Below are 258465 nucleotides of genomic sequence, written 5' to 3' on the forward strand. Positions count from 1 at the left end.
AGACAAATACCAAGCTAACGGTGGTGTACATTACCTTTCCCACATTGGGTAAAACACTGATGCAGCTCTAGTTTAAACTCTGACATTTGAAGCCTGTAATGAGCTTTATTGTGTATGTTTTAGTGTTTCAGTAAATCCTTCAGTAAATACTTCAACTTGAAGCCTCACTCTGAACACTGGAGGGGGCTTTAGTACAGTACGCTTCACTTTACTTAGAGCGGACAAATACGACTTATGAGCTCTTATAATTTGTTATGAACAGTACTTATAATGTATTATGTTAACAATTCATAATGCATAATAAGCATGGCTATAACATGTAATGCATTTTTATAAATATTTATAGCCATGTTTGTAATGCCTTATGAATGCATTATAACATGTTATGAATGTTTTTATAGATGCTTACAAAGGTGACATTCATAGAGTGTTACCGATAATCCTTTATTAGTCCCACAACGGGGAAATTCTCAGTGCTACAGCAACAAAGGGAGAGCAAGCCACTCAAGAAGAAGAAAAGAAGTAACAAGAAGAGAATTAACGAGCAAGTAATTAACCTCATTAATTACTTAACAAGGTTTTTACAGTCTGTTACTTGTTACTATATAGACAATATATATAATACTTTCTATAAAGTAACAAGTAACAAACTATAAAAACTAGCCTTCACCCTCCCAGCTTGGTAGCATTATGCAATAGGTGTTTGGGGGAGAACTAATTAGTGAGTGGAATTGGCGAAGTCGAAATTAGGGAGAGAACTAAGGCTTAGAGATCATAGAGGTGACTAGCTGTTCTGTTGAAAAGTTCCACACTCACTTGAATACTATGTAGGTAGGAGAACATCTCTTGCAAATCAACTGTAGGAGGTCTTTACTGTATAATGTTTGATTTTGGAAAGCCTGTCTTTGATCACGACATGGTCACATCTTTTAACAGCAATATTGTAACAATAAATGTAACATCAAAATGTTTTTGTTGATTGCCAGTTAGCCTGTTTTGGGATTTTTTTTGAATAAAGGCCATCAGTGTTCTTCGCGAAGGCCGACAGACCCTCTCCTTTCTGAAGTTTCAAAGTTACTACACCAGTTAGAAAGCAGTGGAGGACGAAGTACACAAATCATGTACTTGAGTTAAAGTAGAGAGGTAAAATGTTACTCCAGTAAAAGTAGAAGTTCCTCCCTTTAGACCTCCACTTGAGTAAAAGTACAAAAGTATTTGCCTTCAAATGTGCTTAAGTATCAAAAGTGAAAGTACTAAAAGATTAATTAAGGCTCTGATGTCCTATTATCATTTCTGTAACAAGACTCACTTCATGAACTCATTTTAGGTGAAAATACTCCAGTGTCTCTCTTGGTAAACCAGTCTTTTAATAGAATGTCATTAATTAGTGACGCTGATGTCTATTAAAATTACCATAAGCACAAAACACTGAAGGCGAACAGTTTCCATCAGGTAGAACTGAGTGGCTCTGAAATCACTTTTTACAAACAAGCAAAGTTTCAGTTTAAGATTTATTTGAACTTATTTACAAGTTTAAGTTTAATAAAAACTTTAAACTCAGATTCACAAATGAGTTTCCTTTACTAAACTGCATCTGTAGGTCTCTGTTCATAAACGTAAACTAGCCAAAACTAATTTACTATAAAATGAAATGTGTTTGTATGAATTCAGATAAAAGACACGTCAGTCACAACTGCATATGTGTACATATTTCTACATTGTGGTTTATTTACACAAAGTTAGGTTAGTTACATGATTTATGTTGGAACAGACACAAACTGATGTTGAAACTTATGCTTGCACTTCATTACTGCCGAGTTCTTGTCTACAAGTTTGCTAGAGCTTGTTAGAGATCAGTGGTGTAATCCCGCCAGTGTCTGTCCACCGGAGAACAGGAAATGTAATTCAAATTGTGACAGATAACGTTCGTCACAGCGACACCTGTGCTAACACGACAAGCTGAGCCAAGAATGCAGTGGGTAAAGAACCAAGGCGAGAGGGAGAACTCGATATTTTGGCCCTGCTTGACTTCTCGCTCATTGTTCTTCCCTCATTCCCACGCATTGATCTGTGCCACCGGTGCATGGCGCTTAAGTCTTTCTCTCATTGATTTCACTCTACAGCGCCTTGTCACTCGAAGAGGCTGGGCATTGTCTCTTTGGTGCTGTCTGTAACACGAGCCACTCGTTACACCGGTGCCCTCCTGAGTGTCGTGGCGCCATTTCTAGTCCATGTCTGGACAAATTAGAGATATTCAAGCCTGTCCTTGCGCCTGCTGGTTCAAGCTCTGGAGGGTCACGCCTGGCTTGAGACCTGATTCAATAAATCTAAGAATAAGGAAAAGGGGAAGTTAAGAAAAGAACAGTATGACACAAAAGCAATAGAACAGCAGGCCTGAGCAAGATAGAACTTCACACCATTTGCCATTTCAGTTAATCTAGAAAAAAATCCTTGCTATTAGGGAGAGATTTGATGGCGTGGAATATCTTCTTAGACTACACAGTGAGTTAATACTTTTAATAAAGGAAGAGTGTAGGCCCATCGATTGTTCCGTGCCAGACATTTTGTGCGACGAGCCGTGTGAATGCCTTGGCTTTTGCCGCCAGGTAATCTTGATTTTCGACAACGACGCCTGGTTGTGACATTTCATGTTGTGTACCATGGTATTTCGAGTGCGCAGCTGAGTGTGTGCTTTTTTCCCCTCCATCAGCGAGTTGCTAGCCTGCCTCTCAGTCAGTCATCGATCTCCATTTGGCCGTTGTGGTTTTGTAATTACACAGCAAACGCAGGGCACCAAATGAGCTGAGCGCGCTGCCGGTGCCTCCTGGGCCTCTCTGACTAATGTGGTTTTGAAGCGGGCCAACATTTAACCGCTTAGAAGCCAAGTCAAACAAAGTCATCATTTCAGAATTAAACCGCATAACGATAGGGCTAATTTGTCATCCACCTACACATGGAGTTTCAGCTGGCCTCATCTACATTCTCTCAGCGCTCCGCAAACAGGAAGGGAAAACACAAAAGGTGAGGCAGAGTGAGTGATGGTAATGTGTTGTGAAGAGAAAGCGTTGGATGGACGTTTCTAAAGCGAAACTATACCTTCTCCCTGTAGACAGGGGCACTCGGCTGGAGATTGCCGAGAGGAGGAGGTGGGTGCAGTTAAAAGGAACGGCTGAGAGAAAAGAGGAGCTGTAGGTGGCCACTCGAAAAGCAGCTAAGGCGATGGTGGTAGGTGGTGGTGTTAAGATCGTATTTTTAGTCTTTTCACTCTCTGCCAAAATTATCCACATAGCCAGCAGCTTGATGGTGGATATACAGAGAGTTTAAAACTCTTTTAGGGAAAGATACAGCCTGATAAAAAGGCTTGTTCTCTGTTGGAAGAGTTAGTGGAAGCAATAATACTAATCTGAGACCTCGTGTTTGGAACATATTGCTCGTATACCATGTGGGTCCATGTATAAGATACATCTGTGGATAATAAATCTGGACTGCATGTGTCCAGTTATAGTATATGTCATCGAAATCTATTTCTGCAGCATGAGGTAACCCTACCACAGTCTGGAATTAAAATAGCTGTCCTAAGACTGGCATGTCTCTAGTGGCTATTGCATGCTATCATGCTCCAAAGATATGCAGACACTTCATTCTGAGTATCAGTGTTGTTGGCAGACACACACAGACTTATATACCGTAGTGTTCACTGCAGTTAAAACAGACACAGCTTTTTACATGAGTAGTGCTGCCTTATTCTCCAGCTGTTGTCGGCCACAGTTACGCCGTACATAAGCAAAGCTTTCCTCTAACAGTTTGCTCTCTGACCCAGCTCACATCTCTTGTGTCTCGCTCTGCTCACACACACTCACATCCCCCCGAGCAATTCCTGGTCCCCCCTCTATAATAAGAGTCCTTAGCAAAGTGAACTTCAAGGCAAGAGAATGCATAACCTAACACTGACATACAAAAACGTTTTTCAGTTTTTGACATAATTTGAAAATGCCTGTTGTCCTTTGCCTTGTATGTGAATTTTATGTTGAATGGACCAAAAGAAATGGCCAAAAATGATTTGGAAAGATGTCTGGTTCCATTGACTTACATTAACAGTAGAGTAGGTTTTTTCCTTCTCCTGTAAAGTTACCATTTTGGAGATATGAGGTTTTGTTCTGACAGTGACATGCTACAATACTTACGCATCCAAAGTTCAGTCTTAGATGTTGGTTGCATTTCCTGCTTCTCACGATCCAAATAACCTCAATTTCATATTTAGACTCATCAATCTATAAAACGTGCATCATCATCTCAGATGTGAGTTTAGGTAATTTTGTACAAATTTCCTTTTTTTGTCTCAGTAACAGCTTCTTTGTTTGATGTGTCCGTCTCCTTTTCTCAGTGAGGTTCTTCTTGATCAGCTACACATCCTTTCAGACCCACAGCGCTGAGTCATCTTCTCACAGTGGAAGGATGGACAGAAACACCTGTGGATGTTTTCAGATCTGAAGCAGCTTGATTTTCTCCTCTCTCTCAGAGATGAAAGCTTTAAGTGCTGTTTATCTGATGGGGGCAGTTTTGGGGTCGACCAGCTCTTGCATGGTTGTTAGGAGACACATTTTCTCTTTATCTTTAAATAATGTTTTGAACTCCAGTTTTGGAAACTCTTGTTTTTTTTTTCACTATTTTTACCTTGACACTCCCCATCCTAATGCATATGGATTATATTATATTTAATCTGTTCAGAAATATCTTCTTTATTGTTTACTTAATCTTCACATCACTACTTCTGTGAGCGCCCAACTGCTCCAGCTTTCCAATGTTGTCATTTGCCTTCAGATCATTTAAGGCTGATTGGACTTTACCTTCAAAACATTTGTCCATTAAATCCTTTGGAAAAGGTCAACACTGATATATACCAGGATACACTAGTCTTAATTTTGTTTATTTGTCATAAACAAATCTGAAATGGTGGTTTTATGTCTATTGAAGGTCAAAGAAGGTTTTAGAAAGTGCAGTTTCAGAGTTGGGCATAAATCTACCAGTTTCCATTTGAAGGGAACAATATATAATCCCTATTTAGAGAAAACAGGGAGAGAAAGCATTTGTCATTGTTTTGTCCTTATCGCCCAGCTCCTGAGATTACAGCAGTGTCCCTGTAATACTGGACCATATTTCTCCTATAAGACGCTGTTCCGGAGCACGTATGAGAAAAATCATCTCCACCACAATCACAGGTCAACACTGAGCCTAATGCGTCCTCCTGATCTGTGGATCGATCAGACCGAGATCAAGAACTCATAATTTTTCTTTAATTTTGCAAAGCCTTAAAAATAGTTCATCCTCAGTTGCTTTCTTCTTCTTTTGAACTTCTGAAGAGATTCGGGGTGTTTTTCTTTCCGAGCAGAGAAGTGGTCTTTGGAGATGCAATTAGTGTCATGTATCGTATTATCCCATCATTTCTGTCTGTTTCTCATGTAGCTTGGTGAGAATGATGTTGGCCTTATGAATAATAAAAAGGACTTTCTTATTGGTTCTGCACTTTTCTTCTGACTGTGTGAAGAGAACGTGCCAAACTGTTCACCCAATTAATTCAATGTCATCACATTTTAGAATCCCTTTGCCAAAAAGACTGTAATATCTTTATGAACTCAGACTTGGTAAAAAGGGTACTATGTTTTACTATTAACACACAGAATTTGTTATTTTTGAGGTTATGCTATGGCCATTGGAACCAGTGGGCTGGCATTTGAACCCCCCCATTTCAAAGCCCCATCACTGGCATTTATTTTGAGGCTATTTTTTTATTTTTGAGTATTTTATTTTTGAGGCAGCTTATTTAGAAGAAATCTCAACTCTCCCTGACTACATAGATCACTGTGCTATAGACACAGACAATCAAACTCAGCAGAGGAACCAACTGTTCAATCTGAGTGACTTTGTGTTCAGTGGGAGGACAGTCGCAGTTTACTAATCAGGTTTTAACTGCTATGCACAAGCTAATGTTCAATGGTGGACGAAGTACACAAACCATGTACTTGAGTTAAAGTAGCGAGACCCAAGGTAAAATATTACTGCAGTAAAAGTAGAACTTCCTCCCTTTAGACCTCCACTTGAGTAGAAGTACAAAAGTATTTTCCCTCAAATGTACTACAAATGTACTTAAGTATCAAAAGTAGAAGTACTGAAAGATTAATTATGGCTCTGATGTCCATTGATCTGATTATCATTTTTGTAACAAGACTCATAAACTAGCCAAAACAAATTTACTATAAACTGAAATGTGTTTGTATGAATTCAGAAAAAAGAAACATCAGTCACAACTGCATATGAGTACATATTTCTATATTGTGGTCTATTTACTCAAAAAAGTCGAGAGCCATATGTTATATCTGTTCACTAATTCTTTGATGTGTGATTGTCAGTCAGTGTTTGCATTAAACCCGCCCTGCTTTACCTGCTGAAGTGACCAAAGTATAGTGTGGATATGCTTGCAGTGGGTCGGTATGACCAACAGGTCAAAACAAGCTCAAAACTAAGTGCGCTGTGCCCTGATTGGTGTTCTTGCTTTTTTTTGGTGTTCTCTGCTGGGTGTTTTTAAACACCTCAGTGTCACTGCTGGACTGAGAATAGTCCACCAACCAAAAATATCCAGCCAACAGTGTCCTGTGGGCAGCGTCCTGTGACAACTGATGAAGGACTAGAGGATGACCAACACAAACTGTGCAGCAGCAGATGAGCTATCGTCTCTGACTTTACATCTACAAGGTGGACCGACAAGGTAGGAGTGTCTAATAGAGTGGACAGTGAGTGGACAGTGTTTAAAAACTCCAGCAGCACTGCTGTGTCTGATCCACTCGCACCAGCGCAACACACACTAACACACCTCCACCACGTCAGTGTTACTGCAGTGCTGAGAATGACCCACCACCCAAATAGTGCCTGCTCTGTGAGGGTCCATGGGGGTCCTGACCACTGAAGAACAGGGTAAAAGGGGGCTAACAAAGTATCAGAGAAACAGATGGACTACAGTCTGTAACTGTAGAACTACAAAGTGCACCTATATAGTAAGTGGAGCTGATAAAATGGACAATGAGTGTAGAAACAAGGAGGTGCTCATGATGTTATGCCTGATCAGTGTATGTTTAAGCTGTACCAACTCAATATAATTAAGTAATCTTAATTTACATTCACCATTAGGTCATCATGTTGACATGTTCATGTTGTATCACAAAATAAAATCATAAACATTTGTAACAATGTCTTGTCCACCTCAACATCACTACAGACCACCACACCAAACGCTGACAGTACAGTCCAGAGTACAGATGTAGTTCCTGTGGCATTAAAAAGCCACAACAGAACCACAGAACCACACTCAGCAGAGAGAAACTTAATAACTCAGCTCTCCCAACACTGATCTTTGATCAAAATTGAGATGCATCAACCACAGAAGTTCATAAATCTACTCGACACAAGGGAAGGTAGGCTTGGGAGAATGACAACACACAGACGACGAAGAGACACACCCAATATGTAAATATATGGTACTAAGAGCCAATAGGAATGATGTGAGTTTTACTCAAGAAGGCTGCATTGACCAAACATTTATCAAGTAAAGCTGAGAGTCTAAACTAAATTGCAATAAGTGTATTCAACTGTAATCATGAAAATATAGTTATTAAAAAAACACGGAAGTCCAAATCATTCAAACGTAAACATTTCTGCTGTTTATCACATTAAGCCACACTAAATTTTCAACAGTCCTCAAAAGCAACCCATAATTGGCCTGTAAAATCAATTTAAATAAAAATAATGAATATCATACATTTAAATAAAGTTACCTCAACTCAAAATATGCTGACAATTCATTTATGAGTTAATTTGACTTTTTCAGATTAAGTTACTCCAACTTTCTGTAGTATTTAAGTTCTGTTAACTTAATTTCCTCATTAAGATATGCAGTGAGTTTTACAGTGCATTTACGAATTCACGTATTATGGGCAGGACAAGCAATGGCACAACCTAATGAGAACTCCAGCAGCACTGCTGTGTCTGATCCACTCAGACCAGCGCAAAACACACTCTAAAACACCACCACCACGTCAGTGTCACTGCAGTGCTGAGAATGATCCACCACCCAAATAGTACCTGCTCTGTGAGGGTCCATGGGGGTCCTGACCACTGAAGAACAGGGTAAAAGGGGGCTAACAAAGTATCAGAGAAACAGATGGACTACAGTCTGTAACTGTGGAACTACAAAGTGCACCTATATAGTAAGCGGAGCTGATAAAATGGACAATGAGCGTAGAAACAAGGAGGTGGTCATGATGTTATGCCTGTATTTCTTGAATAAACCATGTCAACAAGGGCTTTAAATTAGCACTTCCTACTTCCTTTATTTTTGTTTTTACCGCAGCCACACAAAGCAACCACCCTTTCTGGAGGTCAACACAGCAAAGCACGTGACGATGCAAATTTTCACGTCAAATTCCACCGACTCGAAGTGGAACTTAGATTGCGGCACTTTCCACTGAAATGAACGTCATTTTGCCTGTGAATAGAGCGAGAGTGAGTGGGCCTGAAGGCTTGGAGGCGTCCGGTCGAAACACCTGTCCAGGCATTTGTTTCAGCAGGAAAACACTGATCGCCTCCGATGTAGCTCGCAGGTCCTGTCAGCTCGCCGCTGCTCTCCGGTGCAGGAAGACAGATTTTCAATGAGGCTTTTTTTTTTTTGTACTGAGCTCAGAAAGCCTGTGTTGTATGATTCATACCCTACTCTCACCGAAGCCTCTCAGTGTATGTATGTGCGCATTGTTCCTGTTATTTTATCTACACAAAAGAAGCACTCTCACAGCAGTTCGGCATACGAGGTGTGATGATAATGACTAGCTTCTGTGTATCTGTGTGTGTGTGTGTGTGTGTGTGTGTGTGATGTAAACATTTGGTCAAGAGAGAGAGGGGGGGGGAGAGAGAAAGAGAGAGAGAGATGAAAACAGAAAAAGCCCTCTGGCGTTTTAAAATGAGATAGGGAAGTAGCAGGTTGCTCTAGAACACCATTTGGTCCTGGCATATGAAAGAGGCCCTCAGAGACAACAAAACAGACAGCAGTGTTGTGAAGCCGGTGCCTGAGCCCAGAGCATAGAGCGCCGCAGATGGATCTGTTGGAGGAGCCGTGTCCCAGTTTCAGGCTCGGAGGTTGGGGTTCACTCGCTGAACACTCACATCCTCTGCGGTGTTGATCCCACACTGCACTCTTCCCATCCTGTATAAAAATAACAGACTGTTTACATACTTATGTGCGCAAACATACATATATGCATGCCTTTCTAATTCCTACGTGAATCAGGCCTGTGTCTGTGACTGAATCCTCTTATTCGGATCATTCCAGAAAACAATAACTGTGATAAACAATTAAACCAGGTTCCAGGAGGGGAGGAGTGGGCAGTTTTGGACAGAATGCACTGTAAAAGCAGTGATGACTGAATACTAAGTACACTGTACTAAATGTGCTCAGTAAAATACCCTATTATAGTACATTAAAAAAGCAATATATATATAGAATACATGTTGGAATGGCATATGGAAAAAACTCTGCTGTTGTAATTTTTGTTTACTTCACACTGTTACTCACTGTTATAGGTTGGCAGCTTTCTTCATGTAGTTCTTCTGTTAAAAACATACAATTTAAATTAAGTTACAAAATTCTCAGCATTATTTTGGCTCTCTTCGCCTGCTGAAGTCCACTGCTGCTCCCATAATCCTGCTATCTCATGAACTAAGCAAGCAATTCACCACATCCCAAAAAATAGTCTTGCAATTTGACTATAAAGTCAGTATCTGTGTGATTTTCAGGTAATGATATGTATGAAACTTGCCGTGAAATGTCTGTATTAGTCCAGTATAACACTGATAAACATGTACATTACTGTGGAGACTGTTCAGTTACATCATACCTGAAAAGAGCTCAGTAACGCAGAGATTAATCACATTGATTTATCAGTCCACTCAGGCTTTAGCAGAGCTCAGTTACACTGAGATTAATAACTGATCACATTGATTTATCAGTCTACTCAGGCTTTAGCAGAGCTCAGTAACACTGAGATTAATAACTGATCACATTGATGTATCAGTCTACTCAGGCTTTAGCAGAGCTCAGTAACACTGAGATTAATAACTGATCACATTGATTTATCAGTCTACTCAGGCTTTAGCAGAGCTCAGTAACACTGAGATTAATAACCGATCACATTGATTTATCAGTCTACTCAGGCTTTAGCAGAGCTCAGTAACACTGAGATTAATAACCGATCACATTGATTTATCAGTCTACTCAGGCTTTAGCAGAGCTCAGTAACACTGAGATTAATAACTGATCACATTGATTTATCAGTCTACTCAGGCTTTAGCAGAGCTCAGTAACACAGTTTAGCACAGTTTAGCAAGGTCTAAATGTATTCTCCTAAAAAAGATTTTTAAAAATGACTGTATTTTGAAAACTTTCTTTACAGCACTGAATGCAGTTCTGTATTCTGAATCTATATTCCAAATACTTGTATTGCTACATCCCGATCTCAGAGGTGGGTTTAATTTTCCTTTGGTTTAACTTTATTTGAGAAAGATTAAGCACCAGTTCACACCCTATCACTTTGTTCCTGCGTGTAGTTTAGAATTAGGGCCTGTTTCAAAGTTATTAATATTATTACTATTATTACTATTCTCTGTAAGTACATAGTCTGGCACATCCAAGAACATCACTGATGATGTGCCCAGAACCACAGTAATGAAAAATGCACTTGCGAATGGTGTTAATATAGGATTTCACATCACATCATGTTTGAAAGCTCAGCTATGCTCATGTTTGGGAATACCAGTGTCTTTCTATGGTTTGCTTAATATAAATCAATAATGAACAACTTTCTTAACATGGGCTGTTACCACAGTAACATAGTTAACAGTGACCAGGAACCAATAAAAATCATCACAACTACTGTTACACTAGTAGTACACATCTCTCCAGCATCATAAATTAGTCACAAAGGGCCAAAAATTCCTCCGTATTTAACATTTAGTAACATTTCTGTTTCATTAAAATGCCTTTGCAATGTTCTTATTAAGCCTTATCAAGCGAGTATCTGCTAATTAACTGGCTGCTTATTACTACGTCAAAAAGAAACTAGGGTGAGTTAGACGTTTTGTTTATGTATCATACAGCAGTCCTCCGCTCAACGTTTTAAGTGCTCATTATTTTGCTCTTATTGAGCCTCATCAAGCCAAAAGTTGCCGATTATTTGGCCCAATACATTATTTAAAAAGATGGTTCTTCAAGGGTTCATTAGTAAAGAAAATGATGCCATATACAACTATAAGCCTTTGCATGATCAAAGGGTTCTTTGCACCGTGAAACATTCATCAAAATGATGTAAAATGTGCTGTAGATGGTTCTATATAGACATTTTTGAAAAGGGTTCTATGTAGCACCAAAAAGTGTTCTTCTATTGTGACGATGTCAAGCTTGTAACAATAGAACAACCCTTTTTAGTGATATACAGAACAATTTTCAAAAACATAGATCCATCTACAGCACATTCTACATAGATCCAAAGAACAATTTCACCACGCAAAGAACTCTTTCATCTTGCAAAGCGTTCTTTGAGTGTTTATAGTCCTTTCTAGAACCGCTGTCTTTATTAAAGAACCTTTGAAGAACCATCTTTTTTAGGTGTGTACTACTAGCTCATTTATTTCTGTATTATACATTGATTGATTCATATCAGTACCTCAATAATAAATCACAGATTGGCTCCAAATACAGACAAACTGATCCTCTACTCTAAAGTAAACTTGAGTTAATTTGTACTAAGAAGGTGAACAGGCCTTATTTGAACCCAGGGTCAATATGAACTCTGCTTATCAGCATGGCTTCTAGTCAATACTTAACCTGTTAAACTGCATCTCATCAGGTTGTTTTTAAATGTTTTCATGCAAAAAATTATGATGTATAGTATACAATTAAATATGCTCTGGAAAATGCTCAGTTCACCTTAGTTATTGCTTAATAAACCAGTATGAGCAGCTGGTAAATTACCTGCTTTTGAGATATTTGTCTTTCATATCTAGGGTTGGATATTGTTTGAAATTTGCTGATTCATTGAAAATTTGCTGAAACAGTTCAGATTCCCTCCTAAAAAAAGAGAAACATGAATTCTGAGTGTAAAAAGGTATGGGCTAGATATTTAATAAATATATAATTTAGAAAGTAGGTTATTTTTATGTAGTCAGATAGTTAAATCACTGTCTTAGTCTAAATACAATCAATCTAGGCAGTGTAAACATGCTAATAAGAAGGATTTTCAAGCTTAATGACAGTTGTATTAATATAATTTGCTAAATCAGAATCAAAATGCACAAAATAATTTGGTTGAAGTAAAACTAAACCAGTTGCTCAGGAATCCAAGAAAGAACAAATAGACATTCTTGTGTTTTGATGCCCCTCAAAACACAAGTATAGGACAAAAAAACCAAACCAAACCAAAATAATGTTATAAATGTTCTAATCAATATGATTGAATGTGACTCTTGCACTATTAAAACACTTCATACGTTTTTTCTTTGCACCCTCTAATCTTGACCTGGAAGGAAGGTTGAAAATGCTTGTGACAATGACAGCTAGGTTAGATAAGAAGCTGACAGTCACAGTGCCGTCACCACCACAGTTTATCTGTCATTTAGAAGCCAGACTGTCTCAAGATCAGTGGTGTCTCTACATTAGATGTCGCAGTGCATGACATTGCAGTGCATGATCAATAACTCAGTATAACAACTAATATATGTTTATTTTTCTTTATAACTAACATTGTTGTCTGTTTATTACAAATGACAATGGTAGTGCTGTCAGATACATTCCACATATCTTACTGTACCTGTTGTGTAAATGCTGGTAGCTGACCTGTTTCTCCTAGCAGTCTTGGTTTGGTGAGCGTGGGTCCCGTCAGCGTTCGTCTAACCAGGTGAGCAGTTAAAAACACTCTGCGCATGTTCAACATGCTTTCAATAACCAGCTGTGGGGCTGATCATGTTGGCCTCATGCTGAGGGCAACCATTAAAAAAGAATACATTTACATACGTCCAGACATTTAGTAAACATTGTTTTAGGAATGGGCGTTGATACGCTGCTAGCTATAGTTCAGTCGTGGTATAGTATAGTCGTGGTAGCCTGTCCTAATAGCAAGACAATATAAAGACTCAAGTTGAAAATGTAATAAAAGTTAAATTTGGTTCCAGCCATTAGAGCAGAAACTAGAGATTAAACGTTTGGGACACCCCAGAGGATTTCAACATCATTCAGTCTGGAAAGGACTAAAACCGCTCCTTCAGTCCAGAGAGGTTCAAGAGAAAAACATGGCTAACTGTGAGTGTAGCTAAAAACACTCTCCTGCTTTCCTTGCCTGCCCTCGCTCTGCTATCACTTCAATTCATTCATGGATTGGTGGAATTTGAGAGAGAAGTTTTAGACAAGTTTGCCCAGATGAAAGATAATTGTGCTTCTTTTCTTTTCGAGCAGTGACCGTCACGGTGAGTCATTCTGCATTATTACAAGCCATGTTATTCCTAAATCCCTGCTCTGATATGTTGCTTTGGACATGCAGTTGCAGACCGCAGTGATCATTTACTGATAACCAGGTTTTGTGTGATTTAATGTTGTTATCATATAACTCACATTCCTGTTCTCACTTCCACAAACTCCTGCACCACGTTACGTTAATCTGTGACTTTGTGATTTCAGTGATGGAGTGTGTTTGTTTGGAACAGGTTTGTGTGTAGTTTCATTGATGAGTCGCTGCTGCCCCTACAGTTCATTTTCCCCCACCAGGCTTTCTGTGCCAGAGATGTCACTGCTCAAGATTGAAATGTATAAAGAAAATATGCGTGTACTGAATGTACAGTAGGTTATAGAGGGAGATTCACTCGAAAGAGGCCCCGAATATTCTGTAATAACTCTCTCTAGGATGAAGCAATCTGAACAAAACAATGTGCAATGAGCTCCTCAGTATATGGAGCTTTGAACAAGCTGGGGTGCCCCTGCGTCGGAGCGATGAGGTAGGCGCCGGACAGCCGTCACAACGTTTAACCTCTGTTTGCAACTTCTGGTTGTGAATCTCCCTGTACTACCTATAATAAGTATTTATGAATGATTCATTTAGTTAGCCAGCAACAGTCTGGCTCATGTTAGCTAAAATGCTGAGATTAAATAGCTACTTAATGTTTTGATTAAGTTAGAATGTTGTTTTATTGTGAAATGGAAGTTACATTGGCTTGACATTGAATTGTGCATGAACAAAATTGTAGCAACTTTATTTATAAATTTGTGGATAAAAGGCAACATATTCATACATTAACCTTGTGCAGTAAAGTGCCTACACTGTCCTTATGCCAGGGCGCACTATCCAACACTCAGGCTGTATCCTCTCCTGCATCGTGCGCTTGAAGTAACGATTGTGAGATTTTTTATTTTCCTTCTCAAGGTGAAAGCTGGGGGACCATGACAGGTTTTCAAAGATTCTTTTGAGTCTTAAATGGTTCAAAGGCACTCCCTGGCTGAAATGAAATTTTCACTCTGTATCTCTGCAAGACTGGGAGCCTTATCTTCCTACCTGAGACGCCTGCCTAACTCTACAAATCTAAAAAGGGAAAATCAAAAGACAGCATAGTTCAAGGTCCTCAAAATATCACAAATGAAGAAGGGAAAATGTGAGGGTCTGAAAGTTGAGGCTGTGTTGTATAATGGAAAATGAGTTCATACACAGCATATACGACTAGCAAAATCACCCGAGCGCCCGTCACCCCCTATACAATACATATAGTCTCACGGTTCTGCTTCCACTGGGTGACCATTAACGGCTTCATTTCACATTTACCATTTGCATTATGTAACCAGGCCTAAGTGCACTTTTCTGCTCTCCGTGTTTAATTAAGGGACTGTATAATAGCTTTGCCTCTACTTGCATTATGGAAGCAGTGAACAGCGTTCAAGTGTAGAACCTTCTTTACAACAATTCTGGCTCAAACTTTTTTAGCAATAATGGAAACAATGAGAGGTAAACAACCTGCATTAGTTCACCTACCAATGAGAAAAGCTCCCTTTACAGCAAAGGCCTAATACATGAATTAGAGTGAAGTAAGGAGACATATCCTAGTTTCTGCTGTTCCACAGTGATACCAGATCCCTGTTATGCCCAAGGAATCTTATTGGTAATTGAACCTCAGTCTGCTGCATGGAGAGAAGCGGTGTTACCTGCTATGCCACACTAACTCAGTATGTTGTTGAGGGCAGTTTTGTTCACACGTACAATTTAATGGCCATCAAATTCTCACAAACTCAAAAGTACTAATACGCTATATGTCCAAAAGTCTGTGGACACCTGCTCATCACACATTTCTTCCAAAATCAAGGTTGTCCCTCTTTGCTAGAGTAACTGTTCTGATAGGGCTTTATACTAGATTTTTGAACATTGCTGTGAAGATTTGATTGCATTCAGCCACAAGAGGGTCAGTGAACTCAGGTAATGATCATGAATGATTAGTTCTGGAATACAAAAGCCACTCCAACGCATCCTAAAGGTATTGGATGGCGCTCCATCCACCCAAAGAACACAGCTCCACTGCTCCACAGCACAGTGCTGGGGGGCTTTATACCCCTCTTGCAAACACTTGTGCAGCTGCTCAAAGCATCCCGTTCTATTGATTATGCTTTTCAAAGGAGCTTATATAGGCTGTGTGTGCGCAGTTGAACACATGTATCAATTGGAGCATTTTAAAGTAGCTTTATTCACTAATAAGAAGGGGTGTCTGGTAGGACTGGGTGATAAAATGATAACGGTAATTATCGTGATATAACTTTCCTCGATAGAAATATAAGAAAAGTTCGATACATGTTCAATATAATAGACCATTCTCACACTTCCATGTTCTGGCGACAGCCCTGGTGGCGTTATCTACTGCAAGGAAAGTGACGCTACTCTGCTGTCACCACTAGAGGGCACACTTCCGAGTTATTCGACATGATTATAGATGGAGGGGGTGATGTGGCAATGTTTGAAATGTGGAGTTATACATTCCCTGTCTGAGTGGAGCAATCGGTGATCTGTTCTCCTGTGACCGAATGTGAGTGACAAGATAACTGGTGTAACTGTGCTGTCCTACAGTGAACTCACCTCTTTACTAACATCCTAACCAGCTTTAGCAGCGTTAAATCACGTCTGCTCCTCACAACTACAGCACTGTTACAGCGCTCAGTCATATTTTAGTATTAGTGCATTCACAAGCAACGAAAAGTGAAAGAGCTGCACTGATTTAAACGACAGTAAACTGAGGATGCTGTATGCGAGGCATTGAGAGCGGGAGAACGCTATAGCTTCCCAGGCTAGCTGTTTTTAGCAGCTGGCTAACTTGAAGCAGCTCTGTCACTCACACAGCACGGCGAACTGATGTTACTGTAGATCAAACAAGACAAAAAAGCTCCAATTTCAGTTTAAACATACCTAAAAGGAGGACTCTGTCTGTCTGGTGTGAGAGAATCACACTGTGATATGCTCTGACATAGATGTGGTAGGAGTGATGGCAGGAAGGCGGTGTGACCCATCACTGACCTCCCGAGCCAGCTAATGTAATTATGAATATTACAAAAACCGCGGCCGTGCTTTTCCAGCTGGTAAAAACAGCTGATCAGAAACTTTCCCCCACTGTCCCATGACAGATCTGTGAAATGTTCCACTGTTTGGTGAGTGTTTGTCATGTTCTGACCATAAAGGATAGTTTAAAACAGCAACTGACCACTCAGGAGCAAAAAACCAGCCTTCAAACTTGAAAGAAATAATGATTAGACATTTATCATACATATCGACTGATATGAAATTTTTCATCATTATAACATTTTTGGCCATCTCACCCAGCCCTAGTGTCTGGATATGTAAATGAATGTATACTCTTTTGTAAATGGTACCATAGGAACCAGACTACTTGTTTAACTGGAATTGGTTAAAATGGGTACCAGTGGCTGGGCACTTTAAGACGTGAAGGGTAAAAGGACAGGGGCTTGGGACTCTATGCACCACTGTCTTGGCACGTACCTGTTAAAAAAGAGGTTTTTGAGTGCAGCACATCATTAACGCCTCTGTCAAACACAACATCTGGGAGAGGGGAAGCCTACTGCTGTGCACATGATATCTCACTAGAATGATTAATGTGTCCTTGAAAAGTCAGAAGTGCTCCTCCATTCTAATTCTTGGAAGACTCCTCAGCTTAATTCATCCTCAGTGTGTAGCTGCCTTCCAGTTTCAGAGTTTCTCTAGAATAAAATGTCCTCACTTTCAGCCAGTTCACACTTTCCCTGATAAACTGAGGTGCACTGGTCAGTCACAGACAGCAATAAACAGCTACTGTAACAATGAACAACCTAGAGTGACTGTCAATAAAGCTCAATAATCAGATGATCTTGATCAGATTAAGCATGCATTGTCATTCACTGTAAACCAGAGATTATATATGGTGCTCATGCACATTTTGGGGTATTTTGGAGTACCTGCTAGAACTTGCATGCTAGCTGATGTTCCCTGATGAGCCATGATCTGGACAATGCTTTGTAGACAGATTATTGCTTTACTTCCCATAAACTGAAAACTATCTGGCTTACAATCAACCTGAATGGTTGTCTCAACCTAAATGGTAGAATCAATCTAAATGGTTCTTGGTTTAAATTTAAAATTAATGATTTGATATAGAACCATTGTCTTTACTAAAAACTCTTAAAGAACCATCTTTTTTAAGAGAAGAAAAACCTTAATTGGTGTAGAACCTTTACATCATGTGAAGGTTAATTAAACTTGTGCATCTTATTTATAAAATCAGAGACAAATGTGGCTTTTCTATAAAATCGTTCCAAAGAACCCTTTTTCACACCTTTATTTGCAAGAATGTACTGTCTACCTTTTAAACTATCAATATTTTCAAATAGGTGTTTTTATTTATGAGATATATTCGAGTGAAGGGAATATTCCAGAGCGGTTTAAAAATGATTTCACAGTAAATTCGGACGTTCATCCATATTCAACTCGTCAATCTTCAGATCTTCATCCTCCTAAATTTCTCACTTGTAGAGGTCAATTTTCAATCAGATTTAGGGGCACTAAAATACGGAATAGGTTTTCCCATTTGGCAAAAAATTGCTCTTTAAAATCTTATAAAAGATACTTAAAAGATCATTTAATATCTGTACTGTATTTGTTCTTCTGTTGTTTTATTTGCTTCATTTATAGTGATGTTTATTATTATTACTGCTCAGGAATTAATATGGTTGTATAAATCTCTATCATTTCATAAACATATGTATTTATATTTCATATATGCATGGACGCTCTTGTGCACATACACAACGCACATATATGCTTACACATTTAAATGCTTTTGTTTAATGTATTATGTCAATGCTAATATTTAAGCTATTTGGGGGTTGTGTTATGTCATTATTATGTATATTATTTTGTATTTTTTATTATATTGTGTAATTTTATTGTTATTTAGGTGGAGGCTTTATATCAGCCTGTTAGGTTCTTTGCCTCTCCCTGCACTGTATGTTATCTTAGTCTATTTGTGTGTTTTTTAAAATGTGCAAAATAAACTAAACTAAAAGATAAACTAAACTATAGATGTTTATGTCAATGCTTTGACGGGAATTTCTATGAAAACACACACATTATCTAAGCCTCTTGTCCTTCTGGATCGTGGGGGGAGCTGGAGCCTATCCCAGCAGTCACTGGGCAGAAGGCAGGAAACACCCTGGACAGGTCACCAGTCCATCACTGGGCTTTTGTAAAAACATATTTCTTAAATTATATTGAAAAATGAGGGTCTGTACACTTTTTTCAACAACTATCCCACAACCTCCCAAAGCTCGGCCCACTGGAGCTCCAGAACTACTCGAGGGTGTTTCTAAGAAGCTACAGCAAAGCCTTCTGATATTTATGGTATTTTAAGCCACGGTCTTCTGAAGCTTCTTCTGAAAGAAAAGGAAATTGGATTAAGGGAATGGAAACATGGATTTCCCAGGCTCAGATGGACAAATTTGGACCATTCTTAATTCCATTCATTTCCACCAAGACTAATTATTTTAAGTCCAATAGAATTGGTTCCTAAGCCTATTCCTGGCCTCATTTCCTGCATAATGGTGAATTCTCCACTGAATGTCATTCTCACTTTTGGGCAAGGTTTCAGCTGAAGCTGAGAAACCGCTGTTGAGCATTTATTCAGCCTTTTTCATGATTTAACTCGAGGTCAGCAGATACTGCTGTGGTAAGACTACAGGTTGCAGAGTAGGTGCTATTTTGTCATTTCATCAAGCATGCAGGTTTTAGTGAGCAGTCAGCTGGAGCTTTGCTTTTCTCACTCCCTAATTGGTTCCTGGCACTGAGCAAAGTGTGCCTCCTATGCAGGCACTCTCGCATCAGCCAGCGACAATGGTAACCAAATCTGATGTTCGCATTATCGCTAAAAGGAGGACAGGCTCTCAGCAAAGTGGCAACATAGTGATGCAAATGGCCCTCTATTGATAAAGTGGTCTTGACAGCAGTGAGTTATCCTCCACCAGCAGATGCTGTGTGTTAAATCTGGCACCGGTCCAGTAGCCAGGCTGTGACACATGCAAATAGACCTGTGTGGTTTGCCATGGGGTTCACTGAAATGGGTGGTTAAACATGTCTTAAATAGCTTGAGTTCTATATTAATGTTTAATGTTTATTATTTATTTCATTTCTGTATTAAATGCACACCGATCAGGCATAACATTATGAGCACCTCCTTGTTTCTACGCTCATTGTCCATTTTATCAGCTCCACTTATTATATAGGTGCACTTTGTAGTTCTACAGTTACAGACTGTAGTCCATCTGTTTCTCTGATACTTTATTAGCCCCCTTTGCCCTGTTCTTCAGTGGTCAGGACCCCCATGGACCCTCACAGAGCAGGTACTATTTGGGTGGTGGATCATTCTCAGCACTGCAGTAACACTGACGTGGTGGTGGTGTGTTTAGTGTGTGTTGCGCTGGTCTGAGTGGATCAGACACAGCAGTGCTGCTGGTGTTTATCGTTAGTGATGTGACCTGATCCAGTGGATTGGGCTCAGGGCAACCCAAGTATATTGTAATGGATCAGGTGTTGGCTAAAATAAGTCCAATCCACCTCTAATCCTTTGATTTATTTTTTCTTTTTATGCTTTTTTTTATGCCACTGTCATAGATGTGCCCTAAAGAGACATTATCCACAACCTGTGGCAATGAGGTGCTTTTCCAGAAGATAATAAATCCATCTGGATGTCTTCAGGGTGGAACTACTGTACTTGAAACTTTATTTAAGGTGACCAGATTTCTGAAATAAAAACGGGGGGCATTTCCAGTTCGGTGGCCAATATATCATCAAAATATCCAATATTTTTATCTATAAAATAGGGGACAGCTCCAGTTTAATGTACTTTGACCGTGGTAACTGTTGTACTGTAGTAACCTATGGTGAAAGTTGACTGATAAAATCGGGTAGTAATTAAGTATCTTTGTGAATATTTTCAGAAAAATCATACAGTAGCCTTCCACATGCCATGTGTCATATATGGATGGCTGAAAAAGTGGCACAGTTTTAACAAGTGATGCACTATCTGTAGAGATCATGGTAGCCTACATTCTAGCAGACTGTATATGTACATAAATCAGACAGCCTACCTATCACCTGGTAGTACAATTCAAGTCCCGTAACCCCACCCCTGCTTTTAATCCTTCTGTTACCCTCATGTCTTGAAAAGATGTTTGTGGTGATGTGGACTTACTAACTTCTGGTCAAGTTTTACACAGCGGTAATCCCTAAAACTAGGCGAGCAAGTGGTAGAATGAAGCAATAAGCCATTCGAGGCCGTGCCCTCTGCGATTTTATCATGGGGAAGGGTGTTTAAGGTAACCCCCTTACCCACAAATACAATCAAAGTAATGCATGGCCTCAAGTGGCTTATTGCTTTTATAAAACGGCGGCCAACATAAAATATGATAAAACACACAATTTTTCAGAATTCATTTGTCATTATTAATAATAATGGACTTAAATAAGTATTCTCCAAAGAAATTTAGTTCCTTTAGAGTTTGGTACTGTTGCCAAGCAACGATTGACTGCTGAATGAGGACAAGAACATTCAGTTGCCCACTCAGTGTACACTATGATCATTTCATAATTCATTTCTTTTTAAGTTTGTGTAATAACACAGCATTATTTAATGCAGAAACCTTTGCTTTATAAGTACTTTTTGGTCACCAAATTACCACCGCGGGTCTTATTTAGCACCAATCCAGCTGCGCCCTCTTCTCACACTGGGGCTGAATCTCAAATGGCTCCCGGCTCCCTACATAGTGCACTACATAGGAATACTGGATGCTACAGCTGAACAGTGTAAAATATCGACAAATACTGCACTATTTGGCTGTAGAAGCTAAAATTTCAAACTTCTCTATGACACTATTTAGAAAGTCCAGAGCTGTTTAAGAGTCAGTCTGGGTTTTACGCGACTTCTGACTGAAACACGGATATTTGAAGTGTGTAAGACATTCAAGTGACATTCTTTAGTCTTGTATGATGCAGTTTTACAGTGAATCATATCGTAAGTACTTTAATTCAAGCCTGTGATATTAATGACAACGTTATTTAGCAAGTTTGCTACTTTCTAGCTTGTTAGCTAGCTGAGCAGCCTAGTTCTAGTTAGGAAAATAAGCCGTCAGCCCCTCAGTTTAATTAAAAACCGGGTTCTTACTTAATTAATATATCATAAGATCCTTCCATTAACGGTACAAGATCTTTAAATGACATGGCGCAGTAATACAGAGTTCAGTTGCTGTGAGGCGGTCATAGGTGTGTGTATATTGTGTATTTTACAACAACTTCGAATTTGGCTCAGCCAATCAGATTTTAGGATTGGAACTATATGTTTTATAAGTGGTTAGTAGACAAAAGCAGCCAGCTCCCTCTGTTAGCCAAAACAAGCACAATGCAAGATGTCTGCCCATCTGCTCTGCTGCCAGGCCTTTCTTTGGACTTTCCAATGTGTTTTCAATTCAGAGGGACATTTCACAGGGACAGCTCCAGCCAGGGACAGGCCACCAAAAATCTGAATCAGAATCAAGCTTTATTGGCCAGGTATGCTTACACATACAAGGAATTTGGTTTTACAGAAGCTCACAATGCACAGTATCAGACAGACATTTACATGTAGTAAATAAAATAAAATAAATATTAAATAAAATACAAAAAAGTTAAATAAAACATGCATTCCTACCATCACTCACTCATACACACACACAGTCATACCTGTAACCTTTACATTGTGCAAAGTATGGGGACTGTCCCTGGAAAACGGGGATGACTGGACACCTTAACTTTATTTCTACTTCTATGCAATTGTGGCTATTATGCTGCTGTTTACTGTAAGTAACATGCCACCAAATCCATGTATACACTCTGAAACATTTTAGTTCACATTTTACATTTATTTTTCACTGTTGAGTCACAGCTGTTAAACAACACACACACACGTCTTCTAAGCCGCTTATCCTTCTGGGTCACAGGGGGAGCTGGAGCCTATCCCACCAGTCATTGAGTGGAAGGCAGTATACACACCAGATAGTTCACCAGTCCGTTGCAGGGCAGACACACAGACATATTCATTCACACACACTCACACCTAGGGGCAATTTAGCATGTCCAATTGGCTGTTAAAATACAAAGCTATCATAAAACACTCAGCTTTACTGGTGGCAGTGTCATATGCTGTGTCTGCACTAAAGATTGTCAGAAAACCCAGAGAAAGGGGCAGGTTACTGCGCACATGTTAGAGAAATATAAGTTAATAGCTTATTCACTACACTATTGTCACATGTGCCTCACTAGGCTTCTCTACACCTTTGATCCACTTCAAGTCAGCTCTACTCCATGCTGACCTTGCTGAACCCCGCCCCTACATCATCACTGGCTGTCTTCAGCCCTATCCAGACAGGAGTAGTTGTACATGAGGCGGGGTAATGTCATTTTTACCCTCATTTCTCAGTGAGGGTAAAACCCACAGTTTTCCTGTCCGAATGCGTCAGTCATTTTTACGGACCGTGCGCTTCCTCAGCAGTAAAGATTCCGCCGCCTTTTACCTTCTATTAAACAAGCAGTACAAATAACCTCAGCTTATATTAACGCTACGCGAATTGACACGTCGTTAAAAAGGCTGTCATGTTCTGTGGATGTTCTTAAGTGTGGAGACATTTGAAGAAGCGTTTACGGTAACACTTTCTATGAATGTCACCTTTGTAAGCATCTATAAACATATTCATAACATGTTATAATGCATTCATAAGACATTATAAACATAGCTATAAATATTTATAAAAAATGCATTATACATTATAGCCATGTTTATTATGCATTATGAATTGTTAACATAATGCATTATAAGTACTGATCATAACAAATTATAAGAGCTCATAAGTCGTATTTGTCCGCTCCAAGTAAAGTGAAGCATACTGTACTAAAGCCTCCTCCAGTGTTCAGAGTGAGGCTTCAAGTTGAAGTATTTACTGAAGGATTTACTGAAACACTAAAACATTCACAGTAAAGCACATTACAGGCTTCAAATGTCAGAGTTTAAACTAGAGCTGCATCAGTGTTTTACCCAATGTGGGAAAGGTAATGTTCACCACCGTTAGCTTGGGATTTGTCTTTACTTTACGCTCTCCAAGCTGGGACTGACTTCTTTGGCACTGTTATAACATGTTATACTGTCAGTGTCAAAGAAGTCAGTCCCACAAATACGACTTATGAGCTCTTATAATTTGTTATGATCAGTACTTATAATGTATTATGTTAACAATCCATAATGCATAATAAACATGGCTATAACGTGTAATGCATTTTTATAAATATTTATAGCCATGTTTATAATGCCTTATGAACGCATTATAACATGTTGTGAATGTGTTTATAGATGCTTACAAAGGTGACATTCATAGAAAGTGTTACCGCATTTACTTGCGTTCTTGGATAAAATCAAGCTGAAATGTAATTTCCTACCTCAAGTGTAAACAGAACATTAAAACATGCAAAACAACAGAAGCATTTGATTTAATGCGGTGATATTGACTGTTTGCTGTGAATTCCCAAGCTAATGACACAGAGCATTCAGTTAAAACAGAAAGACAGCTGGTTAGAGGAAAGAAAATAATGGCTGAATCAGTGAATGCAGTGTGTAAGGCCAGTAGCCATTTCCATCTCTGTCATTTATACTGAGATTTTTTCTCCTGTGCAGATTGATCATAAACATTATAGACGTTCTTTGCTGAACTGGCATTACCCACCTCCCCATATAAAAAAAAAAAAAAAACATATAAATACTGCTGTTGGCACTTCATAGACTGTGTTCACCCATCTTGGTTGACTGTTTTAATAGTTCCTCTTGTGTTTAGTTGGTTGTGGAGTCTTTTATTTTGTTGATGCTTTGGAATTTGCTTTTTCTTTGGTTGTAAGTGCAGTTTTCTAGTTTGCAGTGTAGCTGTTTTGGGTATTTTTTTTGTTTATTCTCATGTTTTTATGTATTTTTCATGAGTATGAGAGTAAATAATGTGTATTGGACATACCAAACATGTACTTACTAAGGGTAAAGTCTGGAAAAAACATGCAGTCTACATCTATGACTCATATGTTACAAATGTACAGTTATAATTTTAAGAAATACATAAGATATTACTGTAGATTGTATACCATTATACACATACCAAAAATAAAGTGATTTTACTGCAGCATTCTAAAGATATTGGTAGACAGATCATCAGGAAGATCATCCAAAGTGAATCTTAATCAATATGAAACAGTAAAAAGGGTATTTAAAAATAGAGGACAAAATTTGTAGATTTAATTAGTAAAATTAAAATACAAAGACCAGATCGATATGGGCTCATCCTAAACACACTTGGATTGGTTTAGAGGTCCAAAAAAATGGATTAGGGCTATTTATAGTGTTTATGCATTCTGTACATGGACTTTGGGAGTTAAAATCATGCAAAATAAATGTAGCATACTTTATAAAAGCACTTCTTCTGGCATGTGTTTGTATTAATTATATTAATTTGATTCCAGTCATATAGTTGGAGGATATTCAGGTGATCCTCCGTTTTCTTTTTCAACACAGTTAAAACAGCATTTTTGACATTCTCATTATTGGCCTCTCTGAAGAAACATCATAAAATCATTTATTGTAACATTCGAATGATACAGTAACCTCTAAACCCTCCAGAAGATCTTTTTCCTGGGCAATTTTGGTCAAACTGTCAAACAGGATCATGTCATAAATAACGTCTCAACTGTTCTCTCGCTCTGCTTGTGTCTGTCTGGATTAAAAGCTTTAGGGATGGCATACACCTCCTTATATCTGTGGCACAAAGAAGAGCAGGAAAAGCCGGACTAGACAGCGAGTGAGCCCACAGGGAGCGTCTTTAAATAATGCAGCTGAGTTGCAGAGCCTGACAGGATAGGTGTGACAGGTTCAGCTGGAGGTTCAGGTAAATGGAAATATGGGCTTCATGGAAGGTTAGACACAGAAGATTGAAGGTAGCTTAGTAAATATCCATTTATTCCAAGGCAATGATTTGTGCTGCCCCTGTTCACCGGAAAAAAATGCTTGTGTAACGTTTTCCCGTGTCTATTGGTATCTTTTGCAAATAACTCAGAACTCGCACGAAACAGAGTGGCTGTGATTTTCAACGCAGCATCCGAGCTTTTGCTTGAAATGCCCTGAGCGCAACACACATAACAGAACGCATAGCAGTCTTCTATCATTAATGAGATCTATTGATTGAAAGTGCCTCTCAGCGCTGTATTGATTTACAAACATTTCAGTTTCACAAGATTGCTCAATGGCCGTGTTGAGCATTTAGATGCCATTAAACAGATCGGTCATAATTTACAGCGTAATTGGGTTGCTGCACATTTTTCCGCTCACGATTCACTGGATGGAGATAAAATCAACTTCTGCATTCATCAGCTGGGAAAAGCTTCTTTTACAGCTGACAATGCCTGCCGCTAGTAGCCTCGAGCACTTATGTGCTTTTCTGCAGTAGCTCGGGTTTTAGCAGATAATGTGGCGCATTCTTTTAAACTGAATTCAAAATTACACCCACAGTTTTGGCGTACCGAGGGCCGACCTTGACCTCTTTAGAACATTGAGAGCCTAGATACGGGAGGTTTTCTGTGGTGTGAAGAAATATGGCTGTGCATTTGCATCTTGGTTCGGTTTTAAACTGAGGCAAGAAGTGTCAAAAGGACAGCAATACCCCGCGCTGAATACATGCCACAGAGAAGCTTTGTTCTCGACACATGCCCTGTCCACAAACCGAGAGGCCTTAACTATCTGTTGTTCAGCAACAGGAGGCAGTTTTTTGGCAGGAGGAAACGTTACTCTGACAAGTCACCATCAGACAGAGGCTGCGGTGTATGTAGGTGCTCGTACAGGTCTCCGTCTTTTCTTAAAACAGAAGCAGGGAAGCTGAAAGAGGCTTTCATACCTGACAGCTTAGTGTCCTCAGTGACAAATCACATCACAAAGCCAGCATCCTTTATCTGAGCAGCAGAGAGTGTCTGTCTGTCCTGCTCTATGCCGGCAGAGGATTATACAGAGGTTCGGCTACCTGGAGACTAATTTCAGAGTTACTTCAGCTTTCAGTCTTGTCAGAAAACCTCTTCCTGACACATACCGAGTTCTCATAATGGGTATACCTACATTCATTGACCATTTTATCAGGAGCACCCACCATATACACTGATCAGGTATAACATTATGACCACCTCCTTGTCTGTATTTTACTGTTGAAGTTAGAATATTTTGAATAAGCAATGGCCGGTTTGGGTTACAGCACAGCATTAATTAAAAATGAAATAAAAACATTTTTTTTTTTTCCCACAGATTTGTTGAGATTTCTTTTACTTGTTGAGTTTGACACCCCTAGTGTGGATCAATTTATTTATTTTTTTTTTTAATTGCATGAACGTTTTTAAAAATGTTAACAAATTTTACATGTGGAATTTTTAACCCAATAAGAAAGAGCATTTAGATGAGCTTGACCACTCAGAAGCAACCAACAGGCACTATGTCTACATTGATGTTTCACGACCAGAGGTGGGTAGTACCTGGTTACATTTCCTCAACTACATGCACTTAAGTAAAATATTGATGGAGTTGTGCTCTGCAGAGTATCTTCAGTTCATAATACATGAAAGCTTTAGCGCAAGTTCTGCCAGGGAGACTCCAGTGCTACATCACTCATTACATTATTGACCAATCACAAGCTTCCACCTGTCTTTAAAATGGCTCGACTTACACGTCTGCTTTGCTGCTTTCAGATGCTGATGTATGTCGTTCCCCTCCTTCCTCCACACCACTGCCAGTTTGGTCCACGCCCGGTTGTCCGGGGGGTAGGCCCCGCCCCTGCCATCCCTATACGGCAGGATCTGCGAGAGTCTTTACGTTCCAAGGCCTGGGCTGAACACGGGGCCTGCACTAACGGCTTTAACTTACAAAACATGTTATTCATCAAATTTGTTAAATCCTATTGAGATTAAAATTTTCTTCCTTCATGCTCATCTCTGGAGTCTTTCTGGTAGAATTTCACTTCTTTCCAAGTTTATTGGTGAGCAAAGGAATAAACTTTTTATTCAGTTAGATTTCAGCCATTCATATTCAGCTACTAATTCCTTTTTTGTGTGTAATTTCATTATGTTTTGATGATGACAGTATCTGTACTGCTTTGTGATTGGTCATATCTCCACTTTTGGAGCTTAAGCATTGCATTTTAGACCAAAAGAATCCCAAAAAAAGTGAAGTGCAGAGCCGTACAATCTTCACTTCCTATGCTGACAAATGCTGGATGCACTAAGCCGTTCCACTGCAGTTCTACAAGTTACTCAGTATATAAGTAGATTTTCAACCTGCTACTTTTTTACTTCTCCTCAGGTTTGTCTTTTAAGAAAGCACTTTAACTAGTAATTATTTTATGTATCAATACTTTTACTTGAGTCCTGATTTAGGCTACTCTACCCACCTCTGCTCAAGACAGAAAAGGTAGATATGCTCGTCTTCTTGGCAAAAAAATCTATATAACCACCAACTGACCCTTAATACTCCCTTAATACTATGTTCTACTGAACAGTCATGCGTGCCACTAAATGCAAAGTCCCTGAGGGTTCATCACTGACAAATCCTTCAGAGTGACAATAAAAAATGAATAACACCTTAAAACGGTTTATGTACTTACGTCATGCAGTACCTGAATTCAAAGAAAACCTGAATAAACAAATCCTTGGTTAGTGCTAAACTCTATTTAATTCAATCCTTGTTGGTGCAAAGCCTGAATCTCCAGGAGAAGCTGAAACCTGAAACACTGAAGGTGATTTTTAACCCAAAAAGGAGAAACGTCTAAGCTTTCATCCACTCTTCCCAGCCCATTTTCCAGCAACACATATTTATCTCTTTGTCACCACTTTATCGTCACTGTGGATGACGCACATTTGCTCATCGCTTCTTCTCCGTGGGAGAGGGCTCCGCCCCCCGTTTGTTGCCTTTTGGCAAGTTTTAATTATGGCTGCCTGGGTACATCAGAACTTTAATTATAAACCGCCCCAGCCTTCAGCTCCCGGAGTCGCCCGGGGGAATAAAAACATAAACAGCTTCCACCGGTGACGGAGAGCTTTAATCAGACTGCCTCTGCCTGTGTCACTGTGCCAGCTCTGGGTGTTTGTTAGGCCCCGCGGGCCACCTGAAGATTTCACGTGATGTCAGTGCATTTCACCTTGAGTGGGAAAAACACACACGCTGCCTAAAAACGAAACTCACACTGGGTTCTGAAGTTTGACCTCGGGCTCTGTTTGATTGGTGTAGGTGCTGACAGAAGCTGTTAGTATTAAGGAGCCGTAGGTGGAGAAGGAGAATGTTCTAGGAGATTTGCCGAACTCACTCCTGCTGATGTTTGGAGACAGACAGAGAGAGAGAGTGAGATGCTAGTATTGTCACGTTGCATCTTTTGGACATTAAAAAATGCTTTGATGGATGCTTTGAATTGACATCTGAGGTCATGTGTTCACAATACAACCAGATAGGCTCTCTGGGTCTATCCTGATCATTTTTGGAAAATTGCCTTATTATTATGATGATGAATCCTGCTTAATATCACCAGGGACATGAAGTAACAAGGTATTTTGATTTCAGGGTGATTTTAACGTTTATGTATGTGGGGAGATTTTAACCCAAGTAATTTTGGGTGATTTTCAAATGGTGTTAAAACACTAAACCATTAAAAAACATTAAAGTCACAGAGTTTTGATGATTATATTCTATAATATTACATTTTATAGATAGAACTATACATATATGTATATATAAACTAAGTATTCTAAGTAATAGGTCATCAATCTCAGCAAAAGCGAGAGCTTTTAATGCAAACTGATGTCAGTTCCATCCACTGGAACATCTGTGAGTGTGTTCTTCTGTCAGCAGAGCAGACAACAGATTTAATGTGTCATATAATAATTTTTTTTTCCACAGGAATACATGAATTTAGCCAATATTTTATTCAGTGTGAATATTTTCATGTATTTTGGTCTGTTTGTCAATTTCCATATGCATCTGCAGTTTGATAAAATCTGCACAAATGGCCCAAACAAAACTATAATCTAGACTAATTTACATCTCATTGAATTCCATGGCTAGAGCTATTGTAGGTGCACCCAGATGGTAAAACACAAGCCAAGGTTTTTACATTCAGCAAGTCACACAGAAATCCTTTTCCCTTCTTAGTGTGGAAATGTCACCCACACTTCATATATAGAGCAGTCTTCTCCACAAAGGGCCTGCAGGTTTCATTCCAGTCAAGCAAGAGCCCAAGTAACAGCTTCCGGTTTTGTCTGTGTCTTCCCTGTTTTAGCCACGTGCTTTTTGTTTACGTTTTTCCTTGTGCTTTTGATGTTATTTCTCTTGTTCTTCCCAGATATTCCTTGTTTTCCTTTTGTGTATTTATACCCCCATGTTTGGTTCAGTCTTTGTCCTGCATTTTCTCTGTGTTGCTTAGTTTTTGTTCCCTGGTTTCTATTTTTGGTTATTTTATGCATTCGTTTCTTTTATGGACCTTTGTTATTCTGTTTTTTGGACTTTTTTTAAGTTTTTGGTTTTGTAATAAAAGCAACTCGCACAAGTATCCAGCCTCTGCACCTCTTTTGTGACAGCGCACCTGATTCTGCTTGTTTAATGAGATGGTCTCACTCTTCAAATTACTCATTATTTAGATGAGATGAGCTCCTACTTGGTTAGAATGAAAACCTGCATCCATGCCGGTCCCTTGTATAAAGCCCTGCTTTCTGGTACTGCTCAGCCTTCAAACTCTGGGTGAATGTAGTGCAGGTGTGTGCTGTAAACATCACTACACAGGTGCATAGTGTTAGCATAGAAATACCTAAGGCTTGATTATTGTAGGACAGTTAGAAGTTGCTTGTCAAATGACAATAAACCTATAAAAAGACTCTCTACCTCGGTAATTGGCTACAATTACACCACCAGCTGCAAATACACCACCAGGTTCCTGTCATACGACTTGCATGTGGGTCCTTTGAGTCACCCAAGTGACGCATTTCTTCATGTATGTGTATTCAGGTTCAAACACATACAGTTTAGACTCAAATTCATAATTGGACATTATATTGATTTTCTGAGCTCATTCACTTAGTTTCCCCACCTACATTACTCTACAGTGAGTTTCTGAATTTTCTTACCTCACCTTTGGTCAGAAAGATACCAAACTGTGCTACGGAGAGCCGTAATTACAGTTATCCAACATGACTGTCCCTTCTTTTAGCTACAAGGAGAAATCTTTTAATTATTTTTATCGTTCATAGTCATACTGTGTTCTAAAAAAATTATGACTTGTGAAATAAGGCCTGGATGCAGTTTGAGCAGGTTCAGAGAAGTTTTGGCCAGTACACGTATTCCCAGAAATGGTTTGGGTGACTATTGGCATCCAGTGTTTGATAGCAACGTTAGCCTAGCAGCTCCAGTTTCAAACCCAAGAAGCATAACTTGGACAGCAAACATGTCTTGGCTGATTGACTGCATTTGGGGTTGTAGGAAAATCATGTAAATTAGATTTTTGGCCAAACTATTCCTTTAAGCCTCAGATTGAAGACCTTTGTGAAAGAGGCTTCACTAGAGATTCAATGTTGTGGTTCAGCTCGATATAATATCACCTAAAACCAGTCTGTTCAATTCCAAAATTGAAATTTCAGACCTCAGACATCCGACCAGAAAAAGACTGGAAAAAGCCATGAAACTACACAGTGAGCAGTGAGAGGTTCTCAACTGACCTCAGAACAGCTGTGATTCAGCCATAGACTGAACTGTCTGCTCTGTTTATCTCTGTATGAGACACTAAACTGCCCTGAGTACCAGAGTAACTGACTTCTTTAGAAGTTCAGGTGTGCAGCACACATGCTATAGGCTAACATATAACATTGCTACTGTAAAAATGTAAGAGTTTGTGAACAAAATGTACATATTATGCCTGGAACATGCAGACTTACAGTGTTGCTAGCTGCATCAGCATGCTTTAGTCTAACAGTTAGTTCCAGTAGCTGCTCAGTTCTCCATAGTCGGCTATATTAGTGATTAGATAGAAATTAAAGCTGTATTTTGTTACCTACACATAACACACTACAACTGGCACGAGAAGGTTCACTGTTAACCAGCATATTGATGGTGTAGCATCATGTAGCTAACATTATTAAGGAATCAGCAGATACATTAGACTGTATTTTGTCTTATTAACTGTATGAGTAGCTACCTTTCCTGTTAGCTTTGGTACAGACAGCCTGTTATCACGTATGTTTAATGTGTGGATGAAGTGAGGACAAAGATGCAAAAGATCTAGTGTAGGTTTGGAAGATTTGGAGGGATGGAGAAGAAACAAATGAAAGGAAAAGGTGCACAACAGTTAATGATGGGTAAAAAAGAGTATTTTAGTCACTATGCAATGTAGGTCACATTCTAATAAAAGACTTGTGTGAATTGTGTTTTGGCAGTTCTCACTCTTTTTCCCACCTACTATCACCAGACATTGAGCAAATAAATTAAGCCTGCTGCACTTTGAATAGGATATAATTCAAATTCTACTATTTTTTATGATTTCTTGTGTTCAAAATGCTCCAGTCCTTCTCCTGGTTTACATAACATCTCAGCATATGCTTACATTCTGTACGTTGGTCAATCACCTAGCCTTGTTATTGTTGCCGTTTACATGTTCTCTATTGCTGAGTGTGGCTTTAAACTAACTAAGCACTACAGCGACTGCTTCACAACCAACTCTAGTAAATCAAGTTAAATGAACTTTAATTAGATGGGGTTGGAAATGTGACAGCAGCTTAAGTTTAGCCATGTTTAGTAAGAAGAAAGAAGATCATTTAATTGTATGAAAATCCTTTCCATAATTCAAGTATGTTCAGGTAAAGAGTGACCTTTTTCAGTAAAGTGAGCACATTTAATAAAACCTACTGATTTGTTTGGGGTATTTTGCTGAGGTATTATGATGCCAGTTCAGTGGCAATGTTCTCTTTAATGACCTTGTAATTCAGGGGCATCTATGGCATACAGAGGGAAAATGTCCATTTGGTAAACAGTATTGGATTTGGAACATCTTTGTTCACCACAGCCTTTTATTTTTCCCATAGAGAAAATGAACTCAGGACTCGGAGTTCCTAATATTGACGTGGCGCCAACTACAGAATGACGATACAGCTTAAGAGGTCTATGGATGTTTGCTGTCAGAATATAGCAGCGGCCCAGTGGCTTCTACTGTAATTGTCTTTTGAGTCAGTGGGTTTTCTGTTCTTTTCCAAGTGCAAGGATTTATTGTTCATGGGATGTTACACATATGGCATGGAGAAATTAGGGTTTTAAATGCTGGAGTAGTCACTTAAATGAGTCCTTAGTGTTCTTTGGTAGATGTATTGCAACAGATTAGCAGAGTTACTGACCTAAACACTCCTAAAAATAAGGTTCCTGAAATGTTCTTGGCCTGGACCTACAGTTCTAGGAAAAAAGTTTCAATTTCCACTTTTTTTTTTGTTAAAATTGAAAGTAGTAGCATTACTGAGACAAAAGAATTAAAAACAGGCTAAAATAGATGTGCGTTCACTGGTGTGCGTTCGCTGCTCCGAGTCAAGTCAAAGTTTATTTAGTGATTTTTACAACAGGTGTCGTCACAAAGCAGCTTTACAGGAAAATCCGGGTCTGAGCCCCCATGAGCGTCACCAATGGCGACAGTGGCAAGGAAAAACTCCCTAAGAGCAAAGAGGAAGAAACCTTGAGCGGAACCAAGACTCAAAAGGGGAACCCATCCTCCTCTGGACGACACCGGATAGCAAACAGTGTTAGAATAAAATATTAGAATACAAAATGGGAAAAACAGGCGGAGCAACGGTTAATTAGATAGTTTGAGTTTATGCAGCAGCAGCAGGAGGGTCAGTTCATGAGGGTGAGGTTTGCACAGCGTTGCACAGCTCAATGGTGGTCAAACTGGTCCAGAAGGCTGGTGAGCAGTGGCACCCAATCAAGACAGAAGAAGAACAGCATCAGACGCACAGGATGGGCAGCTGTTCAACTCGGCAAAGTAAAGGAAACACACAGAGAGTCAGTTCTGTAATGAGAGACTGATCACAGATTACAGGGTTAGCAGAGCAGCAGAGACTCCGGCAGGTCTAGTTATTACAGCCTCACTAAAAGGGAGAAACCAGAAAGGTCACAGAGACACGAGGCTCCCTGAGATGTCGGCGCCCCTCCACTCCACTATCAGCAAACCTGAGTGAACGCGTGAGCAGTGGGACGACAGCACCAACACTCCCAGTTTACCATAATACTCTATGACCATGAACCCCAGATCTGCACCTTTTATCTAACAGGAAAAACTAATTACCAAAGGCTCCACTAAACAAGTACGTTTTCAGCCTAGACTTAAAGACTGAGGCTGTGTCTGAGTCCCGAACACTGACTGGGGGGCTTTGTATGAGAAGGATCTCCAAGTCATAGTCAGAAGCGTCATTTGGGATTTTGCGGGATTTTTTTAAACTACATCCTGTGTCTTTACATATTAATGTCACACACACAGAGTCAAACAGAAGGTCCAGCTCAGTGTTCAGGTCCCAAATGCAAAATCAACATTATATTGAGGAAGATCAAATCCAATCATTCACTTACAGCCTCAGAGGACACATCAGCTTTGACCAAGTTCTCTTTGAATTCTCTTTCAAATCGCAATCATTAGACTCTTCCGCTCAGGTAAAGGGTCTAATGGGCAACCGATGTTACAAAATGTTCTTCCACACGTTGCGAGCAATAACACATTTCCACCAGAGGGGTCTCCAAAACCCTACATTTTACCTAGTGCAACTTTAAAGAACCATCCATTGAAAGGCTTTTCAGAGAAAACAGTAGTGGTACATTTATTGTACCACTCCAAAAAGCATCTTTATGTTCAAGAGCTCAGATGTGCTTAGCATTATTAACACGAAAATACTTATGTGTTCCTGAGCTCTGTTATCTCAGAATTCACGACTGCAACAAAGGCCAGTCAGGGCTGACAACACGCCTGACTGTAATGGCACTGGAAGTCTCTGGAGCAGCTGTTAGGCGGTGGTTGGTATGACGGTGAGTGATTTAACAGCAGGTAGGATTGTGCTTTGGGGAGATAACAACAGCCTTTGAGGATGCCTCTAGTACATTGACTGCAGCTCCAGCCAGATGCAAGTCAGTCTTGCGGCTTTTACCACATGCAGGTACCAGCTGTGCTGAGAGGGTGTCCAGTGGTTTCGCAGTGGGCTTCAGGAGGGGCTGCAGTGAAAAGTGTCAAATGAGTGTCCGAAAGGCCAGCAAACCCTCAGTAATTGTTCTGTTTGGCAGGAGGTTTTTACCCAAGGGTGCCGTACGGATCAACACACAATGTCAAGCCTTAAGCTTTTACATAATACAATGTTTTTGCAGCCATATATACAGCAGTGTTGAATACATGCCCTCTTTACATATTAGAACAGAGCAACACTCCAGCACTATGAATGGAAAAGAAGAATATGAGTTTAAAGGGCAAAATACCACTTTATGTCCTTTATCACAAAGTAAAGCAGCAAATGTTAGCGTCAATACGCTTTATTAACATGACATCTAGGGTGCGTAGCCAATAAATAAATAAAAAGAATGTAGGCAAAATTGATTTGATTGTTTAGTTGTAACACAGAATTAAAGCTAAGGCCTATACGTGAAGCCTGGCCTGCTCTCACTGTGAGTTTATATGCTTATTACAGCCACTAAGAGAGTGATTAAATTAATATAAAACCATATATATTTATTATTCTGTTACTGATAAGGACAGTTCAACTGAATTAATTCAAACTGCAGTCCCACAGAGAAAACAACAATTTAAAACAACAATTATATATTCAGATCTTAGATATTTACAAGATAGGGATATATTTTTTTTAAACCAAAGACATCAGTTGAGATAGTAACAAGCTAAATATATACAAAATCATCATTTATATGGTACTTTCTATTCTGAGGTGTCTGTCCCAGACCCTAACCCCTAAATTTCACCTTGTCAAAATAATATTTAATATTTTGTACATTAGATTAGATTTATAATGAGTTAGATTTTGATTTATGAAGAGTTTTTAAATAAAAAACTGTGTTGTCCCATGTTTTCATGTCACTACCAAAACACAAAGAATTTTGGTCAGTGGGTGGAGCCTTATTTTAGCCACACCCCACTCACCTCCAAAGTGTGAAATTCACCCAGGACCCCTAAATTAACCTCTTGGACCCCCTAAATGTCTCAAAATCAAAGTTCTTCACTCAAATACAAGTTCACAGAAAGGTCATTGTTTAGCCTGCTTCAACTACAAATGACAAACTTCTGTCTTTAATATTCTTAACCGACTAGAGATGCAGCACCGGTCTGCCTCAGGGTGGCGCTGTAGTAAAGTTGTTCAGTCAGTTGGTCTTTTGTAGCCTAGCAACTGTAACTCTGCTTGGGATACCTCTGAAAAACGTATAATATGCAGCAGCACATTTTTAAATCTAAAAACTTGCCCAGTTATCTGTAGATATTGGTGGAAAGAGTGACTGTTGCTCATTTCTCAATCCGAAGACACTAAGGAGATAAGGAGATGTGTAAGATCTCAGTTAATGTGAGGAAATGCACATTTCCAAACTTCAAAAGAGCATTTGTTGAACCAAACATTTTGTGGCCACTGAAGCATCAGTGTCACTATGACGAGTGAGTTAGCAGCCAGCCAATGCTCAAGTAGCCAGCCAACATGGGACCCTCTGAATATCAGAGAGTATTTCACTCACTGCTCACCTTCAGACTGAGATCTAAAGCGCTATTATTTATGTTATGTTATTTTCATTGTTTTCCATATTCACTGAAGGGGACCGCTGCATTGTCAACTGCATAGTATTCATGCCATTTACTTTCTACTTATGCATCTGTAAATAGTGCAAGGCAATACTTTGCTCCTGTTTATTTTGCTCTTGTTTTGCTCTTTTCTGTGCTTTGCACTACTGCAATAGAAGAATTTCCCTCTGGAATTCATAAACTGATCTATCTACCTACCTACCTATCTATCTGAACATGCTTATCTCAGGCACTGTGCAGTACAGGCCAGGCTGCAGTATGTCGTCAGTTGTACAGTAATAATGCGATGCTGTTAGACATGAACTGCACTACTGTTACAACCTATTTTCACCCTTGTAAAACACAATCAGCAGAACAGTGCAGAGACGCTTCTGTTCACCGTATCAGCCTCTCTGTCACTCGTGCAGAAATAGGCCGCAATGAATATGCAGATTGCTTTACGCTGAGGTGTCCATTAAAAACTTAGACTTTGAAGTATCATGTAGAGTTCAACCAGCAGAATTAATCAGATGAACTTCACAACCTCCCACACTGAATAGAGCACCACTCCCATACACCAAACTAAACACACTAACGTACTGCTGTTTAAGGGGAATTCCACCAATTTTGGTTAATCAAAATGGATGAGATGTGAACAAAGTCATTGAGAGTGGTTTGATGCTTCATTGTAGAGGAAATTACTGACTCAGATTTCTTTACAGTGGTGGTGAAACGAGGCAGGGGACTGTTTTGCCATGAATGGATTTTTCTAATCTCAAAACATGCACTCAATAATCCCATCATAATCGGATTTCTGCAGTTATCTGATTATTCAAATGGTCATGTAAACACTGTACTCCATTCTAGAAATCCGATTAAGAGGCTGGATTTTAGCTCAGGAATCAGATTTCTCAGTGCATGTGAACACTTACTCTGATTTCTTTCGGATTTCTCAGTCTGCGCATGTCTGAAACAGACGGCTGTCCTGAAAATAAGAGAGCAGCGTTGACGCCAAACACAGCAAAACACTTTGGAGTGATGCTGAATCCTAACACGAAATAAAGGATTTAAATATTCTTTATCTTCTAGATTATGTAAGTTCATATTTTCAGGTAAAGTGGTGCGATGTTTTAAAAAATATTCGTGGCCTGAAGTTTGAGTTTTACGTTCGGTTTACGTCACGTCTTCTCCTGCAAGTTTATTGGCTAGTCATAAAGCAGAAATCTGGAGTTTCCCCATTATCTGTTTACTCAAGTGCATGTAAACACGTTGATTGGATTACTGACAAAATCTGATTTTCTGCAGTTATCGGATTATTAAGTGCACATAAACACACTCAATGTTTCAGTCTTTAGGCAGTGAATTCATAATTCATTTTATATAATACTTTCTAAGAGGGAGTTTTTAGAGGCGTTAAACTATCCGGACGTCTGGTTCCTATCACCACCACTGTGAATAATTCTGATCCGTAAGTTTCTCTAGAACAAAACGTTTCACAGCAAACCACTCTGAGTGACTCTGTTTGCATCTTAATGATTTAATTATACAGACAGTTTGAAAAATCTGTGGAACTCCTCTTAAAGGCAAAATGTGTGGGGCGCTGCAGAATTACCGACATCCCTTATAACGACATGAAACCACATAGATAAGAATGGATAATTACTATTTATTAATCGGGTTATTTATAAAGTCGTGTTGTTTTAACTTGGCATAGGTGCCAAAATTATCTCCAAAAAATTCCTTCAAATACAAGCAGAACATCTGAATAAAATGCATTTCTTCTGTGTTTACTTACTTATTCTTTTCCTGGGAAATAAAAATAATAAAACAGAAACAGAAAATCCTTTTTATCGTCTATCAGCAACTACAGAACTAGCAGCATAGAAGAGTTGAACCAATGATGATTTTTACAAAACAAAGTGCACAAAATTAAACAGTTTAAAAACAACAAAACAGAAATAAATATTTAAAAACAATTCAGCGTCACTGTAATAGTGACTAATTTACCAACAAGAAAACACACTCATCTTGTCCTCATGTTCAGTGAGAATACTGCACTTGGCAAACAATGTTTCAGTGGTTGGCGGTTAAAGAGATGCAATGATTACTCAGATCTTACTGACATCCTTTCTTTAAAACAGCTATTAGACAACAGCTCCAGTCCAGTGAGCTGTTTGGAAGAGTTTCCAGAAGAAAGCCCCAAACAATCTGAAGCAGCTGGAGGCTGCCATATGCTGTAGGTCCTTGTGACTGGGAGCAGGTGCTGCGGTCAGACTGAGGCCAAAATTGAACTTTCTGGCTAGTCATTGCCAGCATGTTCCATGTAAGAAGTAGTTTGCATAAACTGAAACAATCACCTGCTGCAAAATATGGTGTGGGAGCTTAGAAGCTCTAGACTGCTTTGCTGTCAGTTCTTTGGGAACTCTTGTGAAGATCAATGGCATCAACTCTCAGAGTGGCAGCATGTTTTGGCCATAAAGCTGGTTCTTTCCACCAGGAGTCTGTGTCTAAACACACTTTAAAATCAACAAAGAAAGTCACTGAGTGTGTTTATGTGCACTCAACAATCTGATCATAATCTGACTTCTGCAGGTATCCAATTATTCAAATGGTCATGTAAACACCATACTCCAATCTAGAAATCTGATTGAGAAATCTGATAAAGAGGCCGAATTTTAGCTCAATGGTCAGACTTCTCAGTGCATATAAACTCTTTCGGATTTCTTTCGGATTTCTCAATCCGAAAACAGACTGCAGTATTGGAAATAAGCGGACAGCAAAACACTTTTGTAGCGACGCTGAAACCGACTACATGATTGACGAAATGAAGAATTTACATATTTTTCATCTTCTATATGGTGTACACCAATCAGGCATAACATTATGACCACCTCCTTGTTTCTATGCTCATTGTCCATTTTATCAGCTCCACTTACTATATAGGTGCACTTTGTAGTTCTACAGTTACAGACTGTAGTCCATCTGTTTCTCTGATACTTTGTTAGCCCCCTTTTACCCTGTTCTTCAGTGGTCAGGACCCCCATGGACCCTCACAGAGCAGGTACTATTTGGGTGGTGGATCGTTCTCAGCACTGCAGTAATGCTGACGTGGTGGTGGTCTGTTAGTGTGTGTTGTGCTGGTCTGAGTGGATCAGACACAGCAGTGCTGCTGGAGTTTTTCAACACCTCAGTGTCACTGCTGGACTGAGAATAGTCCACCCACCAAAAATCCTGTCCTGTGGGCAGCGTCCTGTGACAACTGATGAAGGACTAGAGGATGACCAACACAAACTGTGCAGCAGCAGATCAGCTATCGTCTCTGACTTTACATCTACAAGGTGGACCGACAAGGTAGGAGTGTCTAATAGAGTGGACAGTGAGTGGACACAGTGTTTAAAAACTCCAGCAGCACTACTGTGTCTGATCCACTCAGACCAGCACAACACACACTAACACACCACCACCACGTCAGTGTTACTGCAGTGCTGAGAATGATCCACCACCCAAATAGTACCTGCTCTGTGAGGGTCCATGGGGGTCCTGACCACTGAAGAACAGGGTAAAAGGGGGCTAACAAAGTATCAGAGAAACAGATGGACTACAGTCTGTAACTGTAGAACTACAAAGTGCACCTATATAGTAAGTGGAGCTGATAAAATGGACAATGAGCGTAGAAATAATGTTATGCCTGATAGGTGTGTGTTCATATTTTCAGGTAAAGTGCTTTTTACAAAGTTACATTACGTTTACGTCACATCTTATTTTATGAGTTTATTGGCTGGTTGAAAAGCAGAAATCTGATTACTGTCTGACTCATGTAGACCCAGATTTTCCCCATTATCTGATTACTCAAGTGCATATATACATGATGATCAGATTACTGACAAAATCTGATTTTCTGCAGTTATTGGATTATTAGGTGCATGTAAACACACTCAATGTCATGGCTATCTCAGTTCTTTACCTTAAGTTTATAAACACACCTCAGACCAAACTTCATTCAGACACACTACAGTGGATAATAAACTAACAAAGATTTTGATTTCAGGTTGACTAGAAGTGATATCAGTGATATCACTTCTAGTCAACCTGAAATCAAAATCTTTGTTAGTTTATGTCATATTAAGCATGATTTCTCATTCATAAAGTACAAAATTCTTGTTGACCCTAATGTAATGGCTTTTGCCCGTATCGAAAACCCTCCCAACCCTGTTCATATTCCACAGTAATAATATATACACACACAGAACTTAAATCATTTCGGATGTGGGCTAAACTAACTTGATCTATATTGTGTGCAGTCAGCCATGTCAAATGTACAGTTAAACCTTTATGTGTTCAGAGTTCGGATACAGGAAGACAATTATGGCCCATCTGTGAAGTGTACAGTGTACAAGGGGGCTTCACTAGGATGGCCTCTAATGAGCGAAGGACATATCATCGGTCTGAACTGTTGAATCGTAAGAGCTCGTGTGGGGACGCAGTGTCATTGTAAAAGTGCAAGACTGCTGGGTTGGCACCATACAAGCTCTCTGACTCCAGCCAATTAAAAATCCCATTTCACCCTCAATAACGCTTTATTATATGGATGGGTGAGTTCATCTTCCACCTACTAACGGGCACATGCACACACACACACACACACACACACACACACACACACACACACTGACTTTGTCCGGAAGCTCATGCTTAACTGTACCAGCAGAGGAGGTCAGATGGGTAAAGTTGCTCTCCTAAAGCTGATCTATGTTGCAGGACACAATCGCAGACAATTTTTGTAGCATTAAAAATGATAAGGATGCTTAATCACAGAGTGACATCTGCTGTTGCAACTGTATTAGGCCAGCTTTACACTTTAATTGCTTGAAACCTACATGAAACTAAATTGCACCTTAATATAAAGCCCATGTGTCAAACACACAATCACATCTGGCCCGCAAATGTTTTTCAATTTTCTGGCAATATTAGCCTGTTGTACTAATGTGCTCTGACTCTCCTACCCCAGCAACAATCTATGGGACAGTGGTTACACCTCAGTTCTACACAATTCTACATAGTTCCACACCAGTCATATCACCAAACACACCAGCTGCATTTCAGCTTCAGTTCAACCAACATAAACACTTAACATCAGCTCATCGGCTCGGAAACTAACAAACTTGCAGCAAAGGATGCCAGGTGTCTGGTTTAAATTTTGAGCATTTCAAGTATTCACGTAATATTTCAAGGACTACTACAAGTGTCTGTATTTTACTGTTGACGTTTTTACATATTTTCAATAAACAATGGTCAGTTCGGGTTATAGCACAAATGAAATAAAAACATTTTTTTCTCTGGCCCATGGATTTCATGAGATTTTTTTAATATGGCCCTTTTACTGGTTGAGTTTGACACCCCTGATGTAAAGCATCCTGCAACTCATTTGCAACTCAGTCACAGTTACAAGCATCTCAACTTTGTGGAACGTGTTTCATGAAACAGCTAATCCAAACGAGACCATATCAGACAACGTCCTTTCAAAGAACTGATTTCACCAAATCAACTGACAGGAAAATAAAACAGAAGATGGCTAAGTGTAAACAGAGATCCTTGTGACTTTATGCAAGGATGGTTGTGATTTTCATTTTGTCAAATATCTGAGCCATGAAGTTTCTAACGTTTCTGTAACCAGCTGTTTAAACAGCTGCCTGTTCCACCATATATTTTAGTTTGTTAGCCTGTTGTTTGTTTATTTTTGCATCATGTAACGGTAAAGTTGCATGGAAATTTTGTTGCATGATTAGAAGCAAAAATGGGGTTTGTAAAACTTTTATAGAAACTTAAACAGGCCAAACTGAAAAATGTAACCATCTTTACATTTGTTGTACACACACCAACTTATCTCCTACTGCGGTGCCACAATAGAGTCTCAGAAATGAGATTGTCCAGTTTAAAAACTAGGAAAACCCACCCCTGCATTCACAAAGTGTCTCATATTGGGAGTGTTGATTTAGGATCTGTTCCTGTCAGTAAAGTCAAAGTACATAGGAGAGTATTCTGACCCAAAATCAGCAGTTCTACTCTAATAATACCTATGCTACAGAATAATAAATAACCTGACCACCTATTAAATTCTACTTTTGGACCAACGTGCTCCTTAAACCTGAGACCAGCTGCGAGTGGTAGGTTGAGAAACAAACTCTACCAGGACACAGATCCTTTTTTTAAAGTTTCTAGCTGATAGAAAATTGAATTTTGCCCTGCAGTGGTGCGATTCCCCACTGTTTTAATTAAAATTATTTCAAAAGGTTCCTCTAAATCCCTTCTGGATGCTGCCCTTTAGTTGCCACTCATGTAGAGGTTCAGAGAGGGTTCCATCAAGTGATTGTTGGGCAAAGGTGTCAAAAGTTTACTTCTTTAGCACTGGAATCACAAGGCCATTGTAGTTCACAAGCAAAGGAAGCCTGTTTAAATCATCACAATTATGCCTCAAACCATGCTGAGTTGTTATTTCATATTTCTACATGTCATTTGATCTGAACCCACAACCTTCTGATTCCAGCTGCAGCCATAGGGACAGTCTCTGAACTAGGTGAACCTTATTCATCAAAGTTGTATGAAAAGAGTGTAGATATCATATTAATTTTATAAATCAGCTTCAGTGCGTGAAATCAAGTGCCAGCCTAACAGTACCTCACTTACATATCATTTGCATAAAGGAAGTCCTAATTCATGCATATGTTTGCTAGGAAGCCAATAAAATGACAGCATTCAGCGGCTCTTGAGCCAATAGCTGTGCTTGTACGTGAAGTTTAAGATATGGGTTGCTATAAAAATGTACAGATAACTGATTACCTGATTTCTGTGTAAAAGCAACATAATCAAATCACTTTCTGTTACTTTTAAAATACTTGTGTTACTAAAGCTATGCATTCAAATAAAAACAAGAGAAAGTACGGCAACAAGACAACATTTACTTACCACAAAGCAAACATGAAAACTGTGCTGTGCATTTTCTGGCAGCATATAGACCACAGATTAAAATATACAATAAAAGCATGAAAGATAGTTCTAAGGCTGGATTTACACAGTGAAACTTTCATGCAACATAATTTCCATGCAACTTGACAGTTACACAAAGCAATTCAAAAACAATTAAAGTTGCACACGACACATTCGGTTACTCCACTACTTCAACAAATTAGCAGTTCATGTTTTGTGAAACATTGTTATATTCTTGCTACAATCCTATCTCCAAAAAATTTGGGATGCTGTGCAAAATGTAAATAAAAACAAACTTCAATGATGTGCAAATCATTTAATCATTTAAATATTTCATTGAAAATACTACAAAGACAACATATCAGATGTTGAAGGAGGAATTTTATTTTATTTTTTTTATAAATATATGTCTGTTTTGAATTTGATGCCAACAACACGTTCCAAAAAAGTTGGGACGGAGGCCTGTTTACCGCTGTGTTTCATCACCTTGTCTTTTAACAACACTCTGTAAGCATTTGGGAACTGAGGAGACACTGCTGTAGTTTTGAAAGTGAAATATTTTGCCATTTTTGCTTAACATAGGATTTCAGCTGCTCAACAGTTCAGGGGTTCATTTGTCATATTTTTCATTTCATAATGTACCAAATGTTATCAGTGGTGACAGGTCTGGACTGCAGACAAATCAGTTTAGTGCCTGGACTCTTTTAATACAGAGCAATGCTGTTGTAATACGTGCAGAATGTGGTTTGACATCGTCTTGTTGAAATAATCAAGGCCTTCCCTGAAAAAGACGTCGTCTGGATGGCAGCATATGTTGCCAGAACATGTATATATCGTTCACAGGCACATCATTGCCTTCACAGATGTGTACGTTACCCATGCCATGTGCACTAATGCCCCCCTATACCATCAAGAATACTGGCTTTTGAACTGTGCATTGAAAACAAGCTGAGTGGTCTTTATCCCGGAGGACACGGCGTCCATGATTTCCAAAAAAAATTCAAATGTTGATTCGTCGGACCACAGGACACTTTTCCACTTCCCCTCAGTTCATTTTAAATGAGCTCAGGCCCAGAGAAGGTGGCAGTGTTTCTGGATCCTGTTTATATATGATTTCTTCTTCGCATTTAAGAGTTTTAATTAGCATTTGTGGATGAACTGTTGTCACAGACAGTGGTTTTCAGAAGTGTTTGATCATCTTGTCTTTCAGAGAGTGGTGAACCCCTCCTCATCTTTACTTCTGAAAGACTCTCTGAGATGCTCTTTTATACCCAATGATATTACTGACCTGTTCCTAATGAACCACCAGGTGTTTTCAAGCATTACACAACTTTACCAGCCTTTTGTTGCCCCATCCCTACTTTTTTTAAATGTGTTGTTGGCATCAAATTCAAAATAGGCATTTATTTTTCAAAAAACAATAAGATTTCTCAGTTCCAACATTTGATATGTTGTCTTTGAAGCATTTTCAATGAAATATAGGATTTAAATGATTTGCACATCATTGCATTTTGTTTTTATTTACATTTTTCAAAGCGTCCCAACTTTTTTGGAAATGGGGTTGTATATGTAATCTGCAGTTTCATTTACATTAACATTATTTTTCCTGCTGTCTATCCAAGTCTCACAGTCATCACAAGCAGGGGTCAGAAAATAGGCAGGCAACATCAGGAGCAAATCCATAAGCAGACAGCAGAAAACAAAGTACAGGTCAAACACAGAAACTACAAAGAAATACAGCTCAGCGCTCAGGTAAGGAACACAATCAGTGCAGCTGGATCGGTGTAGCTGAAACACCTGAACTCAATAATTAGAACTGATGTCCACACATTTTTGGCCATATAAGGTAGGGGGGGTGGTTGAAAGGGGGAGGTGAAACATTATTGGTTAATATTATTTTTCCCCACCTGCTGGTTCACAGTGACATAATCAAAACCCAGAAGACGTTTTAGAGGCAGACTAAAGTCATTACACTTCAATCAAGATTTCCTTTTCCTTTTTCCTTTCCTTGTTTCTTCCTTAATGCTACAGGATACAAAAACATTTCAGACAATTATATTCTTCCAACTTTGTGGCAACAGTTTGGGGAAGGCCCTGACCCGTCCAGCTCCATAAAGACATGGTTTAATGAGTTTGGTGTGGAGACATTCCAGTGGTCTGCACAGAGCCCTGACCTCAACCCCACTGAACACCTTTGGGATGAACTAGAACATCGATAGTGAGCCAGGCCTCTCGTCCAACATCAGTGCCTGACCTCACAAATGCTTTTTTGACTGAATGGACACAAATTCCCACAGACTCTCTCCAAAATCTTGTGAAAAGCTTCCCAGAAGAGTGGAGAGTGTTGTGGCCACAAAGAGGGGGCAACTTCATATCAATGCCTAGTGTTTTGGAATGGGATGTCCAACAAGCTCACATAGGTGCGATGGTCAGGTGTCCACATACTTTTGACCATATAGTGTATCATTGAGCAAAAATGCTAAGCTAGCTCAGAGACCCTGCCTGATGCCATGCTTCTCCCAGAAATACAAAATGGTGCACAAGCAAAATGCACTGATTTGCACTTCACATTGGAATTAAGTGGTACGTTTAATTTAATGTCATTTTATATTTTAAATGTATCGATAATCTATACTTCAATACAGCTATATTTTTAGTATCTTTATCATGTGACACTGTTCTTCTGATAATTAAAGTGTCAAATATTGCTAGATATACATGAGTTATCCTCCCTTCCCCCTGCTTTTGAAGCTTCTGACAAGGAGAAATGGCTCATGATGCTGAGAGAAGTAACATTTGTTATTGTGCTTGTTGTGAAAGCTGGAGACAGGCAGATTCTACCAGTATAAAACAGTCAACCCTGAAAATAAATCAGGCTTTGTGCTTGGATGAGTTACATATTTTTCCATATATAATATGGTTAGCTGCAAAAATGCAGTGGCGTAAAAAAAATATGTCTCCTTTGTCACAGATTTCCACTCCAGTTATGTATATTGGGCTTTTTCTGACAGTGTGACTCATTGATGTGTAGACGCGCTGACACCAAACAAACACAGACGGCTGTACGAGGCCCTTTCTTTGCTGAAACATCAAGCAATTGAATGATGTGGTCCAAGTACCCGGGTTGTTCCCGTGTCAGCTTGTGGGAGGCGGCAGCATCGTGTGTGTGTGCATCTGTCCGTCTGATTGAACGAGTTGGCAGGCAGCGTCTACACACACACAAACACACACACACACACACACACACACACACACACACACACACACGCTCAAGCCAGCACATTCTAGATGAGCGAGATCTATTTACAGATGCCACCGGCTTGTGTTTGCCTTGTTCACCCACTTTTAACTCAGATAACCCCACTGCTCATCGATTTCCTTCTCTTTAGATGTTAAATCAAACAGAGCAGACCAGGAGGTGTCAATACAGCTCCCGCAAAGACCGATTCCAAACTCAGAAATGAACGGAGACCATATGCACTAGAACAGCTTGCGCGCTTAACTAGATGACCCCTATCACTTTATTAAAATTAGCAGCAATTAAATTCAGTTTCTTTTCCAATTTTTCTTAGCTTAATATTTACATAAAATAAATTAATTAATTAATTCATGCCATAACAAGCTGTAAAAAAAAAAATGAACGCAGTATACTTGTTGCTTAATTCCATGCCTCACATCCACACCTGTCAATGTTTTCAAAGAATATCAGGCCAAGAGTGACTCATCCAGGAAATTCTCTTTGTCCTGGACAGGGCAAGGACAAGCAGAAAAACAAGGGAAGGGGAATGGAAGGGAAGGACAAGCAGAAAAACAGGTGAAGGGGAAGGAAAGGGAAGAAAAGGAAAGGGAAAGGAAGGACAAGCACAAAAAACAGGGGAAAGACTAAAAACTAAAAAAGAAAGGTAACACTTTCTATGAATGTCACCTTTGTAAGCATCTATAAACACATTTATAACATGTTATAATGCCTTCATACGGCATTATAAACATGATTATAAACATTTATAAAAATGAATTACACTTTATAGCCATGTTTATTATACATTATGAATTGTTTATATAATGCATTATAAGCAGTGTTGATAACATGTTATACTGTCAGTGCCAAAGAAGTCAGTCCCAGCTTGGAGAGCGTAAAGTAAAGACAAGTACCAAGCTAACGGTGGTGTACATTACCTTTCCCACATTGGGTAAAACACTGATGCAGCACTAGTTTAAACTCTGACATTTGAAGCCTGTAATGTGCTTTACTGTGAATGTTTTAGTGTTTCAGTAAATCCTTCAGTAAATACTTCAACTTGAAGCCTCACTCTGAACACTGGAGGAGGCTTTAGTACAGTACGCCTCACTTTACTTAGAGCGGACAAATACCACTTATGAGCTCTTATACTTTGTTATGATCAGTACTTATAATGTATTATGTTAACAATTCATAATGCATAATAAGCATGGCTATAATGTGTAATGCATATGTATAAATATTTATAGCCATGTTTATAATGCCTTATGAATGCATTATAATATGTTATGAATGTGTTTATAGATGCTTACAAAGGTGACATTCATAGAAAGTGTTACCAAAAGAAATAAAAAGAAAATGGAAGGGGAAAAGAAAAGGAAAGAATAGACAAGAAAAAAAAAAGAATACAAACGCAAAACATAGAAAAGAAATTAAAGAGAAGAAAGAAAAGAGAGAATAGAAAGGATAGAAAAAGAAAGAATAGAAAAGAAAATGCCCTAAAAGAGAAATCTCATCAATATGCTCCCGGTCTTCAATGATGAAGGAGAGAGTGCGGTATAGATAATGCTTAATTGGCTTTTCCATGCCTCACATTCACACCTGTGTCAATGTTCTAGGAGCTGCTAATTAAGGAGTGGAGCCCCTCAATTAAAACAAATCACAAGAAAAAAAATGAAGAGAGAAAAAAGAGAAATCTGATGCTCCCAGTCTCCAAAAGGAGGAACAGTCGGTAATTTGAAGCAGCAGTTTCCAACCTGATCCATTTAAAAGACCATCTCACAGTCACATGTCTGGGGAGGTGGGTGGGTGGTGCTCAAAAGATTTGTATTCCAGCAATATAATGAGAAATGTAACATCTCCACACCATTCAGGGCTTCAGAGTTCCACACAGATGAGCCTCGTGATCAATAGGGATAATAGCCTTTGCTACCTCCGGATTGATCGGTTTAATTATTCATGCAGCCATAGCTCATAACGTGAAGAAGATTGGATGCCAATAGTGTGCCATCGACCCACTTTGCCTCTTGGCTGCTGACTGCAGCAGAAATGTTATCATACTCTGCTGCCATGCACGTTGGGCTTTGCTCAGTCTAGTGGACTGCATGCACAGTTAAACATAAGCTTGGTGTGTGTGTGTGTGTGGATGTGTGTGTGTGTGGATGTTTAAAACATGTGGAAAGGGGCACTTCAGGAGAAGTGTACGCAATTCACTTCTATAGGCACAAGAAGAATGTTTTAATATGTGAACCAGCATTTAATAACATTCCCTCAGTGGTAAAACACGCAAACAACCTCTAGGCTATCATTATACAGTGTTTATCTCGAGCACACTTAAATTCACAGTTCAGAGTTCAAAAGATCGAGAAAATCCTTTATTTCATCCATATACAAGCATAAACTGTAACTAAACAATGTTCATACAGGGAGAACAAACCTGATGAATCTAACGCCACTTTTTCTCTTCCAAAACCGATAACTGACCCTCAAGTATCGACTGATATGGACACTAAAGCTGCATTTTGAATGGTTCATTCGTGAACTCATGCACTATTCACTCTACAGCTTTTGCTACATAATGAACTGATTACTAATGTTAATTAAAATACAACCCCATTTCCAAAAAAGTTGGGACGCTGTGCAAAATGTAAATAAAAACAAAATGCAATGATGTGCAAATCATGTAAACCATATTTTTAAAGGAAAATACTACAAAGACAACATGTCAAATGTTGAAACTGAGAAAGTTTATTGCTTTTTGAAAAATATTTGCCCATTTTGAATTTGATGCCAACAACACGTTCCAAAAAAGTTGGGACGGGGGCAACAAAAGGCTGGTAAAGTTGTCTAATGCTAAAAAAACACCTGGTGGTTAATTGGCAACAGGTCAGTAACATGATTGGGTATAAAAAAAGCGTCCCAGAGAGGCGACATCAACATTTGAAATTCTTTTTGGAAATCATGGACACTGTGTCCTCCGGGATAAAGACCACTCAGCTTGTTATCAGTGCACAGTTCAAAAGCCAGTATTCATGATCGTATAGGGGGCATTAGTGCACATGGCATGGGTGAGGTCACACATCTGCGAAGGCACCATATATATACATTTTTTGGCAAAATATGCTGCCATCCAGACGACGTCTTTTTCAGGGAAGACCTTGATTATTTCAGTAAGACAATGTCAAACCACATTCTGCATGTATTACAGCAGCATTGCTCTGTATTAAAAGAGTCCGGGTGCTAAACTGACCTGCCTGCAGTCCAGACTGGTCACGACTGAAACATTTGCTGCATTTGAAATGAAAAATACGATAAATGAGACCCTGAACCGTGGAGCAGCTGAAATCCAGTATCAAACAAGAACGGAAAAACATTTCGCTTTCTAAACTACAGCAGTGTCTCCTCAGTTCCCAAACGCTTACAGAGTGCTGTTAAAAGAAGAGGTGATGAAACACAGTGGTAAACAGGCCCCCGTCCCAACTTTTGTGGAACGTGTTGCTGGCATCAAATTCAAAATGAGCATATATTTTTCAAAAACCAATAAAATTTTTCAGTTTCAACATTTGATTTGTTGTCTTTGTAGTATTTTCCTTTGAAAATATTGTTTACATGATTTGCACATGATTACATCCTATTTTTATTTACACAGCGTCCCAATTTTTGGAAATGGGGTTGTATGATTTTAATAAATATTAGCTAAAAACGGAAACTTGCAGCCCTATGGATGGAAATTTTGGTGGAAAGCTGTTTATACTTTATAAATATATGAACTGTGTTTATATTTACCTTAGTTACAAAGATTATTGCATTACAGATATTTACAGTAGTAGAAATTAGAGCAGTGAGAACAGGTAACAGGCAAGCAGCTAAAATTAATGAGGGTAAACCACCTCAGACAGAGATACAGGATCATTATTAGCTGTTATGCTTCACTAATGCAGCACTTTTGACTATCAGAGGACGATCAGCTAGAACCCAACATCATTTAGTGAGGTACAACTTTAGGGTGAGCAAACAAACCCATTAGTGCACTAACTAGCTGAATAGCTGTGATCCATTTAGTGAAATTGTGCCTCCAAACGTTTAACTCTGTCAGTAAAGCCACTTAACATTTAGTATGTGTTACTGATTCACTAATGTAGGCGTCGCTATTTTTGTTACAATGACATACATTTAAACATGAAATTAGCATATTGTGCCTTCTGCTCTGTGACTCTTCTTCCTCTACTAATGCATTGACCCACCATTGCATTTAATATACATTAAAATTTAGTATACATATTCTGTACAATGCATTATGGGAAGCTTACTGAGATTTAAACAACACTACAAAATGACTGATACACTATATGTAGCACTATTTTTGTTGAGCGATTCCAAATGCAGCTGATGAAGGACTAGAGGATGACCAACACAAACTGTGCAGCAGCAGATGAGCTATCGTCTCTGACTTTACATCTACAAGGTGGACCGACAAGGTAGGAGTGTCTAATAGAGTGGACAGTGAGTGGACACAGTGTTTAAAAACTCCAGCAGCACTGCTGTGTCTGATCCACTCAGACCAGCACAACACACACTAACACACCACCACCACGTCAGTGTTACTGCAGTGCTGAGAATGATCCACCACCCAAATAGTACCTGCTCTGTGAGGGTCCATGGGGGTCCTGACCACTGAAGAACAGGGTAAAAGGGGGCTAACAAAGTATCAGAGAAACAGATGGACTACAGTCTGTAACTGTAGAACTACAAAGTGCACCTATATAGTAAGTCGAGCTGAAACAAGGAGGCTGTAACGTTGTGGCTGATCAGTGTATATTAATTTAATACTTTTGATGCATAAAATAATATTGTGTCACATTGACATGATAAAGAGTGAGCCTACTCTAAAGAGGACAGAATACAGTCCAGTTACAGAGAATATAGAATGTAGACCAGATAAAGAGTTAAACTATGACGGTTTTCCGATGTAGCACAATTATATGGCGTAAATGCTATAAATTAGAAGTATATTACAGTTATGTGGGCTGTTCTTGCTCTTGTGTGCAAAGCAAGAGATACAAGTTTTTATTCTTTTCATTATGAGCTCCAATTATTTGTGATTTTGTCGACTAGTGAGCTGATGTCTCCTACTGCAGTTTATTTCCTTCTGCAGTGTTTGAACAACGCTTAGCAAACACTTCAGTTAATACACTGTTATATTCTATATCTGTGAAGTGCCTAATATGACAAAGACATGCAAGGAAACGTGAGGAGGAATGAACGTTCGGGCCACCCTCAAATTTGTTGTGCCCACCCAAAACGGCAGTCCTGGCACTGCTACTGGGTGCAGCTCTGTCAGAGTCTTTTACCCAGGCTAATGCTAACCAGCTCCTCTAGCCTACTTACACTATATTGCCAAAAGTATTCGCTCGTCGGCCTTCACACGCATATGAACTTGAGTGAGATCCCATTCTTAATCCATAGGGTTTTAATATGATGCCGGCCCACCCTTTGCAGCTGTAACAGCTTCAACTCTTCTGGGAAGGCTTTCCACACGGTTTAGGAGTGTTTATGGGAATTTTTGACCTCCTTCCAGAAGCGCATTTGTGAGGTCAGACACTGATGTTGGACGAGAAGGCCTGGCTCGCAGTCTCCGCTCTGATTCATCCCAAAGGTGTTCCATCAGTTTGAGGTCAGGACTCTGTGCAGGCCAGTCGAGTTCTTCCACCCCAAACTCGCTCATCCATGTCTTTATGGACCTTGCTTTGTGCACTGGTGCGCAGTCATGTTGGAACAGGAAGGGGCCGTCCCCAAACTGTTCCCACAAAGTTGGGAGCATGAAATTGTCCAAAATCTCTTGGTGCTGAAGCATTAAGAGTTCCTTTCACTGGAACTAAGGGGCCGAGCCCAACTCCTGAAAAACACCCCCACACCATAATCCCCCCCCACCGAACTTTACACTTGGCACAATGCAGTTGTGACAAGTACCGTTCTCCTGGCAACCGCCAAACCCAGACTCGTCCATCGGATTGACAGACAGAAAAGCGTGATTGGTCACTCCAGAGAACACGTCTCCACTGCTCTAGAGTCCAGTGGCGGCGCTTTACACCACTGCATTCGACGCTTTGCATTGCGCTTGGTGATGTAAGGCTTGGGTGCAGCTGCTCGGCCATGGAAACCCATTCCATGAAGCTCTCTACGCTGTTCTTGAGCTGATCTGAAGGCCACATGAAGTTTGGAGGTCTGTAGCGATTGACTCTGCAGAAAGTTGGTGACCTCTGCGCACTATGCGCCTCAGCATCCGCTGACCCCGCTCTGTCATTTTACGTGGCTGACCACTTCGTGGCTGAGTTGCTGTCATTCCCAATCGCTTCCACTTTGTTATAATACCACTGACAGTTGACTGTGGAATATTTAGTAGTGAGGAAATTTCACGACTGGACTTGTTGCCCAGGTGGCATCCTATCACGGTACCACACTGGAGTTCACTGAGCTCCTGAGAGCGACCCATTCTTTCACTAGTGTTTGTAGAAGCAGTCTGCAGGCCTAGGTGCTCGGTTTATACACCTGTGGCCATGGAAGTGATTGGAACACCTGAATTCAGTGATTTGGATGGGTGAGTGAATACTTTTGGCAATATAGTGTAGCTCATCTAGTGGCCTACAGATCCAAACACCACAGCACAGGCTCGATTCCATCTGCTCTGCTGTTACAAGTGTATATGATAAAATCTCAGAAGGTAAAGTCAGTTGACTGTTGCTGGAGTGACAGAAAGCCAAACCTGTTCTGTAGTGTTTCAGCTGTAGCCTGCTAGGCTAGGCTAATATTAGCATTCCATTCACTGCAGTACAAGCATGGTTCCAGCTCACTGATGCTCAAATAACACCCGTTTAAGGGATAAAGACTCTGAAAGCACACAATCGAGTGACTGTTGTTGGAGTGACTGACAGAATTGAACATGCTCTGTAGCATTTAGCCTGTTAGCCATTGCTAAGCTGCTTTGGTGTGTAGTTTTTTGTATTTCTTGGTACTGATTTAGCAGCACAGCAGAAAGAAACCATAACCGGTCTCACAAGTTTGCACCAGTGTAAAACGGCACAGTACGGTGGAACCATTTGGCTCTACAGTGGAAAAGAGGCCTAAGAGTTTATAACTAATACCATAAAAGATGGACAGAGATACCAAAACAAACTACAATTCAGTGGTGGACGAAGTACACAAACCATGTACTTGAGTTAAAGTAGAGATACTCAAGGTAAAATATTACTCCAGTAAAAGTAGAAGTTCCTCCCTTTAGACCTCCACTTGAGTAGAAGTACTAAAGTATTTTCCCTCAAATGTACTTAAGTATCAAAAGTGAAAGTACTAAAAGATTAATTATGACTTTAATGTCCTATTATCATTTTTGTAACAAGACTCGCTTCATTAACTCATTTTAGGTGAAAATACTCCAGTGTCTCTCTTGGTAAACCAGCCTTTTAATAGAGTCATTAATTAGTGACGCTGATATCTATTAAAATTATCATAAACACAAAACACTGAAGGCAAACAGTTTCCATCAGGTAGAACTGAGTGGCTCTGAAATCACTTTTTACAAACAAGCAAAGTTTCAGTTTAAGATTTATTTGCAAGTTTAGGTTTAATAAAAACTTTAAACTCAGATTCACAAATGAGTTTCCTTTACTAAACTGCATCTGTAGGTCTCTGTTCATAAACATAAACTAGACAAAACTAATTTACTATAAAATGAAATCGTGTTTGTATAAATTCAGATGTCAGTCACAACTGCAGATGAGTACATATTTCTGTTTTTGTGGTCTATTTACACGAAGTTAGGTTAGTTCATCATTTATGTTGAATAGACTCTCACAAAATGTTATGCTGCTGCACTGACGTTGAACCGTGTGCTGCACTGGGTCGGTATGACCAACAGGTCAAAACAAGCTCAAAACAAAGTGACCGCTGTGCCCTGATTGGTGTATAATGTAAGAGGAGTAAAAAGTGAGATATTTGACTTTGAAATGTAGTGGAGTGAAAGTAAAAAGTCGCCCAAAATGGAAATACTTCAGTAAAGTACAGATACAGGAAAAAACTACTTAAGTACAGTAATGAATTACATTTACTACATTACTGTCCACCACTGCTACAACTAAATGCTCAAAACTGTGCAAACCGTTTGTAGTTTTGGGACAGAGCTTTGCGGATTTAATGTCTAACAGTCAGACTTGTTTATTTCATTGGAATTATCTTCCTTTACTGTTTCTTGCCCCTCTGTGTTTGTCCTTTTATCTTCATCCTTCCATTTGCTGTATTACTCTGCTTTGCCGGGACTCCTCTAACAGCCTCGGCCGAGTTCAGCAGTGCTGAGAATGTCCCACTTGGGCCTAATTTCTCAATTTCATCTCAGCACAAATTTGCATTCTGTGGATCTGCAGTAGGTACATTCATATTTGCAAATTGAAGCAAACCTGTCACGGCAAATGGCAGCGGTTCGTAACTGCAGGCAATAATGGGGAAGGGGGTGTCGACACATCCAGGCTGCGGTTTTTATTGTGGCATCCAGGAATGATTTCTTCCCTTAGTGCTCTTCTCTCATGGACACACTCACTCAGTCTGGCAGATGTGATATTGGAACAGCGAAAACCGGCACAAATGCTGTTTTGTACCGGGAAACAGGGAGGCATCCCATTATTTTTTATCACCGGACCAAAATGCACTTTGTTACTTTCCTTTTTTTTCCTTTGCTATAAATTGCCCATTTTATGTAGGACAAACTGAAGAATTATGGACTGGTTATGCATTTAGCAACAATAACTGCCTCCACTGATCCTGAATATTAAACCCAATGACTTCAGTAAGACATTTTTATTTGCTATCTCTCATGTAGGTGTTTACCATTATACGTTTGATTACTGCTGTCCTACAGGGAACACTGGTATTGTGGCATATATTTCTTTTCTCTATATTGCAGTTGCATACCTACAGTGATGGAGGTACCATTATTGTTTTAAATACCTTCTTTCTTCTGTTTTCTTCAGTATGATCGCTGACTATTAATCACTACCTTAACTCAAATCATTTATGTTAGCAGTGGTGGATGAAGTACACAAACCATGTACTTGAGTTAAAGTAGAGACACCCAAGGTAAAATATTACTCCAGTAAAAGTAGAAGTTCCTCCCTTTAGACCTCCACTTGAGTAGAAGTACTAAAGCATTTTCCCTCAAATGTGCTTAAGTATCAAAAGTGAAAGTACTAAAAGATTAATTATGACTTTAATGTCCTATTATCATTTCTGTAACAAGACTCACTTCATTAACTCATTTTAGGTGAAAATACTCCAGTGTCTCTCTTGGTAAACCAGTCTTTTAATAGAGTCATTAATTAGTGACGCTGATGTCTATTAAAATTATCATAAGCACAAAACACTGAAGGCAAACAGTTTCCATCAGGTAGAACTGAGTGGCTCTGAAATCACTTTTTACAAACAAGCAAAGTTTCAGTTTAAGATTTATTTGCAACTTTAAGTTTAAGCTTAATAAAAACTTTAAACTCAGATTCACAAATGAGTTTCCTTTACTAAACTGCATCTGTAGGTCTCTGTTTATAAACATAAACTAGCCAAAACTAATTTACTATAAAATGAAATGTGTTTGTATAAATTCAGACGTCAGTCACAACTGCATATGAGTACATATTTCTATATTGTGGTCTGTTTACACAAAGTTAGGTTAGTTCATCATTTATGTTGAATAGACTCTCCCAAAATTTTACGCTGCTGCACTGATGTTGAACCGTGTGCTGCACTGGGTCGGTATAACCAACAGGTCAAAACAAGCTCAAAACAAAGTGACCGCTGTGACCTGATTGGTGTTTTTGCTTCACATTTCTTTAGTTTTGACATGTTACGTTTTTATACACACATAAACCAAAAGGAACGACAGATTTCTCATAATGTAGCGGAGTAAAAAGTGAGATATTTGACTTTGAAATGTAGTGGAGTGAAAGTAAAAAGTCACCCAAAATGGAAATACTTCAGTAAAGTACAGATACAGGAAAAAACTACTTAAGTACACTAACAAATTACATTTACTTCATTACTGTCCACCACTGTATGTTAGTGATTACACAAATAGCGACCCCGACTCTCTCCTGACCCATCATTGCTGGAAAACCTTGTGTTGAATATTTGACTTGGTGTCTTGAGTGGCTGTCTGAGGGACTTGGTGAACATGAGCACACCTGACTGGCAGGGTGTCAGTTTCAGTGTGTTAACTGACCCATGCATTCCTTTTTTTAAACTTAACCCTCTATTTTTCATGTCTTACATTTGTAAAATGTAAATTTAATATGGTCTTCTATTAATACACTGAAGAAGACACAGTGAATCATCAGATGTTTTTTTCATGCTTTCTGATCTAAACCACAGCATGGCTTCGCAGAAGAAGAGTCCGGGTGCTGAACTGGCCTGCAGTCCAGACCTTTCACCAATAGAAAACATTTAGTGCATCATGAAACAAAAATCTGGACCCAGGACTGTTGAGCAGCTAGAATCCCACATCCGACAAGAACAGGACAATATTTCTCTCCCAAAACTCCAGCAACTGGTCTCCTCACTTCCCAGACGTTTACAGACTGTTGTTAAAGAAGAGGGGATGCTACACAATGGTAGACTCGGCCCTGTCCCAACTTTTTTAGAATTAAGACAGTAAGCTGTTGAACTGAATTTAACTGAATGTGAAAATGCCATGGTTTAAGCCTGCCCAGTAAAGCAATGCTTCACCTAGTCTTTTCAATTATGCACATTCTTGGTGTGTTCTTGACTTGAAGATGATTAACGTCTAACTATTTAGAACATGTGGGAAGCAGCTGTCAAACACAATATATTCACTTCAAGCCATTTCACTGGAGAAACAGGAAAAAAAAGCTTGCATACTGTACTTGGACCTGTCAGTGGGCGAGGTTGTGAGGGTGTGCACCAAAAATGTGGTCACCAGCCACAACTGCCCACAATCCTCCAATGCTGTTTGTTTTTTACCCTTCAATTACCACTGACTTCCTGTCTTGCTGGGAACACTGAGATGGTTTCTGACCATTTCACCCTCTCTGTGCACATAAGCTCTATATTTAAAGGTGTAGTATGTAAGATTTAGGGGGAAGTATTAGCAGAAATGGAATATACACAAAACCATGTTTTCATTAGTGTATAATCACCTGTAACTATGAATCGTTGTGTTTTCATGGCTTAGAATTAGCCCTTCATCCACATAGGGAGCAGGTCCAATTCCATCAGAGGTCACCATGTTGCACCACCATGTTGTGCTACCATGTTACTACAGTAGCCCAAAACAGACAAACCAAACGCAGGCTGTAGAGAGTGCCTTTCGTGTTTTTACATTGAAGCAGCAGCTTGAATTTGGTGGTGCTTTAGCACCAATTGGAAGAATCAGTGGTTGTGGTTAACCATTCTGTGTTGTTAGAAGATTGAGAACCCAAATTTTGATAAAAATTAAGGATCTTATGTATTACTTGGCACAAGAAAAAGCAAGAGAGGGTCGACAAAGAACTGAAAACATGACGGATACTGTAGGTTCTACTATGCACTTGGAAATGGAGGGGTGAGGCAGTAGTGTTCAGTTGATTTCAATCTGTAATATCACCACTAGATGTCACTAAATCTTACACACAGCACCTTTAAAAGATCCTGCAGATTCCTTCACCACTATATCAGAAAAGTATGACAGCAGATGCTGCCCAAGTTTACTTCCAAGCCTTAGTCACAGTCATAGATTAGACAACAGCTCCCTTCTGTCCTTCATATGTTATTACATCTACAAGTCATGCAGCCTGGACTGTAATGTCCTCATGTAACTCTTACTGAGGTGACTCCAGTAGCTCCCTCTCCAAGCAAGGACCAAATGCTTTCCAAGCCTCATAGAGCTCCCTCCAAACCATGGTTTTCAACATTACAGCGCAGCAACTCAGATCTTCAGCTGTAGGATTCCTGGCATGTCCTGGCATGTTTGCAAAAGCTTTTCAGGGCAAAATCTTGCAGTTTTATAGTTTTTGCCCCTCAGCGGTGGAGTGAGTTTTTTCTCAGGTACTCCAGCTCTGAACTCTTTGTCATTGGCTACGTCCAGGAAATTTAGCTACAGCTCCTGTTCTCCCCCCTCCCTTCCCACTGCTCCTCTACTACCCCTGGAGGAGCTGGAGAAATCAAGGAGAGCAAAGGAGCAGGAGGAATGGAGAGAACGAGCCGAAACTGGAGAAATGGGAAAGCTGATTCCTTTCAGTAGCCACTTTAACATGCAGCCTAATAATCCGTTAATAATCTGACTAATAGCCCAATCGGAATACAATATGTCCATGTAAACACTTCAATCGGATTAGACTAGTAGCTATTCGGAATACAGCTTCTATCTGATTGATCGAGGTGGGAAATCCTGTAAATAATCTGTTAAATAGAACAATAATACCCATGTAAACGCCTGTATCTGATTACTTTCCCTATCGGAAAGTTTAAGTGCGTTCTGCATGTTCGTCGAGTCATAGTGAGAGTTTATACTGTTCAACATGGCGGAGCAGAAACTGATCTGCAGAGGAGACGAAGTTTATGCTCTGGTTTTTAAAGGACGGCGGTGGGACGGACGTCCAGCTTATGTGCCTCAGAACACGACGTCTTCCTCTCGGCCTTCTTTAATAAGGACATGTGAAGGACGTTTTCCTGAGTCTGACATCATTTTAAAGTAATTAAAAACACAAGCGCTGCTCACTGCTGCTCATCTCACTCTGACTGGACTCACATGATGCTGGTTGTCATAGTAACTTCTACACTAAGTGGGTCTCTACTCATGCATGGAATTTTGGATCTCATTACTTGTAGTGTGCATGTACACAGAGATTTACCATCTGATTGGTTGTTTTATTTATTTTACTTTACAACGTGCACAATATAAAATACATAAGCACAAACAAAACACAGAATTTATAGTATTTATAGTTTGACTCCTCCATGTTTGTCCCAGCTCTCTGGACGTGCATGCAGTGACGTCACTTTAAAATCTTCTCTGACTTCCTCTGGTATTCAGACCGCTTGTAAGATGGTGTCACAAAACTGGTTTCCAGGTCACAGAGGAAAGAAGAGGGATCAGTAAAAGAGCAGTAACTTTCAGGGTTTCTGGATGTGTCACATCTTCAGGCAGTTGCTTAGCCAACCCTGATCTGTGGATGTTTCATAGCAATGCAACCATGTATACAGACTTTTTAATTACATTTTTAATTTAGCTAAATTTCTGTATAATTCAATCTTCAAGATTTAAACAATTACACCGATCAGGCATAACATTATGACCACCTCCTTGTTTCTACGCTCATTGTCCATTTTATCAGCTCCACTTACTATATAGGTGCACTTTGTAGTTCTACAGTTACAGACTGTAGTCCATCTGTTTCTCTGATACTTTGTTAGCCCCCTTTTACCCTGTTCTTCAGTGGTCAGGACCCCCATGGACCCTCACAGAGCAGGTACTTTTTGGGTAGTGGATCATTCTCAGCACTGCAGTAACACTGACGTGGTGGTGGTGTGTTAGTGTGTGTTGTGCTGGTCTGAGTGGATCAGACACAGCAGTGCTGCTGGAGTTTTTAAACACCTCAGTGTCACTGCTGGACTGAGAATAGTCCACCAACAGTGTCCTGTGGGCAGCGTCCTGTGACCACTGATGAAGGACTAGAGGATGACCAACACAAACTGTGCAGCAGCAGATGAGCTATCGTCTCTGACTTTACATCTACAAGGTGGACTGACAAGGTAGGAGTGTCTAATAGAGTGGACAGTGAGTGGACAGTGTTTAAAAACTCCAGCAGCACTGCTGTGTCTGATCCACTCACACCAGCACAACACACACTAACACACCACCACCATGTCAGTGTTACTGCAGTGCTAAGAATGATCCACCACCCAAACAGTATCTGCTCTGTGAGGGTCCATGGGGGTCCTGACCACTGAAGAACAGGGTAAAAGGGGGCTAACAAAGTATCAGAGAAACAGATGGACTACAGTCTGTAACTGTAGAACTACAAAGTGCACCTATATAGTAAGTGGAGCTGATAAAATGGACAATGAGGTGGTCATAATGTTATGCCTGATCGGTGTATATCAGAGTGGTTTAATGTAAAGGGTTAATTTTAGAGAAACTTATCAACTGGGATTTTTATTTGACTGTGGTAGTGATTTGAACCAGAGGTCACAATATCTACTGAGCAAATATAGCCATTTTATTTACTCTTCAGAACATTCAATAAACCTACTGGGCTTTTATGTGCAATATTATTAATGATAATATACGTTTCTTTGGGTTTCGTTTTGCCTTAGCAGAGACGTGCATTGTCTGTGGCACAAAAGGTTAGTGTCCAAATGCTTTATCAGAATATTGACATCTACTGAAAGTTCACTCCATGTGAACACATAATTCACTCTGTATGCATGAGTACAGTATGTAGTTCTTCATCTCTTTGCTGAGTAAGTGAGCGCACCTGGCTGTAAAACTGCTTACCATCTATTAGTTACAAGGTGTTTCATCTCTCTCCACTGGAGCGGCTCTGAGGAATGGATCTGCCACCACAGCACTATTCATTACTATTCATTCAAGTGGACTGGAATGAGAGGCAGACAGTAACAAATTACAGCTACTTTCGTTACAGTACTTGAGTACATTTTATTCTTTAATGGTACTTATATGGAGTATAATTAAATCATGGTCTTTATTACTTGAGTTTATTTCTAATAATGTATTTTACTTTGCTAGTTTCATTTTTATATTTTATTTAAAATATTTTATATATATACTTGTTACAAAAATGCAGTTATTGACAGTGTGTAGAATGCAAATAAAAACAAAAAGCAGTCAATTGTAAATACACTTGCTGAAAACAGTAAAAAGACAAGATGTTCAGTGTTTTATCTGTTCAACTGCATTGTTTTTTGTAAATATATGGTCATTCAGATATATATGAATCCAAAATGTTCTAATAAAGATGCACAGACAATTCAAAGCCTTATTCGAGGATGTCCAATAATGCAATCTGTGCATGTAATATAATAGTTGAGTGGCAACTCATATGGGATAAATAATCTGTGTAATTTCCCCAAACTACCTCAGAAAGCCCAGATCAAAATATCATCGTGCAGACATTAAACGTGACAGATGGCACAATTACGAAAAGTAACAACATGTTGTGCAACTAAATGGCACATAGACTAGCATTAAGCTAGTAAAGTGGATTCATTCAACTTACTAAATGTTGCCCAACAAGACAGAAAAAATATTTTTTTCTTCTCCTTGCAATTGAGTCAGTGCCAAAAATGTTGTTGGATTTCAGTAGTTCTGTCTTGGACGGTGGGGTTAAAAAATTGGATATAATCAATATTCACTTTTGTTTTAGACTTCATCAGAAAAAAATGGAGACGCCATTTTCTGTTACCTGGTTTTGTTATTACATTACTGTCATGTTGATTTGAACAGGACTGCCGTTATTGAGGGAGCTCAGAGTTCGGCTACTTATAGAAACTTACTATAAAATACTTAATACTTATAAAAACTACAGACATTGCAAATTCCTACTGGATTAAAATCACGGATCTCACTGGTAAACACTCAAATTACAGCACCTCCCTAAGCAAAACTAGCCCAGCTCGAATAGGGCTTAAGACTAGTACTGTCATGAAATGTTTAACATTATAAACAGGTGATGTAATCATGCTTAGGTATAAAAGGGAAGGCCTAGGCCTTCATGAGCAAGGGTGGGTCAAGGCTTGAGACTTGCCAAAAATGCTTCATTGAATAATCCAACAGTTTAAGAACAGTGTTCTTCAATGAGTGATTACAAGGATTTTAGGTATTTCACCCTCAACAAAGCATATTATCAAAAGGAAAACTACGACTGAATGCTTATGACCTTCGATCACTCAGACTCTGCATAAAAACCTGCATGCTTCTGTGACGGATATCACAACACAGGCTCAACAATACTTTGACAAACCATTGCCAATAAGCACTGTTTATCAATGCATTCACAAATGCAAGTTAACTTACCACCATTATGTGCAATTATGTCAAGTGCAATATTTCTCCATTTATTACTGTTTATTTATTTGCTATTTTATTCACTGTGCAATACTCACTACAATACATACATTTCTACATTTCTACATTTAAATTTAATACTTTGTATATTTTCTTGTAATTTTTGTACATATACATATATCTTTATATTTTTTATTGTTTATTCTATTTTATATATTGTTTGTATATTTCCTGCTGCTCTGTCTTCTGTGCTGCTGTAACACCGCAAATTTCCCCGTTGTGGGATTAATAAAGGATTATCTTATCTTACCTTATCTTAAGACTAGAGGAAGCCATACGTAAACAATGTCCAGAAACACCGCCGACTTCTTTGGGCTAAATCTCATCTGAAATGGACTGATGCTCAGTGGCAACATGGGCTGCAGGTTGTGCTCTCTGGGCCAAAGAAGAAAAGGACCATCCAGACTGTTACCAGTGTAAAGTTCACAAGCCAGCATCTGTCATAATGTAGTTAATTTGCATGTGAAATATATACACATTTTGCGGCAACACATGCCGCCTTCTTGCCACATTCTGCATGCATTACAACCACATGGCTGCATAATCAATAAATAAATAATCAGTGCTGGTGCTAAACTGGCCTGTCTGCACTCCCATTTCTGTTTAAAAAATGTAAGCCATATTAAGTGCAAAATAAGACAAAAAAAATTAGTACAGTACTCTTTTTAATATTGCATCTGTAATTTAACATGTCTGGCAATAAACTCATAGCATTCATATAAAACAATAAAACATTTATCAAGGATATGAGGTTTTTATGACTGGTATCCTTTAAATGCTATCTCAATAAATTGAATAATTTAATTTAACACGTGAAACATATATATTTTAATACATTTACCAGGTGTCTAGATAATTCTGGTTTCCATTAGCTGTTAGAGAACAGGGAGAATTTCACAGTTTCACACACATTGTGGATGTGTCAGCAGTACAAATGTACCCAATGTACCATGACAATGATATACAATGCAAGTTGTCAACCAAATACCACCATAAATCCAGTCGAATAAGAGTCACTGTACTGCACAAACCTGTCAACCTCACTCACGTCTCTATTCTGCCTATCTTTTTCACTGTCAAGAGTCTACAGCAATCACAACAAATAAACTATATCTAGTCATGGGTCCCTACAGCACAGGGGTGGGGAGCTCCAGTCCTGGAGGCCAGATTCCTGCACACTTTGGTCATTTTCCTGTTCAATTCATCAGCTAATAAGCTGATAAATCACCAAATTGTGCTGGAATTCAGCCCTTAGTTTCGGTTTCCCACCCCTGCTTTAGCAAATATACCACCTGACGCACTGAAAGCGCTCAAACTCTACAGCACAAAATATAGCAAGGCGCCCTTCATCTCTCCGTAGCTGCCCACACAGAACAAATCTCACTGAAGCGGCTGGGCACTCATCTGTGTTATCCTCTCTTTGGTGCTAGACCTTTATGAGAGCAGCAACGTTCTCCCACACAGTACATTCACCTGAGCTTCAGTGAAAGTCAGAGACGGTTCCACAGTCAAGAAGATGACCGATAAAATGGTTCCTGAGACCACACAGACAGAGAGGCTTGCTGAACGTTAGGCCACACTCATTTACGGTCCTTCTTCATTTCCTTTCACCTCTTTGAAGAAATTTTATCACAACTAATGATGGATGAAAACTATCTGTGAGGACTTTTTATCAACAACCTTTTTGCATTGATTCATTCATCATTAACAACCTTTAAACATGATTCAACAAAACAATCACTTAGTTAATATAATACAGCTTTAATTTTCATTCTTGGATTGAGTGTATTAGTAAAACAGTTAGCAATGCTTTGCAGGAATGAAAATACAGTGCAAATGTCAAAAGAGTTCTGCCTTTTTCATAATGCTGAAAAATGAACAATTCATACTTAATTGTCATTTTAACTGGAAACTCAATACTTGAGACTTGACTTGCATTTGAACATCAGAGACTCAAGACTCGACTCAGTCTCACAGCTCCAGGGACTTGATACACGACTCAGACTTGCTTCCTAAAAACTCGAGACTCGTCTTGGACTCACAACCCAGAAAATCTACATTCGACTTGCACTCGAAGCCCAGAAACCTGAGACTTGACTCGGACTTGCATCCCGGAGATTTGATACTTGTTTCAGACTCACGCCCCTGAGACTCAAACCTTGAGACTCAACTCGGACTCATGCCCCAGAGACTCAATATTTGAAACTTGACTTGCATTTCAACCTCAGAGACTCAAGACTCGACTCAGACTTGAACTCCAGAGACTTAATTCACTCATTATTAACAACCTTTGAACATGATTCAACAAAACAATCACTTAGTTAATATAATACAGCTTTAATTTTCATTCAATTCTGCCTTTCTCATAATGCTGAAAAATGAATAATTCATATTTAATTGTCATTTTAACTGGAAATTAAATAAAGGAAGGGTGGTCTCTGACTTCTGCACAGTACTGTACAAACCTACCATTAGATTTATACCAGTGTATCATTAGATCTTGCAGAAACCCTTCATTTGCTCTTACTTTCTGAAAGTGTAAAATGCATTGTTTTCAGTGTTTGGGCAGTGGCACTACAGATTTAGCTGTAGGCCTGCTCTGCCCAGCAGGGAGTCACGCTAGATTACTATTAAGTCAATACTGCTGAGCCACCAGGGGCACGGTAAAGACTAGCTATTACAGCTACAGGGCAATTAGGTTTTAATTCAGGCCACATTTTTTACAGCGTGGTCGGATCCTATTAAACAGTGGGATGGGACTGGCCTGTGCTTTCGGCACCACTAATCTGCTGCCATTCCCATCAAAAGGTCCATCTACTCTTCCTACTGAATCCACTACCCACGCTGTGAATATTTACAGCGATTTCTGTACTTTTTCTCCGTCTCTCCACAAACCGAGCCGAATTTGATTCATGCCAATAACTCAATAATGAGAGGATTTTATGTTGAAAGCAGAATAATTCATGGTCTGCATTAGACAAATGGGTTTACAGCTAACGGTGTCGTAAAGCGTGGGGTGTCCGGCCCGGCGTAATCCTTCACGGCGCATGCGCTGCTATCCAAATGTCACGTTAACATTTCATGGCAACGCTTTATTGCCATAACATCCTGAAGAGCTTCTGCTCACTCCGTGGCGTGGTGGGGGCCTTGGTTCTCAATAAAGAGGTTATTATTGAGAGCGAAGGCTTTGAATGACCTTTTTCTCGCACTGTCCTTGAGGGGAATGAAAAGCCTGGGAAATGCATTTCACACATCGGGCTGAATTAATGGAGGAGCTCCGACTATCCTGACCCACTTTTCAGCTACACCTAGCCTGCCCCGCCGCATGCTCATCGGCAGAGGCATGTTAATATTTGATGAGTGTTTTGTGGGAAAAAGAAGGGGAAAAAAAGAAGGACAGGTGAGGCACAAAACTGCTGACTTTGAAGTTTGTCACAGGAGGAGAGTCACAAGAAGCTGTTAATTTTTTATCCTAACCGGCAAACTTTTCCGTGCTTTTTAACAGCGCTTGAAAGTGTGAAAATTAACAGCACAAACAGCGTTCGCACTTTCTCTCTGGAAACAACGAGTGGCTCGTCTAAGTGCTGCTCAGTGTCTGCTAATCTGCTAATCAAAGCTAATTATCAGCAGAAAATGTTGAATTGGAGATCTTAGGGAGAAAAAAAGGAAGAACCAGACTCAGGCCTGTAACAAATCGAGCCTGATAGACCAGCTACTCACATTATGGTATTGTTAGCTGTGTATTTCCTCCTGTGAGGTTGTACAGTGTTTGAGTAGTGTGTGCACTTTTAGATGGTCATTTTAAAAGAATTAAAAGAAAAAGCACATGGGTATCGTCCAGTAACGGTACAGGCAGAGATGGGGTCTCGAGTTCAGGTCTCGAGTTGTACTTCTGTACCATGTTGGCTGATAAAAGTAGGAGCACCAACATTATCACGCTTTTGTTTTCAGCCTTAAGTTGACTTCACCCATCAGTTTTTCTACAGTCATGCGCGTTCTTTCCTGCGTTGCTGATCTCCTGCAGCTCTCAGCACCTTCAGGTTCAACACTGCTTCAAAAATGATAGATAGATAGATAGATAGATAGATAGATACATAGATACATAGATACATAAATAGATACTTTATTGATCTCGAAGGAAATCTAGCAGCCAGTATCAGTCACACAACACAGGACAGTAATAATAATAAGGGTGAAAAATATAAAAAGAAGAATAAATATAAAAATCCTATCTACAGGCATATATACAAATAGAAATATACAAAAATCTGGAATAAGATCTATAACCTGAGATGAAAAGGCAGTACAATAACATCATATAATGACAATGCTGAATAAATATGTGCATTTATTGGTACTGAAATAGTGTCCAGGTGTGGAGAGTCCTGATGTGCAAGATGCATGGTAGGGGTTACACAAAGTGCAATATGGACAGTAAGGTGTCCATATATGCAGATGGATAGAATAAACCTATGATTTAGCATGAGCCTTTTACTATGGAAAAACCTTCAGTCTGACAGAGCGAATGCAGTGTCTAAGTAAAGAGGCAGAGCATCTTGAAATTGCTGGCTAGCATGTAGTTTGGGTAGGAAGTGTTCCAGTCAGAACAACAGCTAGTTCAGCTGAAGTTGTGAAATAATCTTGCTGAAGTTTTATTAAATTACAGAACACATTTCTTTTAAACTTAGTAAGACTTCAGCTGGATTAACTATTACTGCTAACTAGCATAAGTGCTATACAAACTAAAGACTAACCAATCATATCAAGATGTTTTACGTCTTTCCTTAAAACACTACATTTACTGCTTCCAGTGCATTTAGTGCTTCAGTTCTGTCCTTCAGACTGAAGGTTCTTCTGTAACGAAGAGCTTTTTATTTTAAGCCGTGTTGAACCTCACAGGTTTTTAGTAGGGCAACAACGCAATACCTGCAGCTAATAATGAGAAAATTCTCTACTAAAGACTCAGAACTAGACTTGGACTTGAACCTAAGAAATAGCTTCGCTTGGACTCTCAGACCAGAGACTCGAGATTCAACTTGGACTCAAACCACAGACTTGATTTGCTCTCAGACCCCAGAGACTCAAAGCTCGACTCACACTCAAACTCCAGAGACTCGAGACCTGACTCAGACTCGCACCTTTAGGGACCTGAGACTCGACTCAGACTCTCACTCTAGAGCCTACAGACTTGACTCTGACTCGCACCCCAGAGATTTGAGACTCATCTCGGACCCCTGACACTCAAACCTAGAGAATCAACTCGGACTCGTGCCCCAAAGACTCCTACTTGAAACTTGACTTGCATTTGAACATCAGAGACTCAAGACTCGACTCAGACTTGAACTGCAGAGGCCTGAGACTTAACTCAGACTCGCACCCTGGAGACTCAAGACTCATCTCAGTCTCACAGCTCCAGAGACTTGATACGTGACTCAGACTTGCTTCCTAGAAACTTGAGACTCGTCTTGGACTCACAACCCAGAAACTCAACATTCGACTTGCACACCAAACGCAGAAACTTGAGACTCGACTCTGACTTGCATGTCAGAGACTCAAAACTTGACTTGGATTCAAGCCCAAGAAACTCGAGGCTTGAGGCTGACTAGTGCCCTAGAGACTGAAGACTTGACTCAAACTCGAACCCCATAAACTCAACTTGAACTCCTGTGACTTGAGACTCGACTCTGACTCGAACCCCAGAGACTCGAAACCCGAATGGGCTTTGCATGAAGCAACTTGTGATCATCTCTAGGTATCAGCATCAGAAAAGAAAAAGCAGTATTGAGCCGTTTCTCCAACTTGAGCTGCAGTTACAGAACAAACCTGCTCAGGTGTCGCCTCAATCAACCCTCTTCTTCTGTGCCAAATTACATCCGGCGTCCTTTGTAATTCACTGATTTGATTCACTGATTAACTTGTGTTGAGTGATTCTTACTTTGGGCCACCAGCAAATTTGTACAGCTGTTGTGGAGGAACGTCAGACAGGTCCACTGAATTCTGTGCTCACTGCTTTGAGATTCAGCTGACTTGCATTGGAAGCATGTTTGTACTACAGACTCACTGTTTTAATTCAAATTAGACTTAATCAGACCTAATTCTAAAACATGTTCAAACCAATAAAACTGAATTTTTTTAGTTTTTGTTTTCAAAAAAAACAAAACAAAAACAACAACCAATTGTCTCTGCTGTGAAATCATGTTGTTCTTGTGAATGTGCTCTTTCAAATCTGTGTAATTATTCAATACCCAGTGCATATCAACAGGCCTACAGAGAGCAGGAGGAGCAGGAGGCTGTGTGAGGTGCTGCAGCTCCTCCTGCTGTTTGACCACATAATTATTCCAAGCAATGTTCCAAGAATAGTTTATCAGAAAAACAATAATTTACAATTTTCAAAACTAAAAGCGTAAAATGCAAACAACATCCTTCAGAGTGGTTTGATGTGAAATGCTCTGAAAAACTTACTGATTCAGAACTGTTTACAGTGGTGGTGATAGGAACCGAACGTCTGAAGTGTTTAATGCCACTAAAAGCTCCCTCCCAGGAAAGTTATTACACGATGCATTTGTAATGTACTGTAATGTATTCATTATGAACACATTGCCTGATGTCTCAGACATTGTTTTATAGTAGTTTTGGCTTAAACGTTTTCTTTGACATACATTCATGGCGGCCAGGTACATGTAGGGTGTTTTAAGGTAAAATAGCACCAGAAGAAAACTTACTTACTTTCAGATGATCACTTTTTCACTTGTCATTTTGAGTAGTGAATAAAATAAAGCTATATTACTGATGTAATCATCACAACGCCCGATTCCTATCACCACCACTATAAAGAAAGTCAGTAAGTCACGGTTAGTCATTCTGAATAACTGTTTACATCTCAACAATTGAATTATGCAGACATTTTGAAAAATCTGTGCCATAAATCGTTAAACCTGCAAGAGGATTGGCCATCAATAATGTCCTCAACCACTCCTTGTATTGGACAGAGCTAGACTTTTAGGCTTAAAGGAAACATCCTTTATACTGTCTGACCAGCTGAGAAATCCTGCTTTGTGAAATTCCTCCTGGTCATCAATCCAAAAGGCATTCATCAGTTTACTGGTCTATCAAGACTGAGTAATATTGGAATCTGTGCTCCTGAATTATGGATGACTTCAGTCTAGTGGAGCTGATTTTGTTTTTCTGACGTCCTACCATAGCAGGACAGTTTAAAAAGTTCTTACACTTAAAGCAGGGGTGTCAACTCAACCGCTGAAAGGGCCATATTAAAAAATCTCAGCAAATCTGTGGGCCAGCAGTGTTTTTAGTTCATTTTTTCTTGGTCATTTTGTCATGAACCTAACGGGCCACTGTTTACTTAAAATAAGCCAAAACTGCAAAAACAAAATAGTCACTGAATATTATTTAAAAATAATTCTAAATAAAAATGAAGTAGTTTTTTTTAACTGCCCATTTGTCATGGGCTTGACTTGTGTTTGACACGTGACAAAGTGTTTGTAGAGGTTTTCCATTGAAAAACCATTAGCCACTTGACAATAATGACAGTAAATGGAGTAAGAAGGACATCTAGTGGTCATATTTAATTTCAGGCCCTGTCAAATGAAAACTGCATTCAAATTATTTCAGTGTTGTCTAGTTCTGGTCCTTCAGGGCCAGTGTCCAGCACAGTTTGGTATTTCCCCTATTCTAACACGGCCATTAAACCTAGCAGTTAACAGATAGATAGAGAGATAGATAGATAGATAGATAGATAGATAGATAGATAGATAGATAGATAAAATCACTGTTGTCGAAAGAAAACCTTGTATCTCCAAAATGAAAAATTAAACCTACTTTACTTTTAATGTAAGTCAATGGAACCATAAACAAAACAATATTTTAAGGATAAGTGCAAATTATGGTCATGTGCACATGATCCAGCAAATTACATGGGTATGTAGCTCAAAGCTCACGTACAAACTCATCTCCTGCAAGGTTGGTGCAGATGAAGTCTAGTGACAGTAATGCACTAATTCTACTAACTCTAATGCGCTCTAAACCCTAATTGCACACAAATGCTAATGATGCTAATACTAGCTAGCCAGTGAAAGTCTGCTGGACTATGTATGTATACTCCCCACTCAAAAGTAACAACATATTAAAAACCAAAACTGTACATTGAACAACTTATAATCTCTATGCATAGACCACTGATATATGATACGTCTGTCTTTATTAGACACTCCTACCTCGTCAGTCCACCTTGTGGATGTAAAGTCAGAGACGATAGCTCATCTGCTGCTGCACAGTTTGTGTTGGTCATCCTCTAGTCCTTCATCAGTGCCCACAGGACACTGCCCACAAGACGCTGTTGGCTGGACATTTTTGGTTGGTGGAATATTCTCAGTCCAGCAGTGACACTGAGGTGTTTAAAAACTCCTACAAGGTGGACTGACAAGGTAGGAGTGTCTAATAAAGTGGGCAGTGAGTGGACACAGTGTTTAAAAACTCCAGCAGTACTGGAGCTCGTACCAGCCCAACAACACACCACCACCACGTCAGTGTTACTGCAGTGCTGAGAATGAACCACCACCCAAATAGTACCTGCTCTGTGGAGGTCCTGACCACTGAAGAACAGGGTAAAAGGGGGCTAACAAAGTATCAGAGAAACAGATGGACTACAGTCTGTAACTGTAGAACTACAAAGTGCACCTATATAGTAAGAGGAGCTGATAAAATGGACAATGAGCGTAGAAACAAGGAGGTGGTCATAATGTTATAAGTGTAATCAGTAATGTATTCCATTACAATACATTAAAAAGTGATATATTCAAAATACATTTAGAATAATTGATATTGATAAAGCACACAGAGGAAAATGCTGCTGTAATTTTTATTTAATTTGCACTGGTCTTTGTTGTCACTTGTTGGCATATATATTACCTTGAAATTCACTTTGCAGTTCCAAAATTCTCTATATTATTTTGGCTCCATCACCTGCTTCAGTCCACTGCAGCTCCCATAATCCCACTGTTTAATTCGATCTTCCCTCAAAAGTTTCTATATATGCTGTGCACTGATTTTAAAGTAGTTCATAAACAAGTATTGATAATGTTTCTTTTGACAATTATATATATATATATATTTTATTATTTAGTGTGTAAATATTCAAAAATGTGAAAAGTGGCTGTATTCTGAACACTGCCTTTATAAAATATAACTTGGACCGAATACAAATAATTTCTGTATTCTGAATACATATTCCCAATACCTGAATGTACTGTGTTGAGTGTATGTATATTTAATGTCAAAAAACTAGAGATGACCTTAAATGAAGTGTGTACTTACCTTGATGAAAATTCAGAATTAGAGCGTAGCTCATGTTTAGAGAAAGGGCTGAGATCATGTTTGGCCTCATCATTTCATCAGGAGAGAAAATAAGAGGCGGCGCATCTCACCTCTTCCCTCATGTTGGCCTCAATGTCTGTTTTATTATTACTCCATCTCTTCTCTGTCCTCTAGACACTGAGCTGACTTGTGTTACACTGTGAACTCTATTTCTGTGCCACTACTATTTTTTCATACTGTGAGTTCACACTTCACAGTAACACTTCCAGTAGCACTTCATTTGCACTTCATACCTTACAGACTTCAAAGCTTGACAGTACACACAACTCCTCTTGTGTCAGTGCTACCTTGTGCCTGCATGTGTACCACTGTGGATTATTACACTGCTGTGCTGGTCCTACTACTGGTGTTTTACTGAACTGTATAATTTAAATAAAACTGACGAGAATGTGAGCTGAAATTAAATCACTGCCTTATGTTGTTTTTTAAAAAACAACATGCAATTAAAGGGAAATTACAGTTATTTATCTATAACTCAATAATTGAGACATAAACAGTCATTCTAAGTGGTTTGATGTGGAATGGTGCATGGAAGAGAGACGCTTTACAGTGGTGGTGACAGGAATCGAACTCACAATGTCTGAAATGAAGGTTCTGTTCAGGTACATTTTCATTCATCAAGGTACAAACAGTGTAAATGTTCCCTCAAAGCTCCAACAGTGGTTTTAAGGTCTGATTGTGAACCTTAAATAAGTTTCTCCAGGTGAAAAGTTCGTATTTGTACCTTTTCATAACCGAATGTTTTAAACAGAACAGTAAAATAAAAGCCTGGAGACGAGACGGGGTGTGTGGAGTCAGTACAGCTTAGAACATATCATTCAGTGGATTATGGTTCAGTTATGTTCCCTGACTAAAGGTGCTGAGATGGAGACTTGAGAGTTCCACCCCAGTGACAAGAGGGGAACTGACCCAGAGACAGTTTAGTACCTTTTTTCTGAGAGTGTACCTTGTAAATATAGCTATTTTATAGATAGATAGACAGACAGACAGACAAAAATAAACAGGAGCAATGTATTGCCATACACTATTTACAAATCTATAAAAAGAAAGTAGAGATAATAATAGAATAAAATATACTAAAACAATAAGAGTAATGTGCAGTACAATACAGTGGTGCCTGTCCCTCCAGTGAATGAGCTACTGACTACGGACTGTAGCAATAAATGTTAAGTTGTATAGTTTACATTTAACAATTTGACATTTATGGATGTATAAACAAAGTGACAGTGCAATGTGCAATATTAGTAGACAAAAAATAAATAAATAAATAAAATACACAAAGTGGCAGTGCAATATGAGCGGCTCAGTATACAGTAATGTCCCGGCGCAGTGACCGAGGTTCTGTACAGTGCGATCACTGTCGGTACAAACAATCTCCTGTACCGTTCCTCACTACTGCGGAGCTGAATGAGTCTGTTGCTAAAGGTGCTCCGCTGTCTGACCAGTAGGTTATTCAGGATAACAGTGAGTTTATTATTCAGTATCCACAACAACCAGTTAACCTATATGTGTCTTTTTCGTGTTACATGTAATATTAATGGTAAAATAGTGATAAATCTGGAAAAAAGTTATCTTTAGGGACTATTTTGCCTGTTGGTACCTCTCTGTCATGAATGCATAAAAAAAAAAAACATCAAACTCTTATCTCAAAACTATCATTAAACAAAGCACCAAGCATCAGGCAGCATATTCACAACCATTTTATGAAACAGCTTTCTGTGAGGGACCTTTTGGAGACAGTAAACTCTCCAGATGTCGGGTTCCTATCACCACCACTGTGAACAATTCTGACTCAGTAAGTTTCTCTAGAACAGAGCATTTCACACCAAGCCACTGTGAAAGTCTTAAACATTTTAAATTAGGCATAAATTTGGATAATCCAGGTATTAAAGGGTATTAGAGCTTGAACTGGTTGATTATCTGTAGTAAAATGATTAATTTTCAAATGGTTGCCTTTTAACAGAAGCACAAGAAAACTGGAACACAATATGTAGTTATGTTATAACTGAAGTTTGGGGGGAGGAGCATGGCTGAAACCCCTCCTTCTTCCAATCTAACACCCCATCAATTCACATCCTCACCTTCTGTTCCTGTGACAAAGTGTTAGCAATCCTCACCGCCACCCCGTCTCCGCCCTGTTCCTCAGTCCTGCATCAGTCCTACTACAGCTATGAGGGGGTCCGGCCTTCTAACCACTGGCAGAAGCTGCCCAGAACTCCAGCCCAAGTTCTCAGAGTTCTCCTCCTTCTCTCAATCAGTCTTCCCTCACACTACCACCGCCATGTTGAAGGTTTGGTCTGAAGTCAAAAATAAATTTTCATCATATCACTAATTCCATAAACTTTTCTAATGCAACAGAAACACTTAAAGGGGAATTCCAAATTTGTTTTAAATTTTTTAATAATTCTGTCATTGTGATGTAAACAAAGTCATTTAGTGGTTTGGTATGAAATGGCTCATTGTAGAGAAAGTACAGACTGGGAACCATGTGTCTTATTATTATTATTATTATTATTATTATTATTATTACTTTTATTGTAAATTTGTTCTGAAATGTATCACTGTAGTATGTACTAATGTATATAATGTTTGTAATATAATTAATTCTTTACTAGAATTCCTGCTATAAATAATGCATAATGTTTACATTTTAATATTAATAATTTTAATATAAACTATTTAAAAGTAAAAGATTTATTTAAAAAAATATTTTTAGGGAAATTTTAAAAACAAATATTATGCATCCTACATCTTGAGACATCTTGGGATGTTATTATAGTCAATACATCTTAAGATCCGTGTCTATAAACATGCCTTAAAGACACATCTTCATTTCTTAAGACACGCCTCAAGGTGTCTTAAGACATCTTCATAATGTGTCTTTAGACATGTCTTAAGACACCCCAAGACATGGTAGTGGCTGGGTATTATGTTTACAGCACAACATTTTATTTACTGTCCAAAATCACTAGTGAACCTACACCAGTTTGTACATGTCATATTTATGAAGGTGAAAAATCTGAAAAATATCTGTTTCTCTGATACTTTGTTAGCCCCCTTTTACCCTGTTCTTCAGTGGTCAGGACCCCCATGGACCCTCACAGAGCAGGTACTATTTGGGTGGTGGATCATTCTCAGCACTGCAGTGACACTGACGTGGTGGTGTTGTGTTAGTGTGTGTTGCGCTGGTCTGAGTAGATCAGACACAGCAGTGCTGCTGGAGTTTTTAAGCACCTCACTGTCACTGCTGGACTGAGAATAGTCCACCAACCAAAAATATCCAGCCAACAGCGTCCTGTGGGCAGCGTCCTGTGACCACTGATGAAGGACTAGAGGATGACCAACACAAACTGTGCAGCAGCAGATGAGCTATCGTCTCTGAACTCACATCTACAAGGTGGACTGACAAGGTAATAGAGTGGACAGTGAGCGGACAGTGTTTAAAAACTCCAGCAGCACTGCTGTGTCTGATCCACTCAGACCAGCGCTACACAACTGATAAAATGGACAATGAGTGTAGGAACAAGAAGGTGGTCACAATGTTATGCCTGATCGCTGTATATATATATATATATATTGAAGTAGGGTGACTATTTTGCCTCACAACACCCTGCATGTACGCCTCCACCATGAATGGATTCAAATAAATATATTAATAAGTTGTGTAATAACTCTCTGTAATGGAGCTCTCAGAGGCGTTACACTCCTCAGACGTCTGGTTCCTATCACCACCACTGTAAACAATTCTGGCTCTTTAAATTTCTCTAGAACGAAGCATTTCACACCAAACCGCTCTGAACGGCTTTGTTTACATCTTAGCCGGTATGTAGAGGTTTTGAAAACACTGACTTGTGGAGTTCTCTTTTAATAACCTCAGGTTTTACTCGCTTTTTCACACCCTTAAGCTGAAACCCCTTCACTGAAACGCTTTTTCTGCAGTGCAGCTCGGACCGACCCAAATGTCTGTCTACATCATGCGAACAGTGTGTTGAAGCATTTTGGGAGCAGGTCTGTGGTGTTATGACATCGCAGTCGCACCAGAGGAACCATCTGAGGAAAACCCTCAGAGATAATCACTAATATCTGAGACTCTTGCCAGGTAAGTAACGCTAAACTGTGTTAGCTGTAGAAGAGAGCAGCCTCCAGTGCTGCGGAGCTGCAATACGGTCAAAACTACACTTTGTCGTGTCGTGTTACTCAAGACTTTGTTGTTCTAAAGTCGTAGAAAACCCGTCTGTTAGGCTACAAACAGTGACAAGAGGATTGGAAGTATATAAACAGCATTTTTACACAAAATTAGCCACTTAGCCGGCTCATTCGCCATCACTCGTCTCAACCATAGATATACAGACCTAGATACCGTTTTGGGTCCAGCCAGGCACGTCAACGGCACCGCCATTTTGGGGCGGTCAACATCGCTACTGGACTGCATTCAGTACCATTACAGAGCAGCAGTTTAATAAAGTTACTGTCCAAAATTACACTATTTCAAGAATATTACACTCAGAAAGGGGGACAGGATTATATAACGGAGGGAACGCAGTGATCCACACTCATGTCTGTGTGATGCGTATTGTTTGTGTGATGTTTATGTAGATATGGCTGTGTGGTTAATGAGGCACAGATAACCTGTTGATGTGATTGTTTTTCCTCTGGTTTTATATTCAGCTTATTTCATTTAATAGTCTATTCAGGGGATCTAAACTTTATATAGTAGTTATTTGTTTACAACGATGGTTAAAGCTTGTAGTTATAGCATTCCTTAATCCGTGTAGATACTCATAATAGATTAACATTAACCTTCGTACATGAACCTGAAGTTGGCTCCTTATTTGCCAGTTTCTTGTTTGACCTTTCCCGTTCCACCTTAAATGGTGCAGCTTCAGGCACCAAAAAGTGACTAAGTGACTCGAACAAGAAGCTGGCGAATAGGAAGCCAATTTTAGCTTCGTCCTTCGTACTGTGTTTTGGGGGTTTATTTTATTTTTATGAATTAAGATTAGAAGTGATTCACACATTGATGGATTTGCTGATGTGTCTGATTGTGTTTCTCATGCTAAACTCTGTTTTGAGCGTCAGGTGCAGACTGAATACTGTCCTGCTGGTCCGGACGGCCAATCATCATGATCAGTTATTAAAGAAATAAAAGCTACCGAGAGCAGATCCGTGCAGCCTGGATTAATCTGTGTCTGAGGATTATAACAAAACAGATTTGGTGAAAATCGGTTGAGTAGTAAGGAATTTGCGGCTGATTTAATCCTGAGGCTCTTCGTCTCTCAATACTAGTGAATTAGTTCACAAGCAGGTCTTGACCGCTCCAACATGGCGGATTCGCTTCTCCGTAATGACGCCAAATCTGAGCGCCTCTTCGCTGTTTTGGTTTTACTAGCTAGCCAGCCAGCTAACGCTAGCTCAGGTCCCAGTTGTTCATCAGGACTGCGCTTAATCCGTTGCATTTGAAGACTGTCTCAGTAGGATTAAGCTTAAATGATGGGATCATTCGCTGCTTTTTGAGGAAGACTTATTTCTATGTTTTGACAGCCGAACACAAACTATGCCGCTCCAGTTGCAGCCGCGAAGTAAGCTCTGCTGTGTTAGCATGGAAGCTAACGTGCCTCCATTCACCCTTCTCCTTTAATTGTGTGTTTAATTGTGCTTAATTTAGCCTAATATGAGTTGTCTTCTCTTTAGTTCGTCCTTTCACCACGCTGTAAGCGCTACTCACATTGCTTGACCTACGTGTGACCAGTTCTGTAGGAGCAGCTGCCACCACCAGAATTAACTGAGCCACCGATATGACCTCTTAGGTTTGTGTCCAGACTGTTTAAAATACGTTTACACTGCATTAGAACTGTGGACGTGGTCTCTTTAGCCATGGTCCAGTCAGACAGGTCTGATTTGGTAGATTGGGTTGCGTTTTACTGGAGGATGAGAGAGAGAGAGAGAGAGAGAGAGACTCTCTGTACATGAGAGAAACTTTGGGTGCTGCATCAAATGTTTACTAGTACAAATTTTCAACCTTTCAGTCAAGTAAAACTGAAAGTATGCAGCCAAAAATGTGCACTATATGGCCAAAAGTAGGTGGACGCCTGCCCATCACACCTATATGACCTTGCTCCCCTTATAGGGCTTAAACAGCCCGGACTTTTCTGGGAAGGCTTTCTACAACACTTTATAGTGTTTCTTTGTGAATTTGTGCTCAAAGAGTTCAAAGAGCATTTGTGAGGTCTGGCACTGACCTCACACGAGGTCACACCTGGCACAGTCCACTGCTGACGCAAAGTTGGAAGCATGTCGCTGTTGCCGGATCGAAACCTCGTGTCTCCAGAATGGTAACTTTACAGGAGAAGGAAAAAACACACTCTACTTTTAATGTAAGTCAATGGAACCAGACGTTTTTCCAGGTCATTTTAGGTCCGTTCATCATGAAATTTACACACAGTGTAAAGGGAAACAGGCATTTTCAAATTATGTTAAAAACAAAAATGGAGATGCGAGGTTTTGTTCCAACAGCAGCGATATAATTGTGTACATTATCTCTATATGCTGTAGCATTAACATCACCCTTCACTGGAACTTTACTGTTGGCACTGTGCATTCTGGTAAAAAAGTGTTCTCCTGGATAGGCGATTTTTACCTGCTCAGTGGCCACGTACTGCAAGTTTGTGTGGTCTGCTGCTTTGTGGCTGAGCTGTTGTTGCTCCTAGGCGCTTCCATTTCACCATAATAGCACTTACAGTTGACTGGGGCAGATCTAGCAGGGCAGAAATTTCACAAACTGACTGGTGGTAAAGGTGGCATCCAATCACAGTGCCATTTTGAGTATCAAAACAGTATGAGCCATTCTGCTGCCAGTGTTAGTCTATGGAGATACAGCTTTGTGCTTGATTTTATACACCTGTGTGGCTGAAACACCTGTGCTCAATAAGTAGGAGGGGTGTCTACAGTCTTTCGGCCATGTAGCGCATCTTAATTTAAACTCAAATGAATTGAAGTAAAAAAGTAAATGTTTTAACAGATAAGATGCTCATTGTTGCCACTAGTCCTCAGACAAATATGAACCATCATAATTTTTTTTTCAGTGCAGAATTTGGTCGGGTGTTTTAATAAAAACAATATATTAAAATGTGCAGCATCTTAACTGATTGGCATGAGAAAAGAAACAAAATCTCCTGGTCATTGAAATCTGTACTGTGTACTTTGAAGGTATAAATGAAAACATAGGTAATGAGTAAAAAGGATTTTTTTTTTTTGAAAATAATTGACTAATCAATTTCAGTAATATCTAAGTAAAGTACAAATCTTCAGATGTAATACTTAAGTACAGTCCTCAATAATTTTCCACCTCTGGTAGTAATTTTGTGATATTGGTGACCTAGAGGATGGCAGTGATTCCTAATTTCATTCCCCGCACCAGTCATTTGACAATAAATGTGAGAATAGTGAAAATATTTGGTGCCTATGGAATCGCTGACTGGCCAAAACTTTTCGTCCTCTCTTGTAGCTTCTCTCAGTTTAAAAAAGAAAAAACAGTAAAATATTTACTTCTTTTACTGCTTAGCAACCTAAATTTGTGGCTGTAATGTGCAGCTTTGATTTAAATAATAGAAGTTAGTCGTGAACGTTACCCCATTGGTAATAGGCTCTGTTTCACTTCCTATATTCTCTATAACATGTCGCTCTATGTATCGTAATGGTGTTGATGTTAACCCAGTAGGCAAAGTGCTTGGTGCTTGCTGAGATTCTTCTCTTTCTCTTTTTCTTTTTCGCAGTCGATCCATGTTAGTCCGTCCCCTGAGCGCAGTGGGCTCTGCTCAGACTGTTGTTAGTCTATGGAGACTCTGGCATCAGCCCAGGTGTTCATGGTTGGTCAGTCACTCATGCCAGCGACAGCTCCAGTGCCACACCACCAGTAAAAAACACTCCACCTATAGCTGGAACGAGTGGAGGCGTCCCGGAGTATTACCCAACGCCGCTCCCCGAGGGGGTTTTCATCTCTCTGCTGGGCGAATGGACCGCTCTGATAAAGAACCTCCTCTTAAAAGGAGGAAAAGCGCTGAGGATAAGGGCACAGGTGAACAGGTGAAGTTGCAGCACAGCTCTAAGCGCTCAGCTCAGAGAGAACATAGGGAGGCGAGTCCGTCATGGCTGAGGAACGTCATCGGTGTACCACTCACTCCTGGGAAATTCCCACCAAGCCCTGAGAGTAAAGCAGGTGCAGTGATTTTAGAACAACACTTGTTCAGACTCTGAGTTGCCGGTTTGTTAGGTACACTTGCCTTATACCTGCACTCATTGGCTGTTTTATCAAGTGTACCTGCCCACATAGGTGTCCTTTGTAGTAGTACAGTTACTGACTGTTGGTTGTCTGTTGATGAACTGTTTGTCAGTAACTGTCTATCCTGTCCCACAATGGAAACGGATCACCATAGGACCACCACTGACCAAATATTTGGGTTGATTGGACCATTTTCAGTACAACTGTGACACCTGTAGAGTAGTGGCATGTTAGTGTGTGTTGCGCTGGTACTGGTGTTTTTAATAAGGACGTATCAGAATTTTCAAATATTCAGAGACTCATGAAAATTAAAAAAAAAATTTTTTCATTGCAATTTACCTTCTCTAACATTATACATTCTCATATTGAGGAAAACATTAGATGTCTGAACTCTGTGTTACACCAGTGGGCAGTCAAGAGCCTGTGCCTTATGTTTTGGCCAGTGCTTCTTATCTATTCAGTCCAGGGGTCGCAACCCAAATGTTAAGAAGAGCCATTTTGTCGTTTTAACAAAAATCAAACCACTAAAAAATATATTATAAACGAAAACACAGACTTACTTTGCTCTGCTTTAAACTTTAGCTCAGCTATAGCTGCTTTTCTCGCATCTCCAGCAGGAAACTTTTTCTCAAAAGTGGAACAGTTTCTTGTAAAATGTCTCTCAGCGTTCGACTTCTTACGAGGCTGAAGTCGTTTCTCATTCACCAGCTTCCTGATTAAATTGCCCCATTCTACCTTAAATGAATGTAACTGCTGCGCCATTTAAGGTGGATCGGGACAATTGAAATGAGAAGCTGGCAAACGAGACGCTGACTTCAGCTTCATGACTTTTAAGTGTTTGACAGTTTCTTGTTGCAGATTAAACGTTTTAGGAAACCAGCTGGAGTGATTATAAATGCAAATAAGTCCGTTTGCCTCCAAATTATCAATGTTGGTCTTAAATCTTTCTCTTTGGCTATTTGTTAGCTACTAGCTAGGCAAAATTGTCGCTGCTTTGGTGACCAGCAGTCTGCTCGCCAGCCTTCAGGGTTAAAGGGTGAATTAGCAGTTCTACATTAACTCCTGATGCACCTCCTGAGTTTTAACTGTTTATTGTTTTAACCATTTATTGTTAAACTGTGTTGAACAATCAGCAGAGCTTTATTTTACTATAAAGGAGGATTATTTTATTTTTACCTACAAATCTGATTCTGCTGTGGAGCCACAACAGGACAGTAAAAGACTGGAGAAAAAGCGCTTAGCAGATGGTACAAAGCACAGCTATACCAGCACTGATAAATGTCAAGCTCTCTTATAGATTTACAGAAATAAAACGTTAAATGTCGTGTAGTGAAATGATCAGGTTTGGTATAGCTAAACACCCTGTTTTTGAGTTGAAAGGTATGACGTGAAATACAGTGTGGCCAGGTTAGTAATGTTAGTCAGGGTGAAAACAGACGATTAGCATTTGTCCACCTTAAAGACTTAATCCATTCCCATTTCACCCCTCGCCCCCACCACTCAGCCCTTAGCCCTCTATTTTGCGCGTGCGCATCTAGGGTTAGGCTGTCCCGATTTTAGAGGGGTGGGGCGAAGTGTTGGGGCTACATGACCCTCCAAACAGAGGTTTTTCAGAGACTCCAAACAGAGAGTTATGAGAAAAAAAGATAAAACTGGCAAGATGGAGAACAAGAGACCAAAGAAACCCACAAATGTGAGAATTTTCTCTGTTAAAAAATGATAATAACTATTATATTTTCTCAGTTTAATGTCGCTTCAATATATTTTGGTCTTTTTCTTCATAACAAGCATTAAAAAATCGCTAATAGTATACTAATGTCTCGGTAGCTAGCTAGCTAAATTACCCGTTCCACCTTAAATAGTCCAGCAGGGCTGAATGAAGGTATGTAACTGCTGCTCCATTTAAGGTTGAACGGGAAAATTTGAACAAGAAGCTGGTGAATATCTGACTTCAGCTTCATATCACTGAAGAATTAGGGGTGGGTGATAATAAATAATTGCCCCTTCTTTGAAAGCATATGATGCCCTAAATGTAACTAAAGCCCAGCAGTGAGGAGCTGAACTTTACCCTCCTCTGCTGTCACTGCAGACTGGCAGGGTCGCCTACAGAGCAGCGCTGGTAGCTGTTAATGAAGTGATGCTCTTTTTATTTGAGGGTCCCATTTCAGAGGGAAGATTTCAACCACTACCCTTTAACTCAGTTCCAAGGGGCAACACGCGAAAACAAGGGGTAGGGGTAAAAATAAGAAACGTGACTGGGCCTTAAAGACTAGATTGATATCCCTCTTGAGATAAGCAACATTTCATGTACTGTTAAGGTCTGAGTTTTAATATAATACAGTAATAGAAATACGTTGAGTGTTTTGTCCGCTTGATGCAGCTGGTGTGCAGCAGCCTGTAGTCTTTAAACAACACTTTGTCACTGTTGGGCTGATAATCGTCAGCCAACTAAAACATGCAGTTAAAAATGGTACTGTGGTCAGAAACTGACCACAGGTGAAGGACCAAAGGAATTTCCCCACACTTTGCTAGATTTAACTGAACCGATCAGTTCAAATGATCGCAAATATAACCCGATAATCATTGTGGCATATCGAATTTCACATGGCCATATAACCACATAACACAAACACCAAAGAATCCTACAAATCTCTGGTGTGTAGCCATTTTTCCATTATGGATAAATATCATATAGTCAAAAAGAGAAATGTTTTACATTGATTTGCACTGAAAATCAGTCATATTTTGGTGTTTTCGATGTTTTATTTTTGCAAAAAAATCACAAACAATACTGAGTTGGATTTAAAGTTACTGATTTGATTAAATATCTAAACAATGTTTTTTATGTCTGTTGAAAAGAAGTTTTTTTTTGTTTTTTTTTAATGACTGCCAGCGCCCACTAGCAGTATCACCACAACCCACTGGTGGAAAACCACTGACACACCTTCGAGAGAGGTTTGTCTAACAGAGTGGGCAGTAAGTACCCACAGTATTTTGATAACACTGCAATTCTGCTGTGCCTGATACGCTCACACTAGTGCAACACACACTGACATACCACTACCTTGGCAGTGAATGATCCACCACCCAAATAATACCTGGTCAGTAGTGGTCAAATGGTTGTCCCTCTCTATTGATTGGTAGTGTGCAACAATAGATTAGCTCCAGTCAGTAATTGTAAACCTAAAAAGTGAACCTACAGGGTATATATTATAAAATGGGCACTGATTGTAGGTACAGTGTAGGTGCACCTGATAAACTGTACATAAAAACACTAATACTTAGATTTTTTATTTACCCATACAGAACTGAGGAGACACTGGGAGGACCTCTCTGTTTTCTATGACTGTGAGCCACAGTCGGACGGCAGCTTGTGTGAGAAGACCTTTGACTTTTCTGTGATGTCCTACAATATCCTCTCCCAAGAGCTGCTCCTTAGCAATGCTTACCTTTACAAACACTGTAACCCGCGCATACTGGAGTGGAGACACAGGTTCACCAACATAATCAAAGAGCTGGAACAATACAGTGCAGATGTAAGTCATTTTCCTTTACAGTGTGGTGTGCATGTTGTTTGAATGAGCAGTGAAATGATCATAAGAAATATGACCGTTACCAGGCATCTGACATGAAAGGACATTTTCAGTGGTTTGGCTGGAGGCGTAGAGACAATAGTACTGTACACTGTAAATACAAAGTCTGTACTTATATTAAATTTGCTTAGACTTTGACTTGGCTTACCATCATTTGTTAAGTATGAGTAACGAAACCTCAATTTCGAAAGCAGATTTTGTGTTTTCTGAACAAGACGTTACGTTGCAGCTCTGTGTGCGGTGTGTTTGTGTGGTCGGTGGTTCTCGATTGTGCTGAAATACCTTTGTGTCCGTAGATTATGTGTCTTCAAGAGGTGCAAGAAGATCACTACCAAAGGCAGATCAAGCCCAGGCTGGAGTCTCTAGGTACTTGATATTTCTTGACTACTTAATGATGTTATTGTGTTCTTTAATGGAGAATTCTGCACAAAAATGACTTGCCTTGAATTAGTGTTCACAAGACTTTGACGTTAGGGAAAAAAAATTGCAGTGAAATGTTAGGAACATCATAAATTATGGATTTCAGAATGTTCGTATAATTTTGTGCTTAGCCATGGGTATATAAAATCCACCCTCTAGCAAAATAGCATATTTGACAAATATCAAAATCGTTTTCACTTTGCATTATTTTTATATAATTGATAAAATGCATTAAATAATGTGTGTCGTTGGTTAAATATTTAATATTGAGCAGAATTTAATACGAAGCAAAGTGCTTTGGAGAATGCTTTGAGTAGCTCAGTAGAGGGCACCATTGGTCAAGTTTCAAGAGTTTATACTAAAGTGCAGGCCTTTGCTGCATGCTTAAGTATGTATTTATGTAAAGTGGTGTAGTTCCCCTTCAGAAGATTGGAATCAGCTAATAGAAAAATTATATAACACCTTAATGCTGATAAATGTATAAAATGATTCTATAGTGCAAAACTAGAGGTTTGAAATAATTTCATGCTAATTTATAAGTGATGATAAAGTCACCAAATAAGGCAAATAATAATTATGATGAAAGTTGGAATTGCATTATTACAGTATATTATTTATCATGTATTGACTTCTTATTTTTCCCAACATAACTGAAATGTTAAATATAATATCTAAAAACCAGTTGGTACCTATGTTAGTATTAAAATCTGTCTGTCTGCGCATATATATACGTACACACACCGGTTAGGTATAACATTATGACCACCTCCTTGTTTCTACGCTCATTGTCCATTTTATCAGCTCCACTTACTATATAGGTGCACTTTGTAGTTCTACAGTTACAGACTGTAGTCCATCTGTTTCTCTGATACTTTGTTAGCCCCCTTTTACCCTGTTCTTCAGTGGTCAGGACCCCCATGGACCCTCACAGAGCAGGTACTATTTGGGTGGTGGATCATTCTCAGCACTGCAATAACACTGACGTGGTGGTGGTGTGTTAGTGTGTGTTGTGCTGGTGTGAGTGGATCAGACACAGCAGTGCTGCTGGAGCTTTTAAACACCTCAGTGTCACTGCTGGACTGAGAATAGTCCACCAACCAAAGATATCCAGCCAACAGCGTCCTGTGGGCAGCATCCTGTGACCACTGATGAAGGACTAGAGGATGACCAACACAAACTGTGCAGCAGCAGATGAGCTATCGTCTCTGACTTTACATCTACAAGGTGGACTGACAAGGTAGGAGTGTCTAATAGAGTGGACAGTGAGTGGACACAGTGTTTAAAAACTCCAGCAGCACTGCTGTGTCTGATCCACTCAGACCAGCACAACACAGACTAACACACCACCACCACGTCAGTGTTACTGCAGTGCTGAGAATGACCCACCACCCAAATAGTACCTGCTCTGTGAGGGTCCATGGGGGTCCTGACCACTGAAGAACAGGGTAAAAGGGGGCTAACAAAGTATCAGAGAAACAGATGGACTACAGTCTGTAACTGTAGAACTACAAAGTGCACCTATATAGTAAGTGGAGCTGATAAAATGGACAATGAGCGTAGAAACAAGGAGGTGGTCATAATGTTATGCCTGATCTGTGTATATATAGTGATATAAGTAGTGAATTCACAGTAGTGATTCACATTATTTACTATGCATTCTCTTGCTTTATTATAAATGTGAATTGTGACTTATAATTAAAATAAACAATGTACTTTGTGCCGTTGTCCCCCACCCCCACCCCCCAGGCTACCACTGTGAGTACAAAAGGCGAACAGGCCGAAAGCCTGACGGCTGTGCTGTGGTCTTCAAGCGCAACCGCTTCTCCCTACTGTCCTGTCACACTGTAGAATATTTCCGGCGAGGAATTCCTCTGTTGGACCGAGACAATGTAGGTCTGATCCTTCTTCTCCAGCCTGTGGGGCCCTCGGGCTCGGCCTGTCGCGTCTGCGTGGCCAACACGCACCTGCTGTACAACCCCAGGCGTGGAGACATCAAGCTTGCCCAGCTGGCCATGCTGCTAGCGGAGATTAACCGTGTGGCCCAGCTAGCTGACGGCCGCACCTGTCCTGTGTTGCTGTGTGGGGACTTTAACTCGGTGCCCTGGTCTCCTCTCTACAGCTTCATTAAAGAAAGCCAGCTGGAGTACGTGGGCATGCCCATCGGGAAGGTGAGGAACGCCAGGAGATGCAAGAGGTGATCCCGAAAATCACCGAAAATCCTGAAAGACAGAAAACTATTTATAAGCAGTTCAGCAGGCTGTGGAGCTAAAGTATGATTTCCCTGTACAGTCATAACATTGCTGTTGTCCAAATTACAGTCTTGTGCAAAAATTAGGGCACCCCTAGTAACAGTGGTGGACGAAGTACACAAAAGATGTACTTGAGTTAAAGTAGAGAGGTAAAATATTACTCCAGTAAAAGTAGAAGTTCCTCCCTTTAGACCTCCACTTGAGTAGAAGTACAAAAGTATTTGCCTTCAAATGTACTTAAGTATCAAAAGTGAAAATAGTAAAAGATTAATTATGGCTCTGATGTCCTGTTATCATTTCTGTAACAAGACTCGCTTCATTAACTCAGTTTAGGTGAAAATACTCCAGTGTCTCTCTTGGTAAACCAGTCTTTTAATAGAATGTCATTAATTAGTGACGCTGATGTCTATTAAAATGATCATAAGCACAAAACACTGAAGGCAAACAGTTTCCATCAGGTAGAACTGAGTGGCTCTGAAATCACTTTTTACAAACAAGCAAAGTTTCAGTTTAAGATTTATTTGTAACTTAGTTACAAGTTTAAGTTTAATAAAAACTTTAAACTCAGATTCACAAATGAGTTTCCTTTACTAAACTGCATCTGTAGGTCTCTGTTCATAAACATAAACTAGCCAAAACTAATTTACTATAAAATGAAACAGTGTTTGTATAATTTCAGAAAAAAGACACGTCAGTCACAACTGCATATGTGTACATATTTCTATACTGTGGTCTATTTTCCCACAGAGCCATATGTTATATCTGTTCACTAATTCTTTGATGTGTGATTGTCAGTCAGTGTTTGCATGAACCCCGCCCTGCTTTACCTGTTAAAGTGACCTAAGTATAGTGTGGATATGCTTGCAGTGGGTCGGTATGTCCAACAGGTCAAAACAAGCTCAAAACAAAGTGACCGCTGTGCCCTGATTGGTGTTTTTGCTTCGCGCTTCTTTCGTTTTGACATGTTATGTTTTTATACACACATAAACCAAAAGGAACGACAGATTTCTCATAATGTAGTGGAGTAAAAAGTGAGATATTAGACTTTGAAATGTAGTGGAGTGAAAGTAAAAAGTTGCCCAAAATGGAAAAACTTCAGTAAAGTACAGATACAGGAAAAAACTACTTAAGTACAGTAACGAATTACATTTACTTTATTACTGTCCACCACTGCCTAGTAATGACATGTTTTGATGTGACAAGTTAACACATCCTTTAAAGAGAACACACCTCTGCACATTTAGTACACAATTACTGTTTATTAGCTGATTTTAACATATTGGGGGAAAAATATAAAACAAAATTATTAATAAAAAAATTAAACTCAAAGAAAGTAAATAAAAACTATGCTCTAAAACTAATTAGCAGAAAAACAAGTACTTTATAACAATACTTAAGTATTGTACACAGCACATGTCTGAAAAAATGTTTAAAATAGAGGATTTCTAGTATAATATCTATCCAAAAACCTGTTCATCTTATATTAATGGTAGGTCACGTGACTTCTGTTATCACATGAATTTCTTACTACAGAATTGGATCATATTTGTTATTTTTCTCCTGTATCCATCTCTCTTTTTCTGCTTGATACCAGTACTGGGTATCTCTAGTCCTGTACACTGGTGATGAATTTTTATGATACCTCTCAGCCCTTGTTGACATTTTCCCTTCTTTTTCTTCCATTTCCCAGCTTTTGACTCTCTCTTGCTCTTCCTGTTCTAGGTGTCAGGACAAGAAGAAAGCTCTAGAGGGCAGCGTATCCTCACTGCACCCATTTGGCCCCCAAGCCTTGGCATCTCTCAACAGTGCCAGTATGAACACCAGCCTAAAGGTGATCATTAGTATCGTCTGATTCTGTAACAAGTTGCTAAAGCACCAAACCTAAAAACCGTTGAATGTCCAGGTAAATTAGGGGCAGTCGTGGGCTGGAGGTTAGGGAACCGGTTTGATCCTCTGAGCTGATAGTCTGTGACTGAGGTGCCCTTGAGCAAGACACCCAACCCCCAACTGCTCCCCCAGGCACTGCGGATAGGGCTGCCCACCACTCCGGGCAAGTGTGTTCACTGCCCCTAGTGTGTGTGTTTACTAGTGTGTGTGTGTGGTGTTTCACTGCATGGATGGGTTGAAGGCGGTGGTGAAATTTCCCCGTTATGGGACTAATACGGGTCATTTAATCTTAATCTTAAAATAATGCGTCAAAATAATATACTAACTTGCACTTTTTTCTGCCTCCCCTACACAGACGCTCAGACGAAGGAGCAAGAAGCTTCGTTAAACGGGTAAATCCAAGTTCTGTTGAAGTGTGAAGTTCACAGTATTGTTGGTTTTGAAGAATCACTTAGGATTTGGAGTTTATCCCCTCTTCACGTCAGCCTTTGTTGAAACTGACTTAATAGTGCAGCTTCTGAGTCAGGATAATATGAATGGACTGCTCACAGTGCCTCGTGCCAAGTCTGACTCCTGACTCCTTTTAGCCGAAGGCTGCTTTCTTCACAGTGGTGACGTTGCCTCCAGTACAGACACTGAGAATGACTTGTTCTCTTTGCTGTTTTCTAGTGTGGACAAAGCCAGAATTGAGCACGGTCTGAAGCTCACATCAGCGTACGCACACAAATTAAAAGGGAGCAGGCAGCCTGAAATCACCACCTGCCATTCACGGTCGGCCATTACCGTCGATTATATCTTTTATTCTGCGACTCAGGATGAGTCTGTGAAAACAGGTAAGGGGGTTTTCCGTATAATTACACAACAGTAGAATTGATAGAAAAAGCTTCTGAATACAAATGTTTCCATTTATTTGTTAGTTATAATTATTACTATCATTATTCAATATCGGACAGTATTTGAGGTGGATTAGTTTTACCAGAGGACATTCTGTAACATAATTATAAGGGGTTTGACTGAGTTCATTTGTAGGGCATTAAAAATGTGTGTAATTGATCCAAATTAACACAGATTAGCCACGTTTACATGCAGCCTTATAATCCATTAATAATCCAACTAATAGATCAATCAGAATAGAAAGCGTCCATGTAAACACCTCGGAATAGTCTAGTCCGGTTGAGGCCATTTGGAATACAGTCTCTATCTGACTGATCGAGGTGGGTAATCCTGTAAATAATCCGTTAAATAGAAGAATAATATCCGTGTAAACGCCTGTATCTGATTACATTCCCTATCAGAAAGTTTAAGTCCGTTCTGATCATGTTCGTCGCGTCATAGTGAAAGTTTATACCGTTCAACATGGCGGAGCAGAAACTGGTCTGCAGAGGAGACGAAGTTTATGCTCTGATCTTTAAAAGACGGCGGTGGGACAGACGTCCAGCTTCTGTGTCTGGACATGTGAAGGACGTTTTCCTGAGTCTGACATCATTTTAAAGGAATTGAAAACACAAGCGCTGCTCACTTCTGCTCGTCTCACTCTGACTGGACTCGTGACGTTTGCAGTCCTGGTAACGTCTACACTAAGCGGTTCTCCACACGTGCGTGATTTTGGATCTGATTACTTGTAGTGAGAATGTAAACGGAGGTTTTCCATCAGATTGTTGAGTAGAATGAGAATAAACACCTCAGTCTTCATCTGTAATCGGAATGTATTTAATTAGATTGGCAAAAATCTTTGCATGTAAACACAGACAGTGATAGCAGATTGAAACGGATGGAAAAGCCACAGCCTGAATGTTCATGTTGGTGTTAACCAGCAGTTGCTGTACTCTGTAAAAATAACAACGTGGAGAACGGCTGTGTAGATTTGCAGTTTTTTCAGGTTATGTTTAATAATCTAAATGATTAAACTGAATAAATATTCACTGACAAATGAACGATGGATAGGCTCACTAAAAAATTAGGCATGCAGCCAAGGATGTTGGTGTTCTGGATCCTTTTTGAGAGAATGGTGGCGCAACTACAGTGAAGTACTACATAAAAAGTAAAGATCCGCAAGACAGTGTGAGGAAATCATAAATGGGTGTGCAAAACGATTGGAAGGACGTGATGGACAGCAGCAGTTTTTGAAAGCTAACGAGGTACACTGAGGCAAAGCCAGTCCGACCATGACCCTTATTGTTCATTTTAACATGAACATTATATATCGCAGTCATTCCTTCAAATTTATAGCATTTGGTTATATAATCATGAACATATAGTTGTCAGCACCTCAGTATAAAGAAACTGGCTACTTACAGTATGAATGTTTAATACAGTTTTGGGCTGTTTAGTCTGTGCTCCATGAAACATACAGACAGTTTTTAATATTCCTAAGCATTAATACAGAAGTCGGTTGATATGTGTACTTATATGTGTGCGTATGTCAGATAACAGCTTCGAATGTGGCTCAGCCAAAAGGAATTCTGAGCTAAAAACTGTTTTTATAAATTATATTTTGATGGGTCACTTTAAGAATTTGCCAAAACTTGCGATTCTTATTAATTTAGAATTAATTTAAAAATATCTAATTGCAACTTCTCTGACAGACAGTGTGTCTGCGATTTAAATTACAATTATTTTTTATAAATTTTACTCTGGGCCTTCTATCTATTATTTGAAAACCAGCACATTTACTTTTTTCTGCTTAACATGGTGTGACTGCCCGCTGTGGTTGTGTTGTCAGATTGACAGCACACAGGGTTTAGTTGCATCTGATTGGTTTAAATAATTTATAGGAAGTTCACAAGTTCAGTGTTATTCAGTTTAATTCCCCACTTAAAACGTAACGACATCATTAATAATTTAGGCTATAATAAAAAGCACAACTCTGGCAAATTTACAATTGTCTTCTTTCAAATTGCGTTTCTGATATAGAAACAATACATTTTCAGCTATAATTATCAGTCATTTCTAACAGGACTGATATTACTGAGGCAGCTTCAGGTTCACTGAATTATAGGAGGTCATTCCTTCTGTCAGGACTGTAAGAATTACAGACGTTACAGATCCAGTCTGGATTAGAATTGCGCAGCTCTTCAGTAGTACCTGTCTAGGTGAAACTAATCCAGCTCTAGTACTGATAGTCTAATACTGGCTTAATACTGCATAGAGTTTTATCACTTAGGACTCCAGCTAAATGCATTGATTGGCACACGTTTGTTACCAGATAACGCAGTTTTCTGCTAAGTAAATACCTTTTTGCAAGGCCTAATAGACATTCTGTGCTTGAGGGCTGTCAGGGGAGCTTTAACAGTGGGGGTCCTGTGGCCATGTGACCCTCAGTTCAGCAGCTTTGCTGCAGTGTCTGCTGCAGCACATCCCACTGCAGTGCACATCCACATCTGGCTGCCGGTTACCATGGCGCTGTCTTTTTGCTCCTAGAATGCAGCGTGCCAGCAGAGCGAGGTCTGCAGCTGCTGGCCAGGCTGGCCCTGGTCGGCGAGGCCGAGCTCAGAGAGGTCAACGGCCTGCCCAACGAGCACAACTCCTCCGACCACCTGCCTCTCATCGCCCAATTCCGGCTGCACTCGTGAGCCAAACACATCGTCCCTCTCAATTACACAGTGGAACCTTCTAATTAACATGGTTTACAGCTGAGTGTGATGATGACCGGTTTAACACCTGCAATAAAGTGGACACAGGACGACTGATTAAAAAAAAAAAATGGAGAAAAAAGCGAGATTTGACTCACATTCCTTCTTTTGCATGAGCTGGTGGACTCGTGGATGTTTTTCTGAGACGTTGTGTCGAGTCGTCTCCTCTTGTCCGTTTTCCCCTGTGACATTTGAAGCATGATGGTGCTGGACTTTCTCCTTCATTGGAACTCAAAGAAAATGTGCAGTGCACAGTGAACTGTGTTAGAGTTAATCAGTGTACTTTTTATGCATTTTTTATTTTATTTGAATTAATGAATTAATTAATGTGTGGCAGCAGGTTTCTCATTTGGAAGCCTTGTGTTTATATGTGCATTTATACTGCAGTTTTTGGATCATCATTTATCATAGATTTGAAAAAAAGGATTGAAGTTTTAAAGACTACAATAAATGTAAAATATTCGTAAATATTTCATCCTCTTATTTCCAGGGTATATTCCATGACCAAATCGTAAAGCAAATTATTCAGTAACTGCATGAAATTAATGTAAATTTTTATTTTATTTTATTTATTTTTTTGTAAAAGCTCCCATCAGATTAACAGAAAATGTGTTTTATGATACACATATTGCTCTATGCTTACAATTTACTGCTGAAAGCCAAAAATCTTAGACGCTCTTTGTATTTTTTTATAAAAATAATGTTTACAGAGCAGATCACTGAAGAGACGCCATCTGTTTATAGTTTATAGCCCAGATTTGTGGAAAAATGGGTCGACTTTCAGTAGAAAAAAAAAACTGAGTTCAGCTTCTTTTATTATAAGGGTTTAAAATGACATCACCATCTATTTGACTGGAAAGAAGACAGTTACAGCCTCATACGACCCCCACCTTTAGAATGTAGCTTATGAAATATGAAAGTTATGAAGAATATGACAAAGTGCGTTTTGGAACCACTGGTGGTCTCAAGGAGTCGAAAAGGTTAATGTGACATCGGAAATGATGGAATTGTGTTTACATTCAAACACTGCACTAACCAATGAGAAATGAATTGAATAGTGCATTGTAAGCTGGATACAAATACAGTACATAGAAATAGAAGTCTTTTTAGGCCCAGTCCCATTTCTTATTTTTACCCCTACCCCTTGTTTTCGAGTGTCACCCTAACCCCTTAGAACTGAGTTACAGGGTAGTGGTTGAAATCTTCCCTCTGAAATGAGACTGGACTATTTAAGGTGGAACGAAACATTTTGCCAGCTAGCTACTGAGGCATTAGCATATTACTATTTTTTTTTTTATGCTTGTTAGGAAGAAAAGGACCATAATTCATTGAAACAACATCAAACTAAGATAATATGATGGTTATAGTAATTTTTTAATGGAGAAAATTCTCACATTTATAGGTTTCTTTGGTCTCTTGTTCAGCCGTCTTGCTGGTTTTTGTTTTTTTCTCATAACTCTCTGTTTGGAGTCTCTGAAAAACCTCCGTTTGGAGGGTCATGTAGCTCCAACACTTCACCCTACCCCTCTATCTCAACAAGAATCGGGACACCCTACCCCTAAACGTGAACGCGCAAAACAGAGGGGTAGGGCTGAGTGGTAGGGGCGAGGAGTGAAATGGGACTGGGCCTAAGATTGGCTAAACAATTAAAACAGTAAATGGCAATGTCAACACTTGTCATTTGGTGAAACTACACCACTTGGAACACTTAACCTATTTTTATTAAACAGGTCAATGTTCTGCTAACAGTACTGATGATATGCTCATTAAAGCCAACCATGACATAATTTATCACGATAACGATATGATACGGTCGTATAACCCAGCCTGGCTTTTTTGCTGTTTCAGCAGAGGAAAATTAATGGAACGTGAAACTTTTTCACTTCTGTTTTCTGGCTGTCCTTAAATCAAACTCTCTGGTGCAGTTCAGATGGATTTACTGGTCTTGTCTCAAGATGGCAAGAGGAAAAAATCTCAGTGATTCTGAAAGAAGATTCATCATTGATTATATATGTATAGCAAGAGCTTCAGTCACAAGGACTGCACAACAAAGTGACCTCTGCATTCTATAAGGCAGACATCAGTAAACAGGGCTGGAAGTTGTGGTCAAATGTACACATTGTCCTTGATGCACGTGTGCTAGTGTGATACGTGGTGGAAAAAAAATGCAACTGTTCCACAACTGGCTGAGAATACAGGACATAATCGGACTCTCGTCCGTCTGTGACTACATGGAGGGGGATGTTGGTGGTGTTGCAGTGCATAAACCCCTCATTAATGACAAGTTTCCACTTGGTACATTTCAAGTCAAATGAATTGTATAAATCTGTAATTATCAACAGTTCAGACTTGGTTTAGTGTCTCTTCTTATATTCACATTAATTAGAACATGAAAGGCAAAAGTTGATCCTAGACCAGCTCTCTTTATCTGAAGTTAGGCATGATGAAAGGTTGTGTCTGTATGAGCACATTAGTAAACACATCTATGCTTTAGCTTGAGAAATGGAAGTCGCCACCTCTCGACAGGTAATTTTTCCCGTCTGCTCACCAAGCGCTTTGTATTCAGGAGTTACACACCTGTCCACAAAGTCTCTGCCGAACTGTTTCTTATTTATGCAAGAAGTGCCACTTTCTAGGAAAAGTTCTGGAGACTCATTCGGATTCTTCTCATGCTTACTATATTCTGCAGCTGGTTTAGGGTCACAGCTGTGTCGAGGATGCATGAGCACCTCTTGCCAGCATTTTGATCTTAGATGTGTGGCTTTATGTACCAAAAACAGTCATATTTAATTTTTACATGACCACTTTTATCCCTTGGAATTTCATCAGGCTGTGAAAATATTTTTATCAATCATTTTCAGAATGAAAATCCAGCGAACAGACATACATGAAGACGCACAGTTAACAATATCAATCAGACAAGGTCCTGTCCCGAACTTTTTAAAGGAGTCAACTGCAGCAGATTAGGCGACCTCAGTGTCGGCCTTTGCACGATTCAGTCTGGCAGTTGCTGCTCCAGCACCATGATATCCATAAAATAGAGAAGGAATGTAGATCTTAAGTGCAGAATAGGTTCTACACAAAATTTCAAATTTTCTTTCTTCACTGCAGTCAGAGAAGCCATTACTACAACCCCATTTCCAAAAAAGTTGGGACGCTGTGCAGAATGTAAATAAAAATAGAATACAATGATGTGCAAATCATGTAAACCATATTTTTAAAGGAAAATATTACAAAGACATTTCAGATGTTGAACCATTTTATGGTTTGCACATTTTGAATTTGATGCCAACAACACGTTCCAAAAATGTTGGGACGGGGGCCTGTTTACCACTGTGCTTCATCACCTCTTCTTTTAACAACACTCTGTAAGTGTTTGGGAACTGAGGAGACACTGCTGTAGTTTAGAAAGTGAAATGTTCTCCTGTTCTTGTTTGACATAAGATTTCAGCTGCTCAACAGTTCAGGGTCTCCTTTGTCGTATTTTTAATTTCATCATGTGCCAAGTGTTTTCAGTGGTGACAGGTCTGGACTGCAGGCAGGTCAGTTTAGCACCCGGACTCTTTTAATACAGAGCAATGCTGCTGTAATACATGCAGAATGTGGTTTGACATCGTCTTGCTGAAATAATCAAGGCCTTCCCTGAAAAAGACGTTGTCTGGATGGCAGCATATGTTGCCAAAACATGTATATATCGTTCAGCATTAATGGTGCCTTCACAGATGTGCACGTCACCCATGCCATGTGCACTAATGCCCCCTATACCATCATGAATACTGGCTTTTGAACTGTGCACTGATAACAAGCTGAGTGGTCTTTTCCAAAAAGAATTTCAAATGTTGATTCATCAGACCACAGGACACTTTTCCACTTCCCCTCAGTCCATTTTAAATGAGCTCAGGCCCAGAGAAGGTGGCACTGGATCCTGTTTATATTTGGTTTCTTCTTTGCATTTTAGAGTTTTAACTTACATTTGTGGATGCAGTGATGAACTGTTTTCACAGACAGTGGTGTTTGAGACCATGCAGTGATTTCCACTACAGAATCATGTCTGTTTTTAATGCAGTGCTGTCTGAGGGCCCAAAGATCATGGCTAATACTGTTTTTGGTCTTGTCCCTTACATACAGAGATTTCTCCAGATTCTCTGAATCTTTTAATGATCTTATGTACCGTAGATGATGAAAAGCAGAAGTTCTTTGCTATTTTACATTGATAAACACTTCACAGAGTGGTGAACCCCTCCTTATCTTTACGTCTGAAAGACTCCGCCTCTCTGAGATGCTCTTTTTATACCCAATCATGTTACTGACCTGTTGCCAATTAACCACCAGGTGTTTTAGCATTACACAACTTTACCAGCCTTTTGTCGTCCATGTCCCAACTTTTTTGGAACGTGTTGTTGGCATCAAATTCAAAATGGGCAAATATTAAAAAAAAAAACAAACAAACAATAAAATTTCTCTGTTTATGTTTCTCTGTTACTGTTGTCAGTGAAATATAGGGTTTAAATGATTTGCACATCATTGCATTTTGTTTTTATTTATATTTTGCACAGTGTCCCGACTTTTTTGGAAATGGGTTTGTATTTTCTTTTGACTGGGTTCCTCAAACAGGCTGTTTTTGTTACTGTGCTTTTAATACTTATATATTTAAATGATCTCTGTTCTGAATGGTTGCCGTGTTACGCCTCATTCAAAAAGCAGGGCTGAAACACTCCTTATAACATTAACGTGGCTGAATAGCTAGATATATTTAAACGTCGTATGCAAAAGTTTGTGCACGTCTAGTCAGTGACATATTTTGTTGATTTTCTAAGTGAAAGTGTTATAAGTGTATAAATGCGTTGGTTTTTGTCACGTCTCAAAACCCAACAAATTCAATATGCAGCTTAGTTTCCATATTTACACTCTCAGAAATAAAGGTGCTAAACTGTCTCTGGGTCAGTTCCCCTCTTGTCACTCGGTGGAACCCTCAAGGCTCCATCTCAGCACCTTTAGTCAGGGAACATAACTGAACCATAATTCACTGAAATGATATGTTCTAAGCTGTACTGACTCCACACACCCCGTCTCGTCTCCAGGCTTTTATTTTACTGTTCTGTTTTAAAACATTCGGTTATGAAAAGGTACAAATACGAACTTTTCACCTGGAAACACTTATTTAAGGTTCACAATCAGACCTTAAAACCACTGTTGGAGCTTTGAGGGAACATTTACACTGTTTGTACCTTGATGAATGAGAAACATACCTGAACAGAACCTTCATTTCTAACTGAGTAGATGTGCATCCAAACCATTGTACAGGGAAAACTGTCCCCCAGAACTTCAGTCAAGCTTGAGACAGACCTCCAGCACGTTGGGTACTTGAGCAGCAAAGTTATAAAACACTCCAGTGTCCTTGTGTTTGTTCTCGTTTGACAGGCAGTGTCAGTTTAGAGGCACAACTCTGGCTGTGATGCTTATCCAGCCATGAGCTGTCAATGGTAAAACTCTGCCATTCTGAAGAACCTTCACCACCGTCTGTCTCATCACATCTGCTCTCACGTCCACCTTTATTACGTCAGTGCTTTCGGCTCTTTGTGCTTCTGCCAGGACGCCGCTTACTGCACTTCATCCTGAGCCGCTCACATAATCCCTGCCAGCCCGCCTGCGCGCATCAAAGGTACTTTACAGCTCAAAATGGGACTGAAGGCGAAGGAGAGCTTTTCCTGACAACTGTTTTTTCTTTTTCCCCCTTATACTCGCTCAAGACTAGTGTTTTGGGTGATGAGAGCTTCTTAGCTGACTATTTCATATATGTATTTTTCTCTGAACATGGGACAGAGGTTGGTGTTCCATCACTCCTTCTGTAGATGAGATGAAAAATGAGCGATTAATTTTTCGTAAATCCCTGTATGGGGTGCAGTAAGCAGATTATTGCAGGCTGTGTTGCCCCTGCTGCAGATGAAGGACTCTCTCTCTCAGGGACACAGATGATCAGCAGCATGTTTGTGGGGATTTAGGAACGTTTACATTTAGGGACCGACGTTACATCACAGCAGGTTTTGGTTCAAGTCACTGTTTTGCCTCATCACATTGTGTGATGTGATGTTTGTAGCTGTTTGTTTCTTCCTGTGAGGTAGTAAAATGAAGTGCCTTAATTAAAAACAACTTATTTTACAGCTAAATAGTTTTTAACAGGCCCATCTTCTATATCTTATTTTATTTTTTTTCACCTTCCACCTATATTTGTGTGTTTTATGTACCAAAAATGGTCATAATTCATTTTGGTCATATGTGGTCATTTTCCAACCTCTCTTCACCCCTTAGAATTAAACAGGCTGTTTTGCTGCTGATATAAACCAATCAGGCATAACATTATGTCCTTGTTTCTACGCTCATTGTCCATTTTATCAGCTCCACTTACAATATAGGTGCACTTTGTAGTTCTACAGTTACAGACTGTAGTCCATCTGTTTCTCTGATACTTTGTTACCCTGTTCTACAGTGGTCAGGACCCCCATGGACCCTCACAGAGCAGGTACTATTTGGGTGGTGGATCATCAGCACTGCAGTAACACTGACGTGGTGCTGGTATGAGTGGATCAGACACAGCAGTGCCGCTGGAGTTTTTAAACACTGTGTCCACTCACTGTCCTCTCTATTAGACACTCCTACCTTGTCGGTCCATCTTGTAGATGTAAAGTCAGAGACAATAGCTCATCTGCTGCTGCACAGTTTGTGTTGGTCATCCTCTAGTCCTTCATCAGTTGTCACAGGACGCTGTTGGCTGGATATTTTTGTTTGGTGGACTATTCTCAGTCCAGCAGTGACACTGAGGTGTTTAAAAACTCCAGCAGCACTGCTGTGTCTGATCCACTCAGACCAGCACAACACACTCTAACACACCACCACCACGTCAGTGTTACTGCAGTGCTGAGAATGATCCACCACCCAAATAGTACCTGCTCTGTGAGGGTCCATGGGGGTCCTGACCACTGTAGAACAGGGTAACAAAGTATCAGAGAAACAGATGGACTACAGTCTGTAACTGTAGAACTACAAAGTGCACCTATATAGTAAGTGGAGCTGATAAAATGGACAATGAGTGTAGAAACAAGGTCATAATGTTATGCCTGACCGGTGTATAAGCTCTGTTCTGATTATCGTCACTGTATTGTGCCTCATTCAGAGCACAGAGCTGGTACACTATAACCTCAATATGAAGAGGTGGAGAGCTGGTATTTTTGAATCAGAGCATGGTTTGCATATATGGACTGGATGGTCAGTGATATGTTTTGAAACTTTGGCTGTGTTTTTGCATATTACTTCAAAACCTTTGAAATTTGGTTTTCCATGAAATTATTAAACGTGTGTATTCTTTCTTCATGATAAACAGGTTCAAACAAGATCAGTCAAGATGCAAAGAAATATGAAAAACATACTTTTATTATTACAACATGCTACAATTGATAAAATCATCAAGGTACAGCAAGAAATTATTAGGGGGAATACACTCTCCTCTGAAGATAGAAAATCACTGCAGAAAAACAGGCGTATTAAAGCCCAGGTCGGTGACAAACTGTTAAAAGCCATATTAAGGCTTCAGAGAGAGATCATTCCATACGTTCCAGCAAACTTTGAATCTCAACTTCATCAGTTACACAAATCATTTCTACAGTAAAATACATTAAAAAGGTGCTGAAATAAACCTCAGGGACCAGAAGGGGGTGTTATTTTCCAGAATGGTAAAAGTGTGAAGGTGTGCAATCTCTACTTTCCCCTGTAGTGCATTTAAAACACTCGCTTTGTTTTTCTGATTGATGTAATAACTGGACACTGTAGTGATTTCACCTGTCATAACAGACAAATGTTCCAAATTAATGATACTCTGAATGAAGTCCATCATGGAAATACAGGGTGATTCAAAAAGATTCATCCGATTTCAAAGCGCCACATTTTTCCAACCGTGAGGGGCCGAGGAACCAATCACAATCCAATTGAAAGAGGGGGTCATAGAGTTTCTGACTGTCAGTGGAAGATGGCTCCTTCAGTCTGAGAGGAGATGAGACCCCCGAGCAGAAAGCGTTCTGCGTTCTCCACTTCAATAAGAGTGAATCCGTCAGAACTGTGCAGTGTGATTTTCGTGGGCAGTGAAGCTCCAACAGCTCAGAGCGTTCGTCGTTGGTTCCACAACACTGGATGATCTCCGAAATCGCACTGAAAGAGCCGTGAGTGCAGCGACACCCGACATGCTCAATCCAGTATGGGATGAGTTTGACTATGGTGTTGATGTTGTCTGTACAGCTGGAGGAGGTTCATACTGAGACCTTGTACAATTACATAATAAACTTTATGCTCATTTAAACCATTTACAGTTCACTGCATTGATCTGTAATGATTTACAAGTGAAATAAATCACTTTGAAATCAGATGAATCTTTTTGAATCACTCTGTATAATTTAACACCACTTGAAGGTGAAAAACCCACTGCTGTGCTACAGTAATTCCTTTCTGATTCGCTTATTAATCAACAAGAAAAATAACAACCGACTGTCACGAAAAGAAAAATGGCATCACACCTTTTTTTGAAAAGCCTGTTTTCCACAGAACGTGTAGAGGTAATTTTCAGCTACCAAACTTGCAAATTGTTGAAAGGATGTGAAAAGGTTTCTATAAAAAAGTGAATTATAAAGTTTTCTCAGTACGTCAACAAAATACACGAACTAAAAATTCAACAGAAAAGTGAACGTTTAAAAGAATTTGACAAGGATATGCCGTCTTTTTAGCACCTTCGAGGAGGACGCGTAGCATTTTCAGAAACAGCTCAGGCTAGGGCTGAAAGATTAATCGTTTTTATATCAAAATCGCAATTTATAGCCGACACTCTTCAAGGTTCTTAAAAAGAGGGTCCTTTAGTAAAGACAGTCATTCCATACAGAACCATGAACACTCAGACTCATTTGCATGCATAAAAAGTTCTTTGCCTTGTGAAAAGTTTCTTCAGATTGGAGAACGTGCTGTATGTGGTTCTGTACAGCATCAAAAAGGGTTCTGGTACTGTTACTTTGTTGCTTGTTGATGTCCAGCTTGTAACAACAGAAGAACATTTTGGTCATGTAGAGAACTCCTTTCAAAAAGGTCCTATGTAGAACCATATACAACACGTTCTCCATCACTCTGAAGAACTATTTCACCATGCAGAGAACCATTTGAGCATGCAAAGATTCTTTGAGTGTTAATGGTTCTACATAGAACCACTGTCTTTACTAAAGAACCCTTGAAGAACCATCTTTATTAAGTATGTACTTTAGCAAAAACGTTGCTTTAGGTTTTAAGAGGGGAAACGGAACCTAATAAGAGTTTGGGAACTGCCTGTAGGTGAGTTAGACCAATCAGAGGCAACCAAACCTCTGTGTTGTGACATCACAACCACAGCTTACTGGCAGTTTGATAAAAAGAATATTTTATTGCATTTGCAATATTTGTTGGAAAAAACGCAATTAGGCTACGTTCACATTACCAGGCTGAAGTGGCACAAATCTGATTTTTTGCCTAATGTGACTCAGATCTGATGTTTTCAGAGCTGTGTGTACACAAATCTGATCTTTTCAAATCCGACCTGAGCCACTTTCATATGTGGTCTGAGATCGGATACGTATCTGATTCGTGGCCATGTGACCTTAATGTGACGCTCAGATCGGAATTCATGTGCTTTTTTCCCACTGCGCCATCAATCAGCGTTACCATGGCAGCAGCGCTGAACAGACGTTAAAGCCTGTAAACGGTGGAAAAGCAGCTCATCTCACCTTTTTCTCCTTCGTCTCGCTCTAATAATGAAGCTGAGAGCTGATCAGAGTTAATGATCTTCTCAGCGAAGCTCGTTCTGCTCGTTAGTTTGTGCTGATGATGAACGTGATTCATTCACGTGATGTTACTGAGTAGGATGTGCTCATGAGGGTCATTTCAGGAAGCCGGTTCGTCACATTAATGACAGATTTGAATCACTTACCTAAACAAGTGTGAACCATCGTGTCAGAGAGATCGGATTTGAGCAAAAGATCAGATTTGAGAAATGAGGCTCGTAATGTGAACGTAGCTTTAGATATTTTCCACGAATCGTTCAGCCCCAGCTCAAGCCTTCTGGTCACCAGGACCTTTTTGTGTTCGCTTGAACGTGATTGTCAGCCTGAACACGCACCACTTACTTGACGTCTAATGTGAAGTGAAAAGGATTCTGCGAAAGTGCAGCATTTCTCAGGTATGAAGTAACAGTGTTGACATGAGGGCCAACTTTCTTCTCATCACTGTCCAGGTTGCTGAGTGTGGAGCGCTGGGTTGTGTAACCTCTTCAGGGGTGAATACATCAAGGTAATGGAGTGAGGAAGAAGGCAAGTGTAATGCTGCAAATGGTCTGGCACTTGTGTGGTAGCTTTGAAAAGGGATACTTTACCCAAGCCAATCAGAACCAGTGAGCATTATGCAAGTCAGCTAATGCCAACTCGTTCCCACTAGCTTTCCCCAGTCATTCTTGCACTGTTTGGGCAAAGCAGGTCTTAGGATAGGATAAAGCTGGCATTAACACCAGGTAGAATCGGGTTCTGGCTGCTTTTCAAGTCAGCACAGATTTATGGCTGCTAGGCAAAAAACAAAGAACCACTGGACTAGTCCACCACAGACTGCTAGCTACATTGTTGAGCTCGGCTACTGTCAGGGAAGACAGATCAGGGCCCTCATTAGGCCTGTCGAGCGTGCATAGCTTATTCACCAGTACAGTGAAGTCAAACTTGGTGTGACAAAGGCTTGAGGTTCGCTAAATAATGCATGATCTGATATGGTACTTTGTCAGAGAAGCTAATTTGACGGTCTTCTCTGTGCATTTCAATGTGAACAAAAAAAGAATAAGGAAAAAGGGAGGTCAAGCTGTAAAATCCCACCACTGATACACTGTTGTCTGAAAAAACAACAAAAAAAAAAAAATCGAGCATTCAAGCATGTCCTCTTCATACCGTGACCTACACCGTTCTATAATGCTCCTTCAGGAATACATGGTGGTATTACTAAATCAAACTGCTGTCTTAATAATAATTTAGTATAATAATACCAAAATAAAATCCAGAAAAGAGTCACTCCGTGTAGAAAAGTCCGTCTCCCGCGAGCCCTGCGGCCTCAGGCAAGCCTTCGGGCGTCCTTTCCCTCACCTACCAGTGCGGCTCCCCACAAAAGCATGTTCTATAATGCTCTATAAAGCATGTATGATATATATATATATCGTGGTCAGGTGGAGAGTTTCTTAAAAAAGTTTTTCCATTTACATTAAAATTTCTCCAAAAGTTTAAAAGGATCAGTAGAGAGTGCTGATCTCAGGGTTGATGCCCTGTTTCTAACCTTTTCTACAGTTTAAAATCAGACCCCTCTGCTGTCTGAAAGGCTGGCCTGTGTACAGTGTGGTCCATATGTACTGGTACGACTGTACAGCTGTCAGCATTTAACCAAATGAAACACTGTCCAGTTCAGATACATCATATTTATGCTTACCTGGAAAAGGCTCTGACCTCAAAACGTGCTACATACTAAACAAACCACATAAAACTAAAATGTTTTGAGTGTCATTTTGACGTCATTGTCCCAGTACATACAGCGAACACTGTGTTTCCACAGATCTTCCAGTTTTTTATACTGTAAAGCACCTAACACAGCATTTTGGACAGCATCTGTGGGGTCGACTACAGGAAGAAAACACACACTGTCGGGAAGGAAAGGTAGTTGCCTGGCCTGGTGATAGAGGGTGCAGTCCAGCTGCAGTGGACCTTCATATGCGGATCTGGTAGCCGTCGTTCAGGGTACTGAGCTCTGCTGGTTTTCTGTCCAGGGCAGCCGGCCTAAACGCAAACAAAACAAACACATGGAGAATTAACGTCCGTTACATCATCTCCAGAGACAAGATCCTCGCAGAGCTGCTTTTGTGCCTTAAACAAAAGGCTAAAAACAGTTCTACCTTCATTAGAACAGACCATAACTTCTGAAGTCATTAATTTGCAATCTATTGTGATGCCGAAACAAAATATAGCATGCAGTCGTCAAGACGGGGATGAGGGATAAAAGTGGGACAGACAGAATCAGAATCAGAATCAAAAAAACAAAATAAGAAGAACCTGTAAACCCTGTATTGTGCAAAGTATATGTCCTATATTACAACCCCAATTCCAAAAAAGTTGGGTCAAATGTAAATAAATGTAAATAAAAACAGAATAGACCCATATTTTATTCACAATAGAACACAGAACACATATCAGGTGTTGAAGGTGAGACATTTTACCATTTCATGAAAAACATTAACTCATTTAGAACTTGACGCATCGCATCTCAAAAAAGTTGAGATAAAAGGCTGGAAAAGTAAGTGGTATTAATGAGAGTCTCTCAGAAGCAAAGATGGGCAGAGGTTCACCAATCTCAGAAAAACTGTGTAAAAATTGTGAAAAAATTTCAGAAAAATGTTCCTCAATGTAAAATTGCGCAGACTTTGGACATCCCACCGTCTACAGTACATAATATCATCAAAAGATTCAGAGAATCTGGAGAAATCCCTGTTCGCAAGGGACAAGGCCGACGGTCAATACTGGATGCTCATGATCTTCAGGCCCTCAGACGGCACTGCATTAAAAACAGGCATGATTCTGTACTGGAAATCACTGCATGGGCTCAGGACACAGTTCGCTGTGTAATCCACAAACGCAATATAAAGCTGTATCATGCAAAGAAGAAACCATATGTCAACACGATCCAGACCAGCGCAACACACACTAACACACCACCACCACGTCAGTGTTACTGCAGTGCTGAGAATGATCCACCACCCAAATAGTACCTGCTCTGTGAGGGTCCATGGGGGTCCTGACCACTGAAGAACAGGGTAAAAGGGGGCTAACAAAGTATCAGAGAAACAGATGGACTACAGTCTGTAACTGTAGAACTACAAAGTGCACCTATATAGTAAGTGGAGCTGATAAAATGGACAATGAGCGTCGAAACAAGGAGGTGGTCATAATGCTATGCCTGATCGGTGTGTACTATAGACCAAAATATGAAAGAAGTGCAGTTGGAATATTTGTGCATCGTAATATTTTCACTGTTAGAGAGAGTGATGGCTTGTGGGAAGAAGAGAGAGAGAGACGTAAAGAGAGCAGAGAGATCCTCGCTCATCATTTTTTAATGCTGCAGGGTTCTCACCTCCTCCCTCCTAGAGACAGACAGCCCCATCTCACACAACTGGGATATAGAAATTCACTTGTTCAGCGTTATGACATAACTGGCTTAAAAAAATCCTCAGAAGCTGCGGAGAAAGGCTGTGCAGTGAACTCTTGGAAGTTTAAATGGTTTAATAACCCATTCTATATATGGCACTGCTCCCTGATCCTAAAATAAAAAGGCGTTAGAGTTACAGTTAGAGGTGGGGGGGAACTCGATTCTTAGATGCATCGCGATGCGGACGTGGACAATTCTGAATCGATTCACAAATGTCAAAACACAATTTTCGAAATATTTAATTTATAACGTAATATTGACGGAATGTAAAAGGCGGAACTGGAAGTGTGGAAGTGCAGCGCCCGGACAGTCTGTGGGGCACATAACAAAAACACAACTGGATGAGTGAGAAATCTGACCGGCTCCCTCTGCATTAAAGCCAGGTTAGATCAGGAGTCACAACACAAATGATAAGAAGAGCCATTTTGTCCTTTCAACAAAAATCAAACCACCTTGGGAGCCACAACATTTTATGTCCCATATGTCTCAGTGCTAAAGTCCTAGTATAGGTTAAAAAAATATAAACGACAACATATTTTAGCAATTTCCAAGATATTTTACATTATTATGATTAAATAAGGGAACATCATAACATGAGAGACAATATCAGCTGCTTTTGTTTCAACGTTTTTTTGGTTCAGTGCTGAACAATCAGTCAAAATACTTTACAAAATTAAGGTAAAACACAACTTTTCTATTTTATTTTATTTCTAAACACCTAATAAGATGAATCATACAGACATGAGTTTGGAAATCTGTATATATTAAAATAACACCCCCAGATTAATTTCACCCGTTAGAAACACTGACATGCCATGTTATAGTTTTGCTTTGCTTATATATCACTGCTGTCCAACAAAACCATGTATCTCCAATTTTGTCGATTTTTAGTTTCCTACATCATTTCAAGCTGTCCTTTACGCTGTGTGAACACTTCATGATGAATGGACCAATAGAAATGCTCTAAAATCACTTGGACTAAAACCTCTTTACATTAACTTACATTTAAAGGTAAGAGTGTTTTTGGTCTCTCCTGTAAAGTCACTATTTTGAGATACTTGTTTTTCTTTGGACAGTGACGATATGTTAGGAACATATGTGTCCTTTTGCACTGTTTCAGACCGGTTTCGCCAATAAACTGAGATACTGACATCCTGCTGATTTATACGTATCAGTGAAAACACTGGCAACTATGCACCAATGATTGGTAACTTGTTTTAAATGGTAACCGATTGACTGTCATGAGGAAAACCATTAAAATTCTGAGAATTTAGTGGTTTAGTGCTTAGAAACTGCTAAGCTAAAACATCATAGATAAACACTGTGGTGAAAAACATGCAACAAAAATATGTAAAATTCATCCAAACCTCACCTTTAGCACGAGGAGAACGTTAGAACACAAAAATTGCCACAGCACTGTATTATTTGTACTACTTAAGTTTCTCCTTTGAGTTACTACTATTTAAGTTTAGGCTTCCACCCAATGACCGCTGGGATAAACTCCAATGCCCCTCGTGACCCAGAAGGATAAGCGGCTTAGATATTGTGTTTGTGTGATTGTCACATTCCTTAAACTCAGATAATCACATCAGTCAGAACAGGACTTTTGAACTAAAACCACTGGAACTTGTTATTTTTGACCCTGTGAAATTATGTAAGTTTACATCATCAGAATTTTTTAACTTCTTAAAATTGGTATCACAAAATGGATGGTCGGTAATGGTGTAGTGGGTAACACCTTTGCCTTCTATGCTGTAGACTGGGGTTCAATCCCCCCCACTTGGACCAGCACTACACACCAATAGGAGTCCTTGGGCAAGACTCCTAACACTGCCTTCACCTACCTGTGTAAAATGATCACACTGTAAGTCGCTCTGGATAAGAGTGTCTGCCAAATGCCATAAATGTAACATGTTCATATCAGTTGGACATTAAACGCTATAAATACGTTATATTGACAAAAGTATTCGCTCGTCGGCCTTCACACCCATATGAACTTGAGTGACATCCCATTCTTAATCCATAGGGTTTAATATGATGTTGGCCCAACATTTGCAGCTATAACAGCTTCAACTCTTCTGGGAAGGCTTTCCACAAGGGTTAGGAGTGTTTATGGGAATTTTTTACCTAAGGGATCGAGTGCAACTCCTGAAAAACAACCCCACACCATAACCCCCCTCCACCAAACTTTACACTTGGCACAATGCAGTCAGACAAGTACTGTTCTGGCAACCGCCAAACCCAGACTCGTCCATCGGATTACCAGACAGAGAAGCGATTCGTCACTCCAGAGAACACGTCTCCACTGCTCTAGAGTTCAGTGGCGGCGCTTTACACCACTGCATTCGACGCTTTGCATTGCGCTTGGTGATGTAAGGCTTGGATGCAGCTGCTCGGCGATGGAAACCCATTCATGAAGCTCTCTACGCTGTTCTTGAGCTGATCTGAAGGCCACATGAAGTTTGGGGGTCTGTAGCGATTGACTCTGCAGAAAGTTGGCAACCTCTGCGCACTATGCGCCTCAGCATCCGCTGACCCCGCTCTGTCATTTTATGTGGCCGACCACTTCGTGGCTGAGTTGCTGTCGTTCCCAATCGCTTCCACTTTGTTATAATACCACTGACAGTTGACTGTGGAATATTTTGTAGTGAGGAAATTTCACGACTGGACTTGCTGCACAGGTGGCATCCTATCACGGTACCACGCTGGAATTCACTGAGCTCCTGAGAGCCCCATTCTTTCACTAATGTCTGTAGAAGCAGTCTGCAGGCCTAGGTGCTTGGTTTTATACACCTGTGGCCACGGAAGTGATTGGAACACCTGAACTCAATTATTTGGATGGGTGAGCGAATACTTTTGGCAATATAGTATATATATATTTTTTTCTTTTGAAAAGCTGGTTTTAAACTCTGGTGAAACTGTCCGGTGTTAAGCTCACAGACTAGAGAGATTTTCAAGCAAGCTAATTCAGAGACTGATTTTAATTACAAGGCTCAAAGGCCTTGGAGTGAATAAAACATACCTAAAAAGGCTTATATTAGTTTAGTGGAAAGTATTCTTGTTATTTTACAGGCTGGTTTGGGAATCTGCCAGATTAAGAGTTAAAGACTACAGTATATGACACAAGCCTTTACGTTTACAATGACTTTATGCTATTACCTTCAGAATGATGATGATGTTTTATGTTGTACTGTGACAGAAGGGGAACAAAGATACATTTCCAACTTTATGGACAATAAAGTTCTATTCTCTTTTAATCTAATCCACATTAAATGTCTTAATAATCAAACTCTTTCTGGGCAGCAAGCTGCAGTTTATGTGATGACAGTGCTTCCTCTGCCTCTCCCACTCACTGAAGCACATTCCCTGTGCTAAATCACACTGGAATCGATCTGCTCCCCGAGCGAGAAACCAAGAACAGCCACACGCGTCAAAGCAGTCCATCACATCTTCTCTCTGACTGTTACTCTCTCAAACACGCCTTCAGCTCCCATCACCATTCTCCCTCACCTGATTCAAGTCAATAGCACTCTATCTTCGTCTGAGTACAGCAGCAAATCAGGAACTGACTGTCCAACACTGTGAGGTGTTCGATCACATGACTGTGTCAAGCCAGACCACCTACAGCCTTTCTTCCTACCAAAGCTGGCCTCTTGCAAAAGAGTTCCTTGAGAACACCAGTGGTTCCAAAACGCACTTAATCATATTCTTTACTCCATAACTTTCATATTTCATAAGCTTCATTCAAAAGGTGGGTGTCATATGAGAGCTGTCTTCAAACTGTCCCAATTCTTGTTGAGATAGAGAGGTAGAGTGAAGTGTTGGGGCTACTTGACCCTCCAAACGGAGGTTTTTCAGAGACTCCAAACAGAGAGTTTTGAGAAAAAAAGAAAAATTGGCAAGATGGCTGAACAAGAGACCAAAGAAACCCACAGATGTGAGAACTTACTCTGTTAAAAATTACGATAACCACTGTATTATCTTAGTTTAATGTCGTTTCAATGTATTTTAGTCCTTTTCTTCATAACAAGCATAAAAAAAATCGCTAATAGCATGCTAAGGTCTCGGCAGCTAGCTAGCTAACTTTCCCGTTCCACCTTAAATAGTCCAGCAGTTCCGATGCCTGAAGCGCCAGAATGTAACTGCTGCATCATTTAAGGTGGAATGGGAAAATTCCAACAAGAATCTGGTGAATATCTGACTTCAGCTTCATATCACTGAAGAATTAGGGGTGGGTGATAATAAATAATTGCCCCCCTCTTTGAAGTCATATGATGCCCTAAATGTAACTAAAGCCCAGCAGTGAGGAGCTGAACTTTACCCCCCTCTGCTGTCACTGCAGACTGGCAGGGTCGCCTACAGAGCAGCGCTGGTAGCTGTTAATGAAGTGATGCTCTTCTTATTTGAGGGTCCCATTTCGTAGGGCAAGATTTCAGCCACTACCCCTTGTAACTATGTTCCAAGGGGTAGGGGTAAAAAGAAGAAATGGGATTGGACCTAAGTTTTGGCACATGGAAAAAAGTAACAGGGACAAACAAAGCGAGACTCAGTGATTCCTGAAAGCTTGCAGTGATGCCCTTTCTGGCTCTAGCCTGTTTCGGACACAGAGGGACTTTGCTGCGGGGGTGCCCGAGGCCCAAAAGGGCGCTGTGAGGACGTGTGGGAGTGTGTGAGATATAAACTGAGAAAGCTGGGTGAGGCCTGCTCTGTGTTAGGAGCAGCCCTGAGGGGAGAGGATGCACTCGGACAGGGAGTGGGCGGAGAGCAAGAGCAGCGGCAGTTTTCACACTGGGCCAGATGCCAGAGGGAGACTCCCTGCACTCTGCGGCTGAAAGGCGTGAGGACAAGAGGACACTGACAGTAAACCCTCTGCTCACCTCTTCTGTTTATAAACAAGTTCTAGGCTGAAATGATAACTACCCTGATGTTAATTCCCCTTCAAAAATAACTGAAGGGGAATTCCACCAATTTTTCAAAAATTCTACATAATTCAACATTGAAATGTGAACAAAGTAATTCAGATTGTTTTGATGTGAAATAGTTTATTGAGAATTGTTCAGACTCACATTAACATTACAGTGGTGGTGGCAGGAATCAGGGTTCAGGAATCAGGAATCAGGAATCAGAGCAGCGCTAGTAGCTGTTAATGAAGTGATGCTCTTTTTATTTGAGGGTCCCACTTCAGAGGGAAGATTCCAACCACTACCCTGTAACTCAGTTCCAAGGGGTTAGGGTGACACTCGAAAACAAGGGGTAGGGGTAAAAATAAGAAATGGAATTGGGCCTAATAATTGCATTCATACTAAACACACCATATATACAAATAATCCATTTTACATCAACATGACACTTAAAAAACTGACATTATTTCATGTATTTTTGAATTTAATTTATTATTTAGCACTATTATAGAGCTACTTTCAGTGGAAAGAATGCATGTTGAATGGAAATACCCATGTGTACAGTATGTACAGTGCTCAGAAGTAGTCTTGGGACGCCTCCATCATCATTTGTGTTTTTAGAATTATTATACTTTCTATTGTAATATGGAAACTGTGCTTTACTGCATTAATTCACACATCATTTCAGCTATATTACAACTGATCAGTCAATACTTTGGGTGCCACTGAACAATAGAAAACTAGAAATTTCCCTAAACCCCCATTAAAAAAAAACTGGGACACTAATCCAAGAGATCTGGTTTGAACACGAGAGGTACGCTGGATAGAAAGCTGCCCTTCAACATACCTCTCAAAATTTCATGAACATTCTGAAAATTTTAATACTAAGATGAAGTAATGAGCCAATAAAATCAAGTGTATACTGAAGGATTTATAGAGACAGGAAAGGTTTAGACCTGCCGCCGGCAAGAGACAGAATCCAACAAGGCTGGTAGTGCATCAGTTTTTTTAATTAATTAATAACTCAAGAGATTAATAACCGCAAGAAAAGCCTGTGGTTTAAGGGGTTAAAGAGGTTCTGCTCATGCTGCATTTCTCAAAGGCCTAAACTGCAAGGACAGTTCGACAGCTGTGTAGTCAGGAGTTTTGCATAAGGCTCTCTGGCAGGTTACATGACAGCTGCCCACTCTTATATCTTCACTGAGAATAATGCATTATTCATGCTCACATCCACGAACCTGACGGCAGGGACATCTCTTCTGATGCTTTGATTATACATATACACACACACACACACACACACACACACATTATATATATATGATACCAATGATTATTACTAAAGCAATAAGAACACCTTTCAGCACGTCGCGAAGCGGAGTAAAACTCCCTTCCCTGTGATTAAATCGCAGTAACTCGCTGCCTTGAGTGGCTTATTGCTTCTATAAAACAGCGGCCAACATTAAATATATTAAAAAACATATCATTTTAGACAATTATTTAAGTTACTATTGATAATAATCGACGTAAACAAGTATTCCGCCAAGAAATGTAGATCCTTTAGAGTACGATATCGTTGCTAAGCAACCACTGAATGCTGAATGAGGAGAAGAACGTTCGGTCGCCCATCACTGTAAACTGCAGTCATTTCATGATTTTGTTTTTACAACTTTTCCGCATAACAGTACACACATATATATATATATATATATATATATATATATATATATATATATATATATATATATATATATATAAATATATGTTAACACAGCACTGTTTAATGTAAATACTTTTAGTTTATAAGTAATAAGTAAAAAATAACTTTTTGGTCACCAAATGACCACCTTGAGTCTTCTGCCAGTCTGACGACGCCACTTTTCTCACGCTGGGGTTGAATCTCAAACGGCTCCCTGTTCCCTACATAGTGCACTATGTAGGAGTTTAAATACTGGATCCTGCAGCCCAACAGAGCAAAATACAGCTAAAAAAATGGTCATTTGGGATTTATCCGCATTCATACTCGACAAGAGGTCACTATTTGACAACAGAAGCTAGAATTTCTAAACTTAAATGTTACACAGCTCACTATTTAGCTAGCTAGGGAGTATGGAGCCGTTTGGGATTCAGCCTGGGGTTGATGCTACTTCTGACTGAAACACGGACATTTGAAGTGTATAAAACATTCAAGTGACACTCCTTAGACTTTTATACTGCAGTTTTTAAGTGAATCATATCGTGACTTTCATTCAAGCCTGTGATATTAATGATGGAGTTGTTTAGGCTGTTGGCTCCTTTAGCCTGTTAGCTAGCTGACCAGCCTAGTTCTAGTTAAGAAAATAAGTTGCCAGCTCCTCAGTTTAAACATAAACGGGTTCTTACTTTATCAGTTCACTCGGTGCTCTGTGCGATCAGCATTAGAGTCAAAGATTAATCCATTAACAGCAGAAGTGTTTTTCGTGCTGTTAGTCGACTGTAGGAGATCGAGATTAAATCAGCATCGTGGACTGTTTTCTAACTTACATAGTGGGAATAAGATGTGGATATTCTGCTGTGTTTCACTTTATCTGTTACCAAAAAATGTACTGACACACACAGACATGCGTAAATCACAGTCACCTCGTCGCAGTGGCTGAGTTGACAGCAGCTGCTGTACCGAGTCAGTACCGAGTCATATATTAACCTCAATCAGCAGGGGAATCTCTAATTATTAATGCTTTTCTTTTTAAAAATTTATATTACAAAATTGCTGGTATTTCTGTGAGACAGTCAGCTGGGTCATGTTAGCCACCTGGTAAAATCAGCAGATGTAGGGATTTGGGAATGTAGTGTTAGTTGGCATTAACAATAGCTTTCAGCCAGCTTAACTCTGCAGCCCTCAGTTTGTTCAATATATCCCTGCATAGCATCAACTGGAATCTCTATGTCCAGCCTCACTTTCAGCCACATGTTCTCAGTTTATAAAATAGCGCTGAAGTTATGCTTCTTTTTCAAGGGGGCATTTTACAAGGCAGAATGCCTCTATTAACCACTTTCTCATAGTGTCGTGTATAAAGACTTTAAGCATCACCAGCAGCTGTATTTCTCTTCTTCACCTCATCTGCTGATGTAAGAGTAGCTATAAACCTCTTCAGCCTCCAGCTATTTAGATAAAGCCGTTTCTGCTGAGTGTGCTGTTGGCCCCGCCCTGACGGGATGACTGACAGGTTGGGAACACCATGAAAATGAAAATGCAGTCTGGTCAAATGCTTTTTCAAAGGTATTTTGACACAGAATGAGCCCAGTAGGCCAGAATATGTTACTGCAAATAGGAGAGTCGCTGTTTCCCATTTACATTTAATTCTGTCCTCCTTCTAGCCTGGTGTTCTCTTTGATAACACAATTTCAGTGCATTATTAGAGAGTGAAAATAATAGATAATTCGAATGTAATTTTCAAACTGACAATTGTTGCATAATCACATTAGGCATAAATATGCAGTTCTGGAAATACATTTTAATTTAAATAAAGCTACTCATAAAGCATGTAAAACTCTGTGTGAATGAAATGTCAATACTAGTTTACCAAATGGCAAATTAAAATCGCAGTATTGAATTTGAATTTTCTTAGCTCAACATTACATATATTAGTTGGAATTTGAATGCATTTGATACATAAAAGTAAATAAATTATTTTACATATTACATATTAATTATGATACTCATATGCTTCCATCTGAAACCCACTCTGAAATCACGCCACTCTGAGCCTGAAATGTTCTGGAACTTTCCTGTTAGCCTTGCTCTCTGTCTCTGGGTGAAAGGAAGCAAAAGTAATTGTAGGTGTGGATGACAGTAAAATGGGTGGTGTGTTTCTGCTGTGCAGGGAGCCTCAGCCACACACTTCACAATTAACATCTCCAAGCATGTGACAAGTGTGAGAAGAGGGTGTTAAAGGAAAGAACCAAAATAGCACCAGTGAGGAAGCGAGTGATCTACGAACCATATGTCTGCCCTGAGCTAGTTTAAATGTTCAGACTTGAGTATTGTCTATGGCCAAATTATTACCGGTTAAAGAGCAGGTTAACCAGAACACTGTGGGGCTACAAGTCTCTGGAACTGTACTGGAGGGATGGAACATCATCCATTCGAAAGACTCCCTTAGTATGTTTTGATGATGGGGGTTGAGAGCGTGGTCTAACATGTCAGTCCAAAATCTCTAAGAGGTCAACTGGATTAAGGTCTGGTGGTGTGAAGACCATAGCATTTGATTCACTTTAATGTCATATTCATGAAATCTGGTGCTCTATTGATGAGGGCATCAATATCAGAGTATCCACTGCCCTGCACATCTTTATATACACACACACACTGATCAGGCATAACATTCTGACCACCTCCTTGTTTCTACGCTCATTGTCCATTTTATCAGCTCCACTTACTATATAGGTGCACTTTGTAGTTCTACAGTTACAGACTGTAGTCCATCTGTTTCTCTGATACTTTGTTAGCCCCCTTTTACCCTGTTCTTCAGTGGTCAGGACCTCCATGGACCCTTACAGAGCAGGTACTATTTGGGTGGTGGATCATTCTCAGCACTGCAGTAACACTGATGTGGTGGTGGTGTGTTAGTGTGTGTTGCGCTGGTATGAGTGGATCAGACACAGCAGTACTGCTGGAGTCTTTAAACACTGTGTCCACTCACTGTCCACTCTATTAGACACTCCCACCCTGTCAGTCCACCTTGTAGATGTAAAGTCAGAGACGATAGCTCATCTGCTGCTGCACAGTTTGCGTTGGTCATCCTCTAGTCCTTCATCAGTGGTCACAGGACGCTGCCCACGGGACGCTGTTGACTGGATATTTTTGGTGGGTGGACTATTCTCAGTCCAGCAGCGACACTGAGGTGTTTAAAAACTCCAGCAGCACTGCTGTGTCTGATCCACTCAGACCATCGCAATGCACACTAACACACTGCCACCACGTCAGTGTTACTGCAGTGCTGAGAATGATCCACCACCCAAATAGTACCTGCTCTGTGAGGGTCCATGGGGGTCCTGACCACTGAAGAACAGGGTAAAAGGGGGCTAACAAAGTATCAGAGAAACAGATGGACTACAGTCTGTAACTGTAGAACTACAAAGTGCACCTATATAGTAAGTGGAGCTGATAAAATGGACAATGAGCGTAGAAACAAGGAGGTTTCTTCTAAGAACTCCAACCATCACGCAATTAATTTCTCTTTCTCTTCTCACTGCATTTGATCTGAGCTGCTTAGAGCGGAGGATAAAACTACATCATTACCAGGGGTCAAGCTGTGACATGACAAGACACAGCATGAACTCTGGATTCATCAGAGGCAGATTAGTGCACCGGCTTCTCACAAAGTTTGACACTGTCTGTTCTGCCAAAATCGACCGCATCTGTCGTACTGCATTCAGATCCTATTACCAAACATGCCAGGCTAATGTAGAGGCTGAGGCCGGCGGTAGCTGAGAGCACTGAGGCTTATTTTAAATATGAGCTTTGAGTGTATGACTGTTTTCTGAATTCCTCTGTCTACAAACAACAGGGCAGAAACACAGTGTTTACAGTACGGAGACGTCCTATACCAGTATATGCTAAGCAGTTTGCCTTTTGCTTATTTTGTGTGCTTCATTCATGGTATCAGGACTTGACAGTTAAAGGACGAATATCCTACACTTTATTTTATTTTGTTTCCACTTTTATGCAGATCTAATTCATTTTTATGTGGCCGTTTTATTCCTATAATCAAACAAGTTGTTTTTTGTTACTGTGCCTTTAAGACTGATTATACACCAATCAGGCATAACATCATGACCACCTCCTTGTTTCTACACTCATTGTCCATTTTATCAGCTCCACTTACTATATAGGTGCACTTTGTAGTTCTACAGTTACAGACTGTAGTCCATCTGTTTCTCTGATACTTTGTTAGCCCCCTTTTACCCTGTTCTTCAGTGGTCAGGACCCCCATGGACCCTCACAGAGCAGGTACTATTTGGGTGGTGGATCATTCTCAGCACTGCAGTAACACTGATGTGGTGGTGGTGTGTTAGTGTGTGTTGCGCTGGTATGAGTGGATCAGACACAGCAGTACTGCTGGAGTCTTTAAACACTGTGTCCACTCACTGTCCACTCTATTAGACACTCCCACCCTGTCAGTCCACCTTGTAGATGTAAAGTCAGAGACGATAGCTCATCTGCTGCTGCACAGTTTGTGTTGGGCATCCTCTAGTCCTTCATCAGTGGTCACAGGACGCTGCCCACAGGACACTGTTGGCTGGATATTTTTGGTTGGTGGACTATTCTCAGTCCAGCAGTGACACTGAGGTGTTTAAAAACTCCAGCAGCACTGCTGTGTCTGATCCACTCGTACCAGCGCAACACACACTAACACACCACCACCACGTCAGTGTTACTGCAGTGCTGAGAATGACCCACCACCCAAATAGTACCTGCTCTATGAGGGTCCATGGGGGTCCTGAGCACTGAAGAACAGGGTAAAAGGGGGCTAACAAAGTATCAGAGAAACAGATGGACTACAGTCTGTAACTGTAGAACTACAAAGTGCACCTATATAGTAAGTGGAGCTGATAAAATGGACAGTGAGCGTAGAAACAAGGAGGTGCTCATAATGTTATGCCTGATCAGTGTATGTCGTGATGATAATAATAATAATAATAATAATGATGACTATTTGTATGTAAATGACCCTTGTTCTGACTGGCTGCTCTGTATTGTGTCTCCTTCAAAAAGCAGTCCAGGCTGAATTAGTCCTTATATCTTCAGTGTAAATCTAACATAAATTTAGTGTAAATTTAGGCTAACCTGCTGTAAGCTAAACAGGTGGATACAAATGTAAAGTAGTCAGTTTCCGTGATATATATGGACTGTATGAAATGGGGAGTGAACCATTTGCCACTGTACACTGTTGATTGCGTACATCGTTTACATACTACATCAATTTTTCCACGGAAAATTTGTTTTTCTCATGATATGGGCCCTTCAACTGCAGTGTATTTTATTACTAGTTGCTTGCTAAGTGTTTCTGATTGTTAGAAATCCTAAAGAACAGTTTAAAATCCATACAATGAAATAAATAAAAGCTTTTCTATCTGGAAATGTGTTTTCTCTATGGTTAATGTTTACAATACTGTAGTTTTTGTGAGAAAAAGGAAGAAAATTCAATTTAAACATGCAACAACAAGTATTTAGCAATCATGATTTCATTAATGTATTAATGCTACTATTAATTTTATTAAAGGGAGCTTAAATATCATCCGATACGGATATATTTGGAAAATATCATGATAATGAGTTTAATCTGTTTCAATCCCAGTTTATGAAGCCTTATAACTCTGTTGGTGAACTATGGCTTTACATGCTGATCTGAGACCAGTCTGGCACTTTTATAATGACTAAGATTGATAAGGTAAACAAGCATAAATAGTCTTAATATTTTATTTAAATCTAAAATAACCATTTTGCAGCACTGTTGCTCTGCCTGCTAAGAAGCTTGGACGCTCTTCCACAACACTGTAAAGTGATCCACTGAGCAGCTGTCAGCATAAGGCAAGTGCTTATTATACCGCTCCAGTGTTCAACCGCACCAGTGGAGCCAAACGGACGTGACTGAGCTGGGTTACTCATCAACTGTAACATGAGAAGTCCTGTTAGGTTAGTGCGCTCTTAGCCAAATGGTCTTTGCAGTGCTGTCCGTAAGGATCGGGCAGTGGTGGACGAAGTACACAAAAGATGTACTTGAGTTAAAGTAGAGATACCCAAGGTTAAATATTACTCCAGTAAAAGTAGAAGTTCCTCCCTTTAGACCTCCACTTGAGTAGAAGTATAAAAGTATTTTCCCTCAAATGTGCTTAAGTATCAAAAGTGAAAGTACTAAAAGATTAATTATGACTTTAATGTCCTATTATCATTTTTATAACAAGACTCACTTCATTAACTCAGTTTAGGTGAAAATACTCCAGTGTCTCTCTTGGTAAACCAGTCTTTTGATAGAATGTCATTAATTAGTGACGCTGATGTCTATTAAAATTATCATAAGCACAAAACACTGAAGGCAAACAGTTTCCATCAGGTAGAACTGAGTGGCTCTGAAATCACTTTTTACAAACAAGCAAAGTTTCAGTTTAAGATTTATTTGTAACTTAGTTACAAGTTTAAGTTTAATAAAAACTTTAAACTCAGATTCACAAATGAGTCTCCTTTACTAAACTGCATCTGTAGGTCTCTGTTCATAAACATAAACTAGACAAAACTAATTTACTATAAAATGAAATAGTGTTTGTATAAATTCAGAAAAAAGACACGTCAGTCACAACTGCATATGTGTACATATTTCTATATTGTGGTCCCACGAAGTCGAGAGCAATATGTTATATCTGTTCACTAATTCTTTGATGTGTGAATGTCAGTCAGTGTTCGCATTAACCCCGCCCTGCTTTACCTGCTCAAGTGACCTAAGTATAGTGTGGATATGCTTGGTATGTCCAACAGGTCAAAACAAGCTCAAAACAAAGTGCGCTGTGCCCTGATTGGTGTTTTTGCTTCGCGCTTCTTTCGTTTTGACATGTTACGTTTTTATGCACACATAAACCAAAAGGAACGACAGATTTTGCATAATGTAGTGGAGTAAAAAGTGAGATATTACAACAGAACACAGCAGAACGAGGACGCCTTGTATCACCACTCATACAACACCTAACAACCGACAATTAAATTGAAGCACAGCACAACCCAAAATTACAAATCCTCTTCAGATTCTCTGTTCAGCGACAGACGGGAATGTGCTAAATATTCCGCTCACAGAAAGTCCAGATTCAAAAGGCTCATTTTCACCAATGTTTCCCTTTTTAAAAATAACCCTCTGATAGAAGCTCTTCAACTTTTAATTACATCTCCAGGGCAATAATCACCACCACGTAAGATGATGAATGAAAGTATGTCAGCATTAAATGAAATGACATAAATGGATCTCAGGTAATTAACTTCTGAGCCTGAACAGCCTATTGGCTGAACTGCTAAGTGATCAGAAACAGCAGAAGAGCCAACGCCTGAAGACTGTTTAATAATGTTTGTATGTCATTCTGAAACATGGCTACTTACGATTTGTCCCTTCTGTGAAGGTGCTGTCGTCTTTGGGGGCTCACGCCTTGCCGTCGGCGGGGTGATAAGGACTTCCCTCTCGCCCTCTCCTTAATTGGCGACTGGGCACTTGACGACTTCAGTATCTGCAACAGAAGCATTCATTTCAAAACAAACCAGAAAACAGCATCTGAATATACCAGAGACGGGCACTCGAGTCACATTATGACTCACGACTCCGACTCAAGAAACAAGAATCAAAATGTAAGTGAAATTTCAGCCTGAGCAAAAAACAAACAAAACGGATTAAATTAGAACCGCCAACGTTAATGCAGTAAACGGATGAAACCTTTTTAACCTTGTGTTTCAGATCTGCTATGGTCTTTACAGCTTTAAATAACGAGGCTCTTATTCTAGAAAAGCACTATATGCAATAAAGGCGGTAGTTAAAGGAAAAAGACAAAACAACTTGAAAGGACTGCCTATCATGTAGTTTGGATAGCAAATATGCCAACTAGTGCTATTCTAGGGTTTCAGTCATGTGATTTTTCTGTTGTGGCTGCCAGATTAGGGACCGAATTTCTGGCTTAGCTGCTCTGCATGAAGGTAACTTATGACGGCATTTTAGGGCCACTGTTAATAAAAATAAAAATAAGAGACTTCAAAAATAAAGACGGCATATTTCGAGAACAAAAGTCGTACTATTTAGAGAAAAAAGACAGTTTCCTCCGAGTCCGTCTGGCTCTTTATTCTAGATAAACACAGTTTCCTGCTCAGCCGTTTCAGCCGGTTCTTATCCTAATAACAGGCTGGTGCTGATGTGCAGGAGAGACAGGGAGGCTGAGTGTTTCTTTAGGGGTGAATCGATATGAACGTAGAACTCCACCAACTCACCGCCCCTCATTTAACACCAGGAGGTGCTGCTTCCCTTTACAAAGCCTTTGATCACAACATTGCAACGTTTCCTTTCCTTTTTTCTCAAAATGTTGTGACTTTTTTTCTCTAAATATTATGACTTTATTCTCAAAATATTACGACTTTATTCTTGAAGTCTACTATTTTTTATTTTTTAATTAACAGTGGCCCTAAACGCCGTCGTAGTAACCGGCCCGGACGCTATATCTTGGCTCCAAAGTGTGCAACATAGCGCGAAAGCCCTGGTTCGCAACAACTGAGAACTGGCGTGCAGACTGCAGGTCACAGAGCAACGCAGTCTCGCCTCGCTAGTAGCTCACGAAAAGACAAAGAGAGAGATTTAAGACGAACATTTGGAGATTAATGGACTTCATATTCATAAGCAGGGCAGTTGGTTTCCTGGTACATTAAACCTGAGAGACTGTCAAACACTAAAAGGTTGCGAAGATGAAGTCGCTTCTCTTTCGAATTGTCCCACTCCACCTTAAATGGAGATGAGAGGAAAGCGGCTATAGCTGAGCTAAAGCTTAAAGCACAGCAAAGTCAGTCTGTGTTGTCGTTTATATTGTTTAGCCTATACTAGGACATCAACACATACTGAGACATACTGGACATTAATATGTTGTGGCTCCAAAGGTGGTTTGATTTTTGTTGAAAGGACAAAATGGCTCTTCTTAACATTTGTGTTGTGACTCCTGACCTAACCTGGCTTTAATGCAGAGGGAGCCGGTCAGATTTCTCACTCATCCCATTGTGTTTTTGTTATGTGCCGCCACAGACTGTCCGGACGCTGCACTTCCGCACTTCCAAGTTCCGCCTTTTGCGTTCCGTCAACATTACGTTATAAATTGAATATTTAGAAAATCGATTTTTGACATTTGTGAATCGATTCAGAATCGTCCACGTCCGCATCGCGATGCATCTAAGAATCGAGTTTCCCCCACCCCTACTAGTAAGTATCAATGCCATACAGCAATATTACTAAACTTTTCTTGATCTGCTCACTGTTGCGCAACTCATCTCCTTCGGCCGACACCACTTCCGAAGATTCCATTCATATAATGAGGCCGACAGAAATTTCACCACAGGTGTCGGAGTCTGAGAGTACTGACTATCATCAACTCCACTGGATTCCAATCCAAAAGACTGATGGGGCCAATATGCAGTTTAATAAAGGCAAACGGTCTGCATCTATTTCACACCACGGGGAGTGGAGCCATTAAGGGTTCCCCACGCATCTCCTCTCAGTAGCAACCCTGCTAGCAGATGGAGATGAAGACTTCGCCCCTAAAGGCAGCTCATTAGCCTGCTGATGCACATCAACCTAATCTAGTTGCCTGTCGATTCATTAAAAAAATCAAAAAACTCAATTTCCCTATATACCTCACATGGGAGGATAGCAAGCGAGGAGCTTTAGCAATGTCTTCAGGGTGACTGCCGGAAGCTCAGAGGAAGGTTCATTTTTGATATCCACTCAGAACATATTGCATTCACGAGAGATGCTGGGATTTCAGGATGCGATGCATTTCCTGCGGTGAATATGTGGAAAAGGGAGGCATTTTCCTTTCAACGTTTCTCCTCCACTGTGTGCTAAAGGGTTTAAAAGCAACCAGTCATGTTTTGCTGGCTAGTAAGTGTCAAAAGTATAAACTTTAAAACATGCTTGTTCCTGTTTGTCCATATAATGAAATATTTTAACCTCTTCAACTCCTTGGGACCACCGGTGGTTCCAAAACGCACTTTATCATATTCTTCATAACTTTCATATTTCATAAGCTACATTCAAAAGGTGGGGGTCGTATGAGGCTGTAACTGTCTTCTTTCCAGTCAAATAGATGGTGATGTAGTTTTAAACCCTAATAATAAAAGAAGCTGAACTCACAAATATTTTTTTTCACAAATCTGGGCTATAAACTATAAACAGATGGCGTCTCTTCAGTGATCTGCTCTGTAGAAATTATTTTTATAAATAAATACAAAGATTTTTGGCTTTCAGCAGTAAATTGTAAGTATACAGCAATATGTGTATGATCATAAAACACATGTTCTGTTATTTTTGAGGGGGCTAAATAAATAAATAAAATAAAAATATACATTCATTTCATGCAGTTACTGAATAATTTGCCTTATGATTTGGTCATGGAAATTCAGATGGACAAACCAAAATATACCCTGGTGATTCTGTGCAAAGGACAGAAATTCCTCAGCATCCATAAAAAGAAACCTGCGTTCTTCATTGACATCTGGGGTCCAGTTTCCACTCTCTGGTCACGTGATCTACACAAACTATGCTCAGATGACTGCGGTCAGCGGCACGGTTCTGATTTAGGGAAAACATGGCCTACTTTTCATTCCCTACTGTCGAGGACTGTTATAGTCACAGCTACTGATCCCAGAACAGTCCGGGGATTTTATTCTTCCTGGAATATTAAGAGAAACGGAAACAGACTGGCAGGTTTTGAGTCAGAGATTGAAATACGTCTATTCGGTGAAGGACGAGTCTGGGGAGATGTGGTCCAAATACCACGGCTGTATTTCACATGAGGGGTAATCTGACCTTAATTAGCACTGACAGCCCAAATGAAGGCGACATATCGCCCTGCTTACTGTGGGGACTGTAGGGGAATTCACAGCCAGATTCACAGTCACAAAATAAAAGACACAAACCTCAACAGTTAATACTAATGGATACTTATAATATATCCATTAAAAAAGCTAATAGTGATATTAATTAATGAAAGCCAGTAATTGTAAATGGCCATTTAGCATTTTATGAGTGAGATCAGGTAATTAGTTCCCACCAACTTTCATTCCTTTTTGAATGACCCAAGTGTATCAGATGATAACCTGAGCTCCTTCATTCAACTTGAAACTACAGAAAGCATTTACAATTCAAATTAAACATAACTTAATAAAACCTTTAGCAATACAGTCTGAGCCTAGGGCTGGGCGATATGGCCAAAAAATGTTATCATGATAAAAAATCATTCGATATCGATACATATCGTGATAAATTAAATCATTATTTCGTTCAAGTTTGAAGGTTGCTTTTTTGCTCCTGAGTGGTCTGTTGCTGTTTTAAACCATCCTTTATGGTCAGAATATGACAAACACTCACCAAACAGTGGAACATTTCACAGATATGTCATGGGACAGTGGGAGAAAGTTTCTGATCAGCTGTTTTTACCAGATGGAAAAGCACGGCCGCGGTTTTTGTAATATTCATAATTTAAGATAGAATACAGATTATTTTATCTGTCTGGTGACGAGCGCTGGGCTACCTGGTTACACGTTTTAAACTGTTCAGTTTCTCAAAAACATCAGCTTAATATGAACAGCAAACATTAGCTGGCTCAGTACGTCAGTGATGGATCACACTGCCTCACTGCCGTCACTCCTACCACATCCCTGTCAGAGCATATCACTGTATTCAGACACCAGCTAGCGACGGCTGGGCTTCTCCATTCTATCATAGTAGTTTGACAGTTTGAGGGGTGAACCGTAATAAATCTGACGCTCACTGTGTAAAAGCATTAACTGCAGTGTGAATCTCTCACACCAGACAAACAGAGTCCTCCTTTTAGGAACGTTTAAACTGAAATCAGGTCTTTTTGTCTTGTTTGATCTACAGTAACATCAGTTCGCCGTGCTGTGTGAGTGACAGCGCTGCTTCAAGTTAGCCAGCTGCTAAAAACAGCTAGCCTGGGAAGCTATAGCGTTCTCCCACTCTCAATGTCTCGCATACAGCATCCTCAGTTTACTGTCGTTTAAATCAGTGCAGCTCTTTCACTTTTCGTTGCTTGTGAATGCACTAATACTAAAATATGACTGAGCGCTGTAACAGTGCTGTAGTTGTGAGGAGCAGACGTGATTTAACGCTGCTAAAGGTGGTTAGGATTTCAGTAAAGAGGTGCGTTCACTGTAGGACAGTACAGTTACGCCACTGATCTCGTCACTCACACTCGGTCACAGGAGAACAGATCGCCGGTCGCTCCACTCAGACAGGGAATATATACCTCCACGTTTCAGATGTTGCTAAAGTATATCTGGCGACTCATTTTACTCCTTGACCCCCGTCCCTCTCTAATCATGTTGAAAAACTGGGAAGTGGGCCCTCTTGTGGCGACAGCAGAGCAGTGTCGCTTTCCTTTCAGTAAAAAAAAGCCACCAGGGTTCTCGCCAGAACGCTGAAGTGTGAGAACTCTCTATTATATCGAACATCGCGGACAGTTATATCGCGATAATTATCGTTATCATTATATCGACCAAGCCCTATCTGAGGCCAAGCTGATCACCGGGTGGTTTCTCACCTTCATCCTCATGTCACGGCCGTGTTTCTCCAGCTCCTTGCGCATGTCTTCGCGGCCCTGCCTGCAGGGGTTGAGCACCAGGTACTTCCACTCGATGGGCTGGAAAACGTGAGGGTTGTGAGGCACGTACAGGCCAATCTTCACCTTCTTCATGGTGTGCTGGTAACGGCGGTAAGAGTCCTCAAACTCGAAGACCAGCTCGCTGAGCGTGCGGAAGCTCAGCGCCTTGTCCATCAGGTCAGCGCGCCGGCTCATGCCCAATGTACCGTAGCGGCCATTGCAGTAGACGCCCAGCACCACGTGGTGGAAGTGGTGACCGGAGAACTGTGTCTTGAAGCTGATGGGAAAGCGCTCCACTGAGGTCAGGCCATTGGTTAGGTAGCTGAGAAGGAGGTCAAGGATTCTGTATTAACAACCAGCTTCTAGAACACTGTTAGATGTGGGTCTATGATGGTAAGACACCTTCACTTGGACTCAGAATGTCATGGAGTTGATCCTGGATCATGGCTACTGTCATCATAGTCTTGAGCAAAGTTTTTTTTTTGATGCAAGATGCATATCTAAATATTTGTGCCCCTTTTCTAAGCTATATTATGGATATCAGTATTTAAAGAACACTGACCAACTGCACGTTTCATTATGAAGAGACCATAATTAGTTCTATTTAATCTGATTTATTGCAGTTTATACAACAGTTAGTTCCGGCCATGCAAGCTGATTGGTTGAGAGGCGTTCTAACTGTGCTGTTATTTCGCCATAACATCACAGGTTTTTTCACAAACACTGTATCACTCCGCTGAGACGCCGTTGCTAAGCAATGCCTTGGACAGCTGTAGGAGACGCTCAAGACATTTGAACATTTTTTATTTCTTACTTTGCCACAAACAGAAAACGGACACTTTTAAGATCACATTTGACCGACAGCCGATTTGGTCAGACTCTGAAGATGAGACGACACTAAATACCCAAACTGTCATCACCACTGAGCAGCTTTTCAGTCAGCAGCTGTGACAGAAGAACAGCTGAACAACCTGGAATCAGCCAGAAATGAACCCAACACCATTCGCCAAACTAAATAGGCTGTAAGATGCTTTACAGACTGGCTGGAACAAAACAACATTAATACTGATCTGGCAAAAACTGACAAAACTGAGTTGAACTTGATATTGCGGCAGTTTTATGGCTCAGTCTGATTTGGTCAGACTCTGAAGATCAGACTACACGTTTGGCGAATGGTACTGGGTTCATTTCTGGCTGATTCCAGGTTGTTTAGCTGTTCTGTCACAGCTGCCGACTGAAATTGGGAATTTAGTGTAAGGAGCTGGAGAACGAACTGCCGGCTGTGCAGCGAGTGGGCGGAGCTCGTTACTCTGACGTAGCAACAAGCTGCTTGTTAAGGAACTATAATTTGGCGGAAGGAACTGCGAACATTAAAACATATTAAACGCCGCGTTCACGGCCCAGTTTATTAATTTATTACTTAATTTATTTAACTGTTGTATTAAAGCAATAGAACACTCGAGGAGTGTGTTATCGCCAATGACATTATTGCAATGTTATTTCGTGATAACACACTCCCTCTCGTCTTCTATTGCTTGTAGTTTATGAAACGTCAAATAAAAATTATTTATACTATTTATGATAATATTTTATGAAACCTGGCAGTGCATTTTTGTCTGTTCTGGCTCAGCAAACCCTAAATATCATCACACGTATTGTGTATCGTGAAAATGTCTGCAAGTATCATGATGTTATATTTTTGACATATTGCCCACCTTTAATGAACTGGCAACCCTATATAAATAAGATTAAGCTAACAGAACTATACTAGCTTTGATTCATTCAGACTGACATTTTTGGGGGAAGCATTGCCTCAAAACACTGTATGACAGTAGAGGCAGCTGCTGCTGCTAATCTCTGATGGTGTCAGCTGTTCCAGGACGTTGAGTTCCAAAGACAAAAGTTCACTCTTTCTCTGGTCCTTGCTTTTTTTTGCCATTGTTGTGTTGCAGAAAACTTTGGCGTGAATAAAGTTCAGCATCAATAAAGTTCTATCTATTTAACATACTAGAGCTAGAAAGCATGGGTAAAACATATTTTAGCAAAACACAGTGATAATGTAATAGGAAAGATGCTAATAATTAAGAGGGGAATGGAAGCATCATTCATTACTACTTTGGCATTCACCAGCCAACAAACACAGCGGTGAATAAGCAAATAAGTGATGCAAGTTGGGTGCAAAGTGTTGTAAATGCCTCATGAATAGGCAACTGTTCTGTAGCACTGCCTTTCTGCTAGCTTCCCAGACATACCCTCCTATATTCCTCAGCATAACTGGTTCTAACAAAAATGATAGTGTAGAACTGCGACAGGTTATCTGCAAACATTGCCACAGAGTGGAATTAACATTGAAAAGAAATGCTTTAAATCTCTTTTATCATTCATGAAGCAAAGTGCCCATTTTTATTTGTGATGCTTCAGCCAAACAGGCTACCTACTGATTAGAACCACCTTCAATTCAGTCAAATTATACTCTATCAAAAGGCTTCGTCTGACTGGCTACTGGCAGAGAGAAGCAGATTTGAATGAATCCATTTATGATTTTAATTTTCTAATCAGAGCTGCCAATCCAGCTGTACTAAAACTATCAAACAAGAACATCAATGTAAGTATCAGTGAGATATTTGATCACTGCCCAGCTCTACTACATAAATCTTCATCAGTTTCTTTAGTCTAAATATAAACTTATATTCCACAAAGCAAACAGCGCTTCACAGACGTCCAACCCCAGAATTTCAGGATAAAGCCTGCCCTGCCATCTCAACAGCAGAGGTAGCAGGAATGGGACCGTAGTGGGTCAGCAGACACCAGGCTAGACGGCTCTTTCCCTTGGGCCCGGTGCTGTGTTGTCTGCCGTATCTTGCCTATGGTCTTATGTAACTGCTGTCAGTGCTCACTGCAGCATGGATGCACATGATGCGGCAGCCCTGCCACGAGGAATAATCCAGACACTGAGGCAGGCTTATCAGAGGACATTCACGCCAAAGTTTCCTGCAACAAAACAAAGGCGATAAAAAGCCAGCATGGACCAGAGAAAGAGAACTTGTCTCTGAAACTCAACGTCCAGGAACAGCTGACACTGTCGGCTCAACGTCCAGGACGTCCAACTCAACATCCAGGAACAGCTGACACCGTCAGAGATTAGCAGCAGCAGCCGCTTCCCCTGTTATAAAGTGATTTGAGGCAATGCTTCCCCCAAAAATGTCAGTCTGAATGAATCAAAATTAGTGCGGTTCTGTTAGCTTAATCTTATTTATATAGGGTTGCCAGCTCATTAAGGGTGGGCAATATGGCCAAAATATAACATCATACACAATATGTATGATGGAGTTTTTCTGAGGTTTGCTGAGCCAGAACAGACAAAAATGCACCATCAGATTTCATAAAATATTATCAAAAACTATAAGTATAAATGATTTTCATTCAACATTTCACAAACTACACTGCAATAAAACAGATTAAATCGGACTAATTATGGTCTCTTCATAATGAAACGTGCAGTTAGTCAGTGTTCTTTAAAGACTGATATCCACAATATACTGTGATATAATTTATTATGATAAAAAATCATCATAATAATGATAAAAATCATCATACTGAGTATAGGTAGAGTATAGGTAGAGTATAGGTACACCTAACCTATACCTACACTTGTTAGCTATTTTAAAGCTCAGCCACACTGCGAAAGGGGAGAGCGGGACACAAACGAACATTTAGATAATTTGCTTATTAATTTTAAAAGAATTTGTGCAAAATTAATAATTGTATTCATACTGCCAACCTGCACATGTCTGCTATAAATGAAAATATCAACATTATTTCCAGCTCCTTCTGTTAGTAAACAATTCAGCTGAAAGCAGAGCAGGTGCAAACGAAGCCATCAGGCAGGGCTAACTGACAGATAGAGGGCCTTAAAATAAATAAATAAATAAATAAATACAATTAAATGTAATTTGAACCAGACAAACCAACCAAATTACATAAAAATATATACACAATATAAGTACGACTAGTGAAAGGAAGTCAAATGTGTCAAATGTGGCAAATGTATTTGTGACCACAGCAGAGCAGCAAATATCATAAGAATAAAGATGATACATATTTTAGTTACTATATCTGAAGTATGTTGTTGATGAATCTGTGCATAAAATCTTCTAAAAAAAAAACTTTTTGATATCACTATTTACTGTAGTAGACATAGTTAGAACACTGTAACAACTAACTCAGCCACATGGAGGCTGAAAATTAGTCTGGCAAGCTCACATTGAGTTGTTTATACACCTCAAAATAGTGCTATATTAACGCTTTCTGCTCAGGGGTCTCATCTTCTCTCAGACTGAAGGGAGCCATCTTCCACTGACAGGCAGAAACTCGATGACCCCCTCTTTCAATTGGATTGTGATTGGTTCCTAGGCGCCTCACGGTTGTAAAAATATGGCGCTTTGAAATCGGATGAATCTTTTTGAATCACCCTGTATATCTGGTCAGTGGTGGTCCCATGATGTTCCCTTTCCATTAATGTACAGGGTTCAGGGTGGCTAATAAACTGTCCAACAAATTAGCTACAGTCAGTAACTGTAAACCTACTAGATGCACTTACATGGTAGATCTGCCTGATAAAATGGCATGATAAGTAGGCAGGTGTGTGTAATAAAATACTATTAAAGGCTGCGGTAATGTAAAAAAGGGAACAACACTTAGTTGACTGGTTTTCACATATTGTTTTGAATTCCAGCAAGCCAAATACATCCAGCCTTTCAGCTTCCTAGAGCTGCTGAAGTGACAAAATGCTTCTTCTCCACAAGCTGCAATTAACTGAATTACAACAGCCACATTTGTTGTCGGCTGTCAGTTGGTCTGCGTTGTTTTCCCGGCCGTGAACAAGCTGCTAATTCAGGCAAGAATGTACACAGCAGATCTGCTGCGCTAGTCCACAACACATGGGCCTGGACGACTCTGCCGCACCGTAGCTCTACCATCTGTTCCGGCAACATGTGATCAACTCTGGGAGTGCCTACCAAGTGTCCACACACATATATGCCTGCTCACCACTCCAATGCACCACACGCAAGTCTTAAAGCTCAAACCACAGCTCATCAACAGCTCTGCACATTTACAGTGAGAAATATACACCGATCAGGCATAACATTATGACCACCTCCTTGTTTCTACGCTCATTGTCCATTTTATCAGCTCCACTTACTATATAGGTGCACTTTGTAGTTCTACAGTTACAGACTGTAGTCCATCTGTTTCTCTGCATACTTTGTTAGCCCCCTTTTACCCTGTTCTTCAGTGGCCAGGACCCCCATGGACCCTCACAGAGCAGGTACTATTTGGGTGGTGGATCATTCTCAGCACTGCAGTAACACTGACGTAGTGGTGGTGTGTTAGGGTGTGTTGTGCTGGTGTGAGTGGATCAGACACAGCGGTGCTGCTGGAGTTTTTAAACACTGTGCCCACTCACTGTCCACTCTATTAGACACTCCTGCCTTGTCAGTCCACCTTGTAGATGTCAAGTCAGAGACGATAGCTCATCTGCTGCTGCGCAGGTTGTGTTGGTCATCCTCTAGTCCTTCATCAGTGGTCACAGGACGCTGCCCACAGGACACTGTTGGCTGGATATTTTTGGTGGGTGGACTATTCTCAGTCCAGCAGTGGCACTGAGGTGTTTAAAAACTCCAGCAGTACTGCTGTGTCTGATCCACTCACACCAGCACAACACACACTAACACACCACCACCACGTCAGTGTTACTGCAGTGCTGAGAATGATCCACCACCCAAATAGTACCTGCTCTGTGAGGGTCCATGGGGGTCCTGCCCACTGAAGAACAGAGTAAAAGTGGGCTAAGAAAGTATCAGAGAAACAGATGGACTACAGTCTGTAACTGTAGAACTACAAAGTGCACCTATATAGTAAGTGGAGCTGATAAAATGGACAATGAGTGTAGAAACAAGGAGGTGGTCAGAATGTTATGCCTGATCGGTGTAATACAAAACAGAATATACAGATATTAGCAGGGTTGCAACTACATGAAAGAGAACACAATCATAAAAAAGCCTGTTATAATACATAGTTTTCTGAATGGAGGCTATTATAGATGCAAATGTGTAAGTGAGGTCCACTGAACTACAAAACCATTAGAAGCAGATGGAAACAAGCTAACTGAGGAGTCTGTAAATGTGTGGATTCAGTAGTTGCGAGACATTCAGCAGCGCAGTAAGCGCACACACTACTTGCTAATGAGTGAGCTACAGAGGATCACGTTACTGATCAGCAGAGCCACGTGGTTCCGCAGGGCAGCACCACTGTGAATTTCAACATTCTCATCTGCAAGGCAGGCCCTCTCTTACCTGCTGGGATTTACTGTTGCCATAGAGACGGCACACGTCAAAGTGATTAACACTGTCTGTATTTACAAATTCTACTCTGCAGTACAAGCACCTTTTTCCAAAATGCGAAGACATATTTAATTTCATTTGTTTCGCAGCCGTTATGCAGAATTTGGGAAGGTACTTACTGTTTTGGTTCTTGTTAGGGGTGCAATAATATGAAATCTGTATTTTATATATCGTCGCTGTCCAAAGAAAACCTCCAATTTTGTCGATACTTTTTTTTTTTTCATTTATTTTCATTTTAGCACACCAGCTGTCCTTTACATTGTGTGAAAATGGCATGATGAATAGACCAATAGAAATGATCTAAAATCACTTGGAGTAAAATCACTTTACATTAACTTACATTGAAAAGTAAGAGTGTTTTTGGTCTCTCCTATAAAGTTACTATTTTGGAGATACTTGTTTTTTTTTGGACAGCGACAATATATATGTATGTGTGTGTGTGTGTGTGTGTGTGTGTGTGTGTGTGTGTGTGTGTGTGTGTGTGTGTGTGTGTGTATCTGTTGTCGGAAGAAAACATCTCCAAAATGGTAACTTTACAGGAGAAGGAAAAAATATACTTTACTTTCAATGTAAGTCAATGGAACCAGACTTTTTTCCATGCCATTTTGGGATGTTTCTTTTGGTCCATTCATCATGAAATTTATATACAATGTAAAGGACAACAGGTATTTTCAAATCATGTCAAAAACTGAAAATAATATATTGTCTGATGATCTACTGTGCACCACTAGGCCTGTTATGTTTGTAAAACACACATTTTACTGAGACACGCTAACTGCAATTTACAGCCTTTCTAAAACATCAGTGAAAAATGAGGTCATACCAAGGCTTAACATAATCACCAAACCAGCTGCTGAACTTTTGCGTAACAGTGCTGTTTTACAAATCTAGGATTTTCTGTCAGTGATAACAGTCCCCCCCCCACCACCCCCACCCCTAAAAACAGACAGATTAAAGGACCGTTAGTGGAGCGTGTCTCTGTCTCTGCTCTCGCTGTGTTATCTATAATGGTTAACAGTCTAAGAGTAAAAATGCTGCCTTATCTCCTGCTTTGAACTCAGACTTAAGTGAAATAAATGTGTAATAATGTGTAAAATGCACAGATTACAACAGAGGGATGATTCTTTAAACCACATTTTTCTCTAATTATGCTACTCGTTTGCTGCTCATTTGTTATTAGAGTGCGAGATGAACGAAGACATCCCAGTTACAATAAAGCATGTGAATGTTTGCAACAACACCATCTCTACAACATTCTTTTCCTTCTGCTAATGATGCAGGGACTCTCATGATCCTCTGCGATGCTTGTTTCTTTGCAATAAGCTGAAAAACGTTCGCTAAAGCATTGTTTTCACTAATATAATGTACAGTAGCTTTGCGGTGTAATGATATAAGGCTGCACAATATATAATATCATTCACCTTTGCAATATTCGCTTTTGCAATATCACAGATGGCTGAAATATAAAAATGAGCCCTTTATCAATTCACAAAGGTATTATTGTGTGTGCTATGAGCATCACGACCTACCTCAGACTTGAGACGAGCTCAATTTGGTTAAAATAATGCAGTCTGACATATAATGACATTACATTAAGAGTTTAACCAATACGTTTTAATGTATTGCTAGCCATATCTCAAAAAGTACTAATACAATCACAGTGTTTGTCTGTATCATGCAGCCCTACCTCCTACTACAGTGCTTCACCGAGCTCAGACAACTGCCACCCCGGAAGCTTCGCAATATATAAACCTACTGGCCTGATCACTTTATCAACAGTAACAGCTCCTAAAAAGACTCGAGCTCCCGCTGACGCTAAATGGGTCGGCTCCATCCACTGCACGGCAAACCCAGCTATGCCTTCCTATAGGAGCCGACTCTACTGTCACCCCAACTCCTAGTTTCCTAGCAACAGCTGAGCCTGAGAAGCCTGAGGCTGCTGTAAACGGGTGGGGGGTCCATGAAGACAGCGGGTCTTGGTGATTTCAGGCCTACAGCTTTCGCAAAAAAACAGACCTGCCTGCAGTGGTGGTCAAGATGTTATTGTTATTGTGAAAAATTACATGTCTTTGCTTTTACATCCTGTTCTTTGCTTTTCTGGGTGTATCTTGTTTTTCTAGAGCACAACTGGATTTACTATTGTTTAAAGCAATTACAGAGAACCTGTAAACGACAGTATGTTTACAGTAACTGCATAATAATAATTGGCTGATTAGTATTCAGCCCATTATGCTTTACACTTATATTATTCATTTATTTGTATGAGTTGTTTGATTTTTCTTCCCTACAAGATGTTTCTTCTTAAAATCAGCATGAATCAAAAATCATAATGCATTTTTCTTCCATGCCGTGACGTATTTCAGAGTGAAACATGGTGTTAGGGAGGGCCTCTGGGCAAGCTCAATGTTTTTGCTCGTAGGTTGGAGTGGTGGGAAGTCAAATATGATATTACTGGTTAATATTATTTTTCTCCTCCTGCTAGTGCATGGTGATGTAATCAAAAGTCAGTAGACGTTTTCGAGGCAGGCAAAAGTCGCTACTCTTTAATGGAAGATTATGGGAAAACAATAATTTGTCTTTTAAATGTTATGAATTGTGCTTAATATGATCAGGGACATGACCTAACAAGGACAATTTTGATTTCAGACTGACTGTAACAAACAAACAAACAAGTAAATAAATAAATAAATAAATAGATAGATAGATAGATAGATAGATAGATAGATGGATAGATAGATTTACTTTTAATGTACAGTTAATGGAACCAGACGTTTTGGGCAAGTCATTTTGGGTCATTTATTTTGGCCCATTGTTCATGAAATCTACACAGAATGTAAAGGACAACATGCATTTTCAAATTATACATATATAAATATATATATTATTCTTATTTAAATGTTGTCTGAGTCAATGTCAGTCTGAAATCAAATCATACCATAACATTTAAATGACAAAATTCTTGTTTTCCCAAAATGTAGCGACTTTTGCCTGCCTCGAAAACGTCTTCTGATTTCTGATTACATCACCATGCACTAGTTTTTTATAGCCTTACATCTGGCTACTACTCTCAGGCATGTGCCTGTCCCCCGGGCCCTGATGATAGATGCCCAAACTCCGAGTGAGGACGAAGCCCCGCAAGGACGGCGAAGAGAAAACCGCGAGTGAGTGTGGGTGGAGCGCAAAGCTCGGGCACCACCGAGGGACGTGAGTGAAGGCAGGAGGAGGAGGTCGGCCGCGAGAGAGGGGACGACGACGATGACAGCCACGAGAGGCACGAAGGCAGGAAGCCAGTCCCGAACTCCGCCGCCCGGGCCTATGAGCTGTCATTCCCTCCTGGCTCAGCGCCTTGTTAAAAGAACAGAGGGAACAGAGAGAGCGAGAGAGAGAGAAGGACGAGCAGCAGCAGTGACAACAGCTGAAAAGCTCCAGTGATGAACGACTGAAAAGTCTTGCTTGAAGCCTCTGAAAAGTGACCAGTGTAGCTTTGGTTTCGAGTTCTTTGTGTGTAACTAGCAAAGATACTTTCTCTAGGTAGACAAAGCACTTTCTGTAAGTCGCTCTGGATAAAAGCGTCTGCTAAATGCTGTAAATGTAATTGTAAATGTGTTTGTTTAGTGTAGAAAATTAAAGAATATGGCTGCTGCAAACCTAAACCCTGCCTCCAGCGTCCTCCCTGAGCCCAGGGTAGCACACCGCGTGCTACATACTCTTTTGCTGGTATACTTTGCCAATTCCAACTTCTCTAATGCAGAATGGCAAAAAGTAGGCAGTACATCTAAGAAACCTACACAATGATGAAAGGATACATTCCAAGAATAACTGCTTCAAGGCATTTAATGGGAAGGGACTCCCTTATCATTTCTCTGGCAGTCTCCATCAACCTGAAAGAAAGAAAGAAGAAAAGAGGGAGATTAGCCACTGCGCTGACCTCCAATCCTGTCATTAGGTAATCGAACAGTGGACAAACTGTTAAGATAACTGTGATGAAAGGCATCACTTCGTCACTTCTTTAACGTAATCTGGATTTATATACCTCATACCCGTCATCACAAGCTCTAAGCAGTTCACTTAAGGCACATCCTGAGGAAAGGAGCCAAAACACACTGATATCATCCAATATTAACCATCTTAAGCTGCAGGCCTGGATTTAAGTAAAAGGTCTAAAGGCTGAGGTTGACGTACAAGTCATCGGGAAACGGTAATCGCTGCGAACTTGCTGACCAGGTCTTGGCCTTAACATTTAGCCAGTAAATGTTACAGTTCATATCGAGCTTAACATTTATAAACCAGGAAATATCACATTTCTACACCTGGATGGGAAACGAAAAAGGATAAATGGTAAAATACCACACTAAGGCTGAGTGACAGGGCAATGTAATTTAATAAAGCTAAATAATTAACAGGTAATAACAGACAATATAGAAAATAAATAGAGAACTTTAGGCCGAATAACAGCGAAAAAAAATTGAATAATATTTGCATGTAATGTTTAATTCTCTTCATCATTATTTTTCAACATATAAAAAAATAAATAAGACAAAAATAATAATGTAAACTACTGCATGGGCCACATTCTATGTTTTATTTTTTCCCAGTATATTAAGTAAATAAACAGTTGTAATTGTGGATTAAAATATGCAGAAGCGTGTTCTCTGTAGAGGATGTGTTCATTTATTTTCTCTTAGAAAATCAACAAAATGTAGTTTCAACAGGCGCCCAATACGACTTCGCATTCGACTGTCGGCTACGACAGAACAAGAGAGCGTCTGCTCTATGAAAGAAAACGTGTCTCTAATATTTATTTATTTATTTTTAACCCTTGTGTGGCGTTGATGTGTGTGTTACTCAGTGGTCTGCTGGACCCACCGCATTACTGTTTATTAAAATCAATACGGCCATAACAATTTATGTAAAAATACCAGATGTTTAAAATATCACAAGTGTCCAGCGTAGGGTTCTCCTTTAGCAGCTGTAGCCAGTCAGCAGCCTGTCCATGTTGTCCACCCTCACACACACACACACACACACACACACACACACACACATATACAAACACATACACACACAAAGTAACAGCAGGCCATGTAGGAGGAGGACAGAGTGAAGACACTGAAAATGGGTTATTTCATATGTTCTTCACAGAAAATGAGCAAAGACCAAGAATCTGAGGTTGAAATAATAATAAATCACATCATTTTTTCTTTTGGTAATCAGTGAAAATGAGTCCCACAGACCTGAACGCCACACAAGGGGTTAAGCGTGACAGTAATATGGGTGTAATCAGACAAGAAAATGTTGTTAAATACAATTATAGTTATTTTTTGATATTTTATGACTCTACTTAGACTCCAATCCATAGTTCTACAGTGAACATTTAGAGTAATAGTGGTTTTGCTTTGACAGAAAGGAGGATGAGGGCAGGAAAGGAAGTCTCACACACAGGAAATACAGGATGAAGATGCCACAGCAGTGACATCACTTACCCGCACAATGGTCTGGTTTTCCGTATCTCAAAGAACTGTGTTCCTGTGTGGTTGTATCTGTCAGCAGTTAAAGAGCAAGACTCATTCGGCAAGTGGTTTTTCACATGTGCTTTCGCTGTGACTCACTCGTGCACAGCTGAGGACAATATCTTGTTCTGAAGGCCTGTGTTTCTCCTTCTGATTGTACTGTGGAAAATGAGACACTGGGGTAAAGTTAACCCCCCACCACTACTGTTATACTACATCTCTGCTTTTAGCCTTCATATTATAAACAAAGGGCTTTCAGTTTACATTGATTTTGAGTATTAAAAATACCTGATATTTAATATGCAACTCAATTTGTAATTAAAATAAAGCCTGTTTTGCTGTATATCAGAGTTTTAGCACTGAGCAGAAATCCAAGAGGACAGAAAATCAATTAATAAAATGTCTGTCTTATGCTAATTGTTTATTTTTACTCACAATAACCAACAGAATGAATCACCCTCAAAATTATTGCACTTTCAACTCAGAGACACTCCAGAGTAACAATTTCTGAAAAGAAAACTACAACTGCACTTGTTTTCAAGATTTCTATAATTTAAAAATTGCTAGATTTAGGTAAATAAGCTAGGTTTGATCAGAAATGAGCCAAATTCATAAAGATATAAAATTTCTGGTGGCATTTACATGTCAAACAATGGCATATCTGAGCAGCCCAGGGTCTCCTGAAAATAACAACATATGGCATGTGTGACTGTCACATGTAAATACTTCATAATTGCAATTGTAATTGACCCAAAAAATACCAAAAAATCCCTGAAATTTTAAGTTTCTAAGGATTAACTCTTTTAATCCAGGTTTGCTGGCCTCATCCTGCGTATGTGAGCTGGCTAATGCAGTAAACAAATTATTGTATTCCATTATATTTATTAATTAATTTGTTTTTATTTATAGTATTATTTTATTAAGAATACTGTTATTTTAATCTACCAGAGAAACAAGAAGCATGTAGGATCACAGCCAGTGTCACGTTAAACTAAACCAGCAGTCCTAAAAAAGGCACTTCTAGAAACACCAGCTGCCTGAGTGAATTAAACAGAGCGACACTAAAACCCAGCCACTGACACTCAAAGGCAAGCTAGCACCCATGAATGTGTAATGAATGTTGGGGAGGCCACGTTTTAGGCGTAGAAACATGGGCCTGTAAAGGATACTGCAAGTTCTTCATGTAGTTCTGGACGGCGTGGAGCCAGTCAGGTACTGACATGGACGGCTTGAAGTTGGGGACCGATGGCACGGGCTGCTGTGAAAAGATCAAATGTGCAAAAATTAGTTGAGATGGACACTCAAACATACGAACTACACAACCTGTTCCAAAGCAGTTGGGTAAGTATGTGGAATGCTAATAAAAATAGAAAGCAATGATTAGTAAATTCAGCTCGGCCTGTTTTGAATCAAGTACAAAAACTCAACATTTCATGTTTTACCTTATAACCCTCATTGTTATTGTTAAATACAGGTTGATTCAAGAAGATTCATCCAAATTCAAAGTGATTTCACTTGTAAATCATTACAGATCAATGCAGTGAACTGTAAATGGTTTAAATGAGCATAAAGTTTATTATGTAATTGTTCAAGGTCTCAGTATGAACCTCCTCCAGCTGTACAGACAACATCAACACCATAGTCAAACTCATCCCATACTGGATTGAGCATGTCGGGTGTCGCTGCACTCACGGCTCTTTCAGTGCGATTTCGGAGATCATCCAGTGTTGTGGAACCAACGACGAACGCTCTGAGCTGTTGGAGCTTCACTGCCCACGAAAATCACACTGCACAGTTATGACGGATTCACTCTTATTGAAGTGGAGAACGCAGAACGCTTTCTGCTCAGGGGTCTCATCTCCTCTCAGACTGAAGGGAGCCATCTTCCACTGACAGTCAGAAACTCTATGACCCCCTCTTTGAATTGGATTGTGATTGGTTCCCCGGCCCCTCACGGTTGTAAAAATATGGCGCTTTGAAATCGGACTAATCTTTTTGAATCACCCTGTATATTCTTATTCTAATTATGATGCCAGGAACACATTGCAAAAAATTTGGATGAGGAGCGTGTTGTTCAAAAACAGGTCAAAGTAGATTTATAAATCATTGCTTTCTGTTTTTATTTGAATTTTCCCTCTCTTTGGAACTGGCGTCGTACAAAAACTGTCTTTGCTGCATGATAAAAGTAACGAAGACAGTGTGGAGGGTATAAGAGAAAAGATCAAAAGAATGAGGGACGGTTTTATTTTGAACTGCCTTTCATCATTATTACACCCCCAAGGAGTTAAAGTAATGAGTCAAAGGCACAACCAACTTCCAAGTTACAGTGAGTCTCATGCTGATCCTGAAATATCCCTGAAGCAAAGGACAGATCTTTTCTGATGTTGTCAGAACTCCCACTGACTCATCGCCTGGAACAATCCCTGATGGATCAACGGCATCCTGGCACTTCTGCAACCACCTGGATATCAAAGTCTTGATCGCTCATGAACAAAGCTCTCAGATAAGGACAGGCTTGCATTGAAAAATAGAGAAGAAATAAAACAATTAGACCTAATTTAACCCTTAGGACCCAGACTGCACTTTCCCTCTTTCCCTCAAAATCACACAAACAAGCCCTGAAACACACTTTGAAGATAAATAACAATAAATATGACAAATATGATTATAAAATGAATAATATTTAGCTCTGTCTTATACTTTACTTTGTTTTTTAGTATTAAAAATATCAGATATTAATTATGCAACTCAATTTGTAACTAAAAATAAAGCCTGTCTTGCTGTGTATCAGTTTTAGCACTCAGCAGAAATCCAAGAGGATAGAAAATCAATGAAAAACATGTCCACCTTATGATAATTGTTTATTTTTACTAATAATAACAACTAATAGAATGAATCACCATCAAAATACTTGCACTTTCAGCTCACAGACACTACAGACTAACCATTTCTGAAAAGATAACTACAACTGCACTTGTTTTCAAGATCTCTATAATTAAAAACATACAAAATTTAGCAGGCGCTAGGTAAATTTTTGATCAAAAAATACCCAAATTTATAAAGATATCAAATTTACATGTCAAACAATGGCATATCTGAGCAGCCCAGGGTCTCCTGAACATAACAACATATAGCATGTGTGACTGTCTCATGTGAATACTTTATAATTGCAACTGTAATTGACCCAAAATAACAAAGAAAATCCCCAAAATATTAGGGCTCTAAGGGTTAAGAAACAGGCTGGGCAGGTTTCCGCCTTCCTGTGACTCCCAGTAGAAGACAAGCTTGAAGAGAAACACATTAAAAAACATTAGAAGGTGCTGATCAAAGCTTGCCGAATACACACAAACCCAGCTCATTGTAGGGTCTTATTTTCAATAATCCTCCACACAATGAGACTCTATCTGTTCCCGACAGCTGAGGAGGCAACGGCTTTTCTGCAGGGTCAGAAGATCCCTTTCTTCCTCCCCTACCCCGGCAGAGAAAGCAGAGAGACTGATAAAAAGCTAAAGGCGGTTATTCTCTCTCTCTTTGCCAACTTTAAAGAACGAGGCAAAAGTCTGATAGGAAAACAAGAAAACACACAGCACATTACTAAACACGTGCTGATGTTACCAAACTGCAAAGCAGCTCCCTGAAACGCTGCCTCTTTGTCACGGATTCATAAAAGGCAGTTGAGAACGAACTGCTCTGGTGTGTTTTGAGGCTCCCTGCCATCAAACACTCAGCTTCTCATGTGTTAAACAGCAATGTGTTGAAGCCTGAGGTGCTGCAAGCATCATAAGACCGAGTGCACATGGCTCTGCTGTGCTTGGCTCAATAAAACTGCAACAGACCACTTATTTTACAACAATTTAAACTTTATATTCTATGTTTTTCCCACTTCAGTAGAAATCTATAAATTGTTTCACTGTTAATTTTAATCCAGGATATTCTAGGAGATATTATATCGCAATTTTTCAAGACATTTTTACGGCACACACCATGGCTACGTTTACACATCAGGTAAAAGTGGCCCAAATCCGATCTTTTTCCTCAAATGTGACAGGTGTGTGTCTGTGTGGCAGTGTGAACAGCAAAAACACACAGAATCTGACATTTTCAATTCTGATTTGAGACGCTTCATATGTGGCACTGAAATCCGATACGTATCCGATCTGTGGCAATGCGACTCAGTCTGAACAGCCAGATCAGAATTCATGCGACTTTTACGTCAGTCCAACTCAACATTCGTCATAATTTTGCGCTGCTGAGACTCAAACATTTAGTCTGATGTTTCTGTACCAAAAAACTAGAAGAGGTTTCGAACGCAGCGCCCGAATGTGGCCGGAGGAGCCCGAGGCTGCAGCGTCAGAGAACAGTTTAAAGAATCTGAGGACACGAACCAAAGAAGCGGCCAAATAACGAGCCCTTTTTACGGCGAACTCAAACACATTCTGGGTGATGAGTCCAGCGGTCAGTCATTGGAACTTTATAATCGCTCCTCTGATGCTGGCGAAGATGAAACTGAAACCTGCGGAGAGTGACTGGCGTTCGCTGGCCGTCATGATTGTTCACCTCTGGATGGGCCACATGATGCTCTGTTCTTTTGTGCATGTGGGTCAGTTTAGGAGCTGATCTGTTCAGACTGATGTCGCCTACAGATCACATTTAAAAGATAATCTGAACAGACAAACAAAAAAATCACATTTGGTGATAAAATCAGATTTGGGCCACTTTCACCTGCTGTGTGAACGTAGCCATGATACTTAGTTTTTCTGAGATTTAATAAAGTGGAACAGATGAAACAGAATCTAAAAATACTATAATAATAATAATAATAATAATAATAATAATATCAACCTGAATCGCTTTTCACTGTTCATGGAAAAAACCTTGGATAAAACTTAAGACATGAGACATTTTCTCGTCTGTCTCATTCTAAGACCCGAGTTAATGCAGTTTGCAGTTTCAAATTCATGTTATGTAGCCACATATTTCAAACACGGAATCCAGCAACGGAATGTTCACGGAATCCAGCAACTGCCCACTGCCTTCTATTATAAATGAGTTTAGTGTCAACACTTCATAACAAATGTGGAAGACAGACAGTGAAAAATGCTGGAACGTTCCTTTAGGTAAGAGTTTCACTGGGTGTTGTTTTTCCCACCCAGCCGAGCCGTCGCCAACATGTATTTACTCAACGGTACCAATGATGAAAGGGCAGCAACCAGAACACCAGCAGACAAAGCTTCACACCAAATCTTCTGAAGCTACTGGCCATCCGGCGTGGTCAAATGTTCACCATGAAGGACATGAAGCACAGTGGTGGGCGAGAAGAGCCCAGAACCCTCCTATCCTCCCCTCCCAGAATGCAGCCAATTGAATCTGAAGGGTCACCATGAAGTTGTAGGCTTTGTATCCAACACCGACTTTCAAAAGCTTGCCTTTGTAGCTGTTTTAGCGAGGGCTGAGCTGAGGGTGTCTCTAATTTCTAGTCCCAACACTGATTCTGCTTGTGTCAGCCCCCAGAAAGTGGTTTCACTTACACCGATTCTGCTTTCCCACTGGCTCTTGGCTCGGACATTAAACCACAAAATGGACCGCAGCCCTCTAAGCTGACCTTTACCCCTAATGGGTCTTTATTAAACCCTCCAACTAGCAATTTGCGCAAGCCACCCAAAAGCATTTGCTTTTCCCTTGAGAAAGCACTTTCTTGACGGCTGATGTTCTCAATGAGAACAGATCTAATCATCAGCGTTTGAATCAAATTCTAACCTCGTCAAATCATGGGTCAATACGATTTCCTCATCTCCCGAAAGGCTTGGAGAAGAAAGCTTGCTTTGTTTTGCTGTAAAAGCACTGCGTCTGGACATAACAGCTATAATTAAAGAGATTATCCCCAAATGTGTTGCCAGAGAGTGGATTAAGTCAATCCTAAACCCAAAAGACTGGGCCATGTCATACAAACAAGGCAAGATAATAATCTACACAAGCAGAAATGCTGCAAAACGACTTTCCCTGAAACTCGTCACGGTGTGGAATTAAAATGCGGGTTAGTCAATCACACTGCGGACGCACTTGTGCTATGCTTGTATAGTGACAGCAGCATCCTGGTATTTAAGGTTGAGGTCTGAACTAGTACTGGGCGATATGACCTCAAATCAATATCACGATTAACTTTTTACCTCGATTACGATTAATGAACGATTATTTTTTGTATTTTTTGCCCTCATAGTTCACTGATGAGGTTTGTACTGTAAATATGTTCTGCATATCTTAATGCAAATCGTCTCGACAGCCAGATCGGAATTTCGTCATAATTTCGCACTGCTGAGACTCATAAACATTTGGGCTGTTATTTCTGTACTAAAATTATTAGAGACTCATCCAAAACCCTCCATGTTTGAAGAGATTTCTAAAGAAATGTCCGAACGCGGCCGCAGGAGAACGAGGCTGCAGCATCAAAGAACAGTTAAAAGTCTGAAAGCAAAGTTTAAAGAATTCGAGGAAGCGAACCAAAGAAGTGACCGCGCCCTTTTTACGGCTCGAACACATTCTAGGTGATGAGCCCAGCTGTCAGTCAGTGAAGCTTCATGATGGCTCCTGTGATGCTGGTGAAGATGAAGCTGATCCTCCGGGAGCGACTGGCGTTCGTTGGCGGTCGTGATTGTTTACCTCTGGATGAGCCGTGAAGCAGCGTGACGCTCTGTTCTTTTGAGCATGTGGCTCAGTTTAGGAGCTGATCTGTTCAGACTGATCATACAGATCACATTTAAACATTAAAATCACACTTTGTGATTGTGATTTGTGAAAGTGGCCCAAATCCGATTTTTTTGTTTGTCTGTTCAGATTATCTTTTAAATGTGATCTGTATGGGTCATCAGTCTGAACAGATCAGCTCCTAAACTGAGCCGCATGCTCAAAAGAACAGAGCGTCACGCTGCTTCACTGCTCATCCAGAGGTAAACAATCACGACCGCCAACGAACGCCAGTCACTCCCGGAGGATCAGCTTCATCTTCACCAGCATCACAGGAGCCATCATGAAGCTTCACTGACTGACAGCTGGGCTCATCACCCAGAATGTGTTCAGCTCGCCGTAAAAAGGACACGTTATTCGGCCACGTCCACTTCTTTGGTTCGTGTCCTTAGATTCTTTAAACTTTTTTTGATGGTGCAGCCATCATTTTGGATGAGTCTCTTCTAATTTTTTATACAGTAATATCACCCCAAATGTTTATGAGCCTCAGCAGCGCGAAATTATGACGAATGTTGAGTTGGATTGATGTAAAAGTCACATGAATTCCGATCTGGCTGTTCAGACTGAGTCCCACTGCCGCAGATCAGATACGTATCAGATTTCAGTACCACATATGAAAGCGTCTCAAATTGGAATTGAAAATGTCAGATTCGATGCGTTTTTTGCTGTTCACACTGACACACAGACACACATCTGTGTCACATAAGAGGAAAAAGATCGGATTTGGGCCACTTTTACATGCTGTGTGAATGTACCCTCAGCTTCCACGTCGCAGAGTGGACGTGGCGGAGCCACGTGATACATGCGCAGCAGTAAGTATTTAAGGGGACAGTACATGAACACACAGAGTGGAGAAAGGATTAACAGAATATTAAAAAAAATCGAAATAACCGACATGGACAAGATTACATCGGTTAGAGGTTCTGAATGTCGGTTTCGATTAATCGTCCGGCCCTAGTTTGAACCCTTTTTTCATTTGCTGCATTCCTAGATTTGCCTGCTGTGCCAACAGAACCACGTGCACCGTTTTTCTCTGCCTGCACTGTCTGCCGCATTCCCCCAGCCTTGCCCTCTCAGATCAGCCTTGCCCAATCTTCTTAATGAGTGCACTGCACACGTGAACCTGTGTAACATCGGCTGGTTATACAGGAAAAGCCCTATGTAGGTCACTGGAACGTGCAGCCTTGGGTTTACGCTACTCTGCCCACCAAGAAGGTCTCCTGGTCACACATATACACAACATGAGCATAACACACAAATAGACGGTGTGTGAACAGAGCTCTGATTGAAGAGATGAGCTGCTAGCACTGGCAGCGTCTTCAGGGAGCGCTGTGTGTCTGAGCTGTGAGGATTATACAGTCACTGACTAAGAGTCACCTTATCCCCTCCGAGATACTTGCATTAGACTATCAAGCTGTGGGAATTATGCTCACCATGCAAGCCTGAGATCCGGTCTTCCTTTTGGGTTAATGCTGGGGGTCAAGGAGTCATCAGAGTGGAAAACATGATAGCGCTACTTTCTACACTCACGGTCGCTCAACGAGTACATCTCAAAATGGTTTAGTGGGGCTGAACGATGTGTGGAAAATATCTAATTGCGGTTTTTCAGACTAATATTTTGAACGCAATTTAAATCGCAATTTTTTTATACAATTGAGATTCAGGCCGTTTTTTTTGGCCAAGAAGACCAGAACATCCACCTTGTTTGTCTTGAGGCTCGACCCCTGAACGCAGTGTGTCAAACTGCCAGTAAGCTGTGGTTGTGATGTCACAACATATGGAGGTTTGGTTGCCTCTGATTGGTCTAACTCACCTACAGGCAGTTCACAAACTCTTATTAGGTTCCGTTTCCCCTCTTAAAACCTAAAGCAACGTTTTTGCTAAAGTACACACTTAATAAAGATGGTTCTTCAAGGGTTCTTTAGTAAAGACAGTGGTTCTATGTAGAACCATGAACACTCAATGAACCTTTTGCATGCTCAAATGGTTCTCTGCATGGTAAAATAGTTCTTCAGAGTGATGGAGAATGTGTTGTATATGGTTCTATATAGGACCTTTTTGAAAAGAGTTCTCTACAGAACCAAAATGTTCTTCTATTGTTATAAGCTGGACATCAACAAGCAACAAAGTAACAGCATCAGAACCCTTTTTGATGCTATGCAGAACCACATACAGCACGTTCTCCAATCTGAAGAATGATTTCATCAGGCAAAGAACTTTTTATGCATGCAAATGTCTGAGTGTTCATGGTTCTATATGGAATGACTGTCCGTTACTGTCTTTAAGGACCCTCTTTTTAGGAACATTGAAGAACTGTATATTAAGAGCGTCGGCTATAATTAAAGAAAATTGCAGCTCTTGTGATTTGAAAATTGCACTGCCTTAAATCGCGATTTCGATATAAAAACGATGAATCTTTCAGCCCAAGTTTAGGTGTAAACAAAATCATTCAGAGTGGTTCGGTGTGAAATGCGAGTCAGAATTCTTCACCAGGATAGTTCTAGGAATCAGACGTTCGAAGAATTTAATGGCTTTAAAAGCTACATCCCGTTAAGTTATTACACAAAATGGTTATGAATGCATGGCTTGATACCCGAGACTTGTTTTGTGATAGTTTTGTCATAAAGTTTTGGCCTAAAACATATTTTAATATAAAATATTACTCCAGGGTTACTTCCGTGTTCCACTTTCCGTAGTTCCAGTGTTGCTTGGCGTTATCGGTTCAGTTAATGCGCCGCCTGAGGACCTGATTTGTCAAAGGGAACGTGAATCTGAGGGGGAGCTGAATCGGATATGACGCCGGCAGCAGCTTTTGTTTACAGGTTATTTTTACAGTTTTCTAACCTGTTTTTGGAAGATGACAAAGTGTGTGGAGGACTTCAAAAAGGTCTGTTTCCAAAATGTCGTAGCGTCATAACAATTTGAACCAGCATACACAAATGACTTGCTGGCGCCGAAGCAGAAGAACCCAGGGCGAATGTAAATGGACGGTGTCAACAACAAACTACTTGCTACTCTGGTCGCCAGTTTATGGGGCAGGACAGAAAAGTGCAACTGTGATCTATCGCAGCTCCTCAGATGAATAACGTTACTTACGTAAGTTTTGCTGACCATGTGACGCTACGCCGCCAACTCAAACAACAGAAAAGAAGAAATAGATACATGCAGGGCATTGTAAGGAAAAAATAACACCCAAAACCGTATGGAATTTAGCACTATTTTACCATCATCAGCGTGACCTATAAAACCTAATAAGACACGTGTAAGTTCACTGGCCATTTTGGAGAGCAGATAAAAGGGTGATATTTGAAGTGTAGACATACGGACGTCTGGTTCCTAGTGCTATAACGGTGAACAATTCTGACTCAGTAAATTTCTCTAGAAAGGCGCTTTTCACACCGAACCACTCAATGATTTTGTTTACATCTAAACCATTAAATGATTAAGTAACTTTGCAAAATCGATGGAGTTTCCCTTTAATTCTATCATACAGTACATCTGTCTGAAAGCATCTGCACTCATGTGTCTCCACTCTTTTATATCAGATTTTTCCTTCACTTTGGAAAGCAAATAGGTTCAAAAAAGGTTTGTACGGCAGCTGTTTTCACCTAATCGGTCTTTTTTGGTGACATCTGGTTCCTAGTAAAGATTCTGACTCCCTAAATTTCTCTAGAAAGGCACATTTCACATCAAACCACTCAATGATTTTGTTTACATATAAACGGTTGAATCATTAAGTAAATTTGTAAAATTGGTGGAGTTCCCCTTAATTCATAGTAATGTTATGCAGACAGCTGAACCCAATGACATGAGCTGTCCTCAATGAATATCCATATACACATCATCCGGTCTACATACCCTACTGATGAAGACCTGACACTTAAACCCAACCATGATCTTCCCCAATTCATCAAGGCATGTCCTGCTTCGCTCTGCTCAATGACATCAGGTCTCAGCCATGCCTGGCTTGTAATGATCCACGGCTGGGAGCCAGCGCACCGTCCTGTTAGAGGCCATGGGGATGAGCAGATGCCACAACATTTCACTCCCCGGCTTGGAAAGCGGGTCACATAGCAAAGGCTTTAAATGGAAGCGTGTTCAATTCTGACACTGCGCTGCTGAGCTTATTAGCTGTACACTGTTGTGAGCCGTTGCAGAGTCGGTCACTGGTGAGAGGCTTTACTGACCGTTGATGTGTACCTCTACACTGATCAGCTGTAACATTCAAACCACCTCCTTGCTTCTACTAACTGTCCAGCAGCACTGCTGTATCTGATCCACTCACACCAGCACAACACACACTGACACACCACCACCACACCGGTATCACTGCAGTGCTAGGAAGGGTCCACCACCCAAATAATACCTGCTCTGTGGGGGTCCTGACCACTGAAGAACAGGGTAACAAAGTTTGCAGAGCAACAGATGGACTACAGTCTGTAACTGTAGAACTACAGAGTGAAACTATACGGTCAGTGGAGCTGATAAAGTGGACAAACGGTGTAAAAACAAGGACGAGGTTTAATGTTATGGTGAATTTACACGGATCACGCATAACATTCTGACCACCTCCTTGTTTCTACGCTCATTGTCCATTTTATCAGCTCCACTTACTATATAGGTGCACTTTGTAGTTCTACAGTTACAGACTGTAGTCCATCTGTTTCTCTGATACTTCGTTAGCCCCCTTTTACCCTGTTCTTCAGTGGTCAGGACCCCCATGGACCCTCACAGAGCAGGTACTATTTGGGTGGTGGGTCATTCTCAGCACTGCAGTAACACAGACGTGTTGTGCTGATCTGAGTGGATCAGACACAGCAGTGCTGCTGGAGCTTTTAAACACTGTGTCCACTCACTGTCCACTCTATTAGACACTCCCACCTTGTCAGTCCACCTTGTAGATGTAAAGTCAGAGACGATAGCTCATCTGCTGCTGCACAGTTTGTGTTGGTCATCCTCTAGTCCTTCATCAGTGGTCACAGGACGCTGCCCACAGGACGCTGTTGGCTGGATATTTTTGGTTGGTGGACTATTCTCAGTCCAGCAGTGACACTGAGGTGTTTAAAAACTCCAGCAGCACTGCTGTGTCTGATCCACTCGCGCCAGCGCAACACAGACTACCACGTCAGTGTTACTGCAGTGCTGAGAATGATCCACCACCCAAATAGTACCTGCTCTGTGAGGGTCCATGGGGGTCCTGACCACTGAAGAACAGGGTAAAAGGGGGCTAACAAAGTATCAGAGAAACAGATGGACTACAGTCTGTAACTGTAGAACTACAAAGTGCACCTATATAGTAAGTGGAGCTGATGAAATGGACAATGAGCGTAGAAACAAGGAGGTGGTTTACTGTTATGGCAAATATATGAACAAATATAAACAAAAAGTGCCAGTGGTTCCCACCAACTAGCCCTGATCTGCCCCCTGCCCTGGACATTTCTGTGATTTTACTGTCTTCCTTGCTCTAACACAGCCCCTAATTCACGAAAGGGGCTGTTAATTTTGGGTCAAGGTGTTAAAAAGGGGGGTAAACCTCAAGATCACGATGTAAACAAATGCACTAAACACTCCAGCTTACTTTGGGCAGGTGCGCTGCGTTTCGTATCCTGTCCACCATTTCTTGACCGTCTGGATGCACTCTGGCCACGTGAGACCACATCCTCTCCCAGGTGACGCTCTCTATAGGGAAGCCGGTCCGGTTCACGTAGAACGGCACGCCGCCGTCCTTCTCGTCCTCTTCCCCGGAGGAGCGGCCGGCGTTGTTGGCCGTGGCCGAGGGCGCGGACTCTTGCCCCGGCCGCGAGTGGCAGCAGTACGTGCTGGTGCTCTTGGAGCGGCCGTGTCTGGCCACCTTGGCGGCGGAGCCGGAGCTGGAGCTGCTCGGCCCGGTCATCGTCCGTTACGAGACGTCTCCGTGGCTCTTTCTGGTCTCTTTCTCTCCGACCTCCACAGCAACAGCCGCTCCGCTTAATCAACGACAGGCATCGCTGGAAACGCTATAAACACTGCATAGTAATCCGGGCAACCCAGTCAGCTCGGCTGGAGGAGCTACTTCAAAACGCTCCGTGAAAGCGGCTCCAAACAGGTCTATTAAGAGGAGTCACATCATTTAATGTGACCACGGTTGACCCAAATCCGCTTTACTGAGGGAAAACAATGAAATAATACCCGCTGCTCGGTCGCTTCGCTACGATACCGGCGGCGTATGAACGTTTAGGGCAGAAGCGAGTTGATATCCTCCGTGTTTACTCCTCCGTCCGCGGTCCGCTGTGAGAGAGTCCAGTTACGACCTGACCCAACTTCACCCTCCTCCTCCTCCTCCTCCTCCTCCTCCTCCTCCTCCTCCTCCTCCTCCTCCTCTGCAGAGAGCACCGAGGGGGCGTCGGGCTCCTACGGCAACCCAAACCCACCGCACCGCCTCCAAACGAGCTATTTTCAAACAATTCCCCTCATCTACCCGCTCATTTGACGGTTAATCCACATCGCGTTCGGCAGCGTTTGTTCTCTCCTCGTAACCAGGCAGCCAACCACGCTCGCGCTCGGTTTCCATTGGGCGCGGCACACAAAGAGAGGCGGGGCTTGTTCCATATTAGGGCATGGGCTTCCTCTTTCATTCGCAGTGAATCCCAAAACAGGGCGTGACATCGGCTGCGCTGTCCAATCAGGGGCTTGATCAGAACTTCGCTTCTCCCCTTTCTCTTAAAGGCGCAGGGACCCCTACAGGACAGTATTCAGCCTGCACCCGACGTGAGTTTAGCGCTCCGGTAGAAACACAAAAAGCAAATCCATCGATGTGTGAATCACTTCTAATCTTTATACACAGAAGGATGGAGCTGAAGTTCGCTTCCTATTCGCCAGCTGCTTGTTCGAGTTTTCCCGTTCCACCTTAAACGGTGCAGCAGTCACTTGTTGGTGCCTGAAGCTGCACCATTTAAGGTGGAACGGGAAAATTCGAACAAGAAACTGGCAAGTAAGAAGACTTCAGGTTTGTGTAAGAAGGTGTTAACGTTAATCTATTATGAGTATCTACACAGATTAAGGAATGTTGTAACTACAAGCTTTGACCATCACTGTAAATAAATAACTACTACATAAAGTTAAGATCCCCTGAATAGACTATTAAATGAAATAAGATGAATATAAACCAGAGGAAAAACAATCACATCAACAGGTTCTCTGTGCCTCATTAACCACACGGCCATATCTACACAAACATCACACAGCCATGAGTGTGGATCACTGCGTTCCCTCTGTTATATAGTCATATATAATCCTATCCCACTTTCTGAGAGCAATATTCTTGAAATAGTGTAATTTCGGACAGTATCTTTCTTAAACTGCTGCTCTGTAATGGTACTGAATGCAGTGATGTTGACCGCCCTAAAATGGCGGTGCCGTTGACGTGTCTGGCTGGACCCACCGCGGCATCTCGGTGTGTTTATCTATGGTTTGGATGCAGCGATTTAAGTGGGTTTATCTGTTTATATCGCGCCTCTAAACGTTTGGATATCGAGTGTGCACGATGTTTAGGATGGATCTAAAATTACATTTATAAGCGTTAATGTCTAATTTTAGTTCAAGGACTATAAATGTTGCTTTGCTTAAACGCAGTTTTAAATAAACCGACTTCGATTAACGGTTTAAAATACTTTCTGTCCGAAAGTGCAGAAGTTGAGGTTGTGTTTAAACAAAAAAAGGCCGATTCTTTAAGTTAAGTTCTCACCGTAAATGAGGTTGTTTGTCTAGTGACCGTTCGTGTAGTGGCCATTAGACAGTGGAGACTTACTTGGAACTACATTTTTCTACATACACAAGTCAAAAGTTCTCACTTTCCAAGCCGAAGTTGTTCCAGCAAGGGTTCACAGCGGTGGTGACTGGAACCAGACTACAACCCCCAGCATGCCCTGCGACATAAAGTGCGCTCCGACCCCAGTCCCCCTGCAACAATCTATGGGGCAGCGGTTACACCACAGAAAGGAAAGTTGCCAGGTGTCTAGTTCAACCAAATAGGCAGGTTAAAAATACCTCCTGGAAACATATAAATAGGTTTAACAGTTATATGCAGTATATAAATATAATATTTTTAAATATTTCAAATATGCAGGCAATATTTCAAGGTCTACCACAAGTACTTGTTTTGCTGCTGCTGTTTAGGCATATTTTGATTAAACGATGGCCAGTTCGTGTTATAGCAAAATATCAATTAAAAATGAAATGAAAACGTTCTCTGGATCCCAGATTTGTTGAGTGTATAAATATGGCCCTTTTAGTGACTCAGTGACTGAGTCTGACACCCTAAAGGCCTCCTCACAGTAAGCTAGTGCACGAAATACTCACCAATATGTTGCCAGATGTCTGAGACGCTGTACTGCGACCTTTCTAAAGCCATTAATGGTAGATATTTTTTTCATGCTGTATCATATTTTACCATCATTTCATCACGATCAGCATCACATATAAAAACTTGTTGGATTTCCACACAGCGTGTGTTTTATCATGGCCACTGGAGGGCGCTGGAGTACAGCGAACAACTTCATGTAACCCGTGAAAAACGAATCCTTCTAGTGCGGGAGTGTCACACTCATCGAGTAAAAGGGCCATATTAGAAAATCTCAACAAATCTGCGAGCCAGAGCTGAAAAACAAGTTTCTTTTTCATTTTTAAATTAATGTTGTGCTACAACCTGATATCACCTTTGTTTATTAAAAATATGCAAAAACGTCAGCAGTTATATACACTGGTCAGGCATAACATTCTGACCACCTCCTTGTTTCTATGCTCATTGTCCATTTTATCAGCTCCACTTACTGTATAGGTGCACTTTGTAGTTCTACAGTTACAGACTGTAGTCCATCTGTTTCTCTGCATACTTTGTTAGCCCCCTTTTACCCTGTTCTTCAGTGGTCAGGACCCCCATGGACCCTCACAGAGCAGGTACTATTGTGGTGGATCATTCTCAGCACTGCAGTAACACTGACGTGGTGGTGGTGTGTTAGTGTGTGTTGTGCTGGTACGAGTGGATCAGACACAGCAGTGCCGCTGGAGTTTTTAAACACTGTGTCCACTCACTGTCCACTCTATTAGACATTCCAACCTTGTCAGTCCACCTTGTAGATGTAAAGTCAGAGACGATAGCTCATCTGCTGCTGCACAGTTTGTGTTGGTCATCCTCTAGTCCTTCATCAGTGGTCACAGGACGCTGTTGGCTGGATATTTTTGGTTGGTGGACTATTCTCGGTCCAGCAGTGACACTGAGGTGTTTGAAAACTCCAGCAGCACTGCTGTGTCTGATCCACTCAGACCAGCGCAACACACACTAACACACCACCACCACGTCAGTGTTACTGCAGTGCTGAGAATGATCCACCACAATAGTACCTGCTCTGTGAGGGTCCATGGGGGTCCTGACCACTGAAGAACAGGGTAAAAGGGGGCTAACAAAGTATCAGAGAAACAGATGGACTACAGTCTGTAACTGTAGAACTACAAAGTGCACCTATATAGTAAGTGGAGCTGATAAAATGGACAATGAGTGTAGAAACAAGGAGGTGGTCATAATGCTATGCCTGATCGGTGTATGTTGGCTGAACTGCAGCTGAAATGCAGCCAGTGTGTTTGGTGATATGACTGGTGTGGAATTGTGTAGAATTGAGGTGTAGCCGCTGTCCCATAGACTGTTGTTGGGGTAGGAGAGTCAGAGTGCACATAACATTGCAGTGCATGCTGGGGACTGTAGTACAGCGCATTGTGAAACAGGCTAATATTGATAGAAAATTAAAATACTCCTGCAGGCCGGACAGGGTTGTGTCGTGGGCCTGATTTGGCCCGCCGGCCTTGTGTTTGACACATGGATTCTAGCGTATATAAAACACACATCATGACAAACATTGTCAGAAGTAGTACAGAACAGTAAACTAATGACACCTTGATGTAGAAGTTTGGTGTTTTCTTTATTAATGAAGACTGAAACAGAGAAACAGACTATTGCTGTCCTATTCAATGACAAAATGCAGGTATATTGCCATATGGATGGCATATTGAGCAAAACACATACATTCAGCAACTGATTTCTGATGATGAAAACATGAAACTTCCCAGTGTGTTTGAGGTGATGGAACAAATTGGCATTATGTTGGTTTAAATACTGTTTTAATGAACAGAACATCAGTAAGACAACAACCTGGAGGTCTAGATATCAGTGTCCTAACTGTTAGTGGTGCACTGAGCTCAGTAAAACTAGACTAATAAATAAAAAAGCCATTAAATTAACATAAATATACAGTTGTCTAAAATACAAAATTTAGATTAAAAAAAAAGAATAACAAACGTTTACAAAAGTTTTCTATCAACGAATTGATTCCTGCTACCACTAAGCACTTCTGAGGTAATGAAATCATGAAAATCTCACCAGGACTCCAAATTACAGCTTTGTAATGTGTTAGCAGATCCACAGACAGTTACAGACACCGAGTGATTTGTGCTGAAAAGAGGTTTCATTTGCTGTCCTGCTCCAAACCAGTGCCTTCAGTAGTTCTCCATGTAGACCCTTTCTAAAGTCCAGGGTCCATCACCATTTCACAGAACGTTTAAAGGGCCCATATCATAAAAAAACTGACTTTCCCTCACTTTTTATTCATGATGGAAATTCTAGTTTGAGTTCGAAGTAACATGTAAATACTGGTGAGATAAAAAAAACAAACATCTCATTCACTCCATAAAAGCTGCAAAAACGGCCTGTTTTTAATTCATTTTTGTGATGTCACAAGAACCACCTTACCTACATACAACCCCACGTCCAAAAAAGTCGGGACGCTGTGCAGAATGTAAATAAAAATAGAATGCAATGATGTGCAAATCATGTGAACCATATTTTTAAAGGAAAATACTACAAAGACAACATACCAGACATTGAAACTGAGAAATTGTATTGTTTTTGAAAAATATATGCTTGTTTTGAATTTGATGCCAACAACACTTTCCAAAAATGTTGGGACGGGGGCCTGTTTACCACTGTGCTTCATCACCTCTTCTTTTAACAACAGTCTGTAAGCGTTTGGGAACTGAGGAGACACTGCTGTAGTTTAGAAAGTGAAATGTTTTCCTGTTCTTGTTTGATACAGGATTTCAGCTGCTCAACAGTTCAGGGTCTCCTTTGTCGTATCTTTCCATTTCATAGTGTGCCAAATGTTTCAGTGGTGACAGGTCTGGACTGCAGGCAGGTCAGTTTAACACCCAGACGTTTTTAATACAGAGCAATGCTGCTGTAAAACATGCAGAATGTGGTTTGACGTTGTCTTGCTGAAATAATCAAGGCCTTCCCTGAAAAAGACGTCGTCTGGTCGCCAGCATATGTGGCCAAAACACGTACATATCGTTCAGCATTAATGGTGCCTTCACAGATGTGCACGTCACCCATGCCATGTGCACTAATGCCCCCTATACCATCATGAATACTGGCTTTTGAACTGTGCACTGATAACAATCTGAGTTTTCAAAAAACAATACCATTTCTCAGTTTTAACATCTGATATGTTGTCTTTGTACAATTTTCAATTAAATGTAGGGTTTAAACGATTTGCACATCATTGCATTTTGTTTTTATTTACATTTTGTACAGCGTCCCAACTTTTTTGGAAATGGGGATGTACATCCATACATTCCTCCTACAGAAGTTTAGCTCCACCCAAGTTGTAAGGAATAGTTCAGCTCTGAGTGCTTTTCGAATGAATACGGGACAACCAATCAGAACACAGTCGTTTACATATATCAGTCTTAAAGGCACAGTAACAAAAACAGCCTGTTTAATTATAAAGGATAAAGAGAGGATGGAACATGGTCACATAAAAATAAATTAGGACAGTTTTTGGTACATCAAATCAGACAAAGGTTAGAAGCAAACATCTTGAGCAAAAAATAAAATGCAAAATAGTTTAGAATATGGGCCCTTTAAAATGTTAATTAAACGACTTAAACTTTAATTTACATGATAAATCCTCACTCATAGTGACCAAACTTTTTTGCAGGGCAGAAACTTTTTTGCAGGGCAGAAAATCATGTGCTCTGGTTCAAAGACACTTGTCTGAGAAGTGCTTTAACCGGCAGTTGTGTGCTTTCATTTTCTAAGTGCTTCCTTTGTCCTGCTGTTAGGCTTTTAGCAGAGTGTGTGTTCATTGCCACAGTCTCTGTCATGTGAGCTGGTCTCATTTTTGCATGCACATAATCAAATTTACAGCTGACGCAGTCGTACGCAAAAGTCTGGGCGAGTCTGGTCAGACGATGTTTTGTTGATTTTCTTAGTGAAAATAAGTTACACATCCTCTATAGAGACACACTTCTGCATATTTTAGTGCACAATTCCTGTTTATTTGCTAAATTTAGCATATTGAGGGGAAAGACCAGAAAATGCGGCATGTGCACAAGTTATGGCACGTTTATATTTTCTATTTTGTTTTTTTCCAATATGTTAAACTCCGCAAATGAATAGAAACCGTGCACTAGGATGTGCCGAAAAATGCTGTATTTAAGTTTTCCATAGGACGTGTTCTCTTATTTTGTCTTAGCAAATCAGCCCATTTAGTTTGGCGAATGGTGTTGGGTTCATTTCTGGCTGATTCCAGGTTGTTCAGCTGTTCTTCTGTCTCAGCTGCCGACTGAAAAGCTGCTCAGTGGTGATGACAGTTTGGGAATTTAGTGTCGTCTCATCTTCAGAGTCTGACCAAATTGGCTGTCCGTCAAATGTGATCTTAAAAGTGTCCGTTTTCTGTTTGTGGCAAAGTAAGAAGTAAAAAGGTTCAAATGTCTTGAGCGTCTCCTACAGCTGGCAAAGTCACTGCTTAGCAACGGCGTCTCAGCGGAGTGATACAGTGTTTGTGAAAAAACCGTGATGTTATGGCGAAATAACAGCACAGTTAGAACGCCTCTCAACCAATCAGCTGGCGTGGCCGGAACTAACTGTTGTATAATATGATGTAAAAATGAAGAAATGTTAGATGCGTCCAGAACGATGAACAGAGCAATAGATGATTCTGTAATAACGGGCAAATATAATGAAGTTTTAATAAAATTAACATCCAGAATACTTTGTATTCGATCACATTTAGAGGCAGATAATCTAAGGCTATGTTCACATTACCAGGCTGAAGTGGCACAAATCTGATTTTTTGCCCTAATGTGACTCAGATCTGATGTTTTCAGAGTTGTGTGGACACAAATCTGATCTTTTCAAATCCAACCTGAGCCACTTTCATATGTGGTCCTAGTGGCCTGAAAGTGACACTCAGATCGGAATTCATGTGCTTTATTTCCACTGTGCGTGACCATCATTCAGCGCTACCATGGCAGCAGCGCCGAACAGAAGTTAAAGCCTGTAAACGGTGGAAAAGCAGCTCATCTCACCTTTTTCTCCTTCGTCTCGCTCTAATAATGAAGCTGAGAGCTGATCAGAGTTAATTATCTTCTCAGCGAAGCTCGTTCTGCTCGTTAGTTTGTGCTGATGATGAACGTGATTCGTTCACGTGACGTTACTGAGTAGGATGAGCTCATGAGGGTCATTTCAGGACGCCGGTTCGTCACATTAATGACAGATTTGAATCACTTAAATCAGCTAAACGAGTGTGAATCATCGTGTCAGAGAGATCGGATTTGAGCAAAAAATCAGATTTGAGAAATGAGGCTTGTAATGTGAACGTAACTAAAAAATGACCATAAATTAGAGATAATTATGGTATATTAGTTATAATTTAATAGCATCTTCTTGTTCCCAACTTAAAATACTAAACTGTTCTGCTGTCTAGTTTATAGCGTTTCAGTCTACACTGTATAAATTATTGTTAAATAAAATAACATCAATTATTAATCTGGCAGGTAATTCAAAACTTCTGAACAGTGGTGAATTAAGAATTTAAACAACAATCAAAGCTTTTCTCTGCAGTGAGCTGCAATATATCACCTCTAAACTGGCTAAAAAGGTTCTGAAAGTGTTAATGCAGTTCAAATATTTATTACAGCCACGTTCACAGTGTTGTCAAACCTCTCTGAGCTAACGGCAATGACAAGTGCGGTTGGACAAAGGGTCACTTTACAGAATGTAGCTTTAATGGTCACTATGAGAGGATTACAGCGCACTGTGGATGTGATCAGCATGCTAATGCAAGACAGATTGTCCGTCTGAAAGGTTCCGAGAGGTCTGTGGGAGTCGAGTGGACGTTTCTCACATGATCTCACTTCACAAACTTAAAAAAAATCATGTGCTGAAACAGTTCCACTGAAACGATACCATGCGAAGTTCAGTACAGCAAAAAAAAAAACAAAATAATAATAAATAAAAAGAGACAATTTCAAGTAACCTCAGGAAAGCTTGTGATGGTGGCGAGTTCTTTCAGGAGTGCTACACAGTCATTGGCGTCTCAGCGGGCTTACAGTGAAGTCTCGTGAGCCAAACTTGAGGAGGACCCCAGCCTCACACCGTTGGATATCTTCTCTGAAGGGTACTCGGTAGGAACCTGAGAAAAGCAAAGTCCAAATGGATGTTTTAACAAGGTGAAATTAATATAATAAAAATCTTTTAATGGGTAATAAGTGCCTGCTGGCTTTATGTGAATGAGACCAACTAACAAATCCCCTAAAAAACAATATTAATATAGATGCCAGTATTTAAACTTGGTTCATTAGCTTCATAGACCAAACCAGAAGTACAACCCCATTTCCATAAAAAAGTTGGGACGCTGTGCAAAATGTAAATAAAAATCGAAAAAAATCCATTTTATGCAGAAAAAGTGAACTGAATCGTTTTTTTAATTGCTCTCATAATGCGTTCCGTACCGAAGTGAGATGAACGAACTGTAAACCTGTAAAACTGTAAAACTGTTATCTGTAAAATGTTTTGTTTTGGAAGCCTGACTTGCAGTCAAAGGTAATAAATTGTAATATATTGCATTTTCTCACATCTCATTTCTTAACACAGCACAAATCTTTAAAAATAGAATTGTATGGTGATAATCTAGTGATCCCTACACCTACCAGCTTTCTTTCACTGTTAGCCTCGATGCTATGTTTGAGTGAACTGTCCTTTAACTGTCCTTTATCAGCTTTTAAATTCACATAAATTACACCACACAGTGCACATGTTCATTCCTGCCCTTCATTACATACAGACTCACATAGATACCAGCACACACACACATGCATATTAACAACCACCTGGGATACTATAGCAAAGGCCTAGCAACACCTTAGCAAACACATGGGATAACACAGCAATAGCTTAGCAACTTCTTTGCAAACAGCTAGAGTACTATAGCAACAACCATGAACACCTTAGCAACCACCCGGGATTCCATAGCAACACCTTAGCAACCATGTAGGATGACATAGCAATGGCCTAGCAACAGCAACTTAGCAACCACATGAATAATGCAGCAACAGCCTAGCAACACCTTAGCAACCACCTAGAATACTACATCAGCTGCCTATCAAAACGTTAGCAATCATCTAGAACACTATAGCAACAACCCAATAACACCAACGGCCAGCAACAGCCTGGCAAGACCACGTGGGACATCACAGCAACGGCCTAGTAACACCTTAGCAACCGCATGGATAACATAGCAACACATTATTATTATATATATATATATATACACCAATCAGGCATAACATTCTGACCACCTCCTTGTTTCTACACTCATTGTCCATTTTATCAGCTCCACTTACTATATAGGTGCACTTTGTAGTTCTACAGTTACAGACTGTAGTCCATCTGTTTCTCTGATACTTTGTTAGCCCCCTTTTACCCTGTTCTTCAGTGGTCAGGACCCCCATGGACCCTCACAGAGCAGGTACTATTTGGGTGGTGGATCATTCTCAGCACTGCAGTAACACTGACGTGGTGGTGGTGTGTTAGTGTGTGTTGTGCTGGTGCGAGTGGATCAGACACAGCAGTGCTGCTGGAATTTTAATTGTCAGATTGATCTCAATCCAGCAGTGAGAATAAAGTGTATAACAAGGGCACAGTGTCATTAACGCGACACACTATTTGAGTGTTTTAAATATTTATAAATGATCCTCAGCCTGTTAAACATAAAATGAGTTACAAGCCAAATCCATCAGGTGCTTCACATCCAAACACTCCAAGATAAGCTGCTGCATCTGATACACATGGAGTAGACAGTGGCTCATAAACTGTACAGCAACAGAGGGTGAGTCTGATAAAATGGTCAATGAGTGTAGCTACAAGGTAATAAACTGGCAACTCACTGTAAAGCAGACAGACCTTGAAATCTCTGAAATGTCCATCATTTTATAGTGACACACAAGCCTGACTTTGTGAGAGACACATAGCAGATAAAGCCAGACGAACACTGTGGGACTGACTTTTTTGGTCAGAACCGACTGAATTTCATGATCGGGCCGAATTTCAGCTTCATTGGCCGTCGTTTGCCGTGCTGTGATGCCCGATTAACTGCCCAAACGAACTCCGATTGAACAGTGGGACAATCGGATGGATTTCTGACATGTCCGAAATTTTGGTCGCGTGTCTCTCAGTCTGAGTTGCCTCACGAACCGATTCCTCAAAGTCGCACCCAAAACCACACACGGTCAGAACCACCGCTCTGACACGGAGGCCAAAAATCCCACCAGCATCCGTGTATGACGACTTTGCTCCGCTTGACTGAGTTGAATTGTGAGGTATAAATAAATACAGTGTTTTATTGTCTTTGTAGAGCTGTCGGTCTGTAGACCACCTGCTCTTCAGCTTCAGTACAGTGTGGCACAAGTTAGCAAAGCTGTTGTTGTGGTTTGTCAATGGCTGAATTTGGCTTCTACACCAAAATAGTGCCCTGTTAGTCCAGTATGGAACTGTGCACACACGGCTGAATCTCAGAAGGCTATTTATTAGACATGTGATGCACTTTATGGCTGCAGAAGCAACTATGTGGTGCACTATGTAGGGAGCAGGGAGTCATTTGAGATACAGCCAGTGTTTTTACTCAGAACTCGGAGGTGCAGCGTGCTGTTTTGAATAAAACAGCTGTATTGTAGACAGAGCGTCTGTAGGGGCTGCGTTTCACGTGCAGTGTGAGCACCCATGTCACGTCATGTCAGTCCGACCGAGTGTTTTCAGTGTGAGCATGTAAATCGCAGGCTTTGGTCGAACACGATAAGCAATTCAAACGTGCAGCGTGAGTCACCAAAAAACAGGATTTCTAAACTCGCACAGTGTCTGCCTGGCGTTATAGAGCACCTTCTACCACACGCAGAGGTTATGGGGCTGAAGGGAAGATCAGCATTAGAAGAAAACAAACTAACATTACAAGTTTGAGAATGAAAAGATGATTCTTACCATTTGACCTTTGCTATTGCTCATATTGGCTCCATGTCTTTTCAGCTCTGACTTTATTAGTGCTGAAAAAAACAGTACAAGAAGTTTAACACACCTCACTTACACCAATATACAGTATATGCACAACATACAAACACATACACACACACATATAGATAGATAAACAGTTAGAACAAAAGTTCAAATGGGTGCAATGAGTTGGGGCAAATAAATGGAAATAAAAGAAAGCAGTAAATGCATTCACTGAGCTCTAACATGTTTGGAGGGCAGCTGTGAATAAAGACAGAACGAGAATTTTTGCTTATATTTTTACTCTTATGAAAAACGTGCAGTACAACCAGTGTTCACTACTGAGTAAATATCAAGTAGCCAATCATCCACTTTAGGGCAGCCATTTGAGGCTTGTATTTTTAATTATAAACAGCGAACATGAAATGAATTAAGTTACTTTTAAAATGATCATGATCACGACAGCCCTAAATATATATGTGTGTATATATACCAACCATTACAATGAGAAAAGGTAATCTCAGTGGTTTTAACCGTGGAATGATTGTTGGTGCTGGTTTGAGTATTTTTATAACTGCTGATCAGCTGGAATTTTCACACACAACAGTCTCTAAAGTTATTATACCAATCAATCATTGCTTGAAAGCCACAGCCTATTTGAGTATTGTATATGTGCGTCCCTTCATGGCCACAACCGGCCTTCTTGTACCTGCTTTAATGCTTTTATAACAGCAGGCAGCAAAACTTCCACAAAACTTTGTATAAGCTGCCTCTGCTTTCCACACATGCCTGATATAAGGCTAGTACAGTGTGAATGCATTACTCTGTATTGGCTGCATTTTACCCATTTCCTAAATGAGTAGACATTTTGTGACGTGCAATAAATGTGGCTTTTTTTGTTGATTTTCTCCTGAATTATTTGTGGCTCAGAAAAGAGCATCAGAAAAAGCACCTGTTAGAATGATGCCAAAGAATATCCAGACACATATGAAGATATTTCCAGCCTGTGGGTTGTAGTCTGTGGTGAGCTTTCCTTGGATGAAGGTGAAAATGATTCCAAACACCTACAATTTGCAAAGCCAGGCACACAGGTTAGCGCAGGACAGAGAACAGCACACCACGGAAATTTCCTATGACATTAAGTCAGCTAAACGTATTTATATCCAGAACCACTTTAGTAAAATATATGCAAAATCAGGCTGCCTGACAGAGCCATGGCTACATGCCATCTGGGCGTGTATGAAAATGCCTCAAGCGCTTTGGTGTGGTGGCAACTGGTAGCCTGGCTATTCAAATAAGGAAGCTAAACATTTCCAATCCTCTTACCTGAGCAAACGCATTAAGAAGACCAGATGAAGTGCCTTCAGACTCGGGATACGTTATTTCAACACCAAATTCAAAGCCAATGGGCAGATATCCAGTCATGAAGAACCTTTAAAGCAGAAAGAAACATCATGACAATGTCAGAGCAATGAAGCACACAAAACAGCAAGTTTTAAGTCTTTAAATTAAAGGAAAATTAAACATATCACTGTTGAAACCTCAAGTCTTCAAAATGGTAACTTTACAGGAGAAGCAAAAAACCTACTTTACTTTTAATGTAAGTCAATGGAACCAGACTTTTTTCCAAGTCATTTTGGGCCATTTCTTTTGGTCCATTCATCATGAAATTTACACACAATGTAAAGGACAACAGGTATTTTTAAATTATATCAAAAACTGAAAAAGTATGTATGTGTGTTTGTTGGGAATTTCTTGTTTCAATAATATTTTTATGTATTTCTCTCTATTTTTAAAGGTGTCATTGCCAATGCTGAACGTTGAACATATTGCACAACAGCACTGCTGTTCTGGAACAGCAATTACCTGCAAATTTCTGTCTCAATGCGCAGGAATTACAGGTGGATGATCTTAATTTCTCAAAATTGCTGGTTATTTTTGAATATTATAATTCATATACAAAAAAGAAACATTCATTATCAAAATCTGCCTGATGTGGTTCCTTCAAAAATCTGCATTTCATAATTCAGCCACATGGTGGTGTTGAACAGATCCCCAGTTTACTGACAAGCAATCATGTCAAAAGGAAATTTTAACTGATTTTTTTGTAGAATTTCAGAAATAAAACCATTAAAATGCAAACAAAGTCATTCAGAGTGGTTTGATGTGAAACGTGCCGTTCTAGACAAACCCAGCCACTCAGAACTGTTCACAATGGTGGTGACAGGAGCCAGATGTCTGAAGAGTCTGATGTATCTAAAAGCTCCTTTACATAAATGTATTATATAAAATGGTTGTAAATAAGCTCCCTGATGCCTCAAACTTTGTCCCGTGATAATTTTACAACAAGGTTTTTGGCTTAAAGCTACTTTAAAACAGCAAACAGGTACATAACAGGCATTGTAAGGCAAAATATTAACCTAAGAAAAGTATTTTTTTCAGATGTGCCTCTATTTTAGCAACATTACATATACAAACTCAGAAGACTCGTGTGGGTTCACTGGTCGTTTTGCGTAGTAAATACAATGCCTGTGTTCACAAGACATCTTCCTGGTTTTTATCACCACCACTGTAAAGAAATCTGAGCTGGTAAGTTTCTCTAAACTGAACCATTTCATATAAAACCACTCTGACTGAGGTTTGAAGTTGTTTACATTTCAGTGACAACTCAGAGTTATTAGCTCTGATAATGGTCAGTTGTATTTGAGTCTAACATGTGGATGATCTTCCTCACTGTTTGCGACAATGACATCATCAAATCCCAGTCCCAGACAGAACATGGCCCAGCTGGGACTTGAACCTCCACACTCAGTGTTGAAATGCAACTCTATGTTATGTTAAGTGCGTTACTGGTCCTACAAGGGAAATATGTCATTTAGCTGCTTAACTATGCCCAATCTGGGAGCAGCACAGCATCACCAGCAGAGCAGCGCTGCCCGGGGGGGGGGGCTAAGTGCGTTGACCAAGGGCACAACCAGGTATACCTAGTCAGTTGTAGGATTTAAACCCACAACCTTCTGGTTGATGGCTCAGTTCTCCTACTACTAGGCTGCCGGCTCTAATGCACTGGACGCAAGCTTTGCATTGCTTCAAACAAAACAACAGGGATGGATTTTGTAGACAAATCCAGACATACCCCAGCACTCCACCAGTGAAGAAAACCACGAGGAGCTGCTGCAAGTCCAGAGTGAACGTGAACACCAGCATTCCAATAAAGGACAGGATATACACAATCAGCGTAGTCATTCTAAATGGGCAGAAAGAGACATTCATTACAATATAACCTGCATTTAATGCTCTCATCTTGACACTGAAAGCCCTGCCTTCACTTCTATAACTATATAACATTTCACCCCTAATGCCATTAATTAATAATCACTACAGTATTTTATTAATGGGAAATGGAAAATTATACTTATTGCGCCTTCAAACAACGGCTCCAGCAGTGGCATTAACGATGAGGGTTAATCCTCTTTGTGAAAAGTTACTTTCACAGAAAATAATGAGCGTGGGAGAAATCTCCTTACCTTTAATCTCACACAGATTAACGGATATTAATAAAGAAAATCTGACAGTGATATGAGTGGCCTAATCATATAATACAACCATAGTCCTCAACAAATATTACTATTCAAGTCAGAATAAATTAATTTGTAACTGATTTTGTGGGACAAAAATATAAGGGATGCGCTGATATGGGAATTGTTGGCTGATCTGATATCAGATATCTGATATTGTTCATGTACAGTTGTGTGCAAACGTCTGAACACCACTGATCAAATGACATGTTCTGATGATTTAAGTGAAAATACATTAACACATCATCTACACAGAACAAACGTAAGTACGGCACTTTGCTGCTTATTTTAGTGCACAATTTGTATTTATGAAAAAAAAATTGTAAAGAAATTAAACATACAGAAAATATGAAATAACTTTTCAATACAGGCCACATTTTGTGCTTTATTTTTTCCTCTAATATGCTAAATGAACAGTATAATCTAAACAGTAAATAAACAGTAATATTGTACTTAAATGTGCAGACGTATGTTCTCTGTAGAGGATGTGTTGTGACTTGTTTTACTAGTTTAAAAAAAATCAACAAAACATGCCATTTGACCAGGGACACCTAAACTTCTGCATACGATTGTATATATCTGAATGCTGCCACTACATAAAATGCAAAAAGAGCCACCTGAGTTAATGTTAAGAAGAAATACAGGGAGATTCACTTGAAAGAGGCCCCAAATATTCTGTAATAACTCTCGCTAGGATGAATCAATCTGAACCAAACAACGTGAAATGAGCTCCTCAGTATATGGAGCTTCCAACAAGCCGGGATGGCCCTGCATCGGAGCGATGAGGGAGGCGCCGGACAGCCGTTTAACCTCCGTTTGCAACTTCCGGGTGCAGACCCCCGTACCCCTTCATGCATCTGGCAGAAAACGGAGGTCACTTCCAGCATTGCATGCAGTGCAATCGATTACACATACGTCAAGGTATGTAGCGTATTTTTTTGGTTCCGATTGCTTCATCCTAACGGGAGTTACAGTAGAATATTTGGGGCCTCTTTCGAGTGAATCTCCCTGTATAATTTAGTTTTCTATTACCATACGAAAGAAGAACAAGGCTATGTCTGTTGGATGCACTGTGATGTTTTCCGAGGAAGCGTGCAGACTCATTCAGATTGATATGCTATTAATCATTATTTCATCAGAGTAATAATAAAACACAACAAATGTGTGGTTTATATTCCTATTTATGCGTTTTCTTGTTCAAAAAGGTAATTTGTGACAAACTAAGTTAAAAATCGACAACGTTTTGGATCACATGCTTTACATATCAAATAAATGCAACAGCATAATGTAAAACTTGCAGTATTACAGCAGAAGAGCAGATTAAATGGCAGAAATCGGCCTTAAAGAGTTGATACTTTGAAAAAAAGAAATGTATTTTATATGAACTGAATTGATTCAAATGTGTACATCATTTTCATTTCATTCATATGACAATATAATCATCATCAAAGCATTGCCAAAAGTAAATAAACAAGAAGAACAATTTTATTAATCTGGAATTTAAGTACACATTTCAATCAAGTGAATTTGATGCATCACTTCTTTCAGTGTAGCTCTCAGTGATTGTAACTGATCTATTATTTTATTTCTGCAAGAAACTCAGGCATACTTATAAGTTTTGGTGTGATCCAGCCACAGCCCGCAAAGGATGGAGCCCACCATTCCAGCCACCACCAGGGTTAGACCAATTCTACCAGCGTTCAACTCCTCTCCCTGAAAGAAGAGATTCCGTTAGTGATGATGAGACGATTAACTATTAATTATTTATATTAACTGTCATATAAATAATTGCAATTATATTACAATTACATTTCATTGTATACAACTATTCAATTATAAGCCTAAAGTGGCCAAATTAGCTGATTAGCCATCTTCCTCCTTAGCTATGTTTACTTAGTAGCTTAGTAACAGTGATTGTACTGTCAAAATACTGCATGTACACAGAATAACATACAGAGTGATTTTCATGAGAGTGAAATTATGAGAAAAAAGTACTCAACTCTGCTAGAATACATGCTAAAAGCATTACAATTAGTCACATAACTAAGAAATAAACATTATGTGAACCCCCCTCTAAACAAGTTAGATCATACGGAGTCCCTAAGGGAGTCCCTCGCAAAATATATGCATTCCCTATAATATAATAATGGCGCAGTGGGTAGCGCTGTTGCCTCACAGCGAGAACGGCCTGGGTTCGATTCCTGGCCGGGCGACCGGGGTCATTTCTGTGTGGAGTTTGCCTGTTCTCCCTGTGTCTGTGTGGGTTTCCTCTGGGTACTCCGGTTTCCTCCCACGGTCCAAAGACATGCAGTCAGGCTGATTGGACATGCTAAAATTGCCCCTAGGTGTGAGTGAGTATGTCTGTCTGTCTGCCCTGCGATGGACTGGCGACCTGTCCAGGGTGTATCCTGCCTTCCGCCCAACGACAGCTGGGATAGGCTCCAGCACCCCACTGCGACCCAGAAGGATAAGCGGTTTAGATGATGTATGTATGTATGTATAATATCAGACAGCAAGCAGACGTAGGACCAGAGGTGCCCAATGGCACTGCCTACATTAGAGCTATTGTTAAAACCTGTTTTCCCAGTTTGGCCAGTCTGTGCTGAGATTATTCAGCAATTGTTCTCTGCAGGTCTCTGTAAATGTAACTTTTACTGTATGAGGAAACTCGACCTCAGTCTGAGTTTGCGCTCATTAACAGCAGAATCATATTTGATTTTGAGAAGCGACACCATGTCTTTATATTTCAATCCAAGATCAATATAAAATTGATTAAAATGAGCTGCTTCATGTCTGAGCTTAAGCAAAGCACAGCTTTTGCAAGCGAATGCAAACCGTTGCATCATAATGCAAAACATTTGCAAGGGAACGCATTTTATTAGGAAGGGAACGCAAAACATTTGCAATTAGGCAATTATGTGATAATTGTGACGGACCTGGGTGAGAGTTCAGAGTGTAGTTCTAGTGTTCAATATTTTGGCCAACACTTGACTCTCCTAACTGTCCATATGTAATCTGGAGAAGGTGACCTGCTTAACTGACCCTGAATGTCTCCTCAGAGTAATTGGATTATATAATAGAGGTAATACTAAGTAATAAGCGTAGAAGTGATGTCACATGGTAGGTGCAGTTAAGAGACTTAAGTTTGGTGGGAAAGCCCTCGAATCAGGACGCCAGTAAGTCAGCTGACCTGGTCTGGCAGGGCAGGCCAGCCTGCAGAGTACACACAGAGCTTCTTCTCAACAAACTTCGCCTCTCTCTCATGAGGGCCAGGCATGCGTGAAGAAGCGGCTAATGAACTGCAAGAGCACAGACAATGAACCTGCGCTCAGACTCATCCGCTGCTAGCGATGTATGTCCGTCAGACAGGATTTCACTTCTGATCAGCATGTGTGCATTAACATTTCGAATGATCAGTTACTGAGGTCAGCAAACGTTTACTTACTGGATAATGGGCAATTATCATTTGATTGAGGAGTGTGGACACTGAATAGAAAGATCCCGTCATGATGCCTGAAAAACAGATTCATTAGTTACTTACAAAAAAACGAAAATCTTTCAGATAATAAAGAATCATAAGTAAACAACAGCACAGAATCACAGAATCAATAATTAAGGTAAAGTCAGATCCATAACAACAAGCACTGTATGTCCAAGAGTTTGTAGACCTGCTCATCATCATCATCATCATCATCGTTAACCGCTTAGTCCAGATAGGGTCGCGGTAGCAGTTGGGAGAGCAGAGAATCCCAGATGACCCTGACCCCCGCAACTTCCTCCAGCTCATTCCCGGGGACCCCAAGCCGCTCCCAGGCCAACTTGGAGATATAATCCCTCCAGCGGGTCCTAGGACGACCCCAGGGTCTTGTCCCGGTAGGCCGTGCCTGGTACACCCCCACCGGGAGGCGTCCCGGGGGCATCCGGATCAGATGCCCGAACCACCTCAGCTGGCTCCTCTCAATGCGGAGGAGTAGCGGCTCTACGCCGAGCTCCTCCCGGATGGCCGAGCTCCTCACCCTATCAAATAGAGTGTAGCCCTGCTCATCATTTCTCCTGATATCAGGGGTATCAACAAGGAGTTTGTCGCCTTTGGCTGTAGTAAAACTCTCGAATCTTCTGTGAAGGCTTTACACTAGATGCTGGAACATTGCTGTGAGGATGTGATTGCATTCATCCCCAACAGAACATTAGTGAGGTCAGCTACTGATGCTGGATGATTAGTTGTGTATAAAGGCCCCACAGTCCACTGCTGGGGGCCTTTATACCCCTTTAGCCGAAGCTTGGCACTGGCCATGGTAACCTTAGGCTCATATGCAGCTGCTCTAAAGCGTCTCATTCTATTGCCAATGCTTTTCTATGGAGATTATACAAGCTGTGTGTGTGCAAATGAACACCTGAGTCAGGAATGGATGCACCTTAAAGCAGCTGAGTTCACTAATGAGAAGGGCTGTCTGTTTACTTTTGGACATACAGTGTAGAACAGTTTAACTGAAATGTAAGTCATTCACTTCATGCAGTGACCCTCTTAAAGCATAAATGCTTTAATTTAAATAATACGCACTCACATTTAACCACACACACATTTTCTAAGCCGCTTATCCTTCTGGGTCGCGGGATCACGTTTAACCAAAACACACTTAACAGTGTTAACAGAAGCCAATGGGCATTAGGTTTAGTGCCTGCCCATGTGAGATGCCCATTAGGTTTATGCATTTCAACTAATTTTGATATTTGATTATCCATAGAAGTTTATGAACGGATATCCGGCTAATAGCAGGGAAGGAAAAACAGCTTCCTTATGCAAGGATGTCACTTCAGTCCTGCAAAGGTCCTGGACACTTGATCAGTGGCTTGTCACAGTAGCTAGACAACCTAATCTCCACAGGTATCATTTTGCAATGCTACTTGGTGTCTCCAACACTGAACCTTTCTGAAACAATCGTCTCTAAGCTGTGGGTAATCTGAACAAGTCAAACCCGTTCTTTGTATGGTTTAACTGGATAAAAAGAAGCCAACTGAACTTGGATTCTGGGCCTTTTTGTGCCCAGGAACCGCAATCCTGGATGATCTAAGGAAATGCTGGACAGGTGGCAGCACTAAAGCTTTGTCATTGGATGCCGATCAGGAATCATTTTCTTCTACACAAGGTGCATTCTCCAATGATGGACAACATGCTATATGTCAGATTAATACATTTATTTAATTCATCGTTTTTGGACACAGTAGTTACCCTGTTTATTTTTTTCTATCTTCAAGTGATTAAATTTTAACAAATACCCAAATAGTGATTTCTTTATTCCAATAATGTCTCAAACGGTTAACTTCTCAAGTATCTGTGCATCCCTAACTGACGTCTACTGTAAATGTGTTCTGTGGTCATCGTCAGCACGCTGCAGATGCAGCAGATTGAGATTAGGGTGAAAAACAGTGGAGTATTCCTTTAATCTGTATACTTTGATGCACTAGAGCTGATGTCTATCTCACCATAACTGATAAGGAGCAACAGGAAGGGCTTGTTCCTGAACAGATTGATGATGGACTTCTTGTACGAATAGTCTTCCGCTGGGCCTGTGGGCAGGACGGCTTGAGCCTGACTGGGCGGCAGTGGAGGTCTGTCCTGAATGACTTGAGAGAGAGAGAGAGAGAGAAAGAGGGTCTTTAAGGTCTAGCTCAAAGAAACATTTATTAATGTGTCATATTCAGAGGTTTTGTAATGTTATTCAAGAATGTATTACGACCTAAGACACTCTTGAATAATAAAACTGTAGTTTTAGATGTTTTATTCAGGGAACCAACAACTTAAAAGCACCACAGAAAGTATACTGCTTTGTAAATTTGTAGTAATTTCTTGTCTTTATGTGCTTCAAGATTTCATGACCTCTTTCCAAAATCATTAAGTTATTTTTAAGGAAGCAGGTCTGTTTATCACTCTGGACAATTCACAGAAAAGTCTTCAGTTCCTCACACTTAATTTCAGTTAAATCCATCTTATTGCCAGGCATTTTGATTACTCGAGTAATCATCAGAATACAACCCCATTTCTAAAAAAGTTGTGACGCTGTGTAAATAAAAATAGAATACAATGATGTGCAAATCATGTAAATCATATTTTTAAAGGAAAATACTACAAAGACAACAAATCAGATGTTGAAGCTGAGAATTTTTTAGTTTTTTGAAAAAATATGTGCCCATTTTGAATTTGATGCCAACAACATGTTCCAAAAAAGTTGGGACGGGGGCCTGTTTACCACTGTGTTTCATCACTTCTTCTTTTAACAACACTCTGTAAGCGTTTGGGAACTGAGGAGACACTGCTGTAGTTTAGAAAGTGAAATGTTTTCTGTTCTTGTTTGATACAGGATTTCAGCTGATCATCAGTTCAGGGGCTCATTTGTAGTATTTTTCATTTCATAATGTGCCAAATGTTCTCAGTGGTGACAGGTCTGGACCGCAGGCAGGTCAGGTTAGCACCAAGATGTTTTTAATACGGAGCCATGCTGCTGTAATACATGCAGAATGTGGTTTTACATTGTCTTGCTGAAATAATGGCCTTCCCTGAAAAAGACGTTGTCTGGATGGCAGCATATGTTACCAAAACATATATATATATCATTCAGCATTAATGGTGCCTTTATAGAATGCTCCCCTACACCATCATGAATACTGGCTTTTGAACTGTGCACTGATAATAAGCTGAGTGGTCTTTAGCCTGGAGGACACAATGTCCATGATTCCCATAAAGAATTTCAAATGTTGATTTGTTGGACCACAGGACACTTTTCCACTTCCCCTCAGTCCATTTTAAATGAGCTCAGGCCCAGAGAAGGTGGCAGCGTTTCTGGATCCTGTTTATATTTGGTTTCTTCTTTGCGTTTTAGAGTTTTAACCTGCATTTGTGGATGCAGTGATGAACTGTTTTCACAGACAGTGGTTTTCAGAAGTGTTTCTGAGCCCATGCAGTGATTTTCACTACAGAATCATGTCTGTTTTTAATGCAGTGCTGCCTGAGGGCCCAAAGATCACGGCCAGCAAATACTGGTTTTTGGCCTGGATTTCTCCAGATTCTCTGAATCTTTTAATGATATTATGTACCGTAGATGATGAAAAGCAGAAGTTCTTTGCTATTTTATGTTGAGAAACATTGTTCTTGAATTGTTGCACTATTTGATGGTGCAGTCTTTCACAGAGTGGTGAACCCCTCCTCATCTTTACTTCTGAAAGACGCAGGCTCTCTGAAATGCTTTTTTTATGCCCAATCATGTTACTGACCTGTTGTGAATTAACCACCAGGTGTTTTTTTAGCATCACCAACTTTTTTGGAACGTGTTGTCGGCATCAAATTTTAAAATAGGCATATATTTTTAAAAAAGCAATAAAATTGATCAGTTTCAACATTTGATATGTTGTCTTTGTACTCTTTTATAGGACTAGTGACAGTCCTACAGTGTATATATCCATCTGCCACAAAACTGGCTGATTCCAGGCTTGTGAGTAGGAGTGAACATATAGAGCTCTGAGTAAGTCAAAGGTTCTCAGCTCCTATTGTTCTCTCCAACAGACCTGGGCAAACTTGTCAGCGCATTATTTAGAGCTGAATCATATTTGTAAAGACCAGGAAATGCCTGAACTAACGTTGGCAAGGAAGCAGGTTCCTGGGACTAGAACTGCACATTGCCGCTCCTCTACAATCTCTTTATCTCTCGAGATGACATCACTGACTGCTACAAATGTTTACACATCATTACGCAAACACTGAAGGATCTAGTGTGTGTATCATGTTCATATAGTGTTTCACCGTCACACGTCCTGCGCTATTTTTAATATTTCTTGGAGGGCATCTTGGCAACATGTCCTGCACATGGCACTGCTAACAGACACCTTACCTATGACTGTTAAGATGAAAAGCAGGGTTGAGATGGCCGCTGTTCCATAAAACATGATGCTTATGTTGCGGCCCATGAGTTCTTTATCGTCAGGCGTGTTCGGAACCAGCACAGGTGGGAGAAGGAAACCTATGGCAACACCCAGCTGAGAGAAAGAGTTACAGATCAGTTTCACAGTAGTTACCAAATAATTCACAGTAGTTACCAGTACATAGTAGTCGTAACTAGTTAGAGGGAAATCCAACCAATTTTCATTCAGAGTGGTTTGGTGTGAAATGGTTCCGATGTCTTTACAGTGGTGGTGATAGGACCCAGGGGTCGCCATGACTACAACACAAATATAGACATTTTATTTACTATCCAGAACCACCAGTGAACCTACACGAGTCTTCTGAGTTTATATGGAATGTTGATGATGGAAAATAGTGATAAATCTGATATAATACATTTTCTTTGGGGACTAATTTTGCCTTAGAACACCCTTCAGGTATCCCTCCACCATAAAATAAATTTAAATAAATTGATTAGTAAACGTTTCAGACCAAAACATTATCACAAACCTGTCGTAAACTTTCTGTGAGGGAGCTTTCAGAGGTGGATGTCTGGTTCCTATCACCACCACTGTGAACAGTTCTGACTCAGTAAGTTTCTCTAGAACAGAGCGTTTCACACCAAACCACTCTGAACGACTCTGTTTACATCTCAACCACTTAATTACAAAGAAATTTTGAAAAATCGGTGGATTTTCCCTTTAAGGTTACTAAATTAAATTTTACCGAGTATTTTTAAATGATTTTTGTACATTTGTGAAGAAATGAATCTACTTTTTTAATTTCGATTTTTGTCATTCATATTTAGTTGCTCATTCCCTTTTTCTGTTTAATTTCTATATGTTTTGTTGGTGACTGCATCTGTGCTGCGTTGGACATTTATTAGTATTTTTTAGACCAAACAGATCCCAAAAATAGAAGAATATAGCTTATTAAACACTGCACTGCAGTTCTGTAAGTTACTCCATATTTAAGTATTTGTTAGACCTGGTACGTTTGTAATTCTTACATTGTTTTTTTGGAGAAGTATGTTTACTTTTAGTCACTGTTTTACTGAAGTACCTGAGTTTGGGTTTCGGCTACTCTCTCCAGTCTGTAGTGGTTCTACAGTCTGTAGTCTTAAGATTTAAAATAGAATAATAAGTCAATGGTTCAAAGGGTTAAATGTTTATCAGACGGCACTGATCTGGTATAAGGTATCAGTACCGGATCAATGTCAGCAGAAAATGCTGGATTGGATATTAGAGGATGAAACAGAATTAATTAATTCTGTAACAAATATATCCTGAAACAGCTCTTTGTGTGATGTGGTGTTGTTGGCTGTGTGTTTCTTCCTGTGGGTTTGTAGAGTGTTTGAGTAGTTTGAGCCTGACAGCCTACACACGCTCATCATAAGTGAAGTTCTTAGTATTAAAAAAATGATTATATATATATATAAAGTAATTTTTTTAATACTAAGAACTTCACTTATGATGAGCGTGTATATATATATCGTTGCCGTCAGAACAAAACCTCGTTTTTTGGTTTTTGACATAATTTGAAAATGCCTGTTGGCCTTTACATTGTGTGTAAATTTCACGATGAATGGACCAGAAGAAACGGCCCAAAATGACTTGGTAAAAAGTCTGGTTCCATTGACTTACATTAAGAGTAAAGTATGTTTTTTCCCTCTCCTGTAAAGTTACCATTTTGGAGATACAAGGTTTTCTTCAGACAACAGCATTATATATATATATATATATAATAAAATATCGTTTTTCAAAGTTTCGCTGTCAGTATTGGTATCGTAAAACAAAACGTGGTATCGTACCAACTCTAATGCTTGTGCTTGGTTGCTAAGCAAACATAGTAATGCACTAGTGAAGTCAGTCTCAGAACAAACATACTGAAACTATGATACTGAATATCTGTCCTGAGTTTCTTTGATTTCAATGTGTAAATCATATCTTATTCATGAATATAATACATTATATTAACTCAAATATTACCAAAAATCAGTCAACTGAAATACAAAATGCTGTAAATACAACACTGGGCAGTTTTATTTGTGTAGACTTAATGTTCACGTTAGATTTGTCACTTTTTCAGTGTTCTACATAGAACACAGAACTTAATGGTTAAGTGGTTCATTGTTGGAGGATCTGTTGTATATCCCAAAAATAAATATTCTGAATGAGATCTCCTCTTAATCTCATCTACTTCTCGAAAACATAGTTGAGCCCAGTGTGAAGTCAGAGTGAGACGTAAGCCTTTTCTCCTGTTTCTGAAATTCGGCTCCTGAGAAATAAAACTCAAAATGTGGTCACACATGAGGATTAACTCTTTAGTGTCTGACTCGTCTCAGCCCAGTCTCAGCTGGATAATGTCGCCATAAGAACAGTGTAGGATCTCAGATTTTCTTATACAGCTCTGTTCTAGATCACAGAACCCAGCAGTGTGTCAGTGCAGAAGGAGAACTCACGCTTTTCTCATTCATCACCAGAACTTCTCACAGTGAAATACTTAAGTTAATCTCTCTTCTGCTAAAGGGGTTCCCTCCGGGCTGGTTCTACATAGAGCATTTTTAAAAGTGGTTTTCTATAGCACCAAAAAGGGTTCTGCTATTGTTACCTATAGCACTAAAAAGGGTTCTGCTATTGTTACATATAGCACCAAAAAGGGTTCTGCTGTTTTTACATGTAGCACCAAAAAGGGTTCTGCTATTGTTACATATAGCACCAAAAAGGGTTCTGCTGTTGTTACATTTAGCACCAAAAAGGCTTCTGCTATAAATACGATGCTTGATGGTAACAATAGCGGAACCCTTTTTGTTCTATATGTAACAATAGCAGAACCCTTTTTGGTGCTATATGTAACAACAGCAGAACCCCTTTTTGGTGCTATATGTAACAACAGCAGAACCCTTTTTGGTGCTATATATAACAATAGCAGAACCCTTTTTGGTGCCAAATGTAACAGCAGCAGAACCCTTTTTGGTGCTATATGTAACATATAGTATCTAAAAGGGTTAGAACAGCACATTCTCCATCAGTCTCACACAAAGAACCATTTAACCATCAAATGGTTCTATACAGAACTTTCTGGTTCTATACAGAACCACTGCCTTTACTGAAGATCCTCTTCAGCATGACTGAAACGCTGCTGTGTGTACCTGGTTACCCAGCACTGCTGTGGCACAGGCGGTGGAAACCTCTCTGGGTCCGAACCACACCGACGCGATCCTGGAGGGCAGGCCGAGGATGAAGATCTGGGCCACGGAGCAGACGATCTGGGCCACCATGGTGACCCAGAAGAGGTGGGGCCCAACGCTGGCGCACTTCAACCAGGCGCCCACGCAGTTCAAACCGGCGCCCAGCAGCGCCGTCACCCTCAGCCCCTTTCTGTCCAGCAGCCAGGTGGCGGGGAAGATGAGAGGCACATAGGCCACCATGTAGACCACGGACAGCCAGTCGATCATCACGCTGGACACGCTGTAGTAGTGTGTGAAGATGTTGGCGATGATGCTGTACTGGATCCACTGGAAGGCGTTGACCAGCGAGTACAGGCTGAATATGGTCAGCACGGCGAACCTCCGGCAGTACAGCCTCGTCTCCGGTGTCTGGCTGCGCTCGCTCGGAAGCATCGCCTCCTTCTCGTTCGGCGGGAGCTCCCTGTCCGCCCGCTGCGAGTCCGGCACGGTCACATGGATCGCCCCGTTCGCGAGATCCTGGTACTGCGTCTCGGGTTTGTCCGCTTCGGCCTCCTCGCAGGCAGCGCTGCCGGGCCGAGCGTGTTCCTGAAGCAGCTCTCCCGCCACCATGATGCAATCAGCGCTCCCTTTCTAGCATCCACGGCGCGCGATCAACACTAATGGGGTGTATTTAATCCTTACATGCGCTCAGTCGGCTTAAAGGTGATCAGTGAGACCCGGAAAGAAGACCTCCCGTAATAACGGCTGTAATTACGTCCTCGCTCTTATTAAGCCGGCGGACGGAGACGTGTAACACACATGGGGGGCACATTCATTCCACAGGCTCGGGGTAACACTCCTACATCCGACTTCACGAGGGAGGTGGCATGGCCGCATCCTCTCAGCATTTATAGCTTGGTTCAGCCTACTCTATTTTTATCCCACCTGTATTCCGTCCGCACCTGGTTCCCTGCATTAGGACTGACGGTCCCGCATGCTGAGCTGTGATTGGCTGATCTGGAGACTACTGCGTCATAGAGCAGGGTGGGTGTCATAGTGAGCTGTGTGCCATAGTGATTGGCTAACACGCTCCCGTTTCCTGCGCTGGGATTGGCTAGTAATCGGCGGGCTGATCGTGGGTATAAACTGTTGGCCAATCCTAGCGTGGGTTGGGGCGTGCCGGAAAACGGGTGGGAAAATATGATGCGAAGGTTCTGTCAAAGCCTTCCGATAAGGACGAGACCAATGAGACGGCAGGCAGGGAGGGTCACGAAACAGCCACGCTGCCGAAGACTTTGGTCATGTGAACAAGTTCAAGAACAAGCAGATCAAATGAACTGCGGAAAGGGGAACGCTACCGATTTTTCAAAATTTCTGCATGAGTGACTGAGATCAAAATCATTCAGAGTGGTTTGGTGTGAAATAAGAGGAAGTATGGTTCGCCATGACTACAACACAAATATAGACATTTTTATTCACTATCCAAAACCACCAGTGAACCTGAACCTAAAATAGAGGTAAATCTAAAAAAAATTAAGTTTTCTTTAGGAACTAATTTTGCCTTAAAACACCCTTCATGTATCCCTCCACCTTGAAATACATTAAAATAAATTATTTAGAAAATATTTTAGATCAAAACATTATCATAAAACTGTCGAAAAAAAAGGCTCAGAGATCAGACTGAGTATTCTTAACCATTTCATGTAATAACTTTATGTGAGGGAGCTTTTAGAGGTGGACGTCTGGTTCCTATCACCACCACTGTGAACAGTTCTGACTCAGTAAGGCCTCTAGAACGTAGCATTTCAGACCAAACCACTCTGAATGACTTTGTTTACATGTTAACAATTTAATTACAAAGAACTTTTGAAAAATCGGTGGATTTTCCCTTTAAGGTTACTAAATTAAATTTTGATGAGTATTTTGAAATGATTTTTGTACATTTGTGAAGAAATGAATCTACTTTTTAGTTCAATTTTTGTCATTCATATTTAGTTGCTCATTCCCTTTTTCTGTTTAATTTCTATATGTTTTGTTGGTGACTGCATCTGTGCTGCATTGGAGATTTATTACTATTTTTTAGACCAAACGGATCCCAGAAATAGTAGAATATAGCTTATTAAACACTGCACTGCAGTTCTGTAAGTTACTCCATATTTAAGTATTTGTTAGACCTGGTACTTTTGTAATTCTTAAGTTGTTTTTTTTGGAGAAGTATGTTTACTTTTAGTCGCTGTTTTACTGAAGTACCTGAGTTTGGGTTTCGGCTACTCTCTCCAGTCTGTAGTGGTTAAGTCTTAAGATTTAAAATAGAATAATAAGTCAATGGTTCAAAGGGTTAAATGCTTATCAGACGGCACTGATCTGATATAAGGTATCAGTATCGGATCAATGTCAGTAGAAAATGAAATTTTGAAAAAAATCGGTTCCCCTTTACAGTACTAATGATTTTTTTTTTTTTTTTCGGTCATGGGCTGATTGCCTATTAATCAAGCTTTACAAGCAGAAGGCTGCCTAAGACAGATGAATGGACTCCAGGTTAGCTGTGTGCATGGCCATATGGCAATTCCTTGCCACTAATCCATAATCTTAGTTTAACCCAGTAGAGCCACATAGAGGCCTATTCGCTGTTTGCACTGGCTGCTGCACCTGAATCATAACATAATAACCGTGAGGTCCTGAAATTGCTCTGTTTTCGCATCATATACTAACAGTGGTGGACAGTAATAAAGTAAACGTAATCCGTTACTGTACTTAAGTAGTTTTTTCCTGTATCTGTACTTTACTGAAGTTTTTCCATTTTGGGCAACTTTTTACTTTCACTCCACTACATTTCAAAGTCAAATATCTCACTTTTTACTCCACTACATTATGAGAAATCTGTCGTTCCTTTTGGTTTATGTGTGTTTAAAAACCCTAATGTCAAAACCAAAGAAGCGCTAAGCAAGAACACCAATCAGGGCACAGCGCGCACTTTGTTTTGAGCTTGTTTTGACCTGTTGGTCATACCGACCCAGTGCAAGCATACGGTTCAACATCAGTGCAGCAGCGTAAAAAGTATTAATTTACTCCTACATGAATGATGGAACTAACCTAACTTTTTTGAATTTATACAAACACTATTTCATTTTATAGTAAATTTGTTTTTTGCTAGTTTATGTTTAAGAACAGAGACCTACAGATGCAGTTTAGTAAAGGAAAACTCATCTGTGAACCTCAAGTTTCAAGTTTATTTGTCATTTGCACAACAAGTCAGGACATTCATGCATTGAAATGCTTGTGGTGACACTCAGCTAATCACTCTACAGAAAGTAAAATAAGTAAAAATAAAAATATAAGAAAAACAAACTGAAATATATTAAATATACACAAAATATAGAGACAATATGCATTTTAAAGTGACTCAAGTGACTTAGTGTTATTGTTATTTAAAGTGACTTAATGTTAAAGTGTTACTGTCCATAGCAGAGATATGATATAATAATAATAATGCTGACAGAGTGACTGAGTGAGATGGTAGTTGGTGAAGGACCCACAGCTTCACAGCTTGTTCAGAAGCCTGACAGCCTGTGGTTAGAAACTGTTCATTAACCGGGTTGTTCTAGCCTGAATGCTGCGAAACCTCCTGCCTGATGTCAGGATGGTGAACAGGCTGTGTGCTTAAAAGCAAGTTTAAAGTGTGTTTATAGCAAGTTTTTATTAAACTTCAAACTTGTAACTATCCATCCATCCATCATCTAAACCGCTTATCCTTCTGGGTCGCGGTGGGGTGCTGGAGCCTATCCCAGCTGTCATTGGGTGGAAGGCAGAATACACCCTGGACAGGTCGCCAGTCCATCGCAGGGCATAAACTTGTAACTAAGTTGCAAATAAATCTTAAACTGAAACTTAAAAGTGATTTCAGAGCCACTCAGTTCTACCTGATGGAAACTGTTTGCCTTCAGTGTTTTGTGCTTATGATAATTTTAATAGACATCAGCATCACTAATTAATGACATTCTATTAAAAGACTGGTTTACCAAGAGAGACACTGGAGTATTTTCACCTAAAATGAGTTAATGAAGCGAGTTTTGTTATAAAAATGATAATAGGACATCAGAGCCATAATTAATCTTTTAATACTTTCACTTTTTATACTTAAGTACATTTGAAGGCAAATACTTTCGTACTTTTACTCAAGTGCAGGTCTAAAGGGAGGAACTTCTACTTTTACTGGAGTAATATTTTACTTCTCTACTTTAACTCAAGTACACGGTTTGTGCACCACTGTAAACTAACACGTGTTCTGCTATTCACACGCGCACAAGCCAGACTGAACCAGTTCACTATTTGTCACACTGTTACTAGGGACGCTGAACCTCCGGTTGCCATGGAGCTTAATCGGGCAGCTAGCCGCGCTGCTAACTGTGGTAGCTCGTAGCAACGGCTCGAAATGTCGAAGTCGAAAGCGGAGGAGCTGTTTGAGCTGAACATGCGGAGAGAGACGTGGTGCTGCGTGGAAGCGGACAGCGGGATCTGGCTGCGAGCTCAGAGGCGACACTTCGACCATCACCTGAGAAACACCTGCGACTTCAGCGCCACGCAGACGGCGAAACCCGAGGAGCGCTCCGCTTGGATGGGAAGTCCCGCGAGATATCGCGAGAGAAGACATTTTGAGGAGAGCTGTAAGGATGCGTTAGCTTTGTGGCTAAACCTCGCAGATATTTACTTTTTAAAGGCCGCAGCTCCAGATTAAAGGCGGATTCCACCGATTTACCCCACGTTTCCTCATAATTAAGTCGTTAACATGTTAACAAAGTCATTCGGAGTGGTTTGATGTGAAACGTACCCAACTGTTCACTGCAGTGGTGCTGATAGGAACCAGACGTCTGAAGCACTTAGTGTCCCTGAAAGCTAACTTACAGAAAGTTATTACAAGAAATTGTCACAAATATACGGGACGGAGGTAAAAAAAAAATAAATAAATAAATTCGAGTGAACGTTTTATAGTTCGTACGCACGTTTTCTCTTATTCGTGATCACGATTTTCTAATTCGTTCTCTCGTTTTCTTTTAACCGTGGTCATGTTTTATTTTTAACTGAACGCTCGTTGTTTGTACTTTGATAACAGCTCCCTGAGACCGTCTGACGGGTTTTGACGTGTTAGATTGATGAGATAATGGACAGAGATGCTCATCAGGTCTGATTTTGATTTGGGGGGTTATGAGGAAACTGCAGCTCCTCTTCACAGCGAAGGGCCCGCAGTATTTCTGCTCCCAGTCAAGCTGCGGTGTTAGGGACCATCACACAATTACAGGACGACATGATCAGCGTTTCAACATCCTCACATTAATATATCTACATCTGATCCATAGATCTGTTAAACTCTCTCGCCATTTGACCTCATCGCCCATGAATGTGTCTGTGTGTGTTTAATTTGAGTTTGTTGAAACGTTGACGCTGATCATTTCTTCCTGTAATTGTGTGATGGTATCTAACACCGCAGCTTGTCGTGATCACGAATAAACAAAAACGTACCCACGAAGTAAAGAAAACGTGCGCACGTTTAAAAAAAAAGAGGGAGCTATTTAAGAAATCGTGACCACGAATAAAAGAAAACGTGCATAAGAACTGCAAAACATTCGCTCGAATTGATTAATATTTTTTTTACCTCCGTCCCCTCCGGGGCTCCGTACAAATACACTGCCTGAGATACTGATTTAACTTTAGTGATAAGGTTCCCTGATAGCAAGAGGATAGGGGACCACCGCTGGCCCACTGATGGCAAAGTTGGCGGTCCATTGGCGTTTTGCACAGCGTTTTCCGGGCGGCCCAGTGGTGTTTACACAGAGTCATAGACAAAATTCCACTTATAATCACTCAGTTTCCATTAACAGTCCAGTTTACTTATTTCTCCTTCCTTCCTTTTAATTATACTTTATAAATTAGTTTAGTCAATAATTTTAATCCAGCTCAGCATCAGCAACAACATTTTCTACAAAATCATTTTATATCAGGCCTAGTTATTATTTTTCTCTCAGTTGTTTGTAATGTTTTTCTAAGTTTATTTTCCAAAATAAAAGTCTCTGTGCATTTAAAATCTGTTTGAGAAGATTAAAAACTAGTTAGAGCTTGTTTGCAGGACAGTAATCTGGGTGGTCCGAGGGGGGACCAGCAGTGGCAAACAGTCAGTGGGGTGCCGACCTTATCAAGCCAGCGGACCGATACATGCTCGGTATCAGGGTTTCGGCCTAAAGCATTTTTAAAAAAACACGATCCTGGTGGAAAACTACATGGGAGGGATGTTCACTCGTTGGTTTTGGATAGTAATATAAAATGCCTGTATTTCACTGCTGTTGGAAGAAAACCTTGTATGTCCTTTTTTTATTCTTCAGTTTTTCACATAAATTGAACATGTCTGTTTCCCTTTACATCGTGTGTAAATTTCATGATGAATGGACCAAAAGAAATGGACCAAAATGACTTACATTAAAAGTAAAGCAGGTTTTTTCCTTCTCCTGTAAAGTTATCATTTTGGAGATATGAGGTTTTCTTCCAACAACACCGATTTGCATTGTAGACATCACGACCCCTGGTTCCTATCAGCACCGCTGTAAAGAAATCTTAGCCACCAAGTTAGTCTACAATGAATCATTTCACATCAAACTACTCTGAATGATGTCGTTTACATCTCAACTGTTGAATTATACAGAAATTGTGAAAAATCAGTAAGACTCCCCTTTAAAGCTCGGGGTTCGCCACGTCTCAACAAAATGCAATTTAAGATTGCTGAAACAACAAAGAAAGTTCGTTAACACTTTCTATGAATATCATGTTTGTAAGCATCTATAAACACAAATTAGAATGCATTCATAAGGCATCATAAACATGGCTATAAATATTTATAAAAATGCATTACACGTTATAGCCATGTTTATTATGCATTATGTATTGTTAACATAATACATTACAAGTACTGTTCATAACAAATTATAAGAGCTCATAAGTCGTATTTGTCCGCTCTAAGTAAAGTGAAGCGTACTGTACTAAAGCCTCCTCCAGTGTTCAGAGTGAGGCTTCAAGTTGAAGTATTTACTGAAGGATTTACTGAAACACTAAAACATTCACAGTAAAGCACATTACAGGCTTCAAATGTCAGAGTTTAAACTAGAGCTGCCATCAGTGTTTTACCCAATGTGGGAAAGGTAATGTACACCACCGTTAGCTTGGCGCTAACTCATTACTGCATATCCAATAGAATGCTAGCAGAAATTAGCATTACTGTACTGTAGTGTAGTGTTACAGAATGAAGGGCATAAAAAAACATTGTATGTCTTTACTTTACTTTTGGCACTGACAGTATAACATGTTATTAACACTAATTATAATGCATTATAGTAACAATGCATAATGTATAATAAACATGGCCAAAAATGTAGTTCAGTGTAATTAATTTTTACAAATATTTATAACCATGTTTATAGTACCTTGTGAATGCATTATAACACGTTATAAATGTGTTCATAGATGCTTACAAACATGACATTCATAGAAAGTGTTACCAAAAGTAATTATGCAGACCCTTAATGCAGGTTTTGTTTCATGACTGCCGCTCAGCACAGATAAGAAAGCTCCTGTTTCTGTCCTTGAAAACAGGCCTACCTAGTCCATTTTTAGTTTGTGCTGGTGGGGTGAATAGCTGTCAAATAACACTACAATTCTTCAGATCAATTATATTATGCAATTCTATGAGCCAGTTTCCCTGACATGGATTAAGCCTAGTCTAGTGAATTGTAACCTAAATAAGGATTCACCCTTCAGAAAGCCTTTTTTAATGTGGGCCAAAGGTTAATCTCAGTCTGGGACATGTGTCAGTGTTAATTTATCAGATCTTTCAAGTATCATAAAGTTTCATTCAAGTTGTTCTTGATAAGACTAGCCTGTTGTGAAATCTTTAAACACTGAACGCTACGGTAGATCCCTGTAACACTCCTTTATTTCTTACTTTTCTTACAGATAAAGCTCATCTGGTGTGAACAACTGCACATCAAGCTCCAGAAAGCATGGTAGACAGCTGCAATGCAGACAATCATCATTAAAAATGTGTAAAAATACGTTATTTCAATTTTCTTGCTTTCATTTTTATCTTAAATGCTTGTGTGTCATGGGAAGCACTATTAAAAATCGTATGCTCCCAGTTTACTGAAGTTTGTTCTGAGCCAAAAAGCAACAAAAAAAAAAAAAATAAAGAAATAAAAAAATAAAAAATACAAGGTGATTCAAAAAGATTCATCAGATTTTCAAAATGATTTATTTCACCTGTAAATTGTTACAGAACAATGCAGAAAACTGTAAATGGTTTAAATGAGCATAAAGTTTATTATGTAATTGTACAAGGTCTCAGTATGAACCTCCTCCAGCTGTACAGACAACATCAACACCATAGTCAGATTCATCCCATACTGGATTGAGCGTGTCGGGTGTCGCTGCACTCACGGCTCTTTCAGTGCGATTTCGGAGATCATCCAGTGTTGTGGAACCAACGACGAACGCTCTGAGCTGTTGGAGCTTCACTGCCCACGAAAATCACACTGCACAGTTATGACGGATTCACTCTTATTGAAGTGGAGAACGCAGAACGCTTTCTGCTCAGGGGTCTCATCTCCTCTCAGACTGAAGGGGGCCATCTTCCACTGACAGTCAGAAACTCTATGACCCCCTCTTTCAATTGGATTGTGATTGGTTCCTAGACGCCTCACGGTTGTAAAAACATGGTGCTTAGAAATCAGATTAATCTTTTTGAATCACCCTGTACTTCAATAACACTAAATTACTACAACTTCAACTTGGGAAATAAGCACAGAGCATTTTGTGTGGTGACCTCAGCAACAATCTCTGCAGATATTCCCTTTACTTTTGCAATGTATTCGCAAGAGATGGTGATATTTTTAGGCTCATTCCTCACCTAGAGGAGTGAAGAGAAGACACCAGCTGTAAACTGCGGGGATCTCATTGGTGGAACATCCACGGATAGTATATTCATGAAACTTGTGACTTACGATATTCATGACTTACGTGTTTTTCGGGCCCCAGGGCTGGTGAGTCTGTCTCTAAACAAATGCGTTCCAGAGGAATCTGTTTGATGAGTTTGGTTCTCTGCAATGGAAGAACACAGAATATGACTCACCATTAGGTCACACAGAAGTATTTATTCCAACAGTTTACAGTGTGTTAGTTCAGGAAGTTTACATATGTGACTAAGACTGATCATCAGCACAGCCGCAGACATACACCGATCAGGTATAACATGATGACCACCTCCTTGTTTCTACGCTCATTGTCCATTTTATCAGCTCCACTTACTATATAGGTGCACTTTGTAGTTCTACAGTTACAGACTGTAGTCCATCTGTTTCTCTGCATACTTTGTTAGCCCACTTTTACTCTGTTCTTCAGTGGTCAGGACCCCCATGGACCCTCACAGAGCAGGTACTATTTGAGTGGTGGATCATTCTCAGCACTGCAGTAACACTGACATGTTGGTGGTGTGTTAGTGTGTGTTGTACTGGTGCGAGTGGATCAGACACAGCAGTGCTGCTGGAGTTTTTAAACACTGTGTCCACTCACTGTCCACTCTATTAGACACTCCTACCTTGTCAGTCCACCTTGTAGATGTAAAGTCAGTGACGATAGCTCATCTGCTGCTGCACAGTTTGTGTTGGTCATCCTCTAGTCCTTCATCAGTGGTCACAGGACGCTGCCCACGGGACGCTGTTGGCTGGATATTTTTGGTTGGTGGACTATTCTCAGTCCAGCAGTGACACTGAGGTGTTTAAAAACTCCAGCAGCGCTGCTGTGTCTGATCCACTCAGACCAGCACAACACACACTAACACACCACCACCATGTCAGTGTTACTGCAGTGCTGAGAATGATCCACCACCCAAATAGTACCTGCTCTGTGAGGGTCCATGGGGGTCCTGACCACTGAAGAACAGAGTAAAAGTGGGCTAACAAAGTATGCAGAGAAACAGATGGACTACAGTCTGTAACTGTAGAACTACAAAGTGCACCTATATAGTAAGTGGAGCTGATAAAATGGACAATGAGCGTAGAAGGAGGTGCTCATAATGTTATGCCTGATCAGTGTAAATCAGCATAGCACCTCAGACGCTCACACACCCCCACACAGTTCATCTTCAGCATGTTTTTGCAGCAATGCTTAGAATGCAGTTGAAAGGCTGACCCCACTGAAATGTCAAGGTTGTAGAAACAGGGCAGCCGTTTGATTAAATTTGCCTACTTGGCACAGAAATGGATACCTGTGACAAATATTTACAAATTTAAGCAGCAGACTTTGATCGTCATTAGGGTGAATCATACGATGTGGCATATGGCCAACAGTGAGTCCTTTTATTGGGCACACCTACCTTGTATCTACACTCATTGGCCGTTTTATGGTACACCTACCATATACCCTACAGTACACTGCAACAGCCAGAGACCACCTTTCCTGTATTTTGTATTTCATTTACAATTAAAACGGCCTTTACATGCAAGATATTCATTTTTAAGCATCAGGAAAACATATTTAACAGAATTGTTTTAGTATTCAGTGTGTCCACCCTTTTTTATTACAGCTTCCATTCTTTTCAGGATCCAAATAATCGCAAGCTCATTCAGTGTTGCCGAGGTCTGGACTCTGGGGTGGCCAGTACAATGTTCTGAGAATACCAGCAGCTTCTTTGTTTGATTTGCAAATTTTCTTCTATTAAATGTCTTTTTTATTTTCTCAGTAAGAGCTTGAAAACCTAACAGTGGAAGGATGGACATAAATGTGGATTTTTTGATGCAAGAGTAGAGCTTGATTTTCTCCTTTTTCTTTAAGTTCTGTTTATCTCCTCAGAAATATCTCCTGAAAAATAAATCATATGTACTTAACGGTCATTCGGGCTGGAAATTAAATAAATGAAGGGTGGTCACTGACTCTGGACAGTACTGTATATATCACTGCTGTCGGAAGGAAATCCTGTATCTCCATTTTTGTCTTTTTTCAGTTTTTCATATAATTTGAAAATGCATGTTGCTCTTTACACTGTGTGTAAATTTCATGGACTAAAAGAAACAGCCCAAAGTTACTTGGGAAAAAAGTCTGGTTCCATTGACTTACATTAAAAGTAAAGTAGGTTTTTTCCTTCTCCTGTAAAGTTATCTTTTTGGAGATACAAGGTTTTCTTCCGACAACAGCGACATGTAAAATACCTGCTTGGTAATATTAGGCTCCTGTTTGGCTACTCCAGAGCAGCATATACCATTGCCATTGCTTTCCTATGGAGATTATATAAGATGTTTGTGCTCAATTTGATGCCATGAAGCTGCAGAGTTCACAAAATAGAAGGGACGGCATAGCTGCTCGTTTTAAGCACACACTTACAAACTGGAGCTCATCTGTTATGCACATATCTGTCAACTGACCTTTCCCCCATCCATCAATGCTTCATCAATGCAAGGTACAACTATATGGTAGCTGTATCTGATAAAATGGCCAATGAGTGTAGATACAAGATAGGTGTTTCTAATAAACTGGCAATAAGAGCATGTGCATGCAAGGTGCTTTTGGATGGAAACAGCAGAAATTCAAAAAATACAGATCTACTTCTAACCTGATCGTTCCTGCTGACTGCAGGGGGAAAAGAGAAGTAGTATCCAGCCTGAAGCCCCTCCATAGCGACGGATGGCTTCCCAGCAAAATTATGTAATAGTGCATGTCTGATTCCTAAAGGTGAAAAACCACAAGGCTGATTTGCAGACGTCCAAATAAAGACACCAAAAAAGGTCTTGGCTCGCAGTGCTTACCTTGCTCTTTCATCGTAGCTATGGTGACCTTGGCAGCGGAGCGGGAATGCACATTCCTTATAAGATAAGGCCGGAGCAGTTTTATTACACAGTGAGTGGTTTCGCTAAGCAATGCTTAAAATGGGCCACAGTGGAAACTGTTTAACATGCACTTTTAATACTCATATGTTCACAGATACTATTCTATGTAACTCATTAGGGCCATCAGGGGCATTAATATTAGCTTAAATCAGTAGGCATGGTGGAAACACCGAACACAAACTGAGGCGCACTCACACGGGCAGCTCCAGCTCTTTGGATATTTCCAGCTGCTTTTTAAAGACCATTAACTGCTCATCACGCTCCAGAACAGTGGGCGCAAACCATGGAGTAAAGTCGAGTCCAATCTGGAAACAGAGACAGTGTGTACAATATAAAACACGCTAAAATGCCAGGATGTTAGATAAACCCAGCCTTTCCACCCTCAATAAAGTCGTACTAATCTTGAGAGTTTTATCAATAAGCATTATAATCCACTTATCACCGTATCTTTGGACTTTCCCATCCAAAGATGTGGTAAGCAGCTCTTTATTTACGGTGGATCACTGACGTTCAAAGGTTTGGAATCACTTGGCATAGCAGCAATTTTTGTTTCTATATTTTGTTGTATACAACAATAACATACAATGAGGATTTAAATATTACAAACTACTCGCCAAATATGTTTAGATGTTTTATACAACATTTCAATCATTTATTAAATGATAAATACACTGTAATTATCTATTTACATTTTTTCCTGGTCAACTTGTTTACTTTGAGATTTAATTTCTGCTTTTGAAATACACTATATGGCCAAAAGTATGTGGACAGCTGACCATCACACCGAGATTGTTGGACATCCTATTAAAACTATGGATGTTCACATGGAGTTGGCCCCAGTTGTGCATTGATAATAAGCTTCTGGTAAGGCTTTCCACAAAATTTTGGAGTGTGTCTGCGGGAATTTGTGTCCATTCACTCAAAAGAGCATTTGTGAGGTCAGGCACTGATGTTGGACGAGAAGGCCTGGCTCACAATTATAACCCAAAGGTGATAAACGGGGTTTATATATGGGAAACTGAGGTAGTTTACATTTCAGGACGCCGGTTCATCACATTAATGACAGATTTGAATCACTTACCTAAACGAGTGTGAACCATCCTGTCAGAGAGATCGGATTTGAGCAAAATATCGGATTTGAGAAGTGAGGCTTGTAATGTGAACGTAGCTAAAAGGTACTGAGATGGACCCTTGAGGGTTCCACCCCAGTACCTTTATTTTTGAGAGCGTAACGACAAACTTTCTGCTTTCCTCCTCCTTTTTGCGTTTTGTTTGATTTTCTCTCTCAACTCACAGAAAATCACACTGAAGAACCTCCTCTGCAAAATCTAACAGTCCGTCTTTACGCTGTTGTGTCCTTACATAACAACCTGGAACAGTCCGTTACAACCATGCTTGGATGACTGCATTGAAATTACTGAAAACCTAGGCGGCTGCCTTTGATTAGTGCGCAGACCGCCGCTGGCTGCTGGTGGATATTAACCTAGTAAAGTGTGTCTGTCCTTAGAAGGCAATAAAGGTGAAAGAGTCAACTTGTTCTGTTGCCAACGTGGAATAAATGCTGTCAACATGAATTCATCTGTCATATTTTAGTTACAATCTGGAAAGTGAATATTAAACCCAAGCTGTTTTTCTTTCTTGATTGAGTTATTTTGTAAATGAGCATATCGCTGTTGTTGGAGGGAAACCTCGTAACTCTAAAATGGTAACTACAGGAGAAGCAAAAAACCTGCTTTACTTTTAATGTAAGTCAATGGAACCAGACATTTTTCCAAGTCATTTTAGGTCATTTTGGTTTATGAGTGTATAAAAACGTAACATGTCAAAACTAAAGCAAAAACACCAATCAGGGCACAGCGCTCACTTTGTTTTGAGCTTGTTTTGACCTGTTGGTCATACCGACCCAGTGCAGCACACGGTTCAACATCAGTGCAGCAGCGTAAAATTTTGGGAGAGTCTATTCAACATAAATGATGAACTAACCTAACTTTGTGTAAATAGACCACAATATAGAAATATGTACTCATATGCAGTTGTGACTGACGTCTGAATTTATACAAACACTTTCATTTTATAGTAAATTAGTTTTGTCTAGTTTATGTTTATGAACAGAGACCTACAGATGCAGTTTAGTAAAGGAGACTCATTTGTGAATCTGAGTTTAAAGTTTTTATTAAACTTAAACTTGTAACTAAGCTGCAAATAAATCTTAAACTGAAACTTTGCTTGTTTGTAAAAAGTGATTTCAGAGCCACTCAGTTCTACCTGATGGAAACTGTTTGCCTTCAGTGTTTTGTGCTTATGATAACTTTAATAGACATCAGCGTCACTAATTAATGACCTTCTATTAAAAGACTGGTTTACCAAGAGAGACACTGGAGTATTTTCACCTAAAATGAGTTAATGAAGCGAGTCTTGTTACAAAAATGATAATAGGACATTAAAGTCATAATTAATCTTTTAGTACTTTCACTTTCGATACTTAAGTACATTTGAAGGTGAATACTTTTGTACTTTTACTCAAGTGGAGGTCTAAAGAGAGGAACTTCTACTTTTACTGGAGTAATATTTTACCTCTCTAAAGGCATCTTGTTGATTTTTTATACTAGAGTTGGTCCATGTTGGGGGTAACACAGTACAAAGTAACGTCATCACATCTTTCTATAATAAAGTAGTTTTTCACTTAATAAGAATTATGTGACTTGTCTTCCTCATGTGTCTCTAAGACAGATATTAATCCCATGCCATGAATTTAAAACAATAATTTCTTCTGTTGATTATTCATGCATATCTGTGTGTGTTCTACTCACTTAACTGTTCAACTAACGGTTCAGGAGAAGTCATTATTAGTCTGTATTGGATTCCTGTGTTGGGTAACTACGCCAACAATGCTGTTTATGCCAAAGGCCACTGAAACATATTTTGGCTGTGGGTTTACTTTGCCATCACTGTAGGATGACGAACAAAGGATGTGTTGTTACACCCATAAAGTTGTGCAGCTGAATGGTAAACCTGTTTGGGCACAAGTGTGTTTGGATATTCATACCTGCACGTGAATCATATCAAAAGAATTTAATTTTTACGTATTTTCATGTTGACTTCTCAGATTCATGTTTTCATCTCAGCGACTGACCCTTTCATGGTGTTTTAAGACACAACAGCTCTTCTGAGGTTTCTTTATTATGTGCACTCCATGCACTTTCACTAGTTAGTGGAAATAGTCTCGAACACTTCCCAATAACCTGTGGTGGACGAAGTACACAAATCATGTACTTGAGTTAAAGTAGAGATACCCAAGGTTAAATATTACTCCAGTAAAAGTAGAAGTTCCTCCCTTTAGACCTCCACTTGAGTAAAAGTACTAAAGTATTCACCTTCAAATGTACTTAAGTATCAAAAGTGAAAGTACTAAAAGATTAATTATGACTCTAATGTCCTATTATCATTTTTATAACAAGACTCGCTTCATTAACTCATTTTAGGTGAAAATACTCCAGTGTCTCTCTTGGTAAACCAGTCTTTTAATAGAATGTCATTAATTAGTGACGCTGATGTCTATTAAAGTTATCATAAGCACAAAACACTGAAGGCAAACAGTTTCCATCAGGTAGAACTGAGTGGCTCTGAAATCACTTTTTACAAACAAGCAAAGTTTCAGTTTAAGATTTATTTGTAACTTAGTTACAAGTTTAAGTTTAATAAAAACTTTAAACTCAGATTCACAAATGAGTCTCCTTTACTAAACTGCATCTGTAGGTCTCTGTTCATAAACATAAACTAGCCAAAACTAATTTACTATAAAATTAAATAGTGTTTGTATAAATTCAGAAAAAAGACACGACAGTCACAACTGCATATGAGTACATATTTCTATACTGTGGTCTATTTTCCCACAGGGCCATATGTTATATCTGTTCACTAATTCCTTGATGTGTGATTGTCAGTCAGTGTTTGCATTAAACCCACCCTGCTTTACCTGCTGAAGTGACCTAAGTATAGTGTGGATATGCTTCCAGTGGGTCGGTATGACCAACAGGTCAAAACAAGCTCAAAACAAAGTGACCGCTGTGCCCTGATTGGTGTTTTTGCTTCACACTTCTTTCGTTTTGACATGTTACGTTTTTATACACACATAAACCAAAAGGAACGACAGATTTCTCATAATGTAGTGGAGTAAAAAGTGAGATATTTGACTTTGAAATGTAGTGGAGTGAAAGTAAAAAGTCGCCCAAAATGGAAATACTTCAGTACAGATAAAGGAAAAACTACTTAAGTACAGCAACGAATTAGATTTACTACCTTACTGTCCACCGCTGACAATAACCTAACATGATCTTTCTCTCTCTCTGACTACATGGAACTTTTGAATTCATTTTATTTAATCACAAAGGTTAAATCTGTTTGGAAAGTCCAGAGAAAACAGAAACCGGTGAGCAATGTGAGCCTTTCATCTCATCTGCTAGTGCTAATACTTTCCAGCAGACCACAGATGGCTTTAAAGGATCATGCAACTCCTAGTTATGTTTATACTCATTGTGCTTTAGTTTACCTCATACCACTCAGTGCCTGCTCTCATGTAAATACAACAAATCTGTCTCATATGCTATGTAAATATGCAAATAGATATACTTTATTTCTACTCTTATACTTTAATTTATGTCTATTTTTATTTCTATTTTTTATTTTATGCACAGTGTATGTAAGTTTATGTGAAATTATATGTCCTGCTACTAAAACACTGCAATTTCCATTCAGGATCAATAAAGTTCTTTGTTTATTTGCTTTTTTCTTTCTTTCTGTCTGTCTATCTATCTATCTAAAACCTGCTAATGTATCTACACTGTTCTACACCGAAGCACTACCTCATAGTTAGTGTTCATATAGAAAAGCTGTACCTAAAACGAGGTGTGGTCTGCTGGGAAGAAGTAACATTAGTCTTTGTTAATCATTTCCAGAGTTTCCATGTGTCTTCTTGGAGAAGAACTATTTTACAGTGAAAACCTGCCATAGGAACACACCACTACTGATACACACTACTGGCTGCCCTTTCCTCTATTAGTTTGACAAAACTGTCTTAGTTGTCATTGCTGATTGTTCTAAAAAGCCTAAAAAGCATTAGAGCCATAAAAGCCAATCCCATTTCTTCTTTTTACCCCTACCCCTTGTTTTCAAGTGTCATCCTAACCCCTTGGAACTGAGTTACAAAGGGTAGTGTTGCCCTTTCTTGCCCTACAAAATGGGACAACCCTAAAATAAAAGAAAAAAAAACAAATCACTTCATTAACAGCTACCAGCGCTGCTCTGTAGGCGACCCTGCCAGTCTGCAGAAACAGCAGAGGAGGGTAAAGTTCAGCTCCTCACTGCTGGGCTTTAGTTACATTTAGGGCATCATATGATCTTCAAAGAGGGGGGCAATTATTTATTATCACCCACCCCTAATTCTTCAGTGATGTGAAGCTGAAGTCAGATATTCACCAGCTTCTTGTTCGAACCTTCCCGTTCCACCTTAAATGGAGCAGCAGTTACATTCTGGCGCTTCAGGTGTCAGAACTGCTGGACTATTTAAGGTGGAATGGGAAAGTTAGCTAGCTAGCTACCGAGACATTAGCATGCTAATAGCGATTTTTTATGCTTGTTATGAAGAAAAGGACCATAATACACTGAAACAACATTAAACTAAGAGAATACGAGGTTATTGTAATTTTTTAACAGAGAAAATTCTCACATTTGTGGGTTTCTTTGATCTCTTGTCCATCTCGCTGGTTTTTCTTTTTTTCTCATAACACTCTGTTTGGAGTGTCTCTGAAAAACCTCTGTTTGGAGGGTCATGTAGTCCTAACACTTCCCCCTACCACTACCCTTCTATCTCAACAAGAGTTGGACACCCTACCCCTAGACGTGAATGCGCAAAACAGAGGGCTAAGGGCTCAGTTGTAGGGGCCAAAGTGTCTTAGTAAGGTGTTGGGTCACTACAAGCTGCCAGGACAGCCTCAATGCACCTTGGCATTGATTTTACAAGTCTCTGGAACTGTACTGGAGGTATGGAAGACCACTCTTCCGAAAGATATTCCCTCAACTGATGACTGTCTAACACAGTCAGTCTAAAATCTTCCAAAGGTGTTCAACTAAGTTAAGATCGAGTGACTGTGAAGGCTGCAGAATATGACTTTCCACTGCACATCGATGGTTCACTTGCGGAGAAAGTCAAAAGCTCCTTGATGTGCATCACTGACAACCTCACCTGGACACTCAACACTACCTGCCTATGTGAAGGATGAAGAGAGCTAACTTCACCCCTTTCATCCTCACTACTTGGAAAAGTCTCCCGAAGATGCGAGAGAAGCAGCTGTAGCTGAGCTGAAGCTTAAAGCAGAGCATAGTAAGTCTGCGTTTTTGTTTATATTGGCTAAATCTGTTAGGCTACACTGGCATATTACCACATACTGAGACATGTTTACAGCCAAGACGGTAAAATGGGCACAAAAAATGTGGCTCATAAGGTGGTTTGATTTTCGCTGAAACAACAAAATGGCTCTTCTTAACATTTGGGTTGCGACCCCTGCGTTAGACCTGTCTGGAAGCATCTGCATACATTTTGTTTCTTCACTCATCTATTCAGGTTTTCCTTTAGTTTGTCACTCACCTGTATGTACTTGTTTAGTGCTGTTGTGAACTATAACAGCTTTTGAAGATGCACTGTAGGTGGATTGTGTTTTAATTCAACTGTTGAGCACATTTTCTTGTTCTCCAGAAAGTCATTCAAAGCACTTGGGTGTGTAAAAGTGCACATAACTCATAGAATTATTTTGAAAACATCTTCTGGGTTCAGCATTTTCAAAGAAAACATTAAATCTCTGAAAATGGTTTGAATAATATTATTTTAAAGTAACCGATCATGTTTAAGATTATTTCAGAAAAATGATACGGTACCTCACCCACAGCAACTATATGATCTCTATACGTCTGGAACAGTGGAAGGGCCGGCTCCAAGTCCTGTGAAAACAAAGAACAGAGGGGTATCAGAGAGAGCACAGTTATTCAGTCCATCCATAAAAATAGTAGTTTCCCTAACCTGAGTCCTCACGCTGTGCAGGGCCTGCTCCGAACCTTGAAGGGGGTGAATTCCAAAACATGGAAATACGAGACGCGGGTGGCTGATATCCAAAAGAAACCAGTTATGAAAACAGCTGTATGTGTTCATACAGGTGGTGTCAATGAAACTTAAGACCTTCCAACCAGGAACATGTGAAATCAGTCAGTACACTATATGTCCAAAAGTATCCAGACACAAGGCTGGAGTGATCCAGAACTGACCATCCAACATCAGTACCTGACCTCACTAATGTTCCTGTGGCTGATTGCAATCAAATCATCACAGTACTGTGCCAACATCAAGTGTAAAGCTTTCTCAGAAGAGTAGAGGCTGTTACAGCAGCAAAGAGGGACAAACTTTCTATTAATATCCTCGATTTCAGAAGAAATGCTAGATGAGCATGTGCCCAGAAACTACTGAACATATAGTGCACCTCTAATTTGAGCTCGTATGGAGGAAGAATTTGTTAAAAAACAAATAGATAAATAAATAATAATAATAAATAAAAAATTGCATTACCTCCGTGAAATACTTACATCTTTGATAACTGAATCACTCTTTCAAACTCACTGGGTCCTTCTGTAACTGCTATGAGAGCTTTAACCCCAGCCTTAGAATGACATTAGATCCTGATCAGTGAGAGTTGCAGCATTTGGGGGTTTCAGTTAAACAAGCATAGCAATGTTTTGTTTTGTTAAGGTTTAATAACAGACAGAAAAGAATCAGTTGTGCCACATTTCAAAAATACAGTCAAAAACTATGAATATATACATTTTTTTCAGTGTTTCAGACTCTGAGTTGTGCTAAATCCAATTAAACTAATCATATTTATTTTTAAAAAACTTAAAAATGCAATTGTTCAGAGTTCTTAAATTATTAAAGATCAGACTCAGAAAAGCATATTGTGATCACTGGGTATCACGATAACAATAAATGTTGTTATGTTGCCCACCTCTACTAATTTGTGTCATGAAAACATACCTGTTTTGCTCTCTCAATAACATCATTTAGGTCCTGGGGAACAAAATAAAAATGAAGGATTAAGTTGTTGAGCATCCTCATTTTATGTAGTTTGTCCATGTCATTTGTTAAAAACAAACTAACGAGACAATAAAGCGCATTACACAACACACAATCGCCTTGTGTCAACTTATTAACCCTTGTGTGGTGTTCAGGTCTGTGGGACCCATTTTCAAATGTTTACCAAAAAGAAAAAATGATGGGATTTATTATTATTTCAACCTTAGATTCTTGGCCTTTGCTCCCTTTTTGTGAAGAACATTTAAAATAACCCATTTTCAGTGCCTTCACTCTGTTCACCCCCCACACATTTATATTACACATGTGGTGTTGGGGGGTGGCACGGTGGCGCAGTGGGTAGCGCTGTCGCCTCACAGCAAGAAGGGCCTGGGTTCGATTCGGTTCTTTCTGTGTGGAGTTTGCCTGTTCTCCCCGTGTCTGCGTGGGTTTCCTCCGGGTACTCCGGTTTCCTCCCACGGTCCAAAGACATGCAGTCAGGCTGATTGGACATGCTGAATTGCCCCTAGGTGTGAATGTGTGTGTGATTGTATATGTATGTCTGTCTGTCTGTCTGCCCTGCGATGGACTGGTGACCTGTCCAGGGTGTATCCTGCCTTCTGCCCATTGACAGCTGGGATAGGCTCCAGCACCCCACCGTGACCCAGAAGGATAAGCAGTTTAGATGATGTATGTATGTATGTGGTGTTGGGCTGAACCGGTGGGGAGTAAAAGTGTGGAGGTGCTGTGTCCTTCACTCTGTTCTCCTCCTACATGGCCTGCTGTTAGTGTGTGTATGTGTTTGTATATGTGTGTGTGAGGGTGGACAACATGGACAGGCTGCTGACTGGCTACAGCAGCTAAAGGAGAACTCTACGCTGGACACTTTTGATATTTTAAACATCTGGTATTTTTACATAAATTGTTATGGCTGTATTGATTTAGAACAACAATAATGCGGTGGGTCCACCAGACCACTGAGTAACAAACACACCAACACCACACAACGGCATCTCAAATTAATCTCAATCTGGCTAATGTATCTCCTGATATCTATGGCAAGTATGTTATAATGGACAAATATTTGATGCATAGCTGGAGTATAAGCTTCCATTATTTGTTAGCTACACTAATCTTGAGGACACAGTGCCAACATCAAACACCTGGCTGATGATTACAGTTAGTGTAACACTGCATAAATATGATTTTTCATCATGTGGCCCAACCCTGATTCTCGTTCCAACCCATTAGATCCACATCTGGCTCTAATATTCAGATGCCTTAATTAACCAGGAGCCGGGCTGGTCATCCCTGCTTTAAAAGGGAATTACACTGAATTTTCAAAGTGAAATTTGATCAGTGAAGCTATAAGTGTCCTCTGATGTTTTTAGATGTAATGGTGATGATGGTAAAGTCATGTTAAAGTAATGTTTTTTTTAGGCATCGTATGTGTGGTCATGTTGTTGTGTGTTGTGTTTTCTGTTACTGGTAGCTTTTAGAGACACAAACGCGATGGACTGTGAACAAGTCCAACATTATCTGGAAAAAAGAATTTCATGTATATTCGAAATGACATATCTGAAATTCAGAAGCTTGTAAAACTATTAGAAACAAGTGATATTAGAAACTAGTTATATAAAGATTTTATATAACCAAAAATGACAAACAATTAAACCCATATATATATATATATATATATATATGCCAACTTATTTGAAATTGGCCATTTTCAATTATGGGACATTTCAGACATTTCAACCATATATATATCAGCATATACAAACTTATATCTGGAACACTATATGTTTATATGATACAAAGCATTACTCATAGAAGGCATACATTACTCACACATGCTAGCTTCATGGTTTGATATCATATAATATCATATTTTATCATATTTTATTTATGCATGTTCTTTGTTTCCGCCACATACTTACTAGTGCTGTGAAAATGAGTTTAATAGATTCAAAACTAAACGCTAAAACATGCACACTGTAAGCTATAAAGTAGGTGAAAATATTGTTCTCTGATACATTAAAGCACAATATATGTGCACATATGGGCATAAATGACATTTTCTGCATGCAAAGGATTTTATGTAGTGTTAACAATTGTAAGTACGGAGCCCCGCTGGTGACATCCTGTATAAATAAAAATAATGCGTGGCCACGCCTTATTAACGCATGGGAACGAGGTCCTAATGCGTGGCCACGACTTAGTAAGGCGTGGGAACGAGATCACGGCTTACTAAGTCGTGGCCACGCATTAGGATCTCGTTCCCACGCCTTACTAAGTCGTGGCCACGCATTATTTTTATTTATACAGGATGTCACCAGCGGGACTCCGTAAGACTGAGTAACAGCAGAGACGTTAAAACCTTCTGTAGTTTCATATAAACCCGCATCTGCTGCACTGAAAGCTGATCACTGTTATCCGCAGACATTCTGTCATTCGGCTTCAACTGGCAGTGAAGTCTTCACTCACTCAGCTACCTGAGCGAACTCATCCGCTGACATGTGGCAGTGGCTGTCGACCAGACGTCCATCCATTTGACCAGTAAAACCACGCAAATAAAGGCACGCGATAGGTCATATTAGTATTCGAGCCAATCAGCTTCAAGAACATTCGGTTATCTCTTTTATGTTTCCCATATAAGCCATCATATTTATAGAGTTTGACAGAGTTTGTTTACTACCAGAAACCGTTTCATGCTACAGGCTCGGCGCTAACACTTAGGCTGAATCCCAAATGGCTCCGTACTCCCTAAGTAGGGCACTATGTAGGTCATGAAATGGTGGCTTCTACATCCAAATAGTGCTTTGTAGGTCGAAAAGAAAGACATTTCTGTTAAGCGCTTAGCTGCACGACTCTCTATCAAACATTTAGAGCGATATTTGGGTGCAGAAGCCGTAATTTCCCGACTAATGCAGTGCACTTTGTAGGGAGCAGGGAGTGATATGGGATTCAGCCCCTGTAAAGAAGGAGGGGAAAGCAGGCGGTGCGGAACGCTTTATGCAGCGCCGCGCTGTTCCTTCAGGGTTTATTTTGGTGGAACACATCGTTTTGAAGACTTGGCGGTAGAAATGGAGGACAGAGCTGCGGCATCGGACGCGGAGAGAGAATCCGATTACAGGGTGAATGTGAAGTCCAAGAAAATCGTTCTTCACCAGCTTACGAGGTACAAGAGTTTGCTTAAAAAGCTGCTCGATGGTCAGTCTCAACTCTCCGAGGACGACAAGGAGAAACTGTCGCGGGAAATGCTGACGGTGAGACAGACTAAGTTTTTATCAGATGACTTAGACATTTAATATCGATAATTCAGTACAGAATGACCGAGACACGTTTCTGATCGTAGGACTTGTACTGTATTTCTGTTGCTGTTGTGTTTACTGTTGTTATCCAGTGGAGGACGAAGTACACAAACCATGTACTTGAGTTAAAGTAGAGAGGTAAAATATTACTCCAGTAAAAGTAGAAGTTCCTCCCTTTAGACCTCCACTTGAGTAAAAGTACAGAAGTATTTGCCTTTAGATGTACATAAGTATCAAATGTAAGAAAGTACTAAAAGATGTCCTATTATCATTTTTGTAACAAGACTCGCTTCATTAACTCAGTTTAGGTGAAAATACTCCAGTGTCTCTCTTGGTAAACCAGTCTTTTAATAGAATGTCATTAATTAGTGACGCTGATGTCTATTAAAATGATCATAAGCACAAAACACTGAAGGCAAACAGTTTCCATCAGGTAGAACTGAGTGGCTCTGAAATCACTTTTTACAAACAAGCAAAGTTTCAGTTTAAGATTTATTTGCAACTTAGTTACAAGTTTAAGTTTAATACAAACTTTGAGTTTCCTTTACTAAACTGCATCTGTAGGTCTCTGTTCATAAACATAAACTAGCCAAAACTAATTTACTATAAAATGAAATGTGTTTGTATGAATTCAGATGTCAGTCACAACTGCATATGAGTACATATTTCTATATTGTGGTCTATTTACACAAAGTTAGGTTAGTTCATCATTTATGTTGAATAGACTCTCCCAAAATTTTACGCCGCTGCACTGATGTTGAACCGTGTGCTGCACTGGGTCGGTATGACCAACAGGTCAAAACAAGCTCAAAACAAAGTGACCGCTGTGCCCTGATTGGTGTGTTTGCTTTGCGCTTCTTTCATTTTGACATGTAACGTTTTTGTACACACATAAACCAAAAGGAACGACAGATTTCTCATAATGTAGTGGAGTAAAAAGTGAGATATTTGACTTTGAAATGTAGTGGAGTGAAAGTACAAAGTCACTGAAATGGAAATACTTCAGTAAAGTACGGATACAGGAAAGAACTACTTAAGTACAGTAACAAATTATATTTACTTCCTTACTGTCCACCACTGTTATTATCGGGCATTTACTGTGGGGCATGAATTAGGAATTCGCTGTGTGGGTGCATAAACTGATTTAACTTACACTCTTAAACAAAGATGATTCTTCCAGGGTCCTTAGTAAAGGCAATAGTTATAAATTTGAACGAGGAGTTCTTTATAGAACTATTTGATGTTTAAATAGTTATTTGCATAGTGAAATGGTTCTTCAGATTCTGGACAGCTCTTCTGGACAGTGGGGTCCTACAGTGGTCCCTTTCCAGTTAAGGTTGGTAGGCGATGCCTGATAAATTGTGCATAGTAATAGAAAATCTACAGTCAGTAATTGTATAGCTGCAAGAGATCAAAACGCCAGTAAGTGTAGTTAAAAGTTAAGGGAAATTGATAAACTGACAGTTCTTTCTATGTAGGCCTGCCACAATCATGTCATTTTAGCTGATGATTAACTGGCATATAAATAATTGCAATTAACAGTTCATTTATCCTTATTTGAAAGACAGTGAAATTGTGCTAACATGCAAATCTGAAGTGGCTGATTAACCAGCTTTGATAATTTCTGAAAAATTATATGGTTAAATGTAACCAAAATTACATATAACCATATAATTTAAAGATTTTGGCCTGAATTTTTTTTTATTTTATTTTGTTGTTGTTGTTGTTGTTGTTGTTGTTGTTTTTTGTTTTTAAAAAAGCCATTCGTGATGGAGAGTAGAGGTGGGCAGTATGGCAAAAATATAATCCTGTCAAAAACTGAAAACAATGATTTTTATTCAATATTTCGCACAATTTTGCGCTAAACTAATGTTGCATGATATGCTCAGAAAAGCATATTATATTGTATTGTGAAATAATTCATCACACTAATGAGATGCTGTCAGATTGCCCCGCCCTAGTGGAGAGGTACATTCAGTGCATCAAAGAAAAATATATTTTTCCAGATTTACCATAATTTACCATCATTACATAGAAAAATTTAAGACATTGGAACCCCTGGGGGATATTTCATAAAGGATAAATAAAGGATAATTGATATCAGGATAAAACCTCCAAACTGACAACAGACACAGCTCAAGCTCAAATAACCCAACATTACTTGTTTAAAGGAGTCATATGATTGTAAAAGCTAAAGTAATTGCGATCAGCTTAAATAATTGTAATCATCTCAAATTATTGCAATCAGGCGATTGTGATAATTGTGGCCTGTTTAATTGTCCTTCAGTCAAAGTAACCCAGCCCACTGCCTCTAATGGGACCATGGCGAAAGGTAAAAGGTCGTCAGTAACAGGGATATTACTCTGTACACTTAAGTCATGTTAGACAACAGTTAGTTCCGGCCACGCCAGCTGATTGGCTGAGCAGTGTTCTAACTGTGCTGTTATTTCAGCATAACATCACAGGTTTTTCACAAACACTGTATCACTCCGCTGAGATGCTCAAGCCATTTGAACGTTTTTACTTCGCTATATTATACTTACGCATAAACAGAAAATGGACACTTTTAAGATCACATTTGACCGACAGCCGATTTGGTCAGACTCTGAAGATGAGACGACACTAAATTCCCAAACTGTCATCACCACTGAGCAGCTTTTCAGTCGGCAGCTGAGACAGAAGAACAGCTGAACAACCTGGAATCAGCCAGAAATGAACCCAACGCCATTCGCCAAACTAAATGGGCTGTAAGATGCTTTACAGACTGGCTGGAACAAAACAACATGAATACTGATCTGGCAAAAACTGAGCTGAACTTGATATTGCAGCAGTTTTACAGCTCAGTCTGATTTGGTCAGACTCTGAAGATCAGACTCCACGTTTGGCGAATGGTGTTGGGTTCATTTCTGGCTGATTCCAGGTTGTTCAGCTGTTCTTCTGTCACAGCTGCCGACTGAAAAGCTGCTCAGTGGTGATGACAGTTTGGGAATTTAGTGTAAGGAGCTGGAGAACGAACTGCAGACTGTGCAGCGAGTGGGCGGAGCTCGTTACTCTGACGTAGCAACAAGCTGCTCATTAAGGAACTATAATTTGGTGAAGGAACTGCGAACATTAAAACATATTAAACGCCGCGTTCACGACCCAGTTTATTAATTTATTACTGTATTTATTTAACTGTTGTATAAAAGCAATAGAACACTCGAGGAGTGTGTTATCGCCAATAACATCACGGCTGTGAGTTGGTCGCCGGTACGAGGTCGCTCTATTGCTTAATTATTCAGGAGTAGTAGTGTCAATGGTATATCTTACGTTTAGACTTATGGGTGATAAATCTGTTGTCATTCAGTGTCTACCATAAAATATTGATATAAAAGTATCAGCAGTAGTTGCCGTAGCAATAGTTGCCTTACATGAATTGATAGTTCAACTGTCACTTATTTCTCTTTCAGAATTTTGAACTTGTGGTGCAAGAAAACATCGTTGTTAATGGTTTATCGTGGGAGGAGGCAGCAGAAGAGGATGGGGACGGTATGTAAATCAAGAGGTTTTAAAGCCCAACATCACTGCTTTTGGGAGGACTGTGTTTGGACAAAGCCAGATATCCATAACTTCTAATAACAGCATTATTATTATGACATGGGATAGCTGTAGTGATAACAATAACAATACTAGCAGCTCTTTGTATAACAGCTTTATTAGAGTAGCTTAGTGTGCCTTATAGACTATGTTAAGGTACAGTGGCATAGTGTAAATGTACTTTTCACCAGATGTACATTTGTACGTTAATTAAGTTCATCACCTGATCTGATCAACTCTATAATACTGCATGCCTAAAGGGGTTTCTTTGATCTTTAGATTGTGAGTTCGGTGCACTGGATGACATGCTGGATGAGAAGATTGTACAGACCACCAGGAAACGCAGCATTTACCCAAAGAAGATCCTTCCATATGTTGTGCGGTCATTGAAGGCGGAGCGGAAACTCATGGTTGGTCTTTTACTTGTGATAAAATACATCATGAAATAGAATAACAGGTGTTTTACATGTTGGCTTGAAAGTGATTTGTACCACCACCGTTCAGCAACTACAGTTTTTTTTTTTGGTTTTTTTTTTGGTCAGTAAAATTATTAAAAAATCTGTAAGGGATCTGTGAAATCTGTGGCTGATCAAATGCCTTTAATATCATTTATGTTTGGTTTAGGGTTTGTTTGAAAACACAGTTAAGCCTCAAGAAGTGAAACGAGACCCTGCGCAAGGTGAGTATTTATGTGCACATTTTTAATAAAAATTCATATTTTTTCATGACATTTTTCATAGTTTTGATGGTTATATCCTGGGGCTGAACGATTTGTGGAAAATATCTAATTGCATTTACAATTGAGATTCAGGCCTTATTTTTATTTTTTATTTTTTGGCCAAGAAGACCAGAACATCCACCTTGTTTGTCTTGAGGCTCGACCCCTGAACGCAGTGTGTCAAACTGCCAGTAAGCTGTGGTTGTGATGTCACAACACATAGAGGTTCGGTTGCCTCTGATTGGTCTAACTAACCTACAGGCAGTTCCCAAACTCTTATTAGGTTCCGTTTCCCCTCTTAAAACCTAAAACAACGTTTTTGCAAAAGTACACACTTAATAAAGATGGTTCTTCGAGGGTTCTTTAGTAAAGACAGTGGTTCTATGTAGAACCATGAACACTCAAAGAACCTTTTGCATGCTTAAAAGGTTCTTTGCATGGTGAAATAGTTCTTCAGAGTGAAGGAGAATGTGTTGTATATGGTTCTATATAGAACCTTTATGAAAGGAGTTCTCTACAGAACCAAAGTGTTCTTCTATTGTTACAAGCTGGACATCAACAAGCAACAAAGTAACAGTACCAGAACCCTTTTTGATGCTATACAGAACCACATACAGCACGTTCTCCAATCTGAAGAAACTTTTCACAAGGCAAAGAACTTTTCTATGCTTGCAAATGGGTCTCTGAGTGTTCATGGTTCTATATGGAATGACTGTCTTTACTAAAGGACCCTCTTTTTAAGAACCTTGAGCTGTATTTTAAGAGCGTCGGCTATAATTAAAGAAAATTGCAGCTCTTGTGATTTGAAAATTGCACTGCCTTAAATCGCGATTTCGATATAAAAACGATGAATCTTTCAGCCCAAGTTTAGGTGTAAACAAAATCATTCAGAGTGGTTCGGTGTGAAATGCGAGTCAGAATTCTTCACCAGGATAGTTCTAGGAATCAGACGTTCGAAGAATTTAATGGCTTTAAAAGCTACATCCCGTTAAGTTATTACACAAAATGGTTATGAATGCATGGCTTGATACCCGAGACTTGTTTTGTGATAGTTTTGTCATAAAGTTTTGGCCTAAAACATATTTTAATATAAATTTCGATATAACAACGATTAATCTTTCAGCCCTATTATGTCCCTCTTTATTTTTATTTATTTATTTTTTTTTACAGACACCACAATGAATAGAGTGTCTGCGGCTGCACCCAGGATGTTCAATCAAGCATCTACAGTCATTAAGGTACCAGTCGCTGCTACTCCCTGACTGTGTTCAGCTTAATGCATTATTTGATAATGTGTTTTGTGCTTTCGCATCAAATTAGTAGCCTTGAATTTATTGAGATGTTTTTAATCAAGCAAAACTTATTGTTGTGGATTAACATGTACTCAAAACCACATGTACCTGTCTGAAAGGTTCCGAAGGTTCCTTGCTCTATGCAAGTTATGTGCTACTTTGAATTAGCACTGAGACAATAAGGACAAAATTATCGATCTACATGTTTTCACTGTTTAGTAGTGGCTGAAATTCTTTCTAAGGCATTAGTTTTATCGTAACCGTTACATCGATATGCCACCAAAAGCTGTTCAGGCTGTGCAAACTGTGCTAACAGTAACCCGTTTAGCTCTCATACTGCCAAACAAGCCGTGAACCACCTGGTCCTGAAGCACGAATGACTGTAATGTGTTCCAAACTCCAGGACTGGGACGAGGGACGAGTATAATTGATGCATTTATGAGACTTTTTATGAATTACCTCAGAACTCAATTTGTTGTTCCACCTTAAACGGTGCAGCATTAACATTCAGGTGCCTGTACAGGTCACAGAATGTTCTGCTGCATAATTAAGGTGGAACGGAAAGTTTGAAACAAAAAGATGTGGAATAACAGCCTGAATTACAGTCTTGTAGAAACTTGGACGAGAAATAAGATGTAGCAGAGTTTTGGCCGGGGCCGTGGGGCTGGTGTTAGAAAGTAATGTGGACATAGAATTATCTGTATATGGATCAGTTTTGTTTTTACTATTTTGGTCCGTTTCTTTTGGTCCATTCGTCTTGAAAAGCACACAGTGTAAAGAGCAACAGGCATTTTCAAATTATGTCAAAGACTAAAAATGGACAAAAATGGAGATACAAAGTTTTTTTCCGACAGCAGCGCGTGTGTGTGTGTGTGTGTGTGTGTGTGTGTACTACAAACCACAGGTGTATTACAGTTACATTTTAAGTCTATCTAGTACAGATTACATTTGTGCCAGAAGGGGGCGACAAAGCCTTCAAGCCTTTCCGCATCTAGGAAAAAAAGAAAAACAGACTCGATGTGAAGGTTTCAGTGCATTAAAATTGCTTTTGCTTTTTTCATTGCTAATCTATGCAAAAAACAAAAGATTAATAAAAGTTACATATATTTCATGGTCATCATTATTAATGGCTGATAAATTGATAAATGCTCCCAGCCCTACTTAAAACTTAAATTATACCTAGTAAAAATTCACCAAAAGGTAAAAATATTCAAAATTTTTACATTTAATAATTATTGCAGATTAAGTGGTTTAATCAAGTTGCATTGAGGCAGCAAAGCTTTTCTCAGCTGGTGGTTCTGTCTATCACTCTGTGTTAGTCAGTATACTCTTACAGTCTTTATCTCAGGTTAGATCTTATTGCAGATTTTTGAATATTTCTAGTTGTATTTATGCCTGTAGATCGTTTTTTGTACATATTCTTCTTTCTTTATTGTGTCACCCTTATTATTGTAACTGTGCGTTGTTGTGTGACTGATACTGGCTGCTAAATGTCCTTCGGGATCAATAAAGTATCTGTCTGTCTGTCTGTCTGTCTGTCTATCTGTCTATCCATCCATCCATCCGTCTGTCTGTCTCTATCTATCTATCTATCTATCTATCTATCTATCTAGGGGACCTTAACTAACAACAGTTTCATTTGAGAAATGCTGTACATTTGATTTTCCCATAAATCTAAGAAAAGTAATTTACATCCTAATTTTTTTTTAAAAATATTATTTGGTCTGTTTGCAGTCACTGAAGACCCTGAAGCAGACAGCAGAGGGTCTCCATCAGGTGCTGAACATGCAGCCCTCAGCCGAGACAGTGGAGGTCTACAGGGAGGTCTTTGGCAGCTCTAATGGTGAAGGCTGCCCAGTCTTGTGCAACAAGGCACCTGTCAGCAGACAGACCATTAGAAGAGCTGTGTCTGAGAGAGAATACAGCATGGACTACATCCCTCTGGCCAAGATTCCAGCCACATCTGCTGAAGACTAAATCAGGCATGTCTGTGTGTGTTAATTCCGGAGGACTGAAAGTAGCGTACAAAAAATTAGTTTTTCATGTAGAGAATCAGTGTTGATTCAGTTTCCTAAGATAAACTGTACGAATATCTTAAACTCTTTAAACATGTCAGTGGATTAAAAAGTTTTCTGAACTCAGTGACTGACTTGTGTTGGTGCCGTCAAATCGATTCCCACTCCCGGCGACCGTGTGGGTAGTGTTTCTCCAGAATATCCCATCTTCTGTTTGGGTCTTTAGACTTTTTAAATGGTTGTTCATGATTTTTCTGATTGTATCAATTCATGCATGATGGTATTATCAGTGAATTGGTTCTTCTCATAATGGCTACGTTCACACAGCAGGTAAAAGTGGCCCAAATCTGATTTTCTCACCAAATCTGATTTTGTTTGTTTGTCTGTTCAGATTATCTTTTAAATGTGATCTGTATGCGACATCAGTCTGAACAGATCAGCTCCTAAACTGACCCACATGCTCAAAAGAACAGAGCGTCACGCTGCTTCACGGCTCATCCAGAGGTAAACAATCACGACCGCCAACGAACGCCAGTCGCTCCCGGAGGATCAGCTTCATCTTCACCAGCATCACAGGAGCATCATGAAGCTTCACTGACTGACAGCTGGGCTCATCACCCAGAATGTGTTCCAGCCGTAAAAAGGGCGCGGTCACTTCTTTGGTTCGCGTCCTCGGATTCTTTAAACTTTGCTTTCAGACTTTTAACTGTTCTTTGACGCTGCAGCCTCGTTCTCCTGCGGCCGCGTTCAGACATTTCTTTAGAAATCTCTTCAAACACGGAGGGTTTTGATGAGTCTGTAACAATTTTAGTACAGAAATATCAGCCCAGATGTTTTTCAGGTCTCAGCAGCGCGAAATTATGATGAATGTCGAGTTGGATTGACGTAAAAGACGCATTAATTCCGATCTGGCTGTTCAGACTGAGTCGCATTGCCCCTGATCGGATATGTATCGGATTTCAGTACCACATATGAAAGTGTCTCAAATCGGAATTGAAAATGTCAGATTCAGTGTGTTTATCTGTTCACACTGACACACAGATACACATCTGTGAAAAAAAAGATCAGATTTGGGCCACTTTTCCCTGCTGTGTGAACGTAGCCAATATTTCCAAAATTAGAGAACTTCAGCTTGATGATCTGAGTATTGAGTGAGATGTAAGGCTTAATCTGGTTGAAGGTCCATTTGTTTGTTTGCTGTCTAAGAAACTCTCGATACACTTTACCAACACAAACGTTGAAAGGCACCAGTAGTTTTCCTGTCTCACTTGTTCATTGTCCAGCTTTCACATCCAAAAAGAACCACAGAGAAGACCAGAAGACCATAGCCTGGACAATTCTGATCTTGTCGTAGAGACAAATTGTTGCATTTAAGGATCTTTTCAAGCTCCCTCGATCTTTTTCTCCCGAGTACCAATCTGCGTTGTCTTTCTTGAGTGTTGGATCCTTTGGTGTTATTAATGTATCTGGATAGGCCAAAGCTGTCCATCAGTTCTACATCATCGCCATCAATGGTAAAGTCATGTTAACAGAAGTGCGGTACCCTCTAGAAGTGGTACCCCTGGATAAAAAAAGGCTATTTAAAAATGTCTTTGATCTTTTACATTGAGAAATCTGATCTTTCTCTATAGTAAAATTATTCAATTATATAAAGGGTTGTATATAAAAATCTAAAGGTGTCAATTACGGTCACCCCTAGAAGATCTTATGAACAGCATCTGACCCGCTGCATGGCCAAAAGTATGTGGACACTCAAACAAAACATTCATATGTGCTTGTTTAATGTCTTATTCCAAAACTGTGTACATTGATATGGAGTTGGTCCCCCTTATGCTGCTATAACAGCCTCTACTTTTCTGAAAAGCTTTGAACTAGACTTTATAACACAGCTGCAAGGATTTTCATCCATTCAGCCTCGATAGCATTACTAGGTCAAGCACTGATGTTGGGCAACAAGGGTGCATCATTAGTCGGGACTCTCACACTCTGTGACTCTTCCACACTAAAACTGAGCACGGAAGCACTGTCAGGCTAAAACATGAAAGGGCTTTCCCCAAACTAGTGACAGATTTGCAAGCACAAAATTCTCTAGAACTTCACTGTATGATGAAACAGTACTGTTTCCTTTCACTGGAATTAAGGTGCCTCAACCCAAAACTATGAGATACCACCTCTAGCCAACTGTTTAGAAGGCTTGCCGGAAGAAAGCCTCTGCTTTCTTTGGGGCTGGTTTCTATGTTCAGATGAAACAAACAAGAGTTTTTTGGCAACAAACATCAGGTTTGGTGTAAAAGTATGAAGTATAGTGGTTGATCTATGACCCATGTGTCAAACACAAGGCCCGTGGGCCAGATCAGGCCCGCGACACAATCCTATCCGGCCTGCAAAAGTATTTTAATTTTCTATTAATTCTCTATTAATTTGCTCATTTCACAGTGCTCTGCATTACAGTCCCCGGCATGCACTGCAATGTAATGTGTGCTCTGACCCAAAAACAATCAATGGGACAGCGGTTACACCTCAGTTCTACACAATTCTACACAAATCCACACCAATTACATCACCAAATGCACTAACTGCATTTCAGCTGCAGTCAAAACCAACATTAACGCTTAACGTCAGCTCAGCTGCTCAGAAACTGAGCCCTAGTCTTAATGAGCATCAAAGAAAGGATGTCAGGATTCTAGTTCAAATAAATAGGCCGGTTTAAAAGACTGAGCTCCTGAGAACGTTTATGTTTTGAATATTTCAAGTATTTATGTAATATTTTAAGGTCTACGAGTGTCTGTACTTTACTGCTGAAGTTTTTGTGTATTTCGAATAAACAATGATCAGTTGGGTTTATACCAAAATGTTAATTAGAAATGAAATAAAAACATAGACGTTCTCTGGCCCATGGGTTTGTTGGGATTTGGAAATCTTGTTAGGATACACAACGTTGTGGAGTAATTAATTCTGGGCTGTGCACTAAATATAAAAGCCCCCAGAGGAGATCTGTATAACAGTGCCATAGAAGAAGCGCTTTTGGTTCCCTAAAGAACCTTTCAGAGGATGACTGTCTTAAAGAGTCCTTTCTGTAAATGAGTGAACATCCTGTAGGGTGTGTAGTTGGATCTTACAAGAAGAAAGTAACCCAAAGTGCCATTCAAATCCAGACAAAATGACTCACTGATCACCTATTCACTTTTTCCACTTTCTCTCTCTTGTTTTTTGGTCATATTTATCAAGCGTGCAAATCAAATCATGTTTATTGTCTCATCACATTTACACAGGTGCAAGGTGAGTGAAAATCTTAGGTGTGTAGCCCCCTATGTAGAATTTAAATACAAAGGCATAACATCATGACCACCTCCTTGTTTCTACACTCATTGTCCATTTTATCAGCTCCACTTACTATATAGGTGCACTTTGTAGTTCTACAGTTACAGACTGTAGTCCATCTGTTTCTCTGATACTTTCTTAGACCCCCATGGACCCTTACAGAGCAGGTACTATTTGGGTGGTGGATCATTCTCAGCACTGCAGTAACACTGACGTGGTGGTGGTGTGTTAGTGTGTGTTGCGCTGGTATGAGTGGATCAGGCACAGCAGTGCTGCTGGAGTTTTTAAACACTGTGTCCACTCACTGTCCACTCTATTAGACACTCCTACCTTGTCGGTCCACCCTGTAGATGTAAAGTCAGAGACGATAGCTCATCTGCTGCTGCACAGTTTGTGTTGGTCATCCTCTAGTCCTTCATCAGTGGTCACAGGACGCTGCCCACAGGACGCTGTTGGCTGGATATTTTTGGTTGGTGGACTATTTTCAGTCCAGCAGCGACACTGAGGTGTTTAAAAACTCCAGCAGCACTGCTGTGTCTGATCCACTCAGACCAGCGCAACACACACTAACACACCACCACCACGTCAGTGTTACTGCAGTGCTGAGAATGATCCACCACCCAAATAGTACCTGCTCTGTAAGGGTCCATGGGGGTCTAAGAAAGTATCAGAGAAACAGATGGACTACAGTCTGTAACTGTAGAACTACAAAGTGCACCTATATAGTAAGTGGAGCTGATAAAATGGACAATGAGCGTAGAAACAAGGAGGTGGTCATAAAGTTATGCCTGATCTATGCAGGTATAGATTTGCTAGATTGAAGGTGCAGTAAGGTCAGAGTGAGTCTGTTTGAGGTGTGGATGATGTGTGGATTGTCCATGGAGATCATCATGATGATGACTCAGAGGTGCAGTGACAGGCCTATGCATATAATTATTAAGGGTTATATATTTGCTTTATTCCTTGCAGAATCATTCCAGGTCTTCAAGGCTTATTATTGTGTGCTTATGGACTCTTTTCAACCCAGCAAAGCAACTCAACAAGACACAGCATTTCAAGAGTCTAACTGAGGGACTGAGTGGGCTGTGGAAAAGTTTTCTTATCAGTCACTTCTTTGTAAATTCTTTGTGGGCGCATCGTGAGTTCACACGAGAAGGAGCAGAAGCTCTGGAGTTGCCTTTGCATCTTGCAGTGCTGTTATTTCAGATTCCCAGAGGTGTAGTTTATTTAATCCAAGCTCAACACATTAAAACTGTATTTGTGTGCTAAACTTTATTTCTTTGGTTTGCTGGACTTAATATACTATGAAAATGTGAATGTTAGGGTATGTAGTATAACAGACATTTAAGGGTTTAATCCCTGAATCATGAATAGAATTGATATATATAACAAGCTTACAATTTAAATTTCGAAACTATACATGTATACTTATAACGAATTTAATTAACGCACAGTTGAGACTTTATTGAATTAATAAACGCGGTGAACATTCAAATAAATAGTCCATTGATTTTAATCACAAATAAGAAATATATACTATTATATACTATTATTAAAACATATAATATAGGCCTATTAAAGAGTTAAATGCTTATCTATGTATTTATTCATATTTATATATACTCTTTAAAAGGATGGTTCCTCGGGGGTTCTTTGGTAAAGGCAATGGTTCTATGCAGCACTCAAAGAACCATTTGCATGTCAAGCATAAGGAGGTTCTGCTGCTATCAGCTTGACATCACAACAACAACAGAACCATTTTTGGTGTTATATAGAACCATTTTCAGAAAGGTTCCATTTACAAGCATATATCTGAAGAACCATTTCACCATGCATAGAACCTTTTTATAGCAGGCAAATGTTTCTATCATGAGTGCTCATGGTTCTATGGAACCAATATCTTTCCTAAGGAACCTTATTTTTAAACAGTTTGTATATATTTATTTAAATAAACACTGAAACCGAAATCCTTGGTAAAGCTGCAACATCATCGACCCAAAACTGGCTGTTTCTTGTTCACGTTTCATTCGTCGAAAGGAAACGAGCAGAAATCACTCATTTATTCTTGGAATGACTTCTTGAGCGCAGCAGTTGCGTCAGACGAGCCTTCCTCTTAGCGCATCTCCAGCAGCGCCAACTCGCGGCCGCCGAAAGAAACTGCAACGCTCTACAAGTGCACCACGTGACTTAAAAGAAAGTGAGTGATGGGTACAATAACGGTAAACCCGGAGAATGCAGTGCACTGGTCAACCTTGCCGGGCAAAGCTGCTTTTAGACAAAAGATGCATTTAGCTCCGGTGATCAAAACGTCGTGATTCCACAGTTCCAGCTCTTTCATCTCTCCTTTGAACTCCTGATCCTCCGTCCACACGTGCTGTTTCCACCTGCCATGTCGCTTCACGGCGCCTCAGACTGCTTTCCTCCCAGCGATGCTCCAGCTCTGCGCTTGTGCCGAAGAAGCGAGGTATGAGACCCTTAACTCAGTACTTCAGACCAGCGCTGCTGACTTTCTGTGGGACTAAATCAGCTTTTACTGCTGATTATTAAGGATTTCTCACCTTATATGTTCAAGGTTACACTTATTTAGCTGTATAACTGAGTACTGTGGCTATAAAGGTGCTTCAGTTCATAATATAGTCTCTGTATGATCAGAGTTCTGGGATTGGGGCTCCTGTTTATCTGACTTTTCCCCTAAAATCAATTATTAATAGAGAATTTGTCCCTCTTTATCTGCTGTAACAGTAACAGCCTCTACTCTTCTGAGAAAGCTTTACACTACACTCTTAAAACAGAGGGTTCTTTAGTAAAACATGGTTCTGTATAGAACCATGAACGGTCAAAAAAGCCTTTGCATGATCAAAGGGTTCTTTGCATGCTGAAAAAGTTCTTCAGATTGACAGAGAATGCGTTCTAGATGGTTCTATAAAGAACCTAGCACCAAAATCGTTCTTCTGTTGTTACCATGTCAAGCATGGAACAATAGCAGAACCCTTTTTGGTGCTATGTTAGAACCTTTTTCAAAAGATTTCTATATAAAACCATCTATAACATATTCTGTCTCAATCTGAAGAACCCTTTGATCATGCAATGGGTTCTTTGAGTGTTCATGGTTCTAAATAGAACCATTTTCTTTTTCTAAAGAACCATTGAACACTCAAAGAAGCCTTTGCATGATCAAAGGGTTCTTTGCATGCTGAAACGGTTCTTCAGATTGACAGAGAATGCGTTCTAGATGGTTCTATAAAGAACCTAGTACCAAAAGGGTTCTTCTGTTGTTACCATGTCAAGCGTGGAACAATAGTAGAACCCTTTTTGGTGCTATGTTAGAACCTTTTTCAAAAGATTTCTATATAAAACCATCTATAACATATTCTGCCTCAATCTGAAGAACACTTTGATCATGCAGTGGGTTCTTTAAGTGTTCATGGTTCTAAGTAGAACCGTTTTCTTTTATAAAGAACCCTTGAAAACTATCTTTTTAATGTCTGTAGATGTTGCAACTGTGAGGATTTGATTGCATTCAGCCACAGGAGCATTAGTGAGGTCAGGTACTGATGTTGGACGGTCATTTCTGGATCACTCCAACTCATCCCAAAGGTACTGGCTGGAGCTCCGTCACTCCAGGGAACATGGTTCCTCTGCTCCACAGCCCAAGGCTGGGGGGTCTTTATACCCCTCCAACACTTGACACTGAACATGTGCAGCTGCTCCACAGCATCTCCTCCTATTGGCCACACTTTTCTATTGAGATTATTCAAGTTGAACACCTGTATCAACAATAAGGGAACTTTAAAGTAGCTGAATTCACACATTAGAAGGGGTCTAGATACTTCTGGACATGCAGTGATTGCAATTAATCACATTTCTCAACTGTTTGAAAAGAAAAATAAACATTTAGGACAGAAAAATATGGCATGAACATCTAAAGCATAGATGGGCTTAGAGCATGTGATGTTATAAGCAATACAGCAAGCACACGTTCTATTCCACACCGTCTTTTAGTACACTCTAAAAAGGATGGTTCTTTAAGAGTTCTTCAGTAAGGACAATGGTTCCATATAGAACCATAAGCACCCAAAGAACCATTTGCACGATTAACGGGTTCTTTGCGTAGTGAAGGGGTTATTCTGATGAACGGAGAATGTGCTGTTGATGGTTCTTTATAGCACCAAAAGGATTCTTCTGCTATCACAAGCTTGACATTGTAACAGTAGAAGAATCCTTTTTGGTGCTACATAGAACCCTTTTCAAAAACGTTCTATACAGAACCATGTACAGCACATTCTCCAATAACCTGAAGAACCCTTCCAAGATGCAAAGAACCCTTTAATCATGCAAAGTGTTTTTGAGTGTTCATGATACTATAGTATGTACCTATGCTGATAGAAGCATTTTCTTTACTAAAGAACCCTTAAAGAACCATCATTTTTAAGAGTGTACCTCATTTGAACACTGCAGATGCCCTTTACATAGTGTATTTCATGCTGATTGGATCAAGAGAAATATTACAAAATTGGTTACATTAAAAGTAAAGACATCTTTACCCTCTCAGTGATGATATGCAGTCCTATAATATTTTTCTTAACTAATGATGACAGAGTTCTGACGATGATGAGAGGAGGCTGAAGAGAAGAGAGAAAAACCGAGTGGCCGCACAAAGGAGCCGCAAAAGACAGACCCAGAGAGCCGATGAGCTGCACGAGGTGTGTTCACACATCACACGTTTAAGCTTGTCGTATCCTGTCAACACCACACAACTGAGACATCCGCTACCTCTTATATGCTGCCCTGTGGTCAGTCCTCATTCAGCTGTGTGGAAAAGGTTTGAACACCACTAAGCAAATTGATATTTTGTTGATTTTCTACAACCCCATTTTCCAATGTAAATAAAACAAAATTTAATGATGTGCAAATCATTTAAATCCTATATTTCATTGAAAATAGTACAAAGACAACATGTCAAATGTTAAAACTGAGAATTTTTACTGTCCTTGTGAAAAATATTTGCCATTTTGAATTTGATGCCGACAACACGTTCCTAAAAAGTTGGGACGGGGGCAACAAAAGGCTAGTGAAGTTGTGTAATGCTAAAAAAAAACACCTGGTGGTTGATTGACAACAGGTCAGTAACATGATTGGGTATAAAAAGAGCATCTCAGAGAGGCGGAGTCTTTCAGAAGTAAAGATGAGGAGGGGTTCACCACTCTGTGAAAGACTGCACCATCAAATAGTGCAACAATTCAAGAACAACGTTTCTCAACATAAAATAGCAAAGAACTTTTGCTTTTCATCATCTACGGTACATAATAACATTAAAAGATTCAGAGAATCTGGAGAAATCTCTGTATGTAAGGGACAAGGACAAAAACCAGTATTTGCTGGCCGTGATCTTTGGGCCCTCAGGCAGCACTGCATTAAAAACAGACATAATTCTGTAGTGGAAATCACTGCATGGGCTCAGAAACACTTCTGAAAACCACTGTCTGTGAAAAGAGTTCATCACTGCATCCACAAATGCTAATTAAAACTCTTAAATGCAAAGAAGAAATCATATATAAACAGGATCCAGAAACGCTGCCACCTTCTCTGGCCCCGAGCTCATTTAAAATGGTGTCCTGTGGTCCGATGAATGAACATTTGAAATTCTTTTTTGGAAATCATGGACACTGTGTCCTCCGGGCCAAAGACCACTCAGCTTGTTATCAGTGCACAGTTCAAAAGCCAGTATTTGTGATGGTATAGGGGGCATTAGTGCACATGGCATGGGTGACCTGCACATCTGTGAAGGCACCATTAATGCTGAACGATATATACATGTTTTGGCAACATATGCTGCCATCCAGACAACGTCTTTTTCAGGGAAGGCCTTGATTATTTCAGCAAGACAATGTCAAACCACATTCTGCGTGTATTACAGCAGCATTGCTCCATATTAAAAGAGTCCGGGTGCTAAACTGACCTGCCTGCAGTCCAGACCTGTCACCACTGAAAACATTTGGTACATTATGAAATGAAAGATACGACAAAGGAAACCCCGAACTGTGGAGCAGCTGAAATCCTATGTTAAGCAAAAACAAGGAAACATTTCACTTTCTAAACTACAGCAGTTCCTCCTCAGTTCCCAAACGCTTACAGAGTGTTGTTAAAAGAAGAGGTGATGAAACACAGTGGTAAACAGGCCTCCGTCCCAACTTTTTTGGAATGTGTTGATGGCATCAAGTTCAAAATGGGCAAATATTTTTCAAAAAACAAAAAAAAATTCTCAGTTTTAGCGTTTGATATGTTGTCTTTGTACTATTTTCAATATGGTTTAAAATATTGTTTAAATGATTTGCATATATCTTTGCATTATATTTTTATTTACATTTTGGATAGCTTCCCAACTTTTTTGGAAATGGGGTTGTAAGTGAAAATAAGTTAACACATCCTCTACAGGGAACACACTGTTAAAATAAAATATAAAATGTTCACAGCCAACATTTAACATTTAATGTTTTTTACTCAAATATGTTAGGTTCAGCAAATTAACAGTAATTGTGCATTAAAATGTGCCGAAATGTGTTCTCTGTATAAAATATGTTCACTAATTTTCAATTAGAAAATCAACAAAACATCATTTGACTGGGTTGCACAAGCTTTGGCTCATGACTGTAGGTCTTATGATGATTAAGACTGTATGATGATTAGAATTTGTGTGGAGGAAGCTTTTCTTATATCACCATGGAAAGGCAAGAACCTTTACGCAGTTTGCTTAGAAGATATGAAAATTAATTACATTTAATTTAAATTACTGCACAATTAAGACTAGAAGAGTTTAATTAGTTGAATTGAATTAATAAACGCTGTGGTGTTAAGAGAAGTGACTGTGATGTTCAAGTAAGTAGTCCAATGATGTTCCTCAAAAATAAGAAAGACAGAAAAAACATAGAACAGTATAGCGTAGAACATTCTTCAGCAGCGTTCTCCAACACCTGCTTTATTATTTCTATCTTAGAGTAGCACTTGATGAAGAATGGAATCCCCCCAATCATGTTAGCTTATGATTATTTATTTACACAGTTTTTAATGTTGTGGTCAGTGATTTCTATACATTACTTTCCACTTTTTACTGTTTAAACAAAAGAATTTTTGGTTTAAAATCATCCTGAAATCAAACAGACCTTGTTAGTTCATGTTCCCGGTCATATTAAACAGGATTCATTCATTTAAAAGACAAAATTCTTGTTTTCCCATAATCTTTAAAAGGTGCTTACCACCAATTTTTGAAATTTCTCCATAATTAAATTTTAAAGATGTAAACAAAGTGATTCAGAGTTGATGTACAATGTATAATTCTAGAGAAACTTACAGACTCAGATTTCTTTACAGTGAATTTTTTATATGTAATGTTGATAAATGTAAAACAGCGGTAAATCTGAATAAAACCCTGCATGTAACTCTCCAAACTCACCAAAACCTTATTAAAACCTATCGTAATGCAGTGTATTCATAACTATTTCATGTAATAGCTGTCTGTGATGGAGCTTTCAGAGGCGTTAAACTCCACAGACGTCTGGTTCCTATCACCACCACTGTGAACAGCTCTGCATTTCAACAATTTAATTATGCTGAAATGTTGAAAAATTGCTGGAAATTCCTCTTTAATCTTTGACTTTTGGAGAACGTCTTCTGTGTTTTGATAATATTAACCAATAGTATCACATGTCATCTCCCCCTCCCACATCCCCACCTATCATCAGGCGTTAATGCTCAGCCAGCTCAGGGACCCTCCCTGATACCCTGTTTCACACAAAAATACCCGACGTATGAAAGGAAAGTGAGTTATTTCAGATAGATTTCAGATTTAGATTTAGATTTACCTTCACTTTAAGACACCGTGGGCCAAGTCAGGCCTGTGACACAGTCCTATTTGGCCTATTCAGAAATTATTTTAATTCTGTATTATTATTATTAGCCTGTTTCACCCTGAGATGCACTACAGGCCCCAGCATGCACTGCAACATAGTGTGCATTCTGACCCCGCCAACAACAATCTCTGGGCCATCAGTTACACAAAAAGAAAAGATGCCTGGTGTGGAGTTCAAGCAAATAGTCAGTTTTAAAAAAATACCTAAAACAATTTATTTTCATTTAGAATTATTTTTAATAAGTATTTAGTGCCTATTTTGCTGTTGAAGTTTTGGCATATTTTGAATAAATGTTGGCCCGTTCAGGTCGAGGCAAAATGTTAAGTTAAAATGAAATAAAAACACAGCTGGGCCACAGATTTGCTTATATTTTTTAATATGGCCCTTTTAGTGGTTGGTTTTGATGCTCCTGCACTACAGAAAACATATTTCTGCACATTTAATGCACAATTACTGTTTATTTGCTGAATTTAATATAATGGGAAAAAAAAAATTAAGTATAAAATGTGGCCTGTGCAAAAGTTATGGCTCATTTTTGTGTTTTATTTTTCCAGTGTGTTAGAAATGTGTTAAATGTGTTTGTTTCATGTAGAGGATGTCTAACCTTTCACTTCGTCAAAAAAAAAAAAGTGTGATTTAAACAGGGGTGTTCAAAATTTACACACAGCTGGAAGCTTATAAACAAGAACAGAAATTTCAGGGTGCAAAAAAAATATGAGTTATCCTTTTTCCCTTTAGACCAAATTATAATCAAGACACGTTTGCTGTCTTTAGTCTAACAAGCAATGGAAGCTTATACAGCTTTTATTAGCATATCATCATTGTGCAAACTGCATGCCTACATCATCACATTGTTGAAAGGGAATTCCACAGTTTTTCCAACATTTCTTCATAATTCAGTCATTCAGATGTAAACAAAGTCATTCACTGTGGCTTGATGTGAAATGGTTCACTGCGGAGAAACATACCGACTTAGACTTCTTCACAGTGGTGGAGTTCCAATGTCTACAACACAAAAGTAGCCATTTTATTTACTGCCCAAAACCACCAGTGGACCCTCACATGTCTTCTGTTTCTATATGTATTTTGTTAATGAAAAAAATAATAATAATAAGTTTTCTTTATGCCATGAAAAGAGTTTAAAAAAAATGTGTTTTAGGCCAAACTTTATCACAGAGCTATCATAGACGTCAAATAGGTTTCTGTGAGGGAGCTTTTAGAAGCATTAAATGCTTTGGACGTCTGGTTCCTATCACCACCACTGAACAGTTCTGTAAGCTTCTCTGGAACAGAGCATTTCACATCAAACCACTCTGAATGACTTTGTTTACATCTTCACTATTTAATTATGCAGAAATTTTGAAAGAATTGGTGGAATTACCCTTTAAGTAATCACAAATCAGACTGACCATAGTTTGGCTTTCAAAAAAAGGGCACTAGGGGCGGAAGGGTGGCACAGGTCAGACTGTTGAGAGCTAATATCAACATACAAACAAAGCCAAATATATATTAAATATATATTAGCCTCATAGCTCTAGTATAAAATATAATAAAGAATTCAGCCTGTCACGCCCGTTATGTTTGGAGTAAATGTGTGAAAATGTGTACCTTTGATTTTGAGCTTTAAAACAGTGGATATACACAGATCAGGCATAACATTATGACCACCTCCTTGTTTCTACGCTCATTGTCCATTTTATCAGCTCCACTTACTATATAGGTGCACTTTGTAGTTCTACAGTTACAGACTGTAGTCCATCTGTTTCTCTGATACTTTGTTAGCCCCCTTTTACCCTGTTCTTCAGTGGTCAGGACCCCCATGGACCCTCACAGAGCAGGTACTATTTGGGTGGTGGATCGTTCTCAGCACTGCAGTAATACTGACGTGGTGGTGGTGTGTTAGAGTGTGTTGTGCTGGTCTGAGTGGATCAGACACAGCAGTGCTGCTGGAGTTTTTAAACACTGTGTCCACTCACTGTCCACTCTATTAGACACTCCTACCTTGTCGGTCCACCTTGTAGATGTAAAGTCAGAGACGATAGCTCATCTGCTGCTGCACAGTTTGTGTTGGTCATCCTCTAGTCCTTCATCAGTGGTCACAGGACACTGTTGGCTGGATATTTTTGGTTGGTGGACTATTCTCAGTCCAGCAGTGACACTGAGGTGTTTAAAAACTCCAGCAGCACTGCTGTGTCTGATCCACTTGTACCAGCGCAACACACACTAACACACCACCACCACGTCATTGTTACTGCAGTGCTGAGAATGATCCACCACCCAAATAGTACCTGCTCTGTGAGGGTCAAACAGAGAAGCTACTGGTGACCACTCCAGAGTCCAGACCTCAACATCGCTGAATGTGTTTGGGATTTTTGGGTGACGAGAAGCAGAAAATGCAACCAACTTCTAAGACTGAACTTTGAAGATGTGAAAAATATCCCCAGCTTCTTAGCAAAACTGAAAGAAAGTCTCCAGAAAGGACCGGAAGCTGTAATAAAGGCTAAGAGTGGTGAATTCTAATTAGTTGTTGAGGCTTCTGTCTAATATTCTGCTAATTACATTTTTTAGATAATAAATAAACGAGGCCTCTGACTTGTGCACAGTACTGTAATGCCAGCAGAATGTATTTTGTTTGAACTGATCTGAATGCACGTGTTCCCTCTCAGGCGTATGAGTGCTTGGAGCAGCAGAACAGCTTGCTGAAGAAGGAGGTTCAGCTGCTGCTTGAGGAACAGAAACGTCTGGCGGAGGCCCTCCAGTCCCATGAGCCTCTGTGCCCCATTCTAAACAGCGGCGTGATCTCGGCACCGAGGACCATTGATGTAATCTCTCCTTGAATTTACTGTCAGACAAGATAATAGTCGTCATTTACCGTCTTCAGTGTGTTCGTAACCCGTGTTCTGTACTGTTAAATGCACATGTTTATGTACTAATGGCCAGTTTTGCCTTCTTAAATGTTTTGCTGCTTAAAAATGCCGTTTGGATTCTATCTGGATCATCTAGATGTTTTCATTTTTAGAGTACGAGTGTCAAAAATGAGTGTCAAATATTTTTTCTTTACTTTTGGCTGAATGACGTGTGATATTTCGGTTTCGCTTTGACACAACAGGAAACACATTGTGTCAGATAGTATTCCAGCTCACGTGAAATTAATTCTTTATTATGACTGAGCTCTGACAGACCACCTAACCACTAACCAGTCTGTCTGGTGCACCGCTGCAGTTTAGATGCTTTGGACGAATGCCACAAGAAAAAAACACTTCTGCTTTAGACCAAGCAACTCGACCAAAATATCCTTTCAGTGTTTCGGGACATCATGAGCCGCGTTCACCGTGTGTTTGGCTGTTTATGTTACAGTTGCTTTTTAAATGAATTGTTGAAATGAGTTAAGAAATGAACCAGTGAATGAATGTTTTAGTCGTTTCTCCATGTTTGTCATGAGCAACACGTCTGTGCTCATGCAAACTTGTTCTATGCAGATTACATGAACTATATATTTGTATTTTTGAATAAAGTGGATGTTGATTAAAGGGCTCATATCCTATATTTTCTTGCATCTTGTTTTGTTTCTCTCAGATCCACTGATGTCATTTGTGTGGGGTTATAGTGCCTGGCAAAAGTCATTGGATTTGTCTGGATTACAAATGACATTTGTGCAGATTGTTCCAGCCAGTATTCTTATAGCAAAGCAGTATTCTCTTAAAGCCAAAATTCATTATTTGTCAGCAGATCTTAAAAAAAAAAGAAAAATGCTGCTCGCATAAGTATTCATCCTCTTCAGACTAGTACTGTGAGCTAGTAAAGTAGTAGGGGGTTCTTCACACTAAAAACTAGAATGATAACAGGTCTGCTGGGGTAAGTTTCTTCCAGCTTTGCACACTGTTTGAAAGAGATTATCACCCATTCTTCTTGGCAGATTTGCTCCAGGTTGGTTGGATGATGCTTGTGGACTGCAAACTGGACTTTGACTTGACCACCGTAGAATGTCCACCTTTTTATCGTTTATCTTCTCCTGGGTTGCTTTGGCCTTGGGATTGCTATCCTGCTGAAAGCTGAAATTTCTCCCAGTCTTTAGTGTTTAGTCAAGTCAAGTCAGGTCAAAGTTTATTTATGTAGCACCTTTTACAACAGGTGTCGTCACAAAGCAGCTTTACAGAAAAACCCGGGTCTGAGCCCCAATGAGCGTCGCCAATGGCGACAGTGGCAAGGAAAAACTTCCTAAGAGCAAGAGGAAGAAACACTGAGAGGAACCAAGACTCAAAAGGGGAACCCATCCTCCTCTGGTCGACACCAGATAGCAAACAGCATTAATATAAAATATTAGAATACAAAACGGGAAAAACAGGTGGAGTAATGGTTAATTAGATAGTTTGAGTTTATGCAGCAGCAGCAGGAGGGTCAGTTCATGAGGGTGAGGTTTGTACAGCATTGACAGCGTGAAGCTCAATGGTGGTCAAAAATGAGGCTGAAACGGTCCAGAAGGTTGGTGAGCAGTGGCACCTGATCAAGGCAGAAGAAGCAACAGCATCAGACCTACAGGATGGGCAGCTGTTCAACTCGGCAAAGTAAAGGAAACACACAGAGAGTCAGTTCTGTAATGAGTGACTGATCACAGATTACAGGGTTAACAGAGCAGCAGAGACTCCAGCAGGTCTAGTTATTACAGCCTCACTAAAAGGGACAAACCAGAAAGGTCACAGAGACACGAGGCTCCCTGAGATGTCGGCGCCCCTCCACTCCACTATCAGCAAACCTGAGTGAACGCGTGAGCAGTGGGACGACAGCACCAACACTCCCAGTTTACCATAATACTCTGTGACCATGAACCCCAGATCTGCACCTTTTATCTAACAGGAAAAACTAATTACCAAAGGCTCCACTAAACAAGTACGTTTTTAGCCTAGACTTCAAGACTGAGGCTGTGTCTGAGTCCCGAACACTGACTGGAAGATTATTCCAAAACTGGGGGGCTTTGTATGAGAAGCTCCACCCTCTGACGTAACTTTATTAATTCTAGGTACTAATAGTGAGCAGCACCTTGTGATCTAAGTAGGCGTGATGGTTCATAGTGAGAGAGAAGTTCACTCAGGGACTGAGAGACGAGTCCGTTTAGAGGTTTATAGGTCAGTAAAAGAATTTTGTAATGGATGCAGAATTTAACTGGCAACCCATGCAGGTTTGATAAAACTGGGCTGATCTGGTCAAACTTTAGCAGACTGAAGCAGGTTGTCTTGAAGTATCTCCTTTTATTTTCCACTATCCATCTGTTCTTCAATACTAACAAGATCCCCAGTCCCCACTGAGGAAAAGCGTCCCCACAACATGATGCTACCACCCCCATACTTCACTGTCGGGATGGTGTTTGTTAAACAATGGGCCGTGTTAGCTTTATGGCATTTTGAATTTTGGCCAAAAAGCTCAACTGTTGTTTCAGTCTTTTTCCACAGTTTAGCTGGGTCACTCTGAGGCTTTCTGGCAAACTCCAGACATGTTTTGACTTGGGATATCTCCACTCCAGATATACTCACTGCCATATCCAAACACTTGAATATTATTTTGTTGCTTTTTCCTATCTTGTGCATGCCTATAACTTTATCTCAAATTTTCAAATTTGCTATTTGATCTTTATTTTTCACATTTTTCCTTCAGATTCACAGTCTGAATAGCGACACTTGAATTTAGAGGGTCTTTTATTCAGGAATGTTTTTTAATGATTCAAGGCCTGTAACTGTAAGCCAACTGCATCCTCATCAGGGCATTATCTTTCATCTGTGTAAATGTAGAGCTTTCACAGCACAGGGGTTGAATACTTATGCAAACAGCATTTTTCAGCTAGTCATTTTTGTCACAGAATATTTCCTTACATGAAGCCAATATTACATTAATTTTGAGGACGAGTCTTTTAAAATAAAACATGACAGCACAAAATATGAAAGTGTCATCTGTAATCCAGTCTAATCTGATGACTTTTTAAGGGGGTTGAATACTTTTTCAAAGCACTCTAGGAACCGAAAACAATCATAACTCGTTTTTACATGACTATATTCCAACTTTTCTGTATCGCTCAGAACTAAAAAGGCTGTTTTTTGTTACTGTGCCTTTAAGACTGATATATGTAAATGAGATCTGTTTTCATTCAAACAGCAACTTGAGCTGAAACACTTCTAATAATTTTATCTTGAATGGGCGAAACTGCTGTAGACTGAAGAGGTGGATATGTGTAAATGAGTCAAATCGGGCCGTTTTTGCAGATTAATGTCCTTATATGGACCGGATGAAGTAGGGAATGAAGAGATAGAAACTTTTAACAGTGTTTACGTGTTACATGAAACTTTGTTCTCAATAAAAGGAGGAAAATTTGGTGTCCATGACAATAAGCTCTTTAAGGTTAAGTAGGGTGACCATTCAATGAGACACAGATTCACTTCACATAAAAACAGCATTGAAATTGCAGCACAGTCTCATGAAAAGGTCTAAGATTAGCTGTGTGGGCACCTGTCTGCTCAGGATGTTCCCTCAGTGATACTATGTTTGGGAGGAGTCCAGCGTATCGCTTCTCCAAACCCGCATGGATGCATACACACTGAAAGAGTGTAGAGTAGACACTTCTTTGTTTCTCTTCCAGTTTTCTCTTCTCATTCGAAAAGTTCCTGAGTGGGACACAGCCAAAGTTTACTTTCATTTTAATTCTATAAACTCAAAGGGGGCAGAGTTCGTGGAATGTAAAATTATGCTATCAGATTGTGTGCACATACCCCACAACCACCCCGCGCCCACGCACATTTCCACTTAAACCATAAGTTTACAACATGTTACTGGAGAAATACACCAGAATGACTAGAGTGAAGATTAAAGATTGTGAAATCAGGTTGAAAGAACACAATCAGTGTTTGGAATCTGAAACTAGAGTCTAATGTTACTCTACCCTCTAGTGGACATCGTCCGCAAACACTTCTGACCAACAAGCATTAAACAGCCTGCATTCTTCTTGTAATTTATCTGTTTCCTTGTGGTCTACTTACAATGTTTGGCTTTATGGAAACTGCAAAAAATGTATTTTCGCTGTCAAAGTACTGTAAAATTTTATGTTTTTTTTTAAAGGTTGAATGCATGTAAATAAACCCTATATATTATTGACCATTATGAAATATAGACTCACAAAAACAAATTATTTCCTTTAATACTGAAATGTCCAAAAATACTGTATGTCAAAATAAGTAGTTGAACCAGTGAAACTGGTCTTATAAAACGGATAGTTCCAGGCCTAAAATATGACTGGTGGAGCCAGGATCCATGATATATGCACATCTGTGACTCACAGCAACGAAAACCTTGGTGACTTACGTTCTTAACTAGAACCGGGCTGGTCAGCTAACTAACAGGCTAAACGATAGCAAACAGCCTAAACAGCTCCATCATTAATATCACAGGCTTGAATTAAAGTACTTACAGTATGATTAACTATAAAAGGGAAATACAACACTCTAAAAAATGTCACTTGAATGTCTTACATGCTTCAAATTTCAGAAGTCGCGTCAAACCCAGGCTGAATCCCAAATGGCTCCGTACTCCCTAAACAGTGTTCTAGCTATGAAAGTTTAGAAATTCTAGGCTCCACAGCCAAACAGTGCATCATGTATTGAGTGTGGATTTGTCTGAGTCCCAAATGACTGTTTCTTAGCTGTATTTTGCTCTGTTGGGCTGCAGGATCCAGTATTTAAACTCCTATGTAGTGCACTATGTAGGGAGCAGGGAGCTGTTTGAGATTCAGCCCCAGTGTAAGAAGAGGGGCGCCGCTGGATTGGTGCTAAATAAGACTCGCGGTGGTGATTTAGTGACCAAAAAGTACTTATAAAGTGAGTGTTTTTGCATTAAACAGTGCTGCATTATCATATGTTCATTGTTATGCGACAAAAAGTTAAGAAGTTCATGAAATGACCACGATATACAGCGAACGTTTTTCTCCTCTTTCAACCGTCCATGGTTGTTTGGCAACGACACCATACGCTAAAGGAACTACATTTCTTGGTGGAATGCTTGTGTTTGTCGATTATTATTAATAATAACTTATTTTTTTTGAAAAGTGTGTGTTGTATCATAGTTTATGTTGCCTGCCTTTTTATAAAAGCAATAAGCCACTTGAGACCATGTGTTATTGCGATTTTATCATGCGTCTCTCTCGTGGTTTATTGCTTCAGTGATTCGTTTTTACACGACCGTTTTCCATTCCTTACAATTTTGTTACTGTGTCTTTAAGACTAATATATGTAAATGAGCTTTGCTCTGTTTGGCTGTCCTGTATTCAGCCTTATTCAAATGGCTGCCTGGGCTGAAACACTCCTTGTAACTTCAGTGTGAATGGGCGGGGCTAAACTGCTGTAGGCTGAATAGGCAGGTATATGTCAGTGGGTTGTCTTCCATGACGTCAGCTGTGAATTCAAAAAGTTGCTGTTTTTGAAGCTTAGTTAGTATATATGGACTATATGGACTGGAAGTAACAGTAGAAGTGGAAGTAGTGGAAGTAACCACATCACTCTCTTTTATTTCAAAGAACTGGGAAAAAAAAATTGTTTTTCCAAGATATGCAGCCTTCAAAAATGTTCTCACTTGCATTTTGCAAGGATAATTCTTCAATTGACAGGTTTTATTGTACACAAACCAAGGAAAGTTCATGTAATAGACGGATGTAAACATTTTCCAAACAACATAATTTTCCATCATTTACAGAAGAGTCGTTGTATTTATTTGATGATAAAATCATTTTTACCAAGGAGTGCAGAGAAGCCTAAACCATCCTCAGATACAATCATTGTTACTTCACTTTAATAGTGACAGTAAAGGTAGATCTAAAAGTAGCTTCCAAAGAAAAAGGTGAACAAGAGTGAAAAGTTCAAAAACTCCTACAGTAGAACTTCTTAGTACATAGTTTCTGTGGTAACTGAAGTTTGTTAAGTGCTACTTTATTCCTTTTAGTCTAAAATAGCACGATAACGAGTGAAAGAAGTGAGAAATATGAGTGACAGCAAAGGTCCATCCAACAAAACAAAGTAAAACCATGAAACTCAATCTAAGTACTCACTTAAAAAAGATGGTTCTTCAAGGGTTCTTTAGTAAAGGGAATGGTTCAGTTTAGAACCATGAGTTTTGAAGCTTAAATGGTTATTTGCATGGTAAAATGGTTCGGCAGATTGATGGAGAATGTGATGTATTGTTACCATGTCAAGCTTATAACAATAGAAAAATCCTTTTTGATACCATATAGAACTATTTTCAAAACACTTCTATATAGAACCACATACAACACATTCTCCATTAATCTGCAGAACCATTTTATCTTGCAAAGAACCTTTTAAGCATGAAAAGATTCTACATAAAACTTCTGTTTCTAGATAGAACCATTTGCTTTACTTAAGAACCCGTAAAGAACCATCTTTTTAAGTATGTAGAGCTGGAAAATATGACAATATTTATTATTATTGTGACAAATCATATCACAAAATGCCGACCATATCACAGATATCGTTGGTGCTTAAAAACACTTCCCAACTACATGTTTGACTACAAAGAGAGCATAATTAGTTCTGTTAAATTGGGTTTAGTGCAGCATATTATGTGAAATGTTGAATGCAAATCACTGTATTTATAGTTTTTGATGATATTTTTAGTGTCAACTTACTTTATTCCAACTTACCAGACGTCAGACAAGATACAGTGTCTTTCTTATTGTGGAATCTTGTAGATTGACCTTAACTGTTGTTTTATGGTTGAGTCGTCGATGTGCTTTTGGTGAAATTTTGGTAGGCCAGCCGCTCCTGGGAAGGTACCACTGTTCCAAGTTTTCTCTGTTTGTGGATAACGGCTCTCACTGTGGTTCGCTGGAGCCCCAGAGCCTCAGCAGCAGCTTTGCAACCCTTTCCAGACGGTAGATTTCAATGACTTTGTTTTGCATCTGTATTTGACTCTCTTTAGAACGAGGCATCATGTGCTGCTTTTTGACACCTTCTAGCTGCTTAACATGGCCAGACAGGTTCTATTTAAGTAATGTTTCGCTTCAACAGGCCTGGCAGTGATCATGTCTGGGTGTGGCAGTGAAATTGAACCCAACAGTCAACTGAATTTGGTTAACTGGTGTAGTAGCTAAGGGCACAATTACTTTTTCACATAGGTGCCAGGTAGGGCTGAATAGCATTTTTCCTTCAATAAATAAAACATTCAAGTGTGACAATACCTCTCCATAAACGGACCTGTCCTGTTAATCAACCTCTCTCTCTCTCTCTCTCTCTCTCTCTCTCTCTCTCTCTCTCTCTCTCTTTCTCTCTCTCTCTCTCTCTCTTTCTCTCTCTCTCTCTCTCCTTTATTTGAGCCCCTGAGCGACGTTTGCCCGAGTCACCAAATGGAAACCACCAGAGCTGCTAGAGCCACCAGAGCTCCATCTCCGTTGGCTGATCTGCACCGTTTTGACCACCATGAAGCTTCATGCTGTACAAAGCTGTGCAAACCTCACCCTCATGAACTGACCCTCCTGCTGCTGCTGCATAAACTCAAACTATCTAATTAACCGTTGCTCCACCTGTTTTTCCTCGTTTTGTATTCTATTATTTTATTCTAATGCTGTTTGCGATCCGGTGTCGACCAGAGGAGGATGGGTTCCCCTTTTGAGTCTTGGTTCCTCTCACGGTTTCTTCCTCTTGCTCTTAGGGAGTTTTTCCCTGCCACTGTCGCCACTGGCAATGCTCATGGGAGCTCAGACCCGGGTTTTTCTGTAAAGCTGCTTTGTGACAACACCTGTTGTAAAAAGCGCTACATAAATAAACTTTGATTTGACAAATATGCAAAAACAGAAGAAATTTGGCTAATACTTTTTCACAGCACTGTCTATACCTTGGCACATCATATATCACTAAAAACCCCAAAAGTATCATGATATTACATTTTTGCCGTATCGCCCAGCTCTACATCTAAGCATTGGGCCTGTCATCGGGAGATCCCAAGCTTGGCTGGGAATCCAAGACAGCATAAATGGCGTCACTCAGTGCGATGCCAGCCACATGGGCATCTTTTAGGTAACATCACTAAATTGGCAGTTACAGTTCTCTTCCAAGTGTGTTGAACTGTTCAACTATGTTTCTGTGCTTAAAAAAAGATGTGGTGGTACGTCACGTGTCTCAGAGGAAGCAGTTAAAAACTCCTGCAGTGGGACTTATTAGTACAGCCAGCATTTGTCAGCACAGGAACTCCAGTCTGCTGGGTGCTGTTCTATTCTTACTGGTCTAAAACGAAGTGATAAAACGTGAAAGTGAAAGTTAGCGGGTGGAACTAAACGTGACTAAATTAGATAACAGCCCAGAACAATGTAAATTGTCCCTGAGGTCATCGGGTTGTCTTTGATTTATAGGATCACACAGTTTCAATTTTGTTTTCTTTCTGAACTACATCACAGTTTTAATCTGCTTGTGCTTTTCACCCAAATTATATAGATATTCAACCCTGCTGATGTTTCGTGCTTGTAGAGGAACCCTTTTTGGTGCTACATAGAACTATTTTTGTTAAAAGAACCATAATCAACATGTTTCCCATCACACAGAACTATATAACACTGCAAAGCACTATTTATACGTTCCACTGTTTTATAAGTGTAGAATTCTTTGCAAAAGAACCACTGAAGAACGTTTTTGAGGGTGAACCTGAGTTGATGTGTAAATATGGACTTACCTGTCCAAACAGATATGGAAGCTGATAAGCCAAGAGTGAACCCTACTGTCCTTTCTATCTCTCAAGAATGTGGCCAGATACAGTCTCTTAACGCCAGAGGGGAACTTTCAGCGCCTTCAGAGAAGACCTGATAATTTACGGGAACTGAAAAATAAATTTCTGTCATTTTTAGTTAATTTTTTTCTTAATAGAATCATACTTGTAATTAAATTCCACAAGTATTACAGTTCTATTCCTCACATTTTTAAATTCAATTTTGGATGGAAACAAAAAAGTTAAATTCTTAGCCTCATGTGGCTCTTTTACTGCCCTGTTGTGGCTCCACAGCAGAATCAGGTTTGTAGGTAAAAATAAAATAATCCTCCTTTACAGTAAAATAAAGCTCTGCTGATCGTTCAACACAGTTTAACAGTAAATGGTCTTAAACTCTGGAGTTAATGTAGAACTGCTAATTCACCCTTTAACCCTGAAGATTAGCGCAGACTGCTGGTCACCATAGCAACACAGACGACAATCTCGCCTAGCTAGTAGCTGACGAAACGTCAAAGAGAAAGATTTAGGACCAACACTGATAATTTGGAGACTAAGGAACTTATTTGCATTTGCTAAAGCTTAAAGCAGAGCAGAGTAAGTCTGAGTTTTTGTTTATATTATATGTTTTAGCCTTTATTAGTACATTCACACATACCGAGACATATTTACAGCCAAGATGGTAACATAGAAATTTGTGGCTCCCAAGGTGGTTTGATTTTTGTTGAATGGACAAAACGCTGACCTCTGCTCTGGGACTTGGACTAGAAGTCTTAGAAACCTCACTGGCTGAATATGACTGGCATAGTCAGTATGTTATTAGAAATGGAAAACAGCATCAGCAGCTCTTTTTCTGAGCTCACTACTGAAAAAGTCACTGTGAAAAACTGGTCAAATATATGCTAATGTGTCTGTCACAAGCTCCAGGTAAAACATGGAATGTCTTCTAGAAGCTTGAAATGTCTGTGTTTAATCTGGACTGGCCAAAAAATGCTGATCCGAATCACCGTAAGCTTATTGCTAAAAATGAGCTAGATTCCTGTAGGGGGCGCTAGTACAGGTTAGCATTATCGTAGAAGTGTTTTTCCCTCATGTTTTGACCGAATTTGGACATTTCTATCCCAAAATGAAGGCCTCGCTCTAATAGTCGTGGTTCTCCTCTGCTCAACATTACTGGACATCGTCGCTGTCCAGTGAAAACCATGTATCTCCGTTTTTGTCGATTTTTATTTTGTTTTTGCCCTCTCCTGTAAAGTCACTATTTTGGAGATACTTGTTTTTCTTTGGACAGCGACGACATACGTTTGTCAGTTCTCTGACAGAAAAATACTCATGTTTACAAAGGCTTAGTGTGGTTAAAATAAAACTACTTAATTAATTAATTAGGTGTAGGCCGCTCTACCCACCTCTGCGTATGAGGTTTCTGATGTTTGACTGTATGAAATAAAAACTTTTAAGAGGAATAAAGACTCAGGCCAGCACTACATGATGAACAATATACCGCAAAGCCTGATTTACTCTCAATACAACCTACTCATAACTGCTCCGTCACTGACCTTTAGAGCACATGTCCAATTCAGTCTTCCTTCTAGAAAAAAATTCTTCCGTGCAGCTCTAAAAATAACCTGCACAATGCTGCAACTGCACATAAGGAAGGATGAGGGCTGAAAAACACCCTCTGAGAATTTCCTTGATGCTACCTGTCAGACTGTGATGTAAATTAAATCAGTTCTGAAAGCTCTGCACTATGCAAATGCAGTTGTTTGGTTGAAGAGGAGGAGAACGTTGAGTCTCCTCCACCTGGAAGAGCTTTTCTTTTTGTCATAATCGTAAATAATATGGCTTCTTCCTGTTCTGTGAGTTCTTGGTAATATCTGTAGGTGTTGCCCCCACGTTTCCGGAAGCCTTTTGGACCTCTGGGGACTTTTACAGGAAGTACATAAAGAATGTGGACCACATTACAGAGCTAGAACGTTTCCTGGAGCTCATCCATAGGTAGAAACAGAGATATTGTTGCTTTTCTACCAGGAAGGATGTTGTCTAGACACGATCTTTAAGAGATGAGAGTGAAGATTCTGCAGGCTGGAATGCCACAAGTTGCACCTTCACTGACAGCTGAGCGACGATTTCATCCCACCTAGACGTATACGTTCTTAGGAGACTCTAGGATTATATTTCATATATCATCACTGCCCCCCCCTCAAAACCCCCCCAAAAAATCCCAAAACCCAAGTATCTCCAAACTGATAACTTTATAAGAGAAGGCAAAAATGTTCTTTCTTTTTAATGCAAGTTTAAGTGAGGAGATTTTATTCCAAGCAATTTTGAGCATTTATTATCAATTAATTAATTTTTCACACAATGTAAAGAGCAGCTGCTCTTTGCTGATGTAGATAAATAAAAATGGGGAAAAAATGATCAAGATATCAAATCTACATTATATAATACATTGTATTTATTCTATTATAATTCATAATTATTTATAAAAGTTTATAAATGTACATAAATAGTTATGCGCTTACAGTCGTCAAAATTTTGCCACCCATTGGTCAAATAATACATTTTGTTGATTTTCTAAGTGTAAAAAGTAACAAATCCTCTGCAGAGAACACAGTTCTGCACATTTTAATGCACTATTACTGTTTATTTGCTGAAATTAACATATTGGAAAATGTCTGTGTTAACAATAAATGATAAATTGTGGCACATGCAAAAGATACGGCCTTATTATAGTTTATTTTTTTATTTTTAAGTATGTTAAACTCGGCAAATAAATAGAAACTATGCTCTAAAATGTGCTTATAAATGTCATATATGCGTGTGTCTCTGTAGAGGACGTGTTCACTTATTTTCGCTCAGAAAATTAACATAACGTGTAATTTAACTGGGACTGTCCAAAGATTTATGTACGACTATATCATCTCTTTGAAATGGCGACTTTAAAGAAGAGAGAAAAATGTTCTTCACTTATAGTGTAATTTAAAGGGGAATTCCACTCATTTATGGAATTTTGGAAATTTGGGGAGTTTCTGCATTATTCAGTGTGTTACTATGGAAACACAGTCAGTCAGAGTGGTTTAAAGAGAAATACTTTCTAGGCAGAATTGTTGTGATAGGAACCAGCCTCCAAAACCTCTTCACAGAAAGATATTACATGGAGTGGCTGTTGCTGTAGGTTTAAGATGAGGTTTATGTCTAAAACATACTTTTAGATACATTCATGCCAGAGATATACCGGCAAAATAATGATGAACCTCCCAGAGAGTAATTGAAGTCAAGTGAAGGTTTATTGAAGAATTCATTCAAAGAATCGTAAACACAGACAGGCAGAGTCAAAACCATCAGAGCTTCCCATGAAATGAGGCAGAAAGTCCAAAACCACAATCCAGATGTCGATAACATAATCCAGGAGCAAGAGGTCATAACCAGAGAATACATACAAGGAATAAACGCTCAGAATCGCCAGGAAAACCTTAACAAGACTTCACACCGAGCTTAGTTCAGGGTTCAACTTAAGTCAAGGCCAAGTCTGAGTCAAGACCAAGACCTGGATACATAGAGTACGAGCCATGACCAAGACTTTGTAGTAGACGAGTCCGAGTCAAGAATTTAAAAATAAAAAGAAGAAAGAGAAAAAAATAAAATTCATATATATATATATATATATATATATATATATATATATAGTGTTGTATTTTATAATGCTTAGTAAAATAATATATAGTCAAAAATATCAGTGATTATTGTTAATATTATAGTCTTAGGCTAACTTTACATTGTAACCTTTGCAAGCAAATGATGCTCAGCTTATTTTCTGTTCTTTCTTCTCTAAGACTAATTTAGAATTATTTTTTTATTATTAAATGAAAACATAGTAATAATAATGTTTTGATCATAGAATTTTGGAACCAATAAACATCAACAGACAAATAATACCCAGTTACGCAGTCATGGAAAAGATCAGTTGGATCCTCAACTGGCAGCAAACAGATTTTATTTAAACGTGTAGGGAAATTAGTGTTTTATTCTGTTTGAAGGTCTTATTGATGAAAAACATTGTTTCCAGCTACTTCAGAACGAGACACTGCCCTTCGCTGATCTCGAGAACAATTTCCAAGTCGCCCTAAGATTGGGATCAAATGATGTCCAGACAGAGACAGCTAACTTACGGTCTCAAGACTAATCTTGAGACCAAGACTGGACTCAAGTGCAACAGTACACATGTAGGTCCACTGGCTTTGGATAGTAAACAAAATGGGTATATCTGTCTGGCTCAGGGGTCGCAACACAAATATTAAGAAGAACCATTTTGTTCTTTCAACAAAAATCAAACCACCCTGGGAGCCACAACACTTTATATCCATTTTAGCATCTTGGCTGTACGTATGTCTCAGTATGTGCTAATATACTAGTAAAAGCTAAAAACATCATTTAAACGAAAACGCAGGCTGACTTTACTGCTCTGCTTTAAGCTTTAGCTCAGCTGTAGCCACTTTTCTCGCATCTCCAGCAGGAAACTTTTCTTGTAAAATGTCTCTCAACGTTCGACTTTTTACGAGGCTGAAGTCGCTTCTCGTTCGCCAGCTTCTTGTTTGAATTTTCCTGTTCCACCTTAAATGTGTTTGACAGTTTCTTGTTGCAGTTCAAACATGTCAATAAACCAGCTGGAGTGATTATGAACACAAATATGTCCATGTGCCTCAGAATTATCAACGTTCATCTTAAATCTCTCTCTTTGCCGTTTTGTTAGCTACTAACTAGGCGAGACTGTTGTCTGAGATGCCAGCAGTCTGAGCGCTGATCTTCAAGGGTAAAGGCTGATGAATTAGCAGTTCTACATTAACTCCAGAGTTTAAGACCATTTATTGTTAAACTGTGTTGAACGATCAGCAGAGCTTTATTTTACTGTAAAGGAGGATTATTTTATTTCTACCTACAAATCTGATTCTGCTGTGGAGCCACAACAGGGCAGTAGAAGAGCCATATGACCCCTGGTTCCTATCACCACTGTAAAGTAAGGTAGGTTGGTATGTTTTTTCGGATGAGTGATGCTGAAATTTTGAAAAATCAGTACACTTCCCCCGATAATCCAGCAAGTAATTTTGGACCATTTCTCTATGTAACTACATACATCACGAAAATCTTCAAACACTGTAAAGAGCAGCTGGCGTTGTCAAATGATGTTTTGATATGACAGTGACGTTTTATCGCATTACCACATCTAACAGTTGCGTAACACTGTGTAGGATGTGCACTTTGCAGGTGAAATTCCATGTACTTTTGTTTATTATTCTCTTTTTTATTCGTACTGTATACAGTAAGCAGTGCCCGTGCTTTAAATGCCTCTCAACACGGCAGTCGCCACCCTGATCTCTGTCAGAAAACATTACATCAGAGCCAGAAAGTTTCCAATGATATGCTTGTGTTTGAAACTGGGGCAGTGGCCAAGTTGACTAATATCCTGAAAAGGCCAAAGTGCGGTTGTGGTATGCTGAAAGACGGCAAAGGGCCGACAGATAAGATCCTTCACAAATATTTATTACTGTCTACCCATGTGTTATAAATGCAGTTTGGACGCCACCTTTCGAAAGTCTGGGGTTTTTCAATAGGCTGATGAACAACCTGGAAAGAAGCTGATTTGTTCTTCATCAATTTCACTACATCTTTCAGATTTGATTCACTCTATGCGTTTGTTTCAGTTTATGTAAGTGTTGAGCTTGCAGAGCTTTTTGAACAGTTAAGCAGAAAGACGTGCTTGAAAAGGAACATTTGAAATTCCACACTGAATTCCAGGCATTGAGGCACTGAAGTAAGCAAACGCATGCAATCTTGGGCAGAGTCACCAGTTCGGGGAGATGATTCGGGCAGAATGTTCGGAACCATGGTGGAAGTTGACACACACACACACACACACACACACACACACACACACACACACACACACACACTTCTCACAATCTCTCATCCGAGGCTCTTGCAACACACTCCTTACACTTCATCAGCTGTTATGGTGCAACATGTGGCACCACTGACTGGGTTGCATCATAAATGTGTTTTCCTGCCATAAAAGATAAGAGTAAATAAAAGAACAAGTTCATCGGAAAACAACAGGACGAGGAAGATAATCGCATATGCAAGTGCTTTTGTTACACGTAAGATAAGAGAGGGTTTATAATTAGAATCTATTTCATTATTACAAAGTACTTTTAATGCTTCAGACATGTAAGATAGACATCCTGTTGTGCAAGCATTCCTTTAACTCTTTAACCCTTTGAAATCACAGGCTTGTTATTTCTTAAGGCTTTAAAAAAGGATTAACTGGGTTAATTTAAAATTTTTAGAATTTTTGGGTTTTACATTTGTTACCTTATCATTTTAAGTTTTGAATGAATCCTTAAGTCATTTCAGTGATGTATGTATTCCTATCCTTTACTTTCTTACGGCGCTCCTTATTGAATAATTAAAAATGCTTTTTAACCTGTTTAACCTGTTGACAGATACTTTACTGTACAGATTAGTGAGTGAAACTAAAACATAAACCACATTAATATGTTAATATGTTATCTATCCTGCTCTCACCGGGCAAGAGAAAGAAGGTAATATTGAAAGATAACTTGAGAAGTTCACTGCCAGCATTTTCCAACCTGGAAATTACCAAACAGCCTGTTGTGTAGTTAATTCCCTGTGAATCAGAGCCCCACCAGCCCTGTGCCGGTGTTTCACTATCATTTTTCTGGGTTCTGTGTAGTTTCTGTGGAATTTCAAAGGGCTAAAGGGAGGTAATGGTACTTTTTCAAAGCAGCAGCCTCCTGAAATTGGTGATTTTTTTTGTTTTTTTAATGGGAAAGGGATGAGTCAGATGTTGCTGACAGATTTTCTCTTTAATGGGAAGATAACGCCTAGTGATTCATGCCAGGCATGACTGGCATAAAATGCTTATTTAGCCTCTGACCTGAAAACCTGCATGTGTCAACATGTACACAGGGATAAGTGTACACTTGTCCCGCAGCCCACTTAAAAGAGTTCACATGACACAAATCAGCTGCTTTCAACAAACTGCTTTCACATCAAAACCTCATTTCCATGAAGTAGTAGCTCAACTTAATGAAGTATAAAGTGCTGTGCAAAAGTCAGAGACCCTTCATTTATTGGATTTTCTGTCAAAGTGGCAGTTAAATACTGGTTTTTCAGGGGATATTTTAAAATAACCCACTTGCATAAGGAAGGTGAATGAAAGGAGTTTCTAAAACTTGAGTTCAAGAAATTATTTAAAAATACAAACCAAAATTGTCACAACTGGATAAACAGTACTTTAAAAAGTTAGCTGGCGATAAGCTGTCACTGAGAAAAGCTGAGCTGTTGGCGTTCTCAGAACAACGGACTGTCGCCCCGGAGCACGATTAAATTTGTTATTGGGATTATTTGGGAAACGCAACCAACTTCCAAGACTGAACTTTGAAGGTGTGGTAAAATTTCCCTGTAGTTTTGTTTGAAAAACTTCAAACAAATCTCCTGAAATAAATGAAAGTTGTAATAAAGGCAAAGGGTGGAAACACTACATTGAAAAATTTGATACTATCAGGCTTCTGTGAAATTTTCTGTTTCTATTTCTTTTTTTTTATTTGAGTTATGTTTTGATATACCAGTAAAGCTTAAAATATTAAAACTATTTCAGTAAAATCCTTTCAATTTCAATCTTGCACACCTGGACACTTTATTTCAGTACCAATATACACCGATCAGGCACAACATTCTGACCACCTCCTTGTTTCTACGCTCATTGTCCATTTTATCAGCTCCACTTACTATATAGGTGCACTTTGTAGTTCTACAGTTACAGACTGTAGTCCATCTGTTTCACTGATACTTTGTTAGCCCCCTTTTACCCTGTTCTTCAGTGGTCAGGACCCCCATGGACCCTCACAGAGCAGGTACTATTTGAGTGGTGGATCATTCTCAGCACTGCAGTAACACTGACGTGGTGGTGGTGTGTTAGTGTGTGTTGTGCTGGTACAAGTGGATCAGACACAGCAGTGGTGCTGGAGTTTTTAAACACCTCAGTGTCACTGCTGGACTTAGAATAGTCCACCAACCAAAAATATCCAGCCAACAGCGTCCTGTGGGCAGTGTCCTGTGACCACTGATGAAGGACTAGAGGATGACATCTACAAGGTGGACTGACAAGGTGGGAGTGTCTAATAGAGTGGACAGTGAGTGGACACAGTGTTTAAAAACTCCAGCAGCAGCGCCTCCTTGTACTTTCATTATTGCACTGCTTTTTTATCTCAGATTATATATCTTATTGCATATTTTTGTATATTTATATTTGTATTTTTGCCTGTAGATAGATTCTATCTATCTATCTATCTATCTATCTTAGTTGCTGACATTTAATAACAAAAGATTAGCTGATCTCTACAAACAGCAGTTAAAGACTCATAAAAGGTGTATTTTTTTAATGTTTTATTATTAAAGTGTCAAAAAAAAACAAAAAAAAACACAAATAACCAAAATTAGTCATTAACATCACTTCAGGTTACACTTTAATATCATTTTAAAACCAAGCTTCATATGAACAGTACTTGTAAGTGCATGTGAACAGCTTGAAGTAGTGAAACACGGCTGAAAAAAAAAAAAAGTCTGACCACCAAAAGCTTAGCTTCAGATTGAAAATGGCAGACAGTAGTTCTGTATTCTGTTCCTTTTCAAAAGTACGACCCGAAACAAACAAACAAACAAACAAACAAACATAAAAAGCTGTTGACGCCTGCGTCTCTCATCCCACATGAATAAATACATTAAACTTTCTTCTAGTGCTCAGTAGTCTGCTTTGAAACCGTAAAAAAGCCAGATTCTCTTGGTTTTTTCTGCCATTCTGTTTGAAACTGAAATTCAGTGTGTTTCAGTTGGGAAATGCTCGCCACAGGCTTACACTACCCAGTTACCCACTTCAGGCCTACCGGGGGATTTCTGCACCACAGATTCTTGCAGAGCAACACTGAAATAGTTTGACAGGAGTGCTAAGACCGTATCTGAAAACATCTTAAGAGCTTTATACCATGAAATACCTTTAAAGGTAATGGGTTTGTGCATTTAGGTCAAACCACACGTCTACGTTATGTAAAAAAATACAGTATAACATTTCAAAACACATACACGACTTACTACGGACACAAAAAACTCCAAATACTTCTTGGACAGTAGGCATAGCCAGGCTATCGCACTCGCGGCATTGTAACAAAACATATTTGGACTTCTGAGATGATAAGAGGAACAAGCTGAGTGGTGGAAGTTCAAAAGAAGAAACCTGCTTCTACGTAACTCGCTCTTTGCTCTAATCCTCAATTAGCCAGCAGTGGCTGCTAACACAAAGTCCACTTTAGCTCTGTTTCCTCGTTCCCTTTTTCTGCCCGTGTATCCTGCAATACATTGTGCATGTCCTGAGAGATTAGTGTAGCAGCTTTGAGTACTTTCATGTGGCAGATTATAGTGACAATTAATGTAGCAGAAGCCACACATGACTATGGAACTACGTCGATAACTTCATACTTCATTCACTTCAAATTATCTCGTTCTACATCAATGAACTGGAGCATGATCTTCCACCACATCCCTCACAAAACACAGTGAGTTCAGTTCGGTTGCGCTTCACTGGACTAGCGGTCCTTTTTTGCAGGGATACCACCGGGATTACAGATGCTATAAGAGTCGGTTTACATCAATGAAATCACGCCGCTACGCCAGCCAACGTGATACCATGCTTTGGTGCACGTACAGAGGTTCCGTCATTCAACAGTGTACAGTTTTAAATAGCATACAAAGTAAAAACACATCGAATGTCCTTCAACGTTAGTGCTTTAACAAGAGTTCCATCGTGAGCATGTGGGACGCGCCCACCTGCTCCCTAGTCCTTAGTCCCTTACAGCAGGCTCCGGATCGGATCCTACGATATTCCTTGGCAGAAACTTGCTGAAACTTTATCACAGGAGCGGGACGCTTCTGCAGTCCGTGCCTCAGAGATGGCTGCAGGAGGTCGGCACGGCGGAGGGGTGTGCTGGTCCGACGGTCAGGTTCAGACCTTGCAGGGTGGTCTCCTTGATCTGCTGGATGAAGAGTTTCCTCTCGTCCTCTGGCGTCTGGCCGTTCTGGGCACGTACGATGCAGGTGGGCCGGTGGAGGTTGAGCATGTAGACCAGCTGCTGCTTCTGGTTCTTCAGCTCCTCGATCTGTGCTTTCAGCTCAGCGTTTATGGACTCCAGCTTCTCGGACTCCTGCAGAGTCGACAGGAAGAAAAACAATTTTATTAAAGTCTATTTATAAATATTACACTGAAAATGCATCGAATTCACTTGACTTAAATATGTGCTTCATTTCCATATGAACAAACTACATGACAACCACACAATTTTGGCTTTCAGTTAACTTTATAAATGTCTAATAATTAGATTAAGTACACAATTAATTAGTGAACCTCTTAAAAACTCAGGTTTTTTTTGTCCAATTTTCTCCCCAATTAATTTATCACCAATTCACACCTGTTCAAAAACTCAGTTACTAATCTCAATGCGGATTATTTTATATCTACTGTAAGACTAATATGTAACTACATGGTTATAAGAATGGAAATGTGGCTTTAAGAGTTTAATCAGTTGATCAAAACTCTTTTCCCCTTTTTTATATCTTTGTCTTTTCTCTTAAAACACGTTCCTGACCGACTCCTACCTTTTGCAAACAGTCTGTTTTCTCCTTCTTCTTGTTTCTACATTTGGCAGCAGCAATTTTGTTTCTTTCACGCCTTCTTTTCCTCCGATCAAGCTCTTCAGAGCTAAGCTAAAGGGGAAAAAATGTATTGGTTAAAAAGGTCAACATAGATTTTCTTCCATAAATTAAGATTTCACAAGATTTTGCTTTTAAAAGTTGAAGCAAAAAAGTAAACAGGCTATTTATAAAGTCCTGAACCCAAAAAAAGGAGAGTGAAAGAGTAGGAAAAGTTCAGGCAGCACTAGTTTAATTCACAACCTATCAATTCAGATCACAGATTAAACTAAATTAAGCAGTGCGAACGTTTTCTGCTCTTTAAAGTTGTCCCTATAACTTGTCTTACCCCACAAACTGGCCTTAACCACTCACAACACCCTAATCGATTCCTCGGAGAACATATCCGAGTCAAAGTAGCTGAATAACTCAGAGGAGGGCACAAACGGAGGAGGAGTGAAAGTGGCTGAGGTTACCTCTCTCTTGGCGGGCGGCTCGCTGGGAGGAGCCGAGCACGAGCTGCTGGAGCTCGGCGCGGCGCTCATGCCGCTGGAAAGCCGCTTGGTGTGGATGGCGTAGCGCAGCTCCTCCTTGACGAGCGGGCTGAAAGTGGCGAAGTCGTCCAGCGTGAGGGAGCCCGGCGGGGACAGACAGGGCACCAGAGCGGACGCGCTGATTTCTGAAGGACCCAGACCCAGCCCAGGGTGCTGAAGCATCATTCTGAAACCTACAGACAGCGACAGGTTTCTCGATTAACACCGGCGGGGAATTTACACGTTCCCAAAAAACACCTAAATAAATAATACATATAAAAAAACGGTACGCTAGATAAGCAGGTAGCCTTCACGAGGAAGATATAAACTGACGTATGGAAAATACCATAAAAGTGCTAATTTTAACTGATTATTCTTTATTATTTAGCCTGTTTGGTTCAGGCTAGTTAGTGTCGGTCACACTGTCCACGCGTTAATCCGGTCCAGGCGGCGAGCCCCGGTTTACCTTCTCCGCGCGGCGACTTCGGTGCGTTTTAGACACATTTTCGCTGGACTACCTGAATGAAAGTCCTCTCTAAAGTCCTCACAGTTACAATGTAACCGGCCAACACAGAGAAAAACGCGCGCCTTTAACTTAGACGGGAAAGCGCGGTTAGACGGGAAAGCGCGCCGGAGCGCCACAATACCCACAAACTTCACGTCCACATTCAGTTTAGCCGCCTGGGTGAGAGAGCTGAGCTGAACCCCCCCCTCCCACCCCCTCACACCGGAGCGCGGTTACTCACCTTGGTCTGAGCGAGCGTTTGACCTGAACTCAGCCCTCGACTTCTTCTATACTCCGCGCGGCGGCTCCTCGCGCTCAGCTGGGAAAGTTACAGCTCTCGCCGGTGCGTTGCATCACCCCTGTTTTATAGTAAGACTCGCCGAGGCATCTTACTAGTAAAAGGGGGCCGGGCCTGGGTGACGTCATCCTATTTATAGCCCTGAGAGCGGCTTTGCTCTGCGATGATGCAATCAGGCAAACCCTCTGCACACACACCATAAGTGGACAGACGGGCTCAGCCCCTAACCCCCCCCAAAACCCTTCACTGCGAGGGAATGTAAGTCGTAACATTTCACACTAATGAGCAAATAAAGGCATGCCAGTCTAATGACTTGGGATTTTAGGTATGCCCTCTTGAATCGTTACCAAAAACAGCAGGACTTCAGCTCAGCTCAGCTCAGCCTCCCACCACAGCTAGCCTCGCTCCGTTAACCCCATAAAGCCGTTTGAGATGAGCCCATGAAGCAGTGCCATATTCATATAGACCGCTGACTGACCAGACACTGAAAATGAGCCACAAATATAAGCAGGGATCTGAGGACGGAGAGAGTTTCTCGAGGTAATAGCTGTATTTCTGTGGATCTATTTTTGCTGGCGGAGGTGTAGAAATGACATGGAGATCTGTTACTTAAAGAGATGTTTTAACTGTTTCTCAAAACGTCTGTATAATTAAGGCGTTAATGTGTAAACAAAGCGGTTCAGAGCGGTTTGGCGAGAAGTGCAACGTTTTAGAGAAACTTACCAAGTTAGAATGGTTCACAATGGGGCTGATAGGAACCAGACGTCTGAAGAGGTTAATACCTCTAAAGTCTACCTCATAGAAGTTATTACACAAAATTGTTTGTAATACGCTTCCATTATGCCTGAGACATTGTTTTACGATGACTTTGAGATCAGGTTTCAGTCTAAAACCTAGATTTTAAAGACAAATTCGTGGCGTAGAGATACATGTAGGGTGTTGTGAGGCTAAATAGTCCCAAAGAAAGCTATTTTTTTAGATATACCACTGTTTTACCGTTATTAGCATTACATATAAAAGTCAGAAGACACATGTAGGTTCACTGGTGGTTTTGGATGGTAAATAAAATGGTTATATTTGTGCTGTAGACATTGTGAAATCTGGTTTCTATAAATAAAAAAATATATAATAAAAAAGATCTTAATATTTTTGTAGTTTCTCCCAAGACAAAGCTGCTCAGATCTCAATAAAATCAAACATCGTGCTCAGATTTGCCAGAATAATAACACTCATCTTTATCTGCTACTAAACACAGGCGCTAAACCATTCCTCATCCGAGACTTAGAACTGCCCTAATTTTGATGCCTCTTAGTTTGGATAACTTTTATAACTCTGATCTTAGCCAGAAGTATCTCATGTCTGCTTTCTGCCTAATGCTGTTTCTCTTAAGGAATTTTAGGTGAATCACCCGCACATCTCCAGAGCCATAAACATCACATTTGACATTTGAGCTATAAAATTTTCCTCCAGGCTGAGTCAGTAAATTTATCTACAATGCACCATTTCTCAACTAACCAACCTGAATGATTCTGTTTACGTCTCAACGATCTAATAATGCAAAAATTTTGAAAAATTGGTGGAATTCCCCTTTAATGAGCCACAGTTTTTAAAGCTCAGCAGTACTGTACTGTTACTGTGCTGTAAACTCTTAGGCACCTAAGCAGACTGTTTAAATCTTTTTATCTAGGCAATATGTATATATATATATATATATAGCTGTTGTCAGAAGAAAACCTCGTATCTCCAAAATGGTAACTTTACAGGAGAAGGAAAAAACACACTCTACTTTTAATGTAAGTCAATGGAACCAGAATTTTTTCGAAGTAATTTTGGGCCACTTCTTTTGGTCCATTCATCATGAAATTTACACATAATGTAAAGAGCAACAGGCATTTTCAAATTATGACATAAACTGAAAATAAACTGGAGACACAAGGTTTTCTTCGACAGCAGCGATATGTGTCTGTTATAATATATAAGTGCCTGTGCTTGTGAAAACACAATATAACATTAGAATAAATTCAATAATTGCAACATTAATACAGTAAAAGAATTTCTTATTTTCAAAAAATGTAGTCAATATTTTGTGAGCAAGTTTGAGAAACAAAGTTCTCAGTCATCGCATGGATTTGTTATCTTCCATCAGCAGCTCACTGATTCAATATAGCACTGATAAGCCAAACCAGGTATTGGATGATAATCACAAATAAGACTGGGCTGCTGCAAGGAGAGGTTTGGAAATGGTTTAATGTAAACATGAACATGCATACAGTCATGATTGTATTATTGCTATTTGTGTTTATTCTAATATTAGTCCTTTTCTCTGTAAATATGAACCTACTACCCAGTTAAATAGCTTTAAAAATATAATTTTCTCAACTGTGTAAAACGTCTTCCCAGTACTGTACAGATCATTCTACTGAACTGGTTCAAAGTCAGAGTTCAAAACACATTTCAGACATTTAACTGACTTGGACTGCGAACTAAAATCCCAAAACATATGACTCAATACCTTAATTATGTTTACTTTATTAAAATAAATGACTGAACGTTCCATTTTGTCACTAACAAAACAATCATAACACTATCAAAACTTTATCAAATGCTTCAGTAGTGACTGTTTCAGTAGTGACAATTTTAGTTAATTTTGAGTATAACTCAAAAATGATGGCCAGTATGTAAAAACGTGTGAACGTACAGCTGAACACATTAAACCAGAATATTTTTTATTAAAACACAAAAAAAGTTTTCTTAATTGAAAGAAATGTGTGTTTCTGCAGTGACAATCCTTGATGTTACACAAGTGAGGGAGGCAGACTCACTTTCTGCTCTAAAATGCAGGGATGCGGCTAAAATAAGGCTCCGCCTATGGAATGAAACAGCATTTTTGAAATTGAACTCATGATAAATCTAAACCTTTCATCATCATTTTAAATCAAATCAAAAAAAAGTCTTTAAATAAACAATAACAAATATTTTCACATGTTAAAATTTAGGATTAGGGCTAAATATATACAGGATCATCACTGCGAGGTGTCTGTCCTAAACTGTACAGACACCTCACAATGATGATCCTGTATATATTTAGCTTATTACTATCTCAATTAATACCTTGTGTTAAAATAGATTATAACATAATTCTTAATATCTAAGTAATAAATATCTAAGATCTGAACACTTACCAGTTTAATGTTGGCCCACTGTTTGAACTAATTCCATATATACAGCAGGGACCAGAAAAGTCGGCCCGGTTGAATGACAGGTGCCTGAACCACAGTGAGGTTCACAGATATACATTATTAGAACAGCTACACACTTCATAGAGGATCTGATCAGATCTAATCAAAGGAAAATAGAAATACCTTGAAAACCTCGATCTCTAAAGGTTTCTTTAAAGTCAGAGCAGAGAGCTCAGGCGTGATCTGCGTGTGTTCCCTCTGATATGTTAAGGATGGACTAATCTGAGAAGGATGTTTTAGGGAGTGGAGGCTGGCACATTCTGCATTCCTCCGCTAACTGTGAAGTGAGGGTTTCTTGCTGTGTGGTGTCACTCCCTGCCCCGGTACATGCTCTTAACTCTGGGTTCTGGAAGTTTCCTGCCCTCTCCCTCCACCAACAGCACTATAGAGATACAGCCTTTGTGAACACACACACACACACACACACACACACACACACACGCAGACACAGTGTTACCAGGGAACAATACAATAGCAATCAAAACAGGACATTGTTGATTTTCCATGTCTTGTTGGCTGCCAGGATTGGAACGGTTACCTCAGAGGCCTTTATGATGTCATAAAGAATGTTAATATTATAACTGATGGTTTCCCTAATTATTTTTTGTGCTTGATTGATTGGTAAAGGAACTTTTAGGACAGTGATGCCGTTTTCCCTCAGTGACCCAGAAGGAATTAGATAACGCCTGTGTTGTTACTGGTCAATATTGGTAACCAGGGGCCTGAAGTTTCTGAGTGCTGGACTCTTTTTCTGAGGAGGAAGAAGTAGTTCTCTGAAAGGGATGTGAGGGTATATATATATATATATATATATATATATATATATATATATATATATATATAGTTATTTTTCAGTTTGAAAATGCCTGTATATATATGCACACACACACACACACACACATATGTGTATATATATATATATATATATCACTGTTGTCAGAACAAAACTTTGTATCTGTTCATGTAAGTCAATGGAACCAGACTTTTTCCCATGTAATTTGTGGTAATTTAGGGCAACAGGCATTTTCAAGGTAAACCATACTTTACTTCTAATGTAAGTCAATGGAACCAGAAATTTTCCATGTAATTTTGGTCCTGAAATTAACACACAATGTAAAGAGCAACAGACATTTTAAAATTATGACAAAAACTGAAAAATACAAGGTTTTTTTCCGACAGCAGCGATACAGGGGTAAATACCACTTTACTTTTTAAAGTCCTTTTGATATGTAACTATGTAATGTGGTGGACAGTATACAAAACTGTGGAATTGCTAAATTATTAATCAATAAAAGAAGTAGGTTACTTGTGAAAAGTAAGTCAGTTACAATGTAATTGTGTGGTTGTTTTTTTTTAAGACAAAAATTTTAAAGATTTGCTTTATGAACATTTTATTGTGGATTAAGTATCAACAAATTGAGACATTAAACTTCAGAGAGGTTTATAAACTACTGTTCAAAAATGTAGAATCAGTTGTCATTTAAATAATTGCTGTTATTTTGTACAATACTACCTCATACAGAGTAGACTGGAATACTGTAAGATATAAAATGTTTCATTCAATATTTTTTTGGATCACCAAAAAGCTGTTAAATGATAAGCAATATACTGTAATTGTTTATTGATAGTAATTTCTTCATAAGCTAATCTGCCGTAAGATTTGATCAGCATCAGAATTCTGAATGTTAATTGTGGTCTAACTTATTGATGTTCTACAGCTTTCTCAGTCATTATGTGGTCATCTACAGCTCTGTTAATCATTTTAGACACATGTAATATATTTTTACAGCTTCCTATAAATCAGCTGAAAGGTGAAGTAGAGTGGTAGCATCATAATATAATCATTCCATCAATGTGTTCTCAACAAACTGGCTTAATATTACTGAAGACAGTGACTCTGAATGGTGATTCTAAACTTTCACACAGTAGAGTGTATGTAAACATGTATACAGCGCTTAATGCTGTAGTATGACCGTCATCTGCTCTTTACGAAGTCTACCAACTGACAGGCTATAATCACGTCATGGAGATTGCTTTTACTTTGTACAGAGCCAGACAGCTGGCTAAAGGTCTGGGGGCAATGCTGTGTCCTCAAAAAGATATTGAGGCATAAGTACAGCTGTTATTAAGTCAATACTGACCTATTAGCTATTAATACACTATGAGGTTCCACGGCGAACTACTTCACCTTTTGACGAGCGGCTCCGGTCCCTGTTTTTTGTCTTTAATCTTTATAAATGGAGATTGATGGCAGATTATTTAGATTAATAATGAACTCCCAGGATAATGAGATATAACTCCAGCCCCATATCAGACAAAATTTTGTTATTCTTTCTCAGTGGCGCAGTTTCTGTATGATGTGTGTGAGACGAGCAACACAGTCTAAAGTTCACATTCCTTCACCTTTGCTTTCGTTTTTCTCACATGAGTTCTTACACAAGGGTAACATGGACTGAAATAGCTATAGGAATAAAACTGCTGATGATTTACGGATGAACTGGTCTCCTCAAGTAAAAAGAAAAGTTCACATTCAACAATTTAACGCAGGCCTGAGGCCTGAGTTGGTTTGTTTGGGCCCATCAGAAAGTCACTCTAAACCTACCACTTCATTCATGTGAGAACAAACATATTTTATACAACATACTTGTTAAATTCTGTATTTTTCAAGTAAAATATAGTGTAAAATATTATAGAAAACAAGCGTTCTCAGCTCTTCCACCTCAAGCTCTTCTTGTTTATCATTAGAAAGCATGAAGGTCTACAGGGGAAAAATTGGCTTGAAAATTTTTTGGGAAATTTTCAACACTACAGTGTTTCGGTGCCAGAATATGTGATGCGCATTACTAAACATAAAGTATCAACAGATTAGGCTGACATAAGCTTGTTTTATGCCTGAAATCAGGTGGAAAGGTGGCAAATTAAGCTATTAAGCTATCAATCGTTCCTATTGAAAGACTGAAACTTTGGTGTGTTGCATGGCTTCAATTAATGTTGTTTACTGTTTGAAAACATTTAATATTTCTTTTTTTATTACTTGGTCAATTATCTTTTCACTTATTTTTACATTTTTATGACATGAAGTGCCATCACTGACCCACTAAGGACCACTGGCTTCCCTCTCAGTAATGGCCTAAGGACCACCAGAGGGTGCTTCATAGATCACTGGTGGTCCGTGGCCCAGTGGTTGAGAAACCCTGATGCAAAAACCTTTGAAACTTACTTACCTTTTGAATTGTACACTCTTTTGTCTTGTTGGCCCTGGACCCACCACAAACATTGCACTTCGGCCACCCAGGACAAATCCCCTGATTTATATGCAGCAAGAATCCATAATTTACATAATTCTTCTTTTGCTTTATTTATATGTGTTACTTGAATTTTAGCTGGTCTTCTTTTATTCTTTTCAAACATTTAGTATTAATTTTCTCAAAGAAACAAAAGGCAGTACTTTTACGGCTAGCAAAGCAGTGTGTGGACACGCTTTTTGGCCATTATTGTGTCCAAAAAAAGAAAAGGATATTAAATAATAATGTAATACTTAATTAATAATAAAAAGTCTCTTATTTTTTAGAAGACAGTGAGACACAAAACCCAGACTTAAAGACTTTTCAATATTTTTCTTGATGTTTCTCTTCTGTATTTCACATTTATTTAGATTATTCTTCACTCTCAGAAATAAAAGTACTAAACTGTCTCTGGGTCAGTGCCCCTCTAGTCACTGGGGTGGGACCTTCAAGGGTCCATCTCAGTACCTTTAGTCAGGGAACATAACTGAACCATAATCCACTGAAATGATATGTTCTAAGCTGTACTGACTCCACACACCCCGTCTCGTCTCCAGGACTTTATTTTACTGTTCTGTTTAAAACATTCGGTTATGAAAAGGTACAAATACGAACTTTTCACCTGGAAAAACTTATTTAAGGTTCACAATCAGACCTTAAAACCACTGTTGGACCTTTGAGGGAACATTTACACTGTTTGTACCTTGATGAACGCCACTGTACGTGGTAACATTGACAAAGACCACAAAGACAGTTATTGTTTCTTTAAGACAGCAGCTTCTCGCAAAGAAGACAGTGGGGAGCACGTCATCCTTTCCGGGAAACGGAGACTCATTGAGGCCGCCGACCCACATCTTCTAGCAGAAGAGAGAGAGACTCATCCCCCCTTTTCCTCAAGATCACGCGACCGAGAGAAAACAGTATCGCTGCTGTAGAAATACTGGGATCGATGCTCGATTTGCACTTTCAGTATGACACGCCGCATTCCAGTAAAGCCGCCCGCGTGAGTCACGGCCCCGCAGCCTAATTAGCATCCAGGCTAACTGACATCGCCCCCGTTTACCTGGCGAGCCGCTCGAGCTCTTTCCCTCAGCACGGCAGCCGGAACCGAGCGAGAGAGGCGAATAACCGACTCACACCAGGCGGTAACTGTGAGGAGGACACGGTTCCTTAGTAAAGGGGATGGTCCTGTTTACAACCATGAGGTCTAAATAGAACCATCTCGTGCTTAAATGGTTCTTTGCGTGGTGATGCGGTTCTTCAGGTTGATGGAGAACGTGTTTTATGGTTCTGTATAGCACCAAAAAGGCTTCTGCAGAACCCTGTGTTGGGCATCATCGCCTCAGAGGTGCAAATGTAGGTCAGCTTGACTGAATGGAGCCCTTTAGAAAATCACACAGGCCTGTGTTTAAAATGTATCAGAATATGTCTAATATTAGTATAATAATTATACTGTACGTTGTGCATATCGTTAAATGTTGTCTGTAGTTTTTCTACTTAAAAAAGTAAAAATAAACCCCCAAAAAGGAAAATGCGCATGTTTATATGGTAAATTTATAATGTGATGTATTTAAATTTTATTAGAATTTATAAGCATTTACATTCGGCTGTAAATTCTGATAGTAATATAATTATAAATATAAATTATCACTGATGTTAGAAACCTTGTATCTCTGTTTTTGTCCTTTTTCAGTTTTTGACATAATTTGAAAATGCATGTTGGCCTTTACATTGTGTGTACATTTCATGACGAATGGACCAAAAGAAATGGGCCAAAATTAATTGGACAAAAAGTCTGGTTCCATTGACTTACATTAAAGGTTAAGTATGTTTTTTCCCTCTCCTGTAAAGTTACCATTGTGTGTGTGTCTATCTATCTATCTATCTATCTATATATATATATATATATATATATATCAGAGAAAAACCTTGTATCTCCAAAATGGTAACTTTACAGGAGAGGGAAAAAGCTACTTAACTTTTAATGTACGTCAATGGAACCAGACCTTTTGTCCGAGTAATTTTGGCCTGTTTCTTTTGGTCCATCCATCATGAAATTTACACACAATGTAAAGGGCAACAGCCTTTTTCAAATTATGAAAATCGACAGCAGCCAGTCCTGTTCCCTTATTTTACGCTCAAAGTTTTTGGGAACAGCACAAAGTCATTAAGTGATAAATAATATACTGTAATTATCTATTTACAGTAATTTATTGACATGTTATCTGCCTGGACGTTTGATCACCACTTCTCAAATACAAGGCAGACAAGATTTTTTCTTGCTTTTTTTTATTTTTATTTATTTTTAAGAAGAAGGGCTAAGCCAAAAAAGACATTCAAATACATCCCTTAAGAACAAGGTCACTACGTATTCATTAATACAAACCCAAAGGTGTGAGAAATACCATAATAATGAGCCCAAACATAAATAAATCCCAAATGATTCAGCAGTTGTGGAGCCAGAGTGACGTGTGATAGCGTCACTCTTGTGGAATGAAGGTTGACATGGCCTCCTCTAAATAATAGTTGGTAGCTTCCTTCTTACATTTGCGCCATGTGTAGCGGCTCTGGTCATAGTTATTTTTAAAGTGCTAGTTAAATCAGTGCCACCTACACGTCGCGCTGACCCCAGTACAGCCTCTGACGTGCTGTCTGTTTGTTTACCCCAGTTGGAGCCATGGCGACGGACTCCCGCCCAAGAGGATTTAATCCTAGGCATGCAGACAGACGGAGAGGGAAGCCACGGCCAGGATTCCCAATCCTTTCACGGGCCCTGACCTCATTTCCTTGTGCAGCAGTGCCCATGTGTTACGCTATATATGTTCTATGTGCAAACAGGTTCCATTGTCAGTATGTGTGGGAGGCGCACAGCAGGCCTAGTTATGAAGGCCTTGCATAATTCAGACGGTGTTTAAATCAGACGATGTACAGAAAGGCGTTCCTCTCTGGCCTCTTACTTTAGGGCGTTATCCTTGTCCTGTTTCTCAGCATCACTGGAGGGCTTGTGCGGTTGTAAGTGAAATTCCATGTATGGCTACACGGAGTGTTCTTCCGCTTTTGTCCATTTCCTGCAGATGTGAAAGCATCCTGACCCCTCTACATATTTGGCCGTGTGCTGGCACCCTGTGACACTATGCAGTTGTCAGTTTCGCTAACATTTTTTCTGCGCTCTCTTGCAAAGTCAGCACATTCCGCAAAGTTGCATCAGCTTTTTTTAGCTTTTGCGTAAGTTCCTTCTCATCCACTTTTTTAAGCAAGGTCTGCATCTGATCTTGAACAAGGTGCTATAAGTGAATACATCTAATAGACAGCGGTGGACGAAGTACACAAACCATGTACTTGAGTTAAAGTAGAGAGGTAAAATGTTACTCCAGTAAAAGTAGAAGTTCCTCCCTTTAGACCTCCACTTGAGTAAAAGTACAAAAGTATTTGCCTTCAAATGTACTTAAGTATCAAAAGTAAAAGTACTAAAAGATTAATTATGATTCTGATGTCCTATTATCATTTTTGCAACAAGACTCGCTTCATTAACTCAGTTTAGGTGAAAATACTCCAGTGTCTCTCTTGGTAAACCAGTCTTTTAATAGAGTCATTAATTAGTGACGCTGATGACTATTAAAATTATCATAAGCACAAAACACTGAAGGTAAACAGTTTCCATCAGGTAGAACTGAGTGGCTCTGAAATCACTTTTTACAAACAAGCAAAGTTTCAGTTTAAGATTTATTTGTAACTTAGTTACAAGTTTAAGTTTAATAAAAACTTTAAACTCAGATTCACAAATGAGTTTCCTTTACTAAACTGCATCTGTAGGTCTCTGTTCATAAACATAAACTAGCCAAAACTAATTTACTATAAAATTAAATGTGTTTGTATGAATTCAGAAAAAAAGACACAACAGTCACAACTGCATATGTGTACATATTTCTATATTGTGGTCTATTTGCTCAAAGTTAGATTAGTTCCATCGTTTTACGCTGCTGCACTGACGTTGAACCGTATGCCTGCACTGGGTCGGTATGACCAACAGGTCAAAACAAGTTCAAAACAAAGTGCACGCTGTGCCCTGATTGTTTTTTTTGCCTCCCACTTCTTTCGTTTTGACATGTTACGTTCTTATACACTCATAAGCCAAAAGGAACAACAGATTTCTCATAATGTAGTGGAGTAAAAAGTGAGATATTTGACTTTGAAATGTAGTGGAGTGAAAGTAAAAAGTCGCCCAAAATGGAAAAACTTCAGTAAAGTACAGATACAGGAAAAAACTACTTAAGTACAGTAACGAATTACATTTACTTAGTTACTGTCCACCACTGCTAATAGGAGTAATGCCAGATAGGTAGTAATTCTAGTATGTTTGGCAGCTTCTTCAAAAAATTCAAAAATGAAACGTGATTACTTTCCGTTCCAAAAAATTAGATTCAGGCAAAACATTCACATGGTCATTTCTGTATGTGTGTAAGTAAGTGGGTGTTTCTGTATACCCATAATTCCATTACTTCAGAGAAGTGGTGAGGCATTGCCTACTGTAAAGGTTAACGCGTTTACGGTGCCGTTGCCCTCGCTACATCATATCAGGAAAGTCACGTGACTGCTTGTAAACACGCTGCTTCTCGCCTTCATGCAGAATTGATGCACTAAGCTGATGTGAGCTTTGAGCCTATCAGCTTATTCATGCGAGGTGACATCATCCAACCATTCTGTGGGGTGACTGCAGAGCTCGTCATAGCAGCAGGGGATAAATAGTTAACGCTAATCTCTTGAGGGTAGCCAACCAGCAGGCAAGCCAGAGAGCATAGAGAGCATGTGCACCTCGCGGTGGAGCACAAACAAACCCTCTATGACTGGTTTAACCATCAGATCCAGCCACATTATGATCTGAGAATGTTTGTTACTTTATCAGTTCAAACATCTCTGCTCATGTCACTGAGCCAGTCACACGCAACTAATTAATATTTCAGGTTTTTTGTGCTACCAAAGATTTCAGAGACACAGACGTGAGTATTTGATGACATAAACAGTTGCTGCAGTCTTTAGCATGAACAAGCAGAAGTGAAACAAAACAATTAATCTGGTAAAGGTACTGTTTAACTATTCATCATCAATTAAAGAAATAATCACAGTGTAATTTTTGGCTTAACAGATTATTATATGTGTAGATGCTGTTTTTACTGTAACTGTATAATGTATTCGCAATATTTGATGATTCCTGTAAACAGATAGTACTACTGTATTTTCTGTTTTGCTACTACTGTTTTATCTCACGTCATACATATGTGTAAATATTTATACATATGTTAAAAAAAAATTATATATATATATATATATATATATATATATATATATATATATGTGTGTGTGTGTGTGTGTGTGTGTGTGTGTGTGTGTGCATTTCTATTGGTCCATATAATTTGCAATATTTTGTTATTGGGTTATGGTAAACTATATGCTTAGCTCATGACATTATATTGCTCATGAGTAGGACTGTGGGAGCGGCAGTGGACTGAAACAGGTGATGAGAGCCGATGTTGATAATTTTGTCTTTATTTTAATAAGTACGTTTTTCATTAATATTCTAAAAGATAAATTACATGATAAAAAAAAAAAAACTGCCAACCAGGAACAGCAAGAACAGCACATATTAAATTAAAATTACAACAGCAGAGCTTCTCCCATATTTTGTAATAGAATATGTTACTTACTACATTAAGGACAGTGTATTCAGTGTACAGTGTATAAACTCCATTTTTCCATGGTAGCGAGTTATTTTTAAGTTATCTTAAGATCTTGAGCTATTTATATCATTTTTATGACATAACAAATGTTGTTTTCTCAAGATCTTGAGATATTTATGCCAGTATCATGATAATTAATGTCATCTTGATAAAACAGTGTTTGTTATGCCGTGATAATGATATAAATAACTTGAGATCTCTGGAAAACGATGTCTGTTTTGCCATGATAATGATGTAAATATCATGAGATCTTGAGGAAACATGAAAATAACTCATTATTGTGAAAAAAAAATCGAATAAAGAAAGAAAACATGACAATACATAATCACTTAGCTTGCCTAAGGTGGAGTGAGAGAGAGAGAGAGAGAGACTGTGAATTACCCACATTGGCTAAAAGGAGTTTTGCTGATTGTGTTGATTGTAATATTCCACTGTGTCATGAACATGTGATTGTCAGAGAGGTCTGTTGATCTTTGCCTCAGATTATGTCACCCAGTAACAGTAGAGGACTTGACATTTGATGCAGGTACATTTGAGTGAGTCATCATTACGAAATCTGATATTTACTTAACTCTTTACACACCAGTCTGCCAGTAATCAATAGGCTACCTGTAACAGAGCAGATACACTCTGATACCGTGCTGAGATCCACGCAGTGTTATGCAGGAGTGAAAGGCTAAGAGGAGCACATATTGCTGTAACAGAAGCTCGTATTTCTGAAATGGACACTTTTATTAGAGAAGCAACAAAGCTACGGCTTTGTTCTTTGTTCTGAAGACCTTATCTGGATCTTTATTGTTCATGTGTCTGATTTACATTGCAGCAGTTAAATGAATCACTTCCTCAAGCTCACATGCTAGAAAACAACAAGAAAAACCTGCATAGTCATTTTGTCTGTCATATGCAAAAAGAAAAAAAAAATGTGATGCAATGGCCTTTTAATGTTTGCAATGAGATCTTTTTCCCTCTTGCTCCAAGGCTTCATGTAAACAGTTTCGGTAGAAAGGTTACAGGGCAACTTCACAGAGCTGAATCATGTGACGGGGGGAATTTCCTGTTTGCCAGAAAACAACAAAGACCATACTCAGTGGAGGTCATGTGACTGCGCTGTCACAGTGGAAAACACCCTGGCTGTGGCTACTGTCTCTCTCTCTCTCTCTCTCTCTCTCTCTCTCTCTCTGTCTCTCTCTCTCTCTCTCTCTCTCTTCATATCCAAAAACAAAGTCATCAGCATGAGCGGTGCAGTTTCTGCTGTTCGTCACGTCTCTGCTGTTGCACCTTTTGAGTCATTTTTACTGTGTCCTAATCAGAGTCAGTGCATGTCAATGGCCTTTTATTTTTATGACTGCTTTACCTATCTATCACCCTTATGTTTATAAAAATGACAAGCTGACTCAACCAGAGCAACGGTGGGCCTAAATATAGCACGTCTATATTTTTACTGCTATGGTCACATTTGGGTGCGGCTGACCCAAAAGCTGTGGCTTGGTGAACTCAAGTGCGTACATGATCATTAGCATGCAACACTGGGAGGGCATGAAATATAGCAGTTCACTGTTTGACTGTTGATCTGTTTCACTGGCCAACACAAGCTTGGTAAAGAAATAAATCGCTGCTGTTGGAAGAAAATCTCACATCTCCATTTTTGTCGTTTTTCAGTTTTTGACATAATTTGAAAATGCCTGTTACCCTTTACATTGTGTGTAAATTTCATGATGAATGGACCAAAAGAAACGGCCTAAAATGACTTCCAAAAGAGTCTGGTTCCATTGGCTTACATTAAAAGTGATGCCATTTTGGAGATGCAAGGTCCGACAACAGCGAAATACACTGCATTTACTTCAGAGATGACAAAGAGTAAAATGTACAATAACATAAGGATCATCAGCTATGACTATGAAGGTGTTTCCCATCTAACAGTACATCACTGTAAACCGATGGAATATTTTGGAAAAATTTTATTGGTTAAACTAGATGACTGTAACGTTGTGTTGGGTATTGGGAAATTGCCTGAAAGTCAACCTGAAATCAAAATGACTCCATGTTCCTTGTCATATTAAGCTCTATTAAATTAAATGTCATTTAAACCACCAAAGTCTTGTTTACCCATATACCCAAATGTAATGACTATTGTCTGTCTGTGAAACGTTTTGATTACATTACCGTGCACCTGCGGGAAGAGTAAAAAATAATATTTAACCCATAATATCATGTTTCACCCCCCCACCCCCGCATCACCCCCACCGAGTAAAGAAAATGCTCAGCTTACCCTGATACAGTATTTCACTTGGAAATAAAATATGATACGAAAGGAAAATGCATTGATTTTACATTGACTTTTACATTTAAATATTTTTGAAACTTCCAATAAAGTTTTAATGCCAAAACCTGAACTTTTATAATACACTAAATAAATACCTTTAAAACGTGCATTAATCTCCTGAGTTATTATCACTTTTGCCAGAGCCCTTTACTCAGTTAACCCTTTAAAATCCCAGGCTTATTACATACTAAGGTTTATTATTCAGTAACTACAGAGGCTTCAGTGCAAACTGGTTGAGCTGTTCTTAGGTTATAGAAATGTGTAATAAAACATTGGGCCCGCCGACGAGCCCTGGCCTTTTTAAGGGGTTGATCTCTTCCTAGGTGCCAGTAGGTTTCATAAATTGTTGCTTTCTTATCCAACTACTACACTGTTTACTGAATTAAGTCCTTACTAGGTCTCTGATCACAGATATGAAGATGAATGGCTCTGTTGTTGTATTGATTTTTTCTTTTTTTAATTTTGTTGGGCATTTTTACCAGTTTTCCCCCAAATTTGGTCCAAGTCCATCCAGTAGTTAGGTCAGCCCCAATCACACAAGACCACCAGTGCTTTGAGGGTGAAGGCTAGCACTTGCTTCCTCCGAGTCCTGTGAAGCAAGTCACCACCTTTTCAAACTGCAGCTAATGCAACGTCACTGGACAGCTGAACACTCTTGGTGGAGAATGCTAACTGACAGTTGTGTTACGTCAGCTAACAGACATGAAGGGGGGAAAAGGGAGGGCCATCCTACCCACCCAGAGAGAGTGAGGACAGCTTGTGCTCAGCCGGATGGCTGTAGTATCACTGAGGATCAAACCCTTTGTTGAATTTCTAATTTCTAAATTTGTAGATTTCTCTTCAAGGCTTTTAGAGAAATTTCCTAGGACAAGGACACATGTGACTCTTTACTCTAAACACACTCTTACTAAATCAGTTTTTGTTTGATAGTCAGTATAGATTGTATCTAGTGTTGGGCAGAATACTTACAAAAAGTAGGGATGGCTGAATACAGAAAATAATGTCCTAAAAACTGTCCTTAGTAACATATTCCATTACAATCCATTAAAGAAGTAACTTATTTAGAATATATTCAGAATACATATTAGTGAGACACAATGCTGTTGTAATTTTTGTTTAATTTGCAATGTTCCTTGCTGTTGCTAGTTGGCAGTTTTCTTCTTGTAAAAGTTCTTTTAATATACTGTATAATATACAGTAAAATTCACTTTAAAGTTACAAAATTCTCACATTGTCTTGGCTCTCACTGTCCGCTTCAGTCCACTAAAGCTCCCATAATCCCACTGTTCAACCTGATCTGACCTCAAAAGTTCTTCTTTAGAGTCTGTCTTTACACACCATGCACTGATTTTACAGTGGTTAATAAACAAGTATTGATGGTGTTTATTATATGTAAATATTCTAAAAGTATTCTTCAATAAATATAAAAAGTAATTGTACACTGTAAAAAGTGTCTCGTCAGATCTACCTAAAAAATGACTCCATGTAGTAACAAGCAATTGAGCTAGTTTTATTCAACTCAAAAAATTACTTTGATTGAAAGAATCATTCATTCAAAGTATTTATTTAGGTTGAATAAAACTAGTTAATTTTCTTGTTACCACAAGAAGTATTTTTTTTAGGTAGATCTGACAAACAACTCTGTTACATCCCAACCCTGACTGTGTCATAGACCCGAGTGTTACAGGCACAGCTGTTGCAACATTCGTATTACATATACGTGGCATTTGGCACACAGCCTTTTTTAGAGCCACTTACAGAAGTGTGATGTTGTCTACGTGGAAATTCATATGTTGGTGAAAACTGGCCAAACGTGTCAGCAGGCTGAGACACCGTCGGAGCAGAAGTGCACAGAACTGCAAAAAAAGATTCAGTGTTTGTATTTTATTATGGTTAGTAACCTGGTTGCATTCATATTTTCAGTTAATTGATCTTCAAATAATAAAAAAATGTAAACAAATGTAAAACACTATTAAAAGCTCAATAAACTGGTTTTAAGGCAACCAGTTAGCTGTTTAATTTAAAACATTGAGTCATTTTTACAGTCTACATTTTAAAACCCTGACAAGGTCAGTTCCCTCAAACTGTTGTAACTTGTAGCCTTGAATGAACTGAAGTTTTTGAAGTTGTTTGAAATTAAACATGGAGTTAAATACACACAATCTTTTTTTTTATAATTAACATTTTGTTTGCACACACAATCAGGTTTGCAGATACAGTTACCTTAGGATATACACACTCAAGGTTAACAGTGGACATGGTAGAGTAAAGGAGGGAGGGCAGAAATGGACTATTTAGGACGGTGCCTCAA

At 39.7% G+C, this 258465-nt stretch overlaps 8 protein-coding genes across 13 annotated transcripts; 4 read left to right on the forward strand and 4 right to left on the reverse strand.

The window, feature by feature from the left end:
• Nucleotides 1-76180: 76180 nt before the first annotated feature.
• angel2 (angel homolog 2 (Drosophila)) lies at nt 76181-92582 on the forward strand. 4 transcript variants are annotated; one of them, XM_036581196.1, is made up of 10 exons: nt 77635-77834; nt 77947-78062; nt 80028-80470; nt 83840-84069; nt 84423-84492; nt 86293-86714; nt 88518-88626; nt 89038-89074; nt 89352-89515; nt 92103-92582. In XM_036581196.1, the coding sequence occupies exons 3-10, from the start codon at nt 80035-80037 to the stop codon at nt 92252-92254; spliced, it is 1620 nt and encodes a 539-aa protein (XP_036437089.1). In that variant the 5' UTR covers nt 77635-77834; nt 77947-78062; nt 80028-80034; the 3' UTR covers nt 92255-92582. The 4 variants fall into 4 exon arrangements, 3 of the variants coding, with proteins under 3 accessions (XP_036437091.1, XP_036437089.1, XP_036437090.1); XM_036581198.1 differs by lacking the exons at nt 77635-77834; nt 77947-78062 and adding an exon at nt 76181-76354; XR_005007798.1 differs by lacking the exons at nt 89352-89515; nt 92103-92582 and adding an exon at nt 88699-88845 and having other exon boundaries at nt 89038-89055.
• Nucleotides 92583-102299: 9717 nt separating this feature from the next.
• vash2 (vasohibin 2) lies at nt 102300-154450 on the reverse strand. Of its 3 annotated transcripts, none has more exons than XM_036581202.1 (7): nt 153951-154450; nt 137971-138056; nt 136775-136831; nt 135098-135172; nt 124828-125209; nt 119624-119748; nt 102300-104175 (listed from the first exon to the last, which is right to left on the reverse strand). In XM_036581202.1, the coding sequence occupies exons 2-7, from the start codon at nt 138021-138023 to the stop codon at nt 104106-104108; spliced, it is 762 nt and encodes a 253-aa protein (XP_036437095.1). In that variant the 5' UTR covers nt 138024-138056; nt 153951-154450; the 3' UTR covers nt 102300-104105. The 3 variants fall into 3 exon arrangements, with proteins under 3 accessions (XP_036437095.1, XP_036437094.1, XP_036437093.1); XM_036581201.1 differs by having other exon boundaries at nt 137971-138059; XM_036581200.1 differs by lacking the exon at nt 153951-154450 and adding an exon at nt 149121-149852 and having other exon boundaries at nt 137971-138059.
• Nucleotides 154451-157614: 3164 nt separating this feature from the next.
• Nucleotides 157615-176965, reverse strand: flvcr1 (FLVCR heme transporter 1). The gene is made up of 10 exons (XM_036581199.1): nt 175555-176965; nt 172354-172498; nt 169955-170095; nt 167916-167983; nt 166080-166183; nt 164029-164139; nt 162219-162324; nt 161845-161956; nt 160884-160945; nt 157615-158043 (listed from the first exon to the last, which is right to left on the reverse strand). Exons 1-10 carry the CDS (start codon nt 176200-176202, stop codon nt 157957-157959), a joined length of 1584 nt encoding a protein of 527 aa, XP_036437092.1. The 5' UTR covers nt 176203-176965; the 3' UTR covers nt 157615-157956.
• Nucleotides 176966-179866: 2901 nt separating this feature from the next.
• LOC118815224 (spermatogenesis-associated protein 45-like) lies at nt 179867-183808 on the forward strand. The gene is made up of 2 exons (XM_036581203.1): nt 179867-180236; nt 183568-183808. Exons 1-2 carry the CDS (start codon nt 180005-180007, stop codon nt 183585-183587), a joined length of 252 nt encoding a protein of 83 aa, XP_036437096.1. The 5' UTR covers nt 179867-180004; the 3' UTR covers nt 183588-183808.
• Nucleotides 183809-184244: 436 nt separating this feature from the next.
• Nucleotides 184245-198248, reverse strand: tatdn3 (TatD DNase domain containing 3). Its single transcript, XM_036581206.1, has 10 exons — nt 198093-198248; nt 195562-195594; nt 195117-195190; nt 194560-194641; nt 194418-194480; nt 187683-187792; nt 187407-187462; nt 187214-187326; nt 184627-184707; nt 184245-184516 (listed from the first exon to the last, which is right to left on the reverse strand). The coding sequence occupies exons 1-10, from the start codon at nt 198147-198149 to the stop codon at nt 184385-184387; spliced, it is 801 nt and encodes a 266-aa protein (XP_036437099.1). The 5' UTR covers nt 198150-198248; the 3' UTR covers nt 184245-184384.
• Nucleotides 198249-198557: 309 nt separating this feature from the next.
• nsl1 (NSL1 component of MIS12 kinetochore complex) lies at nt 198558-206642 on the forward strand. Its single transcript, XM_036581205.1, has 6 exons — nt 198558-198866; nt 202361-202439; nt 202767-202897; nt 203112-203166; nt 204376-204443; nt 206232-206642. The coding sequence occupies exons 1-6, from the start codon at nt 198558-198560 to the stop codon at nt 206472-206474; spliced, it is 885 nt and encodes a 294-aa protein (XP_036437098.1). The 3' UTR covers nt 206475-206642.
• A 5411-nt stretch (nt 206643-212053) lies between these two features.
• On the forward strand, nt 212054-221284 carry batf3 (basic leucine zipper transcription factor, ATF-like 3). Its single transcript, XM_036582631.1, has 3 exons — nt 212054-212297; nt 214432-214536; nt 220407-221284. Exons 1-3 carry the CDS (start codon nt 212223-212225, stop codon nt 220575-220577), a joined length of 351 nt encoding a protein of 116 aa, XP_036438524.1. The 5' UTR covers nt 212054-212222; the 3' UTR covers nt 220578-221284.
• A 16724-nt stretch (nt 221285-238008) lies between these two features.
• Nucleotides 238009-241644, reverse strand: atf3 (activating transcription factor 3). Its single transcript, XM_036581207.1, has 4 exons — nt 241517-241644; nt 240714-240964; nt 240205-240312; nt 238009-239753 (listed from the first exon to the last, which is right to left on the reverse strand). Exons 2-4 carry the CDS (start codon nt 240954-240956, stop codon nt 239496-239498), a joined length of 609 nt encoding a protein of 202 aa, XP_036437100.1. The 5' UTR covers nt 240957-240964; nt 241517-241644; the 3' UTR covers nt 238009-239495.
• Nucleotides 241645-258465: the final 16821 nt, after the last annotated feature.

This window comes from Colossoma macropomum, unplaced genomic scaffold (assembly GCF_904425465.1).
Source record: "Colossoma macropomum unplaced genomic scaffold, Colossoma_macropomum, whole genome shotgun sequence".
NCBI lineage: Eukaryota > Metazoa > Chordata > Actinopteri > Characiformes > Serrasalmidae > Colossoma > Colossoma macropomum.

Bases quoted from the DNA above. Each gene is read 5' to 3' on its own strand.
- atf3 (XM_036581207.1), bottom strand. From the start codon at position 240,956: ATGATGCTTCAGCACCCTGGGCTGGGTCTGGGTCCTTCAGAAATCAGC. The intron at 240,313-240,713 runs GTAACCTCAGCC...TTTCCCCTTTAG, and splicing joins AGCCGCCCGCCAAGAGAGAG to CTTAGCTCTGAAGAGCTTGA. The intron at 239,754-240,204 runs GTAGGAGTCGGT...TCGACTCTGCAG, and splicing joins AAACAGACTGTTTGCAAAAG to GAGTCCGAGAAGCTGGAGTC.
- angel2 (XM_036581198.1), top strand. From the start codon at position 80,035: ATGTTAGTCCGTCCCCTGAGCGCAGTGGGCTCTGCTCAGACTGTTGTT. The intron at 86,715-88,517 runs GTGAGGAACGCC...TTCCTGTTCTAG, and splicing joins TGGGCATGCCCATCGGGAAG to GTGTCAGGACAAGAAGAAAG. The intron at 89,516-92,102 runs GTAAGGGGGTTT...TTTTGCTCCTAG, and splicing joins GGATGAGTCTGTGAAAACAG to AATGCAGCGTGCCAGCAGAG.
- tatdn3 (XM_036581206.1), bottom strand. From the start codon at position 198,149: ATGGATGGACGTCTGGTCGACAGCCACTGCCACATGTCAGCGGATGAG. The intron at 187,463-187,682 runs GTGAGTGCGCCT...TTATCTTATAAG, and splicing joins AAAGAGCTGGAGCTGCCCGT to GAATGTGCATTCCCGCTCCG. The intron at 184,708-187,213 runs GTTAGAAGTAGA...CTTCCATTGCAG, and splicing joins CAGTCAGCAGGAACGATCAG to AGAACCAAACTCATCAAACA.
- flvcr1 (XM_036581199.1), bottom strand. From the start codon at position 176,202: ATGGTGGCGGGAGAGCTGCTTCAGGAACACGCTCGGCCCGGCAGCGCT. The intron at 172,499-175,554 runs GTACACACAGCA...TCTTTCTCTCAG, and splicing joins CAGCAGTGCTGGGTAACCAG to CTGGGTGTTGCCATAGGTTT. The intron at 167,984-169,954 runs GTGAGATAGACA...TCTGTTTTTCAG, and splicing joins GTTGCTCCTTATCAGTTATG to GCATCATGACGGGATCTTTC.
- batf3 (XM_036582631.1), top strand. From the start codon at position 212,223: ATGTCGCTTCACGGCGCCTCAGACTGCTTTCCTCCCAGCGATGCTCCA. The intron at 212,298-214,431 runs GTATGAGACCCT...TAATGATGACAG, and splicing joins GCTTGTGCCGAAGAAGCGAG to AGTTCTGACGATGATGAGAG. The intron at 214,537-220,406 runs GTGTGTTCACAC...GTTCCCTCTCAG, and splicing joins GAGCCGATGAGCTGCACGAG to GCGTATGAGTGCTTGGAGCA.
- nsl1 (XM_036581205.1), top strand. From the start codon at position 198,558: ATGGGATTCAGCCCCTGTAAAGAAGGAGGGGAAAGCAGGCGGTGCGGA. The intron at 202,898-203,111 runs GTTGGTCTTTTA...TGTTTGGTTTAG, and splicing joins AGGCGGAGCGGAAACTCATG to GGTTTGTTTGAAAACACAGT. The intron at 204,444-206,231 runs GTACCAGTCGCT...GTCTGTTTGCAG, and splicing joins AAGCATCTACAGTCATTAAG to TCACTGAAGACCCTGAAGCA.
- LOC118815224 (XM_036581203.1), top strand. From the start codon at position 180,005: ATGTCGAAGTCGAAAGCGGAGGAGCTGTTTGAGCTGAACATGCGGAGA. The intron at 180,237-183,567 runs GTAAGGATGCGT...CTTTTCTTACAG, and splicing joins AAGACATTTTGAGGAGAGCT to ATAAAGCTCATCTGGTGTGA.
- vash2 (XM_036581200.1), bottom strand. From the start codon at position 149,435: ATGACCGGGCCGAGCAGCTCCAGCTCCGGCTCCGCCGCCAAGGTGGCC. The intron at 136,832-137,970 runs GTATCCTTTACA...AACTGCTGACAG, and splicing joins AACTACATGAAGAACTTGCA to ATACAACCACACAGGAACAC. The intron at 119,749-124,827 runs GTGAGAAACCAC...CTTCTGTTGCAG, and splicing joins GCCGTGACATGAGGATGAAG to ATACTGAAGTCGTCAAGTGC.